This window comes from Lampris incognitus, chromosome 2 (genome assembly GCF_029633865.1).
Source record: "Lampris incognitus isolate fLamInc1 chromosome 2, fLamInc1.hap2, whole genome shotgun sequence".
Lineage (NCBI taxonomy): Eukaryota > Metazoa > Chordata > Actinopteri > Lampriformes > Lampridae > Lampris > Lampris incognitus.
In genome coordinates, this window is record NC_079212.1 from 53,962,238 (window position 1) to 54,250,595 (window position 288,358).

A 288,358-nucleotide genomic window follows, 5' to 3' on the forward strand; every position below is an offset into this window, starting at 1 on the left:
TTGGTTAAAGTGCGCATGCAGTTTTTAAGAAACATATGCAGACTCAGCCACGGTCTGTATATGATCAGTAAAATACCTCTCTACTATGTATTATCTGCTGACTCAGAGACGTTTATAGCAGCATCACTTTAGACTGCTCACCAAAATAAAAATGGCCCATCTTTAGCTACCCTGAAGGCTGTTGGCTTTCAGAAAAAGCACTCCTTGTTGTTCGAAAATGTGCTTTGATTACCAAACGGGTTCTGATCCAGGCAAGAAAAAAGAAGTGATTATAATGAAAACTAGACAAGGGAAAACTCCCTGCTCATTATCTGTATATATGCGCTGCACAGATGCAGTGGACAGCTAAATAAAACCATTGACGAGGAGCCTGTGAGCTCACACACAATTGCAAAAGCCTGTCCATGTCTAGTAGATTAACCTCTGCTGAGAACCGAAGGCTGGTGACGTCAATGATTGTCCCTCTTGTATCTCACTCTCTCCCTCTGCATCTCTGCACCCCCCCAACTGCCGTTCCCCCCAAACCTGCTCAGTCTATAGTTTCCGATCATCACCACATCGATGTGCTTATTAAGCTTCATCCCCGCCAGATTGTATTTAACACGGAAATTCACTGTAAAACTCATGCATATTTGAAACGAAATTGCATTTTGCTGAACACTACAACCCCAAAAGGTTTACGTAAGTAAAAGAAGAGGGCGTAGTCATTCTACGCATTATAGCGGCGCTAAAAATAACTTTTTTGTTTGTTTGCAACGAGCAACGCTGGGTTTTAACCGAGGTGCATGGAAGGATCACTGTGCACATCGGTGCAGAGAGGCCACACTTTATCTGCGCGTTTCATATGCTGAGCTTGCATTTGCCGCTAGCCGCGACGGTGAGAGACGATAGAAAATACTGTGATCATAGTTTGACGTCTGTGCGCAGCCCTGCTCATAATGGCGTCGTTTGTAGTCTTCCACGGCGCATACAAATATCAATCAGCCGCTGTGCTCGCTGATCTCGTCGAGCGTGAGCGCGCGCGGCGCGCGGCCTGTGCCGCCGTGGGGCCGCGGGGCATAGAGCGTCCATTTGGAGGCGGGGTAAGAATCGCGATAGCAGCGTCGAACAAGCTCCCTCCCCTGCGCTGCCTCAGTGATAAGACTAAACTCTAAGGGAAGGTTCGCCCTGACTTTCCCTTGTCGTCTGAAGAAGAAACTGAACAGGTTTTGAACTGCTATGACGTCTCGCAGGTAAGTCCGGGTTCGTCCGTACCGTCGGTAGCGGGCCGCCGTCTTTCGCGGGACTCGCGAGCGGTCCGAGCTTGTAAACTGCAGCGGGCTGAACGCTGCCAGCGAACGCGGTCGTGGCCCTCAACGCACCTTGATTGTCAAATTTTGTGGACCATTTTTATTCAAAAACGCTCCGAAACCACGTCTTTTCCCCCGGTCGTGACTCCCGGAGCTTCGTGTCTGCCGTGTATGTGTCGCACGTCATGTTGCCCAGAAACCCCGCAATGACTACAGACGATTTCCCCCCTAAGCTTTCTGCTTCCTGTAGGCTCGCGCTCCGCTGGAGGAGGTCCTCGCTCGGTCTCTCCGCGGCGGCGGCTTCGGAGAGTACAGGAAATAGACGCCGAGATAACAGACGAAAAAACAACTCGCGCCTTTGTGCTTCGAGAGATGACAGTCCGCTTTCGTTTGCCTCAGTTCTCCTGCTCAGGCTGAGCGAGCCAGCGGTGCTTCACCCGGGAATTACGTTTCGCCAGTCCTGCTCAGACCCCGGGTCCTCAGGCTAGCAGGTAGACATTCCGTTTGGCCACATGTGGCTGTGCACCGTAAATATTAATGGATGCCTCTGTATGGAATGGACATTTGGTGCAGTACTAGTCCTTTATCACATCAGAAAACCACGAATATAGCTTAGTCTGGGTTTGTGGCTCATGGTATAGTGTTATAGTATAACCTGTTGTGTGTTGCCTGCCATCATTGTTTGAGCTGTTCAGACAAGAAAAAATAGGACACAACAACAACAACAACACCAACAACAACATCTGGCTTCAAGCACAGTGCCCGCTCTTGTTTCTTACGTTTTTTTAACTGACACAAAAGGATGCACATTTTACTTACAAATACTTGACTCACAACTAAATACTGCTTATAATCTAACTTATAACAGCCGTTTTTCCAACAGGACGTATGTGCAGTAATAATAATTTGGTATATTACAGATTGTTTTAAAAGATAACCCCCCAAATTAAAACTCAGTTAGCGGGCTCATCGCTAGACGTGTCACTGCTGATATTATGGAAAGAAATGCTTTGTCAGTGAACTGGCAGTTTTTAGTTGATACAAATAATGATACACCATAGGGGTGGAAAAGTGTTCTATGAAGTCTATACTTTAAAGTGCTAACATTGTATTTGTATTCCTCTCTAAAGCTGAACTGCAGTTTTCCATGTAAACGCACAAGCGTTTGTTGAATTGCATAATTTCACATGCAGACCTAGAGTACGTTGTCAGACCCCACTTAATATGTTAATCTTTGAGATCCAAACTGAATATTTAGAGGGCTATAATTTTTACATTACATACAAAACTCTGCTATTTACATTGTTTTCTAGAAATCAGTGCAGCAGCTAATGCCTAATTCACACTACACAACTGTCATCAGATCACTGTACTGTTCACATTACACATCTTGCTGTCTTGTAGTTGGGAATCTTGAAGTCATTGTGGTTTTCATGCTACATGACTGAGTGCTGACTGGGGGTCACACATTGCAAGATCTTTCATCAGGAGGAATCCACGATGAGGCTCTCTGGTCTCCAAACTATGTTTTGTCATGAAACATGCAAGAAGGAACACAGGAAATGACACAATACCAGGCACAAGATGGGATTTTTTTCTTCCAAAAATGGATGCCCGCCAGAAACAAGCGTACTAAGTTTGTGCACTGATTTGCAGCAATAAAACAAAGAAGAAAAAGAAAAGCAAATGGGTGAAAGAATGGATTGGGCTGCACAGGCAGCTCTGATTGGCTGTAGCTCATCGCTGCCCTCATTGCCAGTCACAACACGTTTCACACTACAGGATTTGGACTCCCCTACAGGTCCAGATATTTAGCAGCGTCTGTGATGCATCGGCGGCCCTCATTGCTTGTGTCTTTGAACAACTCACACATGGCGCTTGAGCGCCGATTTGTCTCTGATCTGCAGCTTTTGTCGGGGAGCTCCAAAAACTGTCGGGGAGTGGAAAATCAGGGCTAAAATCATGTAGTGTGAACTAGGCGTTTGAGAGGAAGCTCCAGCCCCTTCATTTGACTGGCAGCCTAAAGGCCCCCCCACATGCTGTACCATCTTGCATGTATTTTGTATGTCACACTCTACAACTAGAAAAAATTTTTTTTTTTTTCACAATTTCCCTTGTAAGAGTTGAAGTGAGACTACTGTCACATTGTAAGAACAGCAACAAACAACCGATGTCAGTCGACGACTGTGGCCACACAAAAATGTGACCTGGCCTGCGGATATTCAAAATGGAGTCACTGAAAAATAACATGCAAATGCATTAACAACAGCAGATTTTTCGTAGGAAAAAGAAAACATGGGTTGAGAATTCTCCAATCAGATCCAGTATTAACTCATCCATCCATCCATTATCCAAAATGTTTATCCTGCTGTCAGAGTCACGGGGATGCTGGAGCCTATCCCAGCAGTCAATGGGCGGCAGGCTGGGAGACACCCTGCACAGGCCTCCAGGCCATCACAGGGCAAGGAATGGACGTCCACCAACAGTCCACCTGCAGTCACCAACATCGGTTTAACTTAAAAGATTAGGTATTAAGTATTATTAAGATTAAGTATTAACTCAAGAAAATTGTAATGGAACTTTATGCACAGGTATTTTAGATGAGCAGATGACCTTCATTGATTCCCCAATGGCATACACGTATATCTCACATAAAAGCACAGAAACAAAGTGATAGTTTTCATTTTCTACCATGCTCCTACATATCTCTCACCAGGATGTTGTTGTAGCTGTAGTTTTGATTGTCGTATTGCCTGGCACACCTGATGATAGGTGAGATTTTCTGACGCTGAAGAAGAAGACGGTCGGAGCCTACGATGGTGCGCCGCTGACTGTCTTAAACCCTGTCACATTGAATGACCCAAGACAGCTGACAACCGTTCACGATGAACAATTTGCCCACACCAGGGAAATTTCACCTGAGACAGCCTTATGACAGCTGATATCGGACAGTGTGTCTGTGGGGGGATGGGGGGCTTAAATTGCAGGAGTCCCAGTTACAATGCTAGCTGCTACCTTTTCACCTGTCTGCATATCATTTAGCTTGAATTAGAGGGCATTATTTACTATAAAATGGTGGCCAGCGTTGGACTATCTAGTGTTATCTTTTGGATTTCTTAGGCATCCTAACATAAAAATCCATCCATCCATTATTAAGCTGCGGTTCGGATAATAGATGGATGGATAGATTAAGAGTAATAAGATTAGGATTGATTTTATTTCGAACATGCTAAAATAACAAATACACAGGATTTTTATGTTAGGATGCCTGAGATAACACTAGATAGTCCAGCGCTGGCCACCATGTCATATACAGTGTATGTTATATTTACACTTAGGTTAGTCGTACTCCCATTTACGGTTGGCTATAATTTGCATGAGAATATGCTAATGCTAGCAAGCCAACTTAAAAGTACAGTGAAAAGAATGGTACCTCCACATTTGTATAAAATCCTTTCTTCAATTTCACTTTTCTCCAAAGATCAGACACTTATCCGATATTAATTGAGTGTCTCCTATTATTTGTGACTTTTCTCCACTCAACATCATGGTGTAATTTTCTTTTTTGTTTTTTTCTTTTTTTGCTTTCAGGAACTTAGTTGTGTCTGTTTTCTGATGAAACTTATGAGCTGAGAGGAACTAAAACTTGGAATCGTGCGCAGGCCCTTACCCCTCCCTCTTTACATTTTTGTGCTCGTGGTGTGCACTTACTTACTTAGTAGCGCAAGAAATTTTGTAAACCCTTTAGAGTTTTCTGTATTTATGCATAAATTTAACCTAAATTGTGATCAGCTCTTCAACTAAGTCCTAAAACTAGATAGTTCCCAATTACACAAATACCACAAAAGATTACACTTCATTTATTTGTTGAGCAAAATTATCCAAAATTAAATATCTTTGTTCGAAAACAATGTTTAACCTTTGCCTTCAGTAAATGGTGTGACACCCCCCCCCCCCCCCCCGAGCAGCAATAACTTCAACCAACCTTTCTCGTAGCTCTTGATCAGTCCTGCACATCAGATCAGAGGAATTTGGGTCCATTCCTCCTTACAAAAATGCTTCAACTCAGTGATGTTGGTGGGCTTCCTTGCGTGAACTGCTCTGTTCAGGTGCTTCCGCAACATTTCTATTAGATTTAGGTCAGGACTTTGATTCAGCGGTTCCAAAACATTACATTTCTTTTGCTTTAACCATTCATCGGTAGACTGACTTGTGTATTTAGGGTTTTTGTTTTGCTGCATGACGTACTTTCTGTTGAGCTTCAATTCACAGACTGACAGTTTATCATTCTCCTGTAGAATTTGCTGGTACAATCCAGAATTCATAGTTATGTCAGTCAATGATGGCAAGCCGTCCTGGTCCAGAGGCATCAAAGCAGCCCCAGACCATGATACTACTACCACCGTGCTTCCCGGTTGGGTTGAGGTTCCTTTATTTGAATGCAGTGTTGGGATTTCACCAAACATCACACTTCTCGTTTAAACCAGAAAGTTCTATTTTGGATTCATCTGTCCAAAGAAGATTCTTTCAGTAGCCTCTGGCTCATCCACGTGGTCTTGAGCAAACTTTAGAGGGGCAGCAATGTTCTTCTTGGAGAACGGTGGCTTTGTCCTTGCTATCCTGTCATGCAGTTCTTTTTCCGTATTTGTCTGGTGGTGGACTCATGAACACTCACTTTAGCCAAAGCAAGAGAGGCCTGTAGATCCTTAAATGTTACCCTGGAAGACGGTTCGCCTCTCATCCAAGATGCTTCCTCAGTTCGTGCCTTTCTGACTAGACCAAGCTAGTGTGACTGGCTGGTGATGAGACTCAGAATTTATCCTCTTTGGAGTCGTTGTCAGAGCTATAGATGTCCATAGCTCTTTGTGTTCCGATGTTTACCAACGCCCGTCGCTAACAGCCATAGATATGAGTGGCTCTTTGTGTCCCGATGTTTGGCCGCGCCTGTCGTTATCGGAGCTATTGATATGCGTGGCTCTCCTGTGCTCCGATGTCCAGCCGCGCCCGTCGCCATCGGAGCTATTGATTTGCGTTTGTTTAGCAGCGACGGTCGTTGGGGGTGTTAGTTTCGACTTCATTATTCAGTGGTCATGAGAGTCGTTGGAGCCGTTAGTGACTGACTGTTGTTCTTGGAGGCTAGGCTTCTTGAGTCTCCTGGGTAGAGAGGAAAGGACAGCATTGTAAGTGGGAGAGAGGTGGTGTCGTAGACCTCCTCCTCTGTTGAGGGATGGTTTTTCCAGTTTCGCATTGATGGCTTCCTTCACCCCTCTTTCAAACCACCCATCTATTCTGTTCAAAATGTGTACATTGCTGTCCTCGAAGGAGTGTGTCTTCTCCTTTAGGTGTAGATAGACTGCTGAGTCTTGTCCTGAGGAGTTTGGCCTTCTGTGTTGGGCCATCCGTTTGTGTAGTGGTTGTTTGGTTTCTCCTATGTATAGGTCAGCGCAATCCTCATTGCATTGTACAGCATACACCAGATTGCTTTTTTGGGTGTGTGGTACACGGTCTTTGGGATGAACCAGTCTTTGTTGGAGTGTGTTGCTGGGTTTGAAGTATACCGGGATGCGGTGTTTGTTGAAAATTCTCCTGAGTTTCTCGGAGACCCCAGAAACATACGGGATGACTGTGCTATTCCTTCTGTTCCTTTTCTCCTCGTCACTCACCTGGTGGGTCTTTTTGGAACGTGTTGCAGTTTTCACAAAGGTCCAACTGGGGTAGCCACAGGTTTTAAAAGCTCCCCTCAGGTGTTTGTGTTCTTCTCGTTGGGCCTGAGTGCTGCTGGGCACATTGTCAGCTCTGTGTTGCAGAGTTCTGATGACTCTCAGTTTTTGTTCCAGAGGGTGGTGTGAGTCGAAAAGTAGATATTGGTCTGTGTGTGTAGGTTTCCTGTAAACCCCAATGTGGAGGCTCCTGTCTTCCCCAATGTGGACGTCACAGTCCAAGAAGGGCAAACTGTTGTTCTTTACGTCTTCCCTAGTGAACTTAATGTTCTTGTCTACTGATTTGATGTGTTTGGTAAACGCTTGCACCTCTTGTGTTTGGATTTTGACCCATGTGTCGTCCACATATCTAAACCAGTGGCTCGGAGGTGTTCCTCTGAAGGAGTTCAGGGCCCTGTGTTCTACCTCTTCCATATATAAGTTGGCCACAATGGGCGATACTGGTGAGCCCAAAACTGGCCCCTGAATTGGAAATATGTAGTGTTCAGGCAAAGGTCCAGTAGTTGGCAAATCTGGTCTGGGCTGAGGTTGGTCCTATTGCGGAGGGTGTCGTCCCATAGCAAACGTTGCCTCACAGTTTCCAAAGCCTCCATGGTTGGGATGCAGGTGAATAACGAGGTCACGTCGTAGGATACCGTGGTTTCATCCGGTTCCAGTTTTACGCCTTGGACCTTGTCCACGAAGTCAATGGAGTTTTGGATATGGTGAGGTGTTTCGCCCACTAAAGGGGTCAAGATGTTGGCGATATGTTGCAATATATATGGCTATATGTATATTATTGATGTTAGCTTCTTGGGCTAACAACTAGCTATGCTAGCTGATTGACTATGGCAGGGATGGACAACATGATCCAGAAAGGGCCGGTGTGGGTCCAGGTCTTTGTGCCAACCAAGCAGTTAAAACAACTGATTCTGTTAGTCAAGCAACAGTCTTTGCTAAGGACCTTGATTTGTAGACTCAGGTGTGTAACTGCTTGGTTGGAACGAAGACCTGCACCCACACCAGCCCTTTCTGGATCATTTTGCCCATCCCTGCACTATAGATTAGCTCTGATTGCTAACATTAGCATTACCGTTGCACCAAACAGAATGCTAGACTTTTCTTTTACTTTACACGTTACTTGTGGATAAACAAAGGCAAAGGGTGATAGTTATGTCAACATGGAAATGTTTATTTACTCGATGATTACTGTATTTTAACATTGCTAGTATGGTATTCGCCCTGCCGGTTTGTTATTAGCTGGTCTTGCTATGCTAAGTTAGTTGTTTTTAGCCAGCTTAGCCTGTAGTCAACTGTTCACTTAAACTCTGGCCCATACTACATATTTGGTAAGAGAATAATAATTATGTGGAGATGACACCATTTGTATAAATTGCATTTGGGTGTAATGTGGGGTGGGGGTAGGGAAAGCAGGATCTGGGGAGGTGGGTGGCAGGATGTGGGTATTATGGTGTTTTTGCACCCTTTTTTCTTCTTTTTCCCCCTCCTTTTTTTCCTTTTTACTCATCTTGGTGGTCTAGCTTTCCTCTACTGATGGTAAACATGTCCCTTTTCATTTGCCGTACTGACTGTATCTCTCTTTCCAACTTTGTTAATAGATGTTCATTTCCATTATCTCCTGCAGTGATATACAGTGTCATTAGCATCTGGACCAGGGGGTGGTATGAGTAGGTCAGTCAACTGCACCAGCTGGAATGTGAAAGACCCCAACCTCTCTGTAAAAAGGAAAGGTTCTGACTCATCTTAAACACCTCAACACTCAGATTGCATTTCTCCAGGAAACGCACCTTTGTGACTCGGAAGTTCGGCTTCACTGTGGTTGGGTAGGCCAGTTGGTTTTTTTTATCCTGCTTACCTGACATCAATACACACAGTCTTGTCCTTGGTGGGGACTTTAACTGAGTCCTGTCCACCACTCTTGATCATTGCTCATCAAAACCTGCCCCTCTTTCTAAATGTTCTTCTATTAATACACTTCTAATCGCCAACGGAATATGGCATTTTCTAAATCCCACAGCTCATGACCATTCATTTTTTCCCCCCATGTTCATAAGATTTGCTGTCGGATTGATTACATTTTACTAGGCAAACTGCTCTCATCGGTTTGAAAATGCAGTTATCAGGCTGTTGTAATCTCAGACCACACCCCATTGACTCTTTAGCTAACTTCACCAAACCAATCCTTATCTCATCGACCATGGCGCTTTAACTCTCTCCTACTTTCTGATGAACCTTTCATCACATTTCTGTCTGATGAAATTATTTAATTTCTCGAAATAAATCGAACCCCAGTTATATTCATGGAAACTTTATTCGAGACATTAAGAGCTTATACGGCAGAGCATAACGGAAACATACAGAAAAAAACACAAACGCCATCTGCTGGCAAACATATAAATATAACTCACTCCTTGACACACACACACACACACATATATATATATATATATATATATATACACTCACCGGCCACTTTATTAGGCACACCTGTCCAACTGCTCGTTAACGCAAATTTCTAATCAGCCAATCACATGGCAGCAACTCAATGCATTTAGGCATGTAGACATGGTCAAGACGATCTGCTGCAGTTCAAACTGAGCATCAGAATGGGGAAGAAAGGTGATTTAAGTGACTTTGAACGTGGCATGGTTGTTGGTGCCAGACGGGCTGGTCTGAGTATTTCAGAAACTGCTGATCTACTGGGATTTTCACGCACAACCATCTCTAGGGTTTACAGACAATGGTCTGAAAAAGAGAAAATATCCAGTGAGCGGCAGTTCTGTGGGCGAAAATGCCTTGTTGATGCCAGAGGTCAGAGGAGAATGGCCAGACTGGTTCGAGCTGATAGAAAGGCAACAGTAACTCAAATAACAACTCATTACAACCGAGGTATGCAGAAGAGCATCTCTGAACGCACAACATGTCGAACCTTGAGGCAGATTGGCTACAGCAGCAGAAGACCACACCGGGTGCCACTCCTGTCAGCTAAGAACAGGAAACTGAAGCTACAATTCGCACAGGCTCACCAAAATTGGACAATAGAAGATTGGAAAAACGTTGCCTGGTCTGATGAGTCTCGATTTCTGCTGTGACATTCGGATGGTAGGGTCAGAATTTGGCGTCAACAACATGAAAGCATGGATCCATCCTGCCTTGTATCAACGATTCAGGCTGGTGGTGGTGGTGTAATGGTGTGGGGGATATTTTCTTGGCACACTTTGGGCCCCTTAGTACCAATTGAGCATTGTGTCAACGCCACAGCCTACCTGAGTATTGTTGCTGACCATGTCCATCCCTTTATGACCACAGTGTTCCCATCTTCTGATGGCTACTTCCAGCAGGATAACGCGCCATGTCATAAAGCTCGAATCATCTCAGACTGGTTTCTTGAACATGACAATGAGTTCACTGTACTCAAATGGCCTCCACAGTCACCAGATCTCAATCCAATATAGCACGTCTGGGATGTGGTGGACCGGGAGATTCGCATCATGGATGTGCAGCCGACAGATCTGCAGCAACTGCGTGATGCTATCATGTCAATATGGACTAAACTCTCTGAGGAATGTTTCCCGTACCTTGTTGAATCTATGCCACGAAGGATTAAGGCAGTTCTGAAGGCAAAAGGGGGCCCAACCCGGTACTAGCAAGGTGTACCTAATAAAGTGGCCAGTGAGTGTGTGTGTGTGTGTGTGTATATATATATATATATATATATATATATATATATATATACACACACACACACACACACATACATATGGGCTCTGTGATGGACTCGCGGCTTGTCCAGGGTGTCTCCCCGCTTGCCGCCCAATGACTGCTGGGATAGGCTCCAGCCTCCCCGTGACCCTGAGTAAGGATAAGCGGTTTGGATAATGAATGAAAGAATGAGGGGCCAAATTATGTCGTACTCTGCCTATGCCCAAAAATGTAAAATGCAACGTATTAATGCCTTACAGGATGAAATCCTGGGACTTCATAGAATTTATGCCACTTCCCCATCGCCGAACCTACGTAAAAAAACATTTTTCACTTCAAACAGAATTTGAAGTTTTGTCAACTGGACATGCAGGGCATCTCCTTTTGAAATTGCACTCCAATAATTATGAACAGGGGGAGAAATCCGGTAGAATTCTTGCATCTTCGCCAAACATTGACTAAGCTACCATAGTAGAGATCCGTACTCCCTCAGGTATAGTCACTACAGACCATAATGAAATAAATGATACATTTTGTAATTTTTATTTAAAACTTTATGCTTCTGACACCCCGAAGATTAGTCATTAATTGATTCTTTTTTCCCCAAAACTTGAGATCCCCTCTATTAATGTGAACATTAAAGATAGACTTAAGGAACCCATTTCTGAAATTGAAATAATGCAAGCAATTGGAACCATGCAGAGTGGCATTTCTCCGGGGCCAGACAGTTTCCCAACCGAATTTTATAAGAACATTTCAAAGAGTCTTTCCCACTATTGGCTAAAATGTTTGGTGAATCATTTAGCACTCATCTCTCCCTCCATCATTATATGATGCCTCAGTTTCTGTATTGCTCAAGAAGGGTAAGAACCTTTTTGATTGTGCATCTTATTGACCTATCTCACTATTTAATACTGATGTGAAGATACTGGCTAAAGCCTTAGCTCACCGTTTAGAGACAGTGGTTCCAGTTATAATTTCCCCAGAGCAGACTAGATTTGTCAAAAACAAGGCACTCTTTTTTTCTTTTTTAATCTTTGTCGTCTTTTTAACATTCCTTATTCTAAGCCTGTTCAGACCCCAAAGTTGGTGGTATAATTTGAAGTGGAAAAAGCTTCGACTGTGGAGTGGGACTAATTTTTTTTTACTTTGCAAAAATGTGGTTTCAGTGGTAATTTTATATCCTGGGTCAGATTATTGTATTCTTCCCCGAAGGCCTCACTATGTACAAATGATATAATCTCTTCCTCTGCAGTGGAACTAGATAGGGGTGCCTTATAAGCCCCCTGCTCTTTGTGATAGCAATAGAATCTCTGTCCATAGCCCTGCGTAGCAACCACAACATCCGTGGTGTTCATAGAGACCAGGAACATTAGCAAAGTGATAAAGGTATCACTTTGCTAATGACCTGTTGGTTTTTGTATCTGAACTTCCATTCTGTATCCCTAAGATCTTGACATCATTGAAGGATTTTGGAATTATTTTCGGATATAAACTCATTTTGCATAAAAGTAAACTAATCCAAATTAACTCCGCGGCAGATAAACGTCCGCTTCCGTTAGCTCACTTCCGTTCAAGATTCGCCTAGCAAATTCTCTTATCTTGGCATTGTTATAACACGGAGCTTTAATGATGTTTTTAAACATGACTTTCTAATTCTGCTAGGCTGTACTTAACTTGATCTGGAACGTTGGTCTGGGCTCCCTCTATCTCTCGAGAGCAGGTCGTATTAAAGCAGTTGAAATTAATATCTAACCCACATTTTTATACCTCTATCAGTCCATACCAGTTTATATGAAAAATACATTCTTCTCTTTGCTAGCTAAATTTATTTGATTATTTATTGGAATGGAAAAATACCTTGGATATGCAAAGTGGTCCTTCAGAATCCCCGTGAAGCTGTTGGAATGGCCTTACCAAGTTTTCAGCAACACTGCTAGTCCTGTAATGTAAGGGCACTCTCCTTTTGGCAGTGTAATTCCACTGGCACCGAAATTCCATGTTGTGAAGCTTTTGTGACATCATCTGTCACTCATGTATCTTTGCACTCGCTTCTCTGTTCAGCACTCCCTTGGGCTTACCCTATATCCAAATTTACTGATAAACCAGTCATATTTAAGTCTATTTAGATTTGGAAACTAAAAATTTATACAGGCTTTCAAGTTTAAAGATCTCCCTATTGGTACCCCTATTTAAAAAAAAAATCAGCCCCCCCCCTCCCATCTATTTCTGATGGAGCCTTTGAGCTTTGGAGACTCAATGGAATATTTACTTTGGATGATCTATTAATTGAGGACACGTTTGCATCTTTTGATCAGCTGTCTGAGAAGTTTAATTTACCTCGAAGTCACTTTTTCAGATATATTTGCAGATTCATGATTTTACTTGATCTAAATTTAATCGTTTCCCAGTTCTGCCTCCAAAGACCCATTTAGACCAAATTCTTGAATACTTTTGGCCAAATAACACTTGAACGCCTAAAAAACTCGATGGGAGAGTGATATGGAAATGCCCATTCCAAAGGAAATTTGGGATCTAGTAATGCAGAGGATACACTCCTCTATATGCACAAGACATGGTGTAATCTAGTTCAAAGTAGTGCACCGCCTTCATTGGTGCAAAGAGAAATTGGCCAAAGGTAACCCAGATTTAGACCCAACATGTGACAGGTGCAAACAAGCCACTGCCAGTCTCTTGTTCTGGTCCTGCCCGAAACTAACTAAGTTCTGGCGCTCCATCTTTGAGGCCTTGGCTGTTCTACGTTTTCCAGTTTAACCTTCTACTCTGAGTGCCATCATTGGGGTCATTTCAGTTGGTGCACGTTTAAATAGTATTCAGACAAACCTATTGGCCTACACCACTCTATTAGCTAGGAGATTGATACTGTTCAAATGGAAGGAGGCTTACCCTCCTACATTCATATGATGGATTACAGTGCAGTCATTGAAATTAGAAAAGATCAGCTATACCATGAGAGGATCTATATACAGATTCCACTTGACATGGAAGCCCTTTTTAGACTTTGTGGAGGAGTTAGAGGCTCGGTTGGTAGCTGGGGTTGATGGGCTTGCAATCTAGTTCTCAACCCTTTCTCTTCTTTTCTCATTTTGCCCTTTGCTTTTTTACTTTCTTTCATTAATTTTCCCTTCTTTTGTTCATTTAATTTATGCTTGTTACTTGTTTACTTTTTCAGTTTTTGTCAGGGTTTAATTTAATTCATGTTATTTCGGGTGGCATGCCAGGCGGGCTGGGAGTGCGGTGGGGAAATTTGTATGGGTCTGTGGGGAGGGTGGGTGGGCAGTGGGGGGGGGGGGCGCGTTGTAGTTGTTGGTGTGTTTGAAAATTAAAAATAAACCTTGTTTAACAAAAATCTACCTCTTCATTGATATTCATTCCATGATTTTAAGAGAGTGGATTATTTTATTTAGACCAGTGTTTCCCAACCCTATCCTGCAAATTTTCATTGTAACCCTGCATAAGTAGCCCTGCTTGTACTTACTCAACCAATCATCTCATAGCACTTAATTATGCAAGGTGTGCAAAATCTGACATAATTCATTGCTGTTTGATTGAATAACTACAAACAGGTACTTATTCAGGGTTGCAAAGAAAATCTGCAGGATAGGGGGTCCTTGAGGACTGGGTTGGGAAACACTGATTTAGACTATGCCCAAATATCACATGCCCATGGTCAATCACATGCCATGGTCAATCGGTGGTGATTCTAATCATGGGAAGTATATTACAGTGCATTGCGTTAAACACCGATAACACATTATTAAACAGTAATCATTCTATCATATTGAAATATCCAAAATTACATTCTTAATTAACTAGTGAGATGAGTTGCTGTACTCACTGATTATCATGATTAAAATACTGCCTGATGCGATAACTACAGAACAACATCAATAAAATAAAATGAAAAAGAAAATAATAAAAACTACTACTACTACTACTACTACTACTACTTTTGAATGCTCCCGTTAGGGGTCTCCACAGTGGATCACCCGTTTCCTGGCCTCTGCATCTTCCTCTGTCACACCAGTCACCTGCATGTCCGCAGAATACAGTTAACAGAATATAGTTTGACCAGAGGGACCAAACCACCTATGGTCACTAAATGGCAGTATAGCTACATGACAGGAATGCACTTAAAACCTTAAATTAATTTAAATTAATATCTCAGTCAACTTGGGGGATAGTCATGTGAGTTAGTTCATTGTTCATGAAATTGTTTGCTGAGTAATATTAACTTGGAGACTAAATGGTTAAACAGTTCACATTAATTCAGACATGCGCAGAGACAAAGAGTTTCAATTTATGACACAAGATAAGTTATCAGCATTTGGCAAAGTATAGAGGGGTTTTGGCACGTTTGTGTTTTTTTTTTTTGAGACAGACCAAGGGAGAGAGAGAATCAGGAGTGTTTGAAATGTATCAAGTCATTTTCCTGTCTCCATCATAATGAGGTGAGAGTTTCTGCCTTATTTTGGAGATGAGATTAAGTTTTCTTTCTGTGATAATGGTGACGATAACCTGGAAAGGTTGTCAGGTGGTCCCATGTCTTGCAGTGAATTTGATAACCTTGTCAAAAGCAGGGTGGTTCCTGGTGAGTTTCCCATCTACGATGGCCTGGGAAGGTCATTAAATGGTCCCATGTCCTATGGTGAGGCTGATGATCATGTCAAAATCATGACTTCTCTGAGGAGCCTCCCGTCTGGTTGATGTCGATTTGGCACTTCTGTGTGGGGTGCAGAGAGGGCCGCTTTGCAAACCCAGTTAGAAAAGGCCATCTCTGGTGGCATACTCAAGGAAGGATGGAAGGAGAGAGAGAGATTTGATTTTCAAAAGCACATTTATTCAGTCCAACAGCTGATATTTAAACATATACATCTTATCATAATCCAGCTCAAAAATTAAAAAAGTTTCAGAAAAAGTCTCATTTAGTAGTTGAAAACAAAAGTATCCATACCAAAAATCAGGTTCCAAACTTAAATCAACTCTACATGCATGGCCCAAAACCACAAACACAAATTTGCCTCAGGAGGAAACAAATAGTAGATTGCCATGACCAACTTGCTCTCCTACGGCCAACAAAACCTCCTGCACCGTCACGCTGGGCTCGGGCGGGACTATCTGAATCCCATGACAGATGGACAGAGGTGGCGTCTTGGAGGACGCCATTCCTCCTGAAAACAACCCAACTAAACCACTGAACACTCGGTAAAAAGTATTATTAAAGATTACCTGATCATGCACATAGGACAACTGAAGAATACAGGAGAAAATCCAAAAAAAATAAAGCAAACAATTCAAGCTTCCCACCAATCTCACATTCACCACCCTCGTTCACGCTCACACACCCAACCTCCCAGCATGCAGTGTAGAGAGAGAATTTGAATTTTAAAACAACTTATTTTACATACAACAAAACTTCAGCAATGACATATCCATTTCACAACATCAAAATAAGTAACTCCTTTACATTAACACATCAAAAAAACAAAACAAAAAGAGGTCATTGTCTATCACAGAACCCCAAATTGATTCAAAGAGAAAAAGATGGACAGGCAGACAGATTTTTTTCCAAGCAAAAACAACTGGGGGAAAAAATGAATGCACAGAAAAAGCAAATCATAAAAACGAATAATACTCGAATAAAGTGAATAATAGTAAAAGATCTATTACTACTTTCAGCTGCTCTCATTAGGGGTCACCACAGCGGATCATCTGTTTCCATTTGTTCCTGTCTTCCGTATCGTCCTCTGTCACACCAGCCACCTGCATGTCTTCCTTCACCACATCCATAAACCTCTTTGGCCTTCTTCTTTTCCTCTTCCCTGGCAGCTCCATATTCAGTATCTTTCTCCCAATATACCCAGCATCTCTCCTCCACACATGTCCAAGCCATCTCAATCTTGCCTGTCTTGCTTTGTCTCCAAACCATCCAACTTGAGCTGTCCCTCTAATATAATCATTCCTAATCCTGTCCTTCTTCGTCACTCTCAGTCAAAATCTTAGCATCTTCAACTCTGCCACCTCCAGGTCCACCTCCTGTCTTTTCATCAGTGCCACTGTCTCCAAACCATATAACATAGCTGGTCTCACATCCATCTTGTAAACCTTGCTTTACACTTGCTGGTACCCTTCTGTCGCAAATCACTCCTGACACTCTTCTCCACCCACTCCATCCTGCCTGCACTCTCTTCTGCACTCCCCATTACTTTGGACAGTTGACCCCAAGTATTTAAACTCATGCCTTCGTCACCTCTACTCCTTGCATCCTCACCATTTTGCTGTCCTCCCTCTCATTCATGCATAGGTATTCCGTCTTGCTCCTACTGACTTTCATTCCTCTTCTCTCCAGTGCATACCTCCACCTGTCCAGACTCTCCTCAGTCTGCACCCTACTCTCACTACAGATCACAATGTCATCCGCAGACATCATCATCCACAGAGACTTCTGCCTGATCTCGTCCATCAACCTGTCCATCACCGTTGCAAACAAGAAAGGGCTCAGAGCCGATCCTTGATGTAATCCCACCTCCACCTTGAACCCATCTGTCATTCCAACCGCACACCCCACCATTGTCACACTTCCCTCATACATATTGGCACCACTCCTACATACTTCTCTGCAACTCCCGACTTCCTCATACAATACCACACCTCCTCTCTCGGCACCCTGTCATATGCTTTCTCTAAATCTACACCTTCTGGCCTTCTCTATACTTCTCCATCAGCATTCCCAAAGCAAACATCACATCTGTGGTGCTCTTTCCTGGCATGCAACCCTACTGCTGCTCGCTAATCGTCATCTCTCCTCTTAACCTATCTTCTATTACTCTTTCCCAAATCCTCATGCTGTGGCTGATCAACTTTATACCTCTGTAGTTGCTACAGTTCTGCACATCGCCCCTGTTCTTGAAAATCAGTACCAGTATGCTTCTTTTCCACTCCTCAGGTATCCTTTCGCTTTCCAAGATTGTGTTAAACAATCTAGTTAAAAACCCCACTGCCATCTCCTAAACATCTCCATGCCTCCACAGGTATGTCATCATGACCAACTGCCTTTCCACTCTCCATCCTCTTCATAGCTGCCCTCACTTCCTCCTTGCTAATCCACTGCACTTCCTGAGTCACTATCCCCACATCATCCAACCTTCTCTCTCTCTCATTTTCTTCATTCATCAGCCCCTCAAAGTACTCCCTTCACCTGCTCAGCACACTCTCCTCACTTGTCAACACATTTCCATCTCTAGCCTTGATCGCCCTAACTTGCTGCCCATCCTTCGCAGCTCGGTCCCTCTGTTTAGCCAATCGGTACAAGTCCTTTTCTCCTTCCTTAGTGTGTAACCTGTCATTCAACTCACCATACACCTTTTCCTTTGCCTTTGCCACCTCTCTCGTCGCTTTACCATGTATCTCCTTGTACTCCTGTCTACTTTCTTCATCTCTCTGGCTATCCCACTTCTTCTTTGTCAACCTCTTCCTTTGTATAATTTGCTGTACTTCCTCATTCCACCACCAAGTCTCCTTGCCTTCCTTCCTCTGTCCTGATGGCACACCAAGTAATGATGGTAAAAGATGCTTAACTTTAAAAACTGGTTCAAGTCACAGACTCCTAAAGGGTTAAAAAATGTACACGAAAACAGAATTATAAACCATTTGCCCCTCGTTGACTGAGCAAATGGCTGTAGTGAAACACCACCGTGCGATAAACTCATCCAAGTTGTTCATCAGGGTAAAGAAACTGAAATCCGCTCAGACTCTCCCCTTCACCCGTGCGATGAACAAAGGAAGTAAATCTTCTTCTGAACCATTACTAAGTCAGCTGTTCCTACTTCTATAAATCGATAACTTAGCTTGTCCCACTACAAAATTTAAAAGTTGCCACTTTTCTGCATCCTTCCTCTTGTACCCAGCGCCAAAGATAAAAACAATTTCATTCAATTTTTCACTACAGTGTGAGAATATCGTTTGTAGAGCTTTAAAAAGCACCTGAAGTCTTTCACATTCCACATAACAATAAAAAATGGTCTCTGGCAACTGACAGAAAGGACACTTAACAGAAACAGGTGGATTTATTCGAGAAATTAAAGTATTGACTGCCAGCGCTCCCTGTAGGATCCTCCACTGCAGGTCACCTGACATTTTTTTTTCAGCGGGATTTTATACAGCACCTTCCACACTGGTTTACAATCATCTGCCACTTTTAACTTTGTTCTCCATAGAGTGTCCTTTCTCTCATTCAGCATTCGTTTGTTCATGGCTACAAAACAGGACTTGTACAAGACTTTCCCATCTAACATGTAAATGTCCATTTTATTAGCCAGATTTGAGACCAGGAAAGGTCGCGTTAGTCCAGTCTGGTCCATTTGGAGACCCAACTCGGGGAAAGGATCTCCATTATCAGGAGTCTCAGTCCCAACTGCATAGTCCTGCAACATGTCTAGTTCTTCACTGGTGAGTCTTTTAATCCATGCATTCAGACTGTCCCTAGTATGTCGGCTTGACCTCAAGCCCAGCAGTGAAGCCATTGCCTCTGTGTCAAGAAGCTTCAGACCTGCAGCATCCACTATGTGCTTCAATTTAATAGTTCCAGCTGAGCATAGCCTCCAGTTGAGACCAGGTTTGCTGTCATCCTGAACGTCCAGCCTAGCCCCATGAATAGAGGCTCTTCCAGGAGCCAAAACAGAGATGCTGTAGGCGCCAGTTTGCACCACTTAAAAAGAGTCCAGGCTCTAAACAGTCCTTGATAGAAAGGTGGCAGATCATGCACACTCTTAAAAACATGGTTTGTTAAAAACAAAGAAGTGTCTAAACCCGAATCCTGTACCTTCTTTAAAATAATGCTCTTGAGAGGTCTCCACAGCACTTCATTAGTCCCTGTGAGGTAAGGCTGTATGAACTTTAATCTAAAAGCTGCTACTCTGCTCTCTAGATGCACTAAACCCTGTCCTCCCTCCTCTTTCGGTGGGTATAGTACACTCTGTTGTACCCAGTGCAGTTTATCCCAAACAAAAGTTCACTAGAATAGACTACTTTTTTTTTCTTTTTTAGCAATCCAGTGGGGGTTTCCATACATGTTAACTTGTGCCAGAGGGTGGAGGCCGCCAAATTATTAACAGTTAAAACCCTTCCTCTGTAAGACAGCTGTGGCAACAGCCATATCCACTTTTGTAATCTCCCCTCCACCTTTTCCACCACCCCCTCCCAGTTTTTCTCAACAGTCTGGTCATCAACTAGAAACACTCCTAGGTACTTAAAACCTCCCCTTTCCAGTATCGCCCTCATGGCAGCTGAGGGAGACCTGCAGACCACTTTCCAACCGCTAAAGCTTCACTTTTTGCCCAATTTACTTTAGCTGCTGAGAGATTACCAAAACCTTTAAAAAAAATTCCAACCAAATTTACACCATCTTGATTCTTTAAAATGACAACTATATCATATGCGTACGCAGATAAAATAATTCATGTGTTAAAATTGGGTAAACACAGACCACCAATATAAGGGTGAAAATTGTGCAACAAAGGTTCGATTGAAAGCGCATAGAGCATGCCCAACATCGAGCAACCTTATCTTATACCTGTAGATACTTTGAAAGGTTTACACAAAACACCATTAATGTTCAGTACACTCTCAATATCTTTGTACAAAGCCTTAATCTTGGCAATAAGTCCAGGGCTGAGGCCAAACCTTTCTAACACTTTCCAAAGGTATTGGTGCTCAACCCGGTCAAAAGCCTTTTCCAGATCCAAAGAAACCAGACCAGCATCAAAGCCCAATGAACCAGAGACTTCCGAAACATCCCGAATTAGTGGCACATTGTCAACAAGGGACCTGCCGGGCACACAGTAGATTTGGGTCTGATGGATGACCTGATCTATCACCTTCTTTAGTTTGTTGGACAGGACTCTGGAAAGCAGCTTGTAATCCACACACAGAAGAGAGACCGGACGCCAGTTCTTTATATCTTGTAGGTGACCTTTTTTCGGCAACAACGACAAAACTGCTCTCCTGCAGTTCTGGGCAAAAATAAGTCATTAAGGCATTCAGTGAAGCCCTCAGTGATGTTGTCACACAGTTACTCAACCAATCATCTCTGCACACAGTAGATTTGGGTCCGATGGATGACCTGATCTATCACCTTCTTCAGTCTGTTTGACAGGACTCTGGAAAGCAGCTTGTAATCCGCACACAGAAGAGAGACCGGATGCCAGTTCTTTATATCTTGTAGGTCAGCTCTCCTGCAGCTCTTGGGAAAAATGAGTCATTAAGGCATTCAATGAAGACTTCAGTGATTTTGTCACACAGTTCGGTCCAAAAAGCCTTGTAGAACTCCGGCGGGAGTCTGTCAATCACAGGGGCCCTCCCCCCTGCATGCTCTGCAGTGCTGTAGACAGCTGCTCTGTAGTCCGAGGACCTTCCAACTCCTTGTTGGTCTCCTCTGAGATTCTGGACAGCCCACTGCAGAAGGAATCAAACGCCCCTTCATCCTTGGTGTGCTCACTGCTGTACAGAAGAGAGTAAAAATCCACAGCTCTCTCCTGGATCTCACTGGCCTTAGTCAGCAGGTGTCCTGTTAGTGATTTTAGAGCATGGATGTCCGTTCTTCTTTTCTAGGCTGAAGAAAAAATTTGAAAGTGAGTCTATCAGAGTAGCACTCTGAAAGCGAGACCTGACCAGCGCCCCCTGTGCCTTAGCACCCAGCAAGTCAGCCAGCAAGGTTTTTTTTTAGACTTGAGGTCGCAATGCAACCTCTGTTTCCTGCAGACCCTGCAGAATTCTGCAGCTCCACTATTTCAATCTCTAGATCCCTCATTGATTTGGTAATGTCACGAGAGACATTGAGAGTGTACTGTTGACAAAGCTGCTTAATCTGTACCTTCCTACAACCCCACCACTGTTTCAATGACGTAAACTCCCTTTTCATAGTTTTAAAAGTATTCCAAAAATATTCCAAAAAAGTTTCTTTAAAATGGGCATCTAGTAACAGAGCAATGTTAAATGCCAGTAAGCAGACAATTGTTTGACTTTTACAATAAAAACATTGCATGTTATTGAGTGATCTGAAAAACTTACTGGCATAATCCTGCATTCTTTAAAAATACTAAAATGATCACTAAAAGAACGGAAACGATCTAATCGTTCCATAGTAAAAGATGTTTCTCTACTATGGACCCAGGTGTACTGTCTAACTTCCTCATGCATCTCTCTCCACACATCAACTAAACTATGAGTTACTGTCAACTGCTTGATTGCACGTCTGGAGGCAGCATGAGATTCAATATGATTCCCGTCTATGTTATCATTTTCTGTGCAGTTAAAATCCCCTCCCAGAAATAGAACCTCTTCAGGCCCACACTGATTAAAAACCACACTGAGGTCAGTTAAAAACTTAACTCTGTCAAGACCTACATTTGGAGCATATACATTTACAAAAACCAAAGTAAAAGACTCATATTTGGCTCTAACTACCGTCAATCTACCTTTCACTATTTCTTCTACCACATAAGATTTGGTAGAAAGATTTTAGAAAAGAGGAGCACCACTCCTCTACTAGATTTACTCAAATGACGTAAAACAGCTTCACCATTCCACTCCTCCTTCCAGTCAGTGTCATTCATGACATCACTATGTGTTTCCTGGTCAAACAGGATGTCAATGAGCTTTAGCTTTACAAGTTCAAAAAGACACGCTGGAGGGATTGCATGTCCAATCTGGCCTGGGAGCGTCTTGGGATCCCCCAGGAGGAGTTGGAGGGTGTTGCTGGGGAGAGGGACGTCTGGAGTGCCCTACTTAGCTTGCTGCCACCGCGACCCAACCCCGGGGAAGCGGCTGATGATGAATGAATGAGTGAATGAAAAGACATGCTCTCTTTCTCACGTCCCTTGCTCCATTTACTAGATTAAGTGCAGAGACTCTGAAGTTGGCCATTGAGACTGATGTGAGAAAAAAACACGCAAAAACAACATTAACCAGAACGGGAAATGATTTGTCGTATACTGCTTCTGATTCTTCATGCTGTAGTTCTTGTTTGATTTTTTTATAACCATTTTCTTTAACCTGTACATCGCTTGATCAGTGTAGCTCCCTTTTTCTTTTTCCTCATCTGGGATCTAACAGAAACGATTCTTTATGTGCAACAAAAAAAATCTTTTTTTTAAAAATATATATTTCTCACATTTTTTGCGTGTTGTAAGAATTTCTTAATCTGGCGTTATCATAGTTCTCTTGCTTTGTTCACCAGACAACTGGGAAGTAGTGTGAGTCTGGCTTTCACCATCCTCTTCCTTAAACTCTTCAGACAGTTGTACCTCGTGATGCTTTCTCTTTAGTACACGTACCTGGCTGTCCATACCACAGTGCCCTTCATCCTCTTCCTCCTCCTCCTCCATACTCAACCTCAGACAGTTGTATCTCCTGTTGTTTTCTTCTTTAGTACAGGTACCTGGCTGTCCATACCACAGTCCCTTTCATCCTCTTCCTCCTCCATACTGAACTCAACCTCAGACAGTTGTTCCTCGTGCTGCCTGCCTCTCCCCCCTGTTATTGCTCCTTTTTTGGCCTGAGAGCCACTCACTCGTTTTAGCTGACTGCTTTCTCTTCAGTACAGGAACCTTAAAAACGTTTTCTTCCTCCATCAAATCCTCATCACTGCTCAACAATACACCTTCTGCAGCACTACCTGTAGTGCTTTTCTTACTCCATCATATCCTCATCACTTCTCAACAATACGCCTTCTGCAGCTCTACCTGTAGTGTTTAATGCCACTGCCTGGTCACTTTGTGCCTCTTTTTCATCATTTATATTTTTCTTTTCAGACTTTTCACTCCGTTTGGGTGGTTCAGTTTTGTCAGTGTCGTCTGGACTCTGTTCCTTTTTTGTTGTCTCTTCGCTGTTCTGCCTGGTTTTACTCTGCTTCTTCACTCTGTGTTTTGTCATCAGTGGAGTGTTTGTCAGGACATAACCGAACCAAAGCAGCCTCTCCTCCACAGCCAAAAGTCTCTGAGTTTTCGAAAATCACATGATCAGTATCATCTACCTTCACCTTAAACACCACATCCAGTTCTAAATCTTTCTTATTCAAGATCATTTGAACCTGTTGTCTGTGTGAAACTACATGTCGCACCAGCGGCGACTTGCAGCCAGACGACAGTTTACTGATCGATGAAACTACTTTTCCATATCTCCACAGCTGTCTTGTCAGAGCATCATGGGAAATAAACGGCGGAATGTTTGAAATGGTGACTCTTGTCGACGGTGTGGTGATCGGCGACACCGACACAGAACTGTCATGAATAACAACGCTGCTTCAACCACTTTGTTTGCTTTGTCTAGTGTCAACAAAAATCACCACAACGCTGTTCATTCTAGCAGCAGATTTAACGCTGCTGTGACCCACAATCTCTCCGACTGCCAAAGCACAGTCCTCCACCCAACAAGGAAAACCAGGAACCCTTTAAAGCCATGTTGTCTGGTGAGTTTGGTAAACTCCATACCAGCGTTGGGCACGCCGACCAGCAAATGTGGGCTGACTGCAAAAACACACACACAAACCCACTAAAACCTTCCTATATACACACCAAACCAGTAACCCTACAATGCACACAATGTAAAATATTTACAAGGAAAAGTAAAGATGGCAAAAAGATTGAAATCGGTCACAACCGCTCTCACACGCCTGCTGAGCATGCTCACTCGCACTTCTGCTGAGAGAGCGAGAGAGAGAGAGAGAGATACATCACGTTAGGCACTTACTAAGTTACTAGTGATGGACTCCGCTAGCACTTGCACGTGCACACTTTAGCCTTTAATATTGTTTTAACTGGACTGATTTTTTATTTTTTTTTATTGCGTATTTTTGTGTCCCTTGTATTTTGTGCAGCCTAAATGCCTGTGTGCATCAGCTGTCTTGGTCAGGACTATCTTGAAAATGAAATTCCTTGTCGCAACGAGACTTTCCTGATTAAATAAAGGTTAAATGAATAAAATGAAAAAAAAAATAATTGCACTCAAGGACACCTGCACCAATCATGGGGGACGTCATGGTCACTGTTGTCTTGTTTGACTATGGCAACGTCATTTGTACCTCCCACCATTGCATTGATATAGTCTATTCAATGGGTGTTTGAATCCCTTCAATGTCTGGGAGCCCAGAATTTACGAGAGGTTTGTTTTTTTAATCAAGAATTCATGGGAAAAGATCGGTCTCCTACCAAATAATCACAGTGGGCATGGTAAGGGAGTGTATCATCCATGGCTACAGGGTCAGCCTTGTCCTTGCTCTTAGATTAGGATTTCACCCATTTGTTTAGTGTGTCAAATAGGAAGAAATCTTGGCTAAATTTGTTAGGCACCACTAAAACAAAAGTAACTAAAAGTATTCCAACACAATATGTGGACTTGTGTTGTGTATCTTAGACAGTTGTAGATGTTTGGGCAATGCATAATAGTTAAATAAACAGTTTAGTCTAACAGTGGGTTACTTTAGCTGGATATAGAGGAACTAGATGAGAGCTAACTTGTACCTGTCATGTTTAAATCAGTCTTAGTGCTTAGTAGGAATAATTGTATGTCAAAGTAATTGGTCTATATCTTGCAGTTTGTTCAAGTCCCTAAAAACAAAGGCAAGTAAGTTGAATAAAGTTGAATTAAAAAAAGTGAATTTTTTTTTACTGGATATTTAAATATTTACGGTAATATGATTGCAGTATATTGAACACTGCACAACCTGTGTATGTAAAGAATACATTGTGTAGACTATGGAAGGTAGAGCAAACAAAGGCAGACAGTACAGAGGGGAAAGAAGAGGCAGTGTGAGGAAGCCTTTTAACAATGTAGCATATGACATCACTATTTTTGCTTCTGAAAATTTGATTTGGCTCTTAAATATTTTGGGTTTAGGAGCCAATGGCTCCTAGTTTTTGTTGTTTTTTTTGTGGCCTTGAGCCTTGATAAGTGGTCAATTCTAACACCCACCCTCAATATATCCTACTTTCTCCCCCTCTCAGAAACGGAATCAGAATCAGAATACTTTATTTATCCCCGAGGGGAAATTTTGAGTTCTTTTACAGACGCTCACGCTCTTATAACTAAAAACTAACAAGATACAAGATAAGAAAACAGAAACAAACAGAAATAAAAGATAAATAAGACATAGAAATAAGAACAAAAGAAAAACAATATAAATAAGAAGCTTCCAAACTTCTCTGTCAATATCCCACAACTTCTGCTCTTGATCCCATTCCCTCACCCCTCCTCAGGTCTATCATCCCCTCTATACTCTATCTCAGCGGTCCCCAACCTTTTTTGCGCCACGGACCGGTTTAATGTCAGACAATATTTTCACGGACCGGCCTTTAAGGTGTGGCGGATAAATACACAAAATAAAATGATACGACCGGCATAAAAACTGTGGTATTTTCTAAATATAATAATAAACGTGAATCCACTGTGTACTCGTATGCAACTTTATTAGCAGCGTCCTCGTAACATCGCTCCAACAACATAACATGAGTAACATCCTCTCTGCCCCCTAACACTCTCTGGTCGCCATGGTAACGTTTAAACATGCCTTCAAAATAAGATACAACACAAAAACAAATATAAATTGCATGAAAATACAACTCACCATAACGCTAAATCAGTGGGAGCCCTGAGATTGTTTCTCTGCAACGAGACGGTCCCATCTAGGGGTAATGGGAGACAATGACACCCGAAGTGTGTTGCTTATGTCCAGTCTACTCCGTAATTTTGTTTTGGTTGCTGTCACTGCAGAAAATCCCGCTTCACACAAATAGGATGTCAGAAATGGCAACAGGGTTTTCAGTGCTGTTGTGGCGATCTCAGGGTATTCAGCCGTGACTTTAATCCAGAACACCGGCAGAGTTGTTGTCTCGAACATACTTTTAAGGCCGCCGCCATCGCGATCTCCAGCAGTTGATCTTCTTCTTGCGTAGACATGCTGGATTCACCTGGTTTGTTGACAAATGGGTCGCGGATCCATTCCTTGGCAGTTCGTGGGTCTTTTGTGGTTGGGAAGTAGCGCTCAAACTCTTTTAAAAGCAAAGACAGGTGATCGTGCACCAGCTGGGAGAATGAAGGCTCGGTCTCAGTCTCTTCCAAAATCCCCGCCAATGTTTGAAACATGTCAAATATACTTCTGTTCACGCGCCGTCCCCACAAATCCAGTTTGGCTTTAAATGCAGCTACTTTATCTGCCAACTTGAAGACAGTTGTCATTTCCCCCTGAAGTGACTGATTGAGTTCATTGAGCAGGTTGAATATGTCGCACAAGTAAGCGAGTTTTGCGACCCGTTCCTCATCACTGAAATGTGCTGCCAGCGGTGACTTTTTTTCTGAGAGAAATCTCTGCAGCGGCTCTCGTAATTCAAACACTCTGGCCAGCGATCTCCCTCGGGATGACCATCTTATTTCTGTGTATAAGAGAAGGTGTCTGTACTCCGCGTCCATCTCCTCACAAAGCTGCTCGAACAGGCGCGAGTTAAGGGCGCGTGCTCTGATGTGGTTAATAACTTTAACGACGTCATTCTATACGCTGTTAAGTTCCGGTGGTATTTTTCGGCTAGCCAGCATTTCCCTGTGAATGACACAATGCGTAGACTCACTTTCAGGTGCAACCTCCTTAATCCGAGTAGTTAAACCAGACAGCCGTCTGGTCATGGCAGCAGCTCCATCTGTGCATATGCCGACACAAAAGGACCATTTCAGTTTTCCTGATATATAATCATCCAGCGACTATAATAGTTCTGCGGCTGTGGTTTTGGTTGGCAACGATAGTGCACATAACATATCCTCATGCACATCCTCCTGATAAAGATATCGCACATAAACAAGTAGTATTGCCTTGTTGTCAATATCTGTAGACTCGTCAACCTGGAGCGCGTACCACGGTGATGTTTTAATCCTCTCCAACAATTGTGTCTCAATGTCCTCTGCTATTTCCTCAATGCGCCGAGTGACGGTGCTAGCCGAAAGAGGCACCTGTGCTATCTTTTTAACCGCAGCCTCTCCTAGAAGTTCACGGCAAATGTCTTTAGTGGCGGGCAGGATCAATTCTTCACCAATGATGAATGGCTTCTTAGCCTTAGCAATACGATTAGCCACCAAGTATGACGCTCTCAGTGCACTCGCATTTGTTGATGTGGTGGCCCTCAGTAATTGCTTCTGTCCTTGTTCATGCTTTTTTCTTTCAAAATACTCCGAAGGCTTGTCTTTTAATGCAGGGTGCTTGGTCTCCAAGTGGCGAAGCAGTTTTGAAGGCTTCATTGCCTCATTAGAGAGCCGGTTGCCGCATATTATGCAGAGCGGGCTTGGTGCGCGGGAATCACCTGTCCCGATAAATCCATATTTTAAGTAGGACTCCTGGTATTGTCTGTGAAATGCAGCTTTCTTTTTCTTGGAAGTCGTAGGCTCTTCTTCTGTCTCCTCACTGGGCCTTTTCCCCTTCGCAAAGAAACTCTCCAAAGATGTTTGTTTTTTACTCATTTTGCCAGCTTGTGGGTTTAATTTTAGCGGCAACGTATCACGTGACCGAGACAAACGTCAAGAGTGAGTCATAGATGGATGTAACAGAGGGAATCCGGTCATTTTTCAAAATAAAACATCGTTCAGACTCCGATAATAAATAAAACGGAAATAATGTAAGTTATTTATTCTTTCTCTGCGGCCCGGTACCAAATGACCCACGGACTGGTACCGGTCCGTGGCCCGGGGGTTGGGGACCGCTGCTCTATCTGACTCACATTATTAACTCCTATCTCTTATGTTCCTTTCTGACTTTAAGATTTTACGAGTCACCCCGCTACTCAAAAAGAACATCACTCAATCATACTTTGGCTCAGAACTATGGGCCAGTTTCACTGTTCCCTTTTCTAACCGAAACGTTTGTGCAGTATGTAGTCAGCTTTCGTCTTTTCTCTCTGAGAAAAAATTACTCAATCCAAATCATTGTTATTTTTAAAGTGATCACTTTCCACTGAAACTGTTCTTGTAGTCAGTGAGGCATGCCTCAAAGCCAAAACTGCTGGCAAGTCCTCAGCAGTTATCTCCCTTGTCCTATCTGCTGCAAATGACAGTGAATCACCAGATTCTATTGGTGACAGTGTCTATTAGCAGGTCTGGGCATTGCAGGCACTGTAAGCAAGTGGTTAAGATCACATCTAACAGGAAGATTGTACCTTGTGTCATGGAGGGGGTCAGGTGTCATCCCTTAGACAGGTCACAACAGGCATGCCTCAAGGCTCTGTGCTTGCCCCACTCCTTTTTAAACCCTTTACTACCTCTGTTGGTTCAATTATCTCTGCGCACAACTTTTGCTACCATTCCTATGCTGATGACACTCAGCTCTAACTTTCCTTTCTGCTGGATGATACTGGGGTGTCCGCTGGGGTTGCTGCTTGGCTTACTGACACATCTGCCTAGAGGAGGGAATGACACCTCAAGCTAAATTAGTCCACAGCAGAGCTACTGGTCATCCCTGTCAATTCCTCTATCACCAGGGTAATATCAGTTAGTCTTGGTTCATTCATAATCACATCCTGCAGTTTTGTTAGGAACCTCAGGGTAATAACTGGTAACAGACTATCATTATATGATTACATTGCAGTTGTCTTCCTGCTGCTTTGCTTTGTATAACATCTGCAAAGTCAGATTGCACCTGTCAGAATGCACTACTGAGCTCCTGGTCCAGGGTGTAGTTCTTTTGTCGTTAGACTGCTGCAGCGCACTTCTCACTGGTCGCCTGACCTGTGCAGTCCAGCTGTGACAAAGGATCCAGAGTGATGCTGCATGCTTGGTTTTCAACCTGCCTCGGTGTACATATGTCACCCCTCACTTTTTGTTCTTAAACTGGCTTCCTGTTGCTGGCTACATTAAGTTCAAAACCTTGTTTGCATTGTAGCGTGCACACACACACACACACACACACACACACACACACACACTGTACCAGGATTAAAGGCCATAGTAAGAGCCATTCCCCTCCCCCACAGGGCCCAGGTTCCAAAAGGTCAGAATAAGTATTCAGGCTGGTTGAGGTGACACTACCCTGTATACAGTAAAATTGATTAACCATCCCCCAAGGGACGTAGAACTTTTCCTCCAAATTCAGCCAATGGACTTCAATATGTATTCTTTGTTTGATCTTTGCTATCTAAATAATGAATCATTTACCATTTGATTTATTTAGTCTTGCAACTCTGATCACTTTCTGACTCATATGTACAAACTTATTTGGGATTTCCTGTTGTCAGGCATGCTTATTTAAATGGAGCTAATTTCATGACTCGGACAGCTGTATGAATTTAATAGTTTTACACAAATGTGCAGAGTTATGATAGTATGTTTCAAAATCCTAACTCGTGAAAATGAAGGAGGGGGACAACATGCCCTTCTCCCCTCCTATCTGTGGAAGTCTTTAAAGGCTTGCACAGAAGGACTCACCTGGCTTTTTTAACTTTCTGACTATAAGGAAACTGTTTTCACAATCTGCCAAAGTGCGCCAAAATGAAGCAAAGAATTCCATTCTTCCATACTGTTGTTACTGCCACGCCATGCTGAGCCCAGCCAGGTTGCCTAGACAATAAAAGCAGGTTTTTGCATCATCTGCTTCTATCTCCAGCTCCAATTGTCAGACCGCAGTATGCTCTGAGTGCATTACGCACTGAAGCACAGTCCACTTGTTCCTTGTCTGCTTTGTTACGTTGAATCTTGACCCAGTGGCTGAGCTGACCCTCATTTGGACAGTGCTGAAGTGGACCTGGAGACTGGAATGAGCTGCCATATTGGGTGGATCATTGACACGCCAACCATCTGCATTTACCATCAACCAGCTCCAGTGGACTTTGTGTTAAACAACTTACTCTTATTCTGTGACTTGGCACTGTTAGGTAAGCGATAGGTTAGCTTAGAATCAGAATCAAAATCAGGTTTATTGGCCATGGAAGTTTACACACATGGAACTTGACTCTGGTTTCGTGGCTGTCATGGTGTACTTAACATAGAACAAGAACACAACAACACAACAATATTCAGATACATACACAAGGATTGACTATATACAGGCATAATAAGAAGTGATAAAGTACAGTGGTGCAGAGAATATATCAGAGATGCCGAAATACATGTTAGCAGGTTACTTACATACATGTCTGAGGTAGACGGACATGACGGAGTGTATCAGTATACATACAATGTACAGTATATACAACATGTACAGTACAGTATATACGAAATGGTTGGATTTATTTGACAGTATTAAGTGCTCATTTGAATGACAGCCTTTTTATATCTGGTTGTTTTGGGGTACAGTGCTCTGTAGTGTCTACCAGAGGAAGGAGTTGGAACAGGTTGTGACCAGGGTGTGATGGGTCTGCAGTGATGTTGCCTGCCCGTTAGCTTACTCTGGAGATGTGTAAGTCCTGAATGGAGGGCAGGTTGGAACCAATGATTTTTTTTTCTTCCTGCAGATTTAACACTAGAACAACAAAGCTGGTCATTATGACAGTTTTGGATTTTCAAAGTTCAATAAATTTGTGGGGGGGGGAAGATACAGACCTGCTGCTCCCCGGATGCTCCTAAAATTGCATATATTTGCATTAAAATTAGTTTTAGATCAACTGCACAAACAAAAGTTATGATCTACCTAAAACGACCATGAGCGGTCAAAATGTCCACTTGTAATTAGCGCATGATGGTGCGCGTCATGTCAGTATTTATGACGTGTGTTGTTGCATCATTTCCTTCGTGAAGTTCATTGCTGTGTCCTAGAAACACACTAGCGCCCTCCAGTGGAGAGAAATATTTTAAACTTGATGTGTGATTATGTCCAACATGTCTGGTTACAGACGCCGTTACAGATGCACCATGACTACCACCGAGGCGCTGCAGTATTTACAGGCATTGGACAGCGGCCATTTCAAATTGTTTGAAAAATATGTAGTGTTAAAGTTGTTAAAATGTTAATTTTGGTGTCAGTTAGTTTCACAACAGACACACTAAAATATCTAATGCATTAATATCTCAGTTGGGTATTTATCTTGACAGAATGTAGAGTTTAAAAACCGCGGCGGTCAAAATGACCGCCCATGGTCGTTCTGGTAGTTTTTAAGTTCTGGTTGTTGTTTGGGACCGTTTCGTTTTTTTTTTTCTTCTACATTTCACGTGTTGTAGGCCTTGTTACGTTTGTTAGATTAGCAATATGTTTTTTCTGTTTTGTTTTTTGGGTAATGTTTTCAATTTTGCTATTCAAGTTCGAGCATGTCCCTCTGAAGTTTAAAAATAGTATTAGAGTTGTTAAAATATTATTTTTGATGTCAGTCGTTTCCTACCAGACATACTAACATATGCAATGCATTAATATCTCAATTGAGTATTTATCTTGATAAAATATAGAGTTTAAAAACTGGCGGCCATTTTGACTGCCCATGGTCGTTTTAGCCAGGAGGGAAATCCCAGTCGCTCTTGTATAAACTGTCTGTTGTAGTCTGTCCCTGTCCTGTTTGGTGGCCAATCCAAACCAGACGGTGATGGGTGTGCAGAGGACAGACTGGATTATTGCAGTGTAGACCTGAACCAGCAGTTCCTAAGGCAGGTTGAACTTCTTAGCAGGTGGAGAAAGTACATCCTCTGCTGGGCCTTTTTGACGATTCCGTCTATGTTGGATGTCCACGTTAGGTCCTGGGAGATTGTGGAACCCAGAAATCTGCAGGTTTTCACCACAGACACTGTGCTCTTGAGTATGGTGAGAGGAGGCAGTGTTGGGGGACTCCTCCTGAAGTCCACTGTCATCTCTACAGTTTTGAGCATGTTCAGCTCCAGGTTGTTTTGGCCGCACTTTGCAACGACTGCGAATTGGTGCAAGCTGTTACTATTTTGCCCTTAAGGGCAAAATATTGTTATTGGTGTCTTCTATTGTGCCTTTTTCTACTTGTACTTGTCATTTCATGCTCATGGCATATTGCATGTTTTGTTGCAATAAATAGATATTTGGCACTTTGATTTTCCCATTCTCTGCCTCTTGGTGATCTAAGGTGCACATATACTAAATACACTCAACTTGACATGCATTCTCGGCTAGGATATGATTACTGTGAAGCACTCAGTGATGCCAGTCGGTAACACTGGCATTGATGTTAATTGCTGACTCTTGTAATGTGCTTTGAAGAGAAGCATCTGCCAAATGAGTAGATGGAAATGAAGGTGGCAGTGCTATAGTACCCAGAGTCTAGTTGGCTAAGACCAGTGTGTCTCTTTTCTACCTGGCTCATATTTGTCTAATGCACTGGACACCACATGTATCAGCTACATACTATGGGGTATCGCTGTCTTTAATGACCCCACATGACAGGTAAATTGGAAGGGCTGATCATAATGTGCGGTCACAGGACGAGTCTGTGGCTAGTGATATAGCCTCTGCTTTCTTCAAATCGGTAGTAGACTGGAAAAACACTCCTCCACTAAAAGTTCCACTCTTGTTGCCGTGTTAGCCAACAGTGGAACCTGCTTTAATAGCTCCACAACTGTTTTCTTTTTTTTCTCGTCATGACAAATCTTCGCCAATTATTCCAGTTGCACACGTTTTAATCAACTCGGCGTTAGTGAATGACTTCTTAGCTTTAACGAGGTTCCATGAAACATGCAATGATGCAGCTGTTGCACTCTCTTGTGCCGATGTTGATTTACAGATAGTAGATAGGGAGTGCTTGTATGATGTTATCATAATTGCTATTTTTTGTTTGTGGTGATGTGATTTTGTAGGGTAGTTGGCATTAAAACTGGCAGCATGCATCATGTTGAAGTGTCACCTGAGATCATCTGCTTTGCAGACAGACAGCTATGGTCTGCATGCATATCAAGCATGTCAGTTTGGCATTGGCGTGGTCCGGTAAAATAAAACAAAACTGATCAGTCCGGTCAGATTTGAACTGACGGTTTTCCTGGTCAACTTTCCACTTTTTCACGCAGGCCACGTTCTTGGTTGAGGACAGTTATTGTCTGTGACTCAGCTGGTGAGTGGCTCTGTCTAGTCAAGGACTGTAGAGAGCGCCGGGCACGTACGCGTGCTGTATGGTATAGGTCAAGTGTACAGTGTGGGGTGAGGTCAAAATGGAGTAGAGCAGTATGCCCTTTATTTCATATGTTGCACACTTTATTTCACACGTTATGATAGGTGCGTTAGTGCCAATGGGTTGGTGTGGGCCAGGCATTTGGCTTCAATATGTATGTGTTTACAGTTCTGCTGGTCCAGAGGTGCATAGTGCAGGAGAAGAATGGCTTTGGTGTCAGCTGTGCACTGATAATAGACCTCGTCTCACCACACACCTTGGGAATTCCATTATACATAAAGAAATTCCTTGAGGTGAGGTCATACCTTTTGTTCAGGTTGTGTGTACAATGTTTCTGAAGTCAAGTCAATTTTTTTTATTTGTATAGTCCAATATCACAAATTACAAATTTGCCTCAAGGGGCTTTACAGCAACACAGCATCCTGTCCTGAACCCAGCTTTCTCAACTAAATATACTGGCACTTGGTCCATACAGATGAACTCTGCCACTGCCCTGTTGAGCCTTTTAGCATCTTTGGACTCCTTTTGACAACACACGGCGTTACACCTTTTAAGTACTTTATATGCTGCTCAAAAAACACCTTAGATGGTAGGTTGCTTCTGAGTGGGCGGAGTCACTCTCTCTGAGCCAGAGGCACTAAACTTCTGTAGTTGGAAAAAAATGGGTTAGAAATTGTATGGTGACGAATTTGTCGTAGCAGAGGGCCTAATTAGTTGGCGAGATACCATACCTAGAAAACATCTTGATGAGCCTGATTAGATATATCATAATCTATGACTAGCTTATATCATTGTATGCTAATGTTTCACAAAAAAGAAAACAAGAGTTCCTATGCTGTCTTTATACAGTATGTATGAAACATAAATGAGCAATGGCCAAATCTCTCTGTAAAATCTTGTTTGTGACTTCGCTATATAGCGATGCATGTGTGCATTAATTAATGGGCGACACTTTAAGCACTACACAAATATGTAAGCTATGGATGAGTATGTATATTATCCTCACTATTGCGGAGAGGCTTTTCCATCACTCTGTTTGTTTCTTTTATAGACATAACAGGGCAGTGAACTAGTCAACTATCACCTGTCGGTCTCTGAAGTCCTTGAAAAGGTCGGGATGTCCGACAGATGTTTGGCCAGGTTTGACGTGTTGCCTCATTTTGCGAGACACACTTTAAACAATGCCTGCGCAGCGCTGCTGCTGAGTTTATGGGCTCCCTTTTTTTCATCCATTTTGAAGCTAAAAGCTTCTGCTTTCTCTTGAAGTCTAGTCGCTGAACAAAACGAAGAAGCTTTCCGCTCTGTCTACCCTTGCCCTCGACTCACTTCACACTTAGTCAGGGTTTTGTCCGGCAACACACACCACTAGCGTAACGTCACACACAGCACTAGCGTAACGTCACACGCCGCACTAGCGTAACGTCACACGCCGCACTAGCGTAACGTCACATGCAGCACTAGCGTAACGTCACACGCAGCACTAGCGTAACGTCACACGCACCACTAGCGTAACGTCACACGCACCACTAGCGTAACGTCACACACACCACTAGCGTAACGTCACACACACCACTAGCGTAACGTCACACACACCACTAGCGTAACGTCACACACACAGCAGTAGCGTAACGTCACACACACCACTAACGTAACGTCACACACACCACTAGCGTAACGTCACATACACCACTAGCGTAACGTCACACACGGCACTAGCGTAACGTCACACACGGCACTAGCGTAACGTCACACACAGCACTAGCGTAACGTCACACACACCACTAGCGTAACGTCACACGCACCACTAGCGTAATGTCACACACACCACTAGCGTAACGTCAGCGTTATGCTTACAGGGACAGAGTCCTATGAGTTATACTCATATTACGTCACATCTCACGTGACGGAAACATCCGCCATGGTGGAGGACAGTGGCTCCAGTCCATAGGTGTTGCCGTCACTGCGCAATGCTGAGCGTCTTCTAGACAGTCGGAGTGACAGAATGTGTTTCAAGGTTTGATTCATACAGAATAGCTCTCGTGGTTTCTTATCTTACGAAGGTTAGTTTCTGCACTGTTTCCGTGGTTCGAACCTGAGCCTTTTCGCCGTTAGGCCAGAACTTTGTAAAATTAAGTTTGCAAACCGTTTTTCGAAGAGTGGATCACAACTGCGATGTTTTTTTTCTGTATGTTTGTCCGACTTTCGCTTAAAATGTGGTTCTTGTAAACGCAGATCGACAATGAGAACTTCCCAGTAAGCAGTGGTTGCTAAGGTCCAGCTGTCCTCCAACATGGCAGAGCTGTTCCTTGTCAATGAAAAAGTCACGCGATTGAGAATAACCCATTAGGCAGATTAAATAGCCGTTCTCATAATTAAAGTATCGGTTTTTTTTTTTTTCCAAAATGCTGGTATGCTACCATTTTCAAAACTCTAGTACTGCAGTACTTTTTTCAGTACCAGTTTACCGTGCAACACTAATTCTAAGAAATTTAGATTTGAAAAGTCAAGACTTTTCATGCAAGCAAAGGAGAAGAAAGGCCTTTTAATAGTAAGCCACTTTTGTGTTTTTAATATGTTGGCAAACACTCCACAGCATTTTAATCGAAAACCAGATTTTTTCGCCCAATTTTATGTCCTAGTATCACTTTGTTACTTTGAAGTGTTCAGCTTGTGGTGGGCTACTGACAGTGTTGGGCAGGAACGTCACTACAAGTAGCGGAGTTACTAGTTTAACTATATTACTCAAGAGCATGGGAGTAGCGTCGCCATTTTCTGAATTAAATAGGTTTTAAGTAACGAAGCTGTTTAAGTAGTAGTAGTGTGGTAGCCTCCACACAAGCTACTTTTCCCCAAGCATCTCTGAAACTCGAGCACAGCGGAACTTTGTGTTGTGGCCTGAAATAAAACACACGGACCTGTGTGTGGAGCCCACAGAAGCACTTCCGTATGATGGTGAGGTCAAGTACCAATCCTTAGGCTGGTGCCTGTGACTTGTCTGCTGCAGTGGAATACAGACTCTTTCTCTCTCGCTCACACACACACACACTCGACACTTGTTTTTTGTTATGTGGAGCACTTTTTATTTTTTGTTTTTGTTGCCAAATTGGTTTTGGAGGCGTGAGAGCGGAGAGCGCAGGATTATTATTTCATAAACAGTTGAACTGAACATGTTTTGCCTGCCTGTCTATCTGGCTGACAAGTTTTATTGATGACTGAGATAGCATTGACTTGGAATGATGTTGGTTCAATGTAAAAAAAAAAATAGCTTCAATGTTAGTAAAGTATTTTTGCCATGTTCCTGTACCTGACCTCGCGACATTCCTCTGTGGGGCAGTGAAGCTTCACTTCATGTAGAGTAACTGCTAGCTTAGCTCACTACACTTTCCAAGTAGCTTGCCCAACACTGGCTACCGAAAGTCTCGGATAACGGGTGCCATGCTGGTATTTCTACTGGTGGACTGTGTACTTCAGTGGTAGCTCTTCAGTTAGTATTGGTGGACTATGTACTTCAGTGGTAGCTGTTTAGTTACTATTGGTAGACTATGTACTTCAGTGGTATCTGTTCAGTTAGTATTGTTGAACTATGTACTTCAGTGGTATCTGTTCAGTTAGTATTGTTGAACTATGCACTTCAGTGGTAGCTGTTCAGTTAGTATTGTTGGACTATGTATTTCAGTGGTAGCTGTTCAGTTAGTATTGGTGGACTATGTATGTCAGTGGTAGCTGTTTAGTTAGTATTGTTGAACTATGTACTTCAGTGGTAGCTGTTAAGTTATTATTGGTGGACTATGTACTTTAGTAGTAGCTGTTCAGTTAGTATTGGTGGACTATGTACTTCAGTGGTAGCTGTTCAGTTACTATTGGTAGACTATGTACTTCAGTGGTAGCTGTTCAGTTAGTATTGTTGGACTATGTATTTCAGTGGTAGCTGTTCAGTTAGTATTGGTGGACTATGTACTTCAGTGGTAGCTGTTCAGTTAGTATTGTTGGACTATGTACGTCAGTGGTAGCTGTTTAGTTAGTATTGTTGAACTATGTACTTCAGTGGTAGCTGTTCAGTTAGTATTGGTGGACTATGTACTTCAGTGGTAGCTGTTCAGTTAATATTGGTGGACTATGTACTTCAGTGGTAGCTGTTCAGTTAGTATTGTTGGACTATGTATTTCAGTGGTAGCTGTTCAGTTAGTATTGGTGGACTATGTACTTCAGTGGTAGCTGTTCAGTTAGTATTGGTGGACTATGCATGTCAGTGGTAGCTGTTTAGTTAGTATTGTTGAACTATGTACTTCAGTGGTAGCTGTCCAGTTAGTATTGGTGGACTATGTACTTCTATGGTAGCTGTTCAGTTAGTATTGTTGAACTATGTACTTCAGTGGTAGCTGTTTAGTTAGTATTGTTGGACTATGTACTTCAGTAGTAGCTGTTCAGTTAGTATTGGTGGACTATGTACTTCAGTGGTAGCTGTTCAGTTAATATTGGTGGACTATGTACTTCAGTGGTAGCTGTTCAGTTAGTATTGTTGAACTATGTACTTCAGTGGTAGCTGTTCAGTTAGTATTGGTGGACCATGTACTTCAGTGGTAGCTGTTCAGTTAGTATTGGTGGACTATGTACTTCAGTGGTAGCTGTTCAGTTATTATTGGTGGACTATGTACTTCAGTGGTAAGTGTTCAGTTAGTATTGTTGGACTATGCACTTCAGTGGTAGCTGTTCAGTTAGTATTGGTGGACTATGTACTTCAGTGGTAGTTGTTCAGTTAGTACTGTTGCTACAGTATGGCATTTCCTGCTGTGGTTAGGGAGAGTTTTTGTGTTCTGGTATGATGGTCCCTGTTAGACACGCTGTTTGTGTTGCCAGTGCTGTGCATCACAACATGTAGTGGTTGGGGGGGGGGAGGTAACGCAGACAAAGCCAAGCCCAGGGGCCTTTGACTAGGTTAAATCAGCCCTGGTCCTCAGTCACTTTCCGCCAGATGTTGATCTCAGTTTACGTGTTTTGTCCCTTGTGTATTCCATGTGATGGCATGTTGGCTGACAACATGGCAGCCCCTTAGCGGTGTTACAACACTGCTACAAAAATGTTAACGTCTTTCTCATAAATGGTCAAAAATTCCAGAAACCTTTCTTATGAGCTCTACATGTTACATGCTAACAACCCATGCTAACATGCAAACAAGCCATGCATGTATTTACATAACTTTCCCTGTCCCTTTAAGGTTTTTGAATATTGTCAGACACAGAACACATTTTGAACATTGTTGCCAGGTTGACTTAGTGTTTCCAGATCAGTGCAGAAAGACTGTGCAGCCTTTGCCAGAAGTTATTCATTCATGTTTAAAGGACTGGCAAATAACCCCTGAAATCCGTAACACCCCCCCCCCATATCAGCACAAATAACTCAACAGGTAGGCTAGTCACCCCGCTAAGGCATTGTTGATTAAATGTCTTGCATACCAAATGTCCAAGTTTTGTATGTTAGTTTTGTATATATATTAGTTTTGTATGTATTAATTCGTTTTGTATGTATTAGTTTTGTATATATTAGACGATGCAGGGATGCTAATGAGACATTGACATGAGTTGTCTAACGGTGCAGATTTTGCCGCAGACACTGTTATTAATATGTTAATACTGTGGATCATCAAGAAACCCTGCAACATTGCTAAAATCCATCCCCCACGGCCAGTCTGCAACAAATATAGCCCTGACTCGGGCTTCATCGCTGTGCGGGAGGTACTAAGTATATCACTTTTTTTGCCAGCAGGCCTAGCAGGGGCTGCTTTAAATAGACGGCCGGGGCTGTGTTGAACTTCGCATATTATGTAATGGATGGAGCTGAAGTAGTGGCAGAACGCATGTCTCTGTCCTGCAGCACGCTGGAGGCTCGCCAGCACCTATAGCAGCCTCTCGGTCTCGGTACTGAGTCTATTGGAATCGAGTATAGCCCCGCGAGTACGTGTCTTCATGTAAAACTAAGCTATTGGAAGCTGTCATGTTTCTGTATGCTTCTCTCTCTCTATCTCTATCGCTCTCCCTCCCGCCCCTCTCTGTCCCCCCCCCCTCCCTCCTCTCTCTGTCTCTCTCTCTCTCCCCCCTCTCTCCTCCCTCTCCCCCTCTCTCTCTCTCTCACCCCCCCCCTCCCTCTCTCTCCCTGTTGCACTGCCTAGCCTGAGCCACGAGGAAGTGGCGCATCTGGTAGTTGTTAAAGGGAGGTCTCATTCTTGGAAAGCTCCGAGTCACTAACTGTAACCCTCCCGCAGAAGGGAGTGGAGATGAGAGCAAGTTGAGAATATGAATTTGGCGGCGGGTGAAGGACAAAGCTGTTAAAAAGTTTTTGTAATTGAAGCATTTTGGGTGAATGTGATCAGCGTTACTGAAACGTTGACTTCATGATGATGCAGCCCATCATGCATGGCACAGTGTGGTGCTCCCAGATGGGCGTGGAGCTACATGTACGGGGGCTGCATGCATCATACCCACTGTGGACCTGTGTTGTGCAGGTGAAACCCAGACTTCACACCGTACCTCAGGACTGAGAAACTTGCTGGATCTTTTCATTGGGCAGGAAGTCCAACGTGACACTCCTTTAGGCTTTCAAAAACCATGATATATTTAACTTTCAAAAACCATGATATATTTAGCTTTCAAAAACCATGACATATTTAACTTTCAAAAACCATGACATATTTAACTTTCAAAAACCATGGCATATCTGCCTTTTCGAGAAGGGGAGGCTTGCAGCACAGCCAGCTGCATCTTCTGTATGGTGTTTATTTGCTGTTTTGAACAGGGACACAATATGATGTGGAACACCATTCTGCACCCGGTGCAGTACATTCCAACTGTCTGTAAACTCCTGCACTTCAGAGTAGGAAATCCTCAAGTCTGGCAGTCCGGTTGTTTTAGCTACAGTCAGTGAGTCCAGGAGCCCAGTGCCAGCACGGGTTTAGCAAAGGAAAACCTGCTCGCTGAACTGCAAAATGTACTCATTGATGGACATCGTTGTTTGCAACAATTTTTTGTCGAGTGAGCTTCCCACTTAAGAAAAGGAAAAATATTGTTTTTGAAGGCTTAAAAGAGCCGTTGAGCTGTTGAAGCCCAGCGAGAAGACTCTGCGAGGTGGTAGAGGTCTCAATACTACAAGGATCACTGTGTCTGCACTCTGCACCACCCTCAATGATGCCCAACAATATTTCATTTCTTTAAATCGAGCAAATATTTAGAAGTGTGACTGACATTTCAAATTATATTTTTTTTGGGGTCCCCCCCTTTTTCTCCCCAATTGTACTTGGCCAATTACCCCACTCTTCCAAGCCGTCCTGGTCGCTGGTCCACCCCCTCTGCTGATCTGGGGAGGGCTGCAGACTACCACATGCCTCCTCCCATACATGTGGAGTCCCCAGCCGCTTCTTTTCCCCTGACAGTGAGGAGTTTCACCGGGGGGACGTAGCACGTGGGAGGATCACGCTATTCCCCCCAGTCCCCCCCCCCCCGAACAGGCGCCCCGACCGACCAGAGGAGGCGCTAGTACAGTGACCAAGACACATACCCACATCCGGCTTCCCACCCACAGACACGGCCAATTTGTCTGTAGGGACGCCCGACCCAGCTGGAGGTAACACAGAGATTCGAACCGGCGATCCCTGTGTTGGTAGGCAATGGAATAGACAGCTATGCCACCTGGACACCCAACAAATAATCTTTTTTATGCAGTATTAAAAATATTGTTTTCAAAATAATCAAGTTAGTGAGTAGAAATAAGTGTACATGGCTGCAGTCGAGACGCATGTGCTTTGCCTCATGTAACAGTAGAATAATGAATGGGTTGATTCAGTCGATAAGCAAAATAAATGTGTCACTACTGTCACTGCTGCAGGTACGAATTTAATCTGAACATTTCCGTTGAAAGTGCAACCAGCAGAATGTGACTTAGCAGTTAAGTAGTATTTTTAAACAGTATTCTGCTCAGCCTTCTCTTTAGTTTTAATATCACCTCTGATGATGTGAACTATTTTTGCCTACTGAGAAAAGGGAAATATACGGACATGCGGTCGTGCTGATTTGCCCTGTACAACATCAGGAAAATCAGACCCTACCTGTCTGAGCATGAGGCACAGCTCCTGGTACAGGCTCTTGTAATATCACACATTGACTACTGCAACTCCTTACTGGCAGGTCTCCCTGCACCTTCAAACCTCTGCAAATTATCCAGAACACGGTGGCGTGTCTGGTTTTCAACCCAAAACAGCACATGTCACTCTGCTGTTCATATTCCTCCACTGGCTCCCAGTTGCTACCCGCATCAAATTCAAAACCTTAATGCTCGCTTACAAAACAGCAACTAAGACGGCTCCCACCTACCTGAACTCCCTCATTCAGGTCTACACTCAGTCCCACTCACTACGCTCTGCCAATGAAAGGCACCTGGCACTTCCGCCACAATGGGGCCCTAAGTCACTAGCCAGACTCTTCTCTTCTGTAGTTCCCCGGTGGTGGAACGAGTTACCAAACTCCATTCAATCTGCTGAATCTCTCTCCATCTTTAAGAAGAAGCTAAAGACCCAGCTCTTTCTCTAACACCTGCATACCTGATGGTATCAATAAAAATACAAAAAAACAAAAAACCCTGCTTCTATGCACCCTATGCATTGTGTTTATGCACTGCCTGTTGACACCTATGTCCTATAGGACTTGAACCTAGTTTTTTGGCATTTACTTGCGTTGTCGCCTCCTGATTATATCCTTGCTTGTGTTGTATTAACTCTCAGATGTACGTCACTTTGGATAAAAGCGTCTGCTAAATGAAACTGTAACATTGTAACCTTCATATTGTAACATTGTACCATTGTAACCTCATATTGTAACATTGTATCATTCATATTGTAACATTGCTCACTTAATGATTAGTCTATCAGTCCAAGTCCCAATTCTCCCAAATCTCAATTCAGCAGTTGGCAGTGATGCAGTACTTTGGATGCAAACTGCCATTAAATATAAACGCAAAGGGGCATCCGGGTAGCGTAGTGGTGTATTCCGCTGCCTACCAACATGAGGATCGCTGGTTCGAATCCCCATATTACCTCTGGCTTGGTTGGGCATCCCTACAGGCACAATTGGCCGTGTCTGGGGGGTGGGAAGCCGGATGTGGGTATGTGCCCTGGTCGCTGCACTAGCATCTCCACTGGTCAGTCAGGGCACCTGTTTGGGGGGGAAGGGAAACTGGGGGAAATAGTGTGATCCTCCCACGCGCTACGTCCCCCTGGTGAAACTACTCACTGTATGGTGAAAAGAAGTGGCTTGTGACTCCACATGTATGGGAGGAGGCATGTGGTAGTCTGCAGCCCTCCCCGGATCAGCAGAGGGGGTGGAGCAGCGACCGGGACGGCTCGGGAGAGTGGGGTAATTGGCCAAATACAATTGGAGAGAAAATGGAGGGAAATTTAAAAATAAATAAATAAATGAATGAGGCACTCAGTCAACTGTACTACACCACCAGTGTGCAACAGACAGCCCACCTAGATGGATTTCTCATTCTTGCTGGGGATTTCAACTATACTGACCCAAAGTCCATATTACCAAAACTACACCAGCACATTGAAAACATCCAAAACATAAAAATTAAAATTAAAGCAAAAAGACTCTCAGAAGTATGATCTCGTAGAAACTTGTGTTCAGATGTGACTTTAGAGCAAAACAAATATCGAAGTTGACGTTCAGACACACCTTGTTGAGGTTGTTGTATGTGCAAATAAAGAAAAAAATTAAACAATGAAAAACTGCTATTATCTTGTTGTTTTGAGTTCCAAAATTTACATCTCCCATTCAGATTCCCTCACATCAGCGGTCATGATTCTGCTCAGGTCCCGTTGCTGTTGATGTTGGACGTAGTCAGGACGGTCCTGACTGGCGTGCCAGTACATTGAGAGGCAAAGATTGAATTTGTAAATACAATGGGACAATCAGCAGAGATAACCAGTACCAAGCAGCCTTAAATCTGGATGCCCCCACCCCCCAACTCTCAATAGGGGGGAACTGGGCCTAAAATTTGGCTAATTATCCTGCAGTATACACCCAGCCAGAGTGATGGCACAGCATGGACATGAACGTTAATCATTAAACCCAGCACCACGCTGGAAGAGTCACATGCCCAAGCACATTTTGAGCCTACATTTACACAGCACGGAGAGGACGATAGCCCTGTTTTTATTTGTATTTTTTCAATTTTTTGTCTGAAACCTGATTCACATTTCCCAGAAAAACCTCCAAGGGCCTTGGGACTTAGAATGACTGTTTCACTTGAGGCTTATGTGATCATCTTGATCATCTGCTGAGCTTTGACATGTGCCACGCATGCAGGTTATTTGATGGGACAGTCATTAGTCACATAGCAGGAACAAATCTGAGACAGCCTAACTTGAGTCTGTGGGGCTCCAGAATGGGGGTCTATGGGGCTTCTCTTCACTTCATCTCCAAGGTCTTCGGGGCAGAATGAGTTGTTGGGTCTAGTTCTGTGTGACCCAGAATTGCTTTAGTTCCCCTTCTGTACTATGAATTGGTCAATCAATCAACCAACCAACCAGCAAACTACTCTGGTTCAAGACTTTTCTGGTTTGAGCACTTTATTCCTGTTAATGGCTGAGTTGTTTAATGGCTGAGATGTTTAATGGCTGAGATGTTTGGTTTGTTTATCTAGTTGCTTTGATGTTTGACAAATGTCTTTATGAGGTCTAATTTCACCTTGCTTGTAAAAAATGCTTTTTGTGTTGTCATTGATTTGTTCTTCAATGACAATTTAAAGACCAATCCCCCCCCTGAAAAACCACAAATTCCAGTTTAATGGTATGCTGCAGAATTGGCTGGATAGGGGATTTCGGCATGGCTAGGGCTAAGTGTTATCCATGTAACTACACCGTGAAACTTCATTTATAATCTGCAGACTGGAAGCATCAGCAGCATAGCTGTTGCATTTAGCATCCAACAAGATAGCAGGCGACCCAGGGCTTTAGCATGCTGATCTGGACCAGTGAAACCCCTTCTGTCAGTAGGATCAGAGACGGTCTGGGAACATAGCCACTATATAGCTATCAACTTTTGTCTGCAAGGAATGAAGAGCTGGAACAAGACCGGGAGGATTTTCTGAGAAGATGTGGGTTAGTGCAGAGACACTGCATCACTCATGTTCGTCTTGGCACAGAGGACGCCTGATAGCAGCGTTAGACACTGGTATCAGGCCTTCTCATAATCCAGATCCAAATCCCAGATTGAAGGACCAGGCTCCCTCGCTCTCCCTACCCCACTCTCACATGTACCCCTTCTCTTTCTCTGTCTGTCTCTCATTCTCTCCCTAGCCCAGGAATACTTTTATTGCCCTTGCCAAACCCAACTCCACTCTTAATTCTCTGTTTCCTTCTACTTGGGTAGCAAGTGCCAAGGCTGGACTATAGGGCTGGACTGTAGGGTTTGTGGTGACTGAAGCAAAGGGACTGTGACAGTGTTCAGCTATAAAGGTGGGGTAGGGCATGAAGGATCATATTCCACTTCAGCTGATTCCGTTATCACAACAAGTGTGTTAAAACAGATTATTTTTATATCAGTTTTTTATTTTTATATCAGTCCATGTAAAATGCCCCAATTGGGCATCTGGGTGACTTAGTGGTCCATTCCGTTGCCTACCAGTGCAGAGATTGTCAGATCGAATCCCCATGTTACCTCCGGCTTGGTCGGTCGTCCCTACAGACACAATTGGCCGTGTCTGTGGGTGGGAAGCCGGATGTGGGTATGTGTCCTGGTCGCTGCTCTAGCACCTCCCCTGGTCAGTCGGGGCACCTGTTATGGGGGGGAGGGGGAACTGTGGGGGAATAGCATGATCCTCCCACGTTCTATGTCCCCCTGGTGAAACTCCTCACTGTCAGGTGAAAAGAAGCGGCTGGTGACTCCACATGTATTGGAGGAGGCATGTGATAGTCTGCAGCCCTCCCTGGATCAGCAGAGGGGGTGGAGCAGAGACTGGGATGGCTCGGAAGAGTGGGGTAATTGGCCAAGTACAGTTGGGGAGAAAAATTTTAAAAAAGAAAAATGCCGCAGTTGATGCATGAAAAGCTGCTGCAGGTTCTTGCGCGTTTCCATGAAGTCCAGTCCAGCAGAACCGGGACGGTGTTGATGCATCACTGTGTCTGTTGGTGTGTAGGTGGGTGATGAAGTGTAGTGGTGACAGTGAGGATCAGGTTTACCTTTTGTGGTAATAGGGCTGAAAGATGGTGGACCACTGTCTCTCCAGATGTGTGCGAACATACGTGTGGTCGGTTTGTGCTGCCAGAAGTTTGTGTTTATCTGTGTGGGTCTGCTTAAAGACATTCTCTTCCTCACCCACACTGACTTTCTCTCATTCAGCACAGTAAGGTAAGTTGTAAACTTGTCCTGCTTACTGAGAGTGTTTTTTTTTTTTGTGGACTCTACAGATGATGTTGTTGTGTAGAGCTGTGTAGTGTTGGGCAGCTTCCAGCGACTGCTCTGAATCTTTCAGTGTGCAGGGAGGGAACAAGTGTCGGTGACAGCTGAGCTGAGAGCAGGATAAGTGGTTTGGATGATGGATGTATGTATGGATGGGTGGATGGATGGATGTGACAGCAGAGCTGTGATGTGATTGGCTGCTGATTAGTGACACATGCTGTTTCACCCCCCCCCTTTTCTCCCCAGTTGTACTTGGTCAATTACCCCACTCTTCTGACTGTACATTGTACATGTACAATATGTACTGTACATATGGTTTATGTGAAGAAGACATGGTGTAGACTCTGGAAGGCAGCACAGACACAGGCAGACAGTACAGACGGGACAGAAGAGGCAGTGTGAGGCAGCCCTTTAACAATGTAGCTTAAGACATCCCTATATACTGGCCCCTGAAAAATTGATTTGGCTCCTAAATATTTTGGGTTTAGGAGCCAATGGCTTCTAGATTTTTTATTTTTTTAACCTGGAGCCCTGTGGAGTAAAATTACCAAACATTTGTTGTTGCTTGCCTTTCTCTGATTCATATTATAGTAAAATTTATATTGGGACATTTTAAAAAAAAAAATTAATTTAATTTTTTCTCCCCAATTGTATCCGGCCACTTAACCCACTCTTCCGAGCCGTCCCGGTCACTGCTCCACCCCCTCTGCTGATCCGGGGAGGGCTGCAGACTACCACATGCCTCCTCCCCTATATATGGAGTCACCAGCCACTTCTTTTCACCTGACAGTGAGGAGTTTCACCAGGGGGACGTGGCGTGTGGGAGGATCACGCTATTCCCCCCAGTCCCCCCCCCCCGAACAGGCGCCCCGACAAACCAGTGGAGGCGCCAGTGCAGCGACCAGGACACATACCCACATCCTGCTTCCAACCCGCAGACACGGCCAATTGTGTCTGTAGGGACGCCTGACCAAGCCAGAGGTAACACGGGGGATTCGAACCGATGATCCCCATGCTGGTAGGCAATGGAATAGACTGCCATGCCACCTGGATGCCCCTACTTGAGAGATTTTTGATTAGACTGGGTAAACAGTTTTAAGACATCATTTGGGAAAATTTTAAACTTTTGATGGGCATTTGTCATTATTTTTGATGTTTCAGAGACAAAAGGATTGTCAAAATAATTGATATTGGAAATAATTGTTAGTTACAGTCCTAAACTCCATTAGAATTCCTTTAATTCACAGAGCAGTTTTTCTGTCTTTCATAGACGATGCTTGGCCACGCTGTCAAGTTTGTCTATGCACTAAAGTGTGTTTAACAGAAAGTACTCTGAGTCAGAACGGTCCACCTATTACATACTGCTTATTCTAAACCTAGAGTCACATTGCATCTTGTGGATAATGCACTACTAAATGTTCTCTCTTTAACTTGGTCTTCAACCCTATCTGTAAGGGATCTTTTCTATGCCGTTTTCATTCATATCTTCTCCTTATGCTAGACTTTCATGATGGCAGAGGCGAGGTGCTATCGAATTTCCAACCCCAGTCACTTGTATTAGTAACTAAGCTTCTGCTAAATGCCGGTTGTGATTGGTTACGATTTGCTATTTGAAATGTTCCTCTTATAATCTGCTTCCTCAAGGCATGTAGTGAAGTAAAGCACCACAGAGCTAGCTGATGGTGCCCAGTGAGGATAAGAGGGTCAGGTGCAATCTGGGCCAGAGGCAAGCCCACAGATGACTGCCTTCTCTGTGCCTCACTGGCCTAGTGCTCTGTCCCTGTGTTATTGTCTCGCTTTGTCTCTGTATTCATCCATTCTGTCTCTCGTTCTGCCCCCCCCCCAACCCTAACCCTAACCCCCCTCCCCCTTTGTCATATGTCAGGCTGCTGTTTGGATAAGAAGCTGTCCCTGTCAGTTGGATTTATGTGTCACTGGAGTGAGCTAACACTGGTGATGACAACTGCTTCTCTTCCAAGATTGTAGTAGACATGTTTGATGCTAGAGTTTTAATCTTCAATGGCCATTTCAGATGATTTCCATTTTCTTCCAGTAAGGTCCATGTGAGCTAAGAAACTTTGAATTGACACCTTTGTAAAAGCCCTGAATGATGGCGTTCTGCTCCTAAAAATGTAGCTTAATGTGTTTAAGTTGTTTGTCTTTTGTAGCAGCGCCACCCTGTGGTATTTCATGTATGAGGGTATTTCTTACTTATTTACTACCAGTGTGAGACAGACTTTAGTTACCAGGCTTCCGGAAGTAAGCTCATGGTTTGCGATATGTGCTCTGTTGTCAGCTTCTCAGTTCTTTTTTTCTACTTGCTAAAGCAAAAAAATTTTGACGGTGAAGGCCTCACTAGCTGATGACACTAACTATCCAACTATATAAATACTCCCAAAAAACTCCATGTCAAGGTTCTCAGTAAACTTCATGAAAATCGATACCCTTGCTGTGGAGTTTTTTGGGAGTGTTTATCTGGTTGGATAGTTAGCGTCATCAGCTACCGAGGCCTGTTGCTTTAGCTGGCAGAAAAAAAGAATGGGGAGAGAAAAGAGCAGGAAAGAAAGAGCAAGTGGGAGAGGCCCGTGAAGATGCCTATATATGTTCACCGGACCCAATTTTCTTCAATAGAAAAGCCCGAGACTAGAGAAGATAAGAAATCAACAGATCCAAATAACCACTTCCCCATACATAAAAAACCTCATCCTCTGAAGAAATGTAGAGGCTTTCAGAAAGAGTTTAGAAGAGCGCAATTAGCTCTTAAAGAACACTGTTTGCTTCCGATGTTGTTCGTCCACTGAGCCATCTTTCCAGGAACTGCTCATTTAAGATCAAATGCATGGAATGCGAGAGCAGCGACCATTTGACAGTGCTTCACCCAGGACCAGCTATCTCGAAATCTAAGTCGCCCCCCCCCCTTGGAGCATGGTAGGGAGGAGGAGTACAAAGCAGATTCCCAGGAGGTCACTTCAAAGTGCACACAAGTATGTGTGGTGAAGGACTGAGCGCAAGAGCATGCTCCAATATATGTCTCATCAACATATACTGGATGCAGAGGGGAGGGCAAGAAAATGTACGCAATACTGGATGAGCAGAGCAACCGCTGTCTTGCGCAGTCTGAGTTCTTCAATGTCTTTAAGATTTTGAGGCTTTCCTACCCATACTCGCTGAAGACGTGCTGGACTTGAGACTGCGGGGAGAAGAGCTCGTGGTTACACTGTGGCGTCAGCAGACAAGAAGCTTAAGTTTATCTCTACCTACACTCTGAGTGTAACCAAGTCCCTAATAACTGCTCGGAGATACCTACTCCAGATGCAGCCCGCCATCAGACTCACCTGAAGTGCATCATCAAGGAAATGCCACCCTTCGATCTGGAGGCCAACGTACTCCTTCTATTGGGCAGAAATACCCTGAGGATACACAAGGTCCGTGAGCAAATTAGTGGTCCAAACAATGCACCATTTGTTCAAAGGCTGGATCTAGGATGCATTGTCATTGGTGATGTATGTCTTGGGGGTGCTCATAGAGCACTACAGGTGAGCAGCTACAAAACATCCATCCTAGAGATTAGTTGTACAAGCCATCTGCAACCATGCAACGGTCAAATTAAAGTGAAGGAGGTGTTTAGCCAAGCACCCAAGCACCAACATCATCCACCACTAACTTCCACATACAGCTCAATGACAAACATTGGAGACAACCTTGGTCTTCGCAGACGCATCAGGCAAAGCGATTGCAGCCATAGCCGACAAGTCACGAAGAACAAATTGAAGTTGGTTTCATCTTTGGAAAAGCAAAGTTCCTCCCCGTCTGGCCTAACGATCCCAAGACTGGAACTATGTGCAGCTGTACTCGTAGTGGAGCTCGCCGAGCTGATAGTCACAGAGATGGATGTGACATTTGACAACATAACGTACTACACGGACAGTAATGTTGTACTAGGATACATCCACGACCAATCAAGGAGCTTTTGTGTCTATGTGCACAACAGGATTCAGTGTATCAATAAATCATCCGGTCCTAGCCAGTGGAATTACGTATATTCCAACCTGAATCCTGCCAACATTGGATCAGATCTGTGTCACCAGCCCTCCCAAGCACCACAACATGGCTCACGGGACCAGCCGTTCTTCAGAACGCAGCTTTGTACCCATCTGAGCCACAAGAGACTTAAGACCTCACCATGTCTTTTAATCAGAGCCACTGTCTCCAAACCATAGCTGGTCTCACTACCTTCTTGTAAACCTTCCCTTTCACTCTTGCTGATACCCTTCTGTTGCAAATCACTCCTGATACTCTTCTCCACCCTGCCTGCGCACTCTTTTCACCTCTCCTCTGCACTCCCCATTACTTTGAACAGTTGACCCCAAGTATTTAAACTCGTAGACCTTCGTCACCTCTACTTCTTGCATCCTCACCATTCCACTGTCCTCTCTGTCGTTCGCACGTATGTATTCCATCTTGTTCCCACTGGCTTTCATTCCTGTTCTCTCCAGTGCATACCTCCACCTCACCAGGCTCTCCTCAACCTGCACTCTACTCTCGCTACAGATCACAATGTCATCTGCAAACATCATCCACGGAGACTCCTGCCTGATCTCATCCATCAACCTGTCCATCACCATAGCAAACAAGAAAGGGCTCAGAGCCAATCCTTGATGTAATCCCACCTCCACCTTGAACCCATCTGTCATTCCAACTGCACACCTCACCACTATCACACTTCCCTCATACATATCCTGCACCACTCCTACATACTTCTCTGCAACTCCTGACTTCCTCATACAATACCACACTCCTCTCTCGGCATACTGTCATATGCGTTCTCTAAATCCACAAAGACACAATGTAACTCCTTCTGACCTTCTCTATACTGCTCCATCAACATTCTCAAAGCAAACATCACATCTGTGGTGCTCTTTCGTGGCATGAAACCATACTGCTGCTCGCTAATCATCATCTCTCCTCTTAACCTATCTTTTATTACTCTTTCCCATATTGTCATGCTGTGGCTAATCAACTGTATACCTCTGTAGTTGCTATAATTCTGCACATCACCCTTATTCCTATTCTAAATCGGTACCAGTATGCTTCTCCACTCCTCAGGCATCCTCTCACTTTCCAAGATTGTGTTAAACAATCTAGTTAAAAACTCCACTCTCATCTTTCCTAAACGCCTCCATGCCGCCACAGGTATGTCATCTGAAGAATAAAAGAATGTACGGAATTAAGAGTCAAGAAGATGATACAAGTATGAACAATGCAATTGTAGTCACAAGGGAATAAGCTTTCTATTTTGATCACATGACAGTATTAAAGGTGTGATGGGAAATTTTGCTGGAATCTTGACCTCCATCATTCAGCAATGTGAATGTGAGAAAAACAAATTGGAAGCAAGCAACGTGAACAAATTCAAACAGAGAAGTTGCGAATACACAGCAAATTTGCTGACATCTACCAGTTTAGAAGGCCATCTGTTGATATTTTTTGCAGCAATTGCTACATAGTTTGCAGAGGACTGAGTAAATTTTAACCAATGCATTATTTGGGGTTAGGGTTGGGGTGTGGCAGGTGGAGCAACAGATTAAAAAAAACAACTCAACTGAGCAGTTGAGCGTCCCAGCGCTACAGTTCATAAGTTGAAACCTGATGTTGCCACTGGTTTGACTGGGCATCACAGGGGGCCCGATTTGTAGTGGTCCTAGATGGAGGGCCAGTAGGGGTTAATCATTTGTAGCAGTATTGTTGTTAATGACTCCCAACAGGTGGTGAGCCCCCTGTAAAGCTACAAGTGGCTCTGGGGGAAATGTTATGAGCATCCTTATGTGTCGTCAGCTCCCGGAAAAAATGTGCAGGTAGCAGGTGAAAAATGTGCAGGTAGCGGATGAAATGTGCAGATGGCAGGAGAAAACTGTGCAGATAGCAGGGGAAAACTGTGCAGGTAGCAGGTGAAAAATGTGCAGGTAGCGGGTGAAACGTGCAGGTAGTGGTTGAAACGTGCAGGTAGTGGTTGAAATGTGCAGGTAGCAGGTGGAAAATGTGCAGGCAGCGGGTGAAACATGCAGGTAGCAGGTGAAAAATGTGCAGGTAGCAGGTGAAACGTGCAGGTAGCAGGTGGAAAATGTGCAGGTAGCGGGTGAAAAATGAGCAGGTTGCGGGTGAAACATGCAGGTAGCTGATGAAAAACGTGCAAGTAGCAGGTGAAATGTGCAGGTAGCGGGTGAAATGTGCAGGTAGCGGGTGAAAAAGGTGCAGGTATTGGTGAAACGTACGCAGGTAGTGGGTGAAAAATGTGCAGGTAGCAGGTGAAACATGCTGGTAACAGTCGAAAAATGTGCAGATAGCAGTTGAAACGTGCAGGTAGTGGGTGAAAAATTTGCAGGTAGCAGGTGAAACGTGCAGGTAGCAGGTGAAAGATGTGCAGGTAGTGGGTGAAACGTGCCGGTAGCAGGGGAAAAATGTGCAGGTCGTAGGTGAAAAATGTGCAAGGTAGCAGGTGAAACGTGCAGGTAGCGGCTGAAACGTGCAGGTAGTGGGTGAAAAATGTGCAGGTAGCGGGTGAAACGTGCAGATAGGGGAAAAATGTGCAGGTAGTGGGTATAACATGCAGGTAGTGGGTAAATGTGCAGGTAGTGGGTAAAACGTGCAGGTAGTGGGTAAAATGTGCATGTAGCGGGTGAAACATGCAGGTAGCAGGTGAAATGTGCAGGTAGCAGGTGAAACGTGCAGGTAGCAGGTGAAAAATGTGCAGGCAACGGGTGAAACGTGCAGGTAGTGGATGAAAAATGTGAATGTAGCAGGTGAAATTTACAGGTAGCAGGTGAAAAATGTGCAGGTAGCGGGTGCCGATAGCAGGTAAAACGTGCAGGTAGCAGGTGAAACGTGCCAGTAGCAGGGGAAAAATGTGCAGGGTAGCGGGTGAAAAGTGCAGGTAGCAGGGGAAGAATGTGCAGGTAGTGGGTAAAACGTGCAGGTAGTGGGTGAAATGTGCAGGTAGCAGGTGAAACCTGCAGGTAGTGAGTGAAAAATGTGCAGGTAGCGGTTGAAACGTGCAGGTAGTGGGTGAAAGATGTGCAGGTAGCAGGTGAAATGTACAGATAGCAGGTGAAAAATGTGCAGGTAGCGGGTGAAAAATGTGCAGGTAGCGGGTGTAACATGCAGGTAGCAGGTGAAAAATGTGCAGGTAGCAGGTGAAACGTGCAGGTAGCAGGGGAAGAATGTGCAGGTAGTGGGTAAAACGTGCAGGTAGTGGGTGAAATGTGCAGGTAGCAGGTGAAACATGCAGGTAGTGGGTGAAAAATGTGCAGGTAGCGGTTGAAACGTGCAGGTAGTGGGTGAAAGATGTGCAGGTAGCAGGTGAAATGTACAGGTAGCAGGTGAAAAATGTGCAGGTAGCAGGTGAAAAATGTGCATGTAGCAGGTGAAATTTACAGGTAGCAGGTGAAAAATGTGCAGGTAACGGGTGCCGATAGCAGGTAAAACATGTGCAGGTAGCAGGTGAAACGTGCCGGTAGCAGGGGAAAAATGTGCAGGTAGCGGGTGAAAAACGTGCACGTAGCAGGTGAAAAATGTGCATGTAGCAGGTGAAATTTACAGGTAGCAGGTGAAAAATGTGCAGGTAGCGGGTGCCGATAGCAGGTAAAACGTGCAGGTAGCAGGTGAAACGTGCCGGTAGCAGGGGAAAAATGTGCAGGTAGCGGGTGAAAAGTGCAGGTAGCAGGGGAAGAATGTGCAGGTAGTGGGTAAAACGTGCAGGTAGTGGGTGAAATGTGCAGGTAGCAGGTGAAACCTGCAGGTAGTGAGTGAAAAATGTGCAGGTAGCGGTTGAAACGTGCATGTAGTGGGTGAAAGATGTGCAGGTAGCAGGTGAAATGTACAGGTAGCAGGTGAAAAATGTACAGGTAGCAGGTGAAAAATGTGCAGGTAGCAGGTGAAAAATGTGCAGGTAGGTGAAACGTGCAGGTAGTGGGTGAAAAATGTGCAGGTAGCGGGTGAAAAATGTGCAGGTAGCAGGTGAAACGTGCAGGTAGCAGGTGAAACGTATGCAGGAAAAAGGTGAAACGTGCAGATAGTGGGTGAAAAGGAGCCATTGGTTGACTCCACACTCCATGAGTCATGAACTTTAACTGTGTTTGACATGATAGAGAAATGAACAATATCAGCAGTTTGTGCAGCCATTAAAGGAATCACCTGTTGTTTGGGGAAACCCCAGGAGTCCTATAATCCACCATCTTGTAATTATAAAAACAAAACAAAAGGAAATTTGCATGCAAAGCATTTTTTTCTAACACTGAGCTTTCTTTATATCAGCAAAACGGCAACAAAAATCTTGTTTTTATTGAGAGTTTGCGTGTCATGTCCCATATGGAAGGGATAAGTATTTGCTTGTATTTTGTGTGGTGCGACGTGTACTAGTCATGGTCATGTGCAAGCGTATTGTGTTAAGAGTTTCACCAGCTCTGATGTTGTGTTGTTTTGATTTATGGGTCAGCCACGTGAGAATGTAGTCCTCGTGTAACATCTCTAACGTCTTATTTCTGTCTCTGTGCAGGTGGTTCCACCCCAACATCACCGGAATCGAGGCAGAGCAGCTCCTCTTGTCACGGGGGGTTCATGGTAGCTTCCTGGCCCGGCCAAGCAAAAGCAACCCAGGGGATTTCACCCTCTCTGTCAGGTGGTCACTTTGCTCTCCCTCCATTCATCTGCCGTTGTTTGGTATTAGCTGCGTTTTGCCTTTGTATGTTTTTTATTTGTTTTTGGTTGGTTGATCATTATTATTGTTGTTATTATTATTGTTATTAGCAACATTGTTATTCGTGTCAGGATGGCTGTCAGGTTGGTGGAGGCACATCTCCCCCAGTCAGTGCCGGAGATCCTGAGGTGGATTTTGAATTATTTTCGAGCCACTTTGCTGGGCTGGATCCGAGATCAAGAAGGATGGACCAACAGTTTCTTGGCATTGGCTTGCGTGCCCATGCATTGCGTGCCCACTGTGGACTCGCACCCCCAGCTTCATCATTATTTTCATTACCGGCATGGTTGTCAGAAGCATTATCACCGGGAAGCTGTCCAAAGCTGCCCAGTGTACGCCTGCACTTTACAAATCAGGATAAAATCCTTTTTTTTAATTTTCTAATATTTGTTAAACGTTGTTTTATCATGTGATAATTGCCAAGTAGGCCCTGTGATGGCCTGGCAGCCTGTCCAGGGTGTCTCCCTGCCTGCCACCCAGTGACTGCTGGGATAGGCTCCAGCATCCCCGTGACCCTGACAGCAGGATGAGTGGTTTGGATAATGGATGGATGGATGGATGGCTGGATTATGTGTGTGTGTGTGTTTTGGATAATGGATGGATGGATGGATGGCTGGATTATGTGTGTGTGTGTGTGTGTGTGTGTGTGTGTGTGTGTGTGTATATATATACATATACACTGTATAGCCATAAGTATGTGGACACCCCTTCTAATTAGGGGGTGTGGCTATTTCAGCCACAGCCCTACTAACAGGTGCATACATGCAGGCATCCAGCCCTGCAGTCTCCAGAAACAAACACTGGCAGTAGAAGGGGTGGGGTCGTACTGAGGAGCTCAGTGGCATCCTATCACAGTGCCACACTGAAAGTCACTGAGCTTTCACATTCATCAAACGTCTTCCTTGCCAGACCTGCCCCAGTCAACTTAGTCTGTTATTGTGAAGTAGAAACATCTAGAACAGATGTGAAGTGGAAACATCTAGAACTATTATTGTGAAGTGGAAACATCTAGAACATTTTCTCCCTCTTGTAGCCCCCCTTCCCATCCACCCCTGTATGTCTGTGTTATGTTCATCTTTTGTCTTGTTTCACTCCATTTATTGTAAAGCGACTTTGAGTACCAGAAAAGTGCTATATAAGATTGATTTATTATTAGAACAGGGGTGGGCAGTCTTATCCAGAAAGCGCTGGTGTGGATGAAGGTTTTTGTTCCAACCAAGCAGTTACACACATCTGATCCCACTAACCAACCAGTAGAGTCTTTGCTGAGGAACTTGATTAGGAGAGACAGGTGTGTAACTGCTTGGTTGGAACAAAGACCTTCACCCACACTGGCCCTTTCTGGATACGATTGCCTACCCCTGGTCTAGGATCAACAACAGCTCAGCTGCAAAGCGGTAGGCCACACAACCTCACAGGATTGTTTAGTGCTGAATCGCGAAGCGCATAAAATTCGTCTGCCTTCAGTTGCAATGCTCACTACCGAGTTCCACACTGCCTCTGCAAGCAACGTCGGCACAAGAGCTGAGGGGGTTATATGATATATGGGGCTTGCTGCATTTGACTTGGCGGTGTGAAAGGGGAAGGGGGTCTGTAAATTCCCAGGATCTGCAACCCAGGACAGTACCAGGATTATTCTGTGAAAGAGGCTGAACATTGCTTTGTCGTACCCAGAGCTGATTCCCCATTTCCCATTGGTTAGCCTCGTCTGATCCGAGCAAGATGCGCCAGGGAATTTGCAAACAAAAGGATGCATTTGGCAGATTGTCCCTAAGTCAGCAATCTTAAACTAGTGGCACAGCTTTGTGTGCTGTCATCTCTTCTCTCCAAGTCACGGATACACTACAGAAAAAGGATTTATAGTTCACTCAACACTTAGTACCTGGGCATATGAAACACATCTGTTAGCTTGGGATGTCCTGATCAAGTTTCTGCCTCTGATCAGAATCCTTTCATATCAAGTATCTGCCAATTCTGTTTGCAATTCAGTATTCATATTTTCTGCATAATACAGCTTTACAGTGCATAATTCAAGTACATTAGAGTCAGTTAATCCAATCCAATTTAGGTAAAATATGCCTGACAATTTAAAAGCTCTGTATAAAGATGTAAATTGCACCACAAACTGTCGGATGTTTTTCTTTCTTTTTTTTGTGTAAAAATAACTGTAAAGATAATGGTAAATACAGTAGCTGTCACAAATTTAAAAACACTGGCCAAAGAGAAATGACATGCCAAAGAGTAATGGACTTGTATTCTTCAGATGAATTCTTCTTGAGTACCTCATATTGGTCGTGTTGCAAGTGGCCTGGTTACGCCTGCCTCGCATCGCACAACACTGGCATTGCAGTTGTTACAAGTTGAACGTACAACTGACAATTTTCCATTTTCAAGACATTTTTTTTCTCGAGGTGAGAAAACAAATACTGCAATTAATCCATAAATGCCATCTCGAGCCACTGGAGTGATTGAAAACATAATGAAAATAATGAAAACATAATGAAAGAGTAATGAAAACCTAATGAAAATGTAATGAAAACATAATGAAAGTAATGAAAACCCAATGAAAATAATGAAAACATAATGAAAGAGTAATGAAAACCCAATGAAAATAATGAAAACATAATGGAAAAGTAATGAAAACCTAATGAAAATGTAATGAAAACAATGAAAATAATGAAAACATAATGGAAAAGTAATGAAAACCTAATGAAAATGTAATGGAAACATAATGAAAATAATGAAAATGTAATTAATACCTAATGAACATGCAATGAAAACGAGGAAAATAATGAAAACATAATGGAAAAGTAATTAAAACCTAATGAAAATGTAACGAAAATGTAATGATAATAATGAAAATGTAATTAAAACCTAATGAACATGCAATGAAAACATAATGAAAACAATGAAACTAATGAAAACATAAAGAAAATAATGAAACATAACGAAAAAGTAATTAAAACCTAATGAAAATGTAACGAAAACGTAATGACACTAATGAAAATGTAATTAAAACTTAATGACCATGCAATGAAAACATAATGAAAATGAAACTACTGAAAACAATGAAAATGTAATGAAAAGGCTGCCACCAGTCTGTCAGTAGGGTCCAGCTCAGGACAGCGACTGTGGCCCCAGAGAAGATGGTGGGGCGATGCAGTGGGAAGGGAAAAGCCATTAGCAGGCTCAGACTGCTGGCACACAGCCAGCAGCCAATAATAGACCCATAAGGCCCTTGTAATGCTGGGATACAGGTTAATGAGGGGAGAGAGAGATGAAGAGATGGATGGATGGAAAGATGAATAGATCCTGAAAGATGGAAAGAGTACGCTGCATGAAGAACAGGGAAGAAGAGAAACTTATAATGATGAGGATGATGAGTTACATGACGATGAGGAAGGCAGTTTCATGAGATGACCCGAGACATGTCGACTAGTAGATTATCACTTTAATGGAACAGGTTCTTGTGTTTCAGCTTGCACATAACATAGGACATAATGCCACTTAACTGATCACATTAATAACTGTTCTGCGTGTGTGTGTGTGTGTGTGTGTGTGTGTGTGTGTGTGTGTGTGTGTGTGTGTGTGTGTGTGAGAGAGAGAGCGAGAGAGAGAGATTGAGTATGGATGTGTGTATGTAGTCATATTTAGTGTTCATTTGTATGATTATTTCACAGGGGATTGAACATTGAAAAATAAATGTAAATATAGTTTTCAGTGATATGTCCTTCTTGGCTTGTTACTAGGCAGATAACCTTTGATAGTACAGATGGTCAAGTCTCTGCATAGTACTGTATACAGTACCGCATATGGGTGAGTCGTTTCTGTGTGTGTGTGTGGTGTGTGTTTGAATTTGTGCATAACCATTCAAACTACCAAGAACACACTGACAATGCAAATTGGTACAACGTATTCTCTGGCTTGTTTCTGTCTGCTCCACAGACATGTCTGTCCTGCTGTTCTATATAGATGTACAAGTTATAACAATTCCACAGACACGTCTGTCCTGCTGTTCTATATAGATGTATAAGGTATAACAACTCCAGAGACACGTCTGTCCTGCTGTTCTATATAGATGTTTAAGTTAGAACAACTCCACAGACATGTCTGTCCTGCTGTTCTATATAGATGTATAAGTTATAACAACTCCACAGACACGTCTGTCCTGCTGTTCTATATAGATGTATAAGTTATAACAGTTCCACAGACACGTCTGTCCTGCTGTTCTATATAGATGTATAAGTTATAACAGCTCCACAGACACGTCTGTCCTGCTGTTCTATATAGATGTAAGTTATAACAGCTCCACAGACACGTCTGTCCTGCTGTTCTATATAGATGTATAAGGTATAACAGCTCCACAGACACGTCTGTCCTGCTGTTCTATATAGATGTATAAGTTATAACAGTTCCACAGACACGTCTGTCCTGCTGTTCTATATAGATGTATAAGTTATAACAGCTCCACAGACACGTCTGTCCTGCTGTTCTATATAGATGTAAGTTATAACAGCTCCACAGACACGTCTGTCCTGCTGTTCTATATAGCTGTATAAGGTATAACAGTTCCACAGACACGTCTGTCCTGCTGTTCTATATGGATGTCTAAGTTATAACAGCTCAACATACACATGTCTGTCCTGCTGTTCTATCTAGATGTATAAGTTATAACAGCTCCGCAGACATGTCTGTCCTGCTGTTCTATATAGATGTATAAGTTATAACAATTCCACAGACACGTCTGTCCTGCTGTTCTATATAGATGTATAAGGTATAACAACTCCAGAGACACGTCTGTCCTGCTGTTCTATATAGATGTATAAGTTAGAACAACTCCAGAGACATGTCTGTCCTGCTGTTCTATATAGATGTATAAGTTATAACAACTCCACAGACACGTCTGTCCTGCTGTTCTATATAGATGTATAAGTTATAACAGTTCCACAGACACGTCTGTCCTGCTGTTCTATATAGATGTATAAGTTATAACAGCTCCACAGACACGTCTGTCCTGCTGTTCTATATAGATGTTTAAGTTAGAACAGCTCCACAGACACGTCTGTCCTGCTGTTCTATATAGATGTATAAGGTATAACAGCTCCACAGACACGTCTGTCCTGCTGTTCTATATAGATGTATAAGTTATAACAGTTCCACAGACACGTCTGTCCTGCTGTTCTATATAGATGTATAAGTTATAACAGCTCCACAGACACGTCTGTCCTGCTGTCCTATATAGATGTAAGTTATAACAGCTCCACAGACACGTCTGTCCTGCTGTTCTATATAGCTGTATAAGGTATAACAGTTCCACAGACACGTCTGTCCTGCTGTTCTATATGGATGTCTAAGTTATAACAGCTCAACATACACATGTCTGTCCTGCTGTTCTATCTAGATGTATAAGTTATAACAGCTCCGCAGACATGTCTGTCCTGCTGTTCTATATAGATGTATAAGTTATAACTGCTCCACAGATGCATGTCTATCCTGCTGTTCTATATACGTAGATGTATAAGTTGTAACAACTCCAGAGACACGTCTGTCCTGCTGTTTTATATAGCTGTGTAAGTTATAACAGCTCCACAGACACTTCTGTCCTGCTGTTCTATATACTAGATATATAAGTTATAACAGCTCCACAGACACATGTCTATCCTGCTGTTCTATATAGATGTATAAGTTATAACAGCTCCACAGACACGTCTGTCCTGCTGTTCTATATAGATGTATAAGTTATAACAGCTCCACAGACACAAGTCTGTCCTGCTGTTTTATATAGATGTATAAGTTATAACAGCTCCATGGTCACATGTCTGCTGCTGTTCTATATAGATGTATAAGTTATAAATGCTCCACAGACATGTCTGTGCTGCTGTTCTATATAGATGTATACGTTATAACAGCTCCACAGACACGTCCATCCTGCTGTTCTATATAGATGTATAAGTTACAACAGCTCCACAGACATGTCTGTGCTGCTGTTCTATATATATGTATACGTTATAACAGCTCCACAGACACGTCTGTCCTGCTGTTCTATATAGCTGTATAAGGTAGAACAGTTCCACAGACACGTCTGTCCTGCTGCTCTATATAGATGTATAAGTTATAACAGCTCCACAGACACAAGTCTGTCCTGCTGTTTTATATAGATGTATAAGTTATAACAGCTCCATGGTCACATGTCTGCTGCTGTTCTATATAGATGTATAAGTTATAAATGCTCCACAGACATGTCTGTGCTGCTGTTCTATATAGATGTATACGTTATAACAGCTCCACAGACACGTCCATCCTGCTGTTCTATATAGATGTATAAGTTACAACAGCTCCACAGACATGTCTGTGCTGCTGTTCTATATATATGTATACGTTATAACAGCTCCACAGACACGTCTGTCCTGCTGTTCTATATAGCTGTATAAGGTAGAACAGTTCCACAGACACGTCTGTCCTGCTGTTCTATATGGATCTATAAGTTATAACAGCTCAACATACACATGTCTGTCCTGCTGTTCTATATAGATGTATAAGTTATAACAACTCCAGAGACACGTCTGTCCTGCTGTTCTATATAGCTGTATAAGGTATAACAGTTCCACAGACACGTCTGTCCTGCTGTTCTATATGGATGTCTAAGTTATAACAGCTCAACATACACATCTCTGTCCTGCTGTTCTATCTAGATGTATAAGTTATAACTGCTCCGCAGACATGTCTGTCCTGCTGTTCTATATAGATGTATAAGTTATAACTGCTCCACAGATGCATGTCTATCCTGCTGTTCTATATACGTAGATGTATAAGTTGTAACAACTCCAGAGACACGTCTGTCCTGCTGTTTTATATAGCTGTGTAAGTTATAACAGCTCCACAGACACTTCTTTCCTGCTGTTCTATATACTAGATATATAAGTTATAACAGCTACACAGACACATGTCTATCCTGCTGTTCTATATAGATGTATAAGTTATAACAGCTCCACAGACACGTCTGTCCTGCTGTTCTATATAGATGTATAAGTTATAACAGCTCCACAGACACAAGTCTGTCCTGCTGTTTTATATAGATGTATAAGTTATAACAGCTCCATGGTCACATGTCTGCTGCTGTTCTATATAGATGTATAAGTTATAAATGCTCCACAGACATGTCTGTGCTGCTGTTCTATATAGATGTATACGTTATAACAGCTCCACAGACACATCCATCCTGCTGTTCTATATAGATGTATAAGTTACAACAGCTCCACAGACATGTCTGTGCTGCTGTTCTATATATATGTATACGTTATAACAGCTCCACAGACACGTCCATCCTGCTGTTCTATATAGATGTATAAGTTATAACAGCTCCACAGAAACAAGTCTGTGCTGCTGTTCTATATATATGTATACATTATAACAGCTCCACAGACACGTCCATCCTGCTGTTCTATATAGATATAGAAGTTATAACAGCTCCACAGACACAAGTCTGTTCTGCTGTTCTATATAGATGTATAAGTTATAACAGCTCCACAGACACGTCTGTCCTGCTGTTCTATATAGACGTATAAGTTATAACAGCTCCACAGACACACGTCTGTGCTGCTGTTTATATAGATGTATAAGTCATGACAGCTCCACAGACACAAGTCTGTGCTGCTGTTCTATATAGTTGTATACATTATAACAGCGCCACAGACACATGTCTGTGCTGCTGTTCTATATACACTACCGTTCAAAAGTTTGGGATCACCCAAACAATTTCGTGTTTTCCATGAAAAGTCACACTTATTCACCACCATATGTTGTGAAATGAATAGAAAATAGAGTCACGACATTGACAAGGTTAGAAATAATGATTTGTATTTGAAATAAGATTTTTTTTTACATCAAACTTTGCTTTCGTCAAAGAATCCTCCATTTGCAGCAATTACAGCATTGCAGACCTTTGGCATTCTAGCTGTTAATTTGTTGAGGTAATCTGGAGAAATTGCACCCCACGCTTCCAGAAGCAGCTCCCACAAGTTGGATTGGTTGGATGGGCACTTCTTTGAGCAGATTGAGTTTCTGGAGCATCACATTTGTGGGGTCAATTAAACGCTCAAAATGGCCAGAAAAAGAGAACTTTCATCTGAAACTCGACAGTCTATTCTTGTTCTTAGAAATGAAGGCTATTCCATGCGAGAAATTGCTAAGAAATTGAAGATTTCCTACACCGGTGTGTACTACTCCCTTCAGAGGACAGCACAAACAGGCTCTAACAGGTACTATTTAATGAAGATGCCAGTTGGGGACCTGTGAGGCGTCTGTTTCTCAAACTAGAGACTCTAATGTATTTATCTTCTTGCTCAGTTGTGCAACGCGGCCTCCCACTTCTTTTTCTACTCTGGTTAGAGCCTGTTTGTGCTGTCCTCTGAAGGGAGTAGTACACACCGGTGTAGGAAATCTTCAATTTCTTAGCAATTTCTCGCATGGAATAGCCTTCATTTCTAAGAACAAGAATAGACTGTCGAGTTTCAAATGAAAGTTCTCTTTTTCTGGCCATTTTGAGTGTTTAATTGACCCCACAAATGTGATGCTCCAGAAACTCAATCTGCTCAAAGAAGTGCCCATCCAACCAATCCAACTTGTGGGAGCTGCTTCTGGAAGCGTGGGGTGCAATTTCTCCAGATTACCTCAACAAATTAACAGCTAGAATGCCAAAGGTCTGCAATGCTGTAATTGCTGCAAATGGAGGATTCTTTGACGAAAGCAAAGTTTGATGTAAAAAAAATCTTATTTCAAATACAAATCATTATTTCTAACTTTGTCAATGTCTTGACTCTATTTTCTATTCATTTCACAACATATGGTGGTGAATAAGTGTGACTTTTCATGGAAAACACAAAGTTGTTTGGGTGATCCCAAACTTTTGAACGGTAGTGTAGATGTATGAGTTATAACAGGATTATCAAGCAAGTAAAGCTGAATCAGTTCATCTGGACACAACATTGATTGACAGATACGTTTCATCACTCATCTAAAGGCCCTGCCAAGCCAGGCCAGCTGTCGGCCAATATTGAGCCGTCGGTGAGCATCTTTGTTCCTAGTTTTTGTGGTTTGTCCCACACTGTCGGCACTAGTCAGACCCCTGCCGGCAACTTTTCAGCCAATGCAGGATGTTGTGTCGGCGGAGCCCGTCGGTGAGAGAAAACACTCTGATGGCTGTTCAGCTTGGCGAATCAGGGCCGTCGGCTGTAGTCTTTGCGGTGTGTTCAAGTGCTACTTTTTGGCCCAGATGGCAGGTGACGTGAGGCAACGCAACAGTCGGCCTTCATCGCTGCTAGTTGGTTTGGTGTGTCTGGGCCCTAAGCTTCAGTGTAAACTGACTGCAGGTGTCCCCATCCTTATAAACTATACAGTCACTACAGGTGTCCCCACCCTTATAAACAATACAGTGACTGCATGTGTCCCCACCCTTATAAACAATACAGTGACTACAGGTGTCCTCACCCTTATTAACAATACAGTGACTACAGGTGTCCCCACCCTAAAAGCAATACAGTGACTGCAGCTGTCCCCACCCTTATAATCCATACAGTGACTACAGGTGTTCCCACCCTTATAAACAATACAGTGACTGCAGCTGTCCCCACCCTTATAATCCATACAGTGACTACAGCTGTCCCCACCCTTATAATCCATACAGTGACTACAGGTGTTCCCACCCTTATAAACAATACAGTGACTACAGGTGTTCCCACCCTTATAAACAATACAATAACTGCAGGTGTCCCCACCCTTATAAACAATACAGTAAATGCAGGTGTCCCCACCCTTATAAACAATACAGTGACTGCAGTTGCAGTTATACAGTTGCATAATGACCGAAACCAGCGATCAGTTTCATGTGCAAATATGATGTGACCATTAACTAGAGCTACAGTGACCATGTGTATTCTTCACGTGTGTACTCTTCAGATGTGTACTCTTCACGAAATGTACTATTCACATGTGTACTCTTCACAGAGGACTGGGGAATGTGTGCAATCACAGCATTGTAAGGTGGTGACACATTACATTACATTGCATTACAGTCATTTAGCCGACACTTTTATCCAAAGTGACTTACAATAAGTGCATTTAACGTAGGAAATCAGGAGATCAACTAGTCATCAGAGGTCATAAGTGCATCTAAACAAGCACCTAAGAGCAAAACCAGTGCTAAAGTAAAAGTGCAAGAAAGAGATTTTTTTCTTTTTTTTTAATGAGTGAATACAATAAGTGCTAAGAACAAGTAACAGGGTAGTAGTTCTTAAAGAGGTGAGTTTTCAACCTGCGCCGAAAGATGGGCAGTGACTCTGCTGTCCTGACATCAGTGGGGAGTTCATTCCACAACTGTGGGGCCAGGACAGAAAAGAGTCGTGACCGAGTCGATTGGCAGCAAGGGCCTCTGAGCGACGGGGCAAACAGGCGCCCTGAGGCAGCAGAGCGAAGTGGTCGGGCGGGGGTGTAGGACTTGACCATGGCCTGGAGATAGGAAGGCGCTGTTCCTTTCACTGCCCGGTAGGCTAGCACCAGAGTTAAACTGGATGCGAGCAGCTACTGGGAGCCAGTGTAGGGACATGAGAAGGGGAGTTGTGTGGGAGAACTTAGGGCGGTTGAACACAGGACGAGCTGCAGCTTTCTGAACAAGCTCCAGAGGTCTGGTGGCTGACGCTGGGGCGCCAGCAAGGAGGGAGTTGCCGTAGTCCAGCCGTGAGATGACCAGAGCCTGGATGAGCACCTGTGCCATCTCATCAGTGAGGAATGGGCGAATCCTCTTGATGTTATAGAGGAGAAATCTGCAGGAACAAGCAACCGATGCAACGTTTGCAGCAAACGACAGCTGGTCATCCAGGATCAAACGCAGATTCCTCACAGTCCGAGTTGGCGTCACCACGGTGTTGTCAATGGTGATGGCCAGGTCTCGGTGTGGGCAACCTTTCCCCGGGAGGAACATCAGCTCTGTCTTGTCCAGATTGAGCTTCAGGTGGTGTGTCGCTATCCACTCCGAGATGACAGTCAAGCACGCAGCAAAGCGTGTCTCTACCTGTGTGTCAGAGGGAGGAAAGGACAAGATCAGCTGGGTGTCATCGGCATAACAATGGTAAGCGAAGTCATGCGAGCGAATAACAGAACCCAGGGATGTCGTGTACAGGGAGAAAAGGAGAGGACCCAGAACCAAACCCTGTGGAATGCCTGTAGTCAGTCTGTGAGGCTCCGACACAGATCCCTTCCATGTCACCTGGTAGGAGCGACCCGTCAGGTAGGTTGCAAACATTGAGAGTGCAGAGCCTGTGACATCCAGCCCCTCGAGGGTAAAGAGGAGGAACTGGTGGTTCACTTTGTCGAACGCAGCTGACAGGTCCAGGAGTATCAGGACAGAGGAGAGAGAGTTTGCTCTCGCAGAGTGCAGTGATTCCGTCACTGCAAGGAGGGCTGTCTCTGTTGAGTGACCCACCCTGAACCCAGACTGGTTGGGGTCCAGGAGGTTGTTCTGGTGGAGGTACAAAGAAAGTTGGTTAAAGACAGCACGTTCGAAAGTTTTGGATAGAAAGGGTAGAAGGGAAACTGGTCTGTAGTTTTTGAAATCAGAGGGGTTAAGTGATGGTTTCTTGAGAAGAGGGGTGACTCTAGCAGTCTTGAAGGCAGATGGAAAGCATTCTGCCTGGAGGGAGGTGTTGACGAGATGGGTTAGATAGGGAAGGAGTTCAGGTGCTATAGACTGAAGAAGAGGGGAGGGGATCGGGTCAAGGGAGCATGTGGTGGGGCGACTGGATGTCATGAGGTTTAGAACCTCGTCGGGGGAGAGGGGAGCAAGGTGGGATAGGGTGGGACGTGGAGAGGTGAATGAGGGTGCAGAGGGTGGGATAGTGCAAGCAGCACTAACTGGGTGGTGAGAAAAGGAGGATCTGATGTCATTTACCTTCTTGTCAAAGAAGTTAGCGAAGTCATCAGGGAGAAGGGAGGAAGTAGGAGGAGGAGGTGGGGGTTGAAGAAGTGTAGAGAAGGTTTCAAAGAGTTTCTTAGGATTAGAGGCAGAGGATAGGATATTAGAGCGATAGAGGGCAGCCTTAACAGCAGAAAGGGAGGAGGCAAAAGTGGAAAGAAGAGACTGGAAGTTGAGAAGGTCCTCTGGGAGTTTGCCTTTTCTCCATTTGCGCTCTGCCACTCTCAGGCTCCGTCTGTCAGTACATACTGAGTCGGTCAGCCAAGGGGCAGGTGGAGTTGGGCATGCAGGCCTGGAGGTGAGGGGACAGAGATTGTCCAGAGAAGAGGAGAGGGTAGAGAGAAGAAGATCAGTAGCAGTGTCAGGGGGTAGGAGAGAGAAAGATTCAGGTGTAGGGAGGATAGAGGTAACAGAGGAAGAAAGATCAGTGGCGGAGAGAGAGCGGAGGTGTCTACGGGTGGAAACCATGTGGGTAGGGGAAGGGGCTGAGGGGGGGTGAAGAGAGGGAGAGAGAGTAGAACATGAAATAGTGGTCAGAGAGCTGGAAGGGAGTAACAGAGAGATTGGAAATAGGACAGTGTCTTGTAAGGATAAGGTCCAGCTGGTTGCGGGCCTTGTGGGTAGGAGGAGAGGGTGAGAGTTGAAGGTCAAAGGAGGAGAGGAAAGAGAGAAGAGGATCTAGCTTGTTAGTGTGGATGTTGAAGACACCGAGAAGGATAAGTGCAGAGTCATCAACAGGGAAGTGCGAGACAAGTGTGTCAAGCTCCTCCAGAAACTCACCAAGGGGGCCTGGTGGGCGGTACACAACCACGATGGTGAGTTTGACTGGATAAGAGACAGTAACAGCATGAAATTCAAAAGAGGGTGGAGAAAATTGTGGAATGGAAACGAGAGTATTTCCATTTCAGGGAGATCAGCAGGCCAGTACCACCACCCCGCCTCCCAGCTCTGGGAGTGTGAGAAAAAGAGTACGCATTCAGACAGAGCTGCGGGTGTGGTAGTGTTTTCTGGCATGATCCAGGTCTCAGTTAGAGCAAGAAAGTTGAGGGAGAGCAAGGATACGTAGCCTGAGATAAACTCAGCTTTCGGCACCGCAGACTGGCAATTCCAGAGCTCTCCCGTCACCACTTGCTCAACGTGAGTGGAGAGAGTGGGATAGATGAGATTGGTAGGGTCACAGTGCCTAGGACTGACCCAACGTCGATGCCAGCCCCGGGAAGAGGAAAGGACAGGAATGCGAAGGAAACACATAGTCTATACTAGGTACACACAATACAGATGACTGACCGGATCTAAAAAGAGCAGTCCGTGCTTGACGAAGTGACACATGTACTCAGGTAGGGCTGCACCATTATGGCCAAAGTGATAATCATGATTATTTTGATTGATATTGAGATCACGATTATTTATCATGATTATTCATTGATTTTAGGGACAACATATTTTTATGACCTTCCAAATTTAAATAAACTGCACTGCTTTAACTTCCATGTTGTGCTACATTCCTGCTTATTAACAAATCTTTCTATCAAAATAAGACAAGGTTCTTATTTACCTGAATTCAGTGCATCTCTTAGAAGCAACATATAAATACAATGGTACCCAAAATATAGGCTAACTAAAAATAAATATGCTATCACATAATACAACCAAATGAAAACAATTCAGGCCTGTGCAGAAAAGGCAGTAATATGGTGTTTACAGGTTTTTGGCAAGAAAGACCAGCCTGTCGACATTTTCTGGCTTGAGAGATGAGTGAAGGCAGGTCACTACATTTCCCCCAGTGCTAAAGACCCTCTCTGAAGGGGAACTTGTGGCCGGAATGCACAAGTACTGTTTTGCCAGTTTTGAGGGTCGTGGGTAGAGTGAGTCTCTGGTGTTCCCTCTACCAGTGCAGCGGGTCCTCCTCACTGTCAAGGTTGCCTAGTTGTAGGTAAGATTGTAGCTCAAAGGCTGTAGCTTGTTGTTCCTGGTGGGGTCTTGGTGTGGTTCCCTCAGCGGTCTTGAAGAAATTCCCCTAGGTCTTCTTTTTCCTTGAAGTGGGTGCATCCTCAGGAGTCGCAATGCAGGGGTCAGTTGGGCCCATCTCCTTGAAAAGAGTATGGCAAATAAAATATGAATACCAAATTCAATCTAATTAATCATATTTAACATCCACATCCAGAAAGTAGATAACAGCACATTACAGCACTTGCAATAATTACTACTACCATGCCCGCAGGCGCAGTCCTCGCCATCTCAGAAGTCAGTCTGGGTTGGATTAGTGCAGCACTGTCCTCACTGATGTATCTCAGTTTAAACCATGGATCAAGAGCAGAGGCCATGTCAAGCAGCTCTTGTGTCAGAGGATCATTGTATCTTTCATCCAGGTAGCTCAGGATTTTGGTCTTGGTGGTGCAATCTGGATCATCATCCTTCACTTCCAGGATAGAGGAGCTGAAAAGGTGGAGGACTGGCTTTACAAAGGAGAAACTGACATACTTTCCATTGGAAAGCACATCAGTAAACGCAGTCAGAGGGTGGCGGGATTTGTTAATGGCTTCCAAGACATCAGTGTCCTGCCATCTGGGGATAAGGTGTCGGGCCTTTCTGTCAGTGGACAAGACATGAGCAATGGCCTTCTGCTGCTCCGGGACTCTTTCTATCGTGGCCTGCCTCGACCCCCACCTTGTGGGGCACTCCGTCTTCAGTGCATGCTCTGGAAACGTCAGGTCCCTTTGTGCCTCTGCTACCTCCTTTTTATACCTCCAGCTGTAGAAGAAACTGCTCACCAGCTGTTTGCAAAGACCCACTGCGCAGTCAATCCGAGGATCTGTCAGTGCATTCCCTAAGAAAGAACATGAGAGATTCATATGTAAAATTAAAGACACAATAAAACATCTGCTTCAATAGACATTTGATTAACAATCCCATCATATTAGTGATATATTACTATTGTTATTAAAGTATTCACTCACATATTAACCCAATCAGCACAGATTACATACAATTAATCTTCACAGATTACACAAAATATTTAAATTAATTACTTGCACTTTTTTCTTTTTAAAAAAAAAAAAAATCCTGCTACTCACCTATTGCTAGATGGAGCCCGTGGCCAAAGCACTGGAGCCTCATCCATTTATTCTGAGAAGCTGCCTTCACAGCGTTTGAGCTGTTGTCTGTTGTAATGCAGACAAGTCTCTCCTCCTGCAGGCTCCAGGAGGCCATCGCTGCCCTCAGTCCCTGGGCAATGGATTCTCCTGTGTGGTCTTGTGGGAAAAAGGACGTTTGCAAGCATCGACTTTAAAATCTGCATCGATGTAATGAATTGTCAGGCTCAAGTGCAGCTCTGTTGTTCTGCTGGACCATAGGTCAGTAGTAGTCACACAGTACTTGACAGCAGTGACATCCCTGTCTATTTCCCCTCGACGTTTTGCATACAGCATAGGTAATGCCACTTTGGAACAATAGTTCAAACAAAAGCCTTCAATGCTCTCAGTGTTTATTGGATACACATCTTTGGCCAAAGGGAATGCGACTGCATTGGTTATTTCAGTCTGTCTTTGAGAGCTGGATGGATACGGTGACGAGCTGTACAAGGTTGCTGTTATGGATGTCTGAGTTGACGTTGGACAGGGACGGGGATTCAGTGAGCTAACGTTAGCAATGTTACTCTTCTTGGCCTTCATGCATTCATCGTACTGCAGTTTGTGGTGTTTTTTCAGGTGATTAAAAAGATTAGTTGTGTTGCTTTGTGGCGCACACACACTTCTACGGCACTCTTTGCCTATGACTTGTTCTTGGTTGACATCACTTGTCCTAAATCCAAAATATTTCCAAACTAGGGATGATGGTCCGTTTCGAGGGACTAGCTCTTCGCCTTCTGCTCCAGACATTAGATATTCGTTTGGCCCTTCTTGTCTACTCTGGACTGCAGCCACAACAACTAGAACATTTCTGCACAGGCTGCCGCTGCAGAGTTGGTGCTTCAAGGGAGCAGCTGTGGTTGGTTGGGCAGTTAGTTTAGGAAGTGCTTGATTTGATATACAGCGGAGCATTCCATGAGCAGAGCACACATTTTAAATGTCAATAACACAGTCGATCATGTTCATTTAATTGTGGGAAGCAAAAATTGTGGGAAGCCAAAATCGTGATCGCGATTAATATTTGATTACTTGTTCAGCCCTACTCTTAGGCTCCCCTCCCCAGTTCAGGGATGGTCATTCCCTCTTCACAAAGATGGCCTCTTTGACTCCCCGTTCAAACCATTGTTCCTCCCTATCAAGGATGTGCACATCCTCATCCCTGAAAAAGTGGCCACTGACCTGTAGATTGTGGAGTCCTGGCCTGTAGATGATGTAGACTGTGGAGTCCTGGTCTGTAAATGGTGTAGACTGTAGAGTCCTGGCCTGTAGATGGTGTAGACTGTGGAGTCCTGGGCTGTAGGTGGTGTAGACTGAGGAGTCCTGGTCTGACATGTTAGCTCTCCTGTGTTGTGTCTTCCTCTTGGCCAGCGTTTGTTTGGTTTCCCCAATGTACAAGTCACGGCAATCCTCCTGGCACTTAACAGCTACACTATATTGCTCTGTTTGTGCTGGGGACCCGATCCTTGGGGTGGACCAACTTCTGGCACAGTGTGTTTTGGAGTTTGAAAGCAACTGAGACATGGTGTTTTGAAAATCCGCATCTCAGCTTTTCCGACACTCCTGCCACATACAGAATCACCACTGGTTTACTCTGAGACAGCTGTCGTCCTTCTCCGCTCTTCGATCGGCTGGTGCACTGTTTGGGTGTCTTCCTGGCTTTGACAAACGCCCAGTTAGGATTACAACACTTAACCAGGGCCTGGCTAATGTGGGATTTCTCCCCTTCCCCGGCCGCTGTGTCGGTGGGGATGCTGTCAGCTTGGTCGTCCAGCGTCCTGATGACTCCTAGTTTGTGCTCCAGTGGATGATGAGAGTCAAACCTGAAATACTCATCAGTATGTGTTGGTTTATGGTAAAAATCAACAATCAAATGTCCCCCATCACCAACTGCAGTTTCACAGTTTACAAGGCTTCCCAAATCCTCTGTGAATAGTACACATGACCATAGAAATTGTAGTTAATGGTCACACCCACATTTGCACATGAAAGGGATCGTTGGTTTCAGTCGTTAGACACTGTATTGTTTATAAGGGTGGGGGCACCTGCAGTCACTGTATTGTTTATAAGGGTGGGGGTACCTGCAGTCACTGTATTGTTTATAAGGGTGGGGTTACCTGCAGTCACTGCATTGTTTAAGGGGTGGGGACACCTGCAGTCACTGTATTGTTTAAAAGGGTGGGGACACCTACAGTCACTGTATTGTTTATAAGGGTGGGTGGGGATACCTGCAGTCACTGTATTGTTTATAAGGATGGGGACACCTGCAGTCACTGTATTGTTTATAAGGGTGGGGATACCTGCAGTCACTGTATTGTTTATAAGGGTGGGCACACCTGCAGTCGCTGCATTGTTTAAAAGGGTGGGGACACCGGCAGTCACTGTATTGTTTATAAGGGTGGGGACACCTGCAGTCACTGCATTGTTTAAAAAGGTGGGGACACCTGCAGTCAGCTGAGACTGAAGAGGTCACTAAGGGCCTTGGCACACTAGGCTGACGGTCAGCCGATGGCCAATGTTGGGCCATCGGTGAGCGTCTGTGACCCTAGTTTTTGCGGTGTGTCCTGCGCCGTTGGCACTAGTTGGACCCCTTTTGGCAGCATGCTGATTTGTCGGTGAGAGAGATCACTCTGATTGGCTGTTCAACTTAGCGAATCAGTGCAGAATGTACATGCTATTTGGCCATGGGCTGTAGTCTTTGTGGTGTGTTCAAGTGCTACTTTTTGGCCGAGATGGCAGGCGACGCTGCAGTCGGCTTCTGTCGCCGCTAGTCAGTTTGGTGTGTCTGGGCCCTTACATGAGCGATGACACGTTTGTGTGTCAGTAAACGTCGTGTCCAGATGAACTGTTCATCCTTCTTTCTTTGGTTTTTTTCCCTGCACTATTGAGCATGCATCAAGACAGACACTGATAATCCTTTCCTTTGCAGTCCAGCACAACAGTGTGTTGTTGTGTTGTACTGCAAAGCTAGGACAGACATACAGCGTGAAATAAAATGGACAGATAGCTGTCGCATCACTGAGCCATGTGACCCTTTTTTTACACCTGTTGATATTGACGTAGTTGTAGCAGACCAACACTAATTGAGTGTGTGTGGGCATCTGCTAAAAGAATGGATGCACAAGTGTGTGTTGTGTGTGTGTGTATGCGTGGTTTAGTCAGATTATGTTCATATGTTCTGGCAGTGGGTTCCTGACTAGGTACCAGTGGAAGAAGAACAAGAGAGCTTGACACAGGCGTCTCTTCTCCCTGTCTCGATGCTGATTGTCCTGTGCTCTTCCCCGCCAGGCGGAACGATGAAGTCACCCATATTAAGATTCAGAACTCCGGGGACTACTATGATCTGTACGGAGGGGAGAAGTTTGCTACGCTGGCGGAGCTAGTGCAGTACTACACTGAGCAGCATGATCTCCTGCGTGAGAGGAGCGGCCATGTCATCGAGCTCCACTACCCACTCAACTGCAAGGACCCCACCTCCGAGAGGTCAGGACAACATCGCAAAGCATTAATGCCCATTTAATATGCAAACATAATCGAACAAATGTGTATGCAGACATGTACACACAAGCACTATGTAGATACACACTACAGCAGGGGGGGGGGGTAACATGATCCAGAAGATGCCAGGATGGGTGATGGCTCCTGTTCTGGTTAACCAGTGGAGTCTTCTGAGAATCCTGAGTAGTAGAATCAGGTGTGTAGCTGCTTGGTTGGAACAAAAGCCTATACCCAAACCAGCCCTTTCTAGACCATGTTGCCCACCCCTGTGCTGGTGTGTACAGCACAGCGCTACAACCTGAAATAAAAGAGGCACAAGTGCAGCTTCTTTAACTGGGCAACAGCACTGCTGAGTAACTAACCCATGTACTGCTGGCATCCAGCACCTGCACCATATCCCCCGCACCACCTTAAGATAAACAGACTTGCACATCACACCAACTTAAACTGTAAACATTGTGGTCTATTTAATTATTCATTCTATTTTTCTACTATCTTTTTATCTCGTTTATCTTGCTGTGTGTTTTGTGTGTTGACAGAGCAGTGTCTGAACATACTGGGCGAGTAAAGAAGTCTGATTCAGCCACACAGACATACACACATGCTAATGAAAGCACGACGTAGACACAGATGAGCACCAAGTAACAAAAAAGCTGTACTCCTCTGCACACGTACTTATCTAGTTATACATGCTCTCAAACCTGTGCACTCGCACAGACACACATCACAGCCGCATAAACTGAGACATTGAAGCGTCCGGGTGGCGTGGCAGTCTATTCCCTTGCCTACCAACACGGGGATCATCTGTTCGAATCCCCGTGGTACCTCCGGCTTGGTCGGGCATCTCTACAGACACAATTGGCCGTGTCTGCGGGTGGGAAGCCGGATGTGGGTATGTGTCCTGGTTGCTGCACTAGCGCCTCCTCTGGTCGGTCGGGGCGCCTGTTCAGGGGGGAGAGGGAACTGGGGGGAATAGCATGATCCTCTCACATGCTACGTCCCCCTGGTGAAACTCCTCACTGTCAGGTGAAAAGAAGCAGCTGGTGACTCCACATGTATGGAAGGAGGCATGTGGTAGTCTGCAGCCCACCCCGGATCAGCGGAGGGGGTGGAGCAGCGACCGGGACGGCTCGGAAGAGTGGGGTAATTGCCCAATTGAAATTGGGAGAAAAAGAGAGCAAAATCCCAAAATAAATAAATAAATGAACTGAGACATCATCAAAAATAGTCGTTGGTAATTTTCTTTCTGTTTATACGAATCAGTACAAGCCAACGTCCTGGCAGCAGCAACAGGTAGTAGTCACAGATAGTATTTACAGATAGTACTTAGAGGTAGTATTCACAGGTAGTATTTACAGATAGTACTTACAGGTAGTATTCACAGATAGTATTTACAGGTAGTATTCACAGGTAGTATTTACAGATAGTACTTACAGATAGTATTTACAGATAGTACTTACAGGTAGTATTCACAGATAGTATTTACAGATAGTACTTACAGATAGTATTTACAGATAGTACTTACAGGTAGTATTTACAGATAGTATTTACAGGTAGTATTTACAGATAGTACTTACAGATAGTATTCACAGAGAGTATTTACAGATAGTACTTACAGGTAGTATTTACAGATAGCATTTTCACATAGTACTTACAGATAGTATTCACAGATAGTATTTACAGGTTGTACAAAAGCTTCATGGAACATGTTGGTCAGCAGCTGCCTATATTCATCTACCGCTTCTCTCTGATGTCGGTACTGCACAACACAATCACAGTTGTGTTCTGTCGTCTGGGTTTGTGTGGGTTTTTCATGCTGCAGCCTCCTACACGATATTTGCTGACTATACGCACAGGAAAGAACAGCAATATACAGCCTCTTGATTATATAGTATATGTTTGTGTGTGTGTGTGTGTGTGTGTGTGTGAGAGTGAGTGAGTGAGTGAGTCTATGCAGAAAAACGTCAGAGCCACACTTTATTTCACACTGTTAAAATGCAAGACTACTGGATGATGCATGGCAGTGTTATTCATTTGTAGTGGTATGTAGACATTACTGGATTTAAGTGCTTTTAATAATGAATATATAAATTAAGGGCTAAACAGACAATAGCTTTGAGAAAGTATTACTTTGTCTAGGTCTTGAGGTAAGTCAGTTGGCAGTGTATTTTATTTTTGATTCACAACAAACGCATAACAACTTGGCTCAACTCTGCATCTCCTGTAAGCCAACCTTTCTGTGAAAATGTGATATATATATATATACACACACACACACACACATACACACACACAAATATATATAAATTTCACACGATATTTTCTGTCTTACTCAAGGTGGTACCATGGGCACCTTTCTGGGAGAGATGCTGAGAAACTGCTCATGGACAAGGGCAAGCCAGGAAGCTTCCTGGTGAGGGAGAGCCAGAGTAAACCAGGCGACTTTGTACTTTCTGTCCTCACCATTGAAGAGAAGCATGAGAATGTGGACCGCAAAACAAAAGTCACACACGTCATGATTCGTTATCAGGTGAGATAAACTAAACACAGGCCCCATGTTCGCTCTGCAGAACTAGCAAGCTGCTGTGTCTTAAGCAGTTCAGGGTCAGAATTTGATTTATTGACCATGTAGGTTTGCACTACATGGAATGTGACTCTGGTTTTGTGGCTCTCTCAGTGTACTTAACATAGAATAACAACACTACAACACAACAGTCTTCACATACGTATATACACAAGGACTGACATACAGGTGAAATAAGAGGTGATAAAGTGCAATGGTGCAGAGAATATATCAGAGATGCTGAAATACATGTTAGCAGCTTACTGACATACATGCCTGAGGTACATGGACATGACAGAGTGTACCGGTATACGTACTATGTACAGTACAGTATATACAACATGTACAGTACAGTATATACATGTACAGTATAGTATATACAACATGTACAGTACAGTATATACAACATGGTTGGATTTATTGACAGTGTTAAGTGTTCATTTGAGTGACAGCCTGCAGAAAGAAACTTTTTATATCTGGTTGTTTTGGGGGGTACAGTGCTCTGTAGCACCTACCAGAGGGAGCAGTTGGAACAGGTTGTGACCAGGGTGTGATGGGTCTGCAGTGATGTTGCCTGACCGTTTCCTGAGTCTGGAGGTGTATAAGTCCTGAATGGAGGGCAGGTTGGCACCAATGATTTTCTCTGCAGACTTAACTGTCTGTTGTGGTCTGTCCCTGTCCTGTTTGGTGGCCGATCCAAACCAGACAGCGATGGATGTGCAGAGGATAGACTGGATTATTGCAGTGTTGAACTGAATCAGCAGTTCCTGAAGCAGGTTGAACTTCTTGAGCTGGTGGAGAAAGTACAGCCTCTGCTGTGCCTTTTTGATGATTGTGTCTATGTTGGATGCCCACTTAGGTTCTGGGAGATTGTGGAATTCAGAAATCTGTAGGTTTTCACTGCAGACACTGTGCTGTTGAGTATGGTGAGGGGGGCAATGTTGGGGGACTCCTGCTGAAGTCCACTGTCATTTCCACTGTTTTGAGTGTGTTCAACTCCAGGTTGTTATGGCTGCACCAGAGGGCCAGCGGATCAACCTCCCATCTATATGCAGACTCGTCACCATCCCAGATTAGGCCAATGATGGTTGTGTCGTCCACAAAATTCAGGAGTTTAACAGACAGGTCTCCTGAGGTTCAGTCATTTGTGTAGAGGGAGAAGAGTTGAGGGGAGAGCACACATCCCTGGGGGGGAACCAGTGCTGATTGTCCGGGTGCTGAATGTGATTTTCCCCAGCCTCATCTGCCGCCTCCTGTTTGTCGGGAAGTTTTTAATCCACAGGCAGATGGGGGCTGGTACAGTGAGCTGGGTGAGTTTTGAGTGGAGGATATTTGGGATGATGGTGTTGAATGCTGAGATGACGTCCACAGACAGGACCCTTACGTATGTCCCTGGGGAGTCAAGGTTTTGGAAGATGTAGTGCAATCCCATGTTGACTGCGTCCTCCACTGACCTGTTTGCTCGGTAGGCAAACTGCAGGGGGTTGAGCCATTGGCCTGTGATTTCCTTCAGGTGGGCCAGCATCAGTCTCTCAAAGATTTCATGACCACAGATGTTAGGGCAATGGGCCTGTAGTCATTTGTGATATGGGGTTTCTTGGGAGCTGGGGTGATCATTGAGTGCTTGAAGCAGGAGGGGACCTCACACAGCTCCAGTGATCTGTTGAAGATCAGTGTGAAAATGGGGGCCAGCTGGTCAATACAGACTTTCAGAAAGGAGGGTGACACACCATCCGGGCCTGGAGCCTTGCTGGTCTTCTGTCTCTGGAAGAGCTGGCGCACGTCGGTGGGGAGGGGAGAGTGACTGGCAGGAAGTGCAGTTGGTTGTGTGTTGTGGCCAGAGAGGGTGAGGGGTGTGAAAGTGTGCTGATCAAGCCTGCAGTTAAACCCATTTAGGTCATCAGCCAGTTGATGGTTCCCTGCAGTGTGAGGGGATGGTCTCCTGTAGTTGGTCATGTCTTTCAAACCTCTCCAGACTGATGATGGGTCGTTGGCAGAAAACCTGTTTTTTAACTTTTTAGAGTAGCACCTTTTTGCCACTCTGATCTCCTTTGTGAGTTTATTTCTGGCTTTGTTGTACTGGATCCTACCTCCAGTCCTGTAGGCTTCTTCTTTGACCTGATGGAGCTGCCTGAGTTTTGCTGTGAACCAGGGCTTATTGTTGTTGAAGATACAGAAAGTTTTGGTGGGCATACACGTCGTCACAAAAGCTGATGTAAAAGGTCACAGTGTCTGTAAGTTTGTCCAGATCTGTAGATGCAGCCTCAGAAACAGTCCAGTCAGTGCAGTTGAGGCAGGCCTGGAGCTCCAGTTTTGACCATTGGTCCATTTCCTCACAGTTTTAACCACAGGCTTTGCAGATTTTAGTCTCTGCCTGTAGGTTGGGATGAGATGAATCAGACAGTGATCAGAGAGGTCCAGGGCCGCACGGGGGACAGAGTGATAGGCGTCCTTTAATATTGTGCGTCAATGACCCAGAGTGTTTTTGTCCCTGGTGGGACATTTAACATGCTGTATTTTGGCAGGTCGTGGCTGAGGTTTGCTTTGTTAAAATCTCCAAGGATAATGAGTAGGGAGTCTGGATATTTGTGATCCATGTTTGTAATTTGATCAGCCAGGTGATTTAACGCCTCTTTAACAAAGGCCTGGGGTGGATATAGACCAGAATAAATGATGACAGTTCTCTTGGTGAATAGAATGGTTCACAGTCAATGAAAAAGATCTCTAAGTGAAGGCTGCATGATTTCTTCAACTCTGTGACATCCATACACCAACCTTCATTTATGTAGAAGCATATGCCTGCCCCCCCCCCCCCCCATAGCTCCGTTTCATGATCCGCTCGGAGGAGTTGGACCTGTGGCAGATGAAGTGTACTGTCCAGTTTATGCTCACTAAGCCAGGTTTCAGCGAGACACAGGGTGGCAGATCTGGAAAAGTCCGATTTTTTTCCATTTAGAAGCAGCAAGTTCATCTTGTTGGCCAGAGGGCGTACATTCGGCAGGTGGATTGACGGGAGCGCAGTTCTGAATCCTTGCTGTCGCAGTTTAACAAGCGCTCTGGCTCACTTACCCCTTCGGCGTAGTCCGCACAGGGCTGTACCAGCCAAAAGCTCAGCAAGACTTTCGTTAAAATTTTCAGTTAAAGTCAGTAAAAAAGTCTGTCCAGTTTATCCAATGGACAATTGGAGGCTTAGATCAGTGGGAGTGTGGGCACTCACACTGATCACAGCGGCGAAGAACTTTGATCACAGCAGGGAAGAACTTTGATCACGGCAGGGAGGAACTTTGATCACGGCAGGGAAGAACTTTGATCACAGCAGGGAAGAACTTTGATCACAGCAGGGAGGAACTTTGATCACAGCAGGGAAGAACTTTGATCACAGCAGGGAGGAACTTTGATCACAGCAGGGAAGAACTTTGATCACAGCAGGGAAGAACTTTTGATCACAGCAGGGAAGAACTTTTGATCACAGCAGGGAAGAACTTTGATCACAGCAGGGAAGAACCCACTGTGATCAGTGAGTGGGTGCTGGAAACTAAACAAATAAACAGAAACAAAAAGTACAAGAGAGCGCAGAACCGAGAAAACTGTCCGTGGCACATCTTGTAAGAATTCTTGTAATGTAGTTTTACATTTACCATTAAGTAAAGGTTAGTTTTAAGGAATTCATTATGCATTTTTGTAGTTTTAGTAGTAGTAGTAGTCATTTTAATACTCTACAGACTTTGAGTGTTATTGAACTAGCTAGCGAGCAAGAAAAGTCAGCATCAGGATTAACTGACTATTGCTTTCTTATCTCAAGGAGGACGGCAAGTATGATGTGGGTGGGGGTGAGAGGTTTGACACGCTATCTGACTTGGTGGAGCACTACAAGAAGAACCCCATGGTGGAGAAGAGTGGTATAGTGGTGCACCTCAAACAGGTTTGGGAGAAAATGTTCATGATAGCCCTTTTTCTTAGGGTAGTCCTTAATTTCATTTCAGTAAGCTTTTCGATCCAACTCCTACCTCAGACATGTTTTATTGGTGCACACTGCTATGCAGATTTCAACTGATTTGATGTTTTGCTCCTTCAGGTAAGATATTTTAATCCATCTAATGTCTCTGTTCTGTTTTGACAACGGCAGCCCTTTAACACTACAAGGATCAATGCAGCCAACATAGAAAGCAGGGTACGAGAGCTCAACAAAGTCGCAGACAACTCTGAGAAGCCAAAACAAGGATTCTGGGAAGAATTTGAGGTTTGTTTCTGCCAGAAACAGTATGATTCACATCAGCACTGTGCTCAAATGTTGGAATTTTCTCTTATGATTTGTCATCTGGGAATTCCACTTATTGTAGATGCTCAGTTTAACAATGTGATGGCCCAAGTCTCAGCTAGATGGAACATGACAGTGGGTTTTGTTCAGTCTTGCTGCGCTAGTTTTTAACAATTGTTCTTTCAATTCCTTCAAAGAAAGTAAGATTCTAGTATTATGTTCACCTTGGTTAGGAAACTTTATAGTCATTTGAAAGTTTCAGGGAATATTCCATAAGTTTTAAAAGAAAGTTTCAATGTGTCTGCTATAAACCCTCCATGCTCTGTCTTAAATGACAGGATGAAGTTTCTTGTTCTGAATCAGGGGCCTTTGAATAATTTGCACTGCCAAGATGACATAACATTTAAGTTTTTAAAAAACCTTTTTTTCAGATTTGTTTTGTCTTTTATGCGTTATGTGTACAATTTCAGATTGTACTGTCTTTGTGTTTTTTATATCAAGTTTTCGCTCTTGGCAAGCAGACTTGAGCTTTTTAACTCTGTAAGCCAGTGTGCTGATGAGGCTCAATACTGTATATGTTTATAGTCAGAGTGTATGGTATATGCAGACAGGCTATGGCATATATAATTTGGAAATCCAGCTAAGACTATAAGATCAGAATTATGTAACATGAGTCAAACTGGAAACTTGAGCCTGGTTTTGTACTGAAACAGAAGTGTTGTGCATATGGATGCTACATTAACTCAACATCTTGCCCTTCCTAAGTACAGATGTCATGCTTTCCAAAAGAATTGAGGCTTCAAGGCAGAATAAAACCGTCATCTGACATGGTTGTATGTTAGGGGAACCTGACTGGACACGCTTGGCTATATGGAAAAGGTTTCAGGACTGATGCCTGCTGCTTTGAAAAACTTCAATTTTGGATCCTATGAGAGTGAACAGGACATCTGTAATGTTGGAAAACAAATGTGCTGGAGACGAGTGAGTTAGTGTTTCTCATTCAGTAGTCACTCAATAGACACTCAATAGCCAGGCAGCACTGTCAAGTGCAGCTTCCATCTTATCAAACGTAACTCCATTAGAATAACATTTACATTTTCTCATTCATCACACTTTTAAGTATCTTCCAAGAGGCAGCAATTTAGCACCTACAGGCATCCAATAGCACGAACTGGTAATCTTATCCTAGGTAAGAGTCGCATTGCGTCATGACATGACATGACATGTCAGCTGTCGTTAGTGTAAGTGTGCAACAGATGGGTCACCAATAGAGACGTGATTAAGGGGAATGTAAATAACAAGTTAATTGAACAGTAGCACAGCTCAGTATGGCAGACCAGACATGATAGCCAGCAGGTCGTGTCTTGCACAGTAGGCATGTTACCAAAAGTGAAGCAAACAATGCTGGTATGGGGTTCAATTTACACAATAGTCGTACAATGCTGGGTATCAGTGTATGTGTAAAGCCTCCTACAGACTGTGTAATGGGGCCGTCTCAGATGAAAGATGACTAAAGGTGGCGATATTTTGGCTGTGGCTCCAAACCGGTGGTCCTATGTCGCACTGTGAGACAGGTTCAAAGACGGCCGTTATTCCGGTCTTGCAACCAAAGACAACCTGGGACAAAAGTCTGATGGTGTCAGAAATGTAGGATGACCATTTCACAATGTGACTGCTGCTAACACCTATGTCTACTAACAACCAATAGATATGCAGCACGAAATGATGCACTGATCAACGCCACACACAATCTTTGCTGGCGCTAAACACAAACACACACACTGTTAGCATCTGTGACCCAAATGCCATGGACTCAACAAAACGAGCAACAAAACGAGCTGCGGCGACTATTGAAAGGACTCGATTCCTGCTTGGCGTCATGTTGCTCTGCCAGCGGTGTAGGTTGATGACGCGCTGATGCAGCACGCACGCTGATGACGTTTTTGTGGACTTACGTTGTAGCCTGCGATTCAATAGTGTTGTCATCGTACAGTCTACATACATCAGTCATCTACAGTGCTGTTGTGTTTTGTTGTTCTTGCCCTTTTGTATATGTTTAAGTGAGAGAAAACTGCTGGCGTTGTGTGTGGCTGCCGCTTCTCCCTCTCGTAGCCCCCCTACCCATCCATCCCCGTATGTCTGTGTTGTGTTTGTCTGTTGTCTTGTTTCGCCTGTTTATTGTAAAGCCACTTTGAGTGTTAGAAAAGTACTATATATAAGTCTGATTTATAATATATATATATATATAAGACTGATTTATTATTATTATTATTGTTATTATTATTATTATATAAGTCTGATCTATTATTGTTATTATTATATATACAAACCCCAATTCCAATGAAGTTGGGACGTTGTGTAAAACATGAATAAAAACAGAATACAATGATTTGCAAATCCTTTTCGATCTATATTCAATAGAATACACTACAAAGACAAGATATTTAATGTTCTAACTGATAAACTTTATTGTTTTTTGCAAATATTCACTCATTTTGAATTTGATGCCTACAACACGTTCCAAAGAAGCTGGGACAGGGGCAACAAAAGACTGGGAAAGTTGAGGAATGCTCAAAAAACACCTGTCTGGAACATTCCACAGGTGAACAGGTTAGTTGGAAACGGGAGTGTCATGATTGGGTATAAAAGGAGCATCCCGAAAGGCTCAGTCGTTCACAAGCAAGGATGGGGCCAGGTTCACCACTTTGTGAACAACTGCGTGAGCAAATAGTCCAACAGTTTCAGAACAACGTTTCTCAACGTACAACTGCAAGGAATTTAGGGATTTCATCATCTCCAGTCCATAATATCCTCACAAGATTCAGAGAATCCGGAGAAATCTCTGCACGTAAGCGGCAAGGCCGAAAACCAACACTGAATGCCCTTGACCTTCGACCCCTCAGGCGCCACATTTCACATTGTTTTTGGAAATCCTGGACGTCGTGTCCTCCGGACTAAAGAGGAAAGGGACCATCCAGATTGTTATCGGTGCAAAGTCCAAAAGCCAGCATCTGTGATGGTATGGGGGTGTGTTAGTGCCCATGGCATCATGGGTAACTTGCACATCTGTGAAGGCACCATTAATGCTGAAAGGTACGTACAGGTTTTGGAGCAACATATGCTGCCATCCAAGTGACGTCTTTTTCAGGGACGTCCCTGCTTATTTCAGCAAGACAATGCCAAGCCACGTTCTGCACGTGTTACACCAGCGGGGCTTCGTAGTAAGAGTTCTGGTACTGGACTGGCCTGCCTGCAGTCCAGACCTGTCTCCCATTGAACATGTGTGGCGCATTATGAAGCGCAAAATATGACAACAGAGACCCCGGACTGTTGAGCAACTGAAGTCGTACATCAAGCAAGAATGGGAAAGAAGTCCACCTAAAAAGCTTCAACAGTTAGTGTCCTCAGTTCCCAAACGCTTGTTGAGTGTTGTTAAAAGGAAAGGTGGTGTAACACAGTGGTGAACATGTCCCTGTCCCAGCTTCTTTGGAACGTGTTGCAGGCATCAAATTCAAAATGAGTGAATATTTGCACAAAAAAAAAACCCAGTAAAGTTTATCAGTTTGAACATTAAATATCTTGTCTTTGTAGTGTATTCAATTGAATATAGGTGGAAAACGATTTGCAAATCATTGTATTCTGTTTTTATTTACGTTTTACACAACGCCTCAACTTCATTGGAATTGGGGTTTGTAAGTCTGATTTATTATTATTATCAAACTTGATGTGGTACCAAGTTTATTGGCTCCATATCACACAGTGTGGCTTGCAATAAACTCGTAGGACTGCTGAAATCACACAGTCTGTAAGAGGCTTTAGATAGTATGTGTGTTCTTGTAGTTCGGATATGTGTTTTTGTCTTTGTGTTGCACTGCTGTTTGCTGGGGGAACCGATATGTTATGAAATGGAATGACAAATAAAGTGTTCCTGATTCCTGACCAGTGTAGCAGTCGTGGTTTGAGATCTTTTATGGCTTAAGGTTGGCCTGTTTTTTGCATTTGGTTTATATTGTCATGGTTTAAGTTCTTTATCGGGGGATTTACAACAGAAATGTCTTGAAATGATTTAGTGTTGCATGGTGCAAAGGTTCTTTCAGAGGCATTGAATAAGTATTGGTTTAAATGGAGCGTGTTTCTTCTGCGTTGTCCATATGCTTTTTCAGATATCTTACCAATCGGAAAAAGATTATGTCACTGGATTATTCATTGACAGTCAACTTGAGAAAAATCGACTGGAAAATAAAATTACCATGCTGAAAACCACGCTGCAGGTTACAGTGAGAGTTCTAAAAGTGTGAGTAACAGCACTACGGTGAAAACTGCTGGAGATGAGGTCCGCCTAACTAAGTATTGATCTACATCGACTTCCTCTTGGTTCGGTTGAAGGTTGCAGTGAAGGTCTGATAAAGATTGGGTTAAAAATTGCAGCGATACTTGTAGAATATATAATTCCACTTGTATTGGCACAGTTTTTTGTTGGAAAATGCTTTTCCTTGAACTCTTAATCCTAAAATCTGATTTTTCTTTTCTATGTCAGCTCTCCCCTGCTACCATCTTTCATCTGCTCTCCTCTACCAGGTGCTCCAGCAGCAGGAATGCAAATTGCTGTACCCCAGGAAAGAAGGCCAGAGGCCCGAGAACAAGAGCAAAAACAGATACAAGAACATCCTCCCCTGTGAGTCCATCAGCCTACTTTTCTGTTTCCTCAGCTTTCAGTGGAAATACTTTCACCAATAATTAGAGTGCACAGAAACCGCAGCAGAGCATCTACATGTGGATCCACCTGTAGTCATACACAGCATCCTGTTTAAGTCATACACAGCCTCCTGTTTAAGTCATACACAGTATACTGTTTAAGTCATACACAGCATCCTGTTTTAAGTCATATACAGCATCCTGTTTTAAGTCATATGCAGCATACTATTTTAAGTAATATACAGCATCCTGTTTTAAGTCATATTTAGCACCCTGTTTAAGTCATATGCAGCATCCTGTTTTAAGTCATATACAGCATCCTGTTTTAAGTCATATAAAATATGCTCTTTAAGTCATACACAGCGTCCTGTTTGTCATACACAGCGTCCTGTTTAAGTCATACACAGCATCCTGTTTAAGTCATACACACCATCCGGTTTTAAGTCATACACGGCATCCTGTTTTAAGTCATACAAAGCATCCTGTTTTAAGTCATACACAGCGTCCTGTTTAAGTCATACACAGCATCCTATTTAAGTCATACACAGCATCCTGTTTAAGTCATACACAACATCCTGTTTTAAGTCATACACCGAGTCCTGTTAGAAGTCATACACAGCATCCTGTTTAAGTCATATACAGCATCCTGTTTAAGTCATACACAGTGTCCTGTTTAAGTCATACACAACATCCTGTTTAAGTCATATACAGCATCCTGTTTTAAGTCATATACAGCATGCTGTTTTAAGTCATACACAGCATCCTGTCTTAAGTCATACACAGCATCCTGTTTTAAGTCATACACAGCGTCCTGTTTTAAGTCATATACAGCAAGCTGTTTGAAACATACACTCACCGGCCACTTTATTAGGCACACCCGTCCAACTGCTCGTTAACGCAAATTTTTAATCAGCCAATCACATGGCAGCAACTCAATGCATTTAGGCATGTAGACATGGTCAAGACGATCTGCTGCAGTTCAAACCGAGCATCAGAATGGGGAAGAAAGGTGATTTAAGTGACTTTGAACGTGGCATGGTTGTTGGTGCCAGACGGGCTGGTCTGAGTATTTCAGAAACTGCTGATCTACTGGGATTTTCACGCACAACCATCTCTAGGGTTTACAGAGAATGGTCCGAAAAAGAGAAAATATCCAGTGAGCAGCAGTTCTGTGGGCAAAAATGCCTTGTTGATGCCAGAGGTCAGAGGAGAATGGCCAGACTGGTTCGAGCTGATAGAAAGGCAACAGTAACTCAAATAACCACTCATTACAACCGAGGTATGCAAAAGAGCATCTCTGAACGCACAACACGTCGAACCTTGAGGCAGATGGGCTACAGCAGCAGAAGACCACACCGGGTGCCACTCCTGTCAGCTAAGAACAGGAAACTGAGGCTACAATTCGCACAGGCTCACCAAAATTGGACAATAGAAGATTGGAAAAACGTTGCCTGGTCAGATGAGTCTCGATTTCTGCTGCGACATTCGGATGGTAGGGTCAGAATTTGGCGTCAACAACATGAAAGCATGGATCCATCCTGCCTTGTATCAACGGTTCAGGCTGGTGGTGGTGGTGTAATGGTGTGGGGGATATTTTCTTGGCACACTTTGGGCCCCTTAGTACCAATTGAGCATCGTGTCAACGCCACAGCCTACCTGAGTATTGTTGCTGACCATGTCCATCCCTTTATGACCACAGTGTTCCCATCTTCTGATGGCTACTTCCAGCAGGATAACGCGCCATGTCATAAAGCTCGAATCATCTCAGACTGGTTTCTTGAACATGACAATGAGTTCACTGTACTCAAATGGCCTCCACAGTCACCAGATCTCAATCCAATAGAGCATCTTTGGGATGTGGTGGACCGGGAGATTCGCATCGTGGATGTGCAGCCGACAAATCTGCAGCAACTGCGTGATGCTATCATGTCAATATGGACCAAACTCTCTGAGGAATGTTTCCAGTACCTTGTTGAATCTATGCCACGAAGGATTAAGGCAGTTCTGAAGGCAAAAGGGGGTCCAACCCGGTACTAGCAAGGTGTACCTAATAAAGTGGCCAGTGAGTGTACACAGCATCCTGTTTTAAGTCATACTCAGCGTCCTGTTTTATGTCATACACAGTGTCAAGTTGAAGTCATACACAGCATCCAGTTTAAGTCATATACAGCATGCTGTTTTAAGTTATATACAGCATCCTGTTTTAAGTCATGTACAGCATGCTGTTTAAAACATATACAGCATGCTGTTTTAAGTCATATACAGCATTCTGTTTTACGTCTTACACAGCCTCCTGTCTTAAGTCATACACAGCATCCTTTTCAAGTCATACACGGCATCCCATTTGAAGTCATACACAGCATACTGTTTTAAGTCATATACAGCATGCTGTTTAAAACATATACAGCATGCTGTTTAAAACATACAGCATCCTGTTTTAAGTTAAACACTGGATCCTGTCTTCAGTCATACACAGCATCTTTTTAAGTCATACACGGCATCCTCTCTTAAGTCATACACAGCATCTGTTTCAGGTCATTCACGGCATCCTTTTTTAAGTCATACACAGCGTCCTTTTTAAGTTAAACGCAGCATCCTGTTTTTAGTCATACACAGCATCCTGTTTAAGTCATACACGGCATACTGTTTTAAGTCATACACAGCATCCTGATTTAAGTCATATACAGCATCTTGTTTTAACTCATACACAGCATCCTGTTTTAACTCATACACAGCATCCTGTTTAAGTCATACATGGCATCCAGTTTAAGTCATATAAAGCATGCTGTTTTAACTTATATACAGCATCCTGTTTTAAGTCATACACAGCAACCTGTTTAAGTCATACACAGCGTCCTTTTTCAGTCATATACATCATCCAGTTTAAGACATATACAGCATGCTGTTTTAAGTTATATACAGCATCCTGTTTTAAGTCATACGCAGCATCCTGTTTAAGTCATACACAGCGTCCTGTTTAAGTCATACGCAGCATGCTGTTTAAGTCATACACAGCATCTTGTTTAAGTCATACACAGCATACAGTTTAAGTCACATACAGCATCCTGTTTAAGTCATACACAGCATCCTCTTTTAAGTCATATACAGCATACTGTTTTAAGTCATATACAGCATCTTGTTTTTAAGTCATATGCGGCATCCTGTTCTAAGTCATATACAGCATCTTTTTTTAAGTCATACATAGCATCCTGTTTTAAGTCATACACAGCGTCCTGTTGAAGTCATACACAGCATCCAGTTTAAGTCATATAAAGCATACTTTTTAAAATTATATACAGCATCCTGTTTTAAGTCATACACAGCATCCTGTTTTATGTCATACACAGCGTCCTGTTTAAGTCATACACATCATCCAGTTTAAGTCATATAAAGCATGCTGTTTTAAATTATATACAGCATACTGTTTTAAGTCATTCACGGCATCCTGTTTTACGTCATACACAGTATCCTGTTTTGTCATACGCAGCATACTGTTTTAAGTTATATACAGCATGCTGTTTAAAACATATACAGCATGCTGTTTAAAACATATACAGCATCCTGTTTTAAGTTAAACACAGGATCCTGTCTTCAGTCATACACAGCATCTTTTTAAGTTATACACGGCATCCTGTCTTAAGTCATACACAGCATCTGTTTCAGGTCATTCACGGCATCCTTTTTTAAGTCATACACAGCGTCCTTTTTAAGTTAAACACAGCATCCTGTTTTTAGTCATACACAGCATCCTGTTTAAGTCATACACGGCATACTGTTTTAAGTCATACACAGCATCCTGATTTAAGTCATATACAGCATCTTGTTTTAAGTCATGCACACCATCCTGTTTTAAGTCATATACAGCAAGCTGTTTAAAACATATACAGCATACTTTTTTATGTCATACACAGCGTCCTGTTTAAGTCATACACAGCGTCCTTTTTAAGTCATATACATCATCCAGTTTAAGTTATATACAGCATCCTGTTTTAAGTCATACGCAGCATCCTGTTTAAGTCATACACAGCATGCTGTTTAAGTCATACACAGCATCTTGTTTAAGTCATACACAGCATACAGTTTAAGTCACATACAGCATCCTGTTTAAGTCATACACAGCATCCTGTTTTAAGTCATATACAGCATACTGTTTTAAGTCATATACAGCATCTTGTTTTTAAGTCATATGCGGCATCCTGTTCTAAGTCATATACAGCATCCTTTTTTAAGTCATACATAGCATCCTGTTTTAAGTCATACACAGCGTCCTGTTGAAGTCATACACAGCGTCCTGTTGAAGTCATACACAGCATCCAGTTTAAGTCATATAAAGCACACTGTTTTAAATTATATACAGCATCCTGTTTTAAGTCATACACAGCATCCTGTTTTATGTCATACACAGCGTCCTGTTTAAGTCATACACATCATCCAGTTTAAGTCATATAAAGCATGCTGTTTTAAATTATATACAGCATCCTGTTTTAAGTCATTCACGGCATCCTGTTTTACGTCATACACAGTGTCCTGTTTTAAGTCATATACAGCATGCTGTTTAAAACATATACAGCATCCTGTTTTAACACATACACAGCATCCTGTTTTAAGTTATACACAGCGTCCTGTTTAAGTCATACACGGCATCCTGTTTTACGTCATACACAGCATCCTGTTTTAAGTCATATACAGCAAGCTGTTTGAAACATATACAGCATCTTTTTTTAAGTCATACATAGCATCCTGTTTTAAGTCATACACAGCGTCCTGTTGAAGTCATACACAGCATCCAGTTTAAGTCATATAAAGCATACTGTTTTAAATTATATACAGCATCCTGTTTTAAGTCATACACGGCATCCTGTTTTACGTCATACACAGCATCCTGTTTTAAGTCATATACAGCAAGCTGTTTGAAACATATACAGCATCCTTTTTTAAGTCATACATAGCATCCTGTTTTAAGTCATACACAGCGTCCTGTTGAAGTCATACACAGCATCCAGTTTAAGTCATATAAAGCATACTGTTTTAAATTATATACAGCATCCTGTTTTAAGTCATACACAGCATCCTGTTTTATGTCATACACAGCGTCCTGTTTAAGTCATACACATCATCCAGTTTAAGTCATATAAAGCATGCTGTTTTAAATTATATACAGCATCCTGTTTTAAGTCATTCACGGCATCCTGTTTTACGTCATACACAGTGTCCTGTTTTAAGTCATATACAGCATGCTGTTTAAAACATATACAGCATCCTGTTTTAACACATACACAGCATCCTGTTTTAAGTTATACACAGCGTCCTGTTTAAGTCATACACGGCATCCTGTTTTACGTCATACACAGCATCCTGTTTTAAGTCATATACAGCAAGCTGTTTGAAACATATACATTATCTTTTTTTAAGTCATACATAGCATCCTGTTTTAAGTCATACACTGCGTCCTGTTGAAGTCATACACAGCATCCAGTTTAAGTCATATAAAGCATACTGTTTTAAATTATATACAGCATCCTGTTTTAAGTCATACACGGCATCCTGTTTTACGTCATACACAGCATCCTGTTTTAAGTCATATACAGCAAGCTGTTTGAAACATATACAGCATCCTTTTTTAAGTCATACATAGCATCCTGTTTTAAGTCATACACAGCATCCAGTTTAAGTCATATAAAGCATACTGTTTTAAATTATATACAGCATCCTGTTTTAAGTCATACACGGCATCCTGTTTTATGTCATACACAGCGTCCTGTTTAAGTCATACACATCATCCAGTTTAAGTTTCACACGGCATCCTGTTTTACGTCATACACGGCATCCTGTTATAAGTCATATACAGCAAGCTGTTTGAAACATGTACAGCATCCTGTTTTAAGTCATACTCAGCGTCCTGTTTTATGTCATACACAATGTCAAGTTGAAGTCATACACAGCATCCAGTTTAAGTCATATACAGCATGCTGTTTTAAGTTATATACAGCATCCTGTTTTAAGTCATACATAGCATCCTGTTTTAAGTCATGTACAGCATGCTGTTTAAAACATATACAGCATCCTGTTTTAAGTCATACACAGCATTCTGTTTTACGTCTTACACAGCCTCCTGTCTTAAGTCATACACAGCATCCTTTTCAAGTCATACACGGCATCCCATTTGAAGTCATACACAGCATCCTGTTTTAAGTCATACACATAGTCCTGTTTAAGTCATACACAGCATCCTGTATTAAGTCATACACAGTATCCTGTTTTGTCATACACAGCATACTGTTTTAAGTCATATACAGCATGCTGTTTAAAACATATACAGCATGCTGTTTAAAACATACAGCATCCTGTTTTAAGTTAAACACAGGATCCTGTCTTCAGTCATACACATTATCTTTTTAAGTCATACACGGCATCCTGTCTTAAGTCATACACAGCATCAGTTTCAGGTCATTCACGGCATCCTTTTTTAAGTCATACACAGTGTCCTGTTTAAGTTAAACGCAGCATCCTGTTTTTAGTCATACACAGCATCCTGTTTAAGTCATACACGGCATACTGTTTTAAGTCATACACAGCATCCTGATTTAAGTCATATACAGCATCTTGTTTTAACTCATACACAGCATCCTGTTTTAACTCATACACAGCATCCTGTTTAAGTCATACATGGCATCCTGTTTTAAGTCATGCACACCATCCTGTTTTAAGTCATATACAGCAAGCTGTTTAAAACATATACAGCATACTTTTTTATGTCATACACAGCGTCCTGTTTAAGTCATACACATCATCCAGTTTAAGTCATATACAGCATGCTGTTTTAAGTTATATACAGAATCCTGTTATAAGTCATACGCAGCATCCGGTTTTAGGTCATACACAGCGTCCTGTTTAAGTCATACACATCATCCAGTTTAAGTCATATAAAGCATGCTGCTTTAAATTATATACAGCATCCTGTTTTAAGTCATACACAGCAACCTGTTTAAGTCATACACAGGGTCCTTTTTCAGTCATATACATCATCCAGTTTAAGTCATATACAGCATGCTGTTTTAAGTTATATACAGCATCCTGTTTTAAGTCATACGCAGCATCCTGTTGAAGTCATACACAGCGTCCTGTTTAAGTCATACGCAGCATGCTGTTTAAGTCATACACAGCATCTTGTTTAAGTCATACACAGCATACAGTTTAAGTCACATACAGCATCCTGTTTAAGTCATACACAGCATCCTGTTTTAAGTCATATACAGCATACTGTTTTAAGTCATATACAGCATCTTGTTCTTAAGTCATATGCGGCATCCTGTTCTAAGTCATATACAGCATCCTTTTTTAAGTCATACATAGCATCCTGTTTTAAGTCATACACAGCGTCCTGTTGAAGTCATACACAGCATCCAGTTTAAGTCATATAAAGCATACTTTTTAAAATTATATACAGCATCCTGTTTTAAGTCATACACAACATCCTGTTTTATGTCATACACAGCGTCCTGTTTAAGTCATACACATCATCCAGTTTAAGTCATATAAAGCATGCTGTTTTAAATTATATACAGCATACCGTTTTAAGTCATACACAGCATCCTGTTTTATGTCATACACAGCGTCCTGTTTGTCATACACATCATCCAGTTTAAGTCATATAAAGCATGCTGTTGTAAGTCATGTACAGCATGCTGTTTAAAACATATACAGCCTCCTGTTTTAGGTCATACACATCATCCAGTTTAAGTCATATAAAGCATGCTGTTTTAAATTATATACAGCATCCTGTTTTAAGTCATACACAGCAACCTGTTTAAGTTATACACAGCGTCCTTTTTAAGTCATACACAGCATCTTGTTTAAGTCATACACAGCATATAGCTTAAGTCACATGCAGCATCCTGTTTTAAGTCATATACAGCACACTGTTTTAAGTCATTTACAGCGTCCTGTTTTAAGTCATATGTGGCATCCTGTTTTAAGTCATATAAAGCATCCTTTTTTTTAAGTCATACACAGCGTCCTGTTTTATGTCATACACAGCGTCCTGTTATAGTCATACACAGCATCCTTTTTTAAGTCATGTACAGCATCCTGTTTTAAGTCATATACAGCATGCTGTTTAAAACATATACAGCTTCCTTTTTTAAGTCATACACAGCATCCCGTTTAATTCATATACAGCATGCTGTTTAAACCATTTCCAGCATTCTGTTTTAAATCATGTACAGCATGCTGTTTAAAACATATACAGCGTCCTGTTTTAAGTCATATACAGCATGCTGTTTTAAGTCATATACGGCAAGCTGTTTAAAACATATACAGCATACTTTTTTATGTCATACACAGCGTCCTGTTTAAGTCATACACATCATCCAGTTTAAGTCATATACAGCATGCTGTTTTAAGTTATATACAGAATCCTGTTATAAGTCATACGCAGCATCCTGTTTTAGGTCATACACAGCGTCCTGTTTAAGTCATACACATCATCCAGTTTAAGTCATATAAAGCATGCTGTTTTAAATTATATACAGCATCCTGTTTTAATTCATACACAGCAACCTGTTTAAGTCATACACAGGGTCCTTTTTCAGTCATATACATCATCCAGTTTAAGTCATATACATCATGCTGTTTTAAGTTATATACAACATCCTGTTTTAAGTCATACGCAGCATCCTGTTGAAGTCATACACAGCGTCCTGTTTAAGTCATACGCAGCATGCTGTTTAAGTCATACACAGCATCTTGTTTAAGTCATACACAGCATACAGTTTAAGTCACATACAGCATCCTGTTTAAGTCATACACAGCATCCTGTTTTAAGTCATATACAGCATACTGTTTTAAGTCATATACAGCATCTTGTTCTTAAGTCATATGCGGCATCCTGTTCTAAGTCATATACAGCATCCTTTTTTAAGTCATACATAGCATCCTGTTTTAAGTCATACACAGCGTCCTGTTGAAGTCATACACAGCATCCAGTTTAAGTCATATAAAGCATACTTTTTAAAATTATATACAGCATCCTGTTTTAAGTCATACACAACATCCCGTTTTATGTCATACATAGCGTCCTGTTTAAGTCATACACATCATCCAGTTTAAGTCATATAAAGCATGCTGTTTTAAATTATATACAGCATACCGTTTTAAGTCATACACAGCATCCTGTTTTATGTCATACACAGCGTCCTGTTTGTCATACACATCATCCAGTTTAAGTCATATAAAGCATGCTGTTTTAAGTCATGTACAGCATGCTGTTTAAAACATATACAGCGTCCTGTTTTAGGTCATACACATCATCCAGTTTAAGTCATATAAAGCATGCTGTTTTAAATTATATACAGCATCCTGTTTTAAGTCATACACAGCAACCTGTTTAAGTTATACACAGCATACAGCTTAAGTCACATGCAGCATCCTGTTTAAGTCATACACAGCATCCTGTTTTAAGTCATATACAGCACACTGTATTAAGTCATTTACAGCGTCCTGTTTTAAGTCATATGTGGCATCCTGTTTTAAGTCATATAAAGCATCCTTTTTTTTAAGTCATACACAGCGTCCTGTTTTATGTCATACACAGCGTCCTGTTATAGTCATACACAGCATCCTTTTTTAAGTCATGTACAGCATCCTGTTTTAAGTCATATACAGCATGCTGTTTAAAACATATACAGCTTCCTTTTTTAAGTCATACACAGCATCCCGTTTAATTCATATACAGCATGCTGTTTAAACCATTTCCAGCATTCTGTTTTAAATCATGTACAGCATGCTGTTTAAAACATATACAGCGTACTTTTTTAAGTCATATACAGCGTGCTGTTTTAAGTCATATGCAGCATTCTGTTTTAAGTCATACACAGCCTCCTGTCTTAAGTCATACACAGTATCCTTTTCAAGTCATACACGGCATCCCATTTGAAGTCATACACAGCATCCTTTTTTGTCATACACAGCATACTGTTTTAAGTCATATACAGCATGTTGTTTAAAACATATACAGCATCCTGTTTAAAACATATACAGCATCCTGTTTTAAGTGAAACACAGGATCCTGTCTTAAGTCATACACAGCATTTGTTTCAGGTCATACATGGCATCCTGTGTTAAGTCATTCACGGCATCGTTTTTTAAGTCATACACAGCGTCCGTTTTAAGTTAATTACAGCATCGTGTTTTTAGTCATACACAGCATCCTGTTTAAGTCATATACACAGCGTTCTGTTTAAGTGGCATGCAGCATCCAGTTTAAGTCATATACAGCATGCTGTTTTAAGTCAAACACAGGATCCTGTCTTAAGTCATACACAGCATCTTTTGAAGTCATACACAGCATCTTGTCTTAAGTAATACACGGTATCCTGTTTTAAATCATACACAGTATCCTGTTTTAAGTCATACATAGCATCCTGTTATAAGTCATGCACAGCGTCCTGTTTAAGTCATACACAGCATCCTGTTTGAAGTCATGTAAAGCATGCTGTTTAAACCATACACAGCATCCTGTTTAAGTCATACACAGCATCCTTTTTATGTCATACACAGCATCGTGTTTTAAGTCATATACAGCATACTGTTTTAAGTCATATACAGCATCCTGTTTTACGTCATATGCATTATGCTGTTTTAAGTCATGCAGCATCCTGTTTTAAGTCATATACAGCATACTGTTTTAAGTCCTATGTAGCATGCTGTTTTAAGTCATATAGAGCAAGCTAGTTTAAGTCATTTTGAGCATGCTGGTTTAAGTTATATAGATCATGCTGTTTTAAGTTTTATACAGCGTCCTGTTTTAAGTCATATGCAGCGTGGTGTTTTAAGTCATATAGAGCATCCTGTTTTAAGTCATATACAGCATCCTGTTTTAAGTCATATGCAGCATGCTGTTTTAAGTCATATACAGCATCCATTTTTAAGTTATATACAGCATACTGTTTTAAGTCATGTACAGCATGCTGTTTAAAACATATACAGCGTCCTGTTTTAGGTCATACACATCATCCAGTTTAAGTCATATAAAGCATGCTGTTTTAAATTATATACAGCATCCTGTTTTAAGTCATATGCGGCATCCTATTTTAATATATATGCAGCATGCTGTTTTAAGTCATATACAGCATCTTGTTGAAGTCATATACAGCATGCTCTTTTAAGTGATATACAGCATGCTCATTTAAGTCTTATACAGCGTCCTGTTTTAAGTCATATACAGCATCTTGTTTAAGTCATATGCAGCATGCTGTTTTAAGTCATATGTAGCATCCTGTTTTCTTTACCTATTTTTACAAGTGCAGTACCAAAATCATTAGAAACCCTGCACATTTTCCACATCCTAGTCGTTAACAATTGCTTACACATGTGGTGTGTATGTGTGTTTTCAGTTGACACCACTCGTGTTGAGATTAGGGACGCAGACCCGGAAATTCCTGGCTCCGACTACATCAATGCCAATTACATCAGAGTGAGTAAAACAACAGCACCAGCTGCCTGCCCAACACTTGAGATGTCAGAAAGACTGTGACAATGCATCAAATATACATTTAATGACAGTTTCAGCTAGGTTGTCTTACTGATGGTAAACATTAATTTTTAACTTAGAGAAACATGATAAGAATTTCATTTCAAAACCTGAAATTCATTAGCTGTTATTTTAGAAACAAAGATAATGGCATTTTTTACAAAGTGAAATTAACAAATGTGTTGAGATGAGATAACTTTTAACATTAAGGTTAGTAAAACGTACTGCGCTGTACTCATTCCAGACATCATCTGCTAAAAATAGATGCCATCATTTTGCAATCGGTGGATGTTTTCTTCCCACTTAAACTCCACATATGGGGAGTCACGTGGGATCGCCAAGCAAGATGGCTGAACACTAATAATTGCCCTGGGCGTCCGGGTAGCATGGCAGTCTAATCCGTTGCCTACCAACACAGAGATCGCCGGTTCGAATCCTCGTGTTACCTCCGGTTTGGTCGGGCGTCCCTACAGACACAAATGGCCGTGTCTGCGGGTGGGAAGCCGGATGTGGGTATGTGTTCTGGTCACTGCACTAGCGCCTCCTCTGGTTGGTCAGGGCAGCTGTTCGGGGGGGAGGGGGAACTGGGGGGAATAGGGAGATCCTCCCACGCGTTACGTCCCCCTGGTGAAACTCCTCACTGTCAGGTGAAAAGAAGCAGCTGGTGACTCCACATGTATGGGAGGAGGCATGTGGTAGTCTGCAGCCCTCCCCGGATCGGCAGAGGGGGTGGAGCAGAGACTGGGGCTTGGAAGAGTGGGGTAATTGGCCAAGTACAATTGGGGAGAAAAAAGGGGGGGGGTAAAAAATAAAGAAATAATTGTCCTCAGCCCTGCTGACTAAGTGGTTATATATCTGCTATTTTCTACACATTTTGTCTTATTTTCCATCTACCTGATACACGTTACTACTCATTCAACTGATTGAGATGACTAGTCTTAACGGTAGTATGTCTACCACCTCAAGATATTTCAAAAATCCACGTGCAGCATGGAGGCAGACTACTACAATGGACTCCTACTAGCCCAAACGAACAACCTACGCAGATGGTTGTCTGGAAAACCTGTTCACAGAAGTGAGTAAAATGAGTGCGACAGGTAATACTGTGGCATCGGGTGTGTCAACGGTTAAAGAAACCGCTGCGGAAGTGAAAAACTCACTGAACACTATGCAAGAACAGCTACCGGAGGCGGAAGGTCAGATATCCGACATGGAGGACCCCTCTCAACGTTGGATGGATGATCGCAAAACACACAGTAAGCACACAGACACAATGTGGAGCCGTTTGGAAAACAGAATCCACCGCAACAATATCAGCCTGACGGGCTTGAAGGAGGGCATTGAAAGGGACAGCATGATGGCATGCAGAGAGGATCCTGTCGGAGGATCTCGGTATGGATGTTAACAACGAGTTGGAAACTGAGAGAGCACACTGCTCTCCCGGCTCTCATCCAGATCAGGATCATCCCCCGAGACTGGTAATAATAAGATTTCTTCGTTCAACTGCAAGGAATAAAGTCCTCTAAATTGCGGGAGGGAAAGGAGGGGCTGTTTGGACTGGATGTAAGCTTCTCCTCTTTCCAGACATGAATAAGGAGCAAGGAGCTAGCCAAGAAGAGAAAACCTTTATAACCGCAAGCATCTGCTCCCTGCCAGGAATGTGAAGCTGCTGAGTCCTCATCACACTCCCATTAGGGGGCGCCACAGTGGATCATCCATTTCCATCTCTTCCTGTCCTCTGCATCTTCCTCTGTCACACCAGCCACCTGCATGTCCTCCCTCACCACATCCATAAACCTCCTCTTTGGTCTTCCTCTTTTCCTCTTCCCTGGCAGCTCCATATTCAGCATCCTTCTCCCAATATACCCAGCATCTCTCCTCCACACATGTCCAAACCCTTTCAATATACCCAGCATCTCTCCTCCACACATGTCCAAACCCTCCCAATATACCCAGCATCTCTCCTCCACACATGTCCAAACCCTCTCAATATACCCGGCATCTCTCCTCCACACATGTCCAAACCCTCTCAATATATCCAGCATCTCTCCTCCACACATGTCCAAACCCTCTCAATATACCCAGCATCTCTCCTCCACACATGTCCAAACCCTCTCAATATACCAAGCATCTCTCCTCCACACATGTCCAAACCCTCTCAATATACCCAGCATCTCTCCTCCACACATGTCCAAACCCTCTCAATATACCCAGCATCTCTCCTCCACACATGTCCAAACCCTCTCAATATACCCAGCATCTCTCCTCCACACATGTCCAAACCCTCTCAATATACCCAGCATCTCTCCTCCACACGTGTCCAAACCCTCTCAATATACCCAGCATCTCTCCTCCACACATGTCCAAACCCTCCCAATATACCCAGCATCTCTCCTCCACACATGTCCAAACCCTCTCAATATACCCAGCATCTCGGCTCCACACATGTCCAAACCCTCTCAATCTTGCCTCTCTTGCTTTGTCTTTTTTGTTCATTCACGTTTCAAAAAATAGTAAACAACTTAAATTACAGAAACTCCATCTATGTTTTTGTTTTTAACTTATTGACTTAGTTCAGGTAGCCCATTTTTCATTTTTGTATATTTATGGCAGCACCATGTCAGTAAGCATGTGTTCTTCAGGTCCAGCGTCCTCCACTTTGTGTTCTTGCAGAGTACTCATGGAGAGGGGTGCCACATGGAGGAGGGGAAAGTCTTTATAGCCACCCAGGGCTGTCTACAGAACACCATCACCGACTTCTGGAAGATGGTTTATCAGGAAAACACGCATGTAATTGTCATGACCACCAAGGAGATGGAGCGAGGACGGGTAGGCCCTCTGCATCACATCACACAGTGAAGGCTTGTTCCTCACGTGTAGCTGTGTTAGCTGTGCTAGCTGTGCTAGCTGTGTAGCTGTTTTAACTGTGTGAATGTGTTAGCTGTGTAGCTGTGTTAGCTGTGTTAACTGTGTAGCTGTGTTAGCTGTGCTAGCTGTGCTAGCTGTGTAGCTGTTTTAACTGTGTGAATGTGTTAGCTGTGTAGCTGTGTTAGCTGTGTTAACTGTGTAGCTGTGTTAGCTGTGTTAACTGTAGCTGTGTTAGCTGTGTTAACTGTGTGGCTGTGTAGCTGTGTTCGCTGTGTAGCTGTATAAGCTGTGTAGCTGTGTAACTGTGTTAGCTGAGTAGCTGTGTTGGCTGTGTTAGCTGTGCGGCTGTGTTACCTCTGTTAGCTGTGTAGCTGTGTTAGCTGTGTGGCTGTGTTACCTCTGTTAGCTGTGTAGCTGTGTTAGCTGTGTAGCTGTGTCAACTCTGTTAGCTGTGTAGCTGTGTTAGCTGTGTAGCTGTGTCAACTGTGTTAGCTGAGTAGCTGTGTTAGCTGTGGTAGCTGTGTTAGCTGTGTAGCTGTGTTAGCAGCAGGGTGTATTGGCGTGTTCAGGGGTTAACCGTGTGTTAATAGAAGCGTCTCTACTATACATGGTGTTCAGGGGTTAACCGTGTGTTAATAGAAGTGTCTCTACTATACATGGTGTTCAGGGGTTAACCGTGTGTTAATAGAAGTGTCTCTACTATACATGGTATTCAGGGGTTAACCATATGTTAATAGAAGTGTCTACTATACATGGTGTAGACGCCAGAGTTCAAGTTAGTCACATTTATTTATAAAGTGTCTTTTATAATAAACAGGTTTGCATTAGTGCTCTTGATCAAGAACAAAAAAAAAAACTGGTGAAAAAAAAGGGAGTGGACATCTGGGTGGCGTGGCGGTCTATTCCATTGCCTACTAACACGGGGATCGCCGGTTCAAATCCCCGTGTTACCTCCAGCTTGGTCGGGCATCCCTACAGACACAATTGGCCGTGTCTGCAGGTGGGAAGCCAGATGTGGGTATGTGTCCTGGTCGCTGCACTAACGCCTCCTGTGGTCTGTCGGGGTGCCTGTTCAGGGGGGAGGGGGAACTGGGGGGAATAGGAGATCCTCCCACACACTACATCCCCCTGGTGAAACTCCTCAGTGTCAGGTGAAAAGAAGCGGCTGGTGACTCCACGTGTATGGGAGAAGGCATGTGGTAGTCTGCAGCCCTCCCCGGATCAGCAGAGGGGGTGGTGCAGTGACCGGGACGGCTCAGAAGAGTGGGGTAATTGGCCGAGTACAATTGGGGGGATATGGTGAGGGAGATGTGGTGGGGGGGAGGGGCAATGGACGAGGATGGTATGATAGTTAAGCTGGTTAGAAAGGTGCTTTAGCCGGTTACACATATTGTCTAACACCAGCCTCTCTCCATGTCTGTCCCTTGGTATGTCTTCGTTGTCTCTTTCTGTCTCCTTCACTCCACCAGAACAAGTGCTTCCGCTATTGGCCAGACCCGAATGTCCTGAAGGAGTATGGGAAAGTGCTTGTAAGGAATGTGGACGAGCGAACAGCACAGGACTATATTCTGAGGGAGCTAGAGGTGACCCATATCGAACAGGTAGGGGGAGCCATGTGCTCTGTTAGAGTTGACCCATTATCCTTGGAAGAGATTATATTACCCCCCCCCCCACCCACACACACACACACACACATATGCACAAACATGTCCTGTGTGGGTAGGCTTGAGGAAGGAAAGATCATTGAAAATTCAGTGGAGGAAGCCAGGAGTGTAAGTTGGAGCTTGACTGAACGGGAGAGGACGTGTGACCTCTGACCCAGCTGTGGTAATAGATTACTGATTATTTATCCCAGTGAGTGATTGTCTTTGAAAACAAAGAGTATGAAACTGTTGTTTCTCAAAAGGGGGGATTTTTTTTCCTCATTCGCTTGCTTTGCTTCTCCAGTTTAGGGTGCAGTTGGGTGGGTTGAGGGTGGGTTTGGTTTCATGAGGTAAAACTCACAGGTACATTTACATGTTGTTCTGTTTGTCTTATGAACCCGTGCAAAATTGCAATGAAACGATTACAATAAATAAATAAAATCGTTTATATATATATTATATTTTATAGATCATATTTTATATAACATTTATATATTTTATATAACGTTTTATATATTGTTTTTTCATATTTTATATAAAATTTTCTATATCATATTTTATATGACATCTTCTATAACATATTTTATAGAACATATTTTATATAACATTTTATATATAACATTTTATATATAATATTTTATATAACATTAGCACCGCCTGCCTGTGATGCACAGGTGGAAGAGGCTGCAGGCTGGGTGGTTCTGCATGAGCCTGCATGTGTGCTGCATGTAGAATACTCTCAGTAAGGCCTGCCGGCTGTACTCATGCTTACAGTTTGAATATCCACCAATAAATGACTGAAAAAGAAAGTGATGGGGGCGTCCAGGTAGTGTGGTGGTCTATTCCGCTGCCTGCCAACACGGGGATCGTTGGTTCGAGTCCCTGTGTTACCCCCGGCTTGGTCGGGCTTCCCTACAGACACAATTGGCCGTGTCGGCGGTTGGGAAGCCGGATGTGGGTATTCGGGGGGGGGGGACTGGGGGGAATAGCGTGATCCTCCCATGCGCTACGTCTCCCTGGTGAAACTCCTCACTGTCAGGTGAAAAGAAGCAGCTGGTGACTCCACATGTATGGGAGGAGGCATGTGGTAGTCTGCAGCTGTCCCCGGATCAGCAGAGGGGGTGGAGCAGAGACCGGGACAGCTCGGGAGAATGGGGTAATTGGCCAAGTACAATTGGGAAGAAAAAGGGAGGAAAAAAGAAAAGGTAAATACTTGGACAGGTAGTATTGCTGTTGTATTATTTAAGAAAACAATACTATGAGTAGAACTGTAGTGCAAGGTGGTTTATTTCCTGACCGTCCTCCATACTGCTGATAAGTGACTGTCCTCCATACTGCTGATAACTGACCGTCCTCCATACTGCTGATAACTGACTGTGCTGTTTCTGACTTGCAGAGGGAGCAGGTGAGGTACATCTGGCATTACCAGTATCTGAGCTGGCCAGACCACGGCGTGCCGAATGAGCCTGGGGGGGTGCTCAGTTTCTTAGAGCAGGTCAACAGGACCCAGAGCGCCATTCCAGACACTGGCCCTATAGTGGTTCACTGCAGGTACAACCAGAAACAACACAATTCATCAGTAGTACCACAATCAGACATGAAAGTATTCCAGTACTGTTACACTGAATTGTACTGCAACGCCATCTGACCCCAAAATGAGCGTCATACTCAGTCAGCTGTGTAATCCAGGAGTTATTTTTTAATAATTTCATGTTCAGGTGAAAAGGCTGTAAAGGCATGTTTCTCTCTTTTTCTTCTCGGTTGGAAAAAACACACCTTGAGAAAGCAGCATTTGTGCAATCTGGAGAAAATAATTCAGGCTTGTGTGTCTTCTTTTAGACCAACGCTGTTCTCTTCCCCTGCCTACATTAGGTTTCTCCAACTTGTACACACACACACACACACACACACACACACATACATACATACATATATATATATATATACACTACCGTTCAAAAGTTTGGGATCACGTTGAAATGTCCATATTTTTGAAGGAAAAGCACTGTACTGTTCAATGAAGATAACTTTAAACTAGTCTTAACTTTAAAGAAATACACTCTATACATTACTAATGTGGTAAATGACTATTCTAGCTGCAAATGTCTGGTTTTTGGTGCAATATCTACATAGGTGTATAGAGGCCCATTTCAAGCAACTATCACTCCAGTGTTCTAATGGTACAATGTGTTTGCTCATTGGCTCAGAAGGCTAATTGATGATTAGAAAACCCTTGTGCAATCATGTTCACACATCTGAAAACAGTTTAGCTCGTTACAGAAGCTACAAAACTGACCTTCCTTTGAGCAGATTGAGTTTCTGGAGCATCACATTTGTGGGGTCAATTAAACGCTCAAAATGGCCAGAAAAAGAGAACTTTCATCTGAAACTCGACAGTCTATTCTTGTTCTTAGAAATGAAGGCTATTCCATGCGAGAAATTGCTAAGAAATTGAAGATTTCCTACACCGGTGTGTACTACTCCCTTCAGAGGACAGCACAAACAGGCTCTAACCAGAGTAGAAAAAGAAGTGGGAGGCCGCGTTGCACAACTGAGCAAGAAGATAAGTACATTAGAGTCTCTAGTTTGAGAAACAGACGCCTCACAGGTCCCCAACTGGCATCTTCATTAAATAGTACCCGCAAAACACCAGTGTCAACATCTACAGTGAAGAGGCGGCTGCGGGATTCTGGGCTTCAGGGCAGAGTGGCAAAGAAAAAGCCATATCTGAGACTGACCAATAAAAGAAAAAGATTAAGATGGGCAAAAGAACACAGACATTGGACAGAGGAAGACTGGAAAAAAGTGTTGTGGACGGATGAATCCAAGTTTGAGGTGTTTGGATCACAAAGAAGAACGTTTGTGAGACGCAGAACAAATGAAAAGATGCTGGAAGAATGCCTGACGCCATCTGTTAAGCATGGTGGAAGTAATGTGATGGTCTGGGGTTGCTTTGGTGCTGGTAAGGTGGGAGATTTGTACAGGGTAAAAGGGATTCTGAATAAGGAAGGCTATCACTCCATTTAGCAACGCCATGCCATACCCAGTGGACAGCGCTTGATTGGAGCCAATTTCATCCTACAACAGGACAATGACCCTAAACACACCTCCAAATTGTGCAAGAACTATTTAGAGCAGAAGCAGGCAGCTGGTATTCTATCGGTAATGGAGTGGCCAGCGCAGTCACCAGATCTGAACCCCATTGAGCTGTTGTGGGAGCAGCTTGACCGTATGGTACGCAAGAAGTGCCCATCCAACCAATCCAACTTGTGGGAGCTGCTTCTGGAAGCGTGGGGTGCAATTTCTCCAGATTACCTCAACAAATTAACAGCTAGAATGCCAAAGGTCTGCAATGATGTAATTGCTGCAAATGGAGGATTCTTTGACGAAAGCAAAGTTTGATGTAAAAAAAATCTTATTTCAAATACAAATCATTATTTCTAACCTTGTCAATGTCTTGACTCTATTTTCTATTCATTTCACAACATATGGTGGTGAATAAGTGTGACTTTTCATGGAAAACACAAAATTGTTTGGGTGATCCCAAACTTTTGAACGGTAGTGTATATATATATATATATATATATATATATATATATATATATATACATATATATATATATATATATATATATAAACATAGCTGGCCAAGCACAACTCTATAGTCAGCTTTTTTCTGCTTAGACACATCCTCTTTTCCACGCGTGGGGTAAACAGCCCTTGACCCTTACCAGCGTTTGATGTGTCATGTCAAGTCAGTTTTATCACACATTATATATAAACAACTGCTCATGCTAGGGCGGCACGGTGGCACAGTGGTTAGCGCGGTCACCTCACAGCAAGAAGGTCCTGGGTTCGAGCCCCGGGGTAGTCCAACGTTGGGGTTGTCCTGGGTCGTCCTCTGTGTGGAGTTTGCATGTTCTCCCCGTGTCTGCGTGGGTTTCCTCTGGGGGTTCCGGTTTCCTCCCACAGTCCAAAGACATGTAGGTCAGGTGACTCGGCCGTACTAAATTGTCCGTAGGTGTGAGGGTGTGTGTGTTGGCCCTGTGTGATAGTCTGGCGGCGTGTCCAGGGTGTCTCCCCACTTGCCGCCCAATGACTGCTGGGATAGGCTCCAGCATCCCCGCGACCCTGAGCAGGATAAGTGGTTCAGATAATGGATGGGTGGATGGATGGATGGATGGGTGGGTGGATGGATGGATGGATGAATGCTCACTGCTGTTACTGCTCATGAGGATATGCATATGCTCACACACGCCCAATCGTAAATTTGGGCAAACCATGTTTTGGTGTCACCAAACCAAAGGTATATAGCTAATAACCATGTTGTGTTGTTAGAAAGATAGAATCTTCTGTGTGATATCAGCAGCAAATCACATCACAATAAACTCATGTAATAGAACACTGTTATAACTTGTTAGTTGTGATGTCCTAACGATACATAGGCATGCCTAACGTCTACTGGAAGTCCATGACCTTGGTGTGACATGTCCCTCTGCTGTCCCCACAGTGCAGGCATCGGCAGGACAGGTACCATCATTGTCATTGACACGCTCATTGACATCATCAACCGCCAAGGTAGGAGACATGCGATGAGACGGGGGGCTCATGAACTCATGTTTTCACTATGGATTTTACCTTGTACTGCCTTAATGACTGCTTGGTATTGTTAGTTATGTGTTGTTAATTGTGTATTTTTAGTTTTGTATTGTTAATTGTGTATTGTTAATTATGTATTGTTAATTGTGTATTGTTAATTGTTGGCAGAGGGATTTGTGGTGAATCTTTGAAACTATGCTAAAAAGAGTTTAGGATTTTTGAAACCTATTTTCTTCTATTTTTCCTCTCATTTTCTTCTTCAGCCATGTAGTTGGCCAGTAGATTTTATTTCAGTCATCCTGTGCTTCATACCGGACACTGTTCCTGCCAGCCAGTTGTACTGCAAGACATGCAGGACACTTCTCATTCAGTTCAAAAAGACATGTCACAGCTCAGCATCCAAAACCAGCACACATTTTCACATGTTAAAGTTGTTTTGTTGCTAAGTCCCTTTGTGTCCTCTGGACTTGTGTTCTTCACTGTGTGCAGTTGAGGGCGCATGTCCGCCCTGCTAGCCAGGGTCAAGTGCATGTATGCTAATGCTAATGCTAGCTGCTATTCACTGGTAGGCCGTGCAGCGCGTAGTACACGAAAGGATCTTTATTGATGAGATGCCTAACATATTGATGAGTTGTCCACGTTGGCACACACTGCAGTGTAGAAAATGAAAGGATCTCTATTGATGAGATGCCTAACATATTGATGAGTTGTCCATGTTGGCTCACACTGCAGTGTAGAAAATGGGAATCGACTTAAAAATAAAACTATCCTTTTACCTCTCAAGTCTTTGGTCAGTGTTTATGTTGCAAAGAAATGGGGGAGAAATAAATGCTAGTCAGTGAGCATTTCCTGAGCTAAGTCGTTGGACTGTGATATTGTTCAGTGCGCCGCCTTTTGACACCTCGAGTGTGTGTGTGTGAATGTGTTTGTGCCTCAGGACTAGACTCAGACATTGACATCCCCAAGACTATCCAGAGAGTTCGACAACAGAGGTCAGGCATGGTGCAGACGGAGGCCCAGTACAAGTTCATCTATATGGCTGTCCAGCAGTACATAGACACAGCCCAGAAGAGGCTGGAGGAGGAGCAGGTACAGTCACGAAGACCCGAGTCATATATACATACAGTTAGTCAAGTAAATTCTCTGAGACAGTACAAGCCTGTTTAATGCTATAAGCGATCATCAGCTACAAAGTTATATAGATAGATAGATATAGGAAAAAAAGCTTTAATATATAGCAGTACAAGCCTGTTTTGTGCATCACATACTCATCAGCTGCCAAGGTGGCTAAATCAGAATCAAAACCAACAAAAAAAAAAACTCACAGCCAATAAATAGTAAGTTGCCCTGCGCCACGCCCCGACTGACAGTGTACAGCAACCACTGGGAGGGTAGGAAACATTTGAAAAGTAACATCAGGGACATTACGACCAATGGGGGAGGGATAAGGGCTTGTTTTGAAAAAGCAAGGATTTAAAGGGCCGGGGCACTGTTGAAAAAGCCTACATTTAAAATATAACAAAATAACATTGAAAATATAACAAAATAACATTTAAAATATAACAAAATAACATCCAATGGGTACTTTACATAGTAAATCATAGTGGAGTGGGGCTGGAGCACAATTGGAAAAGCAAACAGCCAAAATATAAAAATATAACGTCTAATAAAGGTCATCACATTTATATCATCTAATGTAGGTGGGGTATATATATATATGGAGTTGTGAAAATACTAGTAATTTGTAAGTCCCCAAAGTCTATTCTTGTGTTTAATAATGGGCACATGGTCGTGAGATTTCCAGAAGGACATGTTGTCGTAACTGCATACACCTTTTCTGTGCTTGCTTTGCAGAGGAATAAGACCAAGGAAAGGGAATACTCTAATATCAAATATCCCCAGATGACCAACTCTCGGTCCAAAACCAACATGACGTCTTCACGTTCTTCTTCTGTGTAAGAGCACACTCTGGACAGTCACACATGCCTGCACACCTTTATGTCCTTATTTGAAAGGTCACTGCAGGTGTTGGTTAAGATGCATGTGTGAATCACTGCAGGTGTTGGTTAAGATGGATGTGTGAATAGTCACTGCAGGTGTTGGTTAAGATGGATGTTTGAATAGTCAGTGCAGGTGTTGGTTAAGATGTTTGAATAGTCACTGCAGATGTTGGTTAAGATAGATGTGTGAATAGTCACTGCAGGTGTTGGTTAAGATAGATGTGTGAATAGTCACTGCAGGTGTTGGTTGATGGATATGTGAATAGTCACTGCAGGTGTTGGTTAAGATGAATGTGTGAATAGTCACTGCAGGTGTTGGTTAAGATGAATGTGTGAATAGTCACTGCAGGTGTTGGTTAAGATGGATGTGTGAATAGTCACTGCAGGTGTTGGTTAAGATAGATGTGTGAATAGTCACTGCTGGTTTTGGTTAAGATGGATGTGTGAATAGTCACTGCTGGTGTTGGTTAAGATGGATGTGTGAATAGTCACTGCAGGTGTTGGTTAAGATAGATGTGTGAATAGTCACTGCAGGTGTTGGTTAAGATGGATGTGTGAATAGCCACTGCAGGTGTTGGTTAAGATGGATGTGTGAATGGTCACTGCAGGTGTTGGTTCAGATGGATGTGTGAATGGTCACTGCAGGTGTTGTTTCAGATGGATGTGTGTGAAGTGACTGCAGGTGTTGGTTCAGATAGATGTGTGAATAGTCACTGCAGGTGTTGGTTGATGAATGTGTGAATAGTCACTGCAGGTGTTGGTCAAGATGGATCTGTGAATAGTCACTGCTGAGGTTGGTTAAGATGGATGTGTGAATAGTCACTGCAGGTGTTGGTTAAGATGGATGTGTGAATAGTCACTGCAGGTGTTGGTGAAGATGGATGTGTGAATAGTCACTGCAGGTGTTGGTTAAGATGGATGTGTGAATGGTCACTGCAGGTGTTGGTTAAGATGGATGTGTGAATAGTCACTGCAGGTCTTGGTTAAGATGGATGTGTGAATGGTCACTGCAGGTGTTGGTTAAGATAGACGTGTGAATAGTCACTGCAGGTGTTGGTTAAGATGGATGTGTGAATAGTGACTGCAGGTGTTGGTTAAGATGGATGTGTGAATAGTCACTGCAGGTGTTGGTTAAGATCGATGTGTGAATAGTCACTGCAGGTCTTGGTTAAGATGGATGTGTGAATGGTCACTGCAGGTGTTGGTTCAGATGGATGTGTGAATAGTGACTGCAGGTGTTGGTTACGATGGATGTGTAAATAGTCACTGCAGGTGTTGGTTAAGATGGACGTGTGAATGGTCACTGCAGGTGTTGGTTAAGATGGATGTGTGAATGGTCACTGCAGGTGTTGGTTAAGATGGATGTGTGAATGGTCACTGCAGGTGTTGGTTAAGATGGATGTGTGAATAGTCACTGCAGGTGTTGGTTAAGGTGGATGTGTGTGAAGTGACTGCAGGAGTTGGTTAAGATGGATGTTGTGAATAGTCTCTGCAGGTTTTGGTTCAGGTGGATGTGTGAATGGTCCCTGCAGGTGTTGGTTAAGATGGATGTGTGACTAGTGACTGCAGGTGTTGTTTCAGATAGATGTGTGAATAGTGACTGCAGGTTTTGGTTAAGATAGATGTGTGAATAGTCACTGCAGGTGTTGGTTAAGATGGATGTGTGAATAGTGACCGAAGGTGTTGTTTAAAATGGTTGTGTGAATAGTCACTGCAGGTGTTGGTTAAGATGATGTGTGAATAGTCACTGCAGGTGTTGGTTAAGAGAGATGTGTGAATAGTCACTGCAGGTGTTGGTTGATGGATGTGTGAATAGTCACTGCAGGTGTTGTTTCAGATAGATGTGTGAATAGTCACTGCAGGTTTTGGTTAAGATAGACGTGTGAATAGTCACTGCAGGTGTTGGTTAAGATGGATGTGTGAATAGTGACCGAAGGTGTTGGTTAAAATGGATGTGTGAATAGTCACCGCAGGTGTTGGTTAAGATGGATGTGTGAATGGTCACTGCAGGTGTTGGTTCAGATGGATGTGTAAATAGTCACTGCAGGTGTTGGTTAAGATGTGTGAATAGTCACTGCAGGTGATAGTTAAGATGGATGTGTGAATAGTCACTGCAGGTGTTGGTTAAGATGGATGTGTGAATAGTCACTGCAGGTGTTGGTTCAGATAGATGTGTGAATAGTGACTGCAGGTGTTGTTTCAGATGGATGTGTGAATAGTGACTGCAGGTGTTGGTTAAGATGGATGTGTGAATAGTCACTGCAGGTCTTGGTTAAGATGGATGTGTGAATGGTCACTGCAGGTGTTGGTTCAGATGGATGTGTGAATAGTGACTGCAGGTGTTGGTTAAGATGGATGTGTGAATAGTCACTGCAGGTGTTGGTTAAGATCGATGTGTGAATAGTCACTGCAGGTGTTGGTTAAGATCGATGTGTGAATAGTCACTGCAGGTCTTGGTTAAGATGGATGTGTGAATGGTCACTGCAGGTGTTGGTTAAGATAGACGTGTGAATAGTCACTGCAGGTGTTGGTTAAGATGGATGTGTGAATAGTGACTGCAGGTGTTGGTTAAGATGGATGTGTGAATAGTCACTGCAGGTGTTGGTTAAGATCGATGTGTGAATAGTCACTGCAGGTCTTGGTTAAGATGGATGTGTGAATGGTCACTGCAGGTGTTGGTTCAGATGGATGTGTGAATAGTGACTGCAGGTGTTGGTTACGATGGATGTGTAAACAGTCACTGCAGGTGTTGGTTAAGATGGATGTGTGAATGGTCACTGCAGGTGTTGGTTAAGATAGATGTGTGAATGGTCACTGCAGATGTTGGTTCAGATGGACGTGTGAATGGTCACTGCAGGTGTTGGTTAAGATGGATGTGTGAATGGTCACTGCAGGTGTTGGTTAAGATGGATGTGTGAATGGTCACTGCAGGTGTTGGTTAAGATGGATGTGTGAATAGTCACTGCAGGTGTTGGTTAAGGTGGATGTGTGTGAAGTGACTGCAGGAGTTGGTTAAGATGGATGTTGTGAATAGTCACTGCAGGTTTTGGTTCAGATGGATGTGTGAATGGTCCTTGCAGGTGTTGGTTAAGAGGGATGTGTGAATAGTGACTGCAGGTGTTGTTTCAGATAGATGTGTGAATAGTCACTGCAGGTGTTGGTTAAGATGGATGTGTGAATAGTGACCGAAGGTGTTGATTAAAATGGTTGTGTGAATAGTCACTGCAGGTGTTGGTTAAGATGATGTGTGAATAGTCACTGCAGGTGTTGGTTGAGAGAGATGTGTGAATAGTCACTGCAGGTGTTGGTTGATGGATGTGTGAATAGTCACTGCAGGTGTTGGTTAAGAGGGATGTGTGAATAGTCATTGCAGGTGTTGGTTAAGAGGGATGTGTGAATAGTCACTGCAGGTGTTGTTTAAGATGGATGTGTGAATGGTCACTGCAGGTGTTGGTTAAGATAGATGTGTGAATAGTCACTGCAGGTGTTGTTTCAGATAGATGTGTGAATAGTCACTGCAGGTTTTGGTTAAGATAGACGTGTGAATAGTCACTGCAGGTGTTGGTTAAGATGGATGTGTGAATAGTGACCGAAGGTGTTGGTTAAAATGGATGTGTGAATAGTCACTGCAGGTGTTGGTTAAGATGGATGTGTGAATAGTCACTGCAGGTGTTGGTTAAGATCGATGTGTGAATAGTCACTGCAGGTCTTGGTTAAGATGGATGTGTGAATGGTCACTGCAGGTGTTGGTTCAGATGGATGTGTGAATAGTGACTGCAGGTGTTGGTTACGATGGATGTGTAAATAGTCACTGCAGGTGTTGGTTAAGATGGATGTGTGAATGGTCACTGCAGGTGTTGGTTAAGATAGATGTGTGAATGATCACTGCAGATGTTGGTTCAGATGGACGTGTGAATGGTCACTGCAGGTGTTGGTTAAGATGGATGTGTGAATGGTCACTGCAGGTGTTGGTTAAGATGGATGTGTGAATAGTCACTGCAGGTGTTGGTTAAGGTGGATGTGTGTGAAGTGACTGCAGGAGTTGGTTAAGATGGATGTTGTGAGTAGTCACTGCAGGTTTTGGTTCAGATGGATGTGTGAATGGTCCCTGCAGGTGTTGGTTAAGATGGATGTGTGAATAGTGACTGCAGGTGTTGTTTCAGATAGATGTGTGAATAGTGACTGCAGGTTTTGGTTAAGATAGATGTGTGAATAGTCACTGCAGGTGTTGGTTAAGATGGATGTGTGAATAGTGACCGAAGGTGTTGTTTAAAATGGTTGTGTGAATAGTCACTGCAGGTGTTGGTTAAGATGATGTGTGAATAGTCACTGCAGGTGTTGGTTAAGAGAGATGTGTGAATAGTCACTGCAGGTGTTGGTTAAGAGGGATGTGTGAATAGTCATTGCAGGTGTTGGTTAAGATGGATGTGTGAATAGTCACTGCAGGTGTTGTTTAAGATGGATGTGTGAATGGTCACTGCAGGTGTTGGTTAAGATAGACGTGTGAATAGTCACTGCAGGTGTTGGTTAAGATGGATGTGTGAATAGTGACCGAAGGTGTTGGTTAAAATGGATGTGTGAATAGTCACCGCAGGTGTTGGTTAAGATGGATGTGTGAATGGTCACTGCAGGTGTTGGTTCAGATGGATGTGTAAATAGTCACTGCAGGTGTTGGTTAAGATGTGTGAATAGTCACTGCAGGTGATAGTTAAGATGGATGTGTGAATAGTCACTGCAGGTGTTGGTTAAGATGGATGTGTGAATAGTCACTGCAGGTGTTGGTTCAGATAGATGTGTGAATAGTGACTGCAGGTGTTGTTTCAGATGGATGTGTGAATAGTGACTGCAGGTGTTGGTTAAGATGGATGTGTGAATAGTCACTGCAGGTCTTGGTTAAGATGGATGTGTGAATGGTCACTGCAGGTGTTGGTTCAGATGGATGTTTGAATAGTGACTGCAGATGTTGGTTAAGATGGATGTGTGAATAGTCACTGCAGGTGTTGGTTAAGATCGATGTGTGAATAGTCACTGCAGGTGTTGGTTAAGATCGATGTGTGAATAGTCACTGCAGGTCTTGGTTAAGATGGATGTGTGAATGGTCACTGCAGGTGTTGGTTAAGATAGACGTGTGAATAGTCACTGCAGGTGTTGGTTAAGATGGATGTGTGAATAGTGACTGCAGGTGTTGGTTAAGATGGATGTGTGAATAGTCACTGCAGGTGTTGGTTAAGATCGATGTGTGAATAGTCACTGCAGGTCTTGGTTAAGATGGATGTGTGAATGGTCACTGCAGGTGTTGGTTCAGATGGATGTGTGAATAGTGACTGCAGGTGTACGTTACGATGGATGTGTGAATGGTCACTGCAGGTGTTGGTTAAGATAGATGTGTGAATGGTCACTGCAGATGTTGGTTCAGATGGACGTGTGAATGGTCACTGCAGGTGTTGGTTAAGATGGATGTGTGAATGGTCACTGCAGGTGTTGGTTAAGATGGATGTGTGAATGGTCACTGCAGGTGTTGGTTAAGATGGATGTGTGAATAGTCACTGCAGGTGTTGGTTAAGGTGGATGTGTGTGAAGTGACTGCAGGAGTTGGTTAAGATGGATGTTGTGAATAGTCACTGCAGGTTTTGGTTCAGATGGATGTGTGAATGGTCACTGCAGGTGTTGGTTAAGATCGATGTGTGAATAGTCACTGCAGGTCTTGGTTAAGATGGATGTGTGAATGGTCACTGCAGGTGTTGGTTCAGATGGATGTGTGAATAGTGACTGCAGGTGTTGGTTAAGATGGATGTGTGAATGGTCACTGCAGGTGTTGGTTAAGATAGATGTGTGAATGGTCACTGCAGATGTTGGTTCAGATGGACGTGTGAATGGTCACTGCAGGTGTTGGTTAAGATGGATGTGTGAATGGTCACTGCAGGTGTTGGTTAAGATGGATGTGTGAATGGTCACTGCAGGTGTTGGTTAAGATGGATGTGTGAATAGTCACTGCAGGTGTTGGTTAAGGTGGATGTGTGTGAAGTGACTGCAGGAGTTGGTTAAGATGGATGTTGTGAATAGTCACTGCAGGTTTTGGTTCAGATGGATGTGTGAATGGTCCTTGCAGGTGTTGGTTAAGAGGGATGTGTGAATACTGACTGCAGGTGTTGTTTCAGATAGATGTGTGAATAGTCACTGCAGGTGTTGGTTAAGATGGATGTGTGAATAGTGACCGAAGGTGTTGATTAAAATGGTTGTGTGAATAGTCACTGCAGGTGTTGGTTAAGATGATGTGTGAATAGTCACTGCAGGTGTTGGTTAAGAGAGATGAGTGAATAGTCACTGCAGGTGTTGGTTGATGGATGTGTGAATAGTCACTGCAGGTGTTGGTTAAGAGGGATGTGTGAATAGTCATTGCAGGTGTTGGTTAAGAGGGATGTGTGAATAGTCACTGCAGGTGTTGTTTAAGATGGATGTGTGAATGGTCACTGCAGGTGTTGGTTAAGATAGATGTGTGAATAGTCACTGCAGGTGTTGTTTCAGATAGATGTGTGAATAGTCACTGCAGGTTTTGGTTAAGATAGACGTGTGAATAGTCACTGCAGGTGTTGGTTAAGATGGATGTGTGAATAGTGACCGAAGGTGTTGGTTAAAATTGATGTGTGAATAGTCACTGCAGGTGTTGGTTAAGATGGATGTGTGAATAGTCACTGCAGGTGTTGGTTAAGATCGATGTGTGAATAGTCACTGCAGATCTTGGTTAAGATGGATGTGTGAATGGTCACTGCATGTGTTGGTTCAGATGGATGTGTGAATAGTGACTGCAGGTGTTGGTTACGATGGATGTGTAAATAGTCACTGCAGGTGTTGGTTAAGATGGATGTGTGAATGGTCACTGCAGGTGTTGGTTAAGATAGATGTGTGAATGATCACTGCAGATGTTGGTTCAGATGGACGTGTGAATGGTCACTGTAGGTGTTGGTTAAGATGGATGTGTGAATGGTCACTGCAGGTGTTGGTTAAGATGGATGTGTGAATGGTCACTGCAGGTGTTGGTTAAGATGGATGTGTGAATAGTCACTGCAGGTGTTGGTTAAGGTGGATGTGTGTGAAGTGACTGCAGCAGTTGGTTAAGATGGATGTTGTGAATAGTCACTGCAGGTTTTGGTTCAGATGGATGTGTGAATGGTCCCTGCAGGTGTTGGTTAAGATGGATGTGTGAATAGTGACTGCAGGTGTTGTTTCAGATAGATGTGTGAATAGTGACTGCAGGTTTTGGTTAAGATAGATGTGTGAATAGTCACTGCAGGTGTTGGTTAAGAGAGATGTGTGAATAGTCACTGCAGGTGTTGGTTAAGAGGGATGTGTGAATAGTCATTGCAGGTGTTGGTTAAGATGGATGTGTGAATAGTCACTGCAGGTGTTGTTTAAGATGGATGTGTGAATGGTCACTGCAGGTGTTGGTTAAGATAGATGTGTGAATAGTCACTGCAGGTGTTGTTTCAGATAGATGTGTGAATAGTCACTGCAGGCGTTGGTTCAGATAGATGTGTGAATAGTCACTGCAGGTTTTTGTTAAGATGGATGTGTGAATAGTGACTGCAGGTTTTGGTTAAGATAGACGTGTGAATAGTCACTGCAGGTGTTGGTTAAGATGGATGTGTGAATAGTGACCGAAGGTGTTGGTTAAAATGGATGTGTGAATAGTCACCGCAGGTGTTGGTTAAGATGGATGTGTGAATAGTCACTGCAGGTGTTGGTTAAGGTGGATGTGTGTGAAGTGACTGCAGGAGTTGGTTAAGATGGATGTTGTGAATAGTCTCTGCAGGTTTTGGTTCAGATGGATGTGTGAATGGTCCCTGCAGGTGTTGGTTAAGATGGATGTGTGACTAGTGACTGCAGGTGTTGTTTCAGATAGATGTGTGAATAGTGACTGCAGGTTTTGGTTAAGATAGATGTGTGAATAGTCACTGCAGGTGTTGGTTAAGATGGATGTGTGAATAGTGACCGAAGGTGTTGTTTAAAATGGTTGTGTGAATAGTCACTGCAGGTGTTGGTTAAGATGATGTGTGAATAGTCACTGCAGGTGTTGGTTAAGAGAGATGTGTGAATAGTCACTGCAGGTGTTGGTTGATGGATGTGTGAATAGTCACTGCAGGTGTTGTTTCAGATAGATGTGTGAATAGTCACTGCAGGTTTTGGTTAAGATAGACGTGTGAATAGTCACTGCAGGTGTTGGTTAAGATGGATGTGTGAATAGTGACCGAAGGTGTTGGTTAAAATGGATGTGTGAATAGTCACCGCAGGTGTTGGTTAAGATGGATGTGTGAATGGTCACTGCAGGTGTTGGTTCAGATGGATGTGTAAATAGTCACTGCAGGTGTTGGTTAAGATGTGTGAATAGTCACTGCAGGTGATAGTTAAGATGGATGTGTGAATAGTCACTGCAGGTGTTGGTTAAGATGGATGTGTGAATAGTCACTGCAGGTGTTGGTTCAGATAGATGTGTGAATAGTGACTGCAGGTGTTGTTTCAGATGGATGTGTGAATAGTGACTGCAGGTGTTGGTTAAGATGGATGTGTGAATAGTCACTGCAGGTCTTGGTTAAGATGGATGTGTGAATGGTCACTGCAGGTGTTGGTTCAGATGGATGTGTGAATAGTGACTGCAGGTGTTGGTTAAGATGGATGTGTGAATAGTCACTGCAGGTGTTGGTTAAGATCGATGTGTGAATAGTCACTGCAGGTGTTGGTTAAGATCGATGTGTGAATAGTCACTGCAGGTCTTGGTTAAGATGGATGTGTGAATGGTCACTGCAGGTGTTGGTTAAGATAGACGTGTGAATAGTCACTGCAGGTGTTGGTTAAGATGGATGTGTGAATAGTGACTGCAGGTGTTGGTTAAGATGGATGTGTGAATAGTCACTGCAGGTGTTGGTTAAGATGGATGTGTGAATGGTCACTGCAGGTGTTGGTTAAGATGGATGTGTGAATGGTCACTGCAGGTGTTGGTTAAGATGGATGTGTGAATAGTCACTGCAGGTGTTGGTTAAGGTGGATGTGTGTGAAGTGTCTGCAGGAGTTGGTTAAGATGGATGTTGTGAATAGTCACTGCAGGTTTTGGTTCAGATGGATGTGTGAATGGTCCTTGCAGGTGTTGGTTAAGAGGGATGTGTGAATAGTGACTGCAGGTGTTGTTTCAGATAGATGTGTGAATAGTCACTGCAGGTGTTGGTTAAGATGGATGTGTGAATAGTGACTGAAGGTGTTGATTAAAATGGTTGTGTGAATAGTCACTGCAGGTGTTGGTTAAGATGATGTGTGAATAGTCACTGCAGGTGTTGGTTAAGAGAGATGTGTGAATAGTCACTGCAGGTGTTGGTTGATGGATGTGTGAATAGTCACTGCAGGTGTTGGTTAAGAGGGATGTGTGAATAGTCATTGCAGGTGTTGGTTAAGAGGGATGTGTGAATAGTCACTGCAGGTGTTGTTTAAGATGGATGTGTGAATGGTCACTGCAGGTGTTGGTTAAGATAGATGTGTGAATAGTCACTGCAGGTGTTGTTTCAGATAGATGTGTGAATAGTCACTGCAGGTTTTGGTTAAGATAGACGTGTGAATAGTCACTGCAGGTGTTGGTTAAGATGGATGTGTGAATAGTGACCGAAGGTGTTGGTTAAAATGGATGTGTGAATAGTCACTGCAGGTGTTGGTTAAGATGGATGTGTGAATAGTCACTGCAGGTGTTGGTTAAGATCGATGTGTGAATAGTCACTGCAGGTCTTGGTTAAGATGGATGTGTGAATGGTCACTGCAGGTGTTGGTTCAGATGGATGTGTGAATAGTGACTGCAGGTGTTGGTTACGATGGATGTGTAAATAGTCACTGCAGGTGTTGGTTAAGATGGATGTGTGAATGGTCACTGCAGGTGTTGGTTAAGATAGATGTGTGAATGATCACTGCAGATGTTGGTTCAGATGGACGTGTGAATGGTCACTGCAGGTGTTGGTTAAGATGGATGTGTGAATGGTCACTGCAGGTGTTGGTTAAGATGGATGTGTGAATGGTCACTGCAGGTGTTGGTTAAGATGGATGTGTGAATAGTGACTGCAGGTGTTGGTTAAGGTGGATGTGTGTGAAGTGACTGCAGGAGTTGGTTAAGATGGATGTTGTGAATAGTCACTGCAGGTTTTGGTTCAGATGGATGTGTGAATGGTCCCTGCAGGTGTTGGTTAAGATGGATGTGTGAATAGTGACTGCAGGTGTTGTTTCAGATAGATGTGTGAATAGTGACTGCAGGTTTTGGTTAAGATAGATGTGTGAATAGTCACTGCAGGTGTTGGTTAAGAGAGATGTGTGAATAGTCACTGCAGGTGTTGGTTAAGAGGGATGTGTGAATAGTCATTGCAGGTGTTGGTTAAGATGGATGTGTGAATAGTCACTGCAGGTGTTGTTTAAGATGGATGTGTGAATGGTCACTGCAGGTGTTGGTTAAGATAGATGTGTGAATAGTCACTGCAGGTGTTGTTTCAGATAGATGTGTGAATAGTCACTGCAGGCGTTGGTTCAGATAGATGTGTGAATAGTCACTGCAGGTTTTGGTTAAGATGGATGTGTGAATAGTGACTGCAGGTTTTGGTTAAGATAGACGTGTGAATAGTCACTGCAGGTGTTGGTTAAGATGGATGTGTGAATAGTGACCGAAGGTGTTGGTTAAAATGGATGTGTGAATAGTCACCGCAGGTGTTGGTTAAGATGGATGTGTGAATGGTCACTGCAGGTGTTGGTTAAGGTGGATGTGTGTGAAGTGACTGCAGGAGTTGGTTAAGATGGATGTTGTGAATAGTCTCTGCAGGTTTTGGTTCAGATGGATGTGTGAATGGTCCCTGCAGGTGTTGGTTAAGATGGATGTGTGACTAGTGACTGCAGGTGTTGTTTCAGATAGATGTGTGAATAGTGACTGCAGGTTTTGGTTAAGATAGTTGTGTGAATAGTCACTGCAGGTGTTGGTTAAGATGGATGTGTGAATAGTGACCGAAGGTGTTGTTTAAAATGGTTGTGTGAATAGTCACTGCAGGTGTTGGTTAAGATTATGTGTGAATAGTCACTGCAGGTGTTGGTTAAGAGAGATGTGTGAATAGTCACTGCAGGTGTTGGTTGATGGATGTGTGAATAGTCACTGCAGGTGTTGTTTCAGATAGATGTGTGAATAGTCACTGCAGGTTTTGGTTAAGATAGACGTGTGAATAGTCACTGCAGGTGTTGGTTAAGATGGATGTGTGAATAGTGACCGAAGGTGTTGGTTAAAATGGATGTGTGAATAGTCACCGCAGGTGTTGGTTAAGATGGATGTGTGAATGGTCACTGCAGGTGTTGGTTCAGATGGATGTGTAAATAGTCACTGCAGGTGTTGGTTAAGATGTGTGAATAGTCACTGCAGGGGATAGTTAAGATGGATGTGTGAATAGTCACTGCAGGTGTTGGTTAAGATGGATGTGTGAATAGTCACTGCAGGTGTTGGTTCAGATAGATGTGTGAATAGTGACTGCAGGTGTTTCAGATGGATGTGTGAATAGTGACTGCAGGTGTTGGTTAAGATGGATGTGTGAATAGTCACTGCAGGTCTTGGTTAAGATTGATGTGTGAATGGTCACTGCAGGTGTTGGTTCAGATGGATGTGTGAATAGTGACTGCAGGTGTTGGTTAAGATGGATGTGTGAATAGTCACTGCAGGTGTTGGTTAAGATCGATGTGTGAATAGTCACTGCAGGTGTTGGTTAAGATCGATGTGTGAATAGTCACTGCAGGTCTTGGTTAAGATGGATGTGTGAATGGTCACTGCAGGTGTTGGTTAAGATAGACGTGTGAATAGTCACTGCAGGTGTTGGTTAAGATGGATGTGTGAATATTGACTGCAGGTGTTGGTTAAGATGGATGTGTGAATAGTCACTGCAGGTGTTGGTTAAGATCGATGTGTGAATAGTCACTGCAGGTCTTGGTTAAGATGGATGTGTGAATGGTCACTGCAGGTGTTGGTTCAGATGGATGTGTGAATAGTGACTGCAGGTGTTGGTTACGATGGATGTGTAAATAGTCACTGCAGGTGTTGGTTAAGATGGATGTGTGAATGGTCACTGCAGGTGTTGGTTAAGATAGATGTGTGAATGGTCACTGCAGATGTTGGTTCAGATGGACGTGTGAATGGTCACTGCAGGTGTTGGTTAAGATGGATGTGTGAATGGTCACTGCAGGTGTTGGTTAAGATGGATGTGTGAATGGTCACTGCAGGTGTTGGTTAAGATGGATGTGTGAATAGTCACTGCAGGTGTTGGTTAAGGTGGATGTGTGTGAAGTGACTGCAGGAGTTGGTTAAGATGGATGTTGTGAATAGTCACTGCAGGTTTTGGTTCAGATGGAAGTGTGAATGGTCCTTGCAGGTGTTGGTTAAGAGGGATGTGTGAATAGTGACTGCAGGTGTTGTTTCAGATAGATGTGTGAATAGTCACTGCAGGTGTTGGTTAAGATGGATGTGTGAATAGTGACCGAAGGTGTTGATTAAAATGGTTGTGTGAATAGTCACTGCAGGAGTTGGTTAAGATGATGTGTGAATAGTCACTGCAGGTGTTGGTTAAGAGAGATGTGTGAATAGTCACTGCAGGTGTTGGTTGATGGATGTGTGAATAGTCACTGCAGGTGTTGGTTAAGAGGGATGTGTGAATAGTCATTGCAGGTGTTGGTTAAGAGGGATGTGTGAATAGTCACTGCAGGTGTTGGTTAAGAGAGATGTGTGAATAGTCACTGCAGGTGTTGGTTGATGGATGTGTGAATAGTCACTGCAGGTGTTGGTTAAGAGGGATGTGTGAATAGTCATTGCAGGTGTTGGTTAAGAGGGATGTGTGAATAGTCACTGCAGGTGTTGGTTAAGATCGATGTGTGAATAGTCACTGCAGGTGTTGGTTAAGATCGATGTGTGAATAGTCACTGCAGGTCTTGGTTAAGATGGATGTGTGAATGGTCACTGCAGGTGTTGGTTAAGATAGACGTGTGAATAGTCACTGCAGGTGTTGGTTAAGATGGATGTGTGAATGGTCACTGCAGGTGTTGGTTAAGATAGACGTGTGAATAGTCACTGCAGGTGTTGGTTGATGGATGTGTGAATAGTCACTGCAGGTGTTGGTTAAGAGGGATGTGTGAATAGTCATTGCAGGTGTTGGTTAAGAGGGATGTGTGAATAGTCACTGCAGGTGTTGTTTAAGATGGATGTGTGAATGGTCACTGCAGGTGTTGGTTAAGATAGATGTGTGAATAGTCACTGCAGGTGTTGTTTCAGATAGATGTGTGAATAGTCACTGCAGGTTTTGGTTAAGATAGACGTGTGAATAGTCACTGCAGGTGTTGGTTAAGATGGATGTGTGAATAGTGACCGAAGGTGTTGGTTAAAATGGATGTGTGAATAGTCACCGCAGGTGTTGGTTAAGATGGATGTGTGAATAGTCACTGCAGGTGTTGGTTAAGATGGATGTGTTAATAGTCACTGCAGGTCTTGGTTAAGATGGATGTGTGAATGGTCACTGCAGGTGTTGGTTCAGATGGATGTGTGAATAGTGACTGCAGGTGTTGGTTACGATGGATGTGTAAATAGTCACTGCAGGTGTTGTTTCAGATAGATGTGTGAATAGTGACTGCAGGTTTTGGTTAAGATAGATGTGTGAATAGTCACTGCAGGTGTTGGTTAAGATGGATGTGTGAATAGTGACCGAAGGTGTTGTTTAAAATGGTTGTGTGAATAGTCACTGCAGGTGTTGGTTAAGATGATGTGTGAATAGTTACTGCAGGTGTTGGTTAAGAGAGATGTGTGAATAGTCACTGCAGGTGTTGGTTGATGGATGTGTGAATAGTCACTGCAGGTGTTGTTTCAGATAGATGTGTGAATAGTCACTGCAGGTTTTGGTTAAGATAGACGTGTGAATAGTCACTGCAGGTGTTGGTTAAGATGGATGTGTGAATAGTGACCGAAGGTGTTGGTTAAAATGGATGTGTGAATAGTCACCGCAGGTGTTGGTTAAGATGGATGTGTGAATGGTCACTGCAGGTGTTGGTTCAGATGGATGTGTAAATAGTCACTGCAGGTGTTGGTTAAGATGTGTGAATAGTCACTGCAGGTGATAGTTAAGATGGATGTGTGAATAGTCACTGCAGGTGTTGGTTAAGATGGATTTGTGAATAGTCACTGCAGGTGTTGGTTCAGATAGATGTGTGAATAGTGACTGCAGGTGTTGTTTCAGATGGATGTGTGAATAGTGACTGCAGGTGTTGGTTAAGATGGATGTGTGAATAGTCACTGCAGGTCTTAGTTAAGATGGATGTGTGAATGGTCACTGCAGGTGTTGGTTCAGATGGATGTGTGAATAGTGACTGCAGGTGTTGGTTAAGATGGATGTGTGAATAGTCACTGCAGGTGTTGGTTAAGATCGATGTGTGAATAGTCACTGCAGGTGTTGGTTAAGATCGATGTGTGAATAGTCACTGCAGGTCTTGGTTAAGATGGATGTGTGAATGGTCACTGCAGGTGTTGGTTAAGATAGACGTGTGAATAGTCACTGCAGGTGTTGGTTAAGATGGATGTGTGAATAGTGACTGCAGGTGTTGGTTAAGATGGATGTGTGAATAGTCACTGCAGGTGTTGGTTAAGATCGATGTGTGAATAGTCACTGCAGGTCTTGGTTAAGATGGATGTGTGAATGGTCAATGCAGGTGTTGGTTCAGATGGATGTGTGAATAGTGACTGCAGGTGTTGGTTACGATGGATGTGTAAATAGTCACTGCAGGTGTTGGTTAAGATGGATGTGTGAATGGTCACTGCAGGTGTTGGTTAAGATAGATGTGTGAATGGTCACTGCAGATGTTGGTTCAGATGGACGTGTGAATGGTCACTGCAGGTGTTGGTTAAGATGGATGTGTGAATGGTCACTGCAGGTGTTGGTTAAGATGGATGTGTGAATGGTCACTGCAGGTGTTGGTTAAGATGGATGTGTGAATAGTCACTGCAGGTGTTGGTTAAGGTGGATGTGTGTGAAGTGACTGCAGGAGTTGGTTAAGATGGATGTTGTGAATAGTCACTGCAGGTTTTGGTTCAGATGGATGTGTGAATGGTCCTTGCAGGTGTTGGTTAAGAGGGATGTGTGAATAGTGACTGCAGGTGTTGTTTCAGATAGATGTGTGAATAGTCACTGCAGGTGTTGGTTAAGATGGATGTGTGAATAGTGACCGAAGGTGTTGATTAAAATGGTTGTGTGAATAGTCACTGCAGGTGTTGGTTAAGATGATGTGTGAATAGTCACTGCAGGTGTTGGTTAAGAGAGATGTGTGAATAGTCACTGCAGGTGTTGGTTGATGGATGTGTGAATAGTCACTGCAGGTGTTGGTTAAGAGGGATGTGTGAATAGTCATTGCAGGTGTTGGTTAAGAGGGATGTGTGAATAGTCACTGCAGGTGTTGTTTAAGATGGATGTGTGAATGGTCACTGCAGGTGTTGGTTAAGATAGATGTGTGAATAGTCACTGCAGGTGTTGTTTCAGATAGATGTGTGAATAGTCACTGCAGGTTTTGGTTAAGATAGACGTGTGAATAGTCACTGCAGGTGTTGGTTAAGATGGATGTGTGAATAGTGACCGAAGGTGTTGGTTAAAATGGATGTGTGAATAGTCACTGCAGGTGTTGGTTAAGATCGATGTGTGAATAGTCACTGCAGGTCTTGGTTAAGATGGATGTGTGAATGGTCACTGCAGGTGTTGGTTCAGATGGATGTGTGAATAGTGACTGCAGGTGTTGGTTACGATGGATGTGTAAATAGTCACTGCAGGTGTTGGTTAAGATGGATGTGTGAATGGTCACTGCAGGTGTTGGTTAAGATAGATGTGTGAATGGTCACTGCAGATGTTGGTTCAGATGGACGTGTGAATGGTCACTGCAGGTGTTGGTTAAAATGGATGTGTGAATGGTCACTGCAGGTGTTGGTTAAGATGGATGTGTGAATGGTCACTGCAGGTGTTGGTTAAGATGGATGTGTGAATAGTCACTGCAGGTGTTGGTTAAGAGAGGTGTGTGAATAGTCACTGCAGGTGTTGGTTGATGGATGTGTGAATAGTCACTGCAGGTGTTGTTTCAGATAGACGTGTGAATAGTCACTGCAGGTGTTGGTTAAGATGGATGTGTGAATAGTGACCGAAGGTGTTGGTTAAAATGGATGTGTGAATAGTCACCGCAGGTGTTGGTTAAGATGGATGTGTGAATGGTCACTGCAGGTGTTGGTTCAGATGGATGTGTAAATAGTCACTGCAGGTGTTGGTTAAGATCTGTGAATAGTCACTGCAGGTGATAGTTAAGATGGATGTGTGAATAGTCACTGCAGGTGTTGGTTAAGATGGATGTGTGAATAGTCACTGCAGGTGCTGGTTCAGATAGATGTGTGAATAGTGACTGCAGGTGTTGTTTCAGATGGATGTGTGAATAGTGACTGCAGGTGTTGGTTAAGATGGATGTGTGAATAGTCACTGCAGGTCTTGGTTAAGATGGATGTGTGAATGGTCACTGCAGGTGTTGGTTCAGATGGATGTGTGAATAGTGACTGCAGGTGTTGGTTAAGATGGATATGTGAATAGTCACTACAGGTGTTGGTTAAGATGGATGTGTGAATAGTCACTGCAGGTGTTGGTTAAGATCGATGTGTGAATAGTCACTGCAGGTCTTGGTTAAGATGGATGTGTGAATGGTCACTGCAGGTGTTGGTTAAGATAGACGTGTGAATAGTCACTGCAGGTGTTGGTTAAGATGGATGTGTGAATAGTGACTGCAGGTGTTGGTTAAGATGGATGTGTGAATAGTCACTGCAGGTGTTGGTTAAGATCGATGTGTGAATAGTCACTGCAGGTCTTGGTTAAGATGGATGTGTGAATGGTCACTGCAGGTGTTGGTTCAGATGGATGTGTGAATAGTGACTGCAGGTGTTGGTTACGATGGATGTGTAAATAGTCACTGCAGGTGTTGGTTAAGATGGATGTGTGAATGGTCACTGCAGGTGTTGGTTAAGATAGATGTGTGAATGGTCACTGCAGATGTTGGTTCAGATGGACGTGTGAATGGTCACTGCAGGTGTTGGTTAAAATGAATGTGTGAATGGTCACTGCAGGTGTTGGTTAAGATGGATGTGTGAATGGTCACTGCAGGTGTTGGTTAAGATGGATGTGTGAATAGTCACTGCAGGTGTTGGTTAAGGTGGATGTGTGTGAAGTGACTGCAGGAGTTGGTTAAGATGGATGTTGTGAATAGTCACTGCAGGTGTTGGTTAAGATGGACGTGTGAATGGTCACTGCAGGTGTTGGTTAAGATGGATGTGTGAATGGTCCTTGCAGGTGTTGGTTAAGAGGGATGTGTGAATAGTGACTGCAGGTGTTGTTTCAGATAGATGTGTGAATAGTCACTGCAGGTGTTGGTTAAGATGGATGTGTGAATAGTGACCGAAGGTGTTGATTAAAATGGTTGTGTGAATAGTCACTGCAGGTGTTGGTTAAGATGATGTGTGAATAGTCACTGCAGGTGTTGGTTAAGAGAGATGTGTGAATAGTCACTGCAGGTGTTGGTTGATGGATGTGTGAATAGTCACTGCAGGTGTTGGTTAAGAGGGATGTGTGAATAGTCATTGCAGGTGTTGGTTAAGAGGGATGTGTGAATAGTCACTGCAGGTGTTGGTTAAGATCGATGTGTGAATAGTCACTGCAGGTGTTGGTTAAGATCGATGTGTGAATAGTCACTGCAGGTCTTGGTTAAGATGGATGTGTGAATGGTCACTGCAGGTGTTGGTTAAGATAGACGTGTGAATAGTCACTGCAGGTGTTGGTTAAGATGGATGTGTGAATGGTCACTGCAGGTGTTGGTTAAGATAGACGTGTGAATAGTCACTGCAGGTGTTGGTTGATGGATGTGTGAATAGTCACTGCAGGTGTTGGTTAAGAGGGATGTGTGAATAGTCATTGCAGGTGTTGGTTAAGAGGGATGTGTGAATAGTCACTGCAGGTGTTGTTTAAGATGGATGTGTGAATGGTCACTGCAGGTGTTGGTTAAGATAGATGTGTGAATAGTCACTGCAGGTGTTGTTTCAGATAGATGTGTGAATAGTCACTGCAGGTTTTGGTTAAGATAGACGTGTGAATAGTCACTGCAGGTGTTGGTTAAGATGGATGTGTGAATAGTGACCGAAGGTGTTGGTTAAAATGGATGTGTGAATAGTCACTGCAGGTGTTGGTTAAGATGGATGTGTGAATAGTCACTGCAGGTGTTGGTTAAGATCGATGTGTGAATAGTCACTGCAGGTCTTGGTTAAGATGGATGTGTGAATGGTCACTGCAGGTGTTGGTTCAGATGGATGTGTGAATAGTGACTGCAGGTGTTGGTTACGATGGATGTGTAAATAGTCACTGCAGGTGTTGTTTCAGATAGATGTGTGAATAGTGACTGCAGGTTTTGGTTAAGATAGATGTGTGAATAGTCACTGCAGGTGTTGGTTAAGATGGATGTGTGAATAGTGACCGAAGGTGTTGTTTAAAATGGTTGTGTGAATAGTCACTGCAGGTGTTGGTTAAGATGATGTGTGAATAGTTACTGCAGGTGTTGGTTAAGAGAGATGTGTGAATAGTCACTGCAGGTGTTGGTTGATGGATGTGTGAATAGTCACTGCAGGTGTTGTTTCAGATAGATGTGTGAATAGTCACTGCAGGTTTTGGTTAAGATAGACGTGTGAATAGTCACTGCGGTGTTGGTTAAGATGGATGTGTGAATAGTGACCGAAGGTGTTGGTTAAAATGGATGTGTGAATAGTCACCGCAGGTGTTGGTTAAGATGGATGTGTGAATGGTCACTGCAGGTGTTGGTTCAGATGGATGTGTAAATAGTCACTGCAGGTGTTGGTTAAGATGTGTGAATAGTCACTGCAGGTGATAGTTAAGATGGATGTGTGAATAGTCACTGCAGGTGTTGGTTAAGATGGATTTGTGAATAGTCACTGCAGGTGTTGGTTCAGATAGATGTGTGAATAGTGACTGCAGGTGTTGTTTCAGATGGATGTGTGAATGGTCACTGCAGGTGTTGGTTAAGATGGATGTGTGAATAGTCACTGCAGGTCTTAGTTAAGATGGATGTGTGAATGGTCACTGCAGGTGTTGGTTCAGATGGATGTGTGAATAGTGACTGCAGGTGTTGGTTAAGATGGATGTGTGAATAGTCACTGCAGGTGTTGGTTAAGATCGATGTGTGAATAGTCACTGCAGGTGTTGGTTAAGATCGATGTGTGAATAGTCACTGCAGGTCTTGGTTAAGATGGATGTGTGAATGGTCACTGCAGGTGTTGGTTAAGATAGACGTGTGAATAGTCACTGCAGGTGTTGGTTAAGATGGATGTGTGAATAGTGACTGCAGGTGTTGGTTAAGATGGATGTGTGAATAGTCACTGCAGGTGTTGGTTAAGATCGATGTGTGAATAGTCACTGCAGGTCTTGGTTAAGATGGATGTGTGAATGGTCAATGCAGGTGTTGGTTCAGATGGATGTGTGAATAGTGACTGCAGGTGTTGGTTACGATGGATGTGTAAATAGTCACTGCAGGCGTTGGTTAAGATGGATGTGTGAATGGTCACTGCAGGTGTTGGTTAAGATAGATGTGTGAATGGTCACTGCAGATGTTGGTTCAGATGGACGTGTGAATGGTCACTGCAGGTGTTGGTTAAGATGGATGTGTGAATGGTCACTGCAGGTGTTGGTTAAGATGGATGTGTGAATGGTCACTGCAGGTGTTGGTTAAGATGGATGTGTGAATGGTCACTGCAGGTGTTGGTTAAGATGGATGTGTGAATGGTCACTGCAGGTGTTGGTTAAGATGGATGTGTGAATAGTCACTGCAGGTGTTGGTTAAGGTGGATGTGTGTGAAGTGACTGCAGGAGTTGGTTAAGATGGATGTTGTGAATAGTCACTGCAGGTGTTGGTTAAGATGGACGTGTGAATGGTCACTGCAGGTGTTGGTTAAGATGGATGTGTGAATGGTCCTTGCAGGTGTTGGTTAAGAGGGATGTGTGAATAGTGACTGCAGGTGTTGTTTCAGATAGATGTGTGAATAGTCACTGCAGGTGTTGGTTAAGATGGATGTGTGAATAGTGACCGAAGGTGTTGATTAAAATGGTTGTGTGAATAGTCACTGCAGGTGTTGGTTAAGATGATGTGTGAATAGTCACTGCAGGTGTTGGTTAAGAGAGATGTGTGAATAGTCACTGCAGGTGTTGGTTGATGGATGTGTGAATAGTCACTGCAGGTGTTGGTTAAGAGGGATGTGTGAATAGTCATTGCAGGTGTTGGTTAAGAGGGATGTGTGAATAGTCACTGCAGGTGTTGGTTAAGATCGATGTGTGAATAGTCACTGCAGGTGTTGGTTAAGATCGATGTGTGAATAGTCACTGCAGGTCTTGGTTAAGATGGATGTGTGAATGGTCACTGCAGGTGTTGGTTAAGATAGACGTGTGAATAGTCACTGCAGGTGTTGGTTAAGATGGATGTGTGAATGGTCACTGCAGGTGTTGGTTAAGATAGACGTGTGAATAGTCACTGCAGGTGTTGGTTGATGGATGTGTGAATAGTCACTGCAGGTGTTGGTTAAGAGGGATGTGTGAATAGTCATTGCAGGTGTTGGTTAAGAGGGATGTGTGAATAGTCACTGCAGGTGTTGTTTAAGATGGATGTGTGAATGGTCACTGCAGGTGTTGGTTAAGATAGATGTGTGAATAGTCACTGCAGGTGTTGTTTCAGATAGATGTGTGAATAGTGACTGCAGGTTTTGGTTAAGATAGACGTGTGAATAGTCACTGCAGGTGTTGGTTAAGATGGATGTGTGAATAGTGACCGAAGGTGTTGGTTAAAATGGATGTGTGAATAGTCACTGCAGGTGTTGGTTAAGATGGATGTGTGAATAGTCACTGCAGGTGTTGGTTAAGATCGATGTGTGAATAGTCACTGCAGGTCTTGGTTAAGATGGATGTGTGAATGGTCACTGCAGGTGTTGGTTCAGATGGATGTGTGAATAGTGACTGCAGGTGTTGGTTACGATGGATGTGTAAATAGTCACTGCAGGTGTTGTTTCAGATAGATGTGTGAATAGTGACTGCAGGTTTTGGTTAAGATAGATGTGTGAATAGTCACTGCAGGTGTTGGTTAAGATGGATGTGTGAATAGTGACCGAAGGTGTTGTTTAAAATGGTTGTGTGAATAGTCACTGCAGGTGTTGGTTAAGATGATGTGTGAATAGTTACTGCAGGTGTTGGTTAAGAGAGATGTGTGAATAGTCACTGCAGGTGTTGGTTGATGGATGTGTGAATAGTCACTGCAGGTGTTGTTTCAGATAGATGTGTGAATAGTCACTGCAGGTTTTGGTTAAGATAGACGTGTGAATAGTCACTGCAGGTGTTGGTTAAGATGGATGTGTGAATAGTGACCGAAGGTGTTGGTTAAAATGGATGTGTGAATAGTCACCGCAGGTGTTGGTTAAGATGGATGTGTGAATGGTCACTGCAGGTGTTGGTTCAGATGGATGTGTAAATAGTCACTGCAGGTGTTGGTTAAGATGTGTGAATAGTCACTGCAGGTGATAGTTAAGATGGATGTGTGAATAGTCACTGCAGGTGTTGGTTAAGATGGATTTGTGAATAGTCACTGCAGGTGTTGGTTCAGATAGATGTGTGAATAGTGACTGCAGGTGTTGTTTCAGATGGATGTGTGAATGGTCACTGCAGGTGTTGGTTAAGATGGATGTGTGAATAGTCACTGCAGGTCTTAGTTAAGATGGATGTGTGAATGGTCACTGCAGGTGTTGGTTCAGATGGATGTGTGAATAGTGACTGCAGGTGTTGGTTAAGATGGATGTGTGAATAGTCACTGCAGGTGTTGGTTAAGATCGATGTGTGAATAGTCACTGCAGGTGTTGGTTAAGATCGATGTGTGAATAGTCACTGCAGGTCTTGGTTAAGATGGATGTGTGAATGGTCACTGCAGGTGTTGGTTAAGATAGACGTGTGAATAGTCACTGCAGGTGTTGGTTAAGATGGATGTGTGAATAGTGACTGCAGGTGTTGGTTAAGATGGATGTGTGAATAGTCACTGCAGGTGTTGGTTAAGATCGATGTGTGAATAGTCACTGCAGGTCTTGGTTAAGATGGATGTGTGAATGGTCAATGCAGGTGTTGGTTCAGATGGATGTGTGAATAGTGACTGCAGGTGTTGGTTACGATGGATGTGTAAATAGTCACTGCAGGCGTTGGTTAAGATGGATGTGTGAATGGTCACTGCAGGTGTTGGTTAAGATAGATGTGTGAATGGTCACTGCAGATGTTGGTTCAGATGGACGTGTGAATGGTCACTGCAGGTGTTGGTTAAGATGGATGTGTGAATGGTCACTGCAGGTGTTGGTTAAGATGGATGTGTGAATGGTCACTGCAGGTGTTGGTTAAGATGGATGTGTGAATAGTCACTGCAGGTGTTGGTTAAGGTGGATGTGTGTGAAGTGACTGCAGGAGTTGGTTAAGATGGATGTTGTGAATAGTCACTGCAGGTTTTGGTTCAGATGGATGTGTGAATGGTCCTTGCAGGTGTTGGTTAAGAGGGATGTGTGAATAGTGACTGCAGGTGTTGTTTCAGATAGATGTGTGAATAGTCACTGCAGGTGTTGGTTAAGATGGATGTGTGAATAGTGACCGAAGGTGTTGATTAAAATGGTTGTGTGAATAGTCACTGCAGGTGTTGGTTAAGATGATGTGTGAATAGTCACTGCAGGTGTTGGTTAAGAGAGATGTGTGAATAGTCACTGCAGGTGTTGGTTGATGGATGTGTGAATAGTCACTGCAGGTGTTGGTTAAGAGGGATGTGTGAATAGTCATTGCAGGTGTTGGTTAAGAGGGATGTGTGAATAGTCACTGCAGGTGTTGGTTAAGATCGATGTGTGAATAGTCACTGCAGGTGTTGGTTAAGATCGATGTGTGAATAGTCACTGCAGGTCTTGGTTAAGATGGATGTGTGAATGGTCACTGCAGGTGTTGGTTAAGATAGACGTGTGAATAGTCACTGCAGGTGTTGGTTAAGATGGATGTGTGAATAGTGACTGCAGGTGTTGGTTAAGATGGATGTGTGAATAGTCACTGCAGGTGTTGGTTAAGATCGATGTGTGAATAGTCACTGCAGGTCTTGGTTAAGATGGATGTGTGAATGGTCACTGCAGGTGTTGGTTCAGATGGATGTGTGAATAGTGACTGCAGGTGTTGGTTACGATGGATGTGTAAATAGTCACTGCAGGTGTTGGTTAAGATGGATGTGTGAATGGTCACTGCAGGTGTTGGTTAAGATAGATGTGTGAATGGTCACTGCAGATGTTGGTTCAGATGGACGTGTGAATGGTCACTGCAGGTGTTGGTTAAAATGGATGTGTGAATGGTCACTGCAGGTGTTGGTTAAGATGGATGTGTGAATGGTCACTGCAGGTGTTGGTTAAGATGGATGTGTGAATAGTCACTGCAGGTGTTGGTTAAGGTGGATGTGTGTGAAGTGACTGCAGGAGTTGGTTAAGATGGATGTTGTGAATAGTCACTGCAGGTGTTGGTTAAGATGGACGTGTGAATGGTCACTGCAGGTGTTGGTTAAGATGGATGTGTGAATGGTCCTTGCAGGTGTTGGTTAAGAGGGATGTGTGAATAGTGACTGCAGGTGTTGTTTCAGATAGATGTGTGAATAGTCACTGCAGGTGTTGGTTAAGATGGATGTGTGAATAGTGACCGAAGGTGTTGATTAAAATGGTTGTGTGAATAGTCACTGCAGGTGTTGGTTAAGATGATGTGTGAATAGTCACTGCAGGTGTTGGTTAAGAGAGATGTGTGAATAGTCACTGCAGGTGTTGGTTGATGGATGTGTGAATAGTCACTGCAGGTGTTGGTTAAGAGGGATGTGTGAATAGTCATTGCAGGTGTTGGTTAAGAGGGATGTGTGAATAGTCACTGCAGGTGTTGGTTAAGATCGATGTGTGAATAGTCACTGCAGGTGTTGGTTAAGATCGATGTGTGAATAGTCACTGCAGGTCTTGGTTAAGATGGATGTGTGAATGGTCACTGCAGGTGTTGGTTAAGATAGACGTGTGAATAGTCACTGCAGGTGTTGGTTAAGATGGATGTGTGAATGGTCACTGCAGGTGTTGGTTAAGATAGACGTGTGAATAGTCACTGCAGGTGTTGGTTGATGGATGTGTGAATAGTCACTGCAGGTGTTGGTTAAGAGGGATGTGTGAATAGTCATTGCAGGTGTTGGTTAAGAGGGATGTGTGAATAGTCACTGCAGGTGTTGTTTAAGATGGATGTGTGAATGGTCACTGCAGGTGTTGGTTAAGATAGATGTGTGAATAGTCACTGCAGGTGTTGTTTCAGATAGATGTGTGAATAGTCACTGCAGGTTTTGGTTAAGATAGACGTGTGAATAGTCACTGCAGGTGTTGGTTAAGATGGATGTGTGAATAGTGACCGAAGGTGTTGGTTAAAATGGATGTGTGAATAGTCACTGCAGGTGTTGGTTAAGATGGATGTGTGAATAGTCACTGCAGGTGTTGGTTAAGATCGATGTGTGAATAGTCACTGCAGGTCTTGGTTAAGATGGATGTGTGAATGGTCACTGCAGGTGTTGGTTCAGATGGATGTGTGAATAGTGACTGCAGGTGTTGGTTACGATGGATGTGTAAATAGTCACTGCAGGTGTTGTTTCAGATAGATGTGTGAATAGTGACTGCAGGTTTTGGTTAAGATAGATGTGTGAATAGTCACTGCAGGTGTTGGTTAAGATGGATGTGTGAATAGTGACCGAAGGTGTTGTTTAAAATGGTTGTGTGAATAGTCACTGCAGGTGTTGGTTAAGATGATGTGTGAATAGTTACTGCAGGTGTTGGTTAAGAGAGATGTGTGAATAGTCACTGCAGGTGTTGGTTGATGGATGTGTGAATAGTCACTGCAGGTGTTGTTTCAGATAGATGTGTGAATAGTCACTGCAGGTTTTGGTTAAGATAGACGTGTGAATAGTCACTGCAGGTGTTGGTTAAGATGGATGTGTGAATAGTGACCGAAGGTGTTGGTTAAAATGGATGTGTGAATAGTCACCGCAGGTGTTGGTTAAGATGGATGTGTGAATGGTCACTGCAGGTGTTGGTTCAGATGGATGTGTAAATAGTCACTGCAGGTGTTGGTTAAGATGTGTGAATAGTCACTGCAGGTGATAGTTAAGATGGATGTGTGAATAGTCACTGCAGGTGTTGGTTAAGATGGATTTGTGAATAGTCACTGCAGGTGTTGGTTCAGATAGATGTGTGAATAGTGACTGCAGGTGTTTCAGATGGATGTGTGAATAGTGACTGCAGGTGTTGGTTAAGATGGATGTGTGAATAGTCACTGCAGGTCTTAGTTAAGATGGATGTGTGAATGGTCACTGCAGGTGTTGGTTCAGATGGATGTGTGAATAGTGACTGCAGGTGTTGGTTAAGATGGATGTGTGAATAGTCACTGCAGGTGTTGGTTAAGATCGATGTGTGAATAGTCACTGCAGGTGTTGGTTAAGATCGATGTGTGAATAGTCACTGCAGGTCTTGGTTAAGATGGATGTGTGAATGGTCACTGCAGGTGTTGGTTAAGATAGACGTGTGAATAGTCAGTGCAGGTGTTGGTTAAGATGGATGTGTGAATAGTGACTGCAGGTGTTGGTTAAGATGGATGTGTGAATAGTCACTGCAGGTGTTGGTTAAGATCGATGTGTGAATAGTCACTGCAGGTCTTGGTTAAGATGGATGTGTGAATGGTCAATGCAGGTGTTGGTTCAGATGGATGTGTGAATAGTGACTGCAGGTGTTGGTTACGATGGATGTGTAAATAGTCACTGCAGGTGTTGGTTAAGATGGATGTGTGAATGGTCACTGCAGGTGTTGGTTAAGATAGATGTGTGAATGGTCACTGCAGATGTTGGTTCAGATGGACGTGTGAATGGTCACTGCAGGTGTTGGTTAAGATGGATGTGTGAATGGTCACTGCAGGTGTTGGTTAAGATGGATGTGTGAATGGTCACTGCAGGTGTTGGTTAAGATGGATGTGTGAATAGTCACTGCAGGTGTTGGTTAAGGTGGATGTGTGTGAAGTGACTGCAGGAGTTGGTTAAGATGGATGTTGTGAATAGTCACTGCAGGTTTTGGTTCAGATGGATGTGTGAATGGTCCTTGCAGGTGTTGGTTGAGAGGGATGTGTGAATAGTGACTGCAGGTGTTGTTTCAGATAGATGTGTGAATAGTCACTGCAGGTGTTGGTTAAGATGGATGTGTGAATAGTGACCGAAGGTGTTGATTAAAATGGTTGTGTGAATAGTCACTGCAGGTGTTGGTTAAGATGATGTGTGAATAGTCACTGCAGGTGTTGGTTAAGAGAGATGTGTGAATAGTCACTGCAGGTGTTGGTTGATGGATGTGTGAATAGTCACTGCAGGTGTTGGTTAAGAGGGATGTGTGAATAGTCATTGCAGGTGTTGGTTAAGAGGGATGTGTGAATAGTCACTGCAGGTGTTGTTTAAGATGGATGTGTGAATGGTCACTGCAGGTGTTGGTTAAGATAGATGTGTGAATAGTCACTGCAGGTGTTGTTTCAGATAGATGTGTGAATAGTCACTGCAGGTTTTGGTTAAGATAGACGTGTGAATAGTCACTGCAGGTGTTGGTTAAGATGGATGTGTGAATAGTGACCGAAGGTGTTGGTTAAAATGGATGTGTGAATAGTCACTGCAGGTGTTGGTTAAGATCGATGTGTGAATAGTCACTGCAGGTCTTGGTTAAGATGGATGTGTGAATGGTCACTGCAGGTGTTGGTTCAGATGGATGTGTGAATAGTGACTGCAGGTGTTGGTTACGATGGATGTGTAAATAGTCACTGCAGGTGTTGGTTAAGATGGATGTGTGAATGGTCACTGCAGGTGTTGGTTAAGATAGATGTGTGAATGGTCACTGCAGATGTTGGTTCAGATGGACGTGTGAATGGTCACTGCAGGTGTTGGTTAAAATGGATGTGTGAATGGTCACTGCAGGTGTTGGTTAAGATGGATGTGTGAATGGTCACTGCAGGTGTTGGTTAAGATGGATATGTGAATAGTCACTGCAGGTGTTGGTTAAGGTGGATGTGTGTGAAGTGACTGCAGGAGTTGGTTAAGATGGATGTTGTGAATAGTCACTGCAGGTGTTGGTTAAGATGGACGTGTGAATGGTCACTGCAGGTGTTGGTTAAGATGGATGTGTGAATGGTCCTTGCAGGTGTTGGTTAAGAGGGATGTGTGAATAGTGACTGCAGGTGTTGTTTCAGATAGATGTGTGAATAGTCACTGCAGGTGTTGGTTAAGATGGATGTGTGAATAGTCACTGCAGGTGTTGAATAAAATGGTTGTGTGAATAGTCACTGCAGGTGTTGGTTAAGATGATGTGTGAATAGTCACTGCAGGTGTTGGTTAAGAGAGATGTGTGAATAGTCACTGCAGGTGTTGGTTGATGGATGTGTGAATAGTCACTGCAGGTGTTGGTTAAGAGGGATGTGTGAATAGTCATTGCAGGTGTTGGTTAAGAGGGATGTGTGAATAGTCACTGCAGGTGTTGGTTAAGATCGATGTGTGAATAGTCACTGCAGGTGTTGGTTAAGATCGATGTGTGAATAGTCACTGCAGGTCTTGGTTAAGATGGATGTGTGAATGGTCACTGCAGGTGTTGGTTAAGATAGACGTGTGAATAGTCACTGCAGGTGTTGGTTAAGATGGATGTGTGAATGGTCACTGCAGGTGTTGGTTAAGATAGACGTGTGAATAGTCACTGCAGGTGTTGGTTGATGGATGTGTGAATAGTCACTGCAGGTGTTGGTTAAGGGATGTGTGAATAGTCATTGCAGGTGTTGGTTAAGAGGGATGTGTGAATAGTCACTGCAGGTGTTGTTTAAGATGGATGTGTGAATGGTCACTGCAGGTGTTGGTTAAGATAGATGTGTGAATAGTCACTGCAGGTGTTGTTTCAGATAGATGTGTGAATAGTCACTGCAGGTTTTGGTTAAGATAGACGTGTGAATAGTCACTGCAGGTGTTGGTTAAGATGGATGTGTGAATAGTGACCGAAGGTGTTGGTTAAAATGGATGTGTGAATAGTCACTGCAGGTGTTGGTTAAGATGGATGTGTGAATAGTCACTGCAGGTGTTGGTTAAGATCGATGTGTGAATAGTCACTGCAGGTCTTGGTTAAGATGGATGTGTGAATGGTCACTGCAGGTGTTGGTTCAGATGGATGTGTGAATAGTCACTGCAGGTGTTGGTTACGATGGATGTGTAAATAGTCACTGCAGGTGTTGTTTCAGATAGATGTGTGAATAGTGACTGCAGGTTTTGGTTAAGATAGATGTGTGAATAGTCACTGCAGGTGTTGGTTAAGATGGATGTGTGAATAGTGACCGAAGGTGTTGTTTAAAATGGTTGTGTGAATAGTCACTGCAGGTGTTGGTTAAGATGATGTGTGAATAGTTACTGCAGGTGTTGGTTAAGAGAGATGTGTGAATAGTCACTGCAGGTGTTGGTTGATGGATGTGTGAATAGTCACTGCAGGTGTTGTTTCAGATAGATTTGTGAATAGTCACTGCAGGTTTTGGTTAAGATAGACGTGTGAATAGTCACTGCAGGTGTTGGTTAAGATGGATGTGTGAATAGTGACCGAAGGTGTTGGTTAAAATGGATGTGTGAATAGTCACCGCAGGTGTTGGTTAAGATGGATGTGTGAATGGTCACTGCAGGTGTTGGTTCAGATGGATGTGTAAATAGTCACTGCAGGTGTTGGTTAAGATGTGTGAATAGTCACTGCAGGTGATAGTTAAGATGGATGTGTGAATAGTCACTGCAGGTGTTGGTTAAGATGGATGTGTGAATAGTCACTGCAGGTGTTGGTTAAGATCGATGTGTGAATAGTCACTGCAGGTCTTGGTTAAGATGGATGTGTGAATGGTCACTGCAGGTGTTGGTTCAGATGGATGTGTGAATAGTGACTGCAGGTGTTGGTTACGATGGATGTGTAAATAGTCACTGCAGGTGTTGGTTAAGATGGATGTGTGAATGGTCACTGCAGGTGTTGGTTAAGATAGATGTGTGAATGATCACTGCAGATGTTGGTTCAGATGGACGTGTGAATGGTCACTGCAGGTGTTGGTTAAGATGGATGTGTGAATGGTCACTGCAGGTGTTGGTTAAGATGGATGTGTGAATGGTCACTGCAGGTGTTGGTTAAGATGGATGTGTGAATAGTCACTGCAGGTGTTGGTTAAGGTGGATGTGTGTGAAGTGACTGCAGGAGTTGGTTAAGATGGATGTTGTGAATAGTCACTGCAGGTTTTGGTTCAGATGGATGTGTGAATGGTCCCTGCAGGTGTTGGTTAAGATGGATGTGTGAATAGTGACTGCAGGTGTTGTTTCAGATAGATGTGTGAATAGTGACTGCAGGTTTTGGTTAAGATAGATGTGTGAATAGTCACTGCAGGTGTTGGTTAAGATGGATGTGTGAATAGTGACCGAAGGTGTTGTTTAAAATGGTTGTGTGAATAGTCACTGCAGGTGTTGGTTAAGATGGATGTGTGAATAGTGACCGAAGGTGTTGGTTAAAATGGATGTGTGAATAGTCACCGCAGGTGTTGGTTAAGATGGATGTGTGAATGGTCACTGCAGGTGTTGGTTAAGAGAGATGTGTGAATAGTCACTGCAGGTGTTGGTTGATGGATGTGTGAATAGTCACTGCAGGTGTTGGTTAAGAGGGATGTGTGAATAGTCATTGCAGGTGTTGGTTAAGAGGGATGTGTGAATAGTCACTGCAGGTGTTGTTTAAGATGGATGTGTGAATGGTCACTGCAGGTGTTGGTTAAGATAGATGTGTGAATAGTCACTGCAGGTGTTGTTTCAGATAGATGTGTGAATAGTCACTGCAGGTTTTGGTTAAGATAGACGTGTGAATAGTCACTGCAGGTGTTGGTTAAGATGGATGTGTGAATAGTGACCGAAGGTGTTGGTTAAAATGGATGTGTGAATAGTCACTGCAGGTGTTGGTTAAGATCGATGTGTGAATAGTCACTGCAGGTCTTGGTTAAGATGGATGTGTGAATGGTCACTGCAGGTGTTGGTTCAGATGGATGTGTGAATAGTGACTGCAGGTCTTGGTTACGATGGATGTGTAAATAGTCACTGCAGGTGTTGGTTAAGATGGATGTGTGAATGGTCACTGCAGGTGTTGGTTAAGATAGATGTGTGAATGGTCACTGCAGATGTTGGTTCAGATGGACGTGTGAATGGTCACTGCAGGTGTTGGTTAAAATGGATGTGTGAATGGTCACTGCAGGTGTTGGTTAAGATGGATGTGTGAATGGTCACTGCAGGTGTTGGTTAAGATGGATGTGTGAATAGTCACTGCAGGTGTTGGTTAAGGTGGATGTGTGTGAAGTGACTGCAGGAGTTGGTTAAGATGGATGTTGTGAATAGTCACTGCAGGTGTTGGTTAAGATGGACGTGTGAATGGTCACTGCAGGTGTTGTTTCAGATAGATGTGTGAATAGTCACTGCAGGTTTTGGTTAAGATAGACGTGTGAATAGTCACTGCAGGTGTTGGTTAAGATGGATGTGTGAATAGTGACCGAAGGTGTTGGTTAAAATGGATGTGTGAATAGTCACTGCAGGTGTTGGTTAAGATCGATGTGTGAATAGTCACTGCAGGTCTTGGTTAAGATGGATGTGTGAATGGTCACTGCAGGTGTTGGTTCAGATGGATGTGTGAATAGTGACTGCAGGTCTTGGTTACGATGGATGTGTAAATAGTCACTGCAGGTGTTGGTTAAGATGGATGTGTGAATGGTCACTGCAGGTGTTGGTTAAGATAGATGTGTGAATGGTCACTGCAGATGTTGGTTCAGATGGACGTGTGAATGGTCACTGCAGGTGTTGGTTAAAATGGATGTGTGAATGGTCACTGCAGGTGTTGGTTAAGATGGATGTGTGAATGGTCACTGCAGGTGTTGGTTAAGATGGATGTGTGAATAGTCACTGCAGGTGTTGGTTAAGGTGGATGTGTGTGAAGTGACTGCAGGAGTTGGTTAAGATGGATGTTGTGAATAGTCACTGCAGGTGTTGGTTAAGATGGACGTGTGAATGGTCACTGCAGGTGTTGGTTAAGATGGATGTGTGAATGGTCCTTGCAGGTGTTGGTTAAGAGGGATGTGTGAATAGTGACTGCAGGTGTTGTTTCAGATAGATGTGTGAATAGTCACTGCAGGTGTTGGTTAAGATGGATGTGTGAATAGTGACCGAAGGTGTTGATTAAAATGGTTGTGTGAATAGTCACTGCAGGTGTTGGTTAAGATGATGTGTGAATAGTCACTGCAGGTGTTGGTTAAGAGAGATGTGTGAATAGTCACTGCAGGTGTTGGTTGATGGATGTGTGAATAGTCACTGCAGGTGTTGGTTAAGAGGGATGTGTGAATAGTCATTGCAGGTGTTGGTTAAGAGGGATGTGTGAATAGTCACTGCAGGTGTTGGTTAAGATCGATGTGTGAATAGTCACTGCAGGTGTTGGTTAAGATCGATGTGTGAATAGTCACTGCAGGTCTTGGTTAAGATGGATGTGTGAATGGTCACTGCAGGTGTTGGTTAAGATAGACGTGTGAATAGTCACTGCAGGTGTTGGTTAAGATGGATGTGTGAATGGTCACTGCAGGTGTTGGTTAAGATAGACGTGTGAATAGTCACTGCAGGTGTTGGTTGATGGATGTGTGAATAGTCACTGCAGGTGTTGTTTAAGATGGATGTGTGAATGGTCACTGCAGGTGTTGGTTAAGATAGATGTGTGAATAGTCACTGCAGGTGTTGTTTCAGATAGATGTGTGAATAGTCACTGCAGGTTTTGGTTAAGATAGACGTGTGAATAGTCACTGCAGGTGTTGGTTAAGATGGATGTGTGAATAGTGACCGAAGGTGTTGGTTAAAATGGATGTGTGAATAGTCACTGCAGGTGTTGGTTAAGATGGATGTGTGAATAGTCAGTGCAGGTGTTGGTTAAGATCGATGTGTGAATAGTCACTGCAGGTCTTGGTTAAGATGGATGTGTGAATGGTCACTGCAGGTGTTGGTTCAGATGGATGTGTGAATAGTCACTGCAGGTGTTGGTTACGATGGATGTGTAAATAGTCACTGCAGGTGTTGTTTCAGATAGATGTGTGAATAGTGACTGCAGGTTTTGGTTAAGATAGATGTGTGAATAGTCACTGCAGGTGTTGGTTAAGATGGATGTGTGAATAGTGACCGAAGGTGTTGTTTAAAATGGTTGTGTGAATAGTCACTGCAGGTGATGGTTAAGATGATGTGTGAATAGTTACTGCAGGTGTTGGTTAAGAGAGATGTGTGAATAGTCACTGCAGGTGTTGGTTGATGGATGTGTGAATAGTCACTGCAGGTGTTGTTTCAGATAGATGTGTGAATAGTCACTGCAGGTTATGGTTAAGATAGACGTGTGAATAGTCACTGCAGGTGTTGGTTAAGATGGATGTGTGAATAGTGACCGAAGGTGTTGGTTAAAATGGATGTGTGAATAGTCACCGCAGGTGTTGGTTAAGATGGATGTGTGAATGGTCACTGCAGGTGTTGGTTCAGATGGATGTGTAAATAGTCACTGCAGGTGTTGGTTAAGATCGATGTGTGAATAGTCACTGCAGGTCTTGGTTAAGATGGATGTGTGAATGGTCACTGCAGGTGTTGGTTCAGATGGATGTGTGAATAGTGACTGCAGGTGTTGGTTACGATGGATGTGTAAATAGTCACTGCAGGTGTTGGTTAAGATGGATGTGTGAATGGTCACTGCAGGTGTTGGTTAAGATAGATGTGTGAATGATCACTGCAGATGTTGGTTCAGATGGACGTGTGAATGGTCACTGCAGGTGTTGGTTAAGATGGATGTGTGAATGGTCACTGCAGGTGTTGGTTAAGATGGATGTGTGAATGGTCACTGCAGGTGTTGGTTAAGATGGATGTGTGAATAGTCACTGCAGGTGTTGGTTAAGGTGGATGTGTGTGAAGTGACTGCAGGAGTTGGTTAAGATGGATGTTGTGAATAGTCACTGCAGGTTTTGGTTCAGATGGATGTGTGAATGGTCCCTGCAGGTGTTGGTTAAGATGGATGTGTGAATAGTGACTGCAGGTGTTGTTTCAGATAGATGTGTGAATAGTGACTGCAGGTTTTGGTTAAGATAGATGTGTGAATAGTCACTGCAGGTGTTGGTTAAGATGGATGTGTGAATAGTGACCGAAGGTGTTGTTTAAAATGGTTGTGTGAATAGTCACTGCAGGTGTTGGTTAAGATGGATGTGTGAATAGTGACCGAAGGTGTTGGTTAAAATGGATGTGTGAATAGTCACCGCAGGTGTTGGTTAAGATGGATGTGTGAATGGTCACTGCAGGTGTTGGTTAAGGTGGATGTGTGTGAAGTGACTGCAGGAGTTGGTTAAGATGGATGTTGTGAATAGTCTCTGCAGGTTTTGGTTCAGATGGATGTGTGAATGGTCCCTGCAGGTGTTGGTTAAGATGGATGTGTGACTAGTGACTGCAGGTGTTGTTTCAGATAGATGTGTGAATAGTGACTGCAGGTTTTGGTTAAGATAGATGTGTGAATAGTCACTGCAGGTGTTGGTTAAGATGGATGTGTGAATAGTGACCGAAGGTGTTGTTTAAAATGGTTGTGTGAATAGTCACTGCAGGTGTTGGTTAAGATGATGTGTGAATAGTCACTGCAGGTGTTGGTTAAGAGAGATGTGTGAATAGTCACTGCAGGTGTTGGTTGATGGATGTGTGAATAGTCACTGCAGGTGTTGTTTCAGATAGATGTGTGAATAGTCACTGCAGGTTTTGGTTAAGATAGACGTGTGAATAGTCACTGCAGGTGTTGGTTAAGATGGATTTGTGAATAGTGACCGAAGGTGTTGGTTAAAATGGATGTGTGAATAGTCACCGCAGGTGTTGGTTAAGATGGATGTGTGAATGGTCACTGCAGGTGTTGGTTCAGATGGATGTGTAAATAGTCACTGCAGGTGTTGGTTAAGATGTGTGAATAGTCACTGCAGGTGATAGTTAAGATGGATGTGTGAATAGTCACTGCAGGTGTTGGTTAAGATGGATGTGTGAATAGTCACTGCAGGTGTTGGTTCAGATAGATGTGTGAATAGTGACTGCAGGTGTTGTTTCAGATGGATGTGTGAATAGTGACTGCAGGTGTTGGTTAAGATGGATGTGTGAATAGTCACTGCAGGTCTTGGTTAAGATGGATGTGTGAATGGTCACTGCAGGTGTTGGTTCAGATGGATGTGTGAATAGTGACTGCAGGTGTTGGTTAAGATGGATGTGTGAATAGTCACTGCAGGTGTTGGTTAAGATCGATGTGTGAATAGTCACTGCAGGTGTTGGTTAAGATCGATGTGTGAATAGTCACTGCAGGTCTTGGTTAAGATGGATGTGTGAATGGTCACTGCAGGTGTTGGTTAAGATAGACGTGTGAATAGTCACTGCAGGTGTTGGTTAAGATGGATGTGTGAATAGTGACTGCAGGTGTTGGTTAAGATGGATGTGTGAATAGTCACTGCAGGTGTTGGTTAAGATCGATGTGTGAATAGTCACTGCAGGTCTTGGTTAAGATGGATGTGTGAATGGTCACTGCAGGTGTTGGTTCATATGGATGTGTGAATAGTGACTGCAGGTGTTGGTTACGATGGATGTGTAAATAGTCACTGCAGGTGTTGGTTAAGATGGATGTGTGAATGGTCACTGCAGGTGTTGGTTAAGATAGATGTGTGAATGGTCACTGCAGATGTTGGTTCAGATGGACGTGTGAATGGTCACTGCAGGTGTTGGTTAAGATGGATGTGTGAATGGTCACTGCAGGTGTTGGTTAAGATGGATGTGTGAATGGTCACTGCAGGTGTTGGTTAAGATGGATGTGTGAATAGTCACTGCAGGTGTTGGTTAAGGTGGATGTGTGTGAAGTGACTGCAGGAGTTGGTTAAGATGGATGTTGTGAATAGTCACTGCAGGTTTTGGTTCAGATGGATGTGTGAATGGTCCTTGCAGGTGTTGGTTAAGAGGGATGTGTGAATAGTGACTGCAGGTGTTGTTTAAGATAGATGTGTGAATAGTCACTGCAGGTGTTGGTTAAGATGGATGTGTGAATAGTGACCGAAGGTGTTGATTAAAATGGTTGTGTGAATAGTCACTGCAGGTGTTGGTTAAGATGATGTGTGAATAGTCACTGCAGGTGTTGGTTAAGAGAGATGTGTGAATAGTCACTGCAGGTGTTGGTTGATGGATGTGTGAATAGTCACTGCAGGTGTTGGTTAAGAGGGATGTGTGAATAGTCATTGCAGGTGTTGGTTAAGAGGGATGTGTGAATAGTCACTGCAGGTGTTGTTTAAGATGGATGTGTGAATGGTCACTGCAGGTGTTGGTTAAGATAGATGTGTGAATAGTCACTGCAGGTGTTGTTTCAGATAGATGTGTGAATAGTCACTGCAGGTTTTGGTTAAGATAGACGTGTGAATAGTCACTGCAGGTGTTGGTTAAGATGGATGTGTGAATAGTGACCGAAGGTGTTGGTTAAAATGGATGTGTGAATAGTCACTGCAGGTGTTGGTTAAGATGGATGTGTGAATAGTCACTGCAGGTGTTGGTTAAGATCGATGTGTGAATAGTCACTGCAGGTCTTGGTTAAGATGGATGTGTGAATGGTCACTGCAGGTCTTGGTTCAGATGGATGTGTGAATAGTGACTGCAGGTGTTGGTTACGATGGATGTGTAAATAGTGACTGCAGGTGTTGGTTAAGATGGATGTGTGAATGGTCACTGCAGGTGTTGGTTAAGATAGATGTGTGAATGATCACTGCAGATGTTGGTTCAGATGGACGTGTGAATGGTCACTGCAGGTGTTGGTTAAGATGGATGTGTGAATGGTCACTGCAGGTGTTGGTTAAGATGGATGTGTGAATGGTCACTGCAGGTGTTGGTTAAGATGGATGTGTGAATAGTCACTGCAGGTGTTGGTTAAGGTGGATGTGTGTGAAGTGACTGCAGGAGTTGGTTAAGATGGATGTTGTGAATAGTCACTGCAGGTTTTGGTTCAGATGGATGTGTGAATGGTCCCTGCAGGTGTTGGTTAAGATGGATGTGTGAATAGTGACTGCAGGTGTTGTTTCAGATAGATGTGTGAATAGTGACTGCAGGTTTTGGTTCAGATAGATGTGTGAATAGTAACTGCAGGTGTTGGTTAAGATGGATGTGTGAATAGTGACCGAAGGTGTTGTTTAAAATGGTTGTGTGAATAGTCACTGCAGGTGTTGGTTAAGATGATGTGTGAATAGTCACTGCAGGTGTTGGTTAAGAGAGATGTGTGAATAGTCACTGCAGGTGTTGGTTAAGAGGGATGTGTGAATAGTCATTGCAGGTGTTGGTTAAGATGGATGTGTGAATAGTCACTGCAGGAGTTGTTTAAGATGGATGTGTGAATGGTCACTGCAGGTGTTGGTTAAGATAGATGTGTGAATAGTCACAGCAGGTGTTGTTTCAGATAGATGTGTGAATAGTCACTGCAGGCGTTGGTTCAGATAGATGTGTGAATAGTCACTGCAGGTTTTGGTTAAGATGGATGTGTGAATAGTGACTGCAGGTTTTGGTTAAGATAGACGTGTGAATAGTCACTGCAGGTGTTGGTTAAGATGGATGTGTGAATAGTGACCGAAGGTGTTGGTTAAAATGGATGTGTGAATAGTCACCGCAGGTGTTGGTTAAGATGGATGTGTGAATGGTCACTGCAGGTGTTGGTTCAGATGGATGTGTAAATACTCACTGCAGGTGTTGGTTAAGATGTGTGAATAGTCACTGCAGGTGATAGTTAAGATGGATGTGTGAATAGTGACTGCAGGTGTTGGTTACGATGGATGTGTAAATAGTGACTGCAGGTGTTGGTTAAGATGGATGTGTGAATGGTCACTGCAGGTGTTGGTTAAGATAGATGTGTGAATGATCACTGCAGATGTTGGTTCAGATGGACGTGTGAATGGTCACTGCAGGTGTTGGTTAAGATGGATGTGTGAATGGTCACTGCAGGTGTTGGTTAAGATGGATGTGTGAATGGTCACTGCAGGTGTTGGTTAAGATGGATGTGTGAATAGTCACTGCAGGTGTTGGTTAAGGTGGATGTGTGTGAAGTGACTGCAGGAGTTGGTTAAGATGGATGTTGTGAATAGTCACTGCAGGTTTTGGTTCAGATGGATGTGTGAATGGTCCCTGCAGGTGTTGGTTAAGATGGATGTGTGAATAGTGACTGCAGGTGTTGTTTCGGATAGATGTGTGAATAGTGACTGCAGGTTTTGGTTAAGATAGATGTGTGAATAGTCACTGCAGGTGTTGGTTAAGATGGATGTGTGAATAGTGACCGAAGGTGTTGGTTAAAATGGATGTGTGAATAGTCACTGCAGGTGTTGGTTAAGATCGATGTGTGAATAGTCACTGCAGGTCTTGGTTAAGATGGATGTGTGAATGGTCACTGCAGGTGTTGGTTCAGATGGATGTGTGAATAGTGACTGCAGGTGTTGGTTACGATGGATGTGTAAATAGTCACTGCAGGTGTTGGTTAAGAGGGATGTGTGAATAGTGACTGCAGGTGTTGTTTCAGATAGATGTGTGAATAGTCACTGCAGGTGTTGGTTGATGGATGTGTGAATAGTCACTGCAGGTGTTGGTTAAGAGGGATGTGTGAATAGTCATTGCAGGTGTTGGTTAAGAGGGATGTGTGAATAGTCACTGCAGGTGTTGGTTAAGATCGATGTGTGAATAGTCACTGCAGGTGTTGGTTAAGATGGATGTGTGAATAGTCACTGCAGGTCTTGGTTAAGATGGATGTGTGAATGGTCACTGCAGGTGTTGGTTAAGATAGACGTGTGAATAGTCACTGCAGGTGTTGGTTAAGATGGATGTGTGAATGGTCACTGCAGGTGTTGGTTAAGATAGACGTGTGAATAGTCACTGCAGGTGTTGGTTGATGGATGTGTGAATAGTCACTGCAGGTGTTGGTTAAGAGGGATGTGTGAATAGTCATTGCAGGTGTTGGTTAAGAGGGATGTGTGAATAGTCACTGCAGGTGTTGTTTAAGATGGATGTGTGAATGGTCACTGCAGGTGTTGGTTAAGATAGATGTGTGAATAGTCACTGCAGGTGTTGTTTCAGATAGATGTGTGAATAGTCACTGCAGGTTTTGGTTAAGATAGACGTGTGAATAGTCACTGCAGGTGTTGGTTAAGATGGATGTGTGAATAGTGACCGAAGGTGTTGGTTAAAATGGATGTGTGAATAGTCACTGCAGGTGTTGGTTAAGATGGATGTGTGAATAGTCAGTGCAGGTGTTGGTTAAGATCGATGTGTGAATAGTCACTGCAGGTCTTGGTTAAGATGGATGTGTGAATGGTCACTGCAGGTGTTGGTTCAGATGGATGTGTGAATAGTCACTGCAGGTGTTGGTTACGATGGATGTGTAAATAGTCACTGCAGGTGTTGTTTCAGATAGATGTGTGAATAGTGACTGCAGGTTTTGGTTAAGATAGATGTGTGAATAGTCACTGCAGGTGTTGGTTAAGATGGATGTGTGAATAGTGACCGAAGGTGTTGTTTAAAATGGTTGTGTGAATAGTCACTGCAGGTGTTGGTTAAGATGATGTGTGAATAGTTACTGCAGGTGTTGGTTAAGAGAGATGTGTGAATAGTCACTGCAGGTGTTGGTTGATGGATGTGTGAATAGTCACTGCAGGTGTTGTTTCAGATAGATGTGTGAATAGTCACTGCAGGTTTTGGTTAAGATAGACGTGTGAATAGTCACTGCAGGTGTTGGTTAAGATGGATGTGTGAATAGTGACCGAAGGTGTTGGTTAAAATGGATGTGTGAATAGTCACCGCAGGTGTTGGTTAAGATGGATGTGTGAATGGTCACTGCAGGTGTTGGTTCAGATGGATGTGTAAATAGTCACTGCAGGTGTTGGTTAAGATGTGTGAATAGTCACTGCAGGTGATAGTTAAGATGGATGTGTGAATAGTCACTGCAGGTGTTGGTTAAGATCGATGTGTGAATAGTCACTGCAGGTCTTGGTTAAGATGGATGTGTGAATGGTCACTGCAGGTGTTGGTTCAGATGGATGTGTGAATAGTGACTGCAGGTGTTGGTTACGATGGATGTGTAAATAGTCACTGCAGGTGTTGGTTAAGATGGATGTGTGAATGGTCACTGCAGGTGTTGGTTAAGATAGATGTGTGAATGATCACTGCAGATGTTGGTTCAGATGGACGTGTGAATGGTCACTGCAGGTGTTGGTTAAGATGGATGTGTGAATGGTCACTGCAGGTGTTGGTTAAGATGGATGTGTGAATGGTCACTGCAGGTGTTGGTTAAGATGGATGTGTGAATAGTCACTGCAGGTGTTGGTTAAGGTGGATGTGTGTGAAGTGACTGCAGGAGTTGGTTAAGATGGATGTTGTGAATAGTCACTGCAGGTTTTGGTTCAGATGGATGTGTGAATGGTCCCTGCAGGTGTTGGTTAAGATGGATGTGTGAATAGTGACTGCAGGTGTTGTTTCAGATAGATGTGTGAATAGTGACTGCAGGTTTTGGTTAAGATAGATGTGTGAATAGTCACTGCAGGTGTTGGTTAAGATGGATGTGTGAATAGTGACCGAAGGTGTTGTTTAAAATGGTTGTGTGAATAGTCACCGCAGGTGTTGGTTAAGATGGATGTGTGAATAGTGACCGAAGGTGTTGGTTAAAATGGATGTGTGAATAGTCACCGCAGGTGTTGGTTAAGATGGATGTGTGAATGGTCACTGCAGGTGTTGGTTAAGGTGGATGTGTGTGAAGTGACTGCAGGAGTTGGTTAAGATGGATGTTGTGAATAGTCTCTGCAGGTTTTGGTTCAGATGGATGTGTGAATGGTCCCTGCAGGTGTTGGTTAAGATGGATGTGTGACTAGTGACTGCAGGTGTTGTTTCAGATAGATGTGTGAATAGTGACTGCAGGTTTTGGTTAAGATAGATGTGTGAATAGTCACTGCAGGTGTTGGTTAAGATGGATGTGTGAATAGTGACCGAAGGTGTTGTTTAAAATGGTTGTGTGAATAGTCACTGCAGGTGTTGGTTAAGATGATGTGTGAATAGTCACTGCAGGTGTTGGTTAAGAGAGATGTGTGAATAGTCACTGCAGGTGTTGGTTGATGGATGTGTGAATAGTCACTGCAGGTGTTGTTTCAGATAGATGTGTGAATAGTCACTGCAGGTTTTGGTTAAGATAGACGTGTGAATAGTCACTGCAGGTGTTGGTTAAGATGGATGTGTGAATAGTGACCGAAGGTGTTGGTTAAAATGGATGTGTGAATAGTCACCGCAGGTGTTGGTTAAGATGGATGTGTGAATGGTCACTGCAGGTGTTGGTTCAGATGGATGTGTAAATAGTCACTGCAGGTGTTGGTTAAGATGTGTGAATAGTCACTGCAGGTGATAGTTAAGATGGATGTGTGAATAGTCACTGCAGGTGTTGGTTAAGATGGATGTGTGAATAGTCACTGCAGGTGTTGGTTCAGATAGATGTGTGAATAGTGACTGCAGGTGTTGTTTCAGATGGATGTGTGAATAGTGACTGCAGGTGTTGGTTAAGATGGATGTGTGAATAGTCACTGCAGGTCTTGGTTAAGATGGATGTGTGAATGGTCACTGCAGGTGTTGGTTCAGATGGATGTGTGAATAGTGACTGCAGGTGTTGGTTAAGATGGATGTGTGAATAGTCACTGCAGGTGTTGGTTAAGATGGATGTGTGAATAGTCACTGCAGGTGTTGGTTAAGATCGATGTGTGAATAGTCACTGCAGGTCTTGGTTAAGATGGATGTGTGAATGGTCACTGCAGGTGTTGGTTAAGATAGACGTGTGAATAGTCACTGCAGGTGTTGGTTAAGATGGATGTGTGAATAGTGACTGCAGGTGTTGGCTAAGATGGATGTGTGAATAGTCACTGCAGGTGTTGGTTAAGATCGATGTGTGAATAGTCACTGCAGGTCTTGGTTAAGATGGATGTGTGAATGGTCACTGCAGGTGTTGGTTCAGATGGATGTGTGAATAGTGACTGCAGGTGTTGGTTACGATGGATGTGTAAATAGTCACTGCAGGTGTTGGTTAAGATGGATGTGTGAATGGTCACTGCAGGTGTTGGTTAAGATAGATGTGTGAATGGTCACTGCAGATGTTGGTTCAGATGGACGTGTGAATGGTCACTGCAGGTGTTGGTTAAGATGGATGTGTGAATGGTCACTGCAGGTGTTGGTTAAGATGGATGTGTGAATGGTCACTGCAGGTGTTGGTTAAGATGGATGTGTGAATAGTCACTGCAGGTGTTGGTTAAGGTGGATGTGTGTGAAGTGACTGCAGGAGTTGGTTAAGATGGATGTTGTGAATAGTCACTGCAGGTTTTGGTTCAGATGGATGTGTGAATGGTCCTTGCAGGTGTTGGTTAAGAGGGATGTGTGAATAGTGACTGCAGGTGTTGTTTCAGATAGATGTGTGAATAGTCACTGCAGGTGTTGGTTAAGATGGATGTGTGAATAGTGACCGAAGGTGTTGATTAAAATGGTTGTGTGAATAGTCACTGCAGGTGTTGGTTAAGATGATGTGTGAATAGTCACTGCAGGTGTTGGTTAAGAGAGATGTGTGAATAGTCACTGCAGGTGTTGGTTGATGGATGTGTGAATAGTCACTGCAGGTGTTGGTTAAGAGGGATGTGTGAATAGTCATTGCAGGTGTTGGTTAAGAGGGATGTGTGAATAGTCACTGCAGGTGTTGTTTAAGATGGATGTGTGAATGGTCACTGCAGGTGTTGGTTAAGATAGATGTGTGAATAGTCACTGCAGGTGTTGTTTCAGATAGATGTGTGAATAGTCACTGCAGGTTTTGGTTAAGATAGACGTGTGAATAGTCACTGCAGGTGTTGGTTAAGATGGATGTGTGAATAGTGACCGAAGGTGTTGGTTAAAATGGATGTGTGAATAGTCACTGCAGGTGTTGGTTAAGATGGATGTGTGAATAGTCACTGCAGGTGTTGGTTAAGATCGATGTGTGAATAGTCACTGCAGGTCTTGGTTAAGATGGATGTGTGAATGGTCACTGCAGGTGTTGGTTCAGATGGATGTGTGAATAGTGACTGCAGGTGTTGGTTACGATGGATGTGTAAATAGTCACTGCAGGTGTTGGTTAAGATGGATGTGTGAATGGTCACTGCAGGTGTTGGTTAAGATAGATGTGTGAATGATCACTGCAGATGTTGGTTCAGATGGACGTGTGAATGGTCACTGCAGGTGTTGGTTAAGATGGATGTGTGAATGGTCACTGCAGGTGTTGGTTAAGATGGATGTGTGAATGGTCACTGCAGGTGTTGGTTAAGATGGATGTGTGAATAGTCACTGCAGGTGTTGGTTAAGGTGGATGTGTGTGAAGTGACTGCAGGAGTTGGTTAAGATGGATGTTGTGAATAGTCACTGCAGGTTTTGGTTCAGATGGATGTGTGAATGGTCCCTGCAGGTGTTGGTTAAGATGGATGTGTGAATAGTGACTGCAGGTGTTGTTTCAGATAGATGTGTGAATAGTGACTGCAGGTTTTGGTTAAGATAGATGTGTGAATAGTAACTGCAGGTGTTGGTTAAGATGGATGTGTGAATAGTGACCGAAGGTGTTGTTTAAAATGGTTGTGTGAATAGTCACTGCAGGTGTTGGTTAAGATGATGTGTGAATAGTCACTGCAGGTGTTGGTTAAGAGAGATGTGTGAATAGTCACTGCAGGTGTTGGTTAAGAGGGATGTGTGAATAGTCATTGCAGGTGTTGGTTAAGATGGATGTGTGAATAGTCACTGCAGGAGTTGTTTAAGATGGATGTGTGAATGGTCACTGCAGGTGTTGGTTAAGATAGATGTGTGAATAGTCACTGCAGGTGTTGTTTCAGATAGATGTGTGAATAGTCACTGCAGGCGTTGGTTCAGATAGATGTGTGAATAGTCACTGCAGGTTTTGGTTAAGATGGATGTGTGAATAGTGACTGCAGGTTTTGGTTAAGATAGACGTGTGAATAGTCACTGCAGGTGTTGGTTAAGATGGATGTGTGAATAGTGACCGAAGGTGTTGGTTAAAATGGATGTGTGAATAGTCACCGCAGGTGTTGGTTAAGATGGATGTGTGAATGGTCACTGCAGGTGTTGGTTCAGATGGATGTGTAAATACTCACTGCAGGTGTTGGTTAAGATGTGTGAATAGTCACTGCAGGTGATAGTTAAGATGGATGTGTGAATAGTGACTGCAGGTGTTGGTTACGATGGATGTGTAAATAGTGACTGCAGGTGTTGGTTAAGATGGATGTGTGAATGGTCACTGCAGGTGTTGGTTAAGATAGATGTGTGAATGATCACTGCAGATGTTGGTTCAGATGGACGTGTGAATGGTCACTGCAGGTGTTGGTTAAGATGGATGTGTGAATGGTCACTGCAGGTGTTGGTTAAGATGGATGTGTGAATGGTCACTGCAGGTGTTGGTTAAGATGGATGTGTGAATAGTCACTGCAGGTGTTGGTTAAGGTGGATGTGTGTGAAGTGACTGCAGGAGTTGGTTAAGATGGATGTTGTGAATAGTCACTGCAGGTTTTGGTTCAGATGGATGTGTGAATGGTCCCTGCAGGTGTTGGTTAAGATGGATGTGTGAATAGTGACTGCAGGTGTTGTTTCGGATAGATGTGTGAATAGTGACTGCAGGTTTTGGTTAAGATAGATGTGTGAATAGTCACTGCAGGTGTTGGTTAAGATGGATTTGTGAATAGTGACCGAAGGTGTTGTTTAAAATGGTTGTGTGAATAGTCACTGCAGGTGTTGGTTAAGATGATGTGTGAATAGTCACTGCAGGTGTTGGTTAAGAGAGATGTGTGAATAGTCACTGCAGGTGTTGGTTGATGGATGTGTGAATAGTCACTGCAGGTGTTGTTTCAGATAGACGTGTGAATAGTCACTGCAGGTGTTGGTTAAGATGGATGTGTGAATAGTGACCGAAGGTGTTGGTTAAAATGGATGTGTGAATAGTCACCGCAGGTGTTGGTTAAGATGGATGTGTGAATGGTCACTGCAGGTGTTGGTTCAGATGGATGTGTAAATAGTCACTGCAGGTGTTGGTTAAGATGTGTGAATAGTCACTGCAGGTGATAGTTAAGATGGATGTGTGAATAGTCACTGCAGGTGTTGGTTAAGATGGATGTGTGAATAGTCACTGCAGGTGCTGGTTCAGATAGATGTGTGAATAGTGACTGCAGGTGTTGTTTCAGATGGATGTGTGAATAGTGACTGCAGGTGTTGGTTAAGATGGATGTGTGAATAGTCACTGCAGGTCTTGTTTAAGATGGATGTGTGAATGGTCACTGCAGGTGTTGGTTCAGATGGATGTGTGAATAGTGACTGCAGGTGTTGGTTAAGATGGATGTGTGAATAGTCACTGCAGGTGTTGGTTAAGATGGATGTGTGAATAGTCACTGCAGGTGTTGGTTAAGATCGATGTGTGAATAGTCACTGCAGGTCTTGGTTAAGATGGATGTGTGAATGGTCACTGCAGGTGTTGGTTAAGATAGACGTGTGAATAGTCACTGCAGGTGTTGGTTAAGATGGATGTGTGAATAGTGACTGCAGGTGTTGGTTAAGATGGATGTGTGAATAGTCACTGCAGGTGTTGGTTAAGATGGATGTGTGAATAGTCACTGCAGGTCTTGGTTAAGATGGATGTGTGAATGGTCACTGCAGGTGTTGGTTCAGATGGATGTTTGAATAGTGACTGCAGGTGTTGGTTACGATGGATGTGTAAATAGTCACTGCAGGTGTTGGTTAAGATGGATGTGTGAATGGTCACTGCAGGTGTTGGTTAAGATAGATGTGTGAATGGTCACTGCAGATGTTGGTTCAGATGGACGTGTGAATGGTCACTGCAGGTGTTGGTTAAAATGGATGTGTGAATGGTCACTGCAGGTGTTGGTTAAGATGGATGTGTGAATGGTCACTGCAGGTGTTGGTTAAGATGGATGTGTGAATAGTCACTGCAGGTGTTGGTTAAGGTGGATGTGTGTGAAGTGACTGCAGGAGTTGGTTAAGATGGATGTTGTGAATAGTCACTGCAGGTTTTGGTTCAGATGGATGTGTGAATGGTCCTTGCAGGTGTTGGTTAAGAGGGATGTGTGAATAGTCACTGCAGGTGTTGGTTAAGATCGATGTGTGAATAGTCACTGCAGGTCTTGGTTAAGATGGATGTGTGAATGGTCACTGCAGGTGTTGGTTCAGATGGATGTGTGAATAGTGACTGCAGGTGTTGGTTACGATGGATGTGTAAATAGTCACTGCAGGTGTTGGTTAAGATGGATGTGTGAATGGTCACTGCAGGTGTTGGTTAAGATAGATGTGTGAATGATCACTGCAGATGTTGGTTCAGATGGACGTGTGAATGGTCACTGCAGGTGTTGGTTAAGATGGATGTGTGAATGGTCACTGCAGGTGTTGGTTAAGATGGATGTGTGAATGGTCACTGCAGGTGTTGGTTAAGATGGATGTGTGAATAGTCACTGCAGGTGTTGGTTAAGGTGGATGTGTGTGAAGTGACTGCAGGAGTTGGTTAAGATGGATGTTGTGAATAGTCACTGCAGGTTTTGGTTCAGATGGATGTGTGAATGGTCCCTGCAGGTGTTGGTTAAGATGGATGTGTGAATAGTGACTGCAGGTGTTGTTTCAGATAGATGTGTGAATAGTGACTGCAGGTTTTGGTTAAGATAGATGTGTGAATAGTCACTGCAGGTGTTGGTTAAGATGGATGTGTGAATAGTGACCGAAGGTGTTGTTTAAAATGGTTGTGTGAATAGTCACTGCAGGTGTTGGTTAAGATGGATGTGTGAATAGTGACCGAAGGTGTTGGTTAAAATGGATGTGCGAATAGTCACCGCAGGTGTTGGTTAAGATGGATGTGTGAATGGTCACTGCAGGTGTTGGTTAAGGTGGATGTGTGTGAAGTGACTGCAGGAGTTGGTTAAGATGGATGTTGTGAATAGTCTCTGCAGGTTTTGGTTCAGATGGATGTGTGAATGGTCCCTGCAGGTGTTGGTTAAGATGGATGTGTGACTAGTGACTGCAGGTGTTGTTTCAGATAGATGTGTGAATAGTGACTGCAGGTTTTGGTTAAGATAGATGTGTGAATAGTCACTGCAGGTGTTGGTTAAGATGGATGTGTGAATAGTGACCGAAGGTGTTGTTTAAAATGGTTGTGTGAATAGTCACTGCAGGTGTTGGTTAAGATGATGTGTGAATAGTCACTGCAGGTGTTGGTTAAGAGAGATGTGTGAATAGTCACTGCAGGTGTTGGTTGATGGATGTGTGAATAGTCACTGCAGGTGTTGTTTCAGATAGATGTGTGAATAGTCACTGCAGGTTTTGGTTAAGATAGACGTGTGAATAGTCACTGCAGGTGTTGGTTAAGATGGATGTGTGAATAGTGACCGAAGGTGTTGGTTAAAATGGATGTGTGAATAGTCACCGCAGGTGTTGGTTAAGATGGATGTGTGAATGGTCACTGCAGGTGTTGGTTCAGATGGATGTGTAAATAGTCACTGCAGGTGTTGGTTAAGATGTGTGAATAGTCACTGCAGGTGATAGTTAAGATGGATGTGTGAATAGTCACTGCAGGTGTTGGTTAAGATGGATGTGTGAATAGTCACTGCAGGTGTTGGTTCAGATAGATGTGTGAATAGTGACTGCAGGTGTTGTTTCAGATGGATGTGTGAATAGTGACTGCAGGTGTTGGTTAAGATGGATGTGTGAATAGTCACTGCAGGTCTTGGTTAAGATGGATGTGTGAATGGTCACTGCAGGTGTTGGTTCAGATGGATGTGTGAATAGTGACTGCAGGTGTTGGTTAAGATGGATGTGTGAATAGTCACTGCAGGTGTTGGTTAAGATGGGTGTGTGAATAGTCACTGCAGGTGTTGGTTAAGATCGATGTGTGAATAGTCACTGCAGGTCTTGGTTAAGATGGATGTGTGAATGGTCACTGCAGGTGTTGGTTAAGATAGACGTGTGAATAGTCACTGCAGGTGTTGGTTAAGATGGATGTGTGAATAGTGACTGCAGGTGTTGGTTAAGATGGATGTGTGAATAGTCACTGCAGGTGTTGGTTAAGATCGATGTGTGAATAGTCACTGCAGGTCTTGGTTAAGATGGATGTCTGAATGGTCACTGCAGGTGTTGGTTCAGATGGATGTGTGAATAGTGACTGCAGGTGTTGGTTACGATGGATGTGTAAATAGTCACTGCAGGTGTTGGTTAAGATGGATGTGTGAATGGTCACTGCAGGTGTTGGTTAAGATAGATGTGTGAATGGTCACTGCAGATGTTGGTTCAGATGGACGTGTGAATGGTCACTGCAGGTGTTGGTTAAGATGGATGTGTGAATGGTCACTGCAGGTGTTGGTTAAGATGGATGTGTGAATGGTCACTGCAGGTGTTGGTTAAGATGGATGTGTGAATAGTCACTGCAGGTGTTGGTTAAGGTGGATGTGTGTGAAGTGACTGCAGGAGTTGGTTAAGATGGATGTTGTGAATAGTCACTGCAGGTGTTGGTTAAGAGGGATGTGTGAATAGTCATTGCAGGTGTTGGTTAAGAGGGATGTGTGAATAGTGACTGCAGGTGTTGTTTCAGATAGATGTGTGAATAGTCACTGCAGGTGTTGGTTAAGATGGATGTGTGAATAGTGACCGAAGGTGTTGATTAAAATGGTTGTGTGAATAGTCACTGCAGGTGTTGGTTAAGATGATGTGTGAATAGTCACTGCAGGTGTTGGTTAAGAGAGATGTGTGAATGGTCACTGCAGGTGTTGGTTGATGGATGTGTGAATAGTCACTGCAGGTGTTGGTTAAGAGGGATGTGTGAATAGTCATTGCAGGTGTTGGTTAAGAGGGATGTGTGAATAGTCACTGCAGGTGTTGTTTAAGATGGATGTGTGAATGGTCACTGCAGGTGTTGGTTAAGATAGATGTGTGAATAGTCACTGCAGGTGTTGTTTCAGATAGATGTGTGAATAGTCACTGCAGGTTTTGGTTAAGATAGACGTGTGAATAGTCACTGCAGGTGTTGGTTAAGATGGATGTGTGAATAGTGACCGAAGGTGTTGGTTAAAATGGATGTGTGAATAGTCACTGCAGGTGTTGGTTAAGATGGATGTGTGAATAGTCACTGCAGGTGTTGGTTAAGATCGATGTGTGAATAGTCACTGCAGGTCTTGGTTAAGATGGATGTGTGAATGGTCACTGCAGGTGTTGGTTCAGATGGATGTGTGAATAGTGACTGCAGGTGTTGGTTACGATGGATGTGTAAATAGTCACTGCAGGTGTTGGTTAAGATGGATGTGTGAATGGTCACTGCAGGTGTTGGTTAAGATAGATGTGTGAATGATCACTGCAGATGTTGGTTCAGATGGACGTGTGAATGGTCACTGCAGGTGTTGGTTAAGATGGATGTGTGAATGGTCACTGCAGGTGTTGGTTAAGATGGATGTGTGAATGGTCACTGCAGGTGTTGGTTAAGATGGATGTGTGAATAGTCACTGCAGGTGTTGGTTAAGGTGGATGTGTGTGAAGTGACTGCAGGAGTTGGTTAAGATGGATGTTGTGAATAGTCACTGCAGGTTTTGGTTCAGATGGATGTGTGAATGGTCCCTGCAGGTGTTGGTTAAGATGGATGTGTGAATAGTGACTGCATGTGTTGTTTCAGATAGATGTGTGAATAGTGACTGCAGGTTTTGGTTAAGATAGATGTGTGAATAGTAACTGCAGGTGTTGGTTAAGATGGATGTGTGAATAGTGACCGAAGGTGTTGTTTAAAATGGTTGTGTGAATAGTCACTGCAGGTGATAGTTAAGATGGATGTGTGAATAGTCACTGCAGGTGTTGGTTAAGATGGATGTGTGAATAGTCACTGCAGGTGTTGGTTAAGAGGGATGTGTGAATAGTCATTGCAGGTGTTGGTTAAGATGGATGTGTGAATAGTCACTGCAGGAGTTGTTTAAGATGGATGTGTGAATGGTCACTGCAGGTGTTGGTTAAGATAGATGTGTGAATAGTCACTGCAGGTGTTGTTTCAGATAGATGTGTGAATAGTCACTGCAGGCGTTGGTTCAGATAGATGTGTGAATAGTCACTGCAGGTTTTGGTTAAGATGGATGTGTGAATAGTGACTGCAGGTTTTGGTTAAGATAGACGTGTGAATAGTCACTGCAGGTGTTGGTTAAGATGGATGTGTGAATAGTGACCGAAGGTGTTGGTTAAAATGGATGTGTGAATAGTCACCGCAGGTGTTGGTTAAGATGGATGTGTGAATGGTCACTGCAGGTGTTGGTTCAGATGGATGTGTAAATACTCACTGCAGGTGTTGGTTAAGATGTGTGAATAGTCACTGCAGGTGATAGTTAAGATGGATGTGTGAATAGTGACTGCAGGTGTTGGTTACGATGGATGTGTAAATAGTGACTGCAGGTGTTGGTTAAGATGGATGCGTGAATGGTCACTGCAGGTGTTGGTTAAGATAGATGTGTGAATGATCACTGCAGATGTTGGTTCAGATGGACGTGTGAATGGTCACTGCAGGTGTTGGTTAAGATGGATGTGTGAATGGTCACTGCAGGTGTTGGTTAAGATGGATGTGTGAATGGTCACTGCAGGTGTTGGTTAAGATGGATGTGTGAATAGTCACTGCAGGTGTTGGTTAAGGTGGATGTGTGTGAAGTGACTGCAGGAGTTGGTTAAGATGGATGTTGTGAATAGTCACTGCGGGTTTTGGTTCAGATGGATGTGTGAATGGTCCCTGCAGGTGTTGGTTAAGATGGATGTGTGAATAGTGACTGCAGGTGTTGTTTCGGATAGATGTGTGAATAGTGACTGCAGGTTTTGGTTAAGATAGATGTGTGAATAGTCACTGCAGGTGTTGGTTAAGATGGATTTGTGAATAGTGACCGAAGGTGTTGTTTAAAATGGTTGTGTGAATAGTCACTGCAGGTGTTGGTTAAGATGATGTGTGAATAGTCACTGCAGGTGTTGGTTAAGAGAGATGTGTGAATAGTCACTGCAGGTGTTGGTTGATGGATGTGTGAATAGTCACTGCAGGTGTTGTTTCAGATAGACGTGTGAATAGTCACTGCAGGTGTTGGTTAAGATGGATGTGTGAATAGTGACCGAAGGTGTTGGTTAAAATGGATGTGTGAATAGTCACCGCAGGTGTTGGTTAAGATGGATGTGTGAATGGTCACTGCAGGTGTTGGTTCAGATGGATGTGTAAATAGTCACTGCAGGTGTTGGTTAAGATGTGTGAATAGTCACTGCAGGTGATAGTTAAGATGGATGTGTGAATAGTCACTGCAGGTGTTGGTTAAGATGGATGTGTGAATAGTCACTGCAGGTGCTGGTTCAGATAGATGTGTGAATAGTGACTGCAGGTGTTGTTTCAGATGGATGTGTGAATAGTGACTGCAGGTGTTGGTTAAGATGGATGTGTGAATAGTGACTGCAGGTGTTGGTTACGATGGATGTGTAAATAGTCACTGCAGGTGTTGGTTCAGATGGATGTGTGAATAGTGACCGCAGGTGTTGGTTAAGATGGATGTGTGAATAGTCACTGCAGGTGTTGGTTAAGATGGATGTGTGAATAGTCACTGCAGGTGTTGGTTAAGATCGATGTGTGAATAGTCACTGCAGGTCTTGGTTAAGATGGATGTGTGAATGGTCACTGCAGGTGTTGGTTAAGATAGACGTGTGAATAGTCACTGCAGGTGTTGGTTAAGATGGATGTGTGAATAGTGACTGCAGGTGTTGGTTAAGATGGATGTGTGAATAGTCACTGCAGGTGTTGGTTAAGATGGATGTGTGAATAGTCACTGCAGGTCTTGGTTAAGATGGATGTGTGAATGGTCACTGCAGGTGTTGGTTCAGATGGATGTTTGAATAGTGACTGCAGGTGTTGGTTACGATGGATGTGTAAATAGTCACTGCAGGTGTTGGTTAAGATGGATGTGTGAATGGTCACTGCAGGTGTTGGTTAAGATAGATGTGTGAATGGTCACTGCAGATGTTGGTTCAGATGGACGTGTGAATGGTCACTGCAGGTGTTGGTTAAAATGGATGTGTGAATGGTCACTGCAGGTGTTGGTTAAGATGGATGTGTGAATGGTCACTGCAGGTGTTGGTTAAGATGGATGTGTGAATAGTCACTGCAGGTGTTGGTTAAGGTGGATGTGTGTGAAGTGACTGCAGGAGTTGGTTAAGATGGATGTTGTGAATAGTCACTGCAGGTTTTGGTTCAGATGGATGTGTGAATGGTCCTTGCAGGTGTTGGTTAAGAGGGATGTGTGAATAGTGACTGCAGGTGTTGTTTCAGATAGATGTGTGAATAGTCACTGCAGGTGTTGGTTAAGATGGATGTGTGAATAGTGACCGAAGGTGTTGATTAAAATGGTTGTGTGAATAGTCACTGCAGGTGTTGGTTAAGATGATGTGTGAATAGTCACTGCAGGTGTTGGTTAAGATCGATGTGTGAATAGTCACTGCAGGTCTTGGTTAAGATGGATGTGTGAATGGTCACTGCAGGTGTTGGTTCAGATGGATGTGTGAATAGTGACTGCAGGTGTTGGTTACGATGGATGTGTAAATAGTCACTGCAGGTGTTGGTTAAGATGGATGTGTGAATGGTCACTGCAGGTGTTGGTTAAGATAGATGTGTGAATGATCACTGCAGATGTTGGTTCAGATGGACGTGTGAATGGTCACTGCAGGTGTTGGTTAAGATGGATGTGTGAATGGTCACTGCAGGTGTTGGTTAAGATGGATGTGTGAATGGTCACTGCAGGTGTTGGTTAAGATGGATGTGTGAATAGTCACTGCAGGTGTTGGTTAAGGTGGATGTGTGTGAAGTGACTGCAGGAGTTGGTTAAGATGGATGTTGTGAATAGTCACTGCAGGTTTTGGTTCAGATGGATGTGTGAATGGTCCCTGCAGGTGTTGGTTAAGATGTATGTGTGAATAGTGACTGCAGGTGTTGTTTCAGATAGATGTGTGAATAGTGACTGCAGGTTTTGGTTAAGATAGATGTGTGAATAGTCACTGCAGGTGTTGGTTAAGATGGATGTGTGAATAGTGACCGAAGGTGTTGTTTAAAATGGTTATGTGAATAGTCACTGCAGGTGTTGGTTAAGATGGATGTGTGAATAGTGACCGAAGGTGTTGGTTAAAATGGATGTGTGAATAGTCACCGCAGGTGTTGGTTAAGATGGATGTGTGAATGGTCACTGCAGGTGTTGGTTAAGGTGGATGTGTGTGAAGTGACTGCAGGAGTTGGTTAAGATGGATGTTGTGAATAGTCTCTGCAGGTTTTGGTTCAGATGGATGTGTGAATGGTCCCTGCAGGTGTTGGTTAAGATGGATGTGTGACTAGTGACTGCAGGTGTTGTTTCAGATAGATGTGTGAATAGTGACTGCAGGTTTTGGTTAAGATAGATGTGTGAATAGTCACTGCAGGTGTTGGTTAAGATGGATGTGTGAATAGTGACCGAAGGTGTTGTTTAAAATGGTTGTGTGAATAGTCACTGCAGGTGTTGGTTAAGATGATGTGTGAATAGTCACTGCAGGTGTTGGTTAAGAGAGATGTGTGAATAGTCACTGCAGGTGTTGGTTGATGGATGTGTGAATAGTCACTGCAGGTGTTGTTTCAGATAGATGTGTGAATAGTCACTGCAGGTTTTGGTTAAGATAGACGTGTGAATAGTCACTGCAGGTGTTGGTTAAGATGGATGTGTGAATAGTGACCGAAGGTGTTGGTTAAAATGGATGTGTGAATAGTCACCGCAGGTGTTGGTTAAGATGGATGTGTGAATGGTCACTGCAGGTGTTGTTTAAGATGGATGTGTGAATGGTCACTGCAGGTGTTGGTTAAGATAGATGTGTGAATAGTCACTGCAGGTGTTGTTTCAGATAGATGTGTGAATAGTCACTGCAGGTTTTGGTTAAGATAGACGTGTGAATAGTCACTGCAGGTGTTGGTTAAGATGGATGTGTGAATAGTGACCGAAGGTGTTGGTTAAAATGGATGTGTGAATAGTCACTGCAGGTGTTGGTTAAGATCGATGTGTGAATAGTCACTGCAGGTCTTGGTTAAGATGGATGTGTGAATGGTCACTGCAGGTGTTGGTTCAGATGGATGTGTGAATAGTGACTGCAGGTGTTGGTTACGATGGATGTGTAAATAGTCACTGCAGGTGTTGGTTAAGATGGATGTGTGAATGGTCACTGCAGGTGTTGGTTAAGATAGATGTGTGAATGGTCACTGCAGATGTTGGTTCAGATGGACGTGTGAATGGTCACTGCAGGTGTTGGTTAAAATGGATGTGTGAATGGTCACTGCAGGTGTTGGTTAAGATGGATGTGTGAATGGTCACTGCAGGTGTTGGTTAAGATGGATGTGTGAATAGTCACTGCAGGTGTTGGTTAAGGTGGATGTGTGTGAAGTGACTGCAGGAGTTGGTTAAGATGGATGTTGTGAATAGTCACTGCAGGTGTTGGTTAAGATGGACGTGTGAATGGTCACTGCAGGTGTTGGTTAAGATGGATGTGTGAATGGTCCTTGCAGGTGTTGGTTAAGAGGGATGTGTGAATAGTGACTGCAGGTGTTGTTTCAGATAGATGTGTGAATAGTCACTGCAGGTGTTGGTTAAGATGGATGTGTGAATAGTGACCGAAGGTGTTGATTAAAATGGTTGTGTGAATAGTCACTGCAGGTGTTGGTTAAGATGATGTGTGAATAGTCACTGCAGGTGTTGGTTAAGAGAGATGTGTGAATAGTCACTGCAGGTGTTGGTTGATGGATGTGTGAATAGTCACTGCAGGTGTTGGTTAAGAGGGATGTGTGAATAGTCATTGCAGGTGTTGGTTAAGAGGGATGTGTGAATAGTCACTGCAGGTGTTGGTCAAGATCGATGTGTGAATAGTCACTGCAGGTGTTGGTTAAGATCGATGTGTGAATAGTCACTGCAGGTCTTGGTTAAGATGGATGTGTGAATGGTCACTGCAGGTGTTGGTTAAGATGTGTGAATAGTCACTGCAGGTGTTGGTTAAGATGGATGTGTGAATGGTCACTGCAGGTGTTGGTTAAGATAGACGTGTGAATAGTCACTGCAGGTGTTGGTTGATGGATGTGTGAATAGTCACTGCAGGTGTTGGTTAAGAGGGATGTGTGAATAGTCATTGCAGGTGTTGGTTAAGAGGGATGTGTGAATAGTCACTGCAGGTGTTGTTTAAGATGGATGTGTGAATGGTCACTGCAGGTGTTGGTTAAGATAGATGTGTGAATAGTCACTGCAGGTGTTGTTTCAGATAGATGTGTGAATAGTCACTGCAGGTTTTGGTTAAGATAGACGTGTGAATAGTCACTGCAGGTGTTGGTTAAGATGGATGTGTGAATAGTGACCGAAGGTGTTGGTTAAAATGGATGTGTGAATAGTCACTGCAGGTGTTGGTTAAGATGGATGTGTGAATAGTCACTGCAGGTGTTGGTTAAGATCGATGTGTGAATAGTCACTGCAGGTCTTGGTTAAGATGGATGTGTGAATGGTCACTGCAGGTGTTGGTTCAGATGGATGTGTGAATAGTCACTGCAGGTGTTGGTTACGATGGATGTGTAAATAGTCACTGCAGGTGTTGTTTCAGATAGATGTGTGAATAGTGACTGCAGGTTTTGGTTAAGATAGATGTGTGAATAGTCACTGCAGGTGTTGGTTAAGATGGATGTGTGAATAGTGACCGAAGGTGTTGTTTAAAATGGTTGTGTGAATAGTCACTGTAGGTGTTGGTTAAGATGATGTGTGAATAGTTACTGCAGGTTTTGGTTAAGAGAGATGTGTGAATAGTCACTGCAGGTGTTGGTTGATGGATGTGTGAATAGTCACTGCAGGTGTTGTTTCAGATAGATGTGTGAATAGTCACTGCAGGTTTTGGTTAAGATAGACGTGTGAATAGTCACTGCAGGTGTTGGTTAAGATGGATGTGTGAATAGTGACCGAAGGTGTTGGTTAAAATGGATGTGTGAATAGTCACCGCAGGTGTTGGTTAAGATGGATGTGTGAATGGTCACTGCAGGTGTTGGTTCAGATGGATGTGTAAATAGTCACTGCAGGTGTTGGTTAAGATGTGTGAATAGTCACTGCAGGTGATAGTTAAGATGGATGTGTGAATAGTCACTGCAGGTGTTGGTTAAGATGGATGTGTGAATAGTCACTGCAGGTGTTGGTTAAGATCGATGTGTGAATAGTCACTGCAGGTCTTGGTTAAGATGGATGTGTGAATGGTCACTGCAGGTGTTGGTTCAGATGGATGTGTGAATAGTGACTGCAGGTGTTGGTTACGATGGATGTGTAAATAGTCACTGCAGGTGTTGGTTAAGATGGATGTGTGAATGGTCACTGCAGGTGTTGGTTAAGATAGATGTGTGAATGATCACTGCAGATGTTGGTTCAGATGGACGTGTGAATGGTCACTGCAGGTGTTGGTTAAGATGGATGTGTGAATGGTCACTGCAGGTGTTGGTTAAGATGGATGTGTGAATGGTCACTGCAGGTGTTGGTTAAGATGGATGTGTGAATAGTCACTGCAGGTGTTGGTTAAGGTGGATGTGTGTGAAGTGACTGCAGGAGTTGGTTAAGATGGATGTTGTGAATAGTCACTGCAGGTTTTGGTTCAGATGGATGTGTGAATGGTCCCTGCAGGTGTTGGTTAAGATGGATGTGTGAATAGTGACTGCAGGTGTTGTTTCAGATAGATGTGTGAATAGTGACTGCAGGTTTTGGTTAAGATAGATGTGTGAATAGTCACTGCAGGTGTTGGTTAAGATGGATGTGTGAATAGTGACCGAAGGTGTTGTTTAAAATGGTTGTGTGAATAGTCACTGCAGGTGTTGGTTAAGATGGATGTGTGAATAGTGACCGAAGGTGTTGGTTAAAATGGATGTGTGAATAGTCACCGCAGGTGTTGGTTAAGATGGATGTGTGAATGGTCACTGCAGGTGTTGGCTAAGGTGGATGTGTGTGAAGTGACTGCAGGAGTTGGTTAAGATGGATGTTGTGAATAGTCTCTGCAGGTTTTGGTTCAGATGGATGTGTGAATGGTCCCTGCAGGTGTTGGTTAAGATGGATGTGTGACTAGTGACTGCAGGTGTTGTTTCAGATAGATGTGTGAATAGTGACTGCAGGTTTTGGTTAAGATAGATGTGTGAATAGTCACTGCAGGTGTTGGTTAAGATGGATGTGTGAATAGTGACCGAAGGTGTTGTTTAAAATGGTTGTGTGAATAGTCACTGCAGGTGTTGGTTAAGATGATGTGTGAATAGTCACTGCAGGTGTTGGTTAAGAGAGATGTGTGAATAGTCACTGCAGGTGTTGGTTGATGGATGTGTGAATAGTCACTGCAGGTGTTGTTTCAGATAGATGTGTGAATAGTCACTGCAGGTTTTGGTTAAGATAGACGTGTGAATAGTCACTGCAGGTGTTGGTTAAGATGGATGTGTGAATAGTGACCGAAGGTGTTGGTTAAAATGGATGTGTGAATAGTCACCGCAGGTGTTGGTTAAGATGGATGTGTGAATGGTCACTGCAGGTGTTGGTTCAGATGGATGTGTAAATAGTCACTGCAGGTGTTGGTTAAGATGTGTGAATAGTCACTGCAGGTGATAGTTAAGATGGATGTGTGAATAGTCACTGCAGGTGTTGGTTAAGATGGATGTGTGAATAGTCACTGCAGGTGTTGGTTCAGATAGATGTGTGAATAGTGACTGCAGGTGTTGTTTCAGATGGATGTGTGAATAGTGACTGCAGGTGTTGGTTAAGATGGATGTGTGAATAGTCACTGCAGGTCTTGGTTAAGATGGATGTGTGAATGGTCACTGCAGGTGTTGGTTCAGATGGATGTGTGAATAGTGACTGCAGGTGTTGGTTAAGATGGATGTGTGAATAGTCACTGCAGGTGTTGGTTAAGATCGATGTGTGAATAGTCACTGCAGGTGTTGGTTAAGATCGATGTGTGAATAGTCACTGCAGGTCTTGGTTAAGATGGATGTGTGAATGGTCACTGCAGGTGTTGGTTAAGATAGACGTGTGAATAGTCACTGCAGGTGTTGGTTAAGATGGATGTGTGAATAGTGACTGCAGGTGTTGGTTAAGATGGATGTGTGAATAGTCACTGCAGGTGTTGGTTAAGATCGATGTGTGAATAGTCACTGCAGGTCTTGGTTAAGATGGATGTGTGAATGGTCACTGCAGGTGTTGGTTCAGATGGATGTGTGAATAGTGACTGCAGGTGTTGGTTACGATGGATGTGTAAATAGTCACTGCAGGTGTTGGTTAAGATGGATGTGTGAATGGTCACTGCAGGTGTTGGTTAAGATAGATGTGTGAATGGTCACTGCAGATGTTGGTTCAGATGGACGTGTGAATGGTCACTGCAGGTGTTGGTTAAGATGGATGTGTGAATGGTCACTGCAGGTGTTGGTTAAGATGGATGTGTGAATGGTCACTGCAGGTGTTGGTTAAGATGGATGTGTGAATAGTCACTGCAGGTGTTGGTTAAGGTGGATGTGTGTGAAGTGACTGCAGGAGTTGGTTAAGATGGATGTTGTGAATAGTCACTGCAGGTTTTGGTTCAGATGGATGTGTGAATGGTCCTTGCAGGTGTTGGTTAAGAGGGATGTGTGAATAGTGACTGCAGGTGTTGTTTCAGATAGATGTGTGAATAGTCACTGCAGGTGTTGGTTAAGATGGATGTGTGAATAGTGACCGAAGGTGTTGATTAAAATGGTTGTGTGAATAGTCACTGCAGGTGTTGGTTAAGATGATGTGTGAATAGTCACTGCAGGTGTTGGTTAAGAGAGATGTGTGAATAGTCACTGCAGGTGTTGGTTGATGGATGTGTGAATAGTCACTGCAGGTGTTGGTTAAGAGGGATGTGTGAATAGTCATTGCAGGTGTTGGTTAAGAGGGATGTGTGAATAGTCACTGCAGGTGTTGTTTAAGATGGATGTGTGAATGGTCACTGCAGGTGTTGGTTAAGATAGATGTGTGAATAGTCACTGCAGGTGTTGTTTCAGATAGATGTGTGAATAGTCACTGCAGGTTTTGGTTAAGATAGACGTGTGAATAGTCACTGCAGGTGTTGGTTAAGATGGATGTGTGAATAGTGACCGAAGGTGTTGGTTAAAATGGATGTGTGAATAGTCACTGCAGGTGTTGGTTAAGATGGATGTGTGAATAGTCACTGCAGGTGTTGGTTAAGATCGATGTGTGAATAGTCACTGCAGGTCTTGGTTAAGATGGATGTGTGAATGGTCACTGCAGGTGTTGGTTCAGATGGATGTGTGAATAGTGACTGCAGGTGTTGGTTACGATGGATGTGTAAATAGTCACTGCAGGTGTTGGTTAAGATGGATGTGTGAATGGTCACTGCAGGTGTTGGTTAAGATAGATGTGTGAATGATCACTGCAGATGTTGGTTCAGATGGACGTGTGAATGGTCACTGCAGGTGTTGGTTAAGATGGATGTGTGAATGGTCACTGCAGGTGTTGGTTAAGATGGATGTGTGAATGGTCACTGCAGGTGTTGGTTAAGATGGATGTGTGAATAGTCACTGCAGGTGTTGGTTAAGGTGGATGTGTGTGAAGTGACTGCAGGAGTTGGTTAAGATGGATGTTGTGAATAGTCACTGCAGGTTTTGGTTCAGATGGATGTGTGAATGGTCCCTGCAGGTGTTGGTTAAGATGGATGTGTGAATAGTGACTGCAGGTGTTGTTTCAGATAGATGTGTGAATAGTGACTGCAGGTTTTGGTTAAGATAGATGTGTGAATAGTAACTGCAGGTGTTGGTTAAGATGGATGTGTGAATAGTGACCGAAGGTGTTGTTTAAAATGGTTGTGTGAATAGTCACTGCAGGTGTTGGTTAAGATGATGTGTGAATAGTCACTGCAGGTGTTGGTTAAGAGAGATGTGTGAATAGTCACTGCAGGTGTTGGTTAAGAGGGATGTGTGAATAGTCATTGCAGGTGTTGGTTAAGATGGATGTGTGAATAGTCACTGCAGGAGTTGTTTAAGATGGATGTGTGAATGGTCACTGCAGGTGTTGGTTAAGATAGATGTGTGAATAGTCACTGCAGGTGTTGTTTCAGATAGATGTGTGAATAGTCACTGCAGGCGTTGGTTCAGATAGATGTGTGAATAGTCACTGCAGGTTTTGGTTAAGATGGATGTGTGAATAGTGACTGCAGGTTTTGGTTAAGATAGACGTGTGAATAGTCACTGCAGGTGTTGGTTAAGATGGATGTGTGAATAGTGACCGAAGGTGTTGGTTAAAATGGATGTGTGAATAGTCACCGCAGGTGTTGGTTAAGATGGATGTGTGAATGGTCACTGCAGGTGTTGGTTCAGATGGATGTGTAAATACTCACTGCAGGTGTTGGTTAAGATGTGTGAATAGTCACTGCAGGTGATAGTTAAGATGGATGTGTGAATAGTGACTGCAGGTGTTGGTTACGATGGATGTGTAAATAGTCACTGCAGGTGTTGGTTAAGATGGATGTGTGAATGGTCACTGCAGGTGTTGGTTAAGATAGATGTGTGAATGATCACTGCAGATGTTGGTTCAGATGGACGTGTGAATGGTCACTGCAGGTGTTGGTTAAGATGGATGTGTGAATGGTCACTGCAGGTGTTGGTTAAGATGGATGTGTGAATGGTCACTGCAGGTGTTGGTTAAGATGGATGTGTGAATAGTCACTGCAGGTGTTGGTTAAGGTGGATGTGTGTGAAGTGACTGCAGGAGTTGGTTAAGATGGATGTTGTGAATAGTCACTGCAGGTTTTGGTTCAGATGGATGTGTGAATGGTCCCTGCAGGTGTTGGTTAAGATGGATGTGTGAATAGTGACTGCAGGTGTTGTTTCGGATAGATGTGTGAATAGTGACTGCAGGTTTTGGTTAAGATAGATGTGTGAATAGTCACTGCAGGTGTTGGTTAAGATGGATTTGTGAATAGTGACCGAAGGTGTTGTTTAAAATGGTTGTGTGAATAGTCACTGCAGGTGTTGGTTAAGATGATGTGTGAATAGTCACTGCAGGTGTTGGTTAAGAGAGATGTGTGAATAGTCACTGCAGGTGATAGTTAAGATGGATGTGTGAATAGTCACTGCAGGTGTTGGTTAAGATGGATGTGTGAATAGTCACTGCAGGTGCTGGTTCAGATAGATGTGTGAATAGTGACTGCAGGTGTTGTTTCAGATGGATGTGTGAATAGTGACTGCAGGTTTTGGTTAAGATGGATGTGTGAATAGTCACTGCAGGTCTTGTTTAAGATGGATGTGTGAATGGTCACTGCAGGTGTTGGTTCAGATGGATGTGTGAATAGTGACTGCAGGTGTTGGTTAAGATGGATGTGTGAATAGTCACTGCAGGTGTTGGTTAAGATGGATGTGTGAATAGTCACTGCAGGTGTTGGTTAAGATCGATGTGTGAATAGTCACTGCAGGTCTTGGTTAAGATGGATGTGTGAATGGTCACTGCAGGTGTTGGTTAAGATAGACGTGTGAATAGTCACTGCAGGTGTTGGTTAAGATGGATGTGTGAATAGTGACTGCAGGTGTTGGTTAAGATGGATGTGTGAATAGTCACTGCAGGTGTTGGTTAAGATGGATGTGTGAATAGTCACTGCAGGTCTTGGTTAAGATGGATGTGTGAATGGTCACTGCAGGTGTTGGTTCAGATGGATGTTTGAATAGTGACTGCAGGTGTTGGTTACGATGGATGTGTAAATAGTCACTGCAGGTGTTGGTTAAGATGGATGTGTGAATGGTCACTGCAGGTGTTGGTTAAGATAGATGTGTGAATGGTCACTGCAGATGTTGGTTCAGATGGACGTGTGAATGGTCACTGCAGGTGTTGGTTAAAATGGATGTGTGAATGGTCACTGCAGGTGTTGGTTAAGATGGATGTGTGAATAGTCACTGCAGGTGTTGGTTAAGATGGATGTGTGAATAGTCACTGCAGGTGTTGGTTAAGGTGGATGTGTGTGAAGTGACTGCAGGAGTTGGTTAAGATGGATGTTGTGAATAGTCACTGCAGGTTTTGGTTCAGATGGATGTGTGAATGGTCCTTGCAGGTGTTGGTTAAGAGGGATGTGTGAATAGTGACTGCAGGTGTTGTTTCAGATAGATGTGTGAATAGTCACTGCAGGTGTTGGTTAAGATGGATGTGTGAATAGTGACCGAAGGTGTTGATTAAAATGGTTGTGTGAATAGTCACTGCAGGTGTTGGTTAAGATGATGTGTGAATAGTCACTGCAGGTGTTGGTTAAGAGAGATGTGTGAATAGTCACTGCAGGTGTTGGTTGATGGATGTGTGAATAGTCACTGCAGGTGTTGGTTAAGAGGGATGTGTGAATAGTCATTGCAGGTGTTGGTTAAGAGGGATGTGTGAATAGTCACTGCAGGTGTTGTTTAAGATGGATGTGTGAATGGTCACTGCAGGTGTTGGTTAAGATAGATGTGTGAATAGTCACTGCAGGTGTTGTTTCAGATAGATGTGTGAATAGTCACTGCAGGTTTTGGTTAAGATAGACGTGTGAATAGTCACTGCAGGTGTTGGTTAAGATGGATGTGTGAATAGTGACCGAAGGTGTTGGTTAAAATGGATGTGTGAATAGTCACTGCAGGTGTTGGTTAAGATGGATGTGTGAATAGTCACTGCAGGTGTTGGTTAAGATCGATGTGTGAATAGTCACTGCAGGTCTTGGTTAAGATGGATGTGTGAATGGTCACTGCAGGTGTTGGTTCAGATGGATGTGTGAATAGTGACTGCAGGTGTTGGTTACGATGGATGTGTAAATAGTCACTGCAGGTGTTGGTTAAGATGGATGTGTGAATGGTCACTGCAGGTGTTGGTTAAGATAGATGTGTGAATGATCACTGCAGATGTTGGTTCAGATGGACGTGTGAATGGTCACTGCAGGTGTTGGTTAAGATGGATGTGTGAATGGTCACAGCAGGTGTTGGTTAAGATGGATGTGTGAATGGTCACTGCAGGTGTTGGTTAAGATGGATGTGTGAATAGTCACTGCAGGTGTTGGTTAAGGTGGATGTGTGTGAAGTGACTGCAGGAGTTGGTTAAGATGGATGTTGTGAATAGTCACTGCAGGTTTTGGTTCAGATGGATGTGTGAATGGTCCCTGCAGGTGTTGGTTAAGATGGATGTGTGAATAGTGACTGCAGGTGTTGTTTCAGATAGATGTGTGAATAGTGACTGCAGGTTTTGGTTAAGATAGATGTGTGAATAGTCACTGCAGGTGTTGGTTAAGATGGATGTGTGAATAGTGACCGAAGGTGTTGTTTAAAATGGTTGTGTGAATAGTCACTGCAGGTGTTGGTTAAGATGGATGTGTGAATAGTGACCGAAGGTGTTGGTTAAAATGGATGTGTGAATAGTCACCGCAGGTGTTGGTTAAGATGGATGTGTGAATGGTCACTGCAGGTGTTGGTTAAGGTGGATGTGTGTGAAGTGACTGCAGGAGTTGGTTAAGATGGATGTTGTGAACAGTCTCTGCAGGTTTTGGTTCAGATGGATGTGTGAATGGTCCCTGCAGGTGTTGGTTAAGATGGATGTGTGACTAGTGACTGCAGGTGTTGTTTCAGATAGATGTGTGAATAGTGACTGCAGGTTTTGGTTAAGATAGATGTGTGAATAGTCACTGCAGGTGTTGGTTAAGATGGATGTGTGAATAGTGACCGAAGGTGTTGTTTAAAATGGTTGTGTGAATAGTCACTGCAGGTGTTGGTTAAGATGATTTGTGAATAGTCACTGCAGGTGTTGGTTAAGAGAGATGTGTGAATAGTCACTGCAGGTGTTGGTTGATGGATGTGTGAATAGTCACTGCAGGTGTTGTTTCAGATAGATGTGTGAATAGTCACTGCAGGTTTTGGTTAAGATAGACGTGTGAATAGTCACTGCAGGTGTTGGTTAAGATGGATGTGTGAATAGTGACCGAAGGTGTTGGTTAAAATGGATGTTTGAATAGTCACCGCAGGTGTTGGTTAAGATGGATGTGTGAATGGTCACTGCAGGTGTTGGTTCAGATGGATGTGTAAATAGTCACTGCAGGTGTTGGTTAAGATGTGTGAATAGTCACTGCAGGTGATAGTTAAGATGGATGTGTGAATAGTCACTGCAGGTGTTGGTTAAGATGGATGTGTGAATAGTCACTGCAGGTGTTGGTTCAGATAGATGTGTGAATAGTGACTGCAGGTGTTGTTTCAGATGGATGTGTGAATAGTGACTGCAGGTGTTGGTTAAGATGGATGTGTGAATAGTCACTGCAGGTCTTGGTTAAGATGGATGTGTGAATGGTCACTGCAGGTGTTGGTTCAGATGGATGTGTGAATAGTGACTGCAGGTGTTGGTTAAGATGGATGTGTGAATAGTCACTGCAGGTGTTGGTTAAGATCGATGTGTGAATAGTCACTGCAGGTGTTGGTTAAGATCGATGTGTGAATAGTCACTGCAGGTCTTGGTTAAGATGGATGTGTGAATGGTCACTGCAGGTGTTGGTTAAGATAGACGTGTGAATAGTCACTGCAGGTGTTGGTTAAGATGGATGTGTGAATAGTGACTGCAGGTGTTGGTTAAGATGGATGTGTGAATAGTCACTGCAGGTGTTGGTTAAGATCGATGTGTGAATAGTCACTGCAGGTCTTGGTTAAGATGGATGTGTGAATGGTCACTGCAGGTCTTGGTTCAGATGGATGTGTGAATAGTGACTGCAGGTGTTGGTTACGATGGATGTGTAAATAGTCACTGCAGGTGTTGGTTAAGATGGATGTGTGAATGGTCACTGCAGGTGTTGGTTAAGATAGATGTGTGAATGGTCACTGCAGATGTTGGTTCAGATGGACGTGTGAATGGTCACTGCAGGTGTTGGTTAAGATGGATGTGTGAATGGTCACTGCAGGTGTTGGTTAAGATGGATGTGTGAATGGTCACTGCAGGTGTTGGTTAAGATGGATGTGTGAATAGTCACTGCAGGTGTTGGTTAAGGTGGATGTGTGTGAAGTGACTGCAGGAGTTGGTTAAGATGGATGTTGTGAATAGTCACTGCAGGTTTTGGTTCAGATGGATGTGTGAATGGTCCTTGCAGGTGTTGGTTCAGATGGACGTGTGAATGGTCACTGCAGGTGTTGGTTAAGATGGATGTGTGAATGGTCACTGCAGGTGTTGGTTAAGATGGATGTGTGAATGGTCACTGCAGGTGTTGGTTAAGATGGATGTGTGAATAGTCACTGCAGGTGTTGGTTAAGGTGGATGTGTGTGAAGTGACTGCAGGAGTTGGTTAAGATGGATGTTGTGAATAGTCACTGCAGGTTTTGGTTCAGATGGATGTGTGAATGGTCCCTGCAGGTGTTGGTTAAGATGGATGTGTGAATAGTGACTGCAGGTGTTGTTTCGGATAGATGTGTGAATAGTGACTGCAGGTTTTGGTTAAGATAGATGTGTGAATAGTCACTGCAGGTGTTGGTTAAGATGGATTTGTGAATAGTGACCGAAGGTGTTGTTTAAAATGGTTGTGTGAATAGTCACTGCAGGTGTTGGTTAAGATGATGTGTGAATAGTCACTGCAGGTGTTGGTTAAGAGAGATGTGTGAATAGTCACTGCAGGTGATAGTTAAGATGGATGTGTGAATAGTCACTGCAGGTGTTGGTTAAGATGGATGTGTGAATAGTCACTGCAGGTGCTGGTTCAGATAGATGTGTGAATAGTGACTGCAGGTGTTGTTTCAGATGGATGTGTGAATAGTGACTGCAGGTTTTGGTTAAGATGGATGTGTGAATAGTCACTGCAGGTCTTGTTTAAGATGGATGTGTGAATGGTCACTGCAGGTGTTGGTTCAGATGGATGTGTGAATAGTGACTGCAGGTGTTGGTTAAGATGGATGTGTGAATAGTCACTGCAGGTGTTGGTTAAGATGGATGTGTGAATAGTCACTGCAGGTGTTGGTTAAGATCGATGTGTGAATAGTCACTGCAGGTCTTGGTTAAGATGGATGTGTGAATGGTCACTGCAGGTGTTGGTTAAGATAGACGTGTGAATAGTCACTGCAGGTGTTGGTTAAGATGGATGTGTGAATAGTGACTGCAGGTGTTGGTTAAGATGGATGTGTGAATAGTCACTGCAGGTGTTGGTTAAGATGGATGTGTGAATAGTCACTGCAGGTCTTGGTTAAGATGGATGTGTGAATGGTCACTGCAGGTGTTGGTTCAGATGGATGTTTGAATAGTGACTGCAGGTGTTGGTTACGATGGATGTGTAAATAGTCACTGCAGGTGTTGGTTAAGATGGATGTGTGAATGGTCACTGCAGGTGTTGGTTAAGATAGATGTGTGAATGGTCACTGCAGATGTTGGTTCAGATGGACGTGTGAATGGTCACTGCAGGTGTTGGTTAAAATGGATGTGTGAATGGTCACTGCAGGTGTTGGTTAAGATGGATGTGTGAATAGTCACTGCAGGTGTTGGTTAAGATGGATGTGTGAATAGTCACTGCAGGTGTTGGTTAAGGTGGATGTGTGTGAAGTGACTGCAGGAGTTGGTTAAGATGGATGTTGTGAATAGTCACTGCAGGTTTTGGTTCAGATGGATGTGTGAATGGTCCTTGCAGGTGTTGGTTAAGAGGGATGTGTGAATAGTGACTGCAGGTGTTGTTTCAGATAGATGTGTGAATAGTCACTGCAGGTGTTGGTTAAGATGGATGTGTGAATAGTGACCGAAGGTGTTGATTAAAATGGTTGTGTGAATAGTCACTGCAGGTGTTGGTTAAGATGATGTGTGAATAGTCACTGCAGGTGTTGGTTAAGAGAGATGTGTGAATAGTCACTGCAGGTGTTGGTTGATGGATGTGTGAATAGTCACTGCAGGTGTTGGTTAAGAGGGATGTGTGAATAGTCATTGCAGGTGTTGGTTAAGAGGGATGTGTGAATAGTCACTGCAGGTGTTGTTTAAGATGGATGTGTGAATGGTCACTGCAGGTGTTGGTTAAGATAGATGTGTGAATAGTCACTGCAGGTGTTGTTTCAGATAGATGTGTGAATAGTCACTGCAGGTTTTGGTTAAGATAGACGTGTGAATAGTCACTGCAGGTGTTGGTTAAGATGGATGTGTGAATAGTGACCGAAGGTGTTGGTTAAAATGGATGTGTGAATAGTCACTGCAGGTGTTGGTTAAGATGGATGTGTGAATAGTCACTGCAGGTGTTGGTTAAGATCGATGTGTGAATAGTCACTGCAGGTCTTGGTTAAGATGGATGTGTGAATGGTCACTGCAGGTGTTGGTTCAGATGGATGTGTGAATAGTGACTGCAGGTGTTGGTTACGATGGATGTGTAAATAGTCACTGCAGGTGTTGGTTAAGATGGATGTGTGAATGGTCACTGCAGGTGTTGGTTAAGATAGATGTGTGAATGATCACTGCAGATGTTGGTTCAGATGGACGTGTGAATGGTCACTGCAGGTGTTGGTTAAGATGGATGTGTGAATGGTCACTGCAGGTGTTGGTTAAGATGGATGTGTGAATGGTCACTGCAGGTGTTGGTTAAGATGGATGTGTGAATAGTCACTGCAGGTGTTGGTTAAGGTGGATGTGTGTGAAGTGACTGCAGGAGTTGGTTAAGATGGATGTTGTGAATAGTCACTGCAGGTTTTGGTTCAGATGGATGTGTGAATGGTCCCTGCAGGTGTTGGTTAAGATGGATGTGTGAATAGTGACTGCAGGTGTTGTTTCAGATAGATGTGTGAATAGTGACTGCAGGTTTTGGTTAAGATAGATGTGTGAATAGTCACTGCAGGTGTTGGTTAAGATGGATGTGTGAATAGTGACCGAAGGTGTTGTTTAAAATGGTTGTGTGAATAGTCACTGCAGGTGTTGGTTAAGATGGATGTGTGAATAGTGACCGAAGGTGTTGGTTAAAATGGATGTGTGAATAGTCACCGCAGGTGTTGGTTAAGATGGATGTGTGAATGGTCACTGCAGGTGTTGGTTAAGGTGGATGTGTGTGAAGTGACTGCAGGAGTTGGTTAAGATGGATGTTGTGAACAGTCTCTGCAGGTTTTGGTTCAGATGGATGTGTGAATGGTCCCTGCAGGTGTTGGTTAAGATGGATGTGTGACTAGTGACTGCAGGTGTTGTTTCAGATAGATGTGTGAATAGTGACTGCAGGTTTTGGTTAAGATAGATGTGTGAATAGTCACTGCAGGTGTTGGTTAAGATGGATGTGTGAATAGTGACCGAAGGTGTTGTTTAAAATGGTTGTGTGAATAGTCACTGCAGGTGTTGGTTAAGATGATTTGTGAATAGTCACTGCAGGTGTTGGTTAAGAGAGATGTGTGAATAGTCACTGCAGGTGTTGGTTGATGGATGTGTGAATAGTCACTGCAGGTGTTGTTTCAGATAGATGTGTGAATAGTCACTGCAGGTTTTGGTTAAGATAGACGTGTGAATAGTCACTGCAGGTGTTGGTTAAGATGGATGTGTGAATAGTGACCGAAGGTGTTGGTTAAAATGGATGTTTGAATAGTCACCGCAGGTGTTGGTTAAGATGGATGTGTGAATGGTCACTGCAGGTGTTGGTTCAGATGGATGTGTAAATAGTCACTGCAGGTGTTGGTTAAGATGTGTGAATAGTCACTGCAGGTGATAGTTAAGATGGATGTGTGAATAGTCACTGCAGGTGTTGGTTAAGATGGATGTGTGAATAGTCACTGCAGGTGTTGGTTCAGATAGATGTGTGAATAGTGACTGCAGGTGTTGTTTCAGATGGATGTGTGAATAGTGACTGCAGGTGTTGGTTAAGATGGATGTGTGAATAGTCACTGCAGGTCTTGGTTAAGATGGATGTGTGAATGGTCACTGCAGGTGTTGGTTCAGATGGATGTGTGAATAGTGACTGCAGGTGTTGGTTAAGATGGATGTGTGAATAGTCACTGCAGGTGTTGGTTAAGATCGATGTGTGAATAGTCACTGCAGGTGTTGGTTAAGATCGATGTGTGAATAGTCACTGCAGGTCTTGGTTAAGATGGATGTGTGAATGGTCACTGCAGGTGTTGGTTAAGATAGACGTGTGAATAGTCACTGCAGGTGTTGGTTAAGATGGATGTGTGAATAGTGACTGCAGGTGTTGGTTAAGATGGATGTGTGAATAGTCACTGCAGGTGTTGGTTAAGATCGATGTGTGAATAGTCACTGCAGGTCTTGGTTAAGATGGATGTGTGAATGGTCACTGCAGGTCTTGGTTCAGATGGATGTGTGAATAGTGACTGCAGGTGTTGGTTACGATGGATGTGTAAATAGTCACTGCAGGTGTTGGTTAAGATGGATGTGTGAATGGTCACTGCAGGTGTTGGTTAAGATAGATGTGTGAATGGTCACTGCAGATGTTGGTTCAGATGGACGTGTGAATGGTCACTGCAGGTGTTGGTTAAGATGGATGTGTGAATGGTCACTGCAGGTGTTGGTTAAGATGGATGTGTGAATGGTCACTGCAGGTGTTGGTTAAGATGGATGTGTGAATAGTCACTGCAGGTGTTGGTTAAGGTGGATGTGTGTGAAGTGACTGCAGGAGTTGGTTAAGATGGATGTTGTGAATAGTCACTGCAGGTTTTGGTTCAGATGGATGTGTGAATGGTCCTTGCAGGTGTTGGTTAAGAGGGATGTGTGAATAGTGACTGCAGGTGTTGTTTCAGATAGATGTGTGAATAGTCACTGCAGGTGTTGGTTAAGATGGATGTGTGAATAGTGACCGAAGGTGTTGATTAAAATGGTTGTGTGAATAGTCACTGCAGGTGTTGGTTAAGATGATGTGTGAATAGTCACTGCAGGTGTTGGTTAGGAGAGATGTGTGAATAGTCACTGCAGGTGTTGGTTGATGGATGTGTGAATAGTCACTGCAGGTGTTGGTTAAGAGGGATGTGTGAATAGTCATTGCAGGTGTTGGTTAAGAGGGATGTGTGAATAGTCACTGCAGGTGTTGTTTAAGATGGATGTGTGAATGGTCACTGCAGGTGTTGGTTAAGATAGATGTGTGAATAGTCACTGCAGGTGTTGTTTCAGATAGATGTGTGAATAGTCACTGCAGGTTTTGGTTAAGATAGACGTGTGAATAGTCACTGCAGGTGTTGGTTAAGATGGATGTGTGAATAGTGACCGAAGGTGTTGGTTAAAATGGATGTGTGAATAGTCACTGCAGGTGTTGGTTAAGATGGATGTGTGAATAGTCACTGCAGGTGTTGGTTAAGATCGATGTGTGAATAGTCACTGCAGGTCTTGGTTAAGATGGATGTGTGAATGGTCACTGCAGGTGTTGGTTCAGATGGATGTGTGAATAGTGACTGCAGGTGTTGGTTACGATGGATGTGTAAATAGTCACTGCAGGTGTTGGTTAAGATGGATGTGTGAATGGTCACTGCAGGTGTTGGTTAAGATAGATGTGTGAATGATCACTGCAGATGTTGGTTCAGATGGACGTGTGAATGGTCACTGCAGGTGTTGGTTAAGATGGATGTGTGAATGGTCACTGCAGGTGTTGGTTAAGATGGATGTATGAATGGTCACTGCAGGTGTTGGTTAAGATGGATGTGTGAATAGTCACTGCAGGTGTTGGTTAAGGTGGATGTGTGTGAAGTGACTGCAGGAGTTGGTTAAGATGGATGTTGTGAATAGTCACTGCAGGTTTTGGTTCAGATGGATGTGTGAATGGTCCCTGCAGGTGTTGGTTAAGATGGATGTGTGAATAGTGACTGCAGGTGTTGTTTCAGATAGATGTGTGAATAGTGACTGCAGGTTTTGGTTAAGATAGATGTGTGAATAGTAACTGCAGGTGTTGGTTAAGATGGATGTGTGAATAGTGACCGAAGGTGTTATTTAAAATGGTTGTGTGAATAGTCACTGCAGGTGTTGGTTAAGATGATGTGTGAATAGTCACTGCAGGTGTTGGTTAAGAGAGATGTGTGAATAGTCACTGCAGGTGTTGGTTAAGAGGGATGTGTGAATAGTCATTGCAGGTGTTGGTTAAGATGGATGTGTGAATAGTCACTGCAGGAGTTGTTTAAGATGGATGTGTGAATGGTCACTGCAGGTGTTGGTTAAGATAGATGTGTGAATAGTCACTGCAGGTGTTGTTTCAGATAGATGTGTGAATAGTCACTGCAGGCGTTGGTTCAGATAGATGTGTGAATAGTCACTGCAGGTTTTGGTTAAGATGGATGTGTGAATAGTGACTGCAGGTTTTGGTTAAGATAGACGTGTGAATAGTCACTGCAGGTGTTGGTTAAGATGGATGTGTGAATAGTGACCGAAGGTGTTGGTTAAAATGGATGTGTGAATAGTCACCGCAGGTGTTGGTTAAGATGGATGTGTGAATGGTCACTGCAGGTGTTGGTTCAGATGGATGTGTAAATAGTCACTGCAGGTGTTGGTTAAGATGTGTGAATAGTCACTGCAGGTGATAGTTAAGATGGATGTGTGAATAGTCACTGCAGGTGTTGGTTAAGATGGATGTGTGAATAGTCACTGCAGGTGTTGGTTCAGATAGATGTGTGAATAGTGACTGCAGGTGTTGGTTAAGATGGATGTGTGAATAGTGACTGCAGGTCTTGGTTAAGATGGACGTGTGAATGGTCACTGCAGGTGTTGGTTAAGATGGATGTGTGAATAGTCACTGCAGGTGTTGGTTAAGATGGATGTGTGTGAAGTGACTGCAGGTGTTGGTTAAGATGGATGTTGTGAATAGTCACTGCAGGTTTTTGGGTCAGATGGATGTGTGAGTGGTCCCTGCAGGTGTTGGTTAAGTTGGATGTGTGAATAGTCACTGCAGGTGTTGTTTCAGATAGATGTGTGAATAGTGACTGCAGGTTTTGGTTAAGATAGATGTGTGAATAGTCACTGCAGGTGTTGGTTAAGATGGATGTGTGAATGGTCACTGCAGGTGTTGGTTAAGATGGATGTGTGAATAGTCACTGCAGGTGTTGGTTAAGGTGGATGTGTGTGAAGTGACTGCAGGTGTTGGTTAAGATGGATGTTGTGAATAGTCACTGCAGGTTTTGGTTAAGATAGACGTGTGAATAGTCACTGCAGGTGTTGGTTAAGATGGATGTGTGAATAGTGACCGAAGGTGTTGGTTAAAATGGTTGTGTGAATAGTCACTGCAGGTGTTGGTTAAGATGATGTGTGAATAGTCACTGCAGGTGTTGGTTAAGAGAGATGTGTGAATAGTCACTGCAGGTGTTGGTTGATGGATGTGTGAATAGTCACTGCAGGTGTTGGTTAAGAGGGATGTGTGAATAGTCATTGCAGGAGTTGGTTAAGATGGATGTGTGAATAGTCACTGCAGGTGTTGTTTAAGATGGATGTGTGAATGGTCACTGCAGGTGTTGGTTAAGATAGATGTGTGAATAGTCACTGCAGGTGTTGTTTCAGATAGATGTGTGAATAGTCACTGCAGGCGTTGGTTCAGATAGATGTGTGAATAGTCACTGCAGGTTTTGGTTAAGATGGATGTGTGAATAGTGACTGCAGGTGTTGGTTAAGATGGATGTGTGAATAGTCACTGCAGGTGTTGTTTCAGATAGATGTGTGAATAGTGACTGCAGGTTTTGGTTAAGATAGACGTGTGAATAGTCACTGCAGGTGTTGGTTAAGATGGATGTGTGAATGGTCACTGCAGGTGTTGGTTAAGATGGATGTGTGAATAGTCACTGCAGGTGTTGGTTAAGGTGGATGTGTGTGAAGTGACTGCAGGTGTTGGTTAAGATGGATGTTGTGAATAGTCACTGCAGGTTTTGGTTAAGATAGACGTGTGAATAGTCACTGCAGGTGTTGGTTAAGATGGATGTGTGAATAGTGACCGAAGGTGTTGGTTAAAATGGTTGTGTGAATAGTCACTGCAGGTGTTGGTTAAGATGATGTCTGAATAGTCACTGCAGGTGTTGGTTAAGAGAGATGTGTGAATAGTCACTGCAGGTGTTGGTTGATGGATGTGTGAATAGTCACTGCAGGTGTTGGTTAAGAGGGATGTCTGAATAGTCATTGCAGGTGTTGGTTAAGATGGATGTGTGAATAGTCACTGCAGGTGTTGTTTAAGATGGATGTGTGAATGGTCACTGCAGGTGTTGGTTAAGATAGATGTGTGAATAGTCACTGCAGGTGTTGTTTCAGATAGATGTGTGAATAGTCACTGCAGGCGTTGGTTCAGATAGATGTGTGAATAGTCACTGCAGGTTTTGGTTAAGATGGATGTGTGAATAGTGACTGCAGGTGTTGGTTAAGATGGATGTGTGAATAGTCACTGCAGGTGTTGGTTAAAATGGATGTGTGAATAGTCATTGCAGGTGTTGGTTAAGAGGGATGTGTGAATAGTCACTGCAGGTGTTGTTTAAGATGGATGTGTGAATGGTCACTGCAGGTGTTGGTTAAGATAGATGTGTGAATAGTCACTGCAGGTGTTGTTTCAGATAGATGTGTGAATAGTCACTGCAGGTTTTGGTTAAGATAGACGTGTGAATAGTCACTGCAGGTGTTGGTTAAGATGGATGTGTGAATAGTGACCGAAGGTGTTGGTTAAAATGGATGTGTGAATAGTCACTGCAGGTGTTGGTTAAGATGGATGTGTGAATAGTCACTGCAGGTGTTGGTTAAGATCGATGTGTGAATAGTCACTGCAGGTCTTGGTTAAGATGGATGTGTGAATGGTCACTGCAGGTGTTGGTTCAGATGGATGTGTGAATAGTGACTGCAGGTGTTGGTTACGATGGATGTGTAAATAGTCACTGCAGGTGTTGGTTAAGATGGATGTGTGAATGGTCACTGCAGGTGTTGGTTAAGATAGATGTGTGAATGATCACTGCAGATGTTGGTTCAGATGGACGTGTGAATGGTCACTGCAGGTGTTGGTTAAGATGGATGTGTGAATGGTCACTGCAGGTGTTGGTTAAGATGGATGTATGAATGGTCACTGCAGGTGTTGGTTAAGATGGATGTGTGAATAGTCACTGCAGGTGTTGGTTAAGGTGGATGTGTGTGAAGTGACTGCAGGAGTTGGTTAAGATGGATGTTGTGAATAGTCACTGCAGGTTTTGGTTCAGATGGATGTGTGAATGGTCCCTGCAGGTGTTGGTTAAGATGGATGTGTGAATAGTGACTGCAGGTGTTGTTTCAGATAGATGTGTGAATAGTGACTGCAGGTTTTGGTTAAGATAGATGTGTGAATAGTAACTGCAGGTGTTGGTTAAGATGGATGTGTGAATAGTGACCGAAGGTGTTATTTAAAATGGTTGTGTGAATAGTCACTGCAGGTGTTGGTTAAGATGATGTGTGAATAGTCACTGCAGGTGTTGGTTAAGAGAGATGTGTGAATAGTCACTGCAGGTGTTGGTTAAGAGGGATGTGTGAATAGTCATTGCAGGTGTTGGTTAAGATGGATGTGTGAATAGTCACTGCAGGAGTTGTTTAAGATGGATGTGTGAATGGTCACTGCAGGTGTTGGTTAAGATAGATGTGTGAATAGTCACTGCAGGTGTTGTTTCAGATAGATGTGTGAATAGTCACTGCAGGCGTTGGTTCAGATAGATGTGTGAATAGTCACTGCAGGTTTTGGTTAAGATGGATGTGTGAATAGTGACTGCAGGTTTTGGTTAAGATAGACGTGTGAATAGTCACTGCAGGTGTTGGTTAAGATGGATGTGTGAATAGTGACCGAAGGTGTTGGTTAAAATGGATGTGTGAATAGTCACCGCAGGTGTTGGTTAAGATGGATGTGTGAATGGTCACTGCAGGTGTTGGTTCAGATGGATGTGTAAATAGTCACTGCAGGTGTTGGTTAAGATGTGTGAATAGTCACTGCAGGTGATAGTTAAGATGGATGTGTGAATAGTCACTGCAGGTGTTGGTTAAGATGGATGTGTGAATAGTCACTGCAGGTGTTGGTTCAGATAGATGTGTGAATAGTGACTGCAGGTGTTGGTTAAGATGGATGTGTGAATAGTGACTGCAGGTCTTGGTTAAGATGGACGTGTGAATGGTCACTGCAGGTGTTGGTTAAGATGGATGTGTGAATAGTCACTGCAGGTGTTGGTTAAGATGGATGTGTGTGAAGTGACTGCAGGTGTTGGTTAAGATGGATGTTGTGAATAGTCACTGCAGGTTTTTGGGTCAGATGGATGTGTGAGTGGTCCCTGCAGGTGTTGGTTAAGTTGGATGTGTGAATAGTCACTGCAGGTGTTGTTTCAGATAGATGTGTGAATAGTGACTGCAGGTTTTGGTTAAGATAGATGTGTGAATAGTCACTGCAGGTGTTGGTTAAGATGGATGTGTGAATGGTCACTGCAGGTGTTGGTTAAGATGGATGTGTGAATAGTCACTGCAGGTGTTGGTTAAGGTGGATGTGTGTGAAGTGACTGCAGGTGTTGGTTAAGATGGATGTTGTGAATAGTCACTGCAGGTTTTGGTTAAGATAGACGTGTGAATAGTCACTGCAGGTGTTGGTTAAGATGGATGTGTGAATAGTGACCGAAGGTGTTGGTTAAAATGGTTGTGTGAATAGTCACTGCAGGTGTTGGTTAAGATGATGTGTGAATAGTCACTGCAGGTGTTGGTTAAGAGAGATGTGTGAATAGTCACTGCAGGTGTTGGTTGATGGATGTGTGAATAGTCACTGCAGGTGTTGGTTAAGAGGGATGTGTGAATAGTCATTGCAGGAGTTGGTTAAGATGGATGTGTGAATAGTCACTGCAGGTGTTGTTTAAGATGGATGTGTGAATGGTCACTGCAGGTGTTGGTTAAGATAGATGTGTGAATAGTCACTGCAGGTGTTGTTTCAGATAGATGTGTGAATAGTCACTGCAGGCGTTGGTTCAGATAGATGTGTGAATAGTCACTGCAGGTTTTGGTTAAGATGGATGTGTGAATAGTGACTGCAGGTGTTGGTTAAGATGGATGTGTGAATAGTCACTGCAGGTGTTGTTTCAGATAGATGTGTGAATAGTGACTGCAGGTTTTGGTTAAGATAGACGTGTGAATAGTCACTGCAGGTGTTGGTTAAGATGGATGTGTGAATGGTCACTGCAGGTGTTGGTTAAGATGGATGTGTGAATAGTCACTGCAGGTGTTGGTTAAGGTGGATGTGTGTGAAGTGACTGCAGGTGTTGGTTAAGATGGATGTTGTGAATAGTCACTGCAGGTTTTGGTTAAGATAGACGTGTGAATAGTCACTGCAGGTGTTGGTTAAGATGGATGTGTGAATAGTGACCGAAGGTGTTGGTTAAAATGGTTGTGTGAATAGTCACTGCAGGTGTTGGTTAAGATGATGTCTGAATAGTCACTGCAGGTGTTGGTTAAGAGAGATGTGTGAATAGTCACTGCAGGTGTTGGTTGATGGATGTGTGAATAGTCACTGCAGGTGTTGGTTAAGAGGGATGTCTGAATAGTCATTGCAGGTGTTGGTTAAGATGGATGTGTGAATAGTCACTGCAGGTGTTGTTTAAGATGGATGTGTGAATGGTCACTGCAGGTGTTGGTTAAGATAGATGTGTGAATAGTCACTGCAGGTGTTGTTTCAGATAGATGTGTGAATAGTCACTGCAGGCGTTGGTTCAGATAGATGTGTGAATAGTCACTGCAGGTTTTGGTTAAGATGGATGTGTGAATAGTGACTGCAGGTGTTGGTTAAGATGGATGTGTGAATAGTCACTGCAGGTGTTGGTTAAAATGGATGTGTGAATAGTCATTGCAGGTGTTGGTTAAGAGGGATGTGTGAATAGTCACTGCAGGTGTTGTTTAAGATGGATGTGTGAATGGTCACTGCAGGTGTTGGTTAAGATAGATGTGTGAATAGTCACTGCAGGTGTTGTTTCAGATAGATGTGTGAATAGTCACTGCAGGTTTTGGTTAAGATAGACGTGTGAATAGTCACTGCAGGTGTTGGTTAAGATGGATGTGTGAATAGTGACCGAAGGTGTTGGTTAAAATGGATGTGTGAATAGTCACTGCAGGTGTTGGTTAAGATGGATGTGTGAATAGTCACTGCAGGTGTTGGTTAAGATCGATGTGTGAATAGTCACTGCAGGTCTTGGTTAAGATGGATGTGTGAATGGTCACTGCAGGTGTTGGTTCAGATGGATGTGTGAATAGTGACTGCAGGTGTTGGTTACGATGGATGTGTAAATAGTCACTGCAGGTGTTGGTTAAGATGGATGTGTGAATGGTCACTGCAGGTGTTGGTTAAGATAGATGTGTGAATGATCACTGCAGATGTTGGTTCAGATGGACGTGTGAATGGTCACTGCAGGTGTTGGTTAAGATGGATGTGTGAATGGTCACTGCAGGTGTTGGTTAAGATGGATGTATGAATGGTCACTGCAGGTGTTGGTTAAGATGGATGTGTGAATAGTCACTGCAGGTGTTGGTTAAGGTGGATGTGTGTGAAGTGACTGCAGGAGTTGGTTAAGATGGATGTTGTGAATAGTCACTGCAGGTTTTGGTTCAGATGGATGTGTGAATGGTCCCTGCAGGTGTTGGTTAAGATGGATGTGTGAATAGTGACTGCAGGTGTTGTTTCAGATAGATGTGTGAATAGTGACTGCAGGTTTTGGTTAAGATAGATGTGTGAATAGTAACTGCAGGTGTTGGTTAAGATGGATGTGTGAATAGTGACCGAAGGTGTTATTTAAAATGGTTGTGTGAATAGTCACTGCAGGTGTTGGTTAAGATGATGTGTGAATAGTCACTGCAGGTGTTGGTTAAGAGAGATGTGTGAATAGTCACTGCAGGTGTTGGTTAAGAGGGATGTGTGAATAGTCATTGCAGGTGTTGGTTAAGATGGATGTGTGAATAGTCACTGCAGGAGTTGTTTAAGATGGATGTGTGAATGGTCACTGCAGGTGTTGGTTAAGATAGATGTGTGAATAGTCACTGCAGGTGTTGTTTCAGATAGATGTGTGAATAGTCACTGCAGGCGTTGGTTCAGATAGATGTGTGAATAGTCACTGCAGGTTTTGGTTAAGATGGATGTGTGAATAGTGACTGCAGGTTTTGGTTAAGATAGACGTGTGAATAGTCACTGCAGGTGTTGGTTAAGATGGATGTGTGAATAGTGACCGAAGGTGTTGGTTAAAATGGATGTGTGAATAGTCACCGCAGGTGTTGGTTAAGATGGATGTGTGAATGGTCACTGCAGGTGTTGGTTCAGATGGATGTGTAAATAGTCACTGCAGGTGTTGGTTAAGATGTGTGAATAGTCACTGCAGGTGATAGTTAAGATGGATGTGTGAATAGTCACTGCAGGTGTTGGTTAAGATGGATGTGTGAATAGTCACTGCAGGTGTTGGTTCAGATAGATGTGTGAATAGTGACTGCAGGTGTTGGTTAAGATGGATGTGTGAATAGTGACTGCAGGTCTTGGTTAAGATGGACGTGTGAATGGTCACTGCAGGTGTTGGTTAAGATGGATGTGTGAATAGTCACTGCAGGTGTTGGTTAAGATGGATGTGTGTGAAGTGACTGCAGGTGTTGGTTAAGATGGATGTTGTGAATAGTCACTGCAGGTTTTTGGGTCAGATGGATGTGTGAGTGGTCCCTGCAGGTGTTGGTTAAGTTGGATGTGTGAATAGTCACTGCAGGTGTTGTTTCAGATAGATGTGTGAATAGTGACTGCAGGTTTTGGTTAAGATAGATGTGTGAATAGTCACTGCAGGTGTTGGTTAAGATGGATGTGTGAATGGTCACTGCAGGTGTTGGTTAAGATGGATGTGTGAATAGTCACTGCAGGTGTTGGTTAAGGTGGATGTGTGTGAAGTGACTGCAGGTGTTGGTTAAGATGGATGTTGTGAATAGTCACTGCAGGTTTTGGTTAAGATAGACGTGTGAATAGTCACTGCAGGTGTTGGTTAAGATGGATGTGTGAATAGTGACCGAAGGTGTTGGTTAAAATGGTTGTGTGAATAGTCACTGCAGGTGTTGGTTAAGATGATGTGTGAATAGTCACTGCAGGTGTTGGTTAAGAGAGATGTGTGAATAGTCACTGCAGGTGTTGGTTGATGGATGTGTGAATAGTCACTGCAGGTGTTGGTTAAGAGGGATGTGTGAATAGTCATTGCAGGAGTTGGTTAAGATGGATGTGTGAATAGTCACTGCAGGTGTTGTTTAAGATGGATGTGTGAATGGTCACTGCAGGTGTTGGTTAAGATAGATGTGTGAATAGTCACTGCAGGTGTTGTTTCAGATAGATGTGTGAATAGTCACTGCAGGCGTTGGTTCAGATAGATGTGTGAATAGTCACTGCAGGTTTTGGTTAAGATGGATGTGTGAATAGTGACTGCAGGTGTTGGTTAAGATGGATGTGTGAATAGTCACTGCAGGTGTTGTTTCAGATAGATGTGTGAATAGTGACTGCAGGTTTTGGTTAAGATAGACGTGTGAATAGTCACTGCAGGTGTTGGTTAAGATGGATGTGTGAATGGTCACTGCAGGTGTTGGTTAAGATGGATGTGTGAATAGTCACTGCAGGTGTTGGTTAAGGTGGATGTGTGTGAAGTGACTGCAGGTGTTGGTTAAGATGGATGTTGTGAATAGTCACTGCAGGTTTTGGTTAAGATAGACGTGTGAATAGTCACTGCAGGTGTTGGTTAAGATGGATGTGTGAATAGTGACCGAAGGTGTTGGTTAAAATGGTTGTGTGAATAGTCACTGCAGGTGTTGGTTAAGATGATGTCTGAATAGTCACTGCAGGTGTTGGTTAAGAGAGATGTGTGAATAGTCACTGCAGGTGTTGGTTGATGGATGTGTGAATAGTCACTGCAGGTGTTGGTTAAGAGGGATGTCTGAATAGTCATTGCAGGTGTTGGTTAAGATGGATGTGTGAATAGTCACTGCAGGTGTTGTTTAAGATGGATGTGTGAATGGTCACTGCAGGTGTTGGTTAAGATAGATGTGTGAATAGTCACTGCAGGTGTTGTTTCAGATAGATGTGTGAATAGTCACTGCAGGCGTTGGTTCAGATAGATGTGTGAATAGTCACTGCAGGTTTTGGTTAAGATGGATGTGTGAATAGTGACTGCAGGTGTTGGTTAAGATGGATGTGTGAATAGTCACTGCAGGTGTTGGTTAAAATGGATGTGTGAATAGTCACTGCAGGTGTTGGTTAAGATGGATGTGTGAATGGTCACTGCAGGTGTTTGTTCAGATGGATGTGTAAATAGTCACTGCAGGTGTTGGTTAAGATGGGACGTGTGAATGGTCACTGCAGGTGTTGGTTAAGATGGATGTGTGAATGGTCACTGCAGGTGTTGGTTAAGATGGATGTGTGAATGGTCACTGCAGGTGTTGGTTAAGATGGATGTGTGAATAGTCACTGCAGGTGTTGGTTAAGGTGGATGTGTGTGAAGTGACTGCAGGTGTTGGTTAAGATGGATGTTGTGAATAGTCACTGCAGGTTTTTGGGTCAGATGGATGTGTGAATGGTCCCTGCAGGTGTTGGTTAAGATGGATGTGTGAATAGTCACTGCAGGTGTTGTTTCAGATAGATGTGTGAATAGTGACTGCAGGTTTTGGTTAAGATAGACGTGTGAATAGTGACTGCAGGTTTTGGTTAAGATAGATGTGTGAATAGTCACTGCAGGTGTTGGTTAAGATGGATGTGTGAATAGTGACCGAAGGTGTTGTTTAAAATGGTTGTGTGAATAGTCACTGCAGGTGTTGGTTAAGATGATGTGTGAATTGTCACTGCAGGTGTTGGTTAAGAGAGATGTGTGAATAGTCACTGCAGGTGTTGGTTGATGGATGTGTGAATAGTCACTGCAGGTGTTGGTTAAGAGGGATGTGTGAATAGTCATTGCAGGTGTTGGTTAAGATTGATGTGTGAATAGTCACTGCAGGTGTTGTTTAAGATGGATGTGTGAATGGTCACTGCAGGTGTTGGTTAAGATAGATGTGTGAATAGTCACTGCAGGTGTTGTTTCAGATAGATGTGTGAATAGTCACTGCAGGAGTTGGTTCAGATAGATGTGTGAATAGTCACTGCAGGTTTTGGTTAAGATGGATGTGTGAATAGTGACTGCAGGTGTTGGTTAAGATGGATGTGTGAATAGTCACCGCAGGTGTTGGTTAAGATGGATGTGTGAATGGTCACTGCAGGTGTTGGTTCAGATGGATGTGTAAATAGTCACTGCAGGTGTTGGTTAAGATGTGTGAATAGTCACTGCAGGTGATAGTTAAGATGGATGTGTGAATAGTCACTGCAGGTGTTGGTTAAGATGGATGTGTGAATAGTCACTGCAGGTGTTGGTTCAGATAGATGTGTGAATAGTGACTGCAGGTGTTGTTTCAGATGGATGTGTGAATAGTGACTGCAGGTGTTGGTTAAGATGGATGTGTGAATAGTCACTGCAGGTGTTGGTTAAGATGGACGTGTGAATGGTCACTGCAGGTGTTGGTTAAGATGGATGTGTGTGAAGTGACTGCAGGTGTTGGTTAAGATGGATGTTGTGAATAGTGACTGCAGGTGTTGGTTAAGATGGATGTGTGAATAGTGACCGAAGGTGTTGTTTAAAATGGATGTGTGAATAGTCACTGCAGGTGTTGGTTAAGATGGATGTGTGTGAAGTGACTGCAGGTGTTGGTTAAGATGGATGTTGTGAATAGTCACTGCAGGTTATTGGGTCAGATGGATGTGTGAGTAGTCCCAGCAGGTGTTGGTTAAGATGAATGTGTGAATAGTCACTGCAGGTGTTGGTTAAGATGTGTGAATAGTCACTGCAGGTGATAGTTAAGATGGATGTGTGAATAGTCACTGCAGGTGTTGGTTAAGATGGATGTGTGAATAGTCACTGCAGGTGTTGGTTCAGATAGATGTGTGAATAGTGACTGCAGGTGTTGTTTCAGATGGATGTGTGAATAGTGACTGCAGGTGTTGGTTAAGATGGATGTGTGAATAGTCACTGCAGGTGTTGGTTAAGATGGACGTGTGAATGGTCACTGCAGGTGTTGGTTAAGATGGATGTGTGTGAAGTGACTGCAGGTGTTGGTTAAGATGGATGTTGTGAATAGTGACTGCAGGTGTTGGTTAAGATGGATGTGTGAATAGTGACCGAAGGTGTTGTTTAAAATGGATGTGTGAATAGTCACTGCAGGTGTTGGTTAAGATGGATGTGTGTGAAGTGACTGCAGGTGTTGGTTAAGATGGATGTTGTGAATAGTCACTGCAGGTTATTGGGTCAGATGGATGTGTGAGTAGTCCCAGCAGGTGTTGGTTAAGATGAATGTGTGAATAGTCACTGCAGGTGTTGTTTCAGATGTGTGAATAGTGACTGCAGGTTTTGGTTAAGATGGATGTGTGAATAGTCACTGCAGGTGTTGGTTAAGATGGATGTGTGAATGGTCACTGCAGGTGTTGGTTAAGATGGATGTGTGAATAGTCACTGCAGGTGTTGGTTAAGGTGGGTGTGTGAAGTGACTGCAGGTGTTGGTTAAGATGGATGTTGTGAATAGTCACTGCAGGTGTTGGTTAAGATGGATGTGTGAATAGTGACCGAAGGTGTTGGTTAAAATGGTTGTGTGAATAGTCACTGCAGGTGTTGGTTAAGATGATGTGTGAATAGTCACTGCAGGTGTTGGTTAAGAGAGATGTGTGAATAGTCACTGCAGGTGTTGGTTGATGGATGTGTGAATAGTCACTGCAGGTGTTGGTTAAGAGGGATGTGTGAATAGTCATTGCAGGTGTTGGTTAAGATGGATGTGTGAATAGTCACTGCAGGTGTTGTTTAAGATGGATGTTTGAATGGTCACTGCAGGTGTTGGTTAAGATAGATGTGTGAATAGTCACTGCAGGTGTTGTTTCAGATAGATGTGTGAATAGTCACTGCAGGTTTTGGTTAAGATAGACGTGTGAATAGTCACTGCAGGTGTTGGTTAAGATGGATGTGTGAATGGTCACTGCAGGTGTTGGTTAAGATGGATGTGTGAATAGTCACTGCAGGTGTTGGTTAAGGTGGATATGTGTGAAGTGACTGCAGGTGTTGGTTAAGATGGATGTTGTGAATAGTCACTGCAGGTTTTGGTTAAGATACACGTGTGAATAGTCACTGCAGGTGTTGGTTAAGATTGATGTGTGAATAGTGACCGAAGGTGTTGGTTAAAATGGTTGTGTGAATAGTCACTGCAGATGTTGGTTAAGATGATGTCTGAATAGTCACTGCAGGTGTTGGTTAAGAGAGATGTGTGAATAGTCACTGCAGGTGTTGTTTCAAATAGATGTGTGAATAGTCACTGCAGGCGTTGGTTCAGATAGATGTGTGAATAGTCACTGCAGGTTTTGGTTAAGATGGATGTGTGAATAGTCACTGCAGGTGTTGGTTAAGATGGATGTGTGAATAGTCACTGCAGGTGTTGGTTAAGGTGGATGTGTGTGAAGTGACTGCAGGAGTTGGTTAAGATGGATGTTGTGAATAGTCACTGCAGGTTTTGGTTCAGATGGATGTGTGAATGGTCCCTGCAGGTGTTGGTTAAGATGGATGTGTGAATAGTGACTGCAGGTGTTGTTTCAGATAGATGTGTGAATAGTGACTGCAGGTTTTGGTTAAGATAGATGTGTGACTGGTCACTGCAGGTGTTGGTTAAGATGGATGTGTGAATAGTGACCGAAGGTGTTGTTTAAAATGGTTGTGTGAATAGTCACTGCAGGTGTTGGTTAAGATGATGTGTGAATAGTCACTGCAGGTGTTGGTTAAGAGAGATGTGTGAGTAGTCACTGCAGGTGTTGGTTGATGGATGTGTGAATAGTCACTGCAGGTGTTGGTTAAGAGGGATGTGTGAATAGTCATTACAGGTGTTGGTTAAGATGGATGTGTGAATAGTCACTGCAGGTGTTGTTTAAGATGGATGTGTGAATGGTCACTGCAGGTGTTGGTTAAGATAGATGTGTGAATAGTCACTGCAGGTGTTGTTTCAGATAGATGTGTGAATAGTCACTGCAGGCGTTGGTTCAGATAGATGTGTGAATAGTCACTGCAGGTTTTGGTTAAGATGGATGTGTGAATAGTGACTGCAGGTGTTAGTTAAGATGGATGTGTGAATAGTCACTGCAGGTGTTGTTTCAGATAGATATGTGAATAGTCACTGCAGGTTTTGGTTAAGATAGACGTGTGAATAGTCACTGCAGGTGTTGGTTAAGATGGATGTGTGAATAGTGACCGAAGGTGTTGGTTAAAATGGATGTGTGAATAGTCACCGCAGGTGTTGGTTAAGATGGATGTGTGAATGGTCACTGCAGGTGTTGGTTCAGATGGATGTGTAAATAGTCACTGCAGGTGTTGGTTAAGATGTGTGAATAGTCACTGCAGGTGATAGTTAAGATGGATGTGTGAATAGTCACTGCAGGTGTTGGTTAAGATGGATGTGTGAATAGTCACTGCAGGTGTTGGTTAAGATGGATGTGTGAATAGTGACCGAAGGTGTTGTTTAAAATGGATGTGTGAATAGTCACTGCAGGTGTTGGTTAAGATGATGTGTGAATTGTCACTGCAGGTGTTGGTTAAGAGAGATGTGTGAATAGTCACTGCAGGTGTTGGTTGATGGATGTGTGAATAGTCACTGCAGGTGTTGGTTAAGAGGGATGTGTGAATAGTCATTGCAGGTGTTGGTTAAGATGGATGTGTGAATAGTCACTGCAGGTGTTGTTTAAGATGGATGTGTGAATGGTCACTGCAGGTGTTGGTTAAGATAGATGTGTGAATAGTCACTGCAGGTGTTGTTTCAGATAGATGTGTGAATAGTCACTGCAGGCGTTGGTTAAGATGGATGTGTGTGAAGTGACTGCAGGTGTTGGTTAAGATGGATGTGTGTGAAGTGACTGCAGGTGTTGGTTAAGATGGATGTTGTGAATAGTGACTGCAGGTGTTGGTTAAGATGGATGTGTGAATAGTGACCGAAGGTGTTGTTTAAAATGGATGTGTGAATAGTCACTGCAGGTGTTGGTTAAGATGGATGTGTGTGAAGTGACTGCAGGTGTTGGTTAAGATGGATGTTGTGAATAGTCACTGCAGGTTATTGGGTCAGATGGATGTGTGAGTGGTCCCAGCAGGTGTTGGTTAAGATGAATGTGTGAATAGTCACTGCAGGTGTTGTTTCAGATGTGTGAATAGTGACTGCAGGTTTTGGTTAAGATGGATGTGTGAATAGTCACTGCAGGTGTTGGTTAAGATGGATGTGTGAATGGTCACTGCAGGTGTTGGTTAAGATGGATGTGTGAATAGTCACTGCAGGTGTTGGTTAAGGTGGGTGTGTGAAGTGACTGCAGGTGTTGGTTAAGATGGATGTTGTGAATAGTCACTGCAGGTGTTGGTTAAGATGGATGTGTGAATAGTGACCGAAGGTGTTGGTTAAAATGGTTGTGTGAATAGTCACTGCAGGTGTTGGTTAAGATGATGTGTGAATAGTCACTGCAGGTGTTGGTTAAGAGAGATGTGTGAATAGTCACTGCAGGTGTTGGTTGATGGATGTGTGAATAGTCACTGCAGGTGTTGGTTAAGAGGGATGTGTGAATAGTCATTGCAGGTGTTGGTTAAGATGGATGTGTGAATAGTCACTGCAGGTGTTGTTTAAGATGGATGTTTGAATGGTCACTGCAGGTGTTGGTTAAGATAGATGTGTGAATAGTCACTGCAGGTGTTGTTTCAGATAGATGTGTGAATAGTCACTGCAGGTTTTGGTTAAGATAGACGTGTGAATAGTCACTGCAGGTGTTGGTTAAGATGGATGTGTGAATGGTCACTGCAGGTGTTGGTTAAGATGGATGTGTGAATAGTCACTGCAGGTGTTGGTTAAGGTGGATATGTGTGAAGTGACTGCAGGTGTTGGTTAAGATGGATGTTGTGAATAGTCACTGCAGGTTTTGGTTAAGATACACGTGTGAATAGTCACTGCAGGTGTTGGTTAAGATTGATGTGTGAATAGTGACCGAAGGTGTTGGTTAAAATGGTTGTGTGAATAGTCACTGCAGATGTTGGTTAAGATGATGTGTGAATAGTCACTGCAGGTGTTGGTTAAGAGAGATGTGTGAATAGTCACTGCAGGTGTTGTTTCAAATAGATGTGTGAATAGTCACTGCAGGCGTTGGTTCAGATAGATGTGTGAATAGTCACTGCAGGTTTTGGTTAAGATGGATGTGTGAATAGTCACTGCAGGTGTTGGTTAAGATGGATGTGTGAATAGTCACTGCAGGTGTTGGTTAAGGTGGATGTGTGTGAAGTGACTGCAGGAGTTGGTTAAGATGGATGTTGTGAATAGTCACTGCAGGTTTTGGTTCAGATGGATGTGTGAATGGTCCCTGCAGGTGTTGGTTAAGATGGATGTGTGAATAGTGACTGCAGGTGTTGTTTCAGATAGATGTGTGAATAGTGACTGCAGGTTTTGGTTAAGATAGATGTGTGACTGGTCACTGCAGGTGTTGGTTAAGATGGATGTGTGAATAGTGACCGAAGGTGTTGTTTAAAATGGTTGTGTGAATAGTCACTGCAGGTGTTGGTTAAGATGATGTATGAATAGTCACTGCAGGTGTTGGTTAAGAGAGATGTGTGAGTAGTCACTGCAGGTGTTGGTTGATGGATGTGTGAATAGTCACTGCAGGTGTTGGTTAAGAGGGATGTGTGAATAGTCATTACAGGTGTTGGTTAAGATGGATGTGTGAATAGTCACTGCAGGTGTTGTTTAAGATGGATGTGTGAATGGTCACTGCAGGTGTTGGTTAAGATAGATGTGTGAATAGTCACTGCAGGTGTTGTTTCAGATAGATGTGTGAATAGTCACTGCAGGCGTTGGTTCAGATAGATGTGTGAATAGTCACTGCAGGTTTTGGTTAAGATGGATGTGTGAATAGTGACTGCAGGTGTTAGTTAAGATGGATGTGTGAATAGTCACTGCAGGTGTTGTTTCAGATAGATATGTGAATAGTCACTGCAGGTTTTGGTTAAGATAGACGTGTGAATAGTCACTGCAGGTGTTGGTTAAGATGGATGTGTGAATAGTGACCGAAGGTGTTGGTTAAAATGGATGTGTGAATAGTCACCGCAGGTGTTGGTTAAGATGGATGTGTGAATGGTCACTGCAGGTGTTGGTTCAGATGGATGTGTAAATAGTCACTGCAGGTGTTGGTTAAGATGTGTGAATAGTCACTGCAGGTGATAGTTAAGATGGATGTGTGAATAGTCACTGCAGGTGTTGGTTAAGATGGATGTGTGAATAGTCACTGCAGGTGTTGGTTAAGATGGATGTGTGAATAGTGACCGAAGGTGTTGTTTAAAATGGATGTGTGAATAGTCACTGCAGGTGTTGGTTAAGATGATGTGTGAATTGTCACTGCAGGTGTTGGTTAAGAGAGATGTGTGAATAGTCACTGCAGGTGTTGGTTGATGGATGTGTGAATAGTCACTGCAGGTGTTGGTTAAGAGGGATGTGTGAATAGTCATTGCAGGTGTTGGTTAAGATGGATGTGTGAATAGTCACTGCAGGTGTTGTTTAAGATGGATGTGTGAATGGTCACTGCAGGTGTTGGTTAAGATAGATGTGTGAATAGTCACTGCAGGTGTTGTTTCAGATAGATGTGTGAATAGTCACTGCAGGCGTTGGTTCAGATAGATGTGTGAATAGTCACTGCAGGTTTTGGTTAAGATGGATGTGTGAATAGTCACCGCAGGTGTTGGTTAAGATGGATGTGTGAATGGTCACTGCAGGTGTTGGTTCAGATGGATGTGTAAATAGTCACTGCAGGTGTTGGTTAAGATGTGTGAATAGTCACTGCAGGTGATAGTTAAGATGGATGTGTGAATAGTCACTGCAGGTGTTGGTTAAGATGGATGTGTGAATAGTCACTGCAGGTGTTGGTTAAGATGGATGTGTGAATAGTGACCGAAGGTGTTGTTTAAAATGGATGTGTGAATAGTCACTGCAGGTGTTGGTTAAGATGATGTGTGAATTGTCACTGCAGGTGTTGGTTAAGAGAGATGTGTGAATAGTCACTGCAGGTGTTGGTTGATGGATGTGTGAATAGTCACTGCAGGTGTTGGTTAAGAGGGATGTGTGAATAGTCATTGCAGGTGTTGGTTAAGATGGATGTGTGAATAGTCACTGCAGGTGTTGTTTAAGATGGATGTGTGAATGGTCACTGCAGGTGTTGGTTAAGATAGATGTGTGAATAGTCACTGCAGGTGTTGTTTCAGATAGATGTGTGAATAGTCACTGCAGGCGTTGGTTCAGATAGATGTGTGAATAGTCACTGCAGGTTTTGGTTAAGATGGATGTGTGAATAGTCACTGCAGGTGTTGGTTAAGATGTGTGAATAGTCACTGCAGGTGATAGTTAAGATGGATGTGTGAATAGTCACTGCAGGTGTTGGTTAAGATGGATGTGTGAATAGTCACTGCAGGTGTTGGTTCAGATAGATGTGTGAATAGTGACTGCAGGTGTTGTTTCAGATGGATGTGTGAATAGTGACTGCAGGTGTTGGTTAAGATGGATGTGTGAATAGTCACTGCAGGTCTTGGTTAAGATGGATGTGTGAATGGTCACTGCAGGTGTTGGTTCAGATGGATGTGTGAATAGTGACTGCAGGTGTTGGTTACGATGGATGTGTAAATAGTCACTGCAGGTGTTGGTTAAGATGGACGTGTGAATGGTCACTGCAGGTGTTGGTTATGATGGATGTGTGTGAAGTGACTGCAGGTGTTGGTTAAGATGGATGTTGTGAATAGTCACTGCAGGTTATTGGGTCAGATGGATGTGTGAGTGGTCCCAGCAGGTGTTGGTTAAGATGAATGTGTGAATAGTCACTGCAGGTGTTGTTTCAGATGTGTGAATAGTGACTGCAGGTTTTGGTTAAGATGAATGTGTGAATAGTCACTGCAGGTGTTGGTTAAGATGGATGTGTGAATGGTCACTGCAGGTGTTGGTTAAGATGGATGTGTGAATAGTCACTGCAGGTTTTGGTTAAGATACACGTGTGAATAGTCACTGCAGGTGTTGGTTAAGATTGATGTGTGAATAGTGACCGAAGGTGTTGGTTAAAATGGTTGTGTGAATAGTCACTGCAGATGTTGGTTAAGATGATGTGTGAATAGTCACTGCAGGTGTTGGTTAAGAGAGATGTGTGAATAGTCACTGCAGGTGTTGTTTCAGATAGATGTGTGAATAGTCACTGCAGGCGTTGGTTCAGATAGATGTGTGAATAGTCACTGCAGGTTTTGGTGAAGATGGATGTGTGAATTGTCACTGCAGGTGTTGGTTAAGATGGATGTGTGAATAGTCACTGCAGGTGTTGGTTAAGGTGGATGTGTGTGAAGTGACTGCAGGAGTTGGTTAAGATGGATGTTGTGAATAGTCACTGCAGGTTTTGGTTCAGATGGATGTGTGAATGGTCCCTGCAGGTGTTGGTTAAGATGGATGTGTGAATAGTGACTGCAGGTGTTGTTTCAAATAGATGTGTGAATAGTCACTGCAGGCGTTGGTTCAGATAGATGTGTGAATAGTCACTGCAGGTTTTGGTTAAGATGGATGTGTGAATAGTCACTGCAGGTGTTGGTTAAGATGGATGTGTGAATAGTCACTGCAGGTGTTGGTTAAGGTGGATGTGTGTGAAGTGACTGCAGGAGTTGGTTAAGATGGATGTTGTGAATAGTCACTGCAGGTTTTGGTTCAGATGGATGTGTGAATGGTCCCTGCAGGTGTTGGTTAAGATGGATGTGTGAATAGTGACTGCAGGTGTTGTTTCAGATAGATGTGTGAATAGTGACTGCAGGTTTTGGTTAAGATAGATGTGTGACTGGTCACTGCAGGTGTTGGTTAAGATGGATGTGTGAATAGTGACCGAAGGTGTTGTTTAAAATGGTTGTGTGAATAGTCACTGCAGGTGTTGGTTAAGATGATGTGTGAATAGTCACTGCAGGTGTTGGTTAAGAGAGATGTGTGAGTAGTCACTGCAGGTGTTGGTTGATGGATGTGTGAATAGTCACTGCAGGTGTTGGTTAAGAGGGATGTGTGAATAGTCATTACAGGTGTTGGTTAAGATGGATGTGTGAATAGTCACTGCAGGTGTTGTTTAAGATGGATGTGTGAATGGTCACTGCAGGTGTTGGTTAAGATAGATGTGTGAATAGTCACTGCAGGTGTTGTTTCAGATAGATGTGTGAATAGTCACTGCAGGCGTTGGTTCAGATAGATGTGTGAATAGTCACTGCAGGTTTTGGTTAAGATGGATGTGTGAATAGTGACTGCAGGTGTTAGTTAAGATGGATGTGTGAATAGTCACTGCAGGTGTTGTTTCAGATAGATATGTGAATAGTCACTGCAGGTTTTGGTTAAGATAGACGTGTGAATAGTCACTGCAGGTGTTGGTTAAGATGGATGTGTGAATAGTGACCGAAGGTGTTGGTTAAAATGGATGTGTGAATAGTCACCGCAGGTGTTGGTTAAGATGGATGTGTGAATGGTCACTGCAGGTGTTGGTTCAGATGGATGTGTAAATAGTCACTGCAGGTGTTGGTTAAGATGTGTGAATAGTCACTGCAGGTGATAGTTAAGATGGATGTGTGAATAGTCACTGCAGGTGTTGGTTAAGATGGATGTGTGAATAGTCACTGCAGGTGTTGGTTAAGATGGATGTGTGAATAGTGACCGAAGGTGTTGTTTAAAATGGATGTGTGAATAGTCACTGCAGGTGTTGGTTAAGATGATGTGTGAATTGTCACTGCAGGTGTTGGTTAAGAGAGATGTGTGAATAGTCACTGCAGGTGTTGGTTGATGGATGTGTGAATAGTCACTGCAGGTGTTGGTTAAGAGGGATGTGTGAATAGTCATTGCAGGTGTTGGTTAAGATGGATGTGTGAATAGTCACTGCAGGTGTTGTTTAAGATGGATGTGTGAATGGTCACTGCAGGTGTTGGTTAAGATAGATGTGTGAATAGTCACTGCAGGTGTTGTTTCAGATAGATGTGTGAATAGTCACTGCAGGCGTTGGTTAAGATGGATGTGTGTGAAGTGACTGCAGGTGTTGGTTAAGATGGATGTGTGTGAAGTGACTGCAGGTGTTGGTTAAGATGGATGTTGTGAATAGTGACTGCAGGTGTTGGTTAAGATGGATGTGTGAATAGTGACCGAAGGTGTTGTTTAAAATGGATGTGTGAATAGTCACTGCAGGTGTTGGTTAAGATGGATGTGTGTGAAGTGACTGCAGGTGTTGGTTAAGATGGATGTTGTGAATAGTCACTGCAGGTTATTGGGTCAGATGGATGTGTGAGTGGTCCCAGCAGGTGTTGGTTAAGATGAATGTGTGAATAGTCACTGCAGGTGTTGTTTCAGATGTGTGAATAGTGACTGCAGGTTTTGGTTAAGATGGATGTGTGAATAGTCACTGCAGGTGTTGGTTAAGATGGATGTGTGAATGGTCACTGCAGGTGTTGGTTAAGATGGATGTGTGAATAGTCACTGCAGGTGTTGGTTAAGGTGGGTGTGTGAAGTGACTGCAGGTGTTGGTTAAGATGGATGTTGTGAATAGTCACTGCAGGTGTTGGTTAAGATGGATGTGTGAATAGTGACCGAAGGTGTTGGTTAAAATGGTTGTGTGAATAGTCACTGCAGGTGTTGGTTAAGATGATGTGTGAATAGTCACTGCAGGTGTTGGTTAAGAGAGATGTGTGAATAGTCACTGCAGGTGTTGGTTGATGGATGTGTGAATAGTCACTGCAGGTGTTGGTTAAGAGGGATGTGTGAATAGTCATTGCAGGTGTTGGTTAAGATGGATGTGTGAATAGTCACTGCAGGTGTTGTTTAAGATGGATGTTTGAATGGTCACTGCAGGTGTTGGTTAAGATAGATGTGTGAATAGTCACTGCAGGTGTTGTTTCAGATAGATGTGTGAATAGTCACTGCAGGTTTTGGTTAAGATAGACGTGTGAATAGTCACTGCAGGTGTTGGTTAAGATGGATGTGTGAATGGTCACTGCAGGTGTTGGTTAAGATGGATGTGTGAATAGTCACTGCAGGTGTTGGTTAAGGTGGATATGTGTGAAGTGACTGCAGGTGTTGGTTAAGATGGATGTTGTGAATAGTCACTGCAGGTTTTGGTTAAGATACACGTGTGAATAGTCACTGCAGGTGTTGGTTAAGATTGATGTGTGAATAGTGACCGAAGGTGTTGGTTAAAATGGTTGTGTGAATAGTCACTGCAGATGTTGGTTAAGATGATGTGTGAATAGTCACTGCAGGTGTTGGTTAAGAGAGATGTGTGAATAGTCACTGCAGGTGTTGTTTCAAATAGATGTGTGAATAGTCACTGCAGGCGTTGGTTCAGATAGATGTGTGAATAGTCACTGCAGGTTTTGGTTAAGATGGATGTGTGAATAGTCACTGCAGGTGTTGGTTAAGATGGATGTGTGAATAGTCACTGCAGGTGTTGGTTAAGGTGGATGTGTGTGAAGTGACTGCAGGAGTTGGTTAAGATGGATGTTGTGAATAGTCACTGCAGGTTTTGGTTCAGATGGATGTGTGAATGGTCCCTGCAGGTGTTGGTTAAGATGGATGTGTGAATAGTGACTGCAGGTGTTGTTTCAGATAGATGTGTGAATAGTGACTGCAGGTTTTGGTTAAGATAGATGTGTGACTGGTCACTGCAGGTGTTGGTTAAGATGGATGTGTGAATAGTGACCGAAGGTGTTGTTTAAAATGGTTGTGTGAATAGTCACTGCAGGTGTTGGTTAAGATGATGTGTGAATAGTCACTGCAGGTGTTGGTTAAGAGAGATGTGTGAGTAGTCACTGCAGGTGTTGGTTGATGGATGTGTGAATAGTCACTGCAGGTGTTGGTTAAGAGGGATGTGTGAATAGTCATTACAGGTGTTGGTTAAGATGGATGTGTGAATAGTCACTGCAGGTGTTGTTTAAGATGGATGTGTGAATGGTCACTGCAGGTGTTGGTTAAGATAGATGTGTGAATAGTCACTGCAGGTGTTGTTTCAGATAGATGTGTGAATAGTCACTGCAGGCGTTGGTTCAGATAGATGTGTGAATAGTCACTGCAGGTTTTGGTTAAGATGGATGTGTGAATAGTGACTGCAGGTGTTAGTTAAGATGGATGTGTGAATAGTCACTGCAGGTGTTGTTTCAGATAGATATGTGAATAGTCACTGCAGGTTTTGGTTAAGATAGACGTGTGAATAGTCACTGCAGGTGTTGGTTAAGATGGATGTGTGAATAGTGACCGAAGGTGTTGGTTAAAATGGATGTGTGAATAGTCACCGCAGGTGTTGGTTAAGATGGATGTGTGAATGGTCACTGCAGGTGTTGGTTCAGATGGATGTGTAAATAGTCACTGCAGGTGTTGGTTAAGATGTGTGAATAGTCACTGCAGGTGATAGTTAAGATGGATGTGTGAATAGTCACTGCAGGTGTTGGTTAAGATGGATGTGTGAATAGTCACTGCAGGTGTTGGTTAAGATGGATGTGTGAATAGTGACCGAAGGTGTTGTTTAAAATGGATGTGTGAATAGTCACTGCAGGTGTTGGTTAAGATGATGTGTGAATTGTCACTGCAGGTGTTGGTTAAGAGAGATGTGTGAATAGTCACTGCAGGTGTTGGTTGATGGATGTGTGAATAGTCACTGCAGGTGTTGGTTAAGAGGGATGTGTGAATAGTCATTGCAGGTGTTGGTTAAGATGGATGTGTGAATAGTCACTGCAGGTGTTGTTTAAGATGGATGTGTGAATGGTCACTGCAGGTGTTGGTTAAGATAGATGTGTGAATAGTCACTGCAGGTGTTGTTTCAGATAGATGTGTGAATAGTCACTGCAGGCGTTGGTTCAGATAGATGTGTGAATAGTCACTGCAGGTTTTGGTTAAGATGGATGTGTGAATAGTCACCGCAGGTGTTGGTTAAGATGGATGTGTGAATGGTCACTGCAGGTGTTGGTTCAGATGGATGTGTAAATAGTCACTGCAGGTGTTGGTTAAGATGTGTGAATAGTCACTGCAGGTGATAGTTAAGATGGATGTGTGAATAGTCACTGCAGGTGTTGGTTAAGATGGATGTGTGAATAGTCACTGCAGGTGTTGGTTAAGATGGATGTGTGAATAGTGACCGAAGGTGTTGTTTAAAATGGATGTGTGAATAGTCACTGCAGGTGTTGGTTAAGATGATGTGTGAATTGTCACTGCAGGTGTTGGTTAAGAGAGATGTGTGAATAGTCATTGCAGGTGTTGGTTAAGATGGATGTGTGAATAGTCACTGCAGGTGTTGTTTAAGATGGATGTGTGAATGGTCACTGCAGGTGTTGGTTAAGATAGATGTGTGAATAGTCACTGCAGGTGTTGTTTCAGATAGATGTGTGAATAGTCACTGCAGGCGTTGGTTCAGATAGATGTGTGAATAGTCACTGCAGGTTTTGGTTAAGATGGATGTGTGAATAGTCACTGCAGGTGTTGGTTAAGATGTGTGAATAGTCACTGCAGGTGATAGTTAAGATGGATGTGTGAATAGTCACTGCAGGTGTTGGTTAAGATGGATGTGTGAATAGTCACTGCAGGTGTTGGTTCAGATAGATGTGTGAATAGTGACTGCAGGTGTTGTTTCAGATGGATGTGTGAATAGTGACTGCAGGTGTTGGTTAAGATGGATGTGTGAATAGTCACTGCAGGTCTTGGTTAAGATGGATGTGTGAATGGTCACTGCAGGTGTTGGTTCAGATGGATGTGTGAATAGTGACTGCAGGTGTTGGTTACGATGGATGTGTAAATAGTCACTGCAGGTGTTGGTTAAGATGGACGTGTGAATGGTCACTGCAGGTGTTGGTTATGATGGATGTGTGTGAAGTGACTGCAGGTGTTGGTTAAGATGGATGTTGTGAATAGTCACTGCAGGTTATTGGGTCAGATGGATGTGTGAGTGGTCCCAGCAGGTGTTGGTTAAGATGAATGTGTGAATAGTCACTGCAGGTGTTGTTTCAGATGTGTGAATAGTGACTGCAGGTTTTGGTTAAGATGAATGTGTGAATAGTCACTGCAGGTGTTGGTTAAGATGGATGTGTGAATGGTCACTGCAGGTGTTGGTTAAGATGGATGTGTGAATAGTCACTGCAGGTTTTGGTTAAGATACACGTGTGAATAGTCACTGCAGGTGTTGGTTAAGATTGATGTGTGAATAGTGACCGAAGGTGTTGGTTAAAATGGTTGTGTGAATAGTCACTGCAGATGTTGGTTAAGATGATGTGTGAATAGTCACTGCAGGTGTTGGTTAAGAGAGATGTGTGAATAGTCACTGCAGGTGTTGTTTCAGATAGATGTGTGAATAGTCACTGCAGGCGTTGGTTCAGATAGATGTGTGAATAGTCACTGCAGGTTTTGGTGAAGATGGATGTGTGAATAGTCACTGCAGGTGTTGGTTAAGATGGATGTGTGAATAGTCACTGCAGGTGTTGGTTAAGGTGGATGTGTGTGAAGTGACTGCAGGAGTTGGTTAAGATGGATGTTGTGAATAGTCACTGCAGGTTTTGGTTCAGATGGATGTGTGAATGGTCCCTGCAGGTGTTGGTTAAGATGGATGTGTGAATAGTGACTGCAGGTGTTGTTTCAGATAGATGTGTGAATAGTGACTGCAGGTTTTGGTTAAGATAGATGTGTGACTGGTCACTGCAGGTGTTGGTTAAGATGGATGTGTGAATAGTGACCGAAGGTGTTGTTTAAAATGGTTGTGTGAATAGTCACTGCAGGTGTTGGTTAAGATGATGTGTGAATAGTCACTGCAGGTGTTGGTTAAGAGAGATGTGTGAGTAGTCACTGCAGGTGTTGGTTGATGGATGTGTGAATAGTCACTGCAGGTGTTGGTTAAGAGGGATGTGTGAATAGTCATTGCAGGTGTTGGTTAAGATGGATGTGTGAATAGTCACTGCAGGTGTTGTTTAAGATGGATGTGTGAATGGTCACTGCAGGTGTTGGTTAAGATAGATGTGTGAATAGTCACTGCAGGTGTTGTTTCAGATAGATGTGTGAATAGTCACTGCAGGCGTTGGTTCAGATAGATGTGTGAATAGTCACTGCAGGTTTTGGTTAAGATGGATGTGTGAATAGTGACTGCAGGTGTTAGTTAAGATGGATGTGTGAATAGTCACTGCAGGTGTTGTTTCAGATAGATGTGTGAATAGTCACTGCAGGTTTTGGTTAAGATAGACGTGTGAATAGTCACTGCAGGTGTTGGTTAAGATGGATGTGTGAATAGTGACCGAAGGTGTTGGTTAAAATGGATGTGTGAATAGTCACCGCAGGTGTTGGTTAAGATGGATGTGTGAATGGTCACTGCAGGTGTTGGTTCAGATGGATGTGTAAATAGTCACTGCAGGTGTTGGTTAAGATGTGTGAATAGTCACTGCAGGTGATAGTTAAGATGGATGTGTGAATAGTCACTGCAGGTGTTGGTTAAGATGGATGTGTGAATAGTCACTGCAGGTGTTGGTTCAGATAGATGTGTGAATAGTGACTGCAGGTGTTGTTTCAGATGGATGTGTGAATAGTGACTGCAGGTGTTGGTTAAGATGGATGTGTGAATAGTCACTGCAGGTCTTGGTTAAGATGGATGTGTGAATGGTCACTGCAGGTGTTGGTTCAGATGGATGTGTGAATAGTGACTGCAGGTGTTGGTTACGATGGATGTGTAAATAGTCACTGCAGGTGTTGGTTCAGATGGATGTGTGAATAGTGACTGCAGGTGTTGGTTACGATGGATGTGTAAATAGTCACTGCCGGTGTTGGTTAAGATGGATGTGTGAATGGTCACTGCAGGTGTTGGTTAAGATAGATGTGTGAATGGTCACTGCAGATGTTGGTTCAGATGGACGTGTGAATGGTTACTGCAGGTGTTGGTTAAGATGGATGTGTGAATGGTCACTGCAGGTGTTGGTTAAGATGGATGAGTGAATGGTCACTGCAGGTGTTGGTTAAGATGGATGTGTGAATAGTCACTGCAGGTGTTGGTTAAGGTGGATGTGTGTGAAGTGACTGCAGGAGTTGGTTAAGATGGATGTTGTGAATAGTCACTGCAGGTTTTGGTTCAGATGGATGTGTGAATGGTCCCTGCAGGTGTTGGTTAAGATGGATGTGTGAATAGTGACTGCAGGTGTTGTTTCAGATAGATGTGTGAATAGTGACTGCAGGTTTTGGTTAAGATAGATGTGTGACTGGTCACTGCAGGTGTTGGTTAAGATGGATGTGTGAATAGTGACCGAAGGTGTTGTTTAAAATGGTTGTGTGAATAGTCACTGCAGGTGTTGGTTAAGATGGATGTGTGAATAGTCACTGCAGGTGTTGGTTAAGAGAGATGTGTGAGTAGTCACTGCAGGTGTTGGTTGATGGATGTGTGAATAGTCACTGCAGGTGTTGGTTAAGAGGGATGTGTGAATAGTCATTGCAGGTGTTGGTTAAGATGGATGTGTGAATAGTCACTGCAGGTGTTGTTTAAGATGGATGTGTGAATGGTCACTGCAGGTGTTGGTTAAGATAGATGTGTGAATAGTCACTGCAGGTGTTGTTTCAGATAGATGTGTGAATAGTCACTGCAGGCGTTGGTTCAGATAGATGTGTGAATAGTCACTGCAGGTTTTGGTTAAGATGGATGTGTGAATAGTGACTGCAGGTGTTAGTTAAGATGGATGTGTGAATAGTGACTCCAGGTGTTGGTTAAGATGGATGTGTGAATAGTGACTGCAGGTATTGGTTAAGATGGATGTTGTGAATAGTGACTGCAGGTGTTGGTTAAGATGGATGTGTGAATAGTCGCTGCAGGTGTTGGTTAAGATGGATGTGTGAATAGTCACTGCAGGTGTTGTTTCAGATAGATGTGTGAATAGTCACTGCAGGTTTTGGTTAAGATAGACGTGTGAATAGTCACTGCAGGTGTTGTTTAAGATGGATGTGTGAATGGTCACTGCAGGTGTTGGTTAAGATGGATGTGTGAATAGTGACTGCAGGTGTTGGTTAAGATGGATGTGTGAATAGTGACTGCAGGTATTGGTTAAGATGGATGTTGTGAATAGTGACTGCAGGTGTTGGTTAAGATGGATGTGTGAATAGTCGCTGCAGGTGTTGGTTAAGATGGATGTGTGAATAGTCACTGCAGGTGTTGTTTCAGATAGATGTGTGAATAGTCACTGCAGGTTTTGGTTAAGATAGACGTGTGAATAGTCACTGCAGGTGTTGGTTAAGATGGATGTGTGAATAGTGACCGAAGGTGTTGGTTAAAATGGATGTGTGAATAGTCACTGCAGGTGTTGGTTACGATGGATGTGTAAATAGTCACTGCAGGTGTTGGTTAAGATGGATGTGTGAATGGTCACTGCAGGTGTTTGTTCAGATGGATGTGTAAATAGTCACTGCAGGTGTTGGTTAAGATATGTGAACAGTCACTGCAGGTGTTGGTTGATGAATGTGTGAATAGTCACTGCAGGTGTTGGTTAAGATGGATGTGTGAATAGTCATTGCAGGTGTTGGTTAAGATGAATGTGTGAATAGTCACTGCAGGTGTTGTTTAAGATGGATGTGTGAATGGTCACTGCAGGTGTTGGCTCAGATGGATGTGTAAATAGTCACTGCAGGTGTTGGTTAAGATGATGTGTGAATAGTCACTGCAGGTGTTGGTTAAGAGAGATGTGTGAATAGTCACTGCAGGTGTTGGTTAAGATGGATGATAGTCATTGCAGGTGTTGGTTAAGATGGATGTGTGAATAGTGACTGCAGGTGTTGGTTAAGATGGATGTGTGAATAGTGACTGCAGGTGTTGGTTAAGATGGATGTGTGAATAGTGACGGCAGGTGTTGGTTAAGATAGACGTGTGAATAGTCACTGCAGGTGTTGGTTAAGATGGATGTGTGAACAGTGACCGAAGGTGTTGGTTAAAATGGATGTGTGAATAGTCACTGCAGGTGTTGGTTAAGATGGATGTGTGAATGGTCACTGCAGGTGTTGGTTAAGATAGACTTGTGAATAGTCACTGCAGGTGTTGGTTAAGATGGATGTGTGAATAGTGACTGCAGGTGTTGGTTAAGATGGATGTGTGAATAGTCACTGCAGGTGTTGGTTAAGATCGATGTGTGAATAGTCACTGCAGGTCTTGGTTAAGATGGATGTGTGAATGGTCACTGCAGGTGTTGGTTCAGATGGATGTGTGAATAGTGACTGCAGGTGTTGGTTACGATGGATGTGTAAATAGTCACTGCAGGTGTTGGTTAAGATGGATGTGTGAATGGTCACTGCAGGTGTTGGTTAAGATAGATGTGTGAATGGTCACTGCAGATGTTGGTTCAGATGGACGTGTGAATGGTCACTGCAGGTGTTGGTTAAGATGGATGTGTGAATGGTCACTGCAGGTGTTGGTTAAGATGGATGTGTGAATGGTCACTGCAGGTGTTGGTTAAGATGGATGTGTGAATAGTCACTGCAGGTGTTGGTTAAGGTGGATGTGTGTGAAGTGACTGCAGGAGTTGGTTAAGATGGATGTTGTGAATAGTCACTGCAGGTTTTGGTTCAGATGGATGTGTGAATGGTCCTTGCAGGTGTTGGTTAAGAGGGATGTGTGAATACTGACTGCAGGTGTTGTTTCAGATAGATGTGTGAATAGTCACTGCAGGTGTTGGTTAAGATGGATGTGTGAATAGTGACCGAAGGTGTTGATTAAAATGGTTGTGTGAATAGTCACTGCAGGTGTTGGTTAAGATGATGTGTGAATAGTCACTGCAGGTGTTGGTTAAGAGAGATGTGTGAATAGTCACTGCAGGTGTTGGTTGATGGATGTGTGAATAGTGACTGCAGGTGTTGGTTAAGATGGATGTGTGAATAGTGACTGCAGGTATTGGTTAAGATGGATGTTGTGAATAGTGACTGCAGGTGTTGGTTAAGATGGATGTGTGAATAGTCGCTGCAGGTGTTGGTTAAGATGGATGTGTGAATAGTCACTGCAGGTGTTGTTTCAGATAGATGTGTGAATAGTCACTGCAGGTTTTGGTTAAGATAGACGTGTGAATAGTCACTGCAGGTGTTGTTTAAGATGGATGTGTGAATGGTCACTGCAGGTGTTGGTTAAGATGGATGTGTGAATAGTGACTGCAGGTGTTGGTTAAGATGGATGTGTGAATAGTGACTGCAGGTATTGGTTAAGATGGATGTTGTGAATAGTGACTGCAGGTGTTGGTTAAGATGGATGTGTGAATAGTCGCTGCAGGTGTTGGTTAAGATGGATGTGTGAATAGTCACTGCAGGTGTTGTTTCAGATAGATGTGTGAATAGTCACTGCAGGTTTTGGTTAAGATAGACGTGTGAATAGTCACTGCAGGTGTTGGTTAAGATGGATGTGTGAATAGTGACCGAAGGTGTTGGTTAAAATGGATGTGTGAATAGTCACTGCAGGTGTTGGTTACGATGGATGTGTAAATAGTCACTGCAGGTGTTGGTTAAGATGGATGTGTGAATGGTCACTGCAGGTGTTTGTTCAGATGGATGTGTAAATAGTCACTGCAGGTGTTAAGATATGTGAACAGTCACTGCAGGTGTTGGTTGATCAATGTGTGAATAGTCACTGCAGGTGTTGGTTAAGATGGATGTGTAAATAGTCACTGCAGGTGTTGGTTAAGATGGATGTGTGAGTAGTCACTGCAGGCGTTGGTTGATGGATGTGTGAATAGTCACTGCAGGTGTTGGTTAAGAGGGATGTGTGAATAGTCATTACAGGTGTTGGTTAAGATGGATGTGTGAATAGTCACTGCAGGTGTTGTTTAAGATGGATGTGTGAATGGTCACTGCAGGTGTTGGTTAAGATAGATGTGTGAATAGTCACTGCAGGTGTTGTTTCAGATAGATGTGTGAATAGTCACTGCAGGCGTTGGTTCAGATAGATGTGTGAATAGTCACTGCAGGTTTTGGTTAAGATGGATGTGTGAATAGTGACTGCAGGTGTTAGTTAAGATGGATGTGTGAATAGTCACTGCAGGTGTTGTTTCAGATAGATATGTGAATAGTCACTGCAGGTTTTGGTTAAGATAGACGTGTGAATAGTCACTGCAGGTGTTGGTTAAGATGGATGTGTGAATAGTGACCGAAGGTGTTGGTTAAAATGGATGTGTGAATAGTCACCGCAGGTGTTGGTTAAGATGGATGTGTGAATGGTCACTGCAGGTGTTGGTTCAGATGGATGTGTAAATAGTCACTGCAGGTGTTGGTTAAGATGTGTGAATAGTCACTGCAGGTGATAGTTAAGATGGATGTGTGAATAGTCACTGCAGGTGTTGGTTAAGATGGATGTGTGAATAGTCACTGCAGGTGTTGGTTAAGATGGATGTGTGAATAGTGACCGAAGGTGTTGTTTAAAATGGATGTGTGAATAGTCACTGCAGGTGTTGGTTAAGATGATGTGTGAATTGTCACTGCAGGTGTTGGTTAAGAGAGATGTGTGAATAGTCACTGCAGGTGTTGGTTGATGGATGTGTGAATAGTCACTGCAGGTGTTGGTTAAGAGGGATGTGTGAATAGTCATTGCAGGTGTTGGTTAAGATGGATGTGTGAATAGTCACTGCAGGTGTTGTTTAAGATGGATGTGTGAATGGTCACTGCAGGTGTTGGTTAAGATAGATGTGTGAATAGTCACTGCAGGTGTTGTTTCAGATAGATGTGTGAATAGTCACTGCAGGCGTTGGTTCAGATAGATGTGTGAATAGTCACTGCAGGTTTTGGTTAAGATGGATGTGTGAATAGTCACCGCAGGTGTTGGTTAAGATGGATGTGTGAATGGTCACTGCAGGTGTTGGTTCAGATGGATGTGTAAATAGTCACTGCAGGTGTTGGTTAAGATGTGTGAATAGTCACTGCAGGTGATAGTTAAGATGGATGTGTGAATAGTCACTGCAGGTGTTGGTTAAGATGGATGTGTGAATAGTCACTGCAGGTGTTGGTTAAGATGGATGTGTGAATAGTGACCGAAGGTGTTGTTTAAAATGGATGTGTGAATAGTCACTGCAGGTGTTGGTTAAGATGATGTGTGAATTGTCACTGCAGGTGTTGGTTAAGAGAGATGTGTGAATAGTCACTGCAGGTGTTGGTTGATGGATGTGTGAATAGTCACTGCAGGTGTTGGTTAAGAGGGATGTGTGAATAGTCATTGCAGGTGTTGGTTAAGATGGATGTGTGAATAGTCACTGCAGGTGTTGTTTAAGATGGATGTGTGAATGGTCACTGCAGGTGTTGGTTAAGATAGATGTGTGAATAGTCACTGCAGGTGTTGTTTCAGATAGATGTGTGAATAGTCACTGCAGGCGTTGGTTCAGATAGATGTGTGAATAGTCACTGCAGGTTTTGGTTAAGATGGATGTGTGAATAGTCACTGCAGGTGTTGGTTAAGATGTGTGAATAGTCACTGCAGGTGATAGTTAAGATGGATGTGTGAATAGTCACTGCAGGTGTTGGTTAAGATGGATGTGTGAATAGTCACTGCAGGTGTTGGTTCAGATAGATGTGTGAATAGTGACTGCAGGTGTTGTTTCAGATGGATGTGTGAATAGTGACTGCAGGTGTTGGTTAAGATGGATGTGTGAATAGTCACTGCAGGTCTTGGTTAAGATGGATGTGTGAATGGTCACTGCAGGTGTTGGTTCAAATGGATGTGTGAATAGTGACTGCAGGTGTTGGTTACGATGGATGTGTAAATAGTCACTGCAGGTGTTGGTTAAGATGGACGTGTGAATGGTCACTGCAGGTGTTGGTTATGATGGATGTGTGTGAAGTGACTGCAGGTGTTGGTTAAGATGGATGTTGTGAATAGTCACTGCAGGTTATTGGGTCAGATGGATGTGTGAGTGGTCCCAGCAGGTGTTGGTTAAGATGAATGTGTGAATAGTCACTGCAGGTGTTGGTTAAGATGGATGTGTGAATAGTGACTGCAGGTGTTGGTTAAGATGGATGTGTGAATAGTCAGTGCAGGTGTTGGTTAAGATCGATGTGTGAATAGTCACTGCAGGTCTTGGTTAAGATGGATGTGTGAATGGTCACTGCAGGTGTTGGTTCAGATGGATGTGTGAATAGTGACTGCAGGTGTTGGTTACGATGGATGTGTAAATAGTCACTGCAGGTGTTGGTTAAGATGGATGTGTGAATGGTCACTGCAGGTGTTGGTTAAGATAGATGTGTGAATGGTCACTGCAGATGTTGGTTCAGATGGACGTGTGAATGGTCACTGCAGGTGTTGGTTAAGATGGATGTGTGAATGGTCACTGCAGGTGTTGGTTAAGATGGATGTGTGAATGGTCACTGCAGGTGTTGGTTAAGATGGATGTGTGAATAGTCACTGCAGGTGTTGGTTAAGGTGGATGTGTGTGAAGTGACTGCAGGAGTTGGTTAAGATGGATGTTGTGAATAGTCACTGCAGGTTTTGGTTCAGATGGATGTGTGAATGGTCCTTGCAGGTGTTGGTTAAGAGGGATGTGTGAATAGTGACTGCAGGTGTTGTTTCAGATAGATGTGTGAATAGTCACTGCAGGTGTTGGTTAAGATGGATGTGTGAATAGTGACCGAAGGTGTTGATTAAAATGGTTGTGTGAATAGTCACTGCAGGTGTTGGTTAAGATGATGTGTGAATAGTCACTGCAGGTGTTGGTTAAGAGAGATGTGTGAATAGTCACTGCAGGTGTTGGTTGATGGATGTGTGAATAGTCACTGCAGGTGTTGGTTAAGAGGGATGTGTGAATAGTCACTGCAGGTGTTGTTTAAGATGGATGTGTGAATGGTCACTGCAGGTGTTGGTTAAGATAGATGTGTGAATAGTCACTGCAGGTGTTGTTTCAGATAGATGTGTGAATAGTCACTGCAGGTTTTGGTTAAGATAGACGTGTGAATAGTCACTTCAGGTGTTTGTTAAGATGGATGTGTGAATAGTGACCGAAGGTGTTGGTTAAAATGGATGTGTGAATAGTCACTGCAGGTGTTGGTTAAGATGGATGTGTGAATAGTCACTGCAGGTGTTGGTTAAGATCGATGTGTGAATAGTCACTGCAGGTCTTGGTTAAGATGGATGTGTGAATGGTCACTGCAGGTGTTGGTTCAGATGGATGTGTGAATAGGCACTGCAGGTGTTGTTTCAGATAGATGTGTGAATAGTCACTGCAGGTTTTGGTTAAGATAGACGTGTGAATAGTCACTGCAGGTGTTGGTTAAGATGGATGTGTGAATAGTGACCGAAGGTGTTGGTTAAAATGGATGTGTGAATAGTCACCGCAGGTGTTGGTTAAGATGGATGTGTGAATGGTCACTGCAGGTGTTGGGTCAGATGGATGTGTAAATAGTCACTGCAGGTGTTGGTTAAGATGTGTGAATAGTCACTGCAGGTGATAGTTAAGATGGATGTGTGAATAGTCACTGCAGGTGTTGGTTAAGATGGATGTGTGAATAGTCACTGCAGGTGTTGGTTAAGATGGATGTGTGAATAGTGACCGAAGGTGTTGTTTAAAATGGATGTGTGAATAGTCACTGCAGGTGTTGGTTAAGATGATGTGTGAATTGTCACTGCAGGTGTTGGTTAAGAGAGATGTGTGAATAGTCACTGCAGGTGTTGGTTGATGGATGTGTGAATAGTCACTGCAGGTGTTGGTTAAGAGGGATGTGTGAATAGTCATTGCAGGTGTTGGTTAAGATGGATGTGTGAATAGTCACTGCAGGTGTTGTTTAAGATGGATGTGTGAATGGTCACTGCAGGTGTTGGTTAAGATAGATGTGTGAATAGTCACTGCAGGTGTTGTTTCAGATAGATGTGTGAATAGTCACTGCAGGCGTTGGTTCAGATAGATGTGTGAATAGTCACTGCAGGTTTTGGTTAAGATGGATGTGTGAATAGTCACTGCAGGTGTTGGGTAAGATGTGTGAATAGTCACTGCAGGTGATAGTTAAGATGGATGTGTGAATAGTCACTGCAGGTGTTGGTTAAGATGGATGTGTGAATAGTCACTGCCGGTGTTGGTTCAGATAGATGTGTGAATAGTGACTGCAGGTGTTGTTTCAGATGGATGTGTGAATAGTGACTGCAGGTGTTGGTTAAGACGGATGTGTGAATAGTCACTGCAGGTCTTGGTTAAGATGGATGTGTGAATGGTCACTGCAGGTGTTGGTTCAGATGGATGTGTGAATAGTGACTGCAGGTGTTGGTTACGATGGATGTGTAAATAGTCACTGCAGGTGTTGGTTAAGATGGACGTGTGAATGGTCACTGCAGGTGTTGGTTATGATGGATGTGTGTGAAGTGACTGCAGGTGTTGGTTAAGATGGATGTTGTGAATAGTCACTGCAGGTTATTGGGTCAGATGGATGTGTGAGTGGTCCCAGCAGGTGTTGGTTAAGATGAATGTGTGAATAGTCACTGCAGGTGTTGTTTCAGATGTGTGAATAGTGACTGCAGGTTTTGGTTAAGATGAATGTGTGAATAGTCACTGCAGGTGTTGGTTAAGATGGATGTGTGAATGGTCACTGCAGGTGTTGGTTAAGATGGATGTGTGAATAGTCACTGCAGGTGTTGGTTAAGGTGGATGTGTGTGAAGTGACTGCAGGTGTTGGTTAAGATGGATGTTGTGAATAGTGACTGCAGGTGTTGGTTAAGATGGATGTGTGAATAGTGACCGAAGGTGTTGGTTAAAATGGATGTGTGAATAGTCACTGCAGGTGTTGGTTAAGATGGATGTGTGAATGGTCACTGCAGGTGTTGGTTCAGATGGATGTGTAAATAGTCACTGCAGGTGTTGGTTAAGATGATGTGTGAATAGTCACTGCAGGTGTTGGTTAAGAGAGATGTGTGAATAGTCACTGCAGGTGTTGGTTAAGATGGATGTGTGAATAGTCATTGCAGGTGTTGGTTAAGATGGATGTGTGAATAGTCACCGCTGGTGGTGTTTCAGATGGATGTGTGAATGGTCACTGCAGGTGTTGGTTAAGATAGATGTGTGAATAGTCACTGCAGGTGTTGTTTCAGATAGATGTGTGAATAGTCACTGCAGGCGTTGGTTCAGATAGATGTGTGAATAGTCACTGCAGGTGTTGGTTAAGATGGATGTGTGAATAGTCACTGCAGGTGTTGGTTAAGATGGATGTGTGAATAGTGACCGAAGGTGTTGTTTAAAATGGATGTGTGAATAGTCACTGCAGGTGTTGGTTAAGATGATGTGTGAATTGTCACTGCAGGTGTTGGTTAAGAGAGATGTGTGAATAGTCACTGCAGGTGTTGGTTGATGGATGTGTGAATAGTCACTGCAGGTGTTGGTTAAGAGGGATGTGTGAATAGTCATTGCAGGTGTTGGTTAAGATGGATGTGTGAATAGTCACTGCAGGTGTTGTTTAAGATGGATGTGTGAATGGTCACTGCAGGTGTTGGTTAAGATAGATGTGTGAATAGTCACTGCAGGTGTTGTTTCAGATAGATGTGTGAATAGTCACTGCAGGCGTTGGTTCAGATAGATGTGTGAATAGTCACTGCAGGTTTTGGTTAAGATGGATGTGTGAATAGTCACTGCAGGTGTTGGGTAAGATGTGTGAATAGTCACTGCAGGTGATAGTTAAGATGGATGTGTGAATAGTCACTGCAGGTGTTGGTTAAGATGGATGTGTGAATAGTCACTGCCGGTGTTGGTTCAGATAGATGTGTGAATAGTGACTGCAGGTGTTGTTTCAGATGGATGTGTGAATAGTGACTGCAGGTGTTGGTTAAGACGGATGTGTGAATAGTCACTGCAGGTCTTGGTTAAGATGGATGTGTGAATGGTCACTGCAGGTGTTGGTTCAGATGGATGTGTGAATAGTGACTGCAGGTGTTGGTTACGATGGATGTGTAAATAGTCACTGCAGGTGTTGGTTAAGATGGACGTGTGAATGGTCACTGCAGGTGTTGGTTATGATGGATGTGTGTGAAGTGACTGCAGGTGTTGGTTAAGATGGATGTTGTGAATAGTCACTGCAGGTTATTGGGTCAGATGGATGTGTGAGTGGTCCCAGCAGGTGTTGGTTAAGATGAATGTGTGAATAGTCACTGCAGGTGTTGTTTCAGATGTGTGAATAGTGACTGCAGGTTTTGGTTAAGATGAATGTGTGAATAGTCACTGCAGGTGTTGGTTAAGATGGATGTGTGAATGGTCACTGCAGGTGTTGGTTAAGATGGATGTGTGAATAGTCACTGCAGGTGTTGGTTAAGGTGGATGTGTGTGAAGTGACTGCAGGTGTTGGTTAAGATGGATGTTGTGAATAGTGACTGCAGGTGTTGGTTAAGATGGATGTGTGAATAGTGACCGAAGGTGTTGGTTAAAATGGATGTGTGAATAGTCACTGCAGGTGTTGGTTAAGATGGATGTGTGAATGGTCACTGCAGGTGTTGGTTCAGATGGATGTGTAAATAGTCACTGCAGGTGTTGGTTAAGATGATGTGTGAATAGTCACTGCAGGTGTTGGTTAAGAGAGATGTGTGAATAGTCACTGCAGGTGTTGGTTAAGATGGATGTGTGAATAGTCATTGCAGGTGTTGGTTAAGATGGATGTGTGAATAGTCACCGCAGGTGGTGTTTCAGATGGATGTGTGAATGGTCACTGCAGGTGTTGGTTAAGATAGATGTGTGAATAGTCACTGCAGGTGTTGTTTCAGATAGATGTGTGAATAGTCACTGCAGGCGTTGGTTCAGATAGATGTGTGAATAGTCACTGCAGGTTTTGGTTAAGATGGATGTGTGAATAGTGACTGCAGGTTTTGGTTAAGATAGACGTGTGAATAGTCACTGCAGGTGTTGGTTAAGATGGATGTGTGAATAGTGACCGAAGGTGTTGGTTAAAATGGATGTGTGAATAGTCACTGCAGGTGTTGGTTAAGATGTATGTGTGAATGGTCACTGCAGGTGTTGGTTCAGATGGATGTGTAAATAGTCACTGCAGGTGTTGGTTAAGATGTGTGAATAGTCACTGCAGGTGTTGGTTGATGAATGTGTGAATAGTCACTGCAGGTGTTGGTTAAGATGGATGTGTGAATAGTCATTGCAGGTGTTGGTTAAGATGGATGTGTGAATAGTCACTGCAGGTGTTGTTTAAGATGGATGTGTGAATGGTCACTGCAGGTGTTGGTTCAGATGGATGTGTAAATAGTCACTGCAGGTGTTGGTTAAGATGATGTGTGAATAGTCACTGCAGGTGTTGGTTAAGAGAGATGTGTGAATAGTCACTGCAGGTGTTGGTTAAGATGGATGTGTGAATAGTCATTGCAGGTGTTGGTTAAGATGGATGTGTGAATAGTGACTGCAGGTGTTGGTTAAGATGGATGTGTGAATAGTGACTGCAGGTATTGGTTAAGATGGATGTTGTGAATAGTGACTGCAGGTGTTGGTTAAGATGGATGTGTGAATAGTCGCTGCAGGTGTTGGTTAAGATGGATGTGTGAATAGTCACTGCAGGTGTTGTTTCAGATAGATGTGTGAATAGTCACTGCAGGTTTTGGTTAAGATAGACGTGTGAATAGTCACTGCAGGTGTTGGTTAAGATGGATGTGTGAATAGTGACCGAAGGTGTTGGTTAAAATGGATGTGTGAATAGTCACTGCAGGTGTTGGTTACGATGGATGTGTAAATAGTCACTGCAGGTGTTGGTTAAGATGGATGTGTGAATGGTCACTGCAGGTGTTTGTTCAGATGGATGTGTAAATAGTCACTGCAGGTGTTGGTTAAGATATGTGAACAGTCACTGCAGGTGTTGGTTGATGAATGTGTGAATAGTCACTGCAGGTGTTGGTTAAGATGGATGTGTGAATAGTCATTGCAGGTGTTGGTTAAGATGGATGTGTGAATAGTCACTGCAGGTGTTGTTTAAGATGGATGTGTGAATGGTCACTGCAGGTGTTGGCTCAGATGGATGTGTAAATAGTCACTGCAGGTGTTGGTTAAGATGATGTGTGAATAGTCACTGCAGGTGTTGGTTAAGAGAGATGTGTGAATAGTCACTGCAGGTGTTGGTTAAGATGGATGATAGTCATTGCAGGTGTTGGTTAAGATGGATGTGTGAATAGTGACTGCAGGTGTTGGTTAAGATGGATGTGTGAATAGTGACTGCAGGTGTTGGTTAAGATGGATGTGTGAATAGTGACTGCAGGTGTTGGTTAAGATGGATGTGTGAATAGTCGCTGCAGGTGTTGGTTAAGATGGATGTGTGAATAGTCACTGCAGGTGTTGTTTCAGATAGATGTGTGAATAGTCACTGCAGGTTTTGGTTAAGATAGACGTGTGAATAGTCACTGCAGGTGTTGGTTAAGATGGATGTGTGAATAGTGACCGAAGGTGTTGGTTAAAATGGATGTGTGAATAGTCACTGCAGATGTTGGTTAAGATGGATGTGTGAATGGTCACTGCAGGTGTTGGTTCAGATGGATGTGTAAATAGTCACTGCAGGTGTTGGTTAAGATGATGTGTGAATAGTCACTGCAGGTGTTGGTTAAGAGAGATGTGTGAATAGTCACTGCAGGTGTTGGTTAAGATGGATGTGTGAATAGTCATTGCAGGTGTTGGTTAAGATGGATGTGTGAATAGTCACCGCAGGTGGTGTTTCAGATGGATGTGTGAATGGTCACTGCAGGTGTTGGTTAAGATAGATGTGTGAATAGTCACTGCAGGTGTTGTTTCAGATAGATGTGTGAATAGTCACTGCAGGCGTTGGTTCAGATAGATGTGTGAATAGTCACTGCAGGTTTTGGTTAAGATGGATGTGTGAATAGTGACTGCAGGTGTTGGTTAAGATGGATGTGTGAATAGTCACTGCAGGTGTTGTTTCAGATAGATGTGTGAATAGTCACTGCAGGTTTTGGTTAAGATAGACGTGTGAATAGTCACTGCAGGTGTTGGTTAAGATGGATGTGTGAATAGTGACCGAAGGTGTTGGTTAAAATGGATGTGTGAATAGTCACTGCAGGTGTTGGTTAAGATGGATGTGTGAATGGTCACTGCAGGTGTTGGTTCAGATGGATGTGTAAATAGTCACTGCAGGTGTTGGTTAAGATGTGTGAATAGTCACTGCAGGTGTTGGTTGATGAATGTGTGAATAGTCACTGCAGGTGTTGGTTAAGATGGATGTGTGAATAGTCATTGCAGGTGTTGGTTAAGATGGATGTGTGAATAGTCACTGCAGGTGTTGTTTAAGATGGATGTGTGAATGGTCACTGCAGGTGTTGGTTCAGATGGATGTGTAAATAGTCACTGCAGGTGTTGGTTAAGATGATGTGTGAATAGTCACTGCAGGTGTTGGTTAAGAGAGATGTGTGAATAGTCACTGCAGGTGTTGGTTAAGATGGATGTGTGAATAGTCATTGCAGGTGTTGGTTAAGATGGATGTGTGAATAGTGACTGCAGGTGTTGGTTAAGATGGATGTGTGAATAGTGACTGCAGGTATTGGTTAAGATGGATGTTGTGAATAGTGACTGCAGGTGTTGGTTAAGATGGATGTGTGAATAGTCGCTGCAGGTGTTGGTTAAGATGGATGTGTGAATAGTCACTGCAGGTGTTGTTTCAGATAGATGTGTGAATAGTCACTGCAGGTTTTGGTTAAGATAGACGTGTGAATAGTCACTGCAGGTGTTGGTTAAGATGGATGTGTGAATAGTGACCGAAGGTGTTGGTTAAAATGGATGTGTGAATAGTCACTGCAGGTGTTGGTTAAGATGGATGTGTGAATGGTCACTGCAGGTGTTGGTTCAGATGGATGTGTAAATAGTCACTGCAGGTGTTGGTTAAGATGATGTGTGAATAGTCACTGCAGGTGTTGGTTAAGATGATGTGTGAATAGTCACTGCAGGTGTTGGTTAAGATGGATGTGTGAATAGTCATTGCAGGTGTTGGTTAAGATGGATGTGTGAATAGTCACCGCAGGTGGTGTTTAAGATGGATGTGTGAATGGTCACTGCAGGTGTTGGTTAAGATAGATGTGTGAATAGTCACTGCAGGTGTTGTTTCAGATAGATGTGTGAATAGTCACTGCAGGCGTTGGTTCAGATAGATGTTTGAATAGTCACTGCAGGTTTTGGTTAAGATGGATGTGTGAATAGTGACTGCAGGTGTTGGTTAAGATGGATGTGTGAATAGTGACTGCAGGTGTTGGTTAAGATGGATGTGTGAATAGTGACTGCAGGTGTTGGTTAAGATGGTGTGTGAATAGTCACTGCAGGAGTTGGTTAAGATGATGTGTGAATAGTCACTGCAGGTGTTGGTTAAGATGGATGTGTGAATAGTCATTGCAGGTGTTGGTTAAGATGGATGTGTGAATAGTCACCGCAGGTGGTGTTTAAGATGGATGTGTGAATGGTCACTGCAGGTGTTGGTTAAGATAGATGTGTGAATAGTCACTGCAGGTGTTGTTTCAGATAGATGTGTGAATAGTCACTGCAGGCGTTGGTTCAGATAGATGTTTGAATAGTCACTGCAGGTTTTGGTTAAGATGGATGTGTGAATAGTGACTGCAGGTGTTGGTTAAGATGGATGTGTGAATAGTCACTGCAGGGGTTGGTTAAGATGGATGTGTGAATAGTGACTGCAGGTGTTGGTTAAGATGGATGTGTGAATAGTCGCTGCAGGTGTTGGTTAAGATAGATGTATGAATAGTGACTCCAGGTGTTGGTTAAGATGGATGTGTGTGACGTGACTGTCGAGTGGCGGTGTTGCTGGCACATCTGGTGCCAGTATCATAATTTACTGCCTCGAGAGTCAGCACACGCTTAAGTTTACTTATCCATTGTAGAAACAAGCTGGAGTTCTAATCTGTCCTCAGCTATCAATGGTTTCCATAGAGAACACCACCTAACATCCATCCAGCATCCACGTTATGTCCACCTTATGTCCACCTTACATCCACCTTATGTCCACCTACCCATCCACCTTACATCCACCTACCCATCCATCTTACGTCCACCTTATGTCCACCTTATTTCCACCTTACATCCACCTTACAGTCACCTAACCATCCACCTTACAGCCACCTAACCATTCACCTTACAGCCACCTAACCATCTAATTAATGCCCACCTTACGTCCACCTAACCGTCCCACCTTACATCTACCTTACGTCCACCTAATGTCCACCGTACGTCCAACTTACATCCACCCAATGTCCAACTCACGTCCACCTAACCATCCACCGTACTTCCACCTTACATCTACCTTACATCCACCTAACCATCCACCTTACGTCCACCTTACGTCCACCTAACCATCCACCTTAAGTCCACTTTACGTCCATCTAACCATCCACTTTGCATCCACCTAACCACCTTACGTCCACCTTACGTCCACCTTATATTCACCTTATGTCCACCTTACATCCACTTTCACAATGTAGTCACACCTTCTAGAGGGCTCAGCTTTGACTTCTAAAGTCAACATGTATGGTTCCTCACCAAGCTGCTGCTGCGCTGTGGCACACCATGTGAAAACTCAGAACCAGCAGCTTGGCCAGAAGTTCTGATGTGACTGGCTGCTGCTCCTCATACAGCTTGGCCAGAAGTTCTGATGTGACTGGCTGTTGCTCCACCAGCAGCTTGGCCAGAAGTTCTGATGTGACTGGCTGTTGCTCCACCAGCAGCTTGGCCAGAAGTTCTGATGTGACTGGCTGCTGCTCCACCAGCAGCTCGGCCAGAAGTTCCGATGTGACTGGCTGCTGCTCCACCAGCAGCTCGGCCAGAAGTTCCGATGTGACTGGCTGCTGCTCCACCAGCAGCCAGTCACATAGAGTCAAGGAACCGTTCTTGTCATTGAATCACTGATTGTTTATTGTCTTTGTTTGGATGCAGGGTGACAAACGATGATTCATCAAGTGTTTACGAGAACATTAACATTAAAAGCCCAAAGATGCCTGTGCACAGTAACACCAGGAGATAAAGCCGTCTCCAAGGATCTGTACATATTTCTGTCTGCCTTCCTGTGAGTTCTTGACTTATGATGCTTGAATGTCTGATTGTGTCGAGAGATTTATTCTTCATATTGGTACTGGTATAAAGAGATGTACCTTGTATTCTTATAGGGACTGTTGTGCAATATGAACACGTCCCAAAGTGCATGTTACTTGTCAAAAAATGTAGTTATAATCATGTTTGGCAAAGCGGTCCCAAATCATTTGGTTTGGTTTTAGGGACACATCAGCTGTAACTTTCTTATTACCCTGCAACTGATTTTGATGCGAATGTAGACCAACAAACTTGTTGTGGTGTGAATACAGCAGGTAAAAAATACCATTTTGCCTTCTTTTTATTTGATTTCCCCCCCCCCCTTTCTCCCCAATTGTATCCGGCCAATTACCCCACTCTTCCGAGGTGTCCCGGTCTCTGCTCCACCCCCTCTGCCGATCCAGGGAGTAATGCAGACTATCACATGCCTCCTCCGATACATGTGGAGTCGCCAGCCTCTTCTTTTCACCTGACAGTGAGGAGTTTCACCAGGGGGACATAGCACATGGGAGAATCACACTGTTCCCCCCAGTTCCCCAGGCGCCCCGACTGACCAGAGGAGGCGGCGCTAGTGCAGCAACCAGGACACATACCCACATCTAGCTTCCCACCCACAGACACGGCCAATTGTGTCTGTAGGGACGCCCAACCAAGCCGGAGGTAACACGGGGATTTGAACTGCCGATCCCCATGTTGTTAGGCAATGAAACAGTCCACCACGCCAGCCGGACGCCCTGCCTTTCTTCTATAATAAACTAAACATAACCTGAGTCAAACTGAATTTGACCCAAAGAACAAATTAAGTTGTCTAATTAAAAAATTAAGTACAACTCATGTCAACAGCCACCTGATCTGTTGCATCGTTTCCACCATGTGACGAGGTGGCTGTTTTACAGGTGTTACATGTTTTGCAGGTGTTACATGTTTTACATGTTTATGGGTGTAACATGTTTTACATGTGTTACGTTTTACATGTTTATAGGTGTTACGTGTTTTACATGTGTTACATCATTAATGTGTAGCTGTGTGCATGCTTCAGTCCAGCCATTAACTTATTCCATCTGTCCTGTGTGATTGTGTCTGCCCCAGTTTCAGCAGAGGTGTCACTTCCTTGGTGACGGAGTATCCCAGAGGGTGGGGGACTGTCGTGCTTTGGCCTCACACTGCAGAATAGTGGTGCTTGCTGGGGGTGGATGTGGTTCTACAGACGCCTGTTCCTGCTGCTGTCCCACCAAATCTCCATGAGCGGAACCCAACTCCACTCCTCCGCCACAGAGGAAAGGATTATACAGTGTAGAATGCTTATCTCCCCCTCTATTAGGACACACACACACACACACACACACACACACACACACACACACACACACACACACACACACACACACACACCTACATTGCTACACTTTTGCACCCTTTGTTTGAATTTCCAAAGCCTCTTCCAGTAATCCATGATGTGCCTTGCCAATGATGTATCTTTAGTTGTCCTCCCCACAGTCCTACGACCCATCTTCTATTCTCTTCTCCTTTCCGTAGTCCTGATGAGGAAGTTGAAATGTAAAAAAAAAAAAAAAAAAAACAGATGATGTGATGTCTGTCAATCCTGGAAAGAGCTTTGCGGGACCCAAGAAGGTGGAAGTTCAGTTTTTTTTCTCCACTAGCTGCCAGAGATCACTGTATTCATCTCTCTTTCTCTGTCCTGGCTGTCATCCAGGAAACAAAGACCTCTTTGCTATCTTCCATCTCCAGCTGGAGTTGTTATTGTGGCTGTTGAGTGATGGTAAATGTTGTTATATAACCCACTATTGTACCACGGGGCACAGAGAGGACAAGCAAGGTCTTGCCTATTCTTATAAAGTCGAGACTTACTTCATTATCATTTGTTGTGTTTAAACGGACTCCATTTGGATGATGTGACGGATCGTTGCTGTTAAAGAGATGTTTGTTAAACTACCCCGTAGACTTATGTTTCCTGTGCCAACTGGTTTTAGGGATTTAACAGTTTTCAGCTTTTTCAGCTCAGTTTTCATTGACATTCTTTGCGAAACTGTCATTTTCATCTTATTTTGACACAAACTTGTTATATATAATTTAAGAAGTTACGTCTACCTAAATTTATTTTGTTAGTTGGATCAGTAATCATTCAATAACTTTCACGCTACAACCACAAGGATTTTGTGTGTAGAAGGACTTGAGCATGAAGAATGATGTGGCACATAACGTTGTACATCTGACTCCTAGCAGCGGGATGTGAAAGAGGGAGGCAGGTATTGGCAAGTGTGAAGAGGAGGGAAAGTTGTGTAGCCTGTAAGAAGATATGGCAGAACAAACTTGTTGAGGATCTTTACCAGCTGATACAACTTCATCACTAAAACCACAGTTTGACCATGTTTCTGTGTTTGGTGGTAGAGGAGGCACGTAAAAGCTTTGGCGGCTCATTTCCGTGGCATCTCTGGGATTTGGCTTGTTCAAACATCACTATAATCATGACAGTATCCACAGGTGCCAGTTAGTTCAAAACAAGAATCTTCAGGATTGTAGCTTTAAAACCGCGGTGGACCTATCGGCGTCCGAAGCGCTCTTTATTTTGACCATTAAAATTTCATCTAATCTATTTACAGTATCATAAAAACTGTAGCTTGATGTCAATATTTGACAATAAAATGAATGAAGATGATTCCTCAATGGTTGGAACTGTGTGGATGTTGGCTGCCCCCCCTCCCTTTGCTTTGCACCATCTAACTGGCTGTTCCCACAATCATCAGGTCTAGCATGGTTCAACATCTGTCACGTTGGAGACCAGAGATCATCACAGGACAAGGTAAGCAGGAGATACTTCAGACCGCAGCCTTGTGCGGGGAGGCAGGCAGCCTTTAGCCAAACAGCCGCGGGCCAGATGGCCATCTGCCCAAGATTAAAGAATGGATTTGTCTCAAAAAAGTAATTTGTAAGATGGCCATAATCCAGACCTGATGAGAGGGGCAGAGTGAGCTGACGTCAGTGGCGATGTAAAAGAAAAATATTGTCGTTGTAGCAATGAACCCTACACACATCTAACAGAAATGATCAGACTATTCTTAGCATCCAGCTCAAAAAAGCCTGTATTGGCTGCATTGAAGTTAGTCACCAGCAACTGTGCCACTAGATTGCCAGCCCGGTTTTGTGACAGTGGATATGGAGGGTTGCTGTTCCCTGCAGAGGTTGTGAAGGAACATGCTAACTGGGTCACAGTGCACAGTCCCTGTAGTTGGGGCTTAGCGCAGTGATTCAGTGAGAAGCTGTTGAGGAATCATCTGTTCGTCTCATCACAGCGTGTGGTGATTTCAGCTGTTTCGGCTGTTATCAGGGGACATTTTATAGATTGTCGCTTGTTTGGGGTTAATGGTACTGTATATTTATGTAAAGGTTGTGTTTTTTAACATTAATGCATTGACAACGTTTTCTTGAAATACCCCATTTCACTGGAAGGCATTGTTATGAATTGCCATTCTTCTACTATATTTGAACATTTAGTTTGTAAAAGGATTCCTCTGTATTCCTCTGACTGCTCTGTTCATAGTGACCTTGATGATTTATTTCTTTTATCCACCATCTTGTTCTGTTTGATGAGCGAGAGTACGATTTCTAATTGTACTTTGCCTCTCTGGGTCAAAACTTTTTCTGATATTATATATTGACACTTCAATACTTGAAATTCTCTTTCTAACTACTGAATCATCAGCCTTGGACTTGTGATCAGTGACTATCTAGATGCCCAAAGGCTATGGATGTATTTTGGTAGTGCACTAGGTATTTGCCATTAGTGTTGTTTGTATTTTAAATCTGCAATGATGTTTTTAGATGTACATTTGTAATTGTTTTATCCATGTATGATTTTGCATTATGTAAGAAATTAATTTTGTTTTTATTATTACATTCACCATTGTTTTTGTTGGTTGTGTTATTGTTAATTCATCATTGATGACTAAATACACGTTCTAATTTAAAGCAATTTAAATTGGAGGTATAACATGATAAATTTCCCTTTTTTCTTTCTGCTCATCCTATTGAATTTACTTGAATATGAAGTTGATATAGTTTCTTTTTTATTCCTTGCTCCTTTTTTTCTCTGCAAACTGCCTAATTTTACTGTTCTGAATACTCCTTTGTCCATTGTGGACTCTTGTCCTTTCCTCTTGCACTGGCGCTACCCAAATGTCTCAGATCTGTCTAGGCTACAACTGCTGATGCAATGACTCTGCCAGAAATGGCAGCAAAATGGTTTAATATCAAATAGCTTAATAAAAAATCTATGAACTATTTGAAATTGCTCATGGACTGTGTTCACATGTGATCCTGAATTGCAGTTGTCACTAGTATACGTGCTGATAAACTCTGACGAGAGGGAGAAGTTGTTGGGAATGTCTCCCCTAACAATACCAGAGAAGGTTGAATCAGTTTATCTGCATACATGAAGAAGTGTAATGTGGTGTCCAGATGAACTTCTTCAACCTTCTTTGACTTTCTTCCCTGGATTATTGAGCATGCGTCAAGACTTTCCCCAACAGAGATGGAGAGGCCAATATAATATGGTAGCTTACCACATCCTTACCCGTTTCCCCAGGTGTATTCCCTGTGCGAGAGAATGGTGACCTCTTCATGTATTGTTGGACTCCATTCTGCCTCCTTATCTGAAAAGGGTTTTATTGATTTCCTTTCTACAATTGTCACTTTTTTTCACATATATTTATCCTGAGAAGGGTTGTTTAGTATACTGGCCTGTTTTTAAAATATATCTGTGCCTGTTATTTACATGAGGTATTGTTGACCAGCTTTTATTTTCACAATTTACAAGTGGATTAAAATGACGAGAAAATTGTTTTTTTTTTAAATTAGTATTATGCCTACATCCTTGTGAATGTCATGATGTTAGAGGTGAAGGTAACATGAAACCGAGTCGTGAGCATCATGTCATATGTTGGCTTAATGGAGGATTCCACAGAAACAGCCCCTTCTCGTACACACCTTCTCCAGGGGTAAAAGGACTTTTTGTGAGAATAAAGAAGGTTTGTGTTTTTACACAACCCATAGGGCTAAGTTTGCCAGAATACTTCTTATATTAAGTTGCATCCTGAGTATATATTTTTGTCTTTGTTAGTGTTGGTGGTTAACTATGCTTTCTCTGGTGTTGGAGGAAATAATACAAACACATAAGTCACACAAATGTTCCAATAGCTTTCAAACCATGTAGTCATTTTTCGTAATATAACAAAGTCTTGTTTAACAAAACAACAATTTCAGTAAGATCATCATGACCAATTTTCAGGATGAACTGAGCTAATGCCCCACTTTTTTTTTATCATGTTTTGTTTCATTACACTTCTGTAAACAATAACACTCGGATGAAATGTACAACAGTTGAAAATGAAAAACTGCAAAATTAAAATTCTTGGTTGCCACTTTTTTCATTTTCTACTGACTTTCTTCAATTACACTAACAAGTTAAACATTGACAGAGTTATAGCCAACATCATAGCGCTGTTTTCTGGAAATTTAGAAAGATTTGGCAGAGGTGGCGCTGAGAGTTCATTGAGGATTGTGGTGGACACATTCGTCGGTCTTTGATACAATGGAAGTGATTCTAATGTCACTACTGAATGTCCCACCGAGGGATTCTCCTACAATGGCAACAGCTTTGTTGTCATGCAGGTCACTGGTCCAACAGATGAACTAACGCACTGCTTTTGTGTGTACAGTTCAACATATGAATAACTCAACAGTTCTTATCTTTTACAATTTCAAACGTTTCAAATGTTGATAGAAGTGCAAGAATTTAGCATATATAATTTTTGTGTTACTTTCTCAGAACAGTAAGTCAGGCTACATAACCTCTACTTTGACATGACGCTGCGAGCCTGTGCAGCGACTCTTCTGGCTGGGATGGTCTGTAGTGATAAATAAACATGATTGATTCTGACATTCAGTCTCTTTCCGTCTGTTGGAGTGAGATTGTGCACAGGGCTCTTTCTCCTCGCATCTTGCCCCCTAACATTTATGTCTGGGTGTAGTTCTTACAGGTGAACGAGTGCTTGGCTTGAGAAGGAACGATTGCCGTCTCATAAATGGCTGATCTTTCACATCAGTGTTTGCACAACGAATTATGAATGTTGCGATGGGTGTAGCAGTGTGTGGCAGTAACACTTGAGTACAGTGTTAAAAGAAGCTCAGATCACTTGTACGAGTCTGTAACGTATCATCAGTGAAAGACGTGTAATGGGAAGTGTGGTCCACCTACGCTACATGTTTACTGTGGGAAATAAGTTTGCCTGCTGAATGGGGTAAAAGCAGTGGTGGTGGTGCCAATGACTGTTGCTGGTGTGCGTGGCATGCAGCGCATGCTACCTGTGGTGACAATGCATTGTAAAGGCCACAACACAATTACCACCAGGAGCACCATGAGAAAAATGAAGACCAGTAACCTCTTCCAGTCTGTCATACGGTCCAATAAGCCCAAAGTCCGAGGCCTGGTCTGGGCTGAGGCCTCAGACGCCTTAGTGGCCCCAATGTCAATGCAGATGCAGAGGGCTGTGGGAGTGGGGGAAGTGCTGGAGCCTTCCTCATTGGTGTGGCTCTTGTAGCACAACTTCTCCCCCTCCAGCCAAACGGGCTCCTCCTGCTGCTGGTGGCTGGGCAGCTTACAGAGAACCTCCTGACTAGTGGCTAGAGCCGGGGGGCCATCCTCAGGTAGCATGGTGGGGTGGCGGCAGAAGGGACAAGAGAGCCTACTGCTGCTACGTCCATCCTGATCAGCCAGTGAAACGGCCATCAGCCGGGAGAGGCACTCTAGGCAGAAGGTGTGGGTGCAATCCAGGAGCTTAGGGGTCTTGAAGACATTGTCGTAGGTATTGTAGCAGATGGAGCACTCCGGCTGGCCGCTAACTGACAACTTCTTTCCTACTTCAACAGGCAGCTCCTTTGGGGGGGATACCTGCGTGTGCCAAACCTGAGGGGTCTGTTCCATCTTCAAGAGTAGGACTCTTCTGTAGGACTCTTCTTTGTCCCTCCCTCTGTGCCGGCTGTGTCTGAAGTTCTCTCGTTCCTCTTCTATCTTTGTATCTGACTGAAAGAGAAAGAATAGAGATATAATCTCTGGCCATTTATATTGCAACAACTGAGTGAAGTAAAAAGTAGTTTTTTAGAGTTATGTATGACTGTCACCTCAAAAGTTCAACAGGATCTAGTTCTATCAAAGCACATCAACCCAGTTCACCTCCTTTGCATTCATGCTCTTCTGCTGGCCTTTGACCAACTATTTTCACCATGCAGAACACACAGTGTTACACAGTTTTACAGGGTCTCGGTCTGTCAATGAGTAATTTATGCAGGGCAGTGCTGTAAAATGGGTCAGACATGATGAGTTTTGAATGCCATCAGAATAAATTTCAGTGAAGCAATAGCAGCCATGTCATTGTAAGTACTGGTCATGAATGCAGGGATGAGACTAGAAATATAAACCTCTGCCACTGATTCTTGTTTTTGCGTTATGTTTTGCATTTGAAAAGATAATCTGGTGAAACATTAAGTTAGCAGTCGCTGAGTAGTTGAGTCTGAGGATGCCTTCCTTCCTTCCTTCCTCACATGACTAACCTGGATGTAGCATCTGCAGCCAAGACAAAAAGACTCAAGCTCGATGGCAGATTCACAATTGTCTTGATAAAGGCATTTCTTCAAGTAGTGGATATGGGATGTTAATCCTGCAGATCTTATTGTACTGTGCTCTTTAAACTGCATCAGAAAAAAACCATCCTGATTTAAAAACACTTCGCTTCACTTCTGCAATGTTTTGTTTACATTTTTCATACTCGCTCAGAACTGTTGTTCATGCATAATTTATTCAGCTGTCATTTTAATAAATCAGGGCGGACCATCAGTATGAAGGTACACTGAAGAAGTTGACAAAATGCCAGTATATTTTATGTAATCCAAGCCCATGAGTCAGAAGTAGTCATTGCTGCGGAATACATCTTTTTATGTCACAACAAGTGTCCTTGATACACGTGGAGCCAGTCGCTTTATTCAGCCACCTGGCTCGTCTTCGTGCCAGCTGCAGGTGTCTCCTAAAGAATGTCATGATGTCATGTCTACACAGGCAGACCCATGTGTATGGACACCCCACCACCTGTAGGGGTCACTATTGCAAAGGCAGGACATATTAGTCCTATGTGCTCAGTGCTCCCCCACCCAAGATCACTGTCAACTGTACTCCCTGAGACACCCATCCACGACAGAGACGGCATGTTAGCACATTAACACAGTAGTCCACTTCCACAACGTTACGCAGCACGGTGCACTTGTATCGGAGGTCAGCTTGACTGACATTTTGTTCTTGCTGTTAGAGTCACTGTGATGTAAACGCACGTGATCGGTTTATGAAAAGTGTGTAAGTAACAAAGTGACAAAGGGTGCGTCTGCTCAGTTAATGGCCGACAGTCAGGGTAACAGAATGTATGTCAACGCCACACGTACTGTTCAACGTGCTGGAATAAATGAGATGAACTTTATTTTGAGAGTTTCTTATTCTGTTGGAAGAGAACAGGACGGCACGTGGTAGGTAGCACGAGTGGTTACTCAGCTCTTCTGGTTAACAGAGGCAAGTCACTGGCTGACACGCTACCGACAGAAAGCCACAACAGCACTGAGACGGGCCTAGTACAGCACTGAGATGGGCCTAGTACAGCACTGAGATGGGCCTAGTACAGCACTGAGACGGGCCTAGTACAGCACTGAGGCGGGCTTAGTACAGCACTGAGGCGGGCCTACTACAGCACTGAGACGGGCCTAGTACAACACTGAGACGGGCCTACTACAGCACTGAGACGGGCCTAGTACAGCACTGAGGCGGGCTTAGTACAGCACTGAGGTGGGCCTACTACAGCACTGAGACGGGCCTACTACAGCACTGAGACGGGCCTACTACATCACTGAGGCGGGCCTAGTACAGCACTGAGGCGGGCCTAGTACAGCACTGAGACGGGCCTACTACAGCACTGAGACGGGCCTAGTACAGCACTGAGGCGGGCCTACTACAGCACTGAGACGGGCCTAGTACAGCACTGAGGCGGGCCTAGTATAGCACTGAGTCGGGTCTAGTACAGCACTGAGACGAGCCTAGTACAGCACTGAGGCGGGTCTACTACAGCACTGAGACGGGCTTAGTACAGCACTGAGACGGGCCTAGTACAGCACTGAGATGGGCCTACTACAGCACTGAGACGGGCTTAGTACAGCACTGAGACGGGCCTACTACAGCACTGAGGCGGGCCTACTACAGCACTGAGACGGGCCTACTACAGCACTGAGACGGGCCTAGTAAAGCACTGAGACGGGCCTAGTACAGCACTGAGACGGGCCTAGTACAGCACTGAGACGGGCCTACTACAGCACTGAGGCGGGCCTACTACAGCACTGAGACGGGCCTAGTACAGCACTGAGGCGGGCCTAGTTTAGCACTGAGTCGGGCCTAGTACAGCACTGAGACGAGCCTAGTACAGCACTGAGGCGGGTCTACTACAGCACTGAGACGGGCTTAGTACAGCACTGAGACGGGCCTAGTACAGCACTGAGATGGGCCTACTACAGCACTGAGACGGGCTTAGTACAGCACTGAGACGGGCCTACTACAGCACTGAGGCGGGCCTAGTACAGCACTGAGACGGGCCTAGTAAAGCGCTGAGACGGGCCTACTACAGCACTGAGACGGGCCTACTACAGCACTGAGGCGGGCCTACTACAGCACTGAGACGGGCCTAGTACAGCACTGAGACGGGCCTACTACAGCACTGAGACGGGCCTAGTAAAGCACTGAGAAGGGCCTATTACAGCACTGAGACGGGCCGCACTGAGACGAGCCTAGTACAGCACTGAGACGGGCTTAGTACAGCACAGAGACGGGAGCGCAGGTATTCAGTATCGATGGATCTGTCCCACTTTGATTACCATGACACATATCTCCTCAGTGTGTCTTGCAGCACTTTTTCTTAAAGAAAAAGCTACATTTCTATTTCATAAGATGGCCATGCCTCTCCTTTCCCCATTAGGAGCACCGAGGGCCTGGCCCACCCATTCTCTCTGCAGCTCTTTCCCCATTAGGAGCAAGGAGGACCTGGCCCACCTGTTCTCTCTGCAGCTCTTTCCCCATTAGGAGCAAGGAGGACCTGGCCCACCTGTTCTCTCTGCAGCTCTTTCCCCATTAGGAGCACCGAGGACCTGGCCCACCCATTCTCTCTGCAGCTCTTTCCCCATTAGGAGCAAGGAGGACCTGGCCCACCTGTTCTCTCTGCAGCTCTTTCCCCATTAGGAGCAAGGAGGACCTGGCCCACCCGTTCTCTCTGCAGCTCTTTCCCCATTAGGAGCACCGAGGACCTGGCCCACCCATTCTCTCTGCAGCTCTTTCCCCATTAGGAGCAAGGAGGACCTGGCCCACCTGTTCTCTCTGCAGCTCTTTCCCCATTAGGAGCGCCGAGCAACTGGCCCACCCGTTCTCTCTGCAGCTCTTTCCCCATTAGGAGCAAGGAGGACCTGGCCCACCTGTTCTCTCTGCAGCTCTTTCCCCATTAGGAGCACCGAGGACCTGGCCCAACCGTTCTCTCTGCAGCTCTTTCCCCATTAGGAGCACCGAGGACCTGGCCCACCCGTTCTCTCTGCAGCTCTTTCCCCATTAGGAGCAAGGAGGACCTGGCCCACCCGTTCTCTCTGCAGCTCTTTCCCCATTAGGAGCAAGGAGGACCTGGCCCACCTGTTCTCTCTGCAGCTCTTTCCCCATTAGGAGCACCGAGGACCTTGCCCAACCGTTCTCTCTGCAGCTCTTTCCCCATTAGGAGCACCGAGGACCTGGCCCACCCGTTCTCTCTGCAGCTCTTTCCCCATTAGGAGCAAGGAGGACCTGGCCCACCCGTTCTCTCTGCAGCTCTTTCCCCATTAGGAGCACCGAGGACCTGGCCCACCCGTTCTCTCTGCAGCTCTTTCCCCATTAGGAGCACCGAGGACCTGGCCCACCCGTTCTCTCTGCAGTTCTTCCCCATTAGGAGCACCGAGGACCTGGCCCACCCGTTCTCTCTGCAGCTCTTTCCCCATTAGGAGCAAGGAGGACCTGGCCCACCCATTCTCTCTGCAGCTCTTTCCCCATTAGGAGCGCCGAGGACCTGGCCCACCCGTTCTCTCTGCAGCTCTTTACCCATTAGGAGCACCGAGCAACTGGCCCACCCGTTCTCTCTGCAGCTCTTTCCCCATTAGGAGCAAGGAGGACCTGGCCCACCCGTTCTCTCTGCAGCTCTTTCCCCATTAGGAGCACCGAGGACCTGGCCCACCCGTTCTCTCTGCAGCTCTTTCCCCATTAGGAGCAAGGAGGACCTAGCCCACCCGTTCTCTCTGCAGCTCTTTCCCCATTAGGAGCACCGAGGACCTGGCCCACCCGTTCTCTCTGCAGCTCTTTCCCCATTAGGAGCACCGAGCACCTGGCCCACCCGTTCTCTCTGCAGCTCTTTCCCCATTAGGAGCGCCGAGGACCTGGCCCACCCGTTCTCTCTGCAGCTCTTTCCCCATTAGGAGCACCGAGCACCTGGCCCACCCGTTCTCTCTGCAGCTCTTTCCCCATTAGGAGCGCTGAGGACCTGGCCCACCCGTTCTCTCTGCAGCTCTTTCCCCATTAGGAGCGCCGAGGACCTGGCCCACCCGTTCTCTCTGCAGCTCTTTCCCCATTAGGAGCAAGGAGGACCTAGCCCACCCGTTCTCTCTGCAGCTCTTTCCCTATTAGGAGCACCGAGGACCTGGCCCACCCGTTCTCTCTGCAGCTCTTTGTCCTGATAAATTTACACTCAATGGGTTTCTTGTATCATTGCCACTCCTCAGCCAAGCTTTTCAAGTTGGCGGAGAATTTTTCTGCTCTTTATCCGATGAGTTAGCCCACGAACATTACAGCTTACCATCTTTCAATTGGCCATTATCCAACATTGTGTATTCTAAGATTTGCTTTATGTAACGTTTGTTTTTTATTTCAGTAGGTCTGTTTAACACCTATATACCTCCAACAATGTTTCGGGCTGCGTTGCTCTTATACTGCTCCATGCAGGAGAGAATATTTGCAAAACACACAAATAAGTGAACACAGTAGAACGTTGCAGGAAAAAGAAGAGAGAAAAAACATACTCCCTTCCTACCCCCCCCCCACACACACACACACACTGGACACCAGTGCCAATTGGTGTGGCAGCTCTTTGTGCAAAGGAGAAGAGGCAGGGACGTCAATTCACCAGAAGCCAAGGTATGGCAAAGTCAGATGACGTCACATCTGACATCACGTGACGTCAAATCAAGTCCCTCAGAGTCTCATTCCAGCTCCACCATGTGGCTCTGTGCCGGTAGTCAGCTACAACCATTTATTTCATTTATACAACCGCGTCACCCTAATACAGTCAGGGCCTTGACTGATCCCCCTCGACAGTCCTCATCGCCCACAACGGAATCTGGACCCCCCGCCACAGGTGGGACGCCTCGGCCCTGCTACACATTATAATATGGCAAGCATGTATTATTTTTTTCCTGTTTTCAAAGTGGAACTTTTTTTCACAAAATTAAAAATGGCTGCTAAAAATAAAAAATGGGCACTGGTAAATGGACAAACCCCCACCGGAGAAAACCACACAGTCAACACTTTATTTTTCCAAGATTATCAATGTTTCAGAATTGCTTTGGAATAAGGCCTGTGGTTATAAAGCTATGCCACTGGGAAATCCAACCACGTAGTTTGACTTTCTGATGGAGGGGGGCAGATGCCAAAAATAGATGATATAGTGAGCGAAAATACGTGGCCTGTATGATCACTCTATTGTGCTCCTCCGCCTCTTCTGGTACAATTAAGATGTCCAATAACGTGCACACAGATTGTGGTTTAACATTTAACTACACGTTGTTTACATTAGGCGTGCTAATGGCAGTTATTATGGAAGTATTTTCCTTTTGCGGCTGCACCCGCCATTAGGCTACAATATTATTGTTTGCATGAAATAAAGACAGAGCAGAGTTATGTTAGTTTATTGCATCCTCTTGAACACTCTTGGAACATTTTATAGGCGAATAATAGGCTCCGTTTTACTTATCAAGCTGCATTAATTACATAAATCAAAACAAAAGGCCTACTAAAGCTGTCCAATTACTTGATTCTGCAAGTTTCTTAAACATGGTGAACATAGCGTCCTGTCAATATGGAGCTGCCGTGGCCTCTGGTCCTATAATCAGAAAGAAATACAAACTAGAAATGTTCAAACAAATCACCCTAATAAAGCTCGGGCAAAAGTTGTGTTGCTATGTGCAAAGCCCACCCTCCTTCACCAACTAAACTGGCTACGTCAATAATAAACCAAATGTTATTCCCAGTAATAACATGTATAATTAACACATTATAATAACCTAATTAAAGATGTCCACTTTCAGGATTATGGCTCGCTCTCGGCTGTTTAAAAACTTCCAAGACAACGCAGGTACTGTCTACAACCAGGGGCGCTGCAAGACGGTGGGGGGGGGCAGCCGCAGTTTCATTCGGTCGATTCCTTCTTCCAGGACAGGAGAGAGACTCACGCATCGGAAATAAAAAAACACAAAGAAACAAAAATTAAGACTTGCTCATCATGTCATTTCCTTTTTACCGGTCCCTCCTTTTGGCGGGAGCTTGGCTTGGCTTGTAGGAATAATCGTCCATTCAGTTAGATTCAAAAAACTGTACTTCTCGCTGAGGGTAAACTAACCACTAACAACAAATAATGGCCACGACCAACAGCCATGATAAAACTGGTTTACCACAGTCACCTGGCCTCTGTGAACACAATGTTGTGTACCTTGTGTTTATAACATGGTATAAGCAAGCAGCGGAATACAGGAATTGTCAACATTTGGCACTGACACATTTTAGAACTTGCGAAAGAGTCAACAAACGTTCAATCTTATACTGAATACCGTTTTGGACAAGTTGCAGTTTTCACCTCTGGACGCTAGGGGGCAGTGACTCCACTTGCCCCAGCCAAACTACGCCCATGATTCCAACATAGACCCGGGTTATGATATCTAGAGCGAAATTTCTAGGTGGGATTCCAGACATTATAACTTCTAAGAGTATTACATCTTAGGGTTATATCACAAGTTCTGATGCAAGTGTAACCGGTTATTTTCTTGCCCGGTGCGGGATTCGATACGAGTGTACTGCACCACAAGGCGACGTCACTAACCGCTCGGCTAAAGGGTCGGACCCGTTAGCTAGGGGCTAACGTGTCTTATTAGTAGTTTAAAGTCGTCACCCTACCCGGAAGCGCGCCCTCGCGCTTTGTTATTCCCGCGCTCCGAAGAGACTTCTGAGGATCTGCACACTTTCGGATCCCACCGCTGCCACCAATGTAACCGGTTATTATCTTGCCCGGTGCGGGATTCGATACGAGGCGTACTGCACCACAAGGCGACATCACTAACCACTCGGCTAAAGGCTCAGACCCGTTAGCTAGGGACTAACGGGTCTTATTAGTAGTTTACACAAGTATCTGTGCAATATAACTCGGCGCATTATAGTGATATACCACTGTATTATTTCTTGCCACATTTATTGAAATCGGTGAAGAATGATACCTTGCAGAGCGCTCACAAGCTCCATTAAATAGACCAAAAGCACAACATTTGACCCAAACAACAGTCACATACTGAAATACTTCCACATGTTCCACCTGGTGCCGGCCACTGAACCGTGTCTATGCTATCACACTTTCAGAAGAGTCGTCGTGCTCTTGAAATGGGACACCTCATGGCACCAGTTCACTCACATCTTCAGACAGGCTTAGCTAATAACACCCACAACCAGCATACAGACATACAAATAAATGACAGAGAACCAAACCAACTAATTAGGCTCCTTCTGACGCACAGTGGTCCAACCAGCAACACATAGGCTAGCTAGTAGACTTGGCCTACACACTGCTAGCTAGGCACGGCGGCCATCACAACAACACAGCAGTATAACAATCAACCACTTTTCCATCTTACCTGTTCGCAGCAGTTCCAGTAAAGCCCTGAACCGTCACCCACCCAATAAGTTGACATGGCAACGGTTCAATAATCCACTCTGCCAAAGGAACATGGCTGAGTAACGGTCCACAAACCATCTCCGCCAACTGGACTTGATCAAGGCAACACTTAAAACACGTTAGACTATTACTGTTGTCACAACGAGGCCATTCTCTTTCCATAGCGAAGCCTTCCCGACTCATCTGGGATTTTAAGAAGCTCTCCCTTTGAGAGGTTTCGTTTAGTTTCAGTCCTCCATCGCGTGTGCTACAGTTACTAGCTAGCTACACAGCACACACGCTCTTCTTCCTCTCTGGTTCTGGCGCCGCGTCACTTAGCAACACACGCGCAGAGGGGGGGGGGGGAGAAAGAGAGAGAGAGAGGGGGGGGAGAGAGAAAGAGAGAGGGGGGGACAGAGGGGGAGAGAGAGAGAGAGAAAGAGAGGGAAAGAGAGAGAGAGAAAGAGAGAGAGGGGGAGAGAGGGGGAGAGAGAGAAAGAGACAGGGGGGAGAGAGAAAGAGAGAGGGGGGAGAGAGAAAGAGAGAGAAAGAGAGAGAGAGAGAAAGGGGGGGGGGGAGAAAGAGAGAGAGAGGGGGGGGAGAGAGAGTTACTCTCACTATTGAGTCGGTGACGACCGAAAGACGGGAGCTGAGCCGAGCGAGGTGCCGATTCACTCGATGTGATTCTACTTCGTGCAATGACTGATTGTTCTGCAGTAACAGGATCGTTTAAAACACGGAGAAATGTGTAACTGCTAACATATATTATCTCACACTGACTAGGCACACTGACCAGGCACACTGACTAGGCACACTGACTAGGCAGCCGAGGCATGGCAGCTGCCACACCCTGCCATACCCAACTGACGCCCCTGAGAAGAGGTGTGACTACATCTGTCCTGGGTGAGTCCACTCGGTGTGGTTGCAGCGAAGTAAGGCTTACCTTAAGGTAAAGGTTAGGGTAAAGGTTAGGGTTAGGGTTAGGGTAAAGGTTAGGGTTAGGGTAAGGGTAAAGGTTAGGTTTAGGGTTAGGGTAAAGGTTAGGGTTAGGGTAAAGGTTAGGGTTAGGGTAAAGGTTAAGGTTAGGGTTAGGGTAAAGGTTAGGGTTAGGGTAAGGGTAAAGGTTAGGGTTAGGGTAAAGGTTAGGGTTAGGGTAAAGGTTAAGGTTAGGGTTAGGGTAAAGGTTAGGGTAAGGGTAAAGGTTAGGTTTAGGGTTAGGGTAAAGGTTATGGTTATGGTTAGGGTAAAGGTTAGGGTTAGGGTAAAGGTTAGGGTTAGGGTAAGGGTAAAGGTTAGGTTTAGGGTTAGGGTAAAGGTTAGGGTTACGGTTAGGGTAAAGGTTAGGGTTAGGGTAAAAGTTAGGGTTAGGGTAAAGGTTAGGGTTAGGGTAAAGGTTAGGGTTAGGGTTAGGTGCCTGACGTGGGTTACATACGAATTTTTGTGCATTACTGTCCGTACGTTTTACTACGGTCAGGGAGTGAGAACAGCCTGCGACAGTCTTGTCGTAATTAAAATATCTTTTCAGCCCATTTTCAGGACAGTCCAGCATCACACATGGTGGAAGCCCCTTTATGTGGAACTACTATTAACTACTATGAACCGGAAGGGCTATGACTAAACTACTAGTTTGACTTTTTCTGCCGTTATCTGGATGAGTGGCTATCAGTGGCACATGTTTTCCTTCAGCCCGGCGATCCAACTGACCCATTTTTCTATCTCACGAGACCTGATTTGCATACACAAATGGGAGACTTTGTTTCAGAGTGTTTTTGTGCTCTTGGTAAAGAGTAAAGGTGACTCTTCCCTGTTGTGCCTGCTGCCGGAGCCAGCGGTGCGTTTGCGGGTCACCTGTTGTTTGCTCAGCTCGGCAGTTAAGCGGCTGTCCTACCTGTTCTTCATGAGAGACCTACATGTGATCACAGCTCCCGGTCATTTAGGCTGAGGCCGTGTCTTGCTAAACATTAAAAGTGAACACAGTAAGGTAGGTCGCATATGACCTGTGCAGCAGATCGGGGTAAAACAGTGTGCTGATCCCATCAGTATTCACTGTGCTGCACCTGACCACACATCACCGGACCACATATAGCAGTTAAAGTATAAACCTCCTGCAGTCATCTGTGTCCAACGCTTCTGTGGCCTGGTTTTGTCAAAAAGAGCAAGTTACCTTTCTATGGGTGTGAAAATAACCTACAGCAAACTGTTGCTGTAATTCAACTTTTTCAACAAGTTATATGTCGTAACAAGTACACAACTTTTCCTCTGTCACAGCAGCTATATAATAAAGGCAGTGGGTGTTGTACCCTCCATGGAAGTGTTCCCTTACCTGTTACTGGATGAAGATGTCAGATGAGCTGCTGGTCCGTGTTGTCAGGCTGGGGCTCGGCTCACTGCCGGGCTGTCAAATACATGCTGGGAGTGGGAGTCAGTTCACCTTTGTAGAGAGTTGTGTTTTATCGCGTCGTCCGAGCCAAGGTCTTCTGGGTACCAGTTTACATTCACACTGACCTGTTGCCTCAACAGGTCTGTGTGTGTTAGCGTATGTATGCTCAAGGCCTGGGTGATTGCATGAGAGCTGCAGTGTTTGCGTTAGCCTCAGGTCCTGCTGCCTTCCTGCTGTGTGTCGGTGTGTGTGCTGGTGTGTATCAGCGTCACTGCTTTTCACTGCTCCATGCAAATGAGGCTGATAGGCAGTGCAGCACAATACTACAGTCTGGGGTGCAGGAGGGTGGAGCTGGAGAGAGAGGAGGAAGAGGGATCTTCTTCAATCCAAGAGGAAAATACACAAACATGCCTTCTAGCCACGCCCCTCTCCTGTTCTGCTGCCTTTGCCTTCTAGCCACGCCCCTCTCCTGTTCTGCTGCCTTTGCCTTCTAGCCACGCCCCTCTCCTGTTCAATTCAACTGAATTCAATTCAATTTATTGTCATTAAAAACAACGTGCAGGCACATGTTAAACATTAAATAAGGACTTTGGCTTCGCCAAACAGTGCAAGGCAGACATACACAAACACAGCAAACACAATATAAGATATACATACGTGAAGACCAAAAGCTACAATAAGTTAAAAAAGAGCAAGAGTACAACAGAAATATCCACTGACATTCAGATGGTAGCCAGGTTCAGGTGGGCAACAGCTTGCGGAAAGAAACTGTTTCTGAGTCTGGTAATGTGGGCTCTGAGGCACTAGAGGCTCCTGTAGTGCCTCAGAGCCCACAGGGGGAGAACAGTCCATGGTTGGACTGGGTGAGATCTTTGCTGATGCTGAGACCTCTGCGAAGGCAGCGTTTGTGATAAATGTCTTTTATGGCTGGGTGCTGGGTACCGGTGATGTGCTGGGCCGCCTTGACGACCCGCTGCAAAGCTTTCTGGTCTACTGAGGTGCAGTTCTGCTGCCTTTACCACCTAGCCACGTCCCTCTCCTATCCTGCTGCCTTCACCACCTAGCCACGTTCCTCTCCTGTCCTGCTGCCATTACCACCTAGCCACGTTCCTCTCCTGTCCTGCTGCCTTCACCACCTAGCCACGTCCCTCTCCTGTTCTGCTGCCTTCATCACCTAGCCACGTCCCTCTCCTATCCTGCTGCCTTTACCACCTAGCCACGTTCCTCTCCTGTCCTGCTGCCTTCACCACCTAGCCACGTCCCTCTCCTGTTCTGCTGCCTTCATCACCTAGCCACGTCCCTCTCCTATCCTGCTGCCTTCACCACCTAGCCACGTCCCTCTCCTGTCCTGCTGCCTTCATCACATAGCCACGTCCCTCTCCTGTTCTGCTGCCTTCACCACCTAGCCACGTCCCTCTCCTGTTCTGCTGCCTTCACCACCTAGCCACATCCCTCTCCTGTTCTGCTGCCTTCACCACCTAGCCACGTCCCTCTCCTGTTCTGCTGCCTTTACCACCTAGCCTCGTTCCTCTCCTTGTTTCTTGTGGTTGCACAGTGGCGCAGTGGATAGCACAGTGCATGTTGTTCCCATGTCTGCGTGGGTTTCCTCCGGATGCTTTGGTTTCCTTCCACAGTCCAAAGACATGTAGGTCAGTTGAATAGGCCGTACTAAATTGTCCCTACGTGTGAATGTGTGTGTGTGTGTGTGGGGGGGGGGGGGCTGGCGGAATGTCTATGGTGTCTCCCTGCCTGCCGCCCAATGACTGCTGGGATAGGCTCCCAGCATCCCCGCGACCCTGAGAGCAGGATAAGTGGTTTGGATAATGGACAGATGGATGTTTCTTGTACAACATCGAAACACAGACACACATGCATGTATAGGTCATGTGTAGGTCATGTGTAGGTCATGGGCAGGGGAGATATACCCATTCCATCTTAACCGTATTTGTTTGTGCTGCTTGTTGTGTGCTGTGGTGGTGCAGTATAGATAGGGTGTTATGCGCACCATGCTTGTTTATATATTTTGTTCTTATTTTATCTTTTATTTCTATTTGTTTTTCTTGTTTCTATTTGTTTCTGTTTTCTTGTTATCTTGTATCTTGTTAGTTTTTAGTTTTTTCTTACTGGAGCGTGAGTGTCTGTAATAGAACCCAATTTCCCCTCGGGGATGAATAACGTATTGTGATTCTGATTATTTAAAAGGTAGTGCCTACCTAAACTGTGTCCTTCCTCTCTTCCCTCCCTCTATCTCTGTCACACACATACGACAACGGTTATATCACCAAGTATTTATGTATTGCACAATGCACACAACACACGTCTTTCCATGGGATCAGTGATAAGGTGACAGATGGTGATAAAGGCCCGTCTTCTCACCACACCTGCTGCTGCCGCGGCACTTCCTGGTTGTTCTACAGCGGCTCTGCAGAGAAGGACGCCTCCCCCCTGCCAGGAACCAGCCTCCACACCACCTCCACACCTCCTCCACACCCACACATCTCCATTACAGGGAACTTCATCATGACTGTGGTGTGTACTGATTCATAAATCACAAGGTTACTATTCCCCGAACATGACCTCTTGATGCACCTTAACCAAGGTTTCGATGAAAACAAGCATGTATTATTAAAAATAGAAACAAAATTATGTAAGCCAATTATTTTGTTGCATTGTGTAAATTGTGTAAACACCACATCATTGCACGTTGTCCCATCTTGTGAGAGAGATGCTCCTCTGTTGCTCTCCCTGAGGTTTCTTCCTATTTTTCCTCCCCGTTAAAGGGGTTTTTTAGGGAGTTGTTCCTTATCCCATGAGAGGGTCTAAGGACAGGATGTTGTGCCGCTGTTAAGCCCCCGAGGCAAATTTGTAATTTGTGATACTGGGCTGTACAAATAAAATAGTTTGATTGGATTTATTTTTAAATCAAGAGAAAGAAATAATATTTAGCATTTTAATACTTCATTCGTTAATTTTTTAGTTATTAGATAGAGTTTTGGGATAAAGAACGGTGACGCGTGGAAATTCACCAGGACACAGTGTTTGCTTTAGGAAGATATTTATGAATTAGTAGTTTTACAGTGAGGTCTTGATGGGTGGAGGCCATTAACAAGGTCATGCTCCTGCAATAACAGCTCTACACCGCTCCCCCGGTTATTTAGTAACTCCAACACAAATAACGCTGAATCATATCAGGACAGTCATTTCTTGAACACTGGGTTGGGGGAAAGAGGGGTATAAACTCATCCTCTTATTGTTTTCCAAGCTCAGGCTCATGAAGTAGGCCCATAGTAAACATCTCCTGGGCTCTGGATGAAGGGATGGACCAGCTATGAGGGTGTGCAGAGGCGATGGAGGCATGTTCTTTGTGGTTGTCTTCTGCTGAGTAGGTTTCATAGCAATATAATGCAGAAAAAGTCATTCTGAAGGAAAGTTCAGTGTCATATTTCCGGTGCTTTTATGAAGGTGCAGATGGTTGCTATGGGTGGAGTATTGACACTTGGCCATTTAATCAAGCTGTATGCAGGTCCATAGTGTAACCGTGTGAGATCCATAGCACGTGACAACAGCTGAGAACATGAAACTCCATCTCATCATACTCTCCATGTTCCTACTCCTCGGGGTTAGGAGGTGTCCCCAAGTCGTCCCAGTCACTTGCAGTCCTCTGTCACAGTGAAGAAATGAATAAACACATGATTTTTTGATCAGCAACAAAACTTCTGAGCAAGTCCAGTAAAATGACAGCCTTCACTCAGATGGGGTCGTGGCTGATGTGCATCTCACCTGACAAGGTGAGGTTGTCTTTTTCCTCTGCATGTTCAGTCTATCAGCAGTTCCAAACTGCTGCCTGAGCTGGTTTCTATTTGTCTCAGCCTTTTTTCAAACTCACATTCACGTCTCACATCATTGTGCTGTGGCGTTGTGCTTTGTAACAAGCCCTACATAAAAGCAGGTTTGGGGTGGGGTGAAGTACCAAACCTGGCATCACGGATTTACACCTCACCTCACCTAGGTCATCCGTCAGGACCCCACTGTAGTGTTTCAGTTGCGTGTGTTTGTTTAAAGCATGGGGGCACTATTCCACATGCAGTTCTATGGTTCTCCGCTAACTGGAGATTTTGTGCCTTTCCATTGTCAAGATGCATTGATCATCTGCAAAGCCACGATGTCCCCCGTCCACAACACCAGTCTACCAATGAATGCAGCTAGGACTACTGCTACCCATAGGAGTAGCAGGACCTATTATCGAGGCTTACTGCTCTAGATCCGCCGTGTTCTGCTCTGTTGTCTCCTGACAATGTTAACAGTGTTACCGTCAGGAAGGTGTGGGTCTTCACCATGCACGGACGGTCATTCATCATGGAGAGACTATATTTTGTGCTTCACATGATGCTGGGGTGTATGGAGACCAGTCTAGGACACCACGAAAGGCCATCAAGGAAAGGTACTACTCCTATACTTAACCCCTTAACCCCCATCAGGGCCTTAAACAGGGGCTGTTTAAGGCCCTGATGGTCCTGCTGCTAGAAGACATCTGAGGTAACATGAACCTTCATGTCATGTCTCTGCTGCTGACCCTGTTTGGACCATTCTGTCACAGCACCCAGCTGGAAAAAACACTATACTATATCAACACGGATTTCATCTTCAATTTTATAAAACCAAAAATACACATGTTCTGAATAAGGTTTTGGCAAATTATTTCAGTCATTTACATATTCATGACACGTTGATATGAAAAGCTTCATAAAGTAGTGTTGAGATGGATTTTATGTCTGGCTCTATATATCTACATATATCTATTTATATCTATATCTATATACATCTCTCTCTCTCTCTCTCTCTCTCTCTCTATATATATATATATATATATAGGAATATCTCTTTATTTCTATATATATTTTATATGTGGCTCTGGTGTGTTGAAACATTTAAAACAACAAAGCGCTTGGGAGAAAAGTTGTGTAGCCGTTGTATTGTTGTCAGTTCAACTTATCTGCCCATCTTTATGGTCGTGACTGGAAAACAGTCACGTTCCTGTTCCAATTAATCTTTGTCCCTCTGCCTTTGGTATTTATTTACTATGTTTTGCTGCCAAATAATTGACTCCAAGGAAGAAGGAAGTGAAAATCAAACTGTATCTCTCCTCATCTGCCATAGAGGACAAAAACATCAACATTCCCACTTCTATATCTGGCTTGTAAAAAGTTTGATGGGCTGCTCAAGGTTTACTGCTCCTCCATTATTTGAAACGACATACCTTCCACAGCTCCGTGTGGTGAACTGTCTGCCTCAGGATTTTCATCTGGGGGCTGAAAACAAACACACTTATGTTGCTGCAACTTTGTTTCTAAACGCATATCATACATAGTATTAATCTATCAAAACACTGGCGGAAGTTCAGCGTACTTCCTCATACTACTGTTTTGCAGCATCAAAACAGCCGGCTACCTTGGGACATGTGACACTGTGCTCTTCAAACGTCTCTAACGGAAAATCCTCCACAAAGTGTGTGTTAAGGACGCCCTGCTAGCCAAATGGTTATGGTGCATCATGCCACATAACCGCAGTGTCCCTGGTTCAATTCCAGCCAATGACCTTTGCTGCATGTCGTACCCATCCCCCTCTCCCCTTGTTTCCTGTCTGCCACTTCACCATCCTCTGTCCAATAAGGGCAAGAAAACAATCTTTAAAAAAGGGCAAAGATTCACCTGACATGAAGCAAAAGGCGGTTGCCTCCACACAGAGAGTTGCTGCATGTACACAATGTGTTGTAATGGGCTGCAGGTGGAGGAGAGCCTGGAGAGGTGGAGATATGCACTGGAGAGAAGAGGAATGAAAGCCAGTAGGAGCAAGACGGAATACCTATGCATGAAAGTGAGGGAGGACAGCGGAATGGTGAGGATGCAAGGAGTAGAGGTGATGAAGACATATGAGTTTAAATACTTGGGGTCAACTGTCCAAAGTAACGGGGAGTGCAGGAAAGAGGTGAAGAAGAGAGTCCAGGCAGGGTGGAGTGGGTGGAGAAGAGTGATTTGCGACAGAAGGGTATCAGCAAGAGTTAAAGGGAAGGTTTGCAAGATGGTTGTGAGACCAGCCATGTTATATGGTCTGGAGACAGTGGCACTGATGAGAAGACAGGAGGTGGAGCTGGAGGTGGCAGAGATGAAGATGATAAGATTTTCACTGGGAGTGATGAAGAAGGACAGGATTAGGAATGATTATATTCGAGGGAAGGCCTGCAAGAAATTACATCAATCAACTTGTCGACAACACAGCATGTCCATCTGAGGATCTTCCAGCTGCTACGCAGGATAGAGACGGGTGGCGTGAGAGGGTAAGAGCCATCCGAGGATACGCAACCTGATGATGATGACGATATTAGAGGGACCGCTCAGGTTGGATGGTTTGGAGACAAAGCAAGAGAGACAAGATTGAAATGGTTTGGACATGTGTGGAGGAGAGATGCTGGGTATATTGGGAGAAGGATGCTGAATATGGAGCTGCCAGGGAAGAGGAGAAGAGGAAGGCCAAAGAGGAGGTTTATGGATGTGGTGAGGGAGGACATGCAGGTGGCTGGTGTGACGGAGGAAGATGCAGAAGACAGGAAGAGATGGAAACGGATGATCCGCTGTGGCGACCCCCAACGGGAGCAGCTGAAAGTGATAGTAGTAGTAGTAGTAGTAGTACTCTGGTTGCCCCACAGCAGTGAGGCAATAGTGGACCTCACTATCCATCTTCACAAGGAGGGAGGGGCTCTCAAAAGGCCTGGACTAAAAAGGTTGCTTACATTTCCACATAGTAATTAGTGTCTTAAGTAAACTAATGTGAACAAAATAGTTTCAGAGACTGACTTTTGCATTTATAAAAATATTGGAGGCCTGCCTCCACCCCTTGAGTTCCCCATCCTTGGGGTGGACCAACTTCTGGCACAGTGTGTTTGGGGTTTGACAGCAACTGAGACGCGGTATTTGGAAAATACACGTCTCAACTTTTCTGACACTCCTGCCACATACGGAATCACCACTGGTTTACGCTTAGGGCCCAGACACACCAAACCGATTCTTAGGGCCCAGACACACCAAATCGATTCTTAGGGCCCAGACACACCAAACCGATTCTTAGGGCCCAGACACACCAAACCGGTTCTTAGGGTCCAGACACACCAAACCGATTCTTAGGGCCCAGACACACCAAACCGATTCTTAGGGTCCAGACACACCAAACCGATTCTTAGGGCCCAGACACACCAAATCGATTCTTAGGGCCCAGACACACCAAACCGATTCTTAGGGTCCAGACACACCAAACCGATTCTTAGGGTCCAGACACACCAAACCGACTAGTGGCAATGAAGGCCAACTGTTGTGTCGCCTCACTTCGCCAGGTTCCATTATTCCAGGTTCTTATGGTCAGTCCACACTATGAAAGGAAGCTCAGACCCCTCCAGAAAATGTTGTCATTCCTCCAGTGCCAATTTCACCACCAGGAGCTCACGATTCCCCACATCATAGTTCCTTTCAGCTGGGGAGAGACGGTGAGACAGGAAGGCACAGGGGTGTGTCTTGCCATCCTCACTGGAGCGCTGAGAAAGGACCGCCCCCACCCCAATCTCAGAGGCGTCCACTTCTACAACGAACTATTTGGTTGGGTCTGGCTGGATGAGGATAGGGGCTGTGGTGAAGTGGTGCTTGAGGGCTTGGAAAGCTGCCTCTGCTACAGGGGTCCACAGGAACGGTCTGGAGGTGGAGGTAAGAGCGGTTAGTGGGGCCGCAACACGGCTGTAGTTGCGGATGAACCGTCTGTAGAAGTTGGCAAACCCGAGGAACCTCTGAAGCCGCTTACGGCTGGTCGGGCTTGGCCACTCAAGAACCGCTCTGACCTTGGCGGGGTCCATTCTCACCTGCCCATCGGCCACGATGTAGCCCAGGAAGGTGACTGAAGGGGCATGGAATTCGCACTTCTCTGCTTTTACGAAAAGGCGGTTCTCCAGAAGCCGTTGAAGGACTTGGCGGACGTGCATGACATGCTCTGACAGGTCTCTGGGAAAAATCAGGATATCATCCAGGTAAACAAAAACGAAACGATCCAACATGTCACATAGGACGTCATTGACCAGACTCTGGAAGACAGCTGGGGCATTAGTGAGACCAAATGTCATCACCAGATATTCAAAATGCCCCAGGGGGGTGTTGAAGGCAGTCTTCCATTCATCTCCGTCTCGAACCCGGACCAGGTGGTAAGCATTGCAGGGGTCTAGTTTAGTGAACACTGTGGCTCCCTGGAGAGAATCAAAAGCGGAAGTCATGAGGGGCAGAGGGTACTTATTCTTGACTGTGATGTTATTGAGGCCTCTATAGTCAATACACGGCCGGAGGGTCTTGTCCTTCTTGGCCACAAAAAAGAACCCCGCACCAAGGGGTGATGATGACGGGCGAATAAGACCAGCAGCCAAGGAGTCCTTGATGTACCTCTCCATGGACTCCCGCTCAGGCTTGGAGAGGCTATATAGGCGGCTGCTGGGGAGGGGAGCGCCCGGCAGCAGGTCAATAGCGCAGTCATAGGGGCAATGAGGAGGCAGGGAGAGAGCTTGCTGCTTGTTGAACACGGCTTGGAGGTCATGGTACTCTGGAGGCACCAGTGACAGGTCAGAGGTCTCAGAGCTTGACACCTGACAGGGGACAGACTGAGGCAGAGCAGACTGGAGGCATATGGCATGACAGACGGGACTCCAACTTGAAATTCTGGCCAATGACCAATCAATATGGGGACTATGCTTAACCAGCCAGGGATGACCAAGTATAATGGGAACAAAGGGAGAATTGATAACGAAAAAGCTTAACTCCTCTTGATGGTTTCCCGACAACAAGAGGCGCACAGGCTCGGTCTTAGAGGTTATCCGGGCCAGGAGACGTCCATCCAGGGCATTAGCTTCAAGAGGTTGGTCCAGACTCACAGTGGCAAGACTTAGCTGCTTCACAACACTTGCATCCAAAAAGCTTTCATCAGCTCCAGAGTCAATTAAAGCCAAAAGTTTAGTGGACCGACCTTTAAAACTGATGGTAGCTTGCAACTGGGTACGTGGACGAGGAGACAGAGGGCAGACAGTTGGGCTCACGAGGATCCTCCCCCTCCCTCGTGAGCCTGCTAGTTTGATGGAACGGTGAGGGCAGGAGGTGAGAAAGTGACCAGGCTGACCACAACACAAGCAGCTGTTCTCGGTGATGCGGCGTTGACGCTCCTCCGGGTTGAGCCGGAAGCGGCCGAGTTGCATCGGCTCCGAAGCTGGGGAAGAGTCACGCCTCGGGCTTTCTCGGAGGACGGCAACCTCAGTCGAGCGAGCTCGGCCCCCAGAGTTTGGAGGTGTGGCCCGTGGTAAGTTGTTGTGACCAGGAAAGCGGCGCATCCTCTCTCGCCTCTGCTCCCGGAGAGGGCTGTCCACACGAATGGCCAGGGTAACCAATTCCTCCAACCCTCCAGGCTCGGGGTAGGAAACCAATTCGTCCTTTATGGATTCGCTTAGCCCATTGGAAAAGCCGGCCTAGAGGGACTCGTTGTTCCATCCGCTCTCCACTGATAGCGCACGGAACTCAACTGAGTAGTCAGCGACGCTGTGGGAACCCTGGCGGAGAGAGATCAGTCTTTTTGACGCATCCTTTCCCCGCACGGATGGTCAAAAACCTGGCGAAAAGCAGTGGTGAACTCAGCGTAGGATTAGGAAGTGGAGGCCCGCATCTCCCACACCGCTGTAGCCCAATCCGGGGCGCTTCCCTGGAGAAGACCCATGATGTAAGCGACTTTGGCTCCATCCGTGGAATATGACTGGGGCTGCTGGTTAAACACGATCTCACACTACATCAAAAAAGGGCGACAAAGTCCAAAATCTCCATTATACTTATCGGGCGGGGCAACCCATGGTTCCTTAGCCGAAGTTGATGGCGCTGGGGGTGGCGGAGCTGGAGGGGCGGATCCCGGGCTAGCGGAGGCACTAAGTTGGGTCTGGATTCCGGAGATCTTTGAGCTGAGCCCACGGAGGGTGTCAGCCATCCCCTGTAGCACCTGGCTGTGCTGGCCGAGGACCGATTCCTGGTTGGCTACAGCCTGGCAGACCGTGGCCAGGTCTGTGGTGGAATGGTCTGCTGGGTCCATAGTGGCTGGAACGTACTGTCACGTATCGGGAAGGAACCCAAAAGCAGACGGGACAACCAGGTAAGGGAAGAATCCAGTCTTTATTGAAGTGACCGATCTCGGGGGTAGAGCAGGAGGTGGCTCTGTGGCAGTTAGGCAGGCAGGCAGAAGTCTATGAATGGCGACGTTCCAGCGAAGACTGGTCCATAGTGGAGGCCTTTTAAGGGTGAGGGCGATTGCCGGGGTGAAGGGGGGGTCAGCAGGTGTCAGCTGGTGTAGCAGGTGTCAGCTGGCATAGCAGGTGTCAGCTGGTGTAGCAGGTGTCAGCTGGTGTAGCAGGTGTCAAGGGCGATCGCTTTGATTACAAGGGCGAGAGGCTGTGACACTCTCTCACCAACAGGCTCCGTCGACTCAACATAATGCATCAGCTGAAAAGCTGCCAACAGGGGTCCGACTACTGCCGACGGTGCGGGACACACTGCAAAAACTAGGGTCACATACGCTCACCGACAGCCTGGCATTGGCCATTGGCCTGATGTGTCAGGGCCCTTAGACAGCCGGTGTCCTTCTCCTCTCTTCTACCGGCTGCTGCACTGTTTGTGCGTCTTCCTGGCTTTGACAAACGCGCAGTTAGGATAACCACACTTACCCAGGACCTGTTTAATGTGGGATTTCCCCCCTTCCCCGGCCGCTGTGTCAGTGGGGACGTTGTCAGCTCGGTGGTCCAGCGTCCTGATGACTCCTAGTTTGTGCCCCAGTGTATGATGGGAGTCAAACCTGAAGTACTGATCAGTATGTGTTGGTTTACGGTAAACACAAACAATCAAATGTCCCCCATCACCAGAGGTAGGTGGAGTAAGCAAAACCTGTACTCAAAAGTATTGTTACTTTATAATAATGACTCAAGTAGAAGTAAAAGTACTCATCAAAATAACGACTGGAGTATGAGTACAAAAGAATCTCATAAAATGACGACTCAAGTAGTGAGTAACTTCACATGATGATTGATCACATGTACAATGTATCACAGCATCATTATGCCCAAAGTAAAACTGTAACCTGTCTAGTAAACACAACACAAAACCTGTCTAGTAAACACAACACAAAACCTGTCTAGTAAACACAACACAAAACCTGTCTAGTAAACACCATCTAGTAAACACTGTGCTGCTAACTCTCAAACAAGCCCCGCAGCTGAGGCGAGGATGAACAGGACGTCACTCAATGGTCGAAAATGTCTTTATTTTTAACCAACAGGTTACGAACCTTGAAAAAGAAAACACACAAAATACAAACATACATCATTCAAGTACCCTCAACTCAAAGCTAACACACAATATAACTCACTCACTCTTGCAATCACTCACCAGTCCGTCCTCGTCCCGTCATACTAAAGAGTCCCCGCTCTGAAGCTGTATTAACTTTCTTGACGTCACCCCCAGAACGTAAATCAGCCAATCACAGCAGCTCCCTAACTGAGACCCCGGATGCACGCATTTCTCGCCAATAGAATTTCGCAATAAAAGTCCTTATCAAGCACACAGAAATCACATACAATCGGAACTGGAATAAATCTCATCATTATTATCCATACTCAGATTCACTTATGTAACTAACAATTCAAACAATGTTACAATTTAACTACATGTAAACGAAATAACTTTCACAAGTTTGTACTTAAACTAAACAAAAATCTCTGACTAAACACAACTCAAATCCAACCACCCCATAGAAAGTAACACACCTCCCACTTGGTCTACTGGACTCTAGACCTAAGGAGACCACACTAATAATCACCGCTTTCTCTTTGGTGGTGTTTCTTCGGTTAACTCTTTAATTTCTTCTTTAAGTCTTTAACGACCCCGGAGCCAGGTCCCCCCGAAGAGGCACGGCCAGCATCACAGGGTCGCTCGCTGCCAGCAGGGTGCTTATCCATGCTCCATACGGAACCAGTGGCACTCCCGTCTCTCCTGTGGTCTGGACCCTTCCATAGCACAACAGTAGTCCTGACATCTCTTCTCTGACGACTACAAGCCTGTTCAATGTAGACTCAGGGAAAGCTACCCCCTCTTGGGCTGCCAAGCATAGGTCCCAAAAGGCAGCTCTGACCTCCCCCACATCGATAACTGGCTTGCCCACCTTCTCTCTCGAGTGCTTAGCCTCCCACTCTGCTCTCTCCATGGCTTCCCGCGAATCATCCGTCTCTTAACAGCTCGGCGAACCCAACCGATCACCCCACAGAGCTTGGCCAAGCTACTGAACTTTTCAGGCTCAACCAGATCAACGATAGCCGCGCCCCAGAGCCTCTCCTTGTTTTCAATCTCAGCAGAGGTCGACTCTTCCTCCTTCACCGTGTGCACAGGAGCCTCGTCAGTCCCATCCAGACGCCCCTGGACAGGATTTGCCGTCTTCTTCCACTGGGCTCTAGTGAAAGCCACTGTGAATGCCCTCCGCTGGAGCTTACTCACAGCCTCTCTGGTGCTGGCCGCCACCCCCGCCGCAGACTTCATGGGACACTCTTCTACCAGCCTCAGTTGGAACTCAGGACCCTTTTGCCAAATGGAGCCCTCACCCAGGTCTTCTAGGGGACCTCCTCGGGTGATGAGGTCGGCGACGTTCAGATCTCCTGAGATCCACCACCAGTCAGCTACTGGCCCAGCCTTCTGAAACTCCCCGACCCTGTTCGCGAATAACGTCCGATACCCGTAACTCTCCCTCTGGATAGCTCCCAGGATAGTCTGGCTGTCTACGAAGTGGAACCATCTCTCCACCTCAAGTCGACCCTGCCTCTCCCAGAACCCTCTCAGCCTGGCAGCGAAGACGGCGCCGCAGAACTCTGCTTTGACCCCGTCGCCCTTCTGGTCAAGGGGCGCCAGCTTGGCCTTTGACTCAACAAGGCGGATGTCCGCCTCTGTAGACGTCTCCCACCTCAGGTACAGAACAGCTCCGAAGGCGTCATCACTCCCATCTGAAAACGTGATGCCCCACGGCCTCCCCCTCCATCCAGGAAGAGTAAGGCTCCTTTCAAAACTGATTTGACGAAGCCGCACATACTCTTCAAAAAGCTTGATGGCATCTGCCCAGAGGTCTGTCAGAAGGGGACTGTCCCACGTGTCTTTCTTGGAGTCTCCTCCCCCAGTCTCCTGGAAGGCTCTCCTTACCAAGATGGCCCCTCTCGCTTTGGCTGGGGTAGCTACACCAACAGGGTCGTAGAGCCCTGCTACCTGGCTTAGGAGCTCCCGTCTGGTCTGAGGGTTTAGCGTTTTCTCCTTGATCTCCTTCTCTGAGAGGTTGACCCCCGTCCTCATCTTCTGCTTTCTTTTGGAGACGTTGATTGAAACCATCAGGAAGAGTCTGTCGCTGTCCACGTAGTATCCGACACCAAGAGCCTTGTTGTCTTCCTGCCCTAGCTGGTTGGGCAACACCAGGGTTCCGGACTCTGGACTTGGGCTTTTAACAGCTTGCCCAACCTGACTACCCTCGCACCTCCCACTCTGACCGGACCAAACCCACGGTTTGAGCGAGAAGCCTCCGGCCCAGAGTATCTCCTCCACTCCTCTGGTGATCTTGTCCAGCTTCCTTGGGTCATTGTGGGACGTGAAAATGTCGTCCACATAGCTTTCCTCTTCAAGCACTCTTCTCTCGTCGCTCATGTGAGAGAACCTGGGCAGTCTCGCGGTTTCCCTCATGGCCAACTGCGCTATGCATCCCGCTGGCCTGTCTCCAATATTGACCCGAGTGATAGCGAAGTCTCTGATCTCTTCCTCGAGTGAGTCCCTCCAGAGGAACTGATGAAGGTGAACCTCTCTTTCGTTCAGCCACACAGAATTGTACATCTTCTTGATGTCTCCGATGGCCGCATGCTCTCCTGCTCAGAACCTGAGCAGAACCGCCTGGATTGGGTTTAGCACATCCGGACCCTTCAGCAGGATGTTGTTCATGCTCGTCCCTTTGAACTCTTGGCTACTGTTCCAGACGAGCCGCACTGGCGTGGTGACAGAGTGAGGGTTCGGTGCGATTAGGTGACTTACGTACCAAACTGGCCCTCTCCAACTGTTGACTGTGTCCTTCTTTAACTCGATGGCTGCTCCTCTTTCCACCATCTCGTGTACTTGGGCTGCGTAAGCAGCTCTCCACAATGGGTCCTTCATGAGGCGCTTTTCGGTTCTCAAGAATGTCGCTTCCACCACTTTCCTGTCATTTGGAAGTGAAGCCGGGTCTTCAGTCCAGGGGTCCCGCGTTCCAGTGCGGTGAGTCACTGTGGTCGTCAGTAGCCACATAGGTCAGGCCTTCCTTGATCTTTTCTAGTTCCTTCCCCTCAGCTAGAGTCATTTCCTTCCCCCCTGGCTGGCATTTCCCGCACTGGCATCCTCCACACTTCGGCTCACAGGCAGCTCCGATGCTGTCCCATTTCCACCACTCAAGAACTTCCTTGCTGGTTGTGGCCATGTTCCTGATCTCCTCACCACTCTCTTGCTCCAGGCCCAGCGTTTCCTCTCTGGAGCTATTTGGCTCTCTGGAAATCTCTTCGAGCTTGATCACTTTTGCTCTCATTGAGCGTGCAAAATGTGTCTGAGTTGTGAATGGATACCTTCACCTCTTCGAACAGATCAGGGTGCGCTCCCCCCACAGTCTTGCCCAGTGGGCCGTCCCACAACACCAGGTCTCCCACTGTCTTCATCCGCTGCGGAGCAAGCCTACCCTCTCAGTGGCTGATTAAGAGTTCGATTTTCTTTGGCCTGACCAGTTCCTCTGTCTTGACCTCCGGGAAGAACTTCTTGAGCTGCCGCGGGCTAACGACATGGTCTGCTTGTGCGATCTCGTCCAGTCCATAACAGACGATGTGGTGGGGACTCCACTCATTCTCTGAAGTCCACATTCTGACTTTGAGCAAGTACCTTTTTGTCTGGACTCTTACTTTCATTCCACCAACTCCATGCACGACCAGCATTACCTTCTCTCCTTTCAGTCGGAGTCTGTTGGCGGCTTGGTGGGTAATGTAATTAGTGTCAGACGCAAGGTCCATCAGGGTCTCAATAGTTTTTCCTCCATTGGTTGTGACCTCCATGATCATCATAAGCACTGGATGCTCTGTCAAACCCCTTTCTTCAAGGAGACCATCACCGTTTGTGCTCGCTCTCATTGACGCTGTTGTCTTGTTGGTAAATGCCCTTATTACCCTTTCCGCTACTTCAGGGGAGACATCAGCTAGGGCCTTCTCTTGTTCTTTTGAGAGCCTTCCTGCCTTTGTGTCTCTCTTTCCCCCTTCTTGCTCTTCCCTCTTTTTCTCATCACTTTTGTGCCCTCCTTCCACGGAGCACAAGAGGTAGTGGTGGTCTGAGCCGTCTCTTTTCTGGCAGCACTTCTTCTTGCAGAGGAACCTGTTACTACATTCTCCATCCGCACCATGGGATGCCAAGCATCTCCTGCAGGCTCCATTCCTTTCGATGACGTCTTTCTTTTCGGCTAGGCTGAGCCCTTTGAACTTCTCGCAGAAGAAGATCCTGCCTCCGTGTTTCTCATCTCCACACACGCTGCACTCCTCTTTTGCCAAATTCCTTCCTGTGGCCCTTGTGAACGCCCTCCTTTCCGGTTTGCTCGATTTCTCAGGCTCTTCTGACACTCTTAACTGCTCCAGCCTTTCGAAAACCGCTTCTTGCTCCTTTAGGAACTTTAAGAGAGCATTAAAGCGACCATCAGCGGTGACACCGTTCTCGGGTTTGGTTTCGAATTTGAGCCAGTCCATCTTCACACTGTCAGGTAGTTTGCTCTCTATAGTTTCCATTGCCAGCGGATTCTTTATGGCATCAGTATTTCCGAGATCCGTCAGATCGGTCAGGGCCTTCTCCACAGCTTGAATCAGATCAATTGTCTTTCTTGGTTGGTTTCCTTTCACCGCTGGAAACTTCTCCAACTCCCTGATTATCTGAATCGCGATGGTAGTCTTGTTCCCAAACCGGTTCTCTAGGACCCTGAACATTTCTCCTGCAGTATCATAGCTCGAAAGTCTGAGGTCTTTGGCGATTTTTTCTTCCACGCTGTCTAGGAGCTGGAATTTTTTCACTTCCGGTGACTCTGACGGATCTCCCTGCCTCTGCAGACTTTCCCAGTCTCTTCGCCATCGGTGGAAGTCTCTCATGCAACCGCTGAATGTCGGTAGTCTTGTTGGTTGGAGGCGCACTCTCGGTTTGGCTGCTGCTTGCGTGCCTCCCGCTCCCAGGCTTGCCATACTGGCGCTATGTGCTTCCTCCCATGCTTTCCGCTGAGCCTTAGCTAGCTCAGCACGCTCTTCTTCGGCAGCTTCTGCCATCCTTTGCTGAGCTTCAGCAGCCTTTTTCCTGGCCTCCGCAGCCCTCTCCTCAGACTCGGCGCTAACTTCGGCAGCCTTTAGCCTGGCCTCAGCGGCTCTCTTCTCAGTCTCGGCGATCTCATCGGCCTTCTTTTTCCTGGCCCTGCCGAATTCTGCCAACCACCTGATCCAGAGCTCGTTTCTCTTGTCCTCCAGCACCCGAAGCCGCTTACTCATGTCGCACGTAACACCTTCAGGGATCCACTCTTCCCAGACAGCCAGCAGATTTTCTGCCTTGGCGATGAGACCTTCCAAGAGTGCGTTTTGCTCCTTACCGTTGCTGTAGGTTACTCCTTTCAGGCTGACTCCTTCAGCGCTTTCATAGCTTCTTTCTGCCCGTCCAATGGCAGATATCAGCTCGGTCTCCGCATATCTCGACCAAAGGCTGGACTTGACTGCCCGTCTCACCTCTTCAACTTTGAGCACACACTCTCTGGTTACTCTCTCTATGTCTGCTTTGAGCCGCCCATCCAGTGCCTCCGTGTCATCGTTCGCTTCAGCTAGCAAGCCAGCCTCATAGTCATCATTTGCAGAAAGAACCCTTTTTGCATCATCAGAAAATGATTTCCACTCAACTTTCAGCTCATCTCGAACCATGGTTGTTGCCATTCTAAGGATGTAGTTGGCTCTTTTCGTGAACGCCGTCTTCACTTTGGTCCTCTCTTTCTTTAGTGATTCCATTTTTATTGATTTACCTTGGATGCTAAGCCCTGAGCGTACCTGTATCTCCTTTTCTAACTCAAAGTCTTTCGCCCTCTCTAGCTGCCTACACTAGCTCAGAATCTTCTGCCCTGACTAGCTCAGCCTGACTAGTCTTCAGCGGCGTTACCGGGCTCACCAGGGGTCCCCCCGGGGATACCGCCCAAAATAGAAAACAACACAAATAAATAAAGTGGGGAAGGTCTCACCTTCCCCCGCCGGCTTGCTACCCAGGTACGCTCAAAACTAAGCTAAAGCTTAGGCCATTAATTTAGACGGCTGCTAAATGTGATCACTGGCATCAGCAGGTAGCTGTTTAGTTAACCAGCTCCTATTCTACTGGCTGGGCTAGCTTTCCTTGCTAGCTCACGTCAGCTTTTGTTATGGTAATTACGTTAGCTTCCGATGCTAACTCACGTTAGCTTTCCCTTGCTAACGCTCATAATTGCTAGCTAGCACACTAGCTTCATAGCCTACTAGCTGTGCTTACTTTAGCTAGCAGCGTTAGCTTCCTAAACTGCTAGCTGAGCCCTTACTTTAGTTAGCTACACGGACCTGAGCTAGCATGCTAGCTACAAACGGGTACGTTGTTGAAAGGGAAATTTCACCACCTGCTCGCTGACCCTAGTGGCCTTATGTGCGGGTTTATTACGTTTACACCAACAACATGGATACCACAACCTTTCTCTTCCAGGCGACGGTTCAGCAACTCTTCTGCCGTCGTGGTGGTTCGTAACTGTGCTGCTAACTCTCAAACAAGCCCCGCAGCTGAGGCGAGGATGATCAGGACGTCACTCAATGGTCGAAAATTTCTTTATTTTTAACCAACAGGTTACGAACCTTGAAAAAGAAAACACACAAAATACAAACATACATCATTCAAGTACCCTCAATTCAAAGCTAACACACAATATAACTCACTCACTCTTGCAATCACTCACCAGTCCGTCCTCGTCCCGTCATACTAAAGAGTCCCCGCTCTGAAGCTGTATTAACTTTCTTGACGTCACCCCCAGAACGTAAATCAGCCAATCACAGCAGCTCCCTAACTGAGACCCCGGATGCACGCATTTCTCGCCAATAGAATTTCGCAATAAAAGTCCTTATCAAGCACACAGAAATCACATACAATCGGAACTGGAATAAATCTCATTATTATTATCAATACTCAGATTCACTTATGTAACTAACAATTCAAACAATGTTACAATTTAACTACATGTAAACGAAATAACTTTCACAAGTTTGTACTTAAACTAAACAAAAATCTCTGACTAAACACAACTCAAATCCAACCACCCCATAGAAAGTAACACAAACACAACACAAAACCTGTCTAGTAAACACAACACAAAACCTGTCTAGTAAACACAACACAAAACCTGTCTAGTAAACACCATCTAGTAAACACAGCACAAAACCTGTCTAGTAAACACAACAGAAAACCTGTCTAGTAAACACAATCTAGTAAACACAACACAAAACCTGTCTAGTAAACACAACACAAAACCTGTCTAGTAAACACAACACAAAACCTGTCTAGTAAACACAACACAAAACCTGTCAGTAAACACAACATAAAACCTGGCAGTTACCCAACATCATGAAGCCCAAAAAGACCATTAAACTGGTTCAGATGCGTGTCCACCAGGGGGGTGTTCCAGAAAGCGGGTTATGTGAAAACTCCGAGTAGGTTAACCCTGAGATGAGGGAAACTCGGTGTTATCCGTTCCACACAGAGAGGCAAATGAAACGCTGAGTAAGTCACCATGGTAACAGACTCTGTGAATCTAACCTGCTCGCTGGCAGGTTTTCTATAAGAAACCCTGAGTTTCTACCTGTCTCCTCCTACCGGAAGCACGCTACCAGACAGGGATTGTCCGTTTATTCGTAATCCCATCGACATTGAGGCACAATTGATTCGAAATGCTTTACGTCGTGAGAGAGTCTTCCGGCCCAGATCGGATGTCCTGTCATTCCCAGAGGAATGTCTTTTGGAACGCTACTGCTTTTCATCTGACAGCAGAATTTATCTGAATAACATTCTCCGGCCACACATCAGCAACCTCACTCACCGCGGACGTGCGCTCACATCAGAGCAGATTGTGTGCACAGCCCTGCGTTTCTACGCAAATGGTAGTTTTCTGTACAATATTGGGGACGCAGAACGTTTGGGTAAAGCAACAGCGTGTAGAGCCGTAAGGAAAGTCACCCTCGCACTGAAACGCCTGTTCCCAGTGATGGTAGACAGTGTTCCCCGGACACAACCCAGTGAGAAATGTCAAAGAGGAAGTCCACAGGATTGCAGGTGACTGATGTAGAAATCATATCCAGTATTCTATCATTTTAAAATTATGATACACACTCTGCTGCGACCTCAGAGTGGGTTCAGTAGCTTACTTAGCTGTCATTTTGCAGGGCTCCCAGATGTGATTGGGTGCATGGATGGGACACACATTCCCATCACTGCTCCTGCTGAACATGAAGGGGACTATGTGAATAGAAAATCCTTTCACAGCATCAATGTCCAGGTATATGACCGACCATCTTAAAAAAGATGTACATGAACATGTATACATAACAATACACTGCAACTCATGCCCTTCTCTGCACTGTGAAGATCATATGTGATGCCTGCTACATAATCACACATGTAGAAGCCAAGTGGCCCGGCTCCGTACAGGATTCCCGGATCTATCGGGAGTGTAGCCTGAGCAACAGATTCGCACGTGGTAAGGAAGCTAAAGCTTTATACAAATGTTCTTTATCTCCCTTTTCATTGCACTCAAATATGTCCTCTATAATTACAGGAGAGTTTGATGTCTACCTGCTGGGGGATAGAGGCTATCCATGCCAGCCCTCTCTGATGACCCCTTACCCTCACCCTGAGCCGGGGCCCCAACAACGTTTTCATGCGGCCCACTGCAGGACTAGAGCCTGGGTTGAGATGGCCATAGGCATTCTCAAATCTCGGTTCCAGTGCCTGCGTAAGCTCAGGGTCACCCCAGAGAGGGCATGCGACATCATTGTGGCGGCATGTCTTGTTCTCCATAATATTGTAATTATTAGAGGGGAGCAACACCCTGCTGAACAAATGAATGACCCTGAGGATGACCATCCCATACACCCTGCAGATGTCCAGGATGGAAGGGCTGTAAGGGACAGAATTACCAGAAGTGACTTTTCTGATGAAAACAGTCACATAAAGACAAATAAGTCATATCTGTTTTGCTCTTCTTTATCCCCTAAAAGTAGAAAAGCAACAGTTAGCGTTTGTAATACAGCTCCAATCATTAACATGTTTCACCTGTGACAATGCACCCACCTCAACTGGCGGTCCAGTAACAGCATTTCAAGGTCAGTTTTTCTGATCTGGCGCTCCAGATAGACCATTTCCTTTTCTGTCTTTGCAATAGTCCTCATTAGGTGGACTCTATATAACTCCTTTGCTGGTAACTGGGAAACATATGGACGACATTTACATCCTACAGTTCGACATGCAGATTTAACATGGTATTGACCGAAAAGCTCACCGTGTCAAGCTGTGCTGTGGAAGTTGATGGACCCTCCTCGTGATGCCCAGCCATGTTCTGTTGAAGCACAAGAATGTGCTAGTTGTCCATTATTTCTGCTCATCACTTCAGTATACATGTCCAACTCCACATTCCACTCGACATGTATAAGGAATGTGAATGGGTAGAGAACTGCTGGTAGCTATACATAATATTAAGACATACTTCTGTAGGTCTCTCTGGATCTCTCCCTGTGGCAGCAGACAGCGTTTCTTCATCCTCCTCCTCCTCCTCCTCCTCCTGTGATGCTGGAAAAGATACTGTTTCAGAATACTCTAAACTACCATCTGAGGCAAGATCTGAGTATGGAACACTTACAGATGCAGGGTGCTCAATTGTCTCGGTAGTCAGAGGCTGGACGAGGCAGATGACACCATCCACAACTGTTTGGGGGGGGGTGGTATGTGATATATATACACTACCGTTCAAAAGTTTGGGATCACCCAAACAATTTTGTGTTTTCCATGAAAAGTCACACTTATTCACCACCATATGTTGTGAAATGAATAGAAAATAGAGTCAAGACATTGACAAGGTTAGAAATAATGATTTGTATTTGAAATAAGATTTTTTTTACATCAAACTTTGCTTTCGTCAAAGAATCCTCCATTTGCAGCAATTACAGCATTGCAGACCTTTGGCATTCTAGCTGTTAATTTGTTGAGGTAATCTGGAGAAATTGCACCCCACGCTTCCAGAAGCAGCTCCCACAAGTTGGATTGGTTGGATGGGCACTTCTTTGAGCAGATTGAGTTTCTGGAGCATCACATTTGTGGGGTCAATTAAACGCTCAAAATGGCCAGAAAAAGAGAACTTTCATCTGAAACTCGACAGTCTATTCTTGTTCTTAGAAATGAAGGCTATTCCATGCGAGAAATTGCTAAGAAATTGAAGATTTCCTACACCGGTGTGTACTACTCCCTTCAGAGGACAGCACAAACAGGCTCTAACCAGAGTAGAAAAAGAAGTGGGAGGCCGCGTTGCACAACTGAGCAAGAAGATAAGTACATTAGAGTCTCTAGTTTGAGAAACAGACGCCTCACAGGTCCCCAACTGGCATCTTCATTGAATAGTACCTGTTAGAGCCTGCTTGTGCTGTCCTCTGAAGGGAGTAGTACACACCGGTGTAGGAAATCTTCAATTTCTTAGCAATTTCTCGCATGGAATAGCCTTCATTTCTAAGAACAAGAATAGACTGTCGAGTTTCAGATGAAAGTTCTCTTTTTCTGGCCATTTTGAGCGTTTAATTGACCCCACAAATGTGATGCTCCAGAAACTCAATCTGCTCAAAGAAGTGCCCATCCAACCAATCCAACTTGTGGGAGCTGCTTCTGGAAGCGTGGGGTGCAATTTCTCCAGATTACCTCAACAAATTAACAGCTAGAATGCCAAAGGTCTGCAATGCTGTAATTGCTGCAAATGGAGGATTCTTTGACGAAAGCAAAGTTTGATGTAAAAAAAATCTTATTTCAAATACAAATTATTATTTCTAACCTTGTCAATGTCTTGACTCTATTTTCTATTCATTTCACAACATATGGTGGTGAATAAGTGTGACTTTTCATGGAAAACACAAAATTGTTTGGGTGATCCCAAACTTTTGAACGGTAGTGTATATATATATATATATATACACACACACACACACACATATTATATATATATAGGTGTATACTTGCATTTGATGTAGGCACTTGTGTCCTGAGGGGTGACTGGCTCAGATGAGCTTCCCCCTGGATGCCTTCAGCCACCGGTCGGCTACAATGTTGGCTGAGGGCCAGCTCCTCAGCCCCTGTCAGAGGTGGTGGTGGTGGCCCTCCACCCGTTTTTTGGGCCTCTGCCTTCTTTCTGTTGGCTGAGCAGGACTCAAATGTTATTTTGTTAAAATTAGTATTTCATTGAGTGTTCATGTACACATCGTCACATTATAAAAGACTCCGATATAATAAAAGATGTGTAAACATTGTAAGTGTTAGTCTACTAAGTGGGATATTAAGAGAGGACGCGTTCAACCAACATTTTGTTAGGGGTTTAAATTACTACTTGAAGTAGCCACTGAATGAATATTTGTTTTGTTTAATAGCCAACGTCAATTTAAGAAATGAAATTAAAATCAAAGTGAGGTGCAATCATATCCTAGCAAAACATGCCTTACCGTTCTGAATGCTGTTTTTATATTTCATTTTTAGCTGCTTCCAAGTGCGCCCTTCTCCTGTTGGATTGCACCTAAATGAAAATCAGATGTTATACCCATCTATTATTTATACCTGTATGCTACGATCTTAAGTACGGTTAATGTTAAGTCAGTGGAGTAGAGCATTCAGCCTGACGCGTCGACTCGGGCAGCAGGGTTCTCCCAGGTGGCCGTGCCTCCCTCCCTCCTTCCCTGCTGCTGCAGTGGCGCCGCTGCTTTCACGGCGGAATATATATTCATAGTCACCATAGGCCTGCATTAACACCTCCAACTCAATCGGGGTGAAATAACTCGCTCGTTTCCTGTCAGTTGCCATGGTGACTCATGGTATCGGGGCTCCATTAATGATGGTTTTTTATTGTGCTTGTGCACGCGCGTAACTAAGGTCAACATACTCAGAGTGGATTGAACTAATTCAGATGGGCTGTTCTGGAGCCGGATACTCGGAGTTTCCCATCTCACAGGAAGTCAACTCAGAGTTCAGGGATAGACTCACAGTTTGTTGGACCTCCTTTCTGGAAAAACCCCCTCTTGTTATGTATTTGCTCACTTCTTTACTCTATTTTATTCTGCTTTTTTTTTTTTTACTCATCTAAATTTTTTTGTTTCTTTTGTTTCCTTTTTTTGTGTTTATATTTAACCCAGGTGTGCCCTGTGTGATGGTCTGGCAGCCTGTCCAGGGTGTCTCCCCGCCTGCCCCCTGGTGGCTGCTGGGATAGACTCCAGCATCCCCGCCACCCTGACAGCAGGACGAGCAGTTTGAAGAACGGCTGGATGGATGGATGTGCTTTTTAACCTACTGTAACGTGGTGTAATTGTGTTCTGAGCAGGGGCCTGCGGGGCGGGGCAGGGGTAGATAGAGGGGAGCAGGATGTGGGTAAATGGGATGTGGTATTTAACGTACTGTAACGTGGTGTAATTGTGTTCTGAGCAGGGGCCTGTGGGGCGGGGCAGGGGTAGATAGAGGGGAGCAGGATGTGGGTAAATGGGATGTGGTATTTAACCTACTGTAACGTGGTGTAATTGTGTGCTGAGCAGGGGCCTGCGGGGCGGGGCAGGGGTAGATAGAGGGGAGCAAGATGTGGGTAAATGGGATGTGGTATTTAACCTACTGTAACGTGGTGTAATTGTGTTCTGAGCAGGGGCCTGCGGGGTGGGGCAGGGGTAGATAGAGGGGAGCAGGATGTGGGTAAATGGGATGTGGGGGTGTTAAAAATATCACAGAGTTGTAGTCCACAGTGGTGTAGCGGTCTAAGCATCGGCTTTGTGTCGATGCAGTTGCCCACTGGGGACCAGGGTTCACGCCCCGGTCTCGTCAGATCCGACTATGGCCGGACTCGATGAAGCAGCAATCATTGGCAGCGCTGTCTTCGGGAGGGGGGCGGAGTCGGCTTGTGTTCGTCACATGAATGCGTCTCTGTGTGTGTCGGAAAAAACAGTGGTTCGGCCTGGATTCACGTTGTCATGAAAGTGGCGAGGCGTCTCCTTCGAGACTGCCGGCCGGAGAGACGCAGTTGGCGAATGCACGCAGTACGAGGGTCGGTGTTTGAATTAAAATAGGGATCGATTGGCCACTAAATTGGGAGAAAAAAGGGAAAAATCAGAAATAAATTTAAAAGTATCACAGTCTTTCAACTGTAATTGTTCAGTTTGATTTGTTTTCCTTGTAAAAAATTAATAATAATAAAAAAATAAAAAAAATTTACCAAATAACATAAATTAAGGCAATTTTGCCACAGGTTAGTTTCATGAATCTTCCAAACTAGCTTAATGGTAATAACATCACTTCCATTTTTTTTCTTTACATAAATCTTTTGAAACCAAACTCACAACACTGTTCATTCTCCTAACACTTAACCGGTCCTGTTCATTTATGTTGGCCCATTGGTGTGTGTCTGAACCTGTGTGTGTGTGTGTGTGTGTGTGTGTGTGTGTGTGTGTGTGTGTGTGAGTGTGTTTCAGAGGCTGAACATTGATTCTGTCTTAAAGCATCACTCAGTAAGGTGACTGTTGAGCTTCAGACTCTCCAGATGTTTGCCTTCAAGTGGGGATCTTCTGGCAGTGAACAGAAGGCCTGCAGGACTAAAAGTCTCTCACATGCTGCGGATGCTGGGAGACTTGGGTTGATCTTGACTGACAACTTCTGGATTTGAGGAAAAGAATGCAAAAGATCCATACCTCCTGAGGCTGGACATGAAAGGTCTCCAGTCTGGGAGTTTCCTGACATCATGGATGTGAAGAAGTCATCTTCATCAGAGTGACTGTTTGAGCAGGTATCAAATCAGAAGTGAGGTGACTTTTGATGTAGTCAAGCCCTGTGGCAAAAAAAATAAAAAAAAATAAAAAAAATAAAAAAGGTATTTTTATCTGGACATTCTTCTGTAACTTGCAACTGATAATACAAACCATGAAGCCTAACCTGTACACAGATTAGTAGTCTAAATCAAAGCCAGCTGACTCCCTCTTGAGTTAACAGATACAGCAGGCCCTGAGTTTTGGTAGAATAGCTGCAGCAATCAGCTCAGGGTCTTTCATGCTATCTCCAAAACGCTTCTGCATCCCCTGTTGTAGGGCTTCAAGGGGTGGTCCACAGACTTTGCAAGTTGGCTCCAGCCTCATCAGCTTCTCCTGCAGCAGGTGCAGCATTGGCAGCAGGAGACCCATATGTACAGATGATTCCCCTTGAAGAATGCTCAGGGCCAGGCAACTGGCTTCACCACAGCAGCATATTCATTCAAAAAGCCCATTCCAGCTGGATTGAGCCTATAAATAAAATTATTAGGCAATATCAGAGACATACACTACCGTTCAAAAGTTTGGGATCACCCAAACAATTTTGTGTTTTCCATGAAAAGTCACACTTATTCACCACCATATGTTGTGAAATGAATAGAAAATAGAATCAAGACATTGACAAGGTTAGAAATAATGATTTGTATTTGAAATAAGATTTTTTTTACATCAAACTTTGCTTTCGTCAAAGAATCCTCCATTTGCAGCAATTACAGCATTGCAGACCTTTGGCATTCTAGCTGTTAATTTGTTGAGGTAATCTGGAGAAATTGCACCCCACGCTTCCAGAAGCAGCTCCCACAAGTTGGATTGGTTGGATGGGCACTTCTTTGAGCAGATTGAGTTTCTGGAGCATCACATTTGTGGGGTCAATTAAACGCTCAAAATGGCCAGAAAAAGAGAACTTTCATCTGAAACTCGACAGTCTATTCTTGTTCTTAGAAATGAAGGCTATTCCATGCGAGAAATTGCTAAGAAATTGAAGATTTCCTACACCGGTGTGTACTACTCCCTTCAGAGGACAGCACAAACAGGCTCTAACCAGAGTAGAAAAAGAAGTGGGAGGCCGCGTTGCACAACTGAGCAAGAAGATAAGTACATTAGAGTCTCTAGTTTGAGAAACAGACGCCTCACAGGTCCCCAACTGGCATCTTCATTAAATAGTACCTGTTAGAGCCTGTTTGTGCTGTCCTCTGAAGGGAGTAGTACACACCGGTGTAGGAAATCTTCAATTTCTTAGCAATTTCTCGCATGGAATAGCCTTCATTTCTAAGAACAAGAATAGACTGTCGAGTTTCAGATGAAAGTTCTCTTTTTCTGGCCATTTTGAGCGTTTAATTGACCCCACAAATGTGATGCTCCAGAAACTCAATCTGCTCAAAGAAGTGCCCATCCAACCAATCCAACTTGTGGGAGCTGCTTCTGGAAGCGTGGGGTGCAATTTCTCCAGATTACCTCAACAAATTAACAGCTAGAATGCCAAAGGTCTGCAATGCTGTAATTGCTGCAAATGGAGGATTCTTTGACGAAAGCAAAGTTTGATGTAAAAAAAATCTTATTTCAAATACAAATCATTATTTCTAACCTTGTCAATGTCTTGACTCTATTTTCTATTCATTTCACAACATATGGTGGTGAATAAGTGTGACTTTTCATGGAAAACACGAAATTGTTTGGGTGATCCCAAACTTTTGAACGGTAGTGTAACTTTCACACAACCATATAAAATAATTTTGTTGTGGGCATGGACAGGCTAAAATGGTGTGCTTCATTACTCTTTAAAAGCACAGTATGTAAATGTATGTATTTTCTAAATTAATTCAACCACCCTCTACTGGTCCATTCTTAATATCAGTTGCAAGGTCAATAGATGCATGGCTGGATTAATCCACCAGGGGGCCCCGGGGCATGCACGTCCATTGCGCCCCCCCCCCCCCCCCCGTCAGATAGGCACGTGGTAGTCTGCAGCCCTCCCTGGATCAGCAGAGGGTGGATTAGGGTAATTGGTCAAGTACAATTAGGGAGAAAAGAGGGGAAAAATATAAAAAAAAATCAAAAATCAAAATCAACTTATTGGGAAACAACACTTGTGAATCCATGTTGCTGTGATAATGGTTATTGGCACATTTGAGCAAGTAAATAAACATACTGTATGTTTACCAAATCATGTGAATTTCTGACAACTTTACATCACACTCCAGTTTCAAATGCCATGGTGGACCTGCTGGTTTTGCTCCACAAAGTATGACATTTAGCAAAAGCGGACCGAGAGAGCCTCTTGTATGTTTTGCTGCCAGCCTCTGCAGCATTGGCATCAGTGGTGGACACAAGATTCGGGAGATGGCATGCACACTTATGATGCCTTGGAAGTTGATATTCCAAGCCATTGTTATTATTTAAAACAGCACAGACATCTTGATACTCTAAGTCTTCAAAAGGACTTCCATCTTCTGGAGCATTTTCCTCCATTTCCTCGCTGGTTTCTTCTGCGCTCTCCCCATAAACTCTAAAGGCCTTCAGGAAATTTGATCCACTGTCAGCTGTTGTCCTAGTCACCTTTTCCCTGATTTCATACTCTGAATGTATTTCCTCTAATGGACAAGGACATCAAATGTGTGGGAGCCTTTCATGCATCTGCAAGCCAGCACAGCAGAGCACCTAGCTAAAGAGATCTGGTCTCTCCAATGACAAGTGACACCTAAGTAAATACATTTGTCTGGCAGTCCAGCAATCTGTGGCGGTAGCAATGTGGTTCACAGAACTCAATGTTTTAATTATCAAGTCCTTCTTGGGCTGTGCAGCTTCCTGAATTTTCAAGCACAATGTCTTCCTTGTCATTACTGTGCACTGAGGTTGCAAAGTTTCTATCATAGTCTTGAATGACGGTACCTCAGTCAGAGAAAACGGTTGGCTGGCTTCACATATGAAACTGAGCAATACCTTGCCAAATGTTGCCTGCATCATTTGTGGGATAGAGAGGGAAATGCACAGATCTTTGCATTCTTCATAGGAGGTTCATCAGTAGGGGAGGAATTCCACTTTCTACTGGACTGTATGAAGTCTGTATAGGCTTTCGGCTTGTTGGGGTGAACCCTCTATTGAATAGAAGAAGATATTTCTGTATAAGGCTACAATTTCTGCATTAGAAATAAAATCAACATAAAGACAAGCCTTAACATAAAGCCAAGCCTCCAATAGAAGAGCCATTCTATCTTATATGCTAAGTAAAATTGTGTGCTTGGATGCACTACTGAAATATCAGCAGTGCAACAGACATTCATTACAAACTCATCTAAAGTTGGCAACACCTTGTCTTTCAGTGATTTTCTCTCTAACTTTACATTTACTTTAAAAGGGTGTGCAGGGTTGTAGCTAAGAATTCTGAGCCCCCATGTTCCATTACCAAAGGGTGGGTTGTGGCTAACAACCTTTTTTGAGTTTATTTCATAACATAAAGCAACCAGTAAGAATGTCTCTCCGCTGTTGTTATTTGGGGACGTTAGAATATGAAACGAAGAAATTAGACAGAGTACAAGGAGATGCAGCGTAAAGCGAAGAGAGAGGTGGCAAAGGCAAAGGAAAAGGTGTATGGTGAGTTGTATGACAGGTTAGACACTAAGGAAGGACTAAAGGACTTGTACTGATTGGCTAGAGAGAGGGACCAAGCTGCGTAGGATGTGCAGCAGGTAAGGGCGATCAAGGATAGAGATGGAAATGTGCTGACAAGTGAGGAGAGTGTGCTGAGAAGGTGGAAGGAGTACTTTGAGGGGATGATGAATGAAGAAAATGAGAGAGAGAGAAGGTTGGATGATGTAGGGATAGTGAATCAGGAAGTGCGGTGGATTAGCAAGGAGGAAGTGAGGGCAGCTATGGAGAGGATGAAGAGTGGAAAGGTAGTTGGTCCTGATGACATACCTGTGGAGGCATGGAGATGTTTAGGAGAGATGGCAGTGGAGTTTTTAACTAGATTGTTTAACACAATCTTGGAAAGTGAGAGAATGCCTGAGGAGTGGAGAAGAAGCATACTGGTACCGATCTTAAAGAACAAGGGCGATGTACAGAACTGTAGCAACTACAGAGGTATAAAGTTGATCAGCCACAGCATGAAAATATGAGAAAGAGTAATCGAAGCCAAGTTAAGAGGAGAGGTGATGATCAGCGAGCAGCAGTATGGTTTCATGCCAGGAAAGAGCACCACAGATGTGATGTTTGCTTTGAGAATGTTGATGGAGAAGTATAGAGAAGACCAGAAGGAGTTACATTGTGTCTTTGTGGATTTAGAGAAAGCATATGACAGGGTGCTGAGAGAGGAGGTGTGGTATTGTATGAGGAAGTCAGGAGTTACAGAGAAGTATGTAGGAGTGGTGCAGGATATGTATGAGGGCAGTGTCACTATGGTGAGGTGCGTGGTTGGAATGACAGATGGGGTGGAGGTGGGATTACATCAAGGATCGGCTCGGAGTTCTTTCTTGTTTGCAATGGTGATGGACAGGTTGATGGACAAGATCAGGCAGGAGTCTCCATGTACTATGATGCTTGCGGATGACAGTGTGATCTGTAGCGAGAGTAGGGAGCAGGTTGAGGAGAGCCTGGAGAGGTGGAGGTATGCACTGGAGAGAAGAGGAATGAAAGTCAGTAGGAGCAAGACAGAATACATATGCGTGAATGAGAGGGAGGACAGCGGAATGGTGAGGATGCGAGGAGTGGAGATGACGAAGGCATATGAGTTTAAATACTTGGGGTCTGTAATAAACCCTTTTGGTGTTTATCATTAAAATAATCCAATGTCGTCTTAGGATGTTCGTTTTGTTAACCTTTACTTAGTGTAACTCAAGCACTAAATTCACGTATCAGTCGCCGTTCTGCCCACGTCCAACCCCCTTCACGGCTATACCGCTCTGCTTTACGTCACTCACACTGTCGCAATCAAGCCTACCATTACATACATCTCCCCCTTTAAGCTCTTTCCCCTCTCACCATAGTGCAACTGCTCAACATTTAATTAACAGTGAAGCACATTCTGGCTCACTACAACACATGAAGTAACCTGAACTAGAACATTACATTTCTAGCCCCATAACCCCCCCCCTTTTCTCATTAGTTTTTTTTTCAGAAGTCCAGTCTCTTGACTGGTTTACTGACTCTGCCAGACCTGGTCCGTATCAGTCCATCAGTGTCTTTGGGTCTACTCCCACTCATAGTGGAGCCGATAAAAGCAAAATTTGAGTGTAATTGTGCAAATTATGATACAAGCATGAGATTTGGTTTATTTCTTCTCCAGAGGCTTCGGATCAAATCTGTCTGATTGGCCACTCGAAAATCCAAGATGGCGGCCATTTTTCAAGATGGCTGTCAAATTAGCCTCCAAAATTGCTTTTTTTATATTAATGTGTGTAGTTTTTCGGTTTGATTGATCTTGGTGTCGATTCCTATGTTTTCAAGCCTGTTGGGTTGGATTTTGTGATTTTTATATAGCAACAAATTTTATATAACAAATTAATCAGTCACATCGGTATCTGAGTATAAGATTTACATCGATATGAAAACTTTTAATTACAGAAAATAATCCAGAAAAAAATGCTTAAGAAAATTTACAAATGGTGTCATCACAGTTTGCCCAGCAGAGGGCACTCTGCAGCACATTTGGCTGAGTAGGCTACGCATCATAGCTGAGCAGACAGTGGTGTGGAGTCAAGCTGTCTTCATGGTAAGTAACTAACTAATAGTAATGCATTTCTGAAATTGATAAACAATGACCCTATATTTTCCTTAACTCTAATATACCCCTGTCCCTGACAAACATCATGTCACTCATGATTATCCCATCTTTTTGCTATATTAGCTACATTAGCAAGGTAGATGTCTGCAGCATATGTGACTGAGTAGACTACGCATCACAGCTGAGCAGACAGTGCTGTGGAGTCAAGTTGTGTCTTCATGGGTACTACTAGTAGCTAACTAGTAGTAATGCATAGCTGGTAAGTTAATAAACAATGACCCCATAATTTTCCCTTAACTAATTTTATAATATATAACCTTGTCCCTGATAATCTTCATGTCATTCATGCTTACCCCATCTGTTTGCCATGTTAGCAAGGTAGCTAGTAGTAGCTTATATAAAGAATATTGGCAGATATATTGGTGTAAGAAACAATGATTTTTTCAACATTCGTATCATCATCGGCCGCAAAAATTGAACAGACTATTTTTATAGACTATATTTTCTCAGTTGCAGGGTGGTAAAAGGATCAACCTTTGAAATTAAATGTCAGACCAGCCATGGATGTGAGCTCTACTAGTAAATCAAGGACCACTGACTGGACCAAGTGTTGCATATGTCAACTAGATAAGAAGGAAGATCAAAGTCTCCCCAGACCAATCCTGTCAAAAAAGGAGATGATGGGTATGTGACCTTGGCAAGGAATATTCCTCGGTTTCAATCCCTTCATCAACTACCAATCGGTATAGACCCTGCAAGACTTGACGAAGGTGGAGGGATAGAGGAAACCTTGAGACAAAACAAGGCACACTATCATGAGAGTTGCAGGCTCCTGTTTGACAACAAAAATTTACAAAGAGCTGAAAAAAGATCAACCCCAGCAGCTACTAGCAATGAGGGCGGTAGAAGCAAGATCACACGAAAGGCCCAAGAGAAAAAAAAACACCAGAGTGTTTTCTGTGTGAGATTAAAGGAGGTGAGCTAAGAGAAGCAATGACAATGAAAGTGAATATAAGAATAAATGAATGTGCAAGAACACTCAATGATGGAAAACTCCTTGCCAAACTGAGTGGCGGAGATGTCATACCACAAGAACTGAAGTATCATCCTGCCTGCTTGGTGGCTCTGTATAACAAAGAACGAGACTACTTAAGGGTCCAAGAGCAAGAGAAAGCACAGGAGCACTGGAAGGAAGCATATCCAATTGCCTTCTCTGAACTGGTCACTCACATCAGTGAAATAAAAGCTGCCAGTGATGGTACAGATCCACCCAGTTTCAGGCTTGCTGATCTGACCACGCTTTACAAGCAGAGGCTGGAGCAGCTGGGTGTTGAATCACCTCAGGTTCATGCTACTTGACTGAAGGACCGGCTGCTTTGTCACATCCCCGAGCTGCAAGCTCCTCACCAAGGACGAAATGTCATGCTGGCTTTTGCGAAAGATATGGGCTCAATGCTTGCACAAGCATCCAAGTATGGTGAAGCAATCCATCTGGCGAAAGCTGCTGGGATGATTAGACGAGTCATGCTTAATCATAAGTCACATTCCAGCAGCATGTTTAACAATGCAGACCTAGAACAGGCTGTACCACCATCACTTTTGCAATTTGTATGCATGATCGAACATGGTGCAGACATCAAGTCCCAACTCCAACATGGAGCATCGAAGTCAGACCTTGCTATATCACAGCTCTTGCAGTTCAACTGCTCTGCCAAGTACAAAGAAGGAAAAGAAGTCCACAGGCATTCCAAGGACCGTGAGACACCTTTTGCTGTCTATGTTGGCATGTCTGTGTTTGCCAAAACCAGAAAGAGAAAACTCATTGATATGCTCCATGGGAATGGGCTCAGCATATCATATGACAGAGTCCTAGAAATCTCAGCTCAGCTGGGAGAAGCGGTTGTAGCCCAGTACGTGGAAGATGGAGTCGTCTGTCCACCAGTCTTGAGAAAGCAGTTGTTCACTACAGCAGCTGTGGACAACATCGACCATAATCCGTCCGCGACCACAGCTCAAACATCCTTCCATGGTACAAGTGTGTCCATTCTTCAACATCCAAGCCCTGAATATGCTGGTGAAGAACGTGAAGTACTCAAACTGAATTCAGACGTGAAGACGAAGACAGTTCCAGAGCTTCCAGAAGCATACACCAATGTCAAGCTTACATTACAAAGAATCCCAACCCTCCTCCAGTAGTATGCCATTCCTTCCCAGCACCTCAGTCAATTCAGTCACACTTGAAGGAAGAATATTCCTGGTTGGAAGAGGTGTTCCTCACTGAGGATGTGGCAGATGCAGTCTCCATCACATGGTCAGCCCACCATGTAACACAGAAGAGGAGCAAGCCATTTGAAGTGAGCATTTCAGCACTAATGCCCCTCATGCGAGACCAGGCTCACTCTGTTGCAACCATCAAGCATGTCCTGGAGAAGATTTGTGATACAGTGGCTTTCCTGAACCGAAGGCAGACCCCTGTTGTTGCTGCTGACCAACCTTTATATGCTATAGCGAAGCAAATCCAGTGGATGTGGCCTGAATTTGGAGAAGACAAGTGTTTGATCATGTTTGGTGGACTTCATATAGAAATGGCTGCACTCAGATCACTAGGAACACTACTGCAGGACAGTGGTTGGACCAGTTCCATTGTGAGGCAGGAGTGGCCTCATCTGGAACAGCAGAGTCTTTCCTGTCTGCCTCAAGTGTTACCAGGACAAGACAAGCCCATCAGATCACAGCATGCAGCCTGTACAAACTAATGAAGGAAGCATACCATGACTACTGCTCTGCTGAGTCTGGCCGATCAGATCTTACCTTTGAAGACTGGTGTCAACAATGGAAGCTAGAGTCCACAGTTCCAGTTCTGGAGTCTGGTGCTGGACATGGAGCTCACCATTTTCACCCTGATCCGCTCATTCAGAGAATGAGACTTCAACTTGTATCGTGAAGCACTCTCAGAACTGGCCCCTTACTTCTTTGCGAACAACAATGCCAATTATGCACGATGGATCCCAGTTCACCTCTGAGACATGATGTCCCTTGAGCAACAACATCCAGAATTGGCCAGGGAGTTTCACAAGGGCAACTTTGTAGTTCGCAAGTCGAGAAGAGAATTATCAGGCCTGGCAATCGACCAAGCCCATGAGAAAAATAATTCAGTCATCAAAGGGGATGAAGGAGCCATTGGATCTACATAAGACCCGGTAGCACTTCGTAGGTGGATGGTAGCTGGACCTGAAGTGAGTCGTCTAGTAGCTGGATACGAGGCTGTGTCAGGTGTGAAAGATGCAAACAATGACAGCAGACATCATGAGCAGACACTGGGTGTCCAGAGATCTTTCTTTGAGAAGGTGAAAGCACTCTCTGAAGTGTTGTAGGAAGAGTCAGCTGACCTACTAGTGGTAGACACAAAGAATGTTGCAGACCCAGCTCTTGCTGAAATGGTTGGTACACATCACCAGCGGGGCAAAGATCAGTTCCAGTCATTCATGAAGGGGCTAGAGAATAAAGATGAATGTTCATTCTATCATCCAATCAAGAAGAATACAGTTTCTTTCTTTCAACAAGTCTTAAAGCAACCTGGGGGCAGTTCTAAGGAGAAGGTGCTGAAAGATGACTGTCAGTTGTTCTCACGACTCTTCATCTCATGCCAGAACAGGCAGTGTGACTTGCAGGAATTCTTCAAGCATGAGAACCAGTCATCTCCTGCATCTCTCAGTGACAGTGGCAAGCTTCATACATGTCAGAAGTCACAGCTGGCTGAAATTCTTCAAGCACAAGTGAACATCCCAGACAATGAACCAAGGGGAGACACAGTCATCATAGATGGTTCAGCACTAATCAATGCCCTACCTCCACGCACCTCAAAGACATCATCCAGAAAGTGGAATCCTGTGGTGCCAAGTACAAAAGGGTGGACATAGTGTTTGATGTGTACAAGACATCGTCTGAAATCTGAAACCAGGTCAAAAAGGGGGCAAGGAATGAGAAGAAGAGTGACAGGAACAAGTAAGACCCCAAATAACTGGAGAAGCTTTCTTCGAGATGACAGCAACAAGACTGAGCTGTTTCACTTCCTTGCAGACAAGATCCGTGAAGCACAGACAACAAGCACACTCATTTTAACAAAAGGAGAAGATGCCATTAGCAACACAAGGAAGCCCCTCGATGCTCTGTCTCCATGCTGTCATGAAGAAGCTGACACGCAAATATTTGTTCATGGCAGGGATGCAAAAACAGATGGTAGCAAATCCCTCATCAAGGCTAATGACACAGACATCCTCATCATTGCAGTATCTGTACTGCCATCCTTACAGGAACTTGGTCTTGAGAACATGTGGATTGCCTTTCGCCAAGGAGCCAATGTTCGATGGATTCCAGTTCATGAGGTAGTTTCTGCAATAGGGCCTGAAAAAGCTAGTGGAATACCATATTTTCATGCATTCACTGTTGTGTCTGCCTTCCGCGTTTAAGGGAAGAAGATGGCATGGCAGACTTGGAACATCTGTGATCAGGTTTCTGAAACCTTCACCAATCTCAGCTAGCATCCAACATCAGTTAGTGATCTTGATCTGCAACATCTGGAGAGATTTGTTGTCCTGATGTATGATAGATCAAGTGCAGCCACTGGTGTGGATGAAGCAAGACCGTACAACTCAATTCCACCAACACGTGCTGGGATCATCTGGGGCCAGGCTACCATCTCCAGGCCAGACACCAGCAGTCCTGCTGACTGGGGGTGGACACAGAAAGGAGAGACATGGCAGATATGTTGGTCAACATTACCCCCAATTGCAGCCAGCTGTCAGGAACTGACAAAGTGTTCCTGTAAGAAAGGTTGCAACCGGAGATGCAAGTGCTTCAGCTCAGGGCTCCCGTGCACAGCACTCTGCAGCTGCATATGTGACGAGTAGCAGCTAGAGGAACTTTCACATATGCACAGCTTTGAACACTCAGCAGTTTAAACTCACTGATAGTAGTTTTGTGTGAAGTTACAACTGAAAAACAGACAGTCAGATCAGATCAATACAGTTATATTGGTATTCTTTTCCAATAAAGTTATATATTAACAATCTTTTTTACCCTTTTCCATTAATAATGTCATCTGTGTATCTATATACAAATACAATACAATGTATCTTTTAAAAAATCGACACTAATGTCATTCAAATTAGTCAACTACACACATTTCGGCTTAAAGATGGCAGCCATCTTAAAAAATGGCTGCCATCTTGGATTTTGAAATGGCCAACCGGACAGATTTCATCAATAGGCCCTTGAGAACCAAGCCAAATTTCATGCTTGTATCATAATTTGCACGATTTTTCTGTTGTCTGCTCCACTATCAGGACAGGAGGGCCTTACAGGGTGTCCGGCGGCTGGTCTGGGGTAAGTATTGGTGTGGTGTCTGGCACCATTGATCCTGCAGTGGGCACCGCCTGGAAGTGGCGCCTGTTACGGCGGAGTGTAGCTCCCTGCTCCGTCTCAATGAGATAGGACCTCGGCGTGACACTCTCGTTGGTCACTACTGAGGGTGTAAGCCAGGACTTTTGGTTGTCCAGTTTGGTGACGACATGGTCCCCTGGCTGCAAGAAATTAACTGAGCCCAGAAAGTAAGACGCGTCCTCTTCACCCTCTGTGACTTCACTCACCAGTTTGTTTTTGCACATCCTTTTCCAATGTCCTGTTTTCTTACACCTGTGGCACGCGGACTTGGTTGCATGGCATTTATCTTGCTTCTTGTGCATTGCTTTACCACATCTACAGCACGTTTTGCCGCGGTCATTGTCTTTGAAGCCCCTCTCCCTGTCTTTATTTTGTTTCTGCCATTGTGTGTGCTTTGCGTGCCCCTGCGCTACCTCCTGTATGGCGCATGCCCCCTCATCTTGCCGGCTAACCTGGGCTTTCACCTCCTCCAGTTGACGCGCTTCCTCCACTGTCAACTCCAGGGTGAGGTTCGGGGTGAGTTGTAGCTTGCAAGACAGTTCCTTATCCTGGATTCCTACCACGATTCGGTCCCGAATGTATTCCCCACGTTTAGCTCCTAAAGAGCTGAATAAATGGCGCCCCTCTCTCCCCTGCACGCTGCACCCGCTGGTAAAACAGGCTCTCTGGTAAATGACGTTATGGTTCGGTATGAAGTAGGCGTCAAACTTCTCCATAACCACCCCATAGCCCGTGTCCTCGCCTTCCTCAAACGTGAGGGAACTAAATATATTGTCTGCCTCGCTACCTAACGCATAGATAAGACCAGAGCGCTTACTTGCACTCCTACTTCCGTCCTCTTCGTCTGGCTTTGTGGCGGTCCGGCAGCGCGGGAAGCGCTTCTTCCAGTCTGCCCACTCCGCTGGTTTTTCGAAGCAGAAATTCTCCGGTGGATTACATTTTGCCATCTTCTTTCTGCCACTTCTGACTCCATGTAATAAACCCTTTTGGTGTTTATTGTTAAAATAATCCAATGGCCAGTCTTGGGTTGTTCGTTTTGGTAACCTTTACTTGGCGTAACTCGAGCATACCATTCACGTATAACAGTCGCCGTTCTGCCACGTCCAGCCCCCTTCACGGCTGTACCGCTGTCAGGGTTACGCTCAGGCACATAAAGGGCAGCCTGACACAACGCTTGGGTCCTAACAGCTACGACGAGAGAAATGCCTTCTTGCCATTGCTGACGAACCATACGGAGGTTATTTCTTAGAATAAAAGGTTTTCGAGTGCTGCATATATTATGTTAAAGGTAAATTATTGACGTCTGAAGCCAAAGCAGACAGTCAAAAGAAACTTTCAAAATACTCCAAAGGACGTAAGGGCGAGGTATTGAATGCCTTTGTTTCATGTTCGTGCTCAGCGCCATCTTGTATTTCATTTGTTTTCATGATATGTACTGTATAATTTGTTGATGAATTTATTTGTTATGTTCATTCACAAATATAGTTCTCATGGCGTGACTAAGACGTGGGTATATCAGAAAAACAAGACGTGACCAGGCAATAAACGCCCGTTTCAAAGAACCGACCTGTGTCTGTTGTCGTGAAGAGAGCTACAACCGCTCTGCTTTACGTCACTCACACTGTCGCAATCAAGCATACCATTACAGGGTAACTGTCCAAAGTAACGGGGAGTGCAGAAGAGAGGTGGAGAAGAGAGTGCAGCCAGGGTGGAGTGGGTGGAGAAGAGTGTCAGGAGTGATTTGCGACAGAAGGGTACCAGCAAGAGTTAAAAGGAAGGTTTACAAGATGGTAGTGAGACCAGCTATGTTATATGGTTTGGAGACAGTGGCACTGAGGAAAAGACAGGAGGTGGGGCTGGAGGTGGCAGAGTTGAAGATGATAAGATTTTCATTGGGAGTGATGAAGAAGGACAGGATTAGGAACGAGTATATTAGAGGGACAGCTCAGGTTGGACGGTTTGCAGACAAAGCAAGAGAGACAAGATTGAGATGGTTTGGACATGTGTGGAGGAGAGATGCTGGGTATATTGGGAGAAGGATGCTGAATATGGAGCTGCCAGGGAAGAGGAGAAGAGGAAGGCCAAAGAGGAGGTTTATGGATGTGGTGAGGGAGGACATGCAGGTGGCTGGTGTGACAGAGGAAGATGCAGAGGACAGGAAGAAATGGAAACGGATGATCCGCTGTGGCGCCCCCTAACGGGAGCAGCTGAAAGTGATAGTAGTAGAATATGAAACTGAGAATGTTGTTACTACTCCGTCACAAGAGACAGAGACCAGAGGATGCAGGTAGAGAGCTTACTGAAAGTTTGGTGCAACGTCCGAAATCTCTTCCCCATTGCTAAAACGAGCGCTGTAGCAGCACGCTTCTCTGTTTCATGATGCTGCTAGCTGACACTAGCTCCCTCCATGCTCTCTTTCTCGCTAGCTCATATTTACAGGGTTTCCGTTAGCCAACAATTACCGGTTTTTGCCTGGTAAAATGAGTAAAAAACAGATAAATTAAAAACTTGCCGGTTAAAATGTGTAATAATGCTCATACAAAACGTAGCTATAACAAAACCAGGATGACTGTGGGAACTGCTGGTCTGCATGGGCTAGCAGTTAGCTTAGCCTGCCCCGCTGTCGAGCGCTTCCTCTTCGTGTGCAGCTCCAGGCAGGGCCGTAGTCCCTGGGCCCACCGGATACAGCAGACCCTGAGGCTCCCTCAGCCGATCCAACGCCAGCTCTCCTAAGCCAGACACCTTTGACACACCTCCCCGCACTCCACGCGACGACACTAAAACACAGCCAACACTAGGCGAGGCCGCCGCCAGACCGCCCTCGGTGTTGTCGTAATTGCCAGTCTGCATGGGCTAGCAGTTAGCTTAGCCTGCCCTGCTTCCGCGTCCCATCAGACCGCTCTTGGTGCTTCCTTTTCGGGCGCAGCTCCAGGCAAGGCCGTGGTTCTTGGGCCTACCGGACGCGGCAGACCAAGCTCTGCCATCCGATCCAATGTTAACTGCCCAGCCATTAAACGGAAAAAAAAATCTAAGCTCAAAATAAAAACTTCACAAACGACACAAACTTAGACGTAGACATGGACAAAGACACTGTATAGTCGGTACTGGGTGAAGCCGCTGCAAATGTGAGTTCACGCCTCCATCACCCCACACTGAAAGTGTCTTTAAATATGTGACGTCATATATTTTGAAATAAATCAGTGAAATATGTGAAGATTGTTGTGTTGTAGTTTTGTTATTCTATGTTAAGTACACTGAGAGAGCCACGACACCAGAGTACCATTCCATGTATGTGCATTCTATTGATTCTGAAATGTATCGCAGTTGCTACTGTATGCATGTTCTGCCCTAGATGCATGTGCGAGGCATGTGTTGACAGACAGATAAACGCCTCACTCCCATCAAAACTCTGGATGAACTTTGCCAGGTTTATTGACAGTAGTAAAGGGTGAAACTACAAAAGAAATAAGACAAAAATAATTTAAAAAAAACATGTAAATTACATCTCTCCAGATGTGTAAACTTCCAAATAAAATACCCACATATGCACAAATTTCACAAATTAAATTCTCTTGTGCCGAAAATGTCTCACATATACGTTGAATAAGCATTTCAAATATTCCCATGTTGTAATAGCACACCATATTAACCAAAAAATAGCATGACTAATGAAAAAAGCACGCCAGAGAGAAATACAAAAATAAAATGAGCGAATGTCATACACATCCTTTCACAAATGACAAAATGTGTAAGTAAAAAGCATTTATCATAAGAATAATACATACCAACGATGCAACCTCAATAAGATGTATGCAGGAGCGGCTAATTTCCCACGTGCTGTCGAAGTATCTTTTCTCTGTGACTGCTAACACTTCCTGAATAAAGTTTTAATACAAAATTGACAAGACACTACCTGATGTACAAATAAGCGTCAGTAGGTGGCAGTTTTGCACTTCTAATGCTCCTATTTATACAAATGCCATAAAATTAACTAAATCAACTGTTTTTTCTTAAATAAAACATTAAAACCTAACTTTTACAACCAAAACAGAACACTCCCCGCCTGGCGTAAATTGACGCCACTCTTTAACAAAACAAAAACATTATTTCCAGTCTTTATGGCTCTGGAGGGACAAGAACTACTGTTTCTGTAATAGGTCTTGTAAAGAGCTTAGTTCCATCTGGTTTGGCCACGTTTATCTCCACGGTGCGTACTTTACCATCCTTGCTTGGAAACACCATGGTTACAAGTCCAAGAGGCCACTCATTTCTTGAGGACTGAATGTCTTTCAGAACAACAACACTCCCGAGGTTCACATTTGGTTGACTAGACTGCCATTTACGGTGGGTTTGAAGTGTTGAGAGGAACTGTTTTTTCCACATGTCCAAGAAAGTATTGGAGAGGTGCTGAACTTGTCGCCATTGGTGCTTATAGAGATCAGAAGCAACAAAGTTGCCAGCAGGAGCTGAGAGAGGGGTGACTTTCTGTGTAAAGAGAGCAGCTGGGGTTAGTATAAAAATGGGTCATCAGGGTTTGTCGAGACTGGAACAAGGGGCCATGCGTTTATGATAGCAGACACCTCTGCCATGAAGGTGATGAGAACCTCATGACTGAGTTTTGTGGTTTTGAGCTCAAAGAACACAGAGTCCAGAATCCTCCTGGCCAGACCCACCATCCTTTCCCACGAACCACCAAAATGGGAGGCGTGTGGGGGATTGAAAGTCCATGAACATCCCTGTCCTAACAAATAGGTTTGGACTGCTGCATTGTCTATATTCGAAGGTATCTTGAGTTCCTTGCAAGCACGATCTGAGCGGATGCTCTTCACTGGACCCCTGATAGCCAAGAATCGTCTGATGGCGTTGATGAAACTTGATGTGTCAAGTGATTCCATCACTTCAGTGTGAACTGCCCTTATGCTCAAACATGTAAATGTAACCTGCACGACAGGGGAATGGGCCTATGCTTGCGCAGGGACAGTTTACAGTCTAATGTCTAAGTTCAGTGGAGATTGGTGTAGGTTTTTTTCTAGACCAGATTCTAGTACTCACCCCAAAGACAACACACACACTCTTGTGTGGGTATAGTTTACAATAAAAAAACAATTTATTTCAACAGTTCAAAGTAAATTTATTTCAATAGCAATACTAAATTAGATGTGTTATACATATATATATATATATTTTTTTTACTCTATTATACTTTTTAAAAGTTCTTCCTAATATTCTATTTATTGTCTATATCTATCTATATTCTATTTTATACCCTTCTAATACATTACTTATGCAGCCATATTCTACACTAACAATTTAAAGAAAATAATCCAAAATAAAGTATGAGTGCACTCAAAGAAAATAATAAAGAAAAGAAAAGAAAAGGGGGAATGATTCAGTCTTCCAATCTGTGCAAGGTGCAATGTCCAGATCCTACCACAATCACAGGGGCAAGTTAATGTTGAGGCGATGATGATGAATCCAAATCCAGGGCGATGATGGGGGCAATCCAAAGGGGGTATCCAAGGGTTCCAAAAGGGTGTAGCAAGGGGGGTTGTTTGGGGTACTAAAAAACAAGTCTGCACAAAATTGTACAGATTCCTTATTAATTGCAATCTCTATCAAACAATTACAAACAAAATAAAAATACCAAAATCTAGAGTCAATTCTCAGAATTAAATCATTTCCTATGACAACAGCCTATTGCTGTAAGAACAGTTAAAAACAATGTCATCGCAGCCAGGCTGCGGCACTATCAACGTGAATTCACGTCTAGCTGGCTGCTATGGGTTCCATGCATGCCATGTAGCCCGAGTTGGCTCGGTGGCTAGTGGCAACTGGAGCTTACAGTTTTTTTTTTAACAACAAGCATATTATTATATTAAAATGTCCAACATTCCTACATCAAATAAACGCTATGGACCGGGTGTCCTGACTGGTTTTAAAGCTCTGAATCATATGGGAACTGCTAAGGATCATAGATATACGTTATAGCTGGGTTAGCTTAGCTTAGCAACCAATGGAAAATTGTCAGTCTTTAGATTTCAAGATTTTAAACTCTTATCTCACCAGGATTCCAGCAGCGTACAAAACACAAGAGAAAAGAGTCTTCCTTCTTCCTTCAACGGGAGATCATCTGTCTTTGGATAAAATCAAGATATCCTACGTAAATGGCTATGATTACATGGAACACAGAAAGCTGTTTACTTTTTAGCTTTGGCTAGCGGCTCACCAAGGAAGCTTCGTGGGAGGGATCTTTTTTGTCGTAGTTCAAATGTCCTGTAGCTCAAATATCCGTAGTTCAACTATCAATAATTCAAGTATCCATGGTCAAAGTTGTCCGTATTTCTAAATATCCGTATTTCTCTTCTCTATTGTTGACGGTTGTTTGTATGGTTTAAAATCTGTAGCTCGTGTGCCTCCTAGAGGCTACTCGTGGAACTTACATACGTCACAGGGTACATGTAATCATGTGGGTTACATTCTCCCCCTCTAAACCGCATCAGTCTCTGCATGCGTCTAAACACTGTATGGTCTTGCAGAGGGCACTCTAGAAGAATCAGGGACATTTCTGCCCAAACTTTCGAAAAATGAGGCCATGGCTAGGACTAAAGGCCTTCCTAGTTCACCATAACAGAGTCTCTCAGGGGGATGTCTTTCTCTGATAGATCTTCTGATCGGTTCGCTCTCAGACGGGTTTCCGTCAGACAGGTCAGCCTGGCCTGTCACACCAGTGGGCGGTGCACTCTCGGGTTCAAGTGGGTTGTTTTCAGGTGAACGTCCTTCAATAGGTCCAAATTGAGGTACAACAGTAGTAGATGATGCGGGGTCTCCCTCAGGTAAGTGTCTTCGAACAGGTTGAGAGAATTCATCTGTGACTACTTCTGTCTCACGCCCAATTGGTTTCTTTTCAAGTAACTGATTGTGAACAGACTCAGGGGTATGGGGTACTTCACTAAGGAGTGGACTATCAGATTGGGAGAACTCCGACGGACTTGGATTCAACCCGACTGGGTTCAACAGTTCCGTGGCACGTGCTAGAGGGGTGGCCTGTGTGGTTGTCCTAATGCTTTGGGGAAACCTTGTGGAGATCTGTGGATAGCAATCCTCATCCTCGTCACTGCTGGGCATATCTGGGTCAACAATATTGTCGTGCCTGGTCTGCTGCGAGACTGTTTCCCTGCGTCTCAGCCTCCTTGTTGGTAAGTTTGTGTCAGGTTCTGAGACTTTATCTGTAACAGGTAGAAAGCCGCAGGGCAGAAGAAGGTCTCTGTGAAGGGTACGGTGTGGACCTTCACCCTGTTCTTGCTTGACGACATACACTGGGCCATCTCCCATCCTCTTCACCACAGTATGGACTTCCTCTTCCCATCTGTCCGCGAGTTTATGTTTTCCTCTTAAATTGACATTCTTCACCAGGACTCTATCTCCGGTAACAAGTTCTGCGGCTCTGATCTTTTTATCAAACCTGGCTTTATTCTTCTCTCCCATCTTCTTAGAGCTTTCAGAAGCAAGTGCATAGCTGTCTTGGAGGCGCTGTCGAAGATGTTTAACATACTCTGAATGCGACTTGAATCCAATTTGGTCTGGTGTAAGGCCTAGAACCAGATCAATGGGTAGTCTTGGCTGTCTACCAAACAACAATTCATATGGAGAGTAACCTGTGGTGTCATTTTTCGTGCAATTGTATGCATGGACTAGCGGTTTGACAAAGTCCCTCCAATGATATTTATCCTTGTCTTCTAGTGTCCCGAGCATGCTGAGAAGGGTCCTGTTAAATCTCTCGACAGGGTTTCCACGTGGATGGTATGGCGTGGTTCTGATCTTTTCGGTTCCAATCAGACAGCACAACTCCTTGATGGTGTGGGATTCAAAATCTCTCCCCTGGTCACTGAGAAGGCGACTTGGAAAACCATACTGTACAATTTAGTTTTCCCACAGTGTTTTGGCAACCGTATTCGCCTTTTGGTCTTTCGTGGGGATGGCAACGGCAAACTTGGTGAAGTGATCCGTGATGACGAGGATGTTTCTAGTGTCCTTACTATCAGGCTCAATACAGAGGTAATCCATACACACCAGTTCAAGGGGATAACTGGTCTGTATATTCTCCATATGAGCAGCATGCTGGGAATTGGCTTTCCGCCTCACGCATCTTTCACAAGTCCTACACTTCTGTTCAACAGACTGAAACATCTTTGGCCAGAAAAATCTGGAACGAACAAGATGAAGGACACGCTGAGCGCCAAGATGACCGACTTCATCATGAAGGCCTTGCAATGCTCTTTCTCTGTGGCTACTAGGCAGCACCAGCTGATAGATCTGATTCCCACGATCAAGACATTTCCTGAACAGTACTCCATCTATAAGCTCTAGTCTATTCCATTCTCTAAGGAGCAGCTTGACTTCTGACAGTTCAGAGGACATCTCTTGAAAAGTTGGTTTTCGGTTTCCTTGAATGAAACTGATCACACGTCTGATAGATGGATCCTGTCTTTGAGATTGATACCAGTCATTGTGAGTCATTCCAGGGAGGGTGCCTTGTCCAGAGAAACAAAGTCATCAGGGATGGCAGAAGCATCTAAAGCTAAGGATTCAGCAAGAATGGGGAGTTCTGGCTGCAAATAGTCAGCCAAAGTGGTCACAGAGTGGCGTTGACATAAAGCAGACAGCATGTCACCAGAAACAGTTTTGCTTTCTCCATCCAAAACCCTTTGCTTCAGCTCTTCTATCCTCGCTTTCTCCTGCTTGAACTCCTCATCTTCTTCTGACGGACTCTGGGGTCTTCTGGACAACCCATCGGCATCTTGATTGCTGATCCCAGCCCTATACTTTATGGTGAATCTGTAGGTTGACAGAGCGGCTAACCAGCGATGTCCTGCTGCATCAAGCTTTGCTGTGGTCAACACATAAGTTAGGGGGTTATTGTCTGTTAAAACCTGAAATTCTGTTCCATAGAGGTAATCATGGAATTTCTCACAGATGGCCCATTTCAAGGCGAGGTACTCTTGCTTGTGGGCAGGATAGTTTTGTTCACTTCTGGATAGTCCTCTGCTGGCATAAGCTACAACCCTCAGCTTCCCATCGTGTTCCTGATAGAGCGCAGCACCGAGACCATCGCGGCTGGCATCAGTATGCAGGACGTAAGGAAGATTGGGATTGGCGAAGGCAAGAACAGGGGCCGAAGTCAGTTTATCTATGAGAGTTCTAAAAGCAACGTCACACTCTTCAGTCCACTCATTTCCAAAAGGTAAGGTGGGATTGATGGAAGTCTTGACCCTGTCCTTCTTGTAAATCTTCCCTCTTTTCCTTGGAGCAACATAGCCAGCAGTTAGAGCATTCAATGGCTTTGCTATTTTAGAGTACCCTTCCACAAAACGTCGGTAATATCCAGCAAATCCTAGGAAGCATTTGAGCTCTTTTCTGTTGGTGGGTTGAGGCTATTCTCTCAAAGCAGAGACTTTGCTTGGATCTGTGTGGACTCCATTGGCATCTACAACATGGCCAAGGTATTTAACAGAAGTCTGGAAAAAATGGCATTTTTCAGGGGACAACTTTAGGCCATAGTCTTTGAGCCGGTTCAACACTTTCATCAATCTGGCCTCGTGCTCTTCTAGTGTGTCAGAGAAGACAATCAGGTCATCCAGAAATACTAGTACTTCATTGAGATGCAGGTCTCCAACACATTTCTCCATCAGTCTCTGAAAGGTGCTTGGTGCATTTGTCACACCTTGGGGCATACGATTAAACTCATAGAAGCCTAGAGGGCAGACAAAAGCGGTCTTGTGCTTATCTTCCTCTGCAACTTCTACTTGATAGTAGCCTGACTTCAGATCCATGACAGAAAACCATTTGGCTCCACTAAGAGCAGAGAAGGTGTCTTCGATGTTGGGGAGAGCATAGGCATCTTTGATCGTTCTCATGTTCAGCTTCCTGAAATCTATGCAGAGTCTTATTGCACCATTCTTCTTCTTGACAACTACAATGGGGGAAGCAAATGGAGACTCTGACTCGCGAATAATTCCAGCGTCTAGCAGCTCTCTTAGGTGTTGTTTGACAGCTTCTCTGTCAGAGGGATGAATGGGTCTGGGTCGCTCTCTAAAAGGGGCCTCATCCTGGAGTCGGATGCAGTTTTACTGCAGTCGTATGACCATGAGACAAGTCATCAACAGCAAACACCTCTGGCATACTGTTCAGCTGGTGTGTGATCCGTTTTTTCCACTCTTCTGGAATGGGGGAATCTTCCAAATCAAAGTTGGTGGTGTTACTCTGAGACTGAGGGATGTCAGGCACAGTCATATTTTGGGATTCAGACGGCATCACATACTGTGCTACCATCATTTCAGCTATCACCTGCCTTGGATGCAGTGTGACACTACGATCAGTCACATTTCTGAGAATGACAGGAATCTTGTTTAAAGATCGAAGTGGAGTTTCTATCAAGGAATTTTCAACGAACACTCCACCAGGTAAGGAAACGGTTTCAGGGGATTCGACCACGAAAAGGGAACGTGGGAAATGTTTCTTCACTCTGACATCTCCAAAGACAGACACTTTTCTTCCTGGTGGAATGGTGACAGGATGGCGTCCATGCAACTTAACATGATTGGCTGAAATCTCTTCCTGATGACTTAGGGCAACATGCTGGAACAGCAAGATACAGTCACTATTGATATTGGGCCTTTGTAAGAATTCTCTTCCATGCTTTTCTATGCCACCTTCATATAATCTGTCAAGGACATTGGTTCCAATCAATAGGGGAATCTGAGTGTTAAAATGGCAATTTGGCACAATGAGAACTAATGAAGAGACCTGTTCAGCTACGCCAGTGATGCTGCTGGGGAAGGAGATGAGGGCTTGGATATAACCCTGGTAAGGAACATGTTGGCCACCTGCACCTTCTATCTGGAAAAGAGTCTGAATGGGCTGGATGGGGAGGAACGATAAGTGGTTCAAGTAGAATGTCTCTGAAATGGTTGTTACTTGGGAACCGGTGTCAAGGATTGATTCACATTCTATTCCTTCAATGGAGACAGATGCAGTGCAGCGTGGCCCTACAAGTTCACAGGGAAGGGATTGGCTATTTTGGTATCTTTGTCTGTATCTATTTTTTCTTGTCTGGGTTCTATTCATAATATCATTAATGGGTTTGGGACTCTTATGCTGGTACTTAGCTCCTGAACGTCCCGAAAGAGGAGCTGCTACTAGTTTAAAGGCATGGAGGTGAGGGTATGCGTATTCCTGTGAGCTTCACGTTTTTGTCTCAGCTTGGTGTTCTTTTGATGGACAAGAGCGGGGTTGGGGGCACTCACACAGTGGGCAGCAATGTGACCATCTCCACCACATTTAAAGCAGAACCATGGCTTGGGAAAACGAGGCGTGTAAATTCGAGGTGTGGAGGCATTCATGACCATGCAGCTGGTTTCAATCTGAGTTCTGTTTGGCTGTGGTTCTTCCTTGATGGACAGGGTTGCAATTTGTTTCTTTAACTCAGCTACCTCATCGCGGAGTTTCTGTGTGTCTTCATTTTTGTTTTCGGCTGGGGCTTCGATTCCATAAACAGTGTGGGCATGCACTGAAGCTTTTGAGCTCCCTAGATGTTTCTTCATCCTATCTAGTTTAGCTGAACGACGGCCTTCTTCTGTCCTAAGCTGATGAAGCAATTCAGGAAATGAGGGTGGGCTATTTTTTTTCTGTTCAAGCTGAAGACCTAAAATCAACGAGTGGTCCCAGCATCCTCTGCAGAACTGTCTTATTAAGTGTTTTTCTGAATCTACAAGTGAAGCGCCCCCTCTAGAGATGACTTTAGTGAGGAGGGTCTGAAGTCTGAATAAATAATCAGATGGCTTCTCTCCAGAATTCTGGTTTGCACTCAAGAATGCAGCAAAAAGCTCTTCTCCATCTTCTACGACTCCAAAGGCTGATTCGATGTGGTTTACGTACGCAACAGGGTTTGCATTGACACCAAGTGGTTTCAACATGTCAGAAGCTGGACCAACCAAACTCTCTAGAACCTTTCTGATTTTTTGTGAATCGGTGACATAGGTGTCACTTAGAAGCAGCTCAACTTGAGTTCTCCAAGCTTCATAATCTACTTCCCCATTTGGCTTTGGAAGCCTACCTGAGAAGGTTCGAATTTTACTTGGGCTACTGTATGGTTGTGTTGACTCATTCTTAATAACATGTTCTACTACTACGTTCTGGATGCTCGGGGGATTAATGATGTCTTCTTCAAGGCTCATTGAATTACGCACGGATGAGTGTGTGGTTGGAGCACGGTGAATGTCAGATATAGATGGCCGTCTGTTACATTCTTGGGTCATGCTAGGCGTGTGCTCAACATCAATGCTAGGCTTAGTGTCTTGCATAGGGCTGTGTTCAGGTAAAGACGTGTTGTCAGTTTTCTGTGATGCTGTAGACCGAATGCGCCTCAGTTCATTTTCTAAGATGGAGGCATAGCCTGACATGGCACTACCACCAATAGCGCTGAGTTCTTCGAGATATTGCTGGGCTAAGTCTTTGCCTATTTCCTCTTGACATATTTGTGTAATTGTTCTGACATTCCATAGAGTAGTTGGATCAACAGGGCTAGGTATAAGGCCAAGGGTATCTGGGGTTATCCTGGTGATTGACTTTTCACACTCAAATTCTATTATTACCCTACCATTAGGTTGGTTGGGCTCATCCACAACTCTGATGCAGGATGAGATCTTCCCATGTTGTTCGAAGAAGCTTATTATCGTTTCGGCAGAGCTCATTTCATTGACACCTTCAACTAATAAGCAGTTTTGTCCATGGACTTTATACTGATTGCAAAGATCCATATTGACTGTGTTATTTTCAAAATAAAAAAATATATAATCAAGTATTTTATAGAGAGGTGTGGTCAGTGGGGTAGTATAAGGCCTGAAACGCTAATTAACCAATCTCCTGGCTGGCTCGCCAACTTTCTGTAACCTGCACGACAGGGGAATGGGCCTATGCTTGCGCAGGGACAGTTTACAGTCTAATGTCTAAGTTCAGTGGAGATTGGTGTAGGTTTTTTTCTAGACCAGATTCTAGTACTCACCCCAAAGACAACACACACACTCGTGGGTATAGTTTACAATAAAAAAACAATTTATTTCAACAGTTCAAAGTAAAGTTATTTCAATAGCAATACTAAATTAGATGTGTTATATATATATATATTTTACTCTATTATACTTTTTAAAAGTTCTTCCTAATATTCTATTTATTGTCTATATCTATCTATATTCTATTTTATACCCTTCTAATACATTACTTATGCAGCCATATTCTACACTAACAATTTAAAGAAAATAATCCAAAATAAAGTATGAGTGCACTCAAAGAAAATAATAAAGAAAAGAAAAGAAAAGGGGGAATGATTCAGTCTTCCAATCTGTGCAAGGTGCAATGTCCAGATCCTACCACAATCACAGGGGCAAGTTAATGTTGAGGCGATGATGATGAATCCAAATCCAGGGCGATGATGGGGGCAATCCAAAGGGGGTATCCAAGGGTTCCAAAAGGGTGTAGCAAGGGGGGTTGTTTGGGGTACTAAAAAACCAGTCTGCACAAAATTGTACAGATTCCTTATTAATTGCAATCTCTATCAAACAATTACAAACAAAATAAAAATACCCAAATCTAGAGTCAATTCTCAGAATTAAATCATTTCCTATGACAACAGCCTATTGCTGTAAGAACAGTTAAAAACAATGTCATCGCAGCCAGGCTGCGGCACTATCAACGTGAATTCACGTCTAGCTGGCTGCTATGGGTTCCATGCATGCCATGTAGCCCGAGTTGGCTCGGTGGCTAGTGGCAACTGGAGCTTACAGTTTTTTTTAACAACAAGCATATTATTATATTAAAATGTCTAACATTCCTACATCAAATAAACCCTATGGACCGGGTGTCCTGACTGGTTTTAAAGCTCTGAATCATATGGGAACTGCTAAGGATCATAGATATACGTTTTAGCTGGGTTAGCTTAGCTTAGCAACCAATGGAAAATTGTCAGTCTTTAGATTTCAAGATTTTAAACTCTTACCTCACCAGGATTCCAGCAGCGTACAAAACACAAGAGAAAAGAGTCTTCCTTCTTCCTTCAACGGGAGATCATCTGTCTTTGGATAAAATCAAGATATCCTACGTAAATGGCTATGATTACATGGAACACAGAAAGCTGTTTACTTTTTAGCTTTGGCTAGCGGCTCACCAAGGAAGCTTCGTGGGAGGGATCTTTTTTGTCGTAGTTCAAATGTCCTGTAGCTCAAATATCCGTAGTTCAACTATCAATAATTCAAGTATCCATAGTCAAAGTTGTCCGTATTTCTAAATATCCGTATTTCTCTTCTCTATTGTTGACGGTTG

The 288,358-nt window shown here is 44.0% G+C and overlaps 2 protein-coding genes and 1 pseudogene across 3 annotated transcripts; 2 read left to right on the plus strand and 1 right to left on the minus strand.

Annotated features, from left to right (window-relative positions):
- Nucleotides 1-1,124: 1,124 nt before the first annotated feature.
- On the plus strand, nucleotides 1,125-224,437 carry ptpn11b (protein tyrosine phosphatase non-receptor type 11b). Of its 2 annotated transcripts, XM_056272912.1 has the most exons (16): nucleotides 1,125-1,232; nucleotides 54,808-54,930; nucleotides 73,387-73,581; nucleotides 75,934-76,126; nucleotides 79,962-80,081; nucleotides 80,286-80,399; nucleotides 84,996-85,092; nucleotides 96,506-96,585; nucleotides 99,316-99,471; nucleotides 100,980-101,111; nucleotides 102,550-102,704; nucleotides 105,664-105,731; nucleotides 106,690-106,841; nucleotides 107,607-107,707; nucleotides 219,984-220,113; nucleotides 221,226-224,437. In XM_056272912.1, the coding sequence occupies exons 1-15, from the start codon at nucleotides 1,219-1,221 to the stop codon at nucleotides 220,069-220,071; spliced, it is 1,788 nt and encodes a 595-aa protein (XP_056128887.1). In that variant the 5' UTR covers nucleotides 1,125-1,218; the 3' UTR covers nucleotides 220,072-220,113; nucleotides 221,226-224,437. The 2 variants fall into 2 exon arrangements, with proteins under 2 accessions (XP_056128887.1, XP_056128888.1); XM_056272913.1 differs by lacking the exon at nucleotides 219,984-220,113.
- Nucleotides 224,438-224,557: 120 nt separating this feature from the next.
- On the minus strand, nucleotides 224,558-237,847 carry LOC130106699 (RING finger protein 223). The gene is made up of 2 exons (XM_056272914.1): nucleotides 237,537-237,847; nucleotides 224,558-227,235 (listed from the first exon to the last, which is right to left on the minus strand). Exon 2 carries the CDS (start codon nucleotides 227,134-227,136, stop codon nucleotides 226,420-226,422), a length of 717 nt encoding a protein of 238 aa, XP_056128889.1. The 5' UTR covers nucleotides 227,137-227,235; nucleotides 237,537-237,847; the 3' UTR covers nucleotides 224,558-226,419.
- Nucleotides 237,848-256,369: 18,522 nt separating this feature from the next.
- Nucleotides 256,370-273,084, plus strand: LOC130130354 (putative nuclease HARBI1; annotated as a pseudogene).
- The last annotated feature ends 15,274 nt before the right edge of the window (nucleotides 273,085-288,358 follow it).

What these genes read in the sequence shown, in the direction of transcription:
- LOC130106699 (XM_056272914.1), bottom strand. Translation starts at nt 227,136, where the DNA reads ATGGAACAGACCCCTCAGGTTTGGCACACGCAGGTATCCCCCCCAAAG.
- ptpn11b (XM_056272912.1), top strand. An exon ending in AAGGACCCCACCTCCGAGAG is followed by an intron (nt 73,582 to 75,933) that starts GTCAGGACAACA and finishes GTCTTACTCAAG; the next exon opens with GTGGTACCATGGGCACCTTT. An exon ending in TGACATCATCAACCGCCAAG is followed by an intron (nt 105,732 to 106,689) that starts GTAGGAGACATG and finishes TTTGTGCCTCAG; the next exon opens with GACTAGACTCAGACATTGAC.